At 45.5% G+C, this 288,358-nt stretch overlaps 2 protein-coding genes across 4 annotated transcripts; both read right to left on the reverse strand.

Annotated features, from left to right (window-relative positions):
• Positions 1 to 24,498: 24,498 nt before the first annotated feature.
• Positions 24,499 to 170,691, reverse strand: RGS12 (regulator of G protein signaling 12). Of its 3 annotated transcripts, XM_040419172.1 has the most exons (18): positions 170,569 to 170,691; positions 154,787 to 156,690; positions 143,536 to 143,652; positions 84,439 to 84,460; positions 63,277 to 63,446; positions 60,770 to 60,862; positions 59,943 to 60,086; positions 59,312 to 59,491; positions 56,742 to 56,901; positions 54,325 to 54,434; positions 52,635 to 52,823; positions 51,382 to 51,455; positions 50,488 to 50,614; positions 48,992 to 49,088; positions 47,631 to 47,689; positions 46,083 to 46,239; positions 43,131 to 43,730; positions 24,499 to 26,681 (listed from the first exon to the last, which is right to left on the reverse strand). In XM_040419172.1, exons 2-18 carry the CDS (start codon positions 156,620 to 156,622, stop codon positions 26,332 to 26,334), a joined length of 4,485 nt encoding a protein of 1,494 aa, XP_040275106.1. In that variant the 5' UTR covers positions 156,623 to 156,690; positions 170,569 to 170,691; the 3' UTR covers positions 24,499 to 26,331. The 3 variants fall into 3 exon arrangements, with proteins under 3 accessions (XP_040275106.1, XP_040275107.1, XP_040275108.1); XM_040419173.1 differs by lacking the exons at positions 143,536 to 143,652; positions 154,787 to 156,690; positions 170,569 to 170,691 and adding an exon at positions 102,731 to 102,851; XM_040419174.1 differs by lacking the exons at positions 143,536 to 143,652; positions 154,787 to 156,690; positions 170,569 to 170,691 and adding an exon at positions 91,985 to 92,185.
• A 57,352-nt stretch (positions 170,692 to 228,043) lies between these two features.
• MSANTD1 (Myb/SANT DNA binding domain containing 1) lies at positions 228,044 to 237,129 on the reverse strand. Its single transcript, XM_040420583.1, has 3 exons — positions 236,855 to 237,129; positions 232,728 to 233,000; positions 228,044 to 229,374 (listed from the first exon to the last, which is right to left on the reverse strand). Exons 1-3 carry the CDS (start codon positions 237,106 to 237,108, stop codon positions 229,134 to 229,136), a joined length of 768 nt encoding a protein of 255 aa, XP_040276517.1. The 5' UTR covers positions 237,109 to 237,129; the 3' UTR covers positions 228,044 to 229,133.
• Positions 237,130 to 288,358: the final 51,229 nt, after the last annotated feature.

A 288,358-nucleotide genomic window follows, 5' to 3' on the forward strand; every position in this document is an offset into this window, starting at 1 on the left:
AAGTCCGTGTTGCATCCGATCTTTTTTTCAAGATAGCGGAACGGTCATACGGATGTGGACAGCACACTGAATGCTGTCCACATTTTTTGGGGACCCATTGAAATAAATGAGGATCGGATGCAGAACAAAAATACAGTCGTGTGAATGAGGCCTTAAAGGGGTTATCCTATAAATAATGAAAAAAAAAAAAATCATACACAGGGATGGCCAACCTGCGGCTCTCCAGCTGTTGCAAAACTACAACTCCCAGCATGCCCAGTCTGCCTACAGCTATCAGCCTACAGCAGGGCATGGTGGGAGTTGTAGTTTTACAACAGCTGGAGAGCCGCAAGTTGACCAGCCCTGATAATCTCTCTCTAACAAAGCTTGGACCAGGCCTGCACCTCACATGGATCCAGAAAAATTTGCTCCTTACATGGGCCAGATCCCTTGACAAAGGTCATTATTGACCGAAACGTTGGGACTTTCTTTGACGGCCCCATATATTGTTGCATACTCTGGATGGAAATTAAACACAAAATGATGTAATTGCACAAATATGTATTAAGGCATTGCTTGAAAAAAGAATCCTTTGGTGTGCCATAGATCATGCATTATGTATGTATACCCCATTTCATATGTACAGCTCTATGGAACGAATGGCGCTTTAATAATAAATAATAATAATGATTACAAAAGTATTCAGATCCAGGTGCTGGTTTGAGAACTGTGGAATATCATTCGTGGGACAACCCATTTAATAGAGGGAGAATCGTCTGATCACCAGGAGTGGAGAGCGGTTACAGAAAGCGCCTCTGGCTCTGGAGGACTTGACTTCCCGTCCTGCATTGCACAGTCTATTGATGTGAATGGACACTGTGCAATACTTCATTTCTCCTGTGGTGGCGCTGCAGGAAAACTGAACACTTACTTTCGGGTTTCCCCCAGATCACAGACAATCACTGGGGATGCGTTTTGAGCGGCTTATTGTCAAGATGCTGTTTGATTGGTTGCTACGTTATGATTTACCGCTTTATAGTGCTACTGTATTCAGTCCTTTTCGGCTGAAGGACACGGACATGATGCAAACGCTCTTTTCTCGGCTGACCATGTGGGCTTAAAAATTATTGTCGGTGGAACATCTCCTCATGCAAACAGGGATGTGCTACTGCAGCGACCAGGCCGCAGGGGCAATGTGTGAGTGTGGTGGCCTGATGGGTGGAGTAGTTGGTACTCACGTTTTTGCAGGTCCCTGGGCCGCCGTGCAGTGATGAGAAGGATAGCACCGGATTCCTTCGGGGCACACTCTGGTGTTGAGGGATCTCCTTCCATGTGGGTTGAGGTGCCTTTGATGGTATAGGGTTTAAGGTACAGGGAAGACAGGGTCCCTGATGTTGTAATGCCAGAACCCTTGGGTGCAAATGAGGTGGTAAAGTAAGGAGGAGTCCATTTGAATAAACTAATGGAACATTTACTGAGAATCACTCGGCTTGAATTAAATGTACAGATTATTGCAATGAAAAGCGGTAGTTGTGATCCATTCAGAGGACATTACAAGTTAGTTGTATCTGTAATCCTAATAACAGGCAAGATATTGATTATGGTCACACTCAGGCTATTGTAACTTCTGGCTGGCTGTCTATCTTCCAGGTGTGGAGTATACATCAGCAAACTTCTCTGTTTCACACGGCTGGTATATATATATCTTGCCTCCCTGGTTTATTTACAATTTCCATAAGTGTCCACAGAGGAATGCGGCTCCAAATAAGACTGGTACTTCACTGTAGACTGTGAACAGGCACCACACTCCTGTCTCACATTGGGTGCTAATATGGGCTAAGGTAACACTCTCATCTCTACTAGTCTCTCCTTATACTCCTCAACACTCTGGGTTTCCATTATTCCTCTCCTGTGGCCTATTCTTGGTCTACACACAACTCAGAGGGGTAGCAACTTGTCAGCTCTCCTTTACTTTTCAGCAGGTTCAGCCCTAGCTTTGGTTAGCCGGCTCCGTTGTCTGACTCTGCGGTCTGGCTGTGGCGTCTGACTTTTGTGTCTGACTTGGGATTAGCTTCCCTTGGCTGCAGACTGAACTTCCACTGACCTGACTGCACTGAACTGTTCTCAACTATACTATATTTCCTTGACTCACTTCCACCTTTCTGCCCTGCCCCTGTGCACCATTATTTTTATGTTATATATGTGGATGGTTGGGTTTGTGTGCCAGGGCTTTTTTTTTGTAATCTCAGTCTGGTGCTGAAGACAAATTATAGGGATGAAACGATTACTCAAATTAATTGATTAACTCGACACAAAAAAATCCTCCAGGCAAAAAATCTGATTGTGCCATGTGACCACAGAGTGTGAGTGAATAGCTTGCTATTACTCACGCTCCGCGGTCTCCCGCCAGCCTGCACTGCACTGCACTGGATTCTGGCATGCACACATCGTCAGGACATAGTGCACGTAAGCACGCACTATGACCTGACGCTGTGTGACATCAGGTCCCAGTGCATTGTGTGAAGAAGAGGATGGAAGATCTCTGGAGTGTCGGCAGCATCCCTACAGGAAAGGTAAGTATTTTAGTTCACTAGCGCTATGGCTAGACACTGATGGCTAGGAAGGGGAGTGGGGGAGCTGGTGGCACTGGGAGGAGCTGATGGCACTGGGGGCGAGCTGATGGCATGGGGGGAGCTGGTGGCATTGGAGGGGGAACTGGTGGCATTGGAGGGGGAGCTGGTGGCACTGCTGGAGGAACTAATTGCATTGGAGGGGGAACTGATGGCATTGGAGGGGGAACTGGGGGGGGAGCAACTGATGGCACTTGAGGGGAGCTGATGGCACTGGGGGGGAGGAAACTGATGGCAAGGGGGCTGATGAGTTTTTTTATAGAAAACGTTCTTTTAATTAGTTTTTTCTTATTAGAGTACTCGATTAATTGTTGGATTAATTGGTAGTATACTTTATTACTAAAATAATCTATAGCTGCCACCCTAATGTAAGCCGTGTATCAGGGTGGGCTCCCCCGGGTACACAGTGAAGACACGAATGAGGAAAGCAACCCCAACACGAGCTTTTGCCAAAACAGAATTTTACTTATGTAAATAAACACAACCACAAATGCTGGGAACATACAGTACAATCAATTTACATACACCCAGCCGGAAGGCTGAGACTCTTGTGCTGCACAGCACGGCGCCCTCTGATGGATGCAGGAGAAAAGTGCAGTAATTTACCTACTGGTGGGCACAACTAAACTGCCACACCTTACCTGCTATTACCCTAAAAACAAGAACCACTGTATGGGTGTGTGGTACAGGCTAGCCTGCGGTGCAGCACAGCAGCTTACAATCTTAACAAGTTCTACAGTATTCCCCCTCCCATAACTGGTCCTGTAGCACGTGCCTGAGTATTCCTTCTGAGCAAAACGTCAGCCTGGCTTGAGTTCGTGAGAATTTTATCAGCTCCCCAATGTGAAATATCACTTTAAGTTATGGAGTCCTTGCAATGAACAGTAGCAACACTTGTGGCCTGACACAAACAGAAACCCTAACTAACTAACTACAGGCCTGGTCTCAGTCTCTAGGCACCAACACTGTGATGAGGTGCGTGCACGATCTTACCGACCCGGGTCTGCTTTGCATCCGCTGATGACTCTGAACAGAACAAACGTCTCTCTGAAAAAGCATACGGTACCACAGTGTATGTTGCTTTGTTCCTCAGCTTTCATCAGCGTTCCTGGCAGCAATCCTCCTTCCTCTGGACAGGATCAGGGTCTTGGACACGATCAGCTTCACTTAGCTTCAGCTCTGGTATCTGAGGGATGCTCTCACACCTGGATGCTGTCAGATTCTCTGCTCACACAGTTCCTTAGTTTCACCTCCCTCTAAGATGGCTGCTCTCTCCTTCTCGTCTCTCCAGACTCTGTGTAATCCCCACCTCTCTCATGAATATGGAGATATACAGTATGTGCAGTCTGTAGCTGTGTTTAGGGAACAGTGGCATCTTGTGGCCAAACAGCAGAATATCAGTCCAGAACATTTAATTTAGGCTCCACAAACAGTGTTCAGACAAGGGGCGCTGTTTTCCCATCTCACACTAACACATTATATACACCAACGAGCAAAAGGGTAACAATGGTTTGAACTCTTTACTTTCAGGAGAACAGCAACATGTGGTGACACCTTGATGGTGTCCGGGGGACCCAGAGTAGCGTTAGGGTCATCCCTAACCCGGCCACTGAGATAGATAGATAGATAGATAGATAGATAGATAGATAGATAGATAGATAGATAGATAGATAGATAGATGTATATAATCGCCAGCTACATCTCTCATTCTACGAAACTTCTTGATATTGCCAGATGTGACCCTCGGCCAAGATTCATGAGCAGTCCATTAGATGGGGCTTCATGTCCTGATTGTATGAGCTCTGAGTGCAGTACATCTGATTGTCTCTATGAGATTACACATTGCACCCAGACATCTTGCAATGACCATTGCCGTGTGTGGAGACTGCAAACAGCCTAATCACAGGGCAATCAAATGTTTCATGCTCATTACAGGGCATGTTCCTAAATTCAGCAGCAGGCTGGTCCCCGCTCCTGGGCGCAGCCATTTACCGGCCGCACTAACAGCCTCTAATGAAGCCAATTTGCTCCAATACTGAAGATGAATCTGGGCTCCTGAGCACACACAGGAACATGATGAAACTGCTCCAGTCATTAGCTGTGGATTCCCAGGAGGACTGCAGCCTTGATGAGGGCAGCTCTCCAGGAATCTCTATAGGGAGAGTGCTATGGTCCTCATCTCAGCAGCTAGAAGACTAGCATATCATGACACTAATGACCCTGATCATCCAGCATCTGATGGACCTTCGAATGGTGTGTGCAGATAATGACACATCTCTATTGATTTTGGAACGGCAGCGACAACAATGTAGCAATAATTTATAATGACTATTGTCATAACAAGTCTATCCCATTTAAAGACATACATCCCATAATAAAGGGCTATGCAATGCAGGGCTGGCAGGAACCTTACTAATTCTCTTTACTTATATCTGGGTGGTCATTAGGTACTAGTCCTCACTTCCGACCTATGTTTCCACATCCTCAGCATTACTGAGGCTTTGCTACCATGTCTCCTAAGTGACCACTTCCACAGAACCAACACAGAGGAGGCATTAGGAGGAAGTGACAATGGCACCCTTGGCCTAATTGCAGGCTAGATGGGGGGTCTGGCATGTAGCACACCTCACTTTGAGCACCAATTATGACATTAGAGCTTAGGGAAGGGGCAATTGGTGACCCCACCGATGTGATATTGATGACCTATTAATATTGTTTTGCGTTTAGCCCCTTTAAAGAAGCCCTGTCACCTCTCGTAACATGTCTGTTTTAGTAACTGCTTGTATCCCTCGTGTAATAATTCTGGAACATCGATTCTTATGAGTCTATGATGTGCCATTCCAATTTTTATTCCTGCTAGAAGTTATGAAAGAACTGCTAGCAGTCTGCAGCGAAGGTCCAGACAGGTTTTAACAGTTGGGCATGTGTCCCTGCACAGTCTGACGCTATCTAACCAGTACCAGTGTCATACTGTTCAGGGACTTTCATTGCAAACTGCTAGTAATTAATTCATAAATGTCTAGCAGGAATAATAGAAAAATGGCACATCGTACAGTCATAAGAATATACAGTCAGATCCATAAATATTGAGACATCAACACAATTCTAACATTTTTCGCTCTATACACCACCACAATGAATTTGAAATGAAACAAACAAGATGTGCTTTACCTGCAGACTGTCAGCTTTAATTTGAGGGTATTTACATACAAATCAGGTGAACGGTGCAGGAATTACAACAGTTTGCATATGTGCCTCCCACTTGTTAAGGGGTCAAAAGTAATGGGACAATTGGCTTCTCAGCTGTTCCATTGCCAGGTGTGTGTTATTCCCTCATTATCCCAATTACAATGAGCAGATAAAAGGTCCAGAGTTAATTTCAAGTCTGCTATTTGCATTTGAAATCTGTTGCTGTCAACTCTCAAGATGAGATCCAAAGAGCTGTCACTATCAGTGAAGCAAGCCATCATTAGGCTGAAAAAAACACAACAAACCCATCAGAGAGATAGCAAAAACATTAGGCGTGGCCAAAACAACTGTTTGGAACATTCTTAAAAAGAAGGAACGCACCGGTGAGCTCAGCAACACCAAAAGACCCGGAAGACCACGGAAAACAACTGTGGGGGATGACTGAAAAATTCTTTCCCTGGTGAAGAAAACACCCTTCACAACAGTTGGCCAGATCAAGAACACTCTCCAGGAGGTAGGTGTATGTGTGTCAAAGTCAACTATCAAGAGAAGACTTCACCAGAGTGAATACAGAGGGTTCACCACAAGATGTAAACCATTAGTGAGCCTCAAAAACAGGAAGGCCAGATTAGAGTTTGCCAAACGACATCTAAAAAAGCCTTCACAGTTCTCGAACAACATCCTATGGACAGATGAGACCAAGATCAACTTGTACCAGAGTGATGGGAAGAGAAGAGTATGGAGAAGGAAAAGAACTGCTCATGATCCTAAGCATACCACCTCATCAGTGAAGCATGGTGGTGGTAGTGTCATGGCGTGGGCATGTATGGCTGCCAATGGAACTGGTTCTCTTGTATTTATTGATGATGTGACTGCTGACAAAAGCAGCAGGATGAATTCTGAAGTGTTTCGGGCAATATTATCTGCTCATATTCAGCCAAATGCTTGGCCGGCGCTTCACAGTGCAGATGGACAATGACCTAAAGCATACTGCAAAAGCAACCAAAGAGTTTTTTAAGGGAAAAAAGTGGAATGTTATGCAATGGCCAAGTCAATCACCGGACCTGAATCCGATTGAGCATGCATTTCACTTGCTGAAGACAAAACTGAAGGGAAAATGCGCCAAGAACAAGCAGGAACTGAAGACAGTTGCAGTAGAGGCCTGGCAGAGCATCACCAGGGATGAAACCCAGCGTCTGGTGATGTCTATGCGTTCCAGACTTCAGGCTGTAATTGAGTGGAAAGGAGGTGCAGCGTACTCAAGTTGTGTGTAATAGTGTTCCTGGGTGTAGTAGTGCAATAGACACTAACCTGAGACAGCTGACTCTCTGCAAGGCAGGTGATGGTAGAAAATGTTCGTGACGCCAGTGCCAATTAAACGGTGGCACGCCGTTCGCTGATAGCAGGAATAAATGAGGAACCACGTGATGTTAAAACAGAACTCCAACTTTAGTAGTTATAAATATAGAGACATTCACGGAAGCGCAGTTCCTTTGCATACAGTCGATTTTTCAATACAGTTGATGCAGGCAACACAGCTTAAGCAAGGTGACTTCAGAGGGTGAAACACACAGGACTTGCAGTACAGGAGCTTGCACTCTATCTCTGACTGATCCTGGGACATAGCAAATCTTCTCCAAGGCCCAATAACCTAGCTCTGGCTTATATCCTTGGTTTTAGCTTTATAAAGTACCTCCTCTGTTATCTTGAGTACCTCTTGCTTTCTTGAGCTGCCCCTGTCTCTCTCCCAGCTTCCTCAGATTCCAGAAACTTCTGAACTCTAGACTAGACTGACTTTTGCTTCCCTGTCTGGGCCTTATATAAACTAGGGCTCTCTAGCTCCCTCTAGTGACTAGAAGCTGGAATGACACCCCTAGCAGGCCTGTACATGCAAGTGTCATAGTAACAGGGAAACACATAGCATTGCATTACATGACATTTTATAAAGATGACATATACCAACTTTCCCATAAATAAGGAGGGACGAGAGCACACCAAGTGACACTTTTGTAGTGACGGGCATTACAGTCCCCGTACACTACATACCCCACTGCTTTAAGCTGAGTACGACCTCGTACTCCATCAGGGCTCGCCCAACTGGAATCTCTACCTGAAACAGAAAATAGAGACATGCAGGCATACATACATGTAATTCATCTGCATTTACATTCACATCAGGTCCAATTGGCAAAGATGAAGGGTAGTGACAAGGGGCGTCGTTCTCTTCTCTCAGGATAGTGGATGGAACTGGGGCGCTGACCTGGCACAGCGTAACATTATAACCAGGATAGTCCATGACAATGAATAAGTCCATAATAGAACAGCAAAATAGATAAAACAGTATAAAAACGGAACTACCCAGGAGTTTCCTGTGGGTGTATCACAGGCAAGGGCTCACGTGGAGGAGTCCATTCTTGCGCACAAATGTCAAGTAAGGTATTGCCAGTAGCAACTGTTTGGGAGGAGACACCACCAGAATAGTCAAAGTCTCCTAAACGGACTGGCGGGTGTCCCCTGGTCATCCGGGTAGACCTTCTCAAAACAGGGGTCTCCTCTTCCCTTAGCAACGAGGTAGAAGGGAGAAGAACAACAGGAGGGTCTCCATCAGTGAGACCTTGGTCAGGAACAACAGGAACAACAATATCTACTACAGGGGGAACTGGATCCGGGGCATCTTGCACCAGCTCCTCCGGAGGTGAAGCTACAGTAGGTGCCGGAGCAGGCACCAGCAAGTTCAACCAAGGTGTCAGAAGCCAATGCATGGGATCAGCGTCATACCTCAGATTACGAACAGCCTGCATAGGATCCTCGGGCTGTATTGCTGACTCTGACACAGGATATTCAGATCCAGAACTCTCGGCACTAGGTTCTGGTGTCAGGCAGAGCTTCAACCGGTTTCGGTGTACAATTTGGGATCCCTTGTCTTCCCGGGTGATCTCATAAGTGTGAGTTCCAACATTTGGGATCGCAGTGACAACATAGGGACTTCGCTCCCATTTACTGTCCAATTTACTGGTACGGCGGTTATTCTTTAACCATACCACGGCCCCTATTGTCAAGGGTTCTGCATGGGCTGCTTGATCATAGTCTCTCTGCTGTCGGTCCCTAGCATAGTCCATACGTTCCTGAACAATGGCCTTGGCTGTATTCAATCGCCTTTGATGTTCAGCAACCCAGTCGGTGTTAGGTAATGGGTTAATGCAATCAGGTACGTGTATGTCCAATGAATGATCAGCAGGCAATGTCCCTTGGCGCCCAAACATCAAGTAAAAAGGGGTATACCCGGTGGAACAATGTATAGTATGATTGTAGGTGAACATGAGCTGTGGCAACAGACTGGGCCAATCTCCTCTGTTTTCAGGAGGCACGGCCCTCAGCATCTCTATCAAGGTCTGATTCATTTTTTCACATAATCCGTTACCTTGAGGATGGTAGGACGTTGTCCGGATCTTCTTACAGTTGTGTAAGCGGCACAGTTCATGGAACAGATGGGACTCAAAAGCAGGTCCTTGGTCGGTGAGGATCTTTTCTGGACATCCATAGGGCAGGAGGAAGTGCTTCCAGAACATTTCGGCTGTAGTCTTGGCTGTCTGGTCTCTCACAGGCACTGCTACAACAAACTTAGTGAAATGGTCAATAATAGTCATGGCATAAGCATACCCTGAGCGACTAGGCTCCAGTTTCACATGGTCGATGGCGACAAGTTCAAGAGGACGGGTACTTACAATGGGTCTCAGTGGTGCCCTCTGATCATGGTGCTCACTTCGTTTCAAGGCACAGGCTACACACTCTCGACACCACTTCTCCATGTCTTCTCTCATGCCCACCCAGTAAAACCGCTGGCGGATATTAGCCTCAGTCTTTTGGACCCCAAAGTGACCGGATTGATTGTGGTACATCTCCAACACCATACCTGCATCTCGTCGGGGTATGAGAATCTGGTGTACTCTTTCGTTGGACACTGGGTCTAGGCTTCTCCGTAGCAATAGGCCCTTTTGTATGAAGAGTTGATGGCGCTGTCTCCACAGTTTGATGAGCTCAGGATCTGCACTCTTACGCCGAATCCTCTCAGGGGCTCTGCCACTAGTAATGAAGTCCAACAACTCACCCAGCACTCTACTTTCAGACTGTAGTTTCACCCACCTTTCTTCTTTAGGATCAGGCCTACTGGAGGGTGAAGGAACTGCAGCTCTGCCATGGGTAGCTCGAGCCTGGTCCTGTTGAGCAAACTTGTTATAGAAAGCCGGCATCTCTACATCTTCCCAAGCATCTCGTACATCATCAGGAGCTGTCTCTGTGGGAAGTCTGGATAAAGCATCAGCATTATCATTAGTGCGTCCAGCACGATACTTTACAGAGAAATCATAGTTGGCAAGGCGAGAGGCCCATCTCTGCTCCAAGGCTCCCAATTTAGCTGTATTTAGATGTGCCAGAGGGTTATTGTCAGTGAATGCAATGAACGGGGTGGCGGCTAGATAATCCTTGAATTTTTCTGTCACTGCCCACACCAATGCCAGGAACTCTAGTTTGAAGGAACTATAATTCTGGTCATTTTTCTCAGCTCCTTTCAGGGAACGGCTTGCATATGCTATCACTCTCTCCTTTCCCTCTTGGATTTGGGCTAACACAGCTCCCAGGCCTCGCTTGCTAGCATCGGTATAAAGATGGAAAGGCTTGCTATAATCTGGATAACCTAACACAGGAGGCTCGGTCAGTTTCTTTTTTAGCAGTTGGAACGCTATCTCTCTTTCCTCATTCCACTCAATGGGCACAGGAGTTCTAGGACTTTTCTTGGGTTGCCCCCTCAAGAGCTCCTGGATAGGATCAGCTATTTGAGCAAAATGGGGGATAAAACGTCTATAGTAGCCGGCAAAACCAAGGAAACCCCTCACTTCCTTGACAGTAGTAGGAACCGGCCAATTACGGACAGCTGCTAACTTATCAGGGTCAGGTTGCACACCCTCTCCGCTTACCACATGCCCCAGGTATCTTACTGCAGGTTTGAGCAGGTGACACTTGGATGGCTTTACCTTCAAGCCATATTTGATAAGGATTTCAAATACTTCTGCCAAATGTTTCAGATGGTCCTCATATGTTTTTGAGTACACAATGACGTCATCTAGATACAGCAGCACTGTTTCGAAGTTTTTGTGACCCAAACACCGCTCCATTAGTCTCTGGAAAGTTCCTGGGGCATTACATAGCCCGAACGGCATACAATTGAATTCGAACAGGCCCATGGGAGTAGTGAAAGCAGTCTTTTCCCTATCTGCAGGGGCCATGGGTACTTGCCAGTAGCCACTGGTCAAGTCCAATGTGGAGAAATAGGCAGAGGAGCCCAGAGCAGTTAGTGACTCCTCAATGCGGGGCAGTGGGTATGCATCTTTGTGGGTTATTTGATTAATTTTCCTATAATCCACACAGAAACGGACACCACCGTCCTTCTTCTTTACAAGGACTAGGGGTGCAGCCCACGGACTACGGCTGTCCCGGATTACATTAGAGTCTTTCATCTCTTGGATCATTTCTTTTACAGTCTGATATGAAGTAGGTGGTAAGGGTCTGTATCTCTCCTTGATAGGAGGATGAGAGCCAGTAGGTATGGTGTGTTGTATGGCACTCACCTCCCCATAATCAGTAGCATGCTTACTGAACGCCTGGTGGTGCTCTTTGACCAGCTGTAGGATCCCTTCTTGTTGATGTTGGGGGGTAGTCTCGTCCCCCACATGGAGCTCTTCCCACCAGGGTACTTGTGGCTGGGTCACCGGCGAACATCCGCTGTCTGCAGCTGGCGGCTTTTCTGTCACTGGAAGACGAATGATGTCTTGGAAGGACACCTGGGACAGCTGGGCAACACGGCAATGCCTAGTAAGTGCAACAGGATGATTACTCAGGTTAATCAGACGGACAGGTACTTTACCTTGGGAGACGTTCACCAGGCACTTGGCAGCTCTAACATAAGGGTAATCCTCCATCTGGATTGGTTCCACCAGGGCTGGATAATCTCGGCCTTGGACTCCCAGGACAGCACGACACCATAAAAGAGTTTGAGAATTAGGAGGCAAAGTCACAGGCTTAATATCACTAATCCTGGCAGTACAAATTTCTCCTTTCCCATTAGCAAACCTCTGCTGGGCACTTAACACAGTAATAGTCTTTTGAATCACCCTCCTGGATGCAGAGGAAGCAGTGGGCAAAGTCTGATGTAATACAGCAAGTATTTCTGAATAACAGTTTTTGAAGACATTGGTGCCTAGAATGACAGGATGTCCTCCTCTGTCACCGGCCTGTACTACGATCACTCCCTGTTGAGGCAGGGTTACTTCTCCCACCTGCAGGGTGGGTTCCCAGTATCCATGAATCTTTACTGGTTTGCCATTGCTGGCGATAATTTCCACCCAGGATTCAGGCGGTTGGGTCAACTGATTGGTGTCCCAGAACTTTTCAAATGCAGGCAGCTGAATAGTAGTGACCTGAGACCCAGTATCTAATAGGGCTTCAAAGGGGACCCCATTGATCTCTATATTGATTTTAGGATGGGATCCTACATACCGTGGCATCCAATTTGGATCCTCTGGACCTAGTGTTCTACCTCCCGAGGGGTGGTCCTCAGCCTCAGGGGTTGCCCGTTTAACTGCCAGCACGTGGATTCTGTGTGTCCCAGCTTTTTGCAGTATGTACACACGGGCCGCTTGCGATCTCTATTACGCCTCCCAGGATCCCTGGGGTGAGTCTCTTGGTAAGGAGGTGGGAACGGCCTAGGAGGTGACAGGAATTCTTCTTCTGTCATTATGGGTTTTTCCCATTCCTCTATTTTTCTGCACACTTTCTCTAGACTTTTAGTGAGGTGATTTACATGCTCTGTCAGCATGGCAATAGTATCGGTAGCTGACACTTGCACAGCTTGGCCGGCCTCAGCTCGGTTAGTGATAAGCGGTTTTGGCCTGCAGGCTGATGACTCAGATAGGGTGCTCAACTCAGGAGGTACTGCGGACCCCAGAATTTTTAAAACCAGTTCTTTAAAGTCCAGAAAGGCACTGTTAGGGTGCTGGGCGGACAGCATCTTTAACTGGGTCCTTATTTGTTCACTAGACACCCCGTTGATAAATTGTTCCCTCAGGGTCTGGTCCTGGTTATCAGCCTCTTTGGGATCTATCTGGATTACAGCCCCTAAAGCCTCCTGAAGTGATAGGGCAAAGTCACGGAGGGACTCACCGGACTTCTGTTTCTTGCCAAAGAAGTGCATCTTTATCTCTGAGGCAGTCCTAGTTTCAAAAGTGGCCCTGAGGCGGGTGAATATCTGTTCTAGAGTACTCCGCTCAGTAGCAGGCCAGGATAATACCTCCCTGCGGGCAGCTCCCTCCAGCTGCGCTAGCAGGATTTCCATTTGCTGTTCGGCATTTATGGGGTACAGTTTGAATAATGCCAGCAACTTTTCTTTAAAGTCCCTTAGGGTATGGGTCTCTCCTCTGTAGCGGGGGAACCATGGGGCCCCGAAATAGTAAGGCATGGTAAAGGGCATCATGTTGGGGGCTGTAGGATGATTAGGAGCCGCAAGCTCTCCCGGGGCCGGCTGCTCAGGCACTCCCGGTTCTGACATGGTAGTCTATTGAGATATGGCCGCTGGCGACTAAAGGGGCCGGAACAATCCCCTTCCCTCCGGTTACAAGTTCTTACCGGTATCGCCGGGTTTGCGCAGTCCAAGTCTCGAGAGATTCCGGACGTCCTGAGTACGCGGTGACGTAGAAGAAGCAGGGCCGCGGCGGTGCGATGATGACGAGGGGCGGGATTCTCTGTGTCTTTGCAGGGATCCGCCCACGAAGGTCCTCAGCAGCGCGGGAAACTTTACTCCAGGCGGCCGGTGGCCATCTTTAGCAAAACGCTGTCCATTCACTGACAGCAAGCAGGATTGTAAAAAGTCCACAAAACCACACTCCAATGTGGCGATTTTCTTCCTCTTGGTAGCGCAACACTGCACAGCGCTTTTTAGAGGTTTTAGGAACACTTTTGGTATGATTTTCAGTCCACAAAGTCCACTTTAAATAAACAGGCAATTTGTCACTTTGGTCACAGGGCAACTGTAAAGAGAGGTGCAGCGTACTCAAGTTGTGTGTAATAGTGTTCCTGGGTGTTGTAGTGCAATAGACACTAACCTGAGACGGCTGACTCTCTGCATAGGCAGGTGATGGTAGGAAAATGTTCGTGACGCCAGTGCCAATTAAACGGTGGCACACCGTTCGCTGATAGCAGGAATAAATGAGGAACCACGTGATGTTAAAACAGAACTCCAACTTTAGTAGTTATAAAACATTAGGGGGTGCAGCTGGATATATCAGCGCACGTATCTCCCTCAACACCCGCTTGTGGAACAGGTTTATCGCAGAGCCAGCCGGCATGGGAGGAAGGAAGGTGGACCAGATAGGCTACAAATGGCTACAGATAGGAGGAGTGAAACACGTAGTACGCGATTTCATTAATTGTCGCACACCTTATGTCGTGTACGTCGTCTTTTGCCCTTGTAAAAGATTTTATAATGGAAAAACAATTCGTCCCCTCTTTGAGCGAATCCGTGAGAATGTCAAGTCAGTACGTTCAGGCAAAGGGTGTCACCGCTTGATAGAGCACATTCATACTGCCCATGACGCCCGTCCGCGTTGTCTTTCCTTTGCAGGAGTAGAACATGTCCGACCCATCCCAAGAGGAGGGGATCGGCACCGTCTGCTCCTGCAAAGGGAAGCAAGGTGGATCTTGCTTACTGGGGCCATGGGAGCAGCGGGACTGAACGACAGGAACGATATGTCGGTTTTCCTTTAAGGGGGACAAAGTGATTCACACATTTGTGTCGTTACTAGGCAACCAATGATTTTTTTATTTTTTTATTTTGTTATCCAATAGAGATTTCCGCTCCTCCAGTGCTGAGTATTTCTCTGTAGATGATCGATCATTCGTCAATATGTAGCATAATGTATCAAGAAAATGTCTCTTACATTAACTTTTTGTACTAACTTGTTTGCTGTTTGTCCCCTACCGCATTCTGATGGTTTTATTGCCACTTGCCTGCGGCGAGCAGCTGTTGCTGATGGTCCCGGCTGCAGAGCGCCGACTCTATAAAGCGCAAGGAGGCGCGATGACGTTTACAGCGGGCAGAGGAAGCGCGATTGTACGCGCGGAACGGCCGTAGCCGCTACCACCTGCAACAGAGTGTCCGCCCCAGGATCCTGCACGTAACTGTTTCCAATGTAGGAGCAATAAAGAAGAATTGAATTGCAACTTTGACGAGTGCCGCACGTTCTTACTTATCTTCTCTACATTGTTGCGACCCGAATCAGCTCCCCCTCTTAGTGCTGAGCACCACATACAAAGTTTGACATACCGCAGCACCGGCGATTGGCAGCAAGCAGTAGCGGGGTTGGAATTTGGATGTGAGCAGTGCCGCTATATTCATTTCTTATTTTACACAGATAAGGCTGTGCTACTCTTTTTGACCAGCAGAGGTCAGCACTTCAGTAAGGAACCAGAATCCATAGTAGAGTTCATTTTACTTACTGCTATAATTAAAAGGTCCCCTGCTTACTACTCATTGAATTCACCTGGCCTTGTCAGATGTTATCTGTATATATTCTGTATGTGTCATTTATTATAATTCTTTTGCAAAAGTATTCCCGAGCAGGGGTATACCTAAAGGCTCATAGGCCCTGGTGCAAGAGTTCAGATTGGGCCCCCCTTTCCTCAGTGCTTTGTGGCCAGGGGCAGGGAAGCACATAGCCTTCATGCTGCCTGAGGCAAAAATTTAAACTGAACCCCTCCCCCCCCATGCCAAATTCTTGACCAATCCCATTCCCTCCAGCCAGAGGTATAACTTGACCTGCAGGCACTGTCTTCAATACTGGGGTCTTCTTATGCAGTACAAGGGTATTTTGGCTCCCTCAGGCTCCTGGGCCCGATAGCGACTGCTACGCCCCTGGGCTTGAGAATAATTTTCCTCTGGCGGGCCGAAGGAACCTCAGTCCGACACTGTAGCAGTCAGCTATGTCTCCTGACCCCCATGCACATGCAGACTCCTCTCGGTTGAGGATGCATATGTTCCATCAGGGAAATTTGGGCCTCAATGGATGGAAAAATGGCCGACATTCATCTAATGAGCACCTTAAAACCTAATGAATTCTAACTTTTAGTACAAAATAAAACACAAAAGAGTGACCTTTCTTGTGTAGCATGAACAGTATGGGCCGATGCTGTGTTATTCCATAACTCTGTGGTCTTTTCATTTTCATTTAATTGTCACAGGCAAGGCCCGGCAGGAAGGCCACAAGTACGAAAAGCCTAAAGCAATGAGTTTCCGGTAGTGAATACATGTCGCGGCATGGTTAGACTGATGGCACTGGAGGTAGATAGATGGTCTTATGTAGATTTTTTGTCTCATGAGACATTGTTCCTCAAATCTGTGGATTCACATAAGAGATCTGTAAAAGATGAAACACAGACGGACATTTTGTCCTTCAAATAGGCATAGTGGGGGTTATTTAACACAGCGGTATAAAGGAAAACTGGACAAGTTACCCATAGCAACCAATCGGATTCTACCTTTCATTTTCCAAAGGAGCTGTGAAAAATGAAAGGTGGGATCTGATTGGTTGCTATGGGCAACTAAGCCAGTTGTCCTTTATACCAGTTTTGATAAATCCCCCCCAATAACTTTTATACAAAAATGTATGTAGTGATTTAAAGGGAACATCTCATGTATGTAATTTTAACTCAGTTTCTTAGATGTGCAGAAAGTCTGTAAAATAATGTTATTATCTTTATTTTTTATGTTTTGTTTTTTTTTATTCCTGGGGCAGCCATATTGGAAGCATTTCCCTTTTGTATTGTATGTGCAAATAGTACAGCCTGTGTGTGCTTTATGGCAATGTATGGGAGTTAATAGAGAAAGAAATGTTATAGATTATTGCAGCCGCCAGCAACTGATGGGGTACGACCTCCTCCCCCACAGACCATAGAATTGACATGGTGTATAGTGTTACTTTGTTACCTTGTCTGGGCTTCTACCAGTACAACGGAACTAACTTGCCAAGGTCTAATGATAACAAGATGACTCTGCTCATTCTGTCCCAGTCTATACAGTAAAGCTGACAAGTGAATTAGCAAATTGTGTGTGCTCTAGCGGTCAGTGTGAAAACCAGAATTTTGCAATTTTTTTTATTCAAGATTTTTCTTGGTGGAGATTGAAAAAAATTTATCAATAAAAACACCACTAAGACTTTAAAAAATGTTTATAAGAAAAACCTGATTTAAATAATTTTTTCATTATGCATTCCCTTAGAGCAGTGTCCTTGTACACAGCTGCAGCTCGGCATTGCTTTTCTCAAGGCAAATGCCCAGTTTGCCGCCCATATTAAAACCTAAAAATGGGGTAAATAGACTAGATCCAGTGGTAAAGCCCAATAGGTAACCCTAACAGCCTAATCCTTAGCTGCCCCATTCCTCCACACTGTGCCCACTGATGGCAATTAGGAGTGGTAACCTTTCGGCTAGCCAAAGCAACATGGCTCATAAAGCAGCCTAAGTCTTCCATATTGTGCCCACTGGAAAACATGCAGCTAAATCATACTTGCCAAAATTTGTCATCTGGGGAAATGGGGGTTGCGACATGAATAGCTAGAATTTTTTTCATTACTACACCTCCTTTTTAAAGGTACCATCATCATCCCTTGAATGCACATTTGAGCCTCACATATAGTTAAAATACACGAAGGGCTCCATGAGAAAGCGGCCCTCCATTCTGGTCCCAGGAGAGTTCACAACTCCTTTTGGTAGTCCGGGAGGTCTCACCTCCCAAACTTTCTGGCAGAGTTTGGAAGTGCAAGCTAACTCTGATCGGCCTACATGGGAGTTCAACTGGTGTCTGACTGGGGTTCCTTGCCCCCACCAGAGGAACCCCCTGTACCATCAATAAAGTCTAATGGGTTTTGAATTAAAAAAAATAGACCCTAGTTGATTGGCTCTAGAGGCAGCCAAATGGTTTTTTTCTCCTGAGCTTTGGGGGCCCACTATGGTATCAGAGCTTAGGCCCACCAGAAAATCCTCTGGTACGCTGGTGGGACCCAGACTGGTGTTAGTGCAGGTAGAAAAAACTGATTGGCCACCAAAGGCAACCATTGTTGTAAGACCTGATTTTATACGTGTTTCCTGGTTACCAGCTCTATATTCATAGGTTCCTAACATATTTGTGCCCTTTCTTCATATCTTTGGAAATGGTTGACTTGTTCATACACTTATTCCAATTGGGATTTTTAAATTGGAAAATTGTTCAAGTCCTATTACAAGTTTTGAGGTTCAGTCCCTCCTAAATATCACAGCAGGGACCATATTACTTTGCAGAAGTAGCTGTGCGGCCCATGAATTACGCTCTACTATGAAGTACCCATTATCCCAGCATCTGAAAGTCTTCTCCAGATGTAACAGGCCGGAATAATCAAGCACTAAATCGTACCAGTGTTTTGACATTTTTTGTAGTTCGAACTCTTGTTGCTAGGAGACGACAGAAACAATGGAAAGTTGGCAGCCACAGGAAGTCGTCGGCAGGAAGGGGTTAAAAACTTTTCTGCCTTATATGCACTTCTCTCAACCCCTTCATTATTTTCTTGTTGTGTTGATATAGACACCCGCTCTCGGTTCAGTAATATTTACCATCGTGAAAGGCTGTAATTGGAGCCTCGCCATACTTGTATAGGATGATGTTCCAGCACGACTGCGTCCTACCCTTCATCCGTTCTTCCCATTCATTGACCTAAACAAACTGCAGCTGGCGCGGTGACGACGCTCTACGTGGGCGTTTATATCAGGGCATTGTGGAGGATGAACGTAGCAAAGGCATTAGAAATGTTCTGGTCCGCTATTCTAAAAATAGTGTTTTTGTGAAAAGCTTGCATAACAGTGTCCGGCTCCGCTGTCCTGATAACAGGTTTCCTTTCTGGTATCAAAAGAACTTTCCTTTCTGAGATAACGAGTATGTGCATTCGGCAAAAATGTGACAAGAAAGACAAGAGATTTTGTGCACAACCAACAGCATACATGAAAGAGTTGTGGTCTTCATGGCAAAGATCAAATTGGGCCCCCATTACTTTACTTAAAGAAAACCAGTCTGGTCTCATAGTTACTCTCCCTAATCCAGGGAAAACTCCCAATTTACCCCAGATTTTTAACCTAATATACCTTTTCAGTGGAGATAATGAGATATCCACTAAGCTCCTCACTTTATGACTTGTGCCAATGCTCATTGTGCCAACACTGGTAACTGAGGACCAGTTTGGCTTAATGAAGGGCCGATAACTCACCATCTGTGTGGTTGGCATTAGACACCGAGAAGGCGTTCCACCAAATTAACTGGTCATATGTCTTCTCGATCTTGGACATGTTGGGCTTTGGGGGGGACTGGACAGATCTGTAAAATAAATAATTTTTACCAGCTTTCCAACGCTAGCTCCCTGCTCCTTCTCCTCCTGGCCTACAATGCTCCTCTGGGCTCCCTCGATCCCTTCACTGAAGCCATTCACTGACCGTGGCTGTTACCGTCTCCCCTAATATCATGCCAAATTGTCACATGACACAAGGGGATCAGGTGTCCACCATGGCCAGTAATTGGCTGAGGTGATGTCAAACCAGATGTTGATATCGAGGGAGCCCAGTGGAGCATCGCAGGCTGGAGGAGAAGGAGCAGAGATCCGATGCCGGGAAGCAGGTAAGTAATCCTTGATTTAAAGTTCCAGCCAAGTGGTGAGGTTTGCCAAACCCTCTCCCCCACCCCATTAATGCACAACCTCTTCAATGCCATACCTGCCCCTTCTGTTCATGTGTATACCAATGGCGCTCTAATTCTTGATTACAAATTGCACCCGTCAGGGGTATCCATTTCTCCTACTTATTTTTATTATGTCTATTGAGCGTTTGGCCAAGCTTCAAGAGAAGACTAAATGGGGGCCCCACTATCTTGTATGTTTTTGTTACTCAGGCCAGAAGGATTTAGTGTTTGTTTCCCCCACCCCACCACCTTTCCATTACCTGGGAGAAATTCCTCGCCTCCTTGTTTTGCTAAGGATACAGTTTCTCTATAGAGGGGAGACTTTCACAGGTTCCCTGGACCCAGTAGCAAAAAGACAGGACCAACTAGTACTGTCTCCAAAGGTCCTTCAGAAGCCACATGGTCTGCCTCTATGATAAGCACATCCTTGTATTGCATTCATTATATAAAATTATTATGTATTTTCCCAAGATTGTTTCTTCAGTTGAAATAAATGGAAACCAGCAGGAGAGGTGTTCTTGTTAAATTCTATGGTGGACCACTGAAAGTTTCTGGGATTGTATTGAATGAAGGGGAGAAGACTTTTCTACTTTTTCCTGCTAGATCCCATGATATATGACAACTGCCATGTGGAAACTTCTCCTTTAGTTTAGCAATGACTGCTCCTTGTGTATCATTCACGCTGGCATAGAAGGCACCAGGATATGGCTGTGGGAGCAATATCAGAAGATACATGGAAGAGGAGAAAGGAAAGAAAGAGCAGAAGTGTCTATATATAATTGCATACAGGTGGGTGACCAGAAGACTTCATGACTCCTGTAACTTTCTGACCCCAATTACAGTAAGAAGAGCAGCTCTGAAGCACAAAGTGCTGCTCTAACTAGAGAAATACTATGATAAAAAGAACATTCCTGGGCACAATTTTTAAGTGGTCCTCTCAGAATAAAGGAAATCATATTATTGTCTTTGAGGAGGACTGAATAATAATAATAATACATAAGTCCTAAATTTGATAAGAATTTCACAAAAAATCTTCCATCCTTGTTCTCCTATACAGAGCCTGCATTATCCTCACAACAGATAGGTGCACTGCTTATCTCCTGCCATCTGTGCAAGTATACATACCAGAAGGTTCTCAAGATACTAATCGGCGTACATAATTACTGTGCATACCAGGAGACAACTAACTCCTGAAATAAAAAATGTGTTTTTTTTCTGCAGCGTTTAGGTTAAAGAGTTTATTATGGCATATGGAACATAATAGAGGGGTCTCCCCCTTCCCCCCTTGATCCAGAATGGACAATCTTTTGGTAAGAATGGCTACCAGTCTGGAAGACTACAGCCATCCGTGTGAATGTCCACAGTGCAGTACTACAACATGTAGGGTAAGTATCTGGTTGACAACAACTTCCACTGGCAGCTGGTCAGAGGGTTCTGGAGCCAGGTGAGTTCAGATCGTTAGGTGCATTGTGAATTACATTGCCAGGCTTAGGCCTCCTGCACACGAACGTGCGCTGCCCGTTGCCGTATTGCGGACCGTATTTGAGGATCCGCAATACACGGGCGCCGTTCCATGGGCATTCCACATCACGGATGCGGACCCATTTACTTCAATGGGTCCGCAAAGCCGGAGATGCGGAACGGAAGCACGGAACAGAAACCCACAGAAGCACTACGGAGTGTTTCCATGGGGTTTCGTCCCGTACTTCTGCTCCGCAAAAAAAATACAACATTTCCTATCTTTTTGCGGAACGGGCGGATCGCGGACCCATTAAAGTGAATGGGTCCACGATCCGCTGCGGCTGCCCCACGGTCGGTGTTCGTGCATTGCGGCCAGCAGCACGGCCACGGGGCGCACATGTTCGCATGCAGGAGGCCTTAAGGTCCCTCTACACAGGACAATTCAGCAGATGATTGTTGGGAAGGAATGGGATGGGGTGATCGCTAATGCCATCGCTAGTCCCCATAGGGAATCATTGTTTGATATCAAGCAGAGCATAGTGAGGAACCAAAAGGCCTCATGCACACGACCGTTGTTTTGGTCTGCATCAGAGCCGCAGTTTTTGCAAATTGAGGAACACACACGGACAGTGTTTTGCGGATACGCAATTTGCGGACCGCAAAACACACAACGGCTACATGCACACCAATGTTGTTTGTATCCATGTCCATTCCGTTTGTTTTTTTGCGCGATAGGATGCGGACCCATTCATTCAAATGGGTCTGCAAAAAATGCGGACAGCACACCGTGTGATGTCCGCATCAGTATGTCCGTTCCGTAGCCCCGCCCAAAAAATAGAACATGTCCTATTCTTGCCTGTTTTAGGCAGTTACAATGGATCCGCAAAAAAAAAAAAACGGATGGCATACGTTTTTTTTTTCGGATCCGCAATTTGCGGACCGCAAAACACATACGATCGTGTGCATATAGCCTAAAAAAGGAAAGTTGCAGAACTTTTCATTATGAACCTTTATGAACATGAAAATGGAATCCCCTTCGAAGACTATTTCCTAAATCGAAAGAAGTCTCCACTGATTTCCAGAGCAAGGTGATTAGAGGGAGAAGCATGGACTAAAATATATATATTTTTTTCAAAGGTTTTTATTTATTTTCCTGCACTTAAGGAAGCAGGGGAGACAAACACTGTGTCTCCTCTGCATTGCCTTAGGTAAAGATCTGAGAGATCTGTGATCCAACAGTAGGTCAGAGTAACTGCAGTCTGTGTATGGAAATGCAGGAAAGACAGAGGCTGTGTCTCCCCTGCATGCTAGAGGAGAAAAACAATTCTAGGTATATGTGTTATATTGATCACTATATCGATATAGGGGCCTAGTCCGGCCAGATCAGCCATGGCAGAGCATCTGTAGCATCAGTGAGAGTATTTCCATCTTTACAATGCTAACGTCATGTATAATACTACATACATTATGGTGTCGCCTCTATATCTGGAAGGCAGCAGTCAAGTGATGTAAGCGGGGAAACATTTTGGTATTGTGAGGAATTTGAAAAGGATTTGCCGGCAGATAGTTCATGTTCCTCTGCCCAAATATTATCATCTCAATAGCGTCATCAGCCCCGGTAATGTCATGGCTCTCATACAAAACAGCTCACACAGCTGCCTCATATTTTCCATTTTTCGAATAAACTCTTCTCCAGAAAATTGCAGACTAAGAACTTCAGGTCTTAGGGCCCTTGTCATGCAAACATGACAGCCCAAGTGAGCTTGCCTTGGATGATCACTATGTGTCTGAGGTCCGATGTCAAGTAGGAATCCTTGCTACATGGGTCCAGAGACTGCAGTCCTACTCGGGCCTACAATGGACCTTGCCATGAAAGTGTACAGCAGTATCATAAAGGGACGGTGCAGAGGTATGATCATGTTGAAGAGCATAGCTATAGTGGCCAGGACCACGGGTCAGCAACCTTCGGCACTCCAGCTGCTGTGAAACTACAATTCCCAGCATGCTCCGTTCATTTCTATGGGAGTTCGGAGAAGAGCAGAGTAAGTATGCATGCTAGGAGTTGATTTCACAAGTCCTGGAGGTTGCCTACTCCTGTTTATAGACCATAGGGGGAAGCAAAGGTAGGAGGTGCACCCGGTCCTGGCCACTTAAGAAGACACTTATTAGAAATGGCACATGGTGGGTAGATTTGGGCTCATAAACCTCAAGCTATACTCCTTTGCACAACATATCATCTGATGACCCAGGGAAGCACATATTATGTGGCTGCTTTTCCTGCAGACCAGGTTGGCTGCATCCCTACAGGAACCTGTACAGGGGTGTGGTAGTGTTAACCAGGGGGGGGGTCTATTTTAATATGTGACCTGTACCTCTATGTACAGCTCAGGGTAGGCCCTATTATAGATTTTCCACCATCGCTGACGTATATCATTGATTTAGACCATCCACCAGTAGTCAGTCCAACTGAGAAACAGTGACCACATACCCGTCGGGCCACCCAATGACCTCGCTATTGAAATAAACTAAGACATCACTGTCAGAAAGAGATGGACATACTACGTGTGCGACAGAAGAAGGAAAAAAGTTCCAGCACTCTCAATAAAACGTTGTTGCGTTTTATTTTTTCTTGTAGCAAATAACTCACGTAGACATAGTCCTCCACCCAAGCAACAGGTGTGTTCTTAATAGTAACCAATCGTACATGTGCAACCCGTGTAGTTGCGGGTACGAGGGGCCACATCCACCTTCAAAGCAGCATCAATTTGCATGGACTTTCCCTAATTTTCAGAGACAATCAAAGCAAATTTAGGGGGTTCTGGGCCAATAAATCAGTGGGGCTGCTTGTAGCCCCTCCCATAAATGGATGCTCCTGGGTGGGTTTTGGCACATGGGCAGGGCTTATTAACTGCAATATATGTCACATAGAGGGAACGGTCTACGTGGGGCTATTGGAGAGGAAGCGGCTCAAATACTGTCTGCACAGGGGCCCTCTGCTGTCTGTGACCACCTCTGGTATGAGATACAGTATCTGTCTATTATACGTTTTAAAGGGGTATTCCAGCTTCACGATAATGATGGCCATCCACTCCTGGACCCCCCGATTAGCTGTTTGCCTATACACCATGTAAATGAGACTTCTCGGGTAACTTTTAGCTTACGCGTAAGGGCAGCTTTAGAATCAACCCTATAACCGTGACGCAGCGCCGCTTATCTCAAAAGTGAGTCCTCTGTCGGAAACACGGTAAGGTCTTATACTCATACATCATGCCATTTCACCCTGGACCCAAAGATGTAGCAGAGCTGATTCTGTCCCTACAAGTCTGACATAGGACTGCAGGTGAACCTACACCATGGCTCATCTCAAGGCTCAAAAAGACCATAGTGAACAGTTACATCATATAAAAATACTTTTATTTTTCACGTACAATCCTCACTTTTTTTTTTTTTACAACAGGATCATAACAACGTCCCAAACACGACGGCGGCAGCTAAAATACAGCACAGAATAATTTAAGTGACTTTCCCCCCCTGCTGCTGCGAGGTGTCAACGTCACGAATGTCATGGACAAATGATTTCATGCTTTTAATTGAAATGAAAAAGACGATTTTCATAATGACAACGAAAAAAAATGAACAGTGACAAGACGGCAAAGTGCATTCATCTCCTCCAAGCGTCACATATAGAATGCAGACACAGCATAAAGGCATAAAAAGTAGCTCATCGCTTTGAACGTACATTGTCAGAATAATCCCACAGGACGTATTCAGGGTTGGTGGCGGTAGTGCAGCACAGGGCTGCACCACTGCACCGCCATAAAATCTGCTTCTGTAGAGGTTTTTACTGCAGACAATTATTCCATAGAAGGGGATGGAGGAAGGGACCGGGGATAGGATAGCATCATTTCCCTTAGGCCACATTCAGACTGCAGGGAAAGTTAGGATTTTTTTTCCCCCAGCTTTGTCCTATTGGATCCTATTCGTAGTCCTTATTATAGGCTGTAAGTCATATTAGTCATTAATAGAGGAGTGTCCCTCATTCAGAGAGTGTCGCTCAGGAGGACCTGCCAGGAACTGTGCAGTCCTTCATTTCACCTGTGATGACGCTGCAGGGAAAGTGAACACCTGTGAAAAAAGGGTATATGGCCAATCTGCCCATGGACATGTCCTACTTTTGGCCGTTTTCAGGCCAGACAGACACCATTTAAAACAATGGGCCCATTCACGTCGTTTAGGTGGGTGCACACTTTTTAATAAAATAGACTTTCAGGGGTTAAAATTAAAAAAATACTCACCTCACCACTTGCACACTAGGGAACACCTTCTTCTAGAGTGCAAGTAGTGAGTTTTATGCTTTTAAAGGATCTGTCGGCACTACCGTAGGCACGGTTATATATACTGGGGGACTGTTGGGGACTGGGGAGACATTGGATGACCATGGGGCACTATGGGGGGGCATTATGTATACTAAGGGGGTTGAGTAAAAAAAAAAAACAGCCACAGATTTTAACAGCCACAAATTGGTTGCAAAAACAGCCCTTAAAAAATTAATAGAAGGCCAAAAATTGGGTGGCATGGGCAGCATAAAATGAGCCACTTGCGACGTTCTTTCAAATAGTTGCATTTAAAAAGTCACAAACACACCACTTGTGACTTTTTAAAGCCACTTTTCTGGTGCAAGGAAGATGATAAATCTCCATCTTAATGGCAAAAATGACTCACTTAGTTGCGGTGCATTGAGAGTTTTGGGGCCATACATTCGCTATGTCTGGTTTATGAATATAGACCTATAATAAAAAACCAGCAATATAACCATACAAGGGAGAAAGCGGTAGACAAATAGAGTGTGACCATCTTCTGTGAACATGTGCCGAAAAATATAGCACCCTTTTATAAGCAGGACAAAGTCTACATACACCATGTGAAGCATCCAAAAAACAATTGGTGAAATAAACACAAAAATACATAATTTAGAGAATGGAAAGGGTTCTCAATCTGGGGACCTCAACCGAATCAGGAAAAAAATGAAAAAACATGATGTTCACATTCTTGTGGCAGTGTCTTCTAGTAAATAAAGGCTTCCAGGAACCAATGAAAAATATTTTATGGGACTACAAAATATGTGGCATTTACAATACCAATGTATGCTTATAAAGCCTTTGGACCCCTCAGGCACTGGACCCAGGTGTGACTGCTATCTGCTAGCTACACCCCTGGTTCTTCACCAGTTGTATACTACCATTGACCCCGGGATTGCCACTTGTGCCCTATTTACACAAAAGTAGCTTTATATTTTTTGTCTGAGTCTTTGCTTCTTTCACTCTTAGCAGTGACCATTGATGGTAGGTCAGATGTCCTGCACACCCCCGTCCTTGTTCGTCCCTTGCAAGCTCTCAGTTCAGAAATGTATCCCTCAAAGCTCAGGTTTCCTGTGTCTTCCCCGGAGTCTTGCTTTCTTGGTGTCTGTTTGACTCCATCCACGTTGATGACTCTACCGGCTTGTGAACGATGAGCCGAACTGTTGCGTCTACTAGTGGCTTTGTCTTTCAAATCTGGAGTGTGGTCCCACTCCCAAAAACTCTCTGTGCTTCGAGACAGCTTTTTCTTTCTGTCCCTGTTACCTAAGATGAGAAAAAATGAAAACTGTGAGGATTCCCTTCAGTACACACACGTTCTTCATTATTTTTTTCGTTTCCTCCAGGAAAGTAATTTCATACACTACGGCCTTCTGAATGAGCCTTAGCTATGATTCTAGACAGAATTATCTATGGAGGTAAGTTTGAATACCAAATTCAAGAAACTTTTTACTCAGTGCTTCAAGCGCATGTCCCTGTGTATCTGTACCCATAAGGCCATTTCGGTTTTTCAAGGACATGTGCTGTCCGCATTTTCCACGGACAGCACAGGTACCTATTGATTTAAATGTGTCTGTTCACATTTCAGTATTTTTTACCGACCATGGGTCAGTAAAAAAATCACTGAGACATGCACTACTTTAATCCGTGATGCGGACCACACGGAAAAGTGGATGAGGCCTAAGTCTTCTAGGGCTGACGGCCCTGCCCACACCACTCCAATTTTCTGAAAGTGGTGAGGAAGTGTAAAATCACCATTTTCATAAAACCAAATAGCGTTTAAAATGCACCAAACCCAGTTTCCCCCTTTTTTCAACTAATTTTCCATGTGTATAGGCGTTGATAAATCTCCAATATTCATAGAAAACAATTAATTTTTAATTTTCAGTTTTTGTAATTTTCTTTTTTTTTTTTCATTTTGGCAGTACTATGCCATTGAAAATTAAATACAAAATAATATACTTCTGTAGCAGTCATGAAAAATGAAGACCTCTTATATAGAAAATCCATTGTTTGACAATTTCTACTGTTATCGGTTAGTAAATTAGTGTACGTAGAATCAGGATAACAGTATGACCGCTCTATTATTCTCTTGATGAGCACTGCATTGATTAGTGTGATGCTCTAATTGAATCAGTACATTGGGGAGGGGGGGGGTTCTCTCTGGTCAGAGTAATGGTCTGACAGACAGTTAAGGCCTCATGCACACGACAGTATTTTTTTGCGGTGCGCAAAAAGCTGTTCCGTGATCCGTTTCCATTTTTGTTTCCGTGTGACTTCCTTGATTTTTGGAGGATCACCAGACATGAAAAGTGAAAAAAAATCTAAGTCAAGTTTGCCTTGCAAATGATAGGAAAAAAAAAAAACGGACGTGGACACGCGGACGCGGATGACAATCTTGTGTGCCTCCGTGTTTTTTCACGGACCCGTTGACTTGATTGGGTCCGCGAACCGTTGTCCGTGAAAAAAATAGGACAGGTCATATTTTTTTTGACGGACTGGAAACACGGATCACGGACGACAAACGGTGCATTATCCGAGTTGTCAATGGGTCCGCAGAAAATCACGGAAAACGGAACAACGGACACGGAAGACAACAACGGTCGTGTGCATGAGGCCTAAGTGAGACAGCTTGCTGTGTGAAAAGTCCAAACAAAAGAGGAAGTGAAAGAGCCAAGAAGTATAATACACGGCGAGGCTTCAAAAAGTTATATCTAAAAAACTGTCCACCTGTTTTTTTATTAAAAATATAGAATATTCACATACACAATGTAAATATCTGATAAAGCAAAATTGACGGTAGTGTCCCTTTAACCCATTGCGTGAAAAAATTCTCGCAGTGTGAACTCACTCTTAGTTTAGGGGAGAATCTGAAGACATGGTGTTGAACTGCATGATAATCTGTTCCCTGGTTATTGTCCATTTCTTCGTCATGTTCTTGCAAACAACCAATAATTGTTGAATTCATGATTTTTTTTTTGGGGGGGGGGGTGGGCCGCCATAACTGGGTGTTCATTTTTTTTCTACATCCAGAATCTACCAATTGTTTTCCCGCTGCACTCAAATAGCCATTACACCCGATTGGTTCAATCCATTTTGAGGAGTCCTGATAATACAGTATCTGAAGTTGTCCTATTTCCTATCTTGGGTGGCTCTTGACGGAAGTGCTGAGTTGTCATGGGCGCAGACATAATCTGCAGCCAACTGGAGGACAGCAGAGGACCTCTGATGCTAACAAAGCCAAACCCTGAGGTCAAATAGGGGGTTGCTAACCAGCCAAAAAGTTACCTTTTTAGTTTTTGCCTGGCGTTTTGAAGGCCATACATGAGGCAGACATCAGAGGTTGGCTAATAACCTAATTTGTATGAGGGCCACCTGATGCTCCTTCTCAATGGCTTTGGGAAACCATTATTAGCTTCCATATTACAGGTCGCAAATCCCAGCCAGACCACAGGTCTAATGGCCCGAACTATCAGCATCGTGTTCCTGCCTGAGTCATAAAATGCGTCAGGTGTTTTCTATGAATAGTTCATCTCACTATAATGCTAATATTTGGAAGTGGCTGATCAGCCGTCTGATAATGTGCCCTTCAGAGATCTCTATAGGTTTTATTTGCAATAAGACTCCACCAAGAAACTTTTCGATTTCACAGGGCCCACTATTTTTATGATATATACACCTTAGGCTCTGTTCACACTTGCGTTGTGGTTTCTGTTGACTTAAGGCTGTATTAGACAAAGCAATAAACGCACGGAAAGTCGTTCACCAAACAGGGATATTCGCACTGTGCAATCGATCGCTAAAACGTTCAACCAGATCTTTCAACTTGCCAAAAAAAAATTTGCCTGTCGAGATCAAACCTCTGCGTGTAATAAGTCGTCACGCCGTCGTGAAGACATCATACTGGAGGTGTGGTATCGTCTTGTGGGCAGATCTGTCTAATTCAATTCAATAAATTAGTATATGTTCGCCCACTGGCTATTTTGAACTGTACGTGACCGTATGGATAGCGAGCAAATTGCGTTCACTCTCCATTTTACACAGCACTTCTGACGAACAAGTGGTCGATCGAATATTCACTAGTGTTTTGATTTTTTCCCCCCTTCTCTAGTAATGTAAAATATTGTTTATACATCTGCAATGTTAATGATGTTGCACACGTGTCTATATTAGTATAGATTATTATAGTAAAATTAAAAAGTACACAATGTAGTATATAAAGGATTGTGTGACATTTGCATTTCTGCATTTTGGCATACTGCTCTGCCATAAAAAAAAAAACTATTTAAAATAACCAGTAATGTTTATAATGACAACCCCAATGACTGGCTGACCTGTTACATGTGCGCTTGGCAGCTGAAGACATCTGTGTTGGTCCCATGTTCATATGTGTCTGCACTGCTGAGAAAAATCATGTTTTAATATATGCAAATGAGCCTCTGGGAGCAACGAGGGCGTTACCATTACACCTAGAGACTCTGCTCTCTCTGCAACTGCTGTAACCTCTGTACTTTGAGTGACAGGATCAGGCATGCTAAAATTTTCACTGCCTGGCCCTGTCAATCAAAGTGGAGAGGGCACAGCAGTTGTAGAAAGAGCTGAGCCTCTAGGTGTAATGGTAACGCCCCCGTTGCTCCTAGAGGCTCATTTGCATATATTAAAACCTAATTTTATCAGCAATGCGGGCACATATGAACACGGGACCAACACAGATGTCTTCAGCTGCCAACCGCACATGTAACAGGTCAGCCGGTGTCGTAGGGACAAAACTGCTGACAGATGCCCTTTAAACAGTAAAGAGGATGCAGTGCTCGCAATCTAATCATCTGATTGGCAGGGTTCCCAGGAGTGGGACACGTCCTGAGTAGGAATGAGCAGACCCATGGATGTTTGGGTTCACCGGGTTTGGCTGAACTTCGGGTCAAAGTTCAGGTTCGGGACCTGAACCCGAACCCCATTGAAGTCAACTTTGAACTTTGGTGCGCTAAAATGGCTGTAAAATAGTCATAGTAAGGGCTAGAGGGCCGCAAAAGGAAGCAAATGGGGGTAAGAGCAGGACAATAGGCCTGCAAACAAATGTGGATAGGGAAATGACTTAATAACGTAGAATAGAAAAAATAAATAAATGATCTTGAACTAGGAGGCGGAGGTCAAAGTGGAGTAGTAGGTTGAGGAGGCGGTGGACGTGGTGGTGTAGGTGGAAGCTGCGGTGGAGGAGCAGGTAGCCAACACTGTTTTTGTTGTTTTTTTATTACATTTTTTTCCTTTATATATTTATTTTTTATTTGTATATTTTTTTAAAATAAATTTGGGAAGACCCCAAAACATTGGGAAACAGAAAAGAGAATGCAAAGAGAAAGTGTGCTGGAGTATAACAATGGCTGGGTGCGGCTGGTCTACTCAGCCAGACAAGTCCTGAGGGATCCATGCCTGGTTCATTTTAATGAACTTGGGCTTGTCCACGTTGGCTGTGGACAGGCGGCTGCGCTTGTCTGTGATGACGCCCCCTGCCGTGCTAAACACACGTTCAGACAATACACTGGCTGCAGGGCAGGCCAGCACCTCCAAGGCGTAAAGGGCAAGCTCAGGCCAAGTGCCCAATTTGGAGACCCAGACGTTGAAGGGGGCAGACCCGTCATTCAGTACGTGTAGGCGTGTGCACACATACTGCTCCACCATGTTGGCGAAATGCTGCCTCCTGCTAAGACGTTCCACATCAGCTGGTGGTGCTGGTTGTTGTGGCGTGCTGACAAAGCTTTTCCACATTTTGGCCATGCTAACCCTGCCTTCTGAGGTGCTGGCGGTGCCCCAGTGCGTTGGCGACCTCTTCCTCGTACTCTGCTTTCGCCTTGTGCTACCACTGAGCCCAGCTGTCAGGTGGGAATGCCATCATCAGCACGTCTACCAGCGTGCGCTTGTACTCGCGCATCTTCTGCTCACGCTCCAGTGATGGAATAAAGGACAGAACGTTATACTTTTAGCGGTGATCCAGCAGCGTGGCCACCCAGTAATCAGCACAAGTTAGAAGGTGGGCAACTCGGCAGTCGTTGCGCAGGCACTGCAGCATGTAGTCGCTCATGTGTGCCAGGCTGCCCAGAGGCAACGACAAGGTGTCCTCTGTATCCCCACCTAGCCACGCTCCATTGATGCCCATAAGCTGCTTTTGGTGCCACCCTGCTGTGAATATGGTTCATCATCATCCTCCTCCAGAACTCTGCCCTGGCTGGACAGTTGTGTACTTGGCCTCTGTTGGTGCAGGAACCCACTCTCAGAGCCACTTGTGAATGACTGGCCTGATAACTGTGGAAATTATCCCTTTACCTCCTCCTGTGCCACATCCTCTTCCATCATTGCCATAGAAGTGGGATAGTAACGCTGAGTACTGAGTCATCGGCACTGGCCATGTTGGTGGAGTACTCAAAACAGCGCAACACAGCACACATGTCCCACATGGAGGCCCACTCGTTGGTGGTGAAGTGGTGCTGTTCCGCAGAGCGACTGACCCGTGCGTGCTGCAGCTGAAACTCCACTATCGCCTGCTGCTGCTCGCACAGTCTCTCCAGCATGTGCAAGGTGGAGTTCTACCTTGTGGGTATGTCGCATATGAGGCGGTGAGCGGGAAGGCCGAAGTTACGCTGCAGCGCAAACAGGCGAGCAGCAGCCGGGTGAGAAACGCCGAAAGTGCGGACAGACGGCCCGCGCTTTATGCAGCAGCTCTGACATATCGGGGTAATTTTTTCAGGAACTTCTGCACCACCAAATTCAGCACATGTGCTAGGCAAGGGATGTGCGTCAAACCGGCTAGCCCCAGAGCTGCTACGAGATGTCGCCCGTTAACGCACACCACCAGTGCCAGGCTTGAGGCTCACTGGCACCAACCACTCATCGGTCTGTTGTTCCATGCCCGTCCACAGCTCCTGCGCGGTGTGGGGTTTTTACCCCCCCAAACAGATGAGTTTCAAAACAGCCTGCTGTCGTTTACCCCTGGCTGTGCAAAAGTTGGTGGTGAAGGTGTTACTCTGACCGGATGAGGAGGAAGCGGCAATGAGAAATGTCCTGCAATGCGCCAAACTGCTATCCGCCTCAGGCCCAGCCGCCACTGCATTTACCCAGTGTGCAGTAAGGGAGATATAACGTCCCTTCCCGTGCTTACTGGTCCACGTATCAGCAGATACGTGGACTTTGCCACAGATGGCGTTGCACACCTGATTTTGTCCACCACTTGGTTGTGCAGGGCAGGGATGGCTCGCCTGGAAAAGTAGTGGCGGCTGGGAACCACGTACTGTGGGACAGACCCCGCCATAAGGTTTTTAAAAGTCTCTGTCTCCACCAGACAGAATGACAGCATTTCAAAGGCCAGGAATTTTGATATGCTGGCATTCAGGGCCAGGGATCACAGGTGGGTAGGGGGGTACTTCCTCTTTCTCTCCAGTGTTTGGGTGATCGACAGCTGAACGCTTCCATGGGACAGTGTGGACATGCTGGGTGGTGGTGTTGTTGTTTCCACATCCTCTGTTTGCGGGGTGGCATGTGCCACTGTTACTCCAGAGGGGAAGGAAGAGGCTGAGACCGCAGCAGAAGAGGAAGCAGGAGGAGCCTGAGATTTTTTTGTGGTTTTCAGATGTGTACACTCCACTGGAGCTCGTGCTTTGCATTTAGATGCCTGGTCATGCAGGTGGTGCTCAGGTTTAGAACATTTATGCCTAGCTTCAGGCTCTAATTGCACAGCGTGCAAACCACTCGTGTCTTGTTGTCAGCACATTGTCTGAAGAACTGCTACACCAGGGAACTCCTTGGAGCTGCCTTTGGTGTGCTCGGTCCCTGGGTGTAGTGGGTAGTAGTAAGCATACTGTCTAGGGGACGGCCACTCTGCTTTTGCATCCTGCTCCCTCTTCTGCTGTGTGGTGGCTCTGTGTGTCCACCGCCTCTTCATCCGAACTGCACACGTCACTCGCATGACCTTGATTCCATGTGGGGTCTAGGACCTCATCATCCTCCACATCATCTTCCACCCACTCTTCACCCTTGCCGGTCTGCACACGGCACAAAGCCACAGCAGTTGGCAACTGTGTTTCGTCATCAGAGATATGCTGCTGTGGGCTTCCCATGTCCACATCCTGAAACATAAGTGGTTGGGCATCAGTTCCTCTTCCACTTCTGGGGCAGGGCTAGGTGGATGGCCCACAGGAACCCCGCCAGCAGAGTCATCAAAAAGCAGAAGAGACTGCTGCATGACTTGGGGCTCAGACTGCTTGCCTGATTTGAAAGGGGGTGAGGTGAAAGACAGATGCCCATAGGCTGCGCTTTCAGCAGGGGACCGGGTGGGAGACAATGTGAAGGAACTGGAGGCACTGTCAGCCATCCAATCTACTAACGTCTCTACTTGTTCTGGCCTCACCATTCGTACACCGGTATTCGGGCCTAAAAAAAGAACGCTGAACGTCCTGTCGCCTATGTGCACCTGAGGAAGGTGTTTCATTTCCTCTCCCTGCAACAGGAGCTCCACCAACCCCAGCAGCCATGTACCTTATTTGATGCTCTCCTCATTCTTTGAGGTCCCCCACCGAACTAACAGACAGATTAACTATATTAATTTCCCTGTCACGTATAAAGTGCACATGTACCTCACACCAAAAATGTATATATGGGTATATGTCCCCCCCATCAAACTAACAGATGGATTGACTATTATATTTCTGTGTCTGGGATACAAAGATAGTGCATTGCACCCACAAAAATTGCTATAGGTCACCCACAGAATTAACAGCCAGATTTATTATATTTCTGTGTCAGGGGTGCAAAGCTGGTGCACTGCACCCACAAAACAAATAGCCAGATTCCTAACTCTCTCCCTCACTTCAGCTGCTTGCTGCCTGTCCCTGCACTACTCAGAGCTGATGGGCAGTGCTACACGTGATCCAGCTTGTATAGAGGCTGGGTCACATGATGCACCGGCCAATTATAGCCATGCCATTACTAGGCATGGCTGTGATGGCTTCTAAGTGCCCACAGCTTAAAGGCTTGTTGATTGGCTGCCCTGCAGCCTTTCAAAAGCTTTATTAAATGCCCGAACACTGAACTCGAACTTTTCCAGCAAAGTTCAGGTTCGGGGCCCCAGACTCGCAAAGTTCAGTACGGACCCGAACTTTATAGTTTGGGTTCGCTCAACACTAGTCCTGAGGACAGGTCGTCAATACTGTAGTACTGAAAAACCCCTTGCAAAAAAAAATTCCATATTGTAAAGTAATAAAATAAATACCTATATTGCTAGAGATTGCAATATAAGTAGAGATGAGCGAATCGACTTTGGATGGTACATCTGAAGTCGATTCGCTAAAAACTTTGTTGTAATACTGTACGGAGTTCCCGCTCTGTACAGTATTAGAATGTGTTGGCTCCGATGAGCTGAAGTTATTACCTTGCGAGACTTCATGTAATAACTTCGGGAGTTAATTATTACTGTAAAAACTTTGGAACCGAACTCTGGTTTCATTCCAAGGTACCACTCAGAACCGAACCAAAGTTCAGTTACAAGTTTTTTTTTTACAGTAATTAATAACTTCGGCTCAATGGAGCCAATACATTCTTATACTGTACGGAGCGGGAACTCCGCAAAGTATTACAACAACGTTTTTAGCAAATCAACTTTGGATGTACCATCCAAAGTCAATTCGCTCATCCCTATTGCTAAGATTTGGCATTACTTCTTCAATGGAGGAATCTGAACTCTGGGATCATGCACAGCTGGGTGGCCAGGAGCACCACTGTACAAGGAAACCCTAGAAGGTGACGTAGCACTACACCAGGATGTCACTACCAATGATGAAGTGATGGCATGTGCTAGCAGTACTCCATCATGGCAAAAGCAAGCATTTTCCATGGGGATTCTTAATTAAAAAGAGCTAGTAGGTGGCACCAGCAATTGTGAGATCCCGCCTGCAACTCTGTAGTAGTCAAAGGCTGGTAACTTGGCCTGACGTCTGCAAGAGAGTGTCCCAGAGGAAGAAGGCCACATGGACTGATGTGTAACCTTTCTTTGTGGATCTGGAGAAAACTCTCCAGGAGCAGTTCACCGACTCGCTGTCTCGCCATGCACAAATAACGGAATTTTTTTTAAAGTATTTCCTCTGCTACAATGAAAAACAAGGTAGTTTCCTTTCAAAAATGAAGCCACACCTGTCTACAGGTATTGCAGGCTGGCTATATTAATTTCAATAGAGGGCGGTGAAATAACACACATGCAACCTATGGACAGGAGTAAGACAGTTTTTGTAAAAATGCTGCCTTGTTTTTCTAATCCTGTACTATCCCTTTAAAGGGGTTGTGTCATCTCATACTTTGGGTGCCTATCACTAAGCTATGCCCCCAATGTCTGATAGGTGCAAGTCCCAAAGGTGGAACCAGCACCTATCTCTAGAATGGAGACCGCAAAGTGAAAGAAAGTGGGCCGCCACCCTCCATTAATTTCTATTGGACTGCCGAAAACAGCCGAGCGCGCTGCCCAGCTAATTTTGGCACTCCCACAGAAATGAATGGGTGGCAGCTGTACGTGCACAGTCCACTCTCATTCACTTTGATGGCTCTGTTCTAAAGATAAATGCAGGATCAACACCTAATCAGACATTGGGGGCATATCCTAGCGATATGCCACCAATGTCTGAGATGGGACAACCCCTTTAAGCCAATAGAGGGCAGTATTATACTGATTATTGATAGTACAGTTAGATTTGTCTTACCCCTATAGGTGTAAAAAGTGTCAACTCCGTTTCGGAGCAAGAAATGTGCTCACAGCAGTTGTCACTTCGCTTCTCCCATTCCTTTCGGCTGGTAAGAAAGGTCATTGGGGCCATTATTCATACTATAGGGCACTATGTGGGCCATGTGATGTCCAGGGGGCATTAGGTTTACTGTGAGGACACTGCATGGATTGAGATGTTAAAAAAAAAAAAAAAAAAAAAGGCCACTGAAATTATAGACATTAAAAACAGATGCAAATGATTCAAAACGGCTGTTAAAAACGGATAGACGGATACATGGATGCAAAACGGCCATGACAAGCTTACAGTCTGTCCATTTTTTTTTCATCGTCCACGACTGACTGCAGGAGAAGATGGACCAGGTGGCGCCACCGGAGAGCAAAATGTAATGTAAATTAAAACAAGAAAAACTGAATATATTGTAATACCTGATTTGCATTGCCCCACTCATTGCACAGTAAGGCCTGGTTCACACGGTAAGTATTTGCCAAAACCAGTAGTGAGAAAAAGAGAAAAAGGTGTAATAGAAATATTTGTGCCTCTTCTGTGTTTTGGACCCACTCCTGGTTTTGACTTTTCACAGATCTTGACCGTGTGAAAGATGCCTAAGGCCTCATGCACACGAACGTTTTTTTTCACAGTCCGCAAAAACGGGGTCCGTAGGTCCGTGATCCGTGACAGTTTTTTCGTCCGTGGGTCTTCCTTGATTTTTGGCGGATCCACGGACATGAAAAAAAAAGTCATTTTGGTGTCCGCCTGGCCGTGCGGAGCCAAACGGATCCGTCCTGAATTACAATGCAAGTCAATGGGGACGGATCCGTTTGACGTTGACACAATATGGTGCCATTTCAAACGGATCCGTCCCCATTGACTTTCAATGTAAAGTCCGGAGTCCCTTTTATACCATCAGATCGGAGTTTTCTCCAATCCGATGGTATATTTTAACTTGAAGCGTCCCCATCACCATGGGAACGCCTCTATGTTAGAATATACTGTCTGATATGAGTTAGATCGTGAAACCTCATTTCCGACAGTATATTCTAACACAGAGGCGTTCCCATGGTGATGGGGACGCTTCTAGTTAAAATATACTACGAACTGTGTACATGACTGCCCCCTGCTATTACAGGGGGCCGTGATCAGCACAATTAACCCCTCAGGTGCCGCACCTGAAAGGGGTTAATTGTACTATCATATCCCCCTGTAAGAGATCAGGGCTGCCAGGCAGCAGGGGGCAGACCCCCCCCCCCCTCCCCAGTTTGAATATCATTGGTGGCCAGTGCGGCCCCCCCCTTCCTCCATTGTAATAAATCGTTGGTGGCACAGTGTGCGCCCCCCCCCCCCCCCTTCCTCCATTGTAATAAATCGTTGGTGGCAATCATTGGCCCCCCTCCCTCTATAGCATTAACAACATTGGTGGCCAGTGTGCGGCCTCCCATCTTGCGCCCCCCCCCCGATCATTGGTGGCAGCGGGTTACTAGCAATAGTACAATAGTAAAAGATTCATACTTACCTGGGAGCTGCGATGTTCGTGTCCGGCCGGGAGCTCCTCCTACTGGTAAGTGACAGTTCATTTAGCAATGCGCCGCACAGACCTGTCACTTAACAGTAGGTGGAGCTCCCGGCCGGACACGAACATCGCAGCAGCAGGTAAGTATGAATCTTCTACTATTGTACTATTGCTAAGTAACCATGGCAACGAGGACTGTAGTAGCGTCCTGGTTGCCATGGTTACCGATCGGAGCCCCAGCGATTAAACTGGGACTCCGATCGGAACTCTGCTGCCACCAATGATGGGGGGGGGAGATGGGAGGCCGCACACTGGCCACCAATGTTGTTAATGCTATAGAGGGAGGGGGGGGCAATGGGGGGCGCACACTGTGCCACCAACGATTTATTACAATAGAGGGAGAAAGGGGGGGGGGGCGCACACTGTGCCACCAACGAATTATTACAATAGAGGGAGGGAGGGGGGGGGGGCGCACACTGTGCCACCAACGAATTATTACAATAGAGGGGGGGGGGGGGGGGGGGCGCACTGGCCACCAATGATATTCAAACTGGGGAGGGGGGGAGGGTCTGCCCCCTGCTGCCTGGCAGCCCTGATCTCTTGCAGGGGGATATGATAGTACAATTAACCCTTTCAGGTGCCGCACCTGAAGGGGTTAATTGTGCTGATCACGGCCCCCTGTAAGAGATCGGGTGCTGCCAGGCAGCAGGGGGCAGTCTTGTACACAGCTTGTAGTGTATTCTAACTAGAAGCGTCCCCATCACCATGGGAACGCTTCTGTGTTAGAATATACTGTCGGTTCTGAGTTTTCACTTCGTGAAAACTCAGCTTTGAAAAAGCTTTATGCAGACGGATCTTCGGATCCGTCTGTATAAAAACTAACCTACGGCCACGGATCACGGACACGGATGCCAATCTTGTGTGCATCCGTGTTCTTTCACGGACCCATTGACTTGAATGGGTCCGTGAACCGTTGGCCGTGAAAAAAATAGGACAGGTCATATTTTTTTCACAGCCAGGAAACACGGATCACGGATGCGGCTGCAAAACGGTGCATTTTCCGATTTTTCCACGGACCCATTGAAAGTCAATGGGTCCGCGAAAAAAAACGGAAAACGGCACAACGGCCACGGGTGCACACAACGGTCGTGTGCATGAGGCCTAATGCTGTTTCTGGGATAACCCCTGTAAAGGGCTCCTCCATGAAACACAGCTTAAAGGGGTTGTCCAGGCTTTTACTACTGATGGCCTATACTCAGGATAGGTCATCAATATCAGATTGGCGGTCGTCCGACACCCGGCACCTCCGCCGATTAGCTGTACGAGGAGACGGGGGTCAATGTGCTGTCTCACTTCTCTCTTCCTGTCCGCTGCTGCCATGTCTATTGTCTTTGCCACAGAAAGCAGCAGCTGACAGGAAGAGAGGCGGCACGTGCACACTGTGCGCGCGCGCCGTCTCCTCATACAGTTGATCATGGGGGTGCTGGGTGTCGGAACCCGCCGATCTGATATTGCCAACCTATCCTGAGGAGAGGTCATCAATAGTAAAAGCCCGGACAAACTCTTTAATGCTTTATGGACATTAGAATCACGTTAACGGAATCGCCCTTTATTTCATGGACCCTTTTAACCTGGAGACATTCCATTGAATACATCTTTATCCAAGCAGAAGATTTCCATCACGTTCCCATCAGGCTGAGGAAAATGGACTCATGTTAAGTAATTAGGTAAATTATAATGGTGCACAGGAAGTGAATGTGTAAAAGGATTTTTTTTTTTAATTTCAGGGGTGGGAGTGAATGTTAGATAAAAACTTTTAAAAAATTGACAGCGGAAGAACAAATGAGAAAAGAGAGCTAGAGATGAAGACGGAGTTTATTAATTTTTGAGAGAATTGATACAAAATGCACACAAAATCTCTACAATCAAGTTCTCTACAAAGCAGGAGGAGATGGGCACAGGCTACAGATCACACAATAAATCGGGATTACATGCAATATACAAGGACATTTCAGGATTTCTAAAGTGCAAACGCATTGACTGCCCTTAAAGGAATTCTACAGATTTGGGGGTTCAGCGCAGGTCGCTGGCATCTATACCCGCCCCATAGAGGATGGTGTACTAGGCATGTGTTGTGAATCCTGGATACCCTGGGGAAACGCTCTGACAGCTGGCACTACCACCTGGTAAGCTGGCGCGCTTGAATCTGAATTATGACGTCTTAATGTATTGACAACTGGACAATTTCTGGTGACTTTGTGCCTGGCCTTGGTATTACCAAATTGCAAACACATTCAAAAAATTGCTTGGCCGTGGTTGCTTCTCAGGCAGGCATACGACTGCTATTCCTTCCGGCTCCCCCATTCACATGCATGCTTGTCTTGGCTGAGCATGCCCATGTTTTTAATAGGGCGAGGGGAGTAAGCTACCGCCAATCCTCTGGCAGCGGCTTATTACTCATGAGGACAAAGGATCGGACTTGTTCTCCTAATATCTACTGTCACTAGCCATGGCGAGCATGCATGTGCATCGGCTGGTCAGGAGGAATGGCTGTCAGGTGACAGCCACCTGAAGAGCACTGACAGCTTTATATAACCCCTTATTTCCTCCTTCACTCATAGTAAATCAGTTGCTAAGGTTGCTCTTTGATTACTAGGACCGTACTGCTTGGCAGTCCTTCATACAAATGTGCGGTAGTTAGGCAGTAAACCCATAGCAACCAACCTGTCACCTACAGATTTTTAGAAGGCGTTGCCAAGCAATGTGTCCCTAGCAACCAAACACTACTACTGCACCATCCACATTCAGCTCAGAGTAACCTGTTGCTAGGGACACACTCGTTGGCAACCCTTTAGGAATACCTGTAGGAGACAGACTGGTTGCTATGTATTTGCGGCCTAACTACCACACATTCCTAGTCCAGTCCCTAGCAACCAAACAGAAACCCAAGCAACTGATTCATCCGAGCTGGAAGTGGATGGAGTCTCAAATTTTTAAGACTCCTTTTGCTAGCTGACAATGCTCTTCTGGTGGCCGTCAACTGACAGCTATTCATCCTGAACATGCAAGCGTCCCATGGTCAGTGACATGGCAAGTGTGCATGTGCTATTCTCCCATGCACGCTCACCGTGGCGAGTGATGGTAACTGTTGGGAGAACATGCCCGATCCTTTGTTCTCAGGGGAGATAAGCCGATGCCAGATCTGGATAGATTATCACATTCTGCTGCCCTGTTTAAAGCATATTCGGGGACAGGTCTGCTGAATTATTTGTTCAAATGAGGTAAGAAAAATATTGTGCCATTTGTCCTAGTACAGAACACAGCGGACTCCTATTTAGGAGTCCACTGTATTCATGAGGGTAGCGGCTGTGTATCTGCAATAAGCTTCCAAATGTAAGTCCCAAAGCCTAAATTAGCTCTGATTCGAAGGAAGAGATGGGAAAAATGTTGCAAATGTCATGTCATTTTATTTATTACTGACATTTTTAAAAAATAAAAAATAAAAAATATTAGGTGTACCCTCCATCTATCAAGTTAAAAATAAATTTAAAAAAAGACCAAATTGATTTTAAAAATTTCTCTAACTTCCTCTAATCCAGGCTATAGAATTTTTCTCAAAATGAAATATTTTGATTCATCATCAGCCATCTTTGTCTTCATAATAAAAATAAAATAATTAAGAATCAAAATAATTTTGTAAATTATGAACCCTTAATAAAATGATCTCCGCCCCGATCAGAGTGTATTTTAGTACGAATAGCTAGCCATTAGTACCGGTAAATATTAAGATGAATGGTAGTTATTTTTGAAGATTAAGGAATGTAGAATGCCTTTAAGGAGATTTAGTACAGCGCGTTATCTAAAATCATCGAGAGGTCACAGCAGAAAATAATACCACGGAAGGAGCGGGCAGATGGAGCTTCGTAAAGGCACGCTTCATAGCAAGATTCGGCTGGAAGGAGGAGGATGAAAGCAGAATAGGATCGATAAAAACTGTACAGATATCTACACACCGGGAGAATCTCAGAGGAACATGCAGAAGATATTTCCATTGTATATTTACAGAAAATTCTGAGAAATAGAGGAAGGTCGGAGATGTAAACTTTAAAAAAAAAAAATTACATTTTGTGAAAACCAAAATGAAATTTAAATAAAAAAATAATATATACAAATTTCCAAAAGTTTATATATATTTTTTAAAGATAACAATGGTCATAGAAAAAAAAAATTCATTTTAATATGGCCCCTCGAATAGCTTTCGAGATGTAGGTTATTCATTGCCAATCAGAATACAATCATTAAAAGGGGTTGTTCATCTGGTAACATAAATTTTTTTAAAATAAAAATAAAAATAAAAAAAAAGTGATAATCCCCTCACCAATTTCCCATTGCACCCGCTCTGACATTTCCCAGGTTCCCGCTGTTCTACCTCCAGTCTCCCTCAACATACAGGGATCACCATTGTGGCCAGCGATTGGATGAATGATCAGGAATTAGGAACGGGGAGCAAGCGAAGCCGGGAACAGGAGCAACAGTAAAGTGAGCAGCACTTTTTTTTTATTTTATTTTTTTATTCCATTCTGACCCTTTTTGATATGATTTTTACCAGCTGGACAATCCCTTTAAATTTGTGGCATTACTTTATTTCAGTTCATGGTAATTCAGAATGTAGTCGTAGTAATGGTCCTAGATGAAAGCCACAAAAAAAACAACTTAAAATCGGGGGAAATTCTGCATTTAAAATATTTATGATAACTTTTGTGGAAATCATGGATATGGGACCACCAGTGATGTTGGGATGAAGGAGCTCTCTAACCATGGCTTCTCCATGGGGTCATTTCCCATCAGCACCAGCGAGGTCCACCCACCACTTGTTCTTGGCATTGATGGGAGTCCAAGCTCATGGACCTCCAAAGACATTATCTTCTAAAGTATCTCAAAGACATATTGTAAGACTGATTGAAGTGGAATTCCCCTTTAAGTCCTTGGGGCGCCCACATACGTCAATGTTATCTGGCCTCTGCGAGGTCAGCTTGGCAACCATGAATATCACTACATAAATATTAGGATATAGTGACGAAACCTCATAAGTTATGACAACAGAACTCACGTTCCAGAATATTTACAGCACCAACCATAAGTCAGTCGTTATAAACCGGCATAAATACAAGTTACGGCCCATGACCGAGAGTCTTGGCACTTGGCTAGTAAACAGGTCCTGTAACCCTTTCCCATGCTGGAACAGTGTTACAAATAGACACATGCAGTCAAAATAGCAACAACAAAAAAGATAAAAAAATTATGTGCAATCCTGCAATGTGTAAAAGTGCAAAGAATACAAATAAAATAAAGATACATTTTACACCAAAGGGGAAAGGGATGGACTTAAGTTTGTAATCATGGAAAAAAAAAAAAAAACAGACACACGCCACTAAAATCTAGAAATACCTGATTTCTGATATCCAGACTTATCATGAGTGCCCGAGCATGGCGGTGGGGGTGAAAAGTTGGCTTCGGAGAGCTTACTGACATCACAGTGTGGAGATGGGGGTAATGGTAGTAAAGTGCTATTGGGACTGCTAATGTCGCCTTCGGCCACTAGGGTGAGATCGGCGACATTGTCATCTTCTACAGTCTGGATGTTTGCAGTGGACAAGTCTCTCGATAGTCTCTCTCGGTTGGGGGCGTTTCTTTCTTGAAGATGTGGAATCGGAGACACGGGAGCGTTAAAAGGAATGTATGGTTTCCTTCCGGCAGGTGGCACAATGTCATGTTTGTCCCTTTTGTCCAGTCCGGTGTACTTGCTGGATTTGTCCCCGCAGTTTTGCGTACCTAAAAATACACTGGATGACCCATTATTGCCCTTGTCAAGACTACTACTCTTTTCAGGCCTCCTCTTGGTGGGGTTTCCTGACGTTAGGCTGGAGGAAGTTGTGTCAAGTGGAGACAGACGTAGAAAATCTGGAAGTACCAGGTCTTCTTTCCGGAGAAGTCCTCTCTGGTCTTCCGCCCGGTTACTCTGAGCTTTAGAAATCAGCTCAAAGAAGGCTGCAACAAGAAAAAAAATAAAAAGGATAACTCAGTAATATTTCTGTGTAAAACGCAAGTTAAAGTTACTGTTAAGTCATATCATAATTTTATTTTTATTTTATTTTTTACAGAAGATGACGATTGTTACTTTCCCCAGTTCTTGTTCCTTGGCTGCTTTTTAGCTCTGCTTCATTAGGGCAGAGTGGTGATCGGAGACTACAGCTTAGCTACACTGCATACGGGGAGCCAGAGGTAGACTGAGACACGCCCCCTGCCTCCTTATTGGTTCAGGCTACTGTTCTTTCCCTCCCCACTTCAGGTCTGCCTGTTCTTATTGGCTGCTGTCTATAAACACAAACCCACCAGGTAGTCAGGGCATGGAGCAAGGACAGAACAACTAGAGCGTTCAGATTACCAAACCAGCCGTGAAAAACAGAAGAAGATTACCAGAGGATTGAAACACATCTACTTAAGGAATAAGCCAAATAAAGGAAGAACCTGGAGAGTTGCTTTAAACAATCCAGAACTTAAAGGGGTTCTCTGGGATTGACATATTGACGGCCTACCCTCAGAACAGGTCATCAATAAAAAATATAAAAAAATTGGTGGTGGTCTGACACCCCCGCCGATCAGCTGTTTGAGGAATCTGCAGCACTCTTGTGAATGCCACGACCTCCTTACAGTTTACCAAGAACAGCGCCGTACATCGTATAGTGGCTGTGTTTGGTATTGCAGCTCAGGTCTATTCACTTGAATGGGGCTGAGCTGCGCCTAGGCTATGTGACCAATGAACGTGACATCACATGGCCCAGGAAGAGGCCTAAGCCTCTTCGTACAGTCGATGGGATCATGAGGATAGGCCATCAATATGTAGAGTGATAACCCCTGACCCCACACGAACTTCCTGCCGGGTCACAGGCTATAATTCACTGCCTGTGCCTGCAAGCTGTGAGGATCCTGAGGAAGCACTGAAAAACAGATCATCTTCTCAAGCTTAGGCTTATTGCACACGAACGCGTGCGCCCCGTAGCCGTGCTGCGGGCCGCAATGCACGAACACCGCAGCGGATCGCAGACCCATTCACTTTAATGGGTGCGCCATCCGGCCGTTCCACAAAACGATAGAACATGTCCTATCTTTTTGCGGAACTGAAGTGCGGGGCGAAACCTTACGGAAGCACTCTGTAGTGCTTCCGTTCTGCACCATTCTGCATCTCCGGATTTGCGGACCCACTGAACTGAATGGGTCCGCATCCGTGATGCGGAATGCCCACAGAACGGTGCCCATGTACTGCGGATCCGCAAATACGGTCCGCAATACGCCAACAGAGCACACATGTTCGTGTGCAATAAGCCTTACCCTGCTCCAGGTTAACCCCCAGGACTGTGTGTTTGTAAATGTACTGTATATAGTGTATACAGTATGTGTATGTACTGCAAATACTTGTATATACAGTAAATGTGTTTACGTATTTTATATATGTGCGTATATTGTATACAGTATGGTTTGGTTCTGTTAGAGCATGTTCACACGCGGCATAAATGCTCCGAATTTTTTGGAAAACCCATCCACACAGTGTGGAGCATACCCCACAGCATAAACGGACTTGCGCTGTGGGTTGTCAATCTGCAGAACCAGTTTATGTGGTCCGTTTTAGGCCACCTGCACATTTTGCAGAATGTGTGCGGTTTTACAGTGTGGATTCCCATGCAGAAAAACCGCAGTGTAGTACAGCACCAGCAAAGATTACGAGACTACACTCATTTCACGTACACTCTCTTTTTCATGCGGAAATCGGCCTGCCATGCGGATTTCCAATGAAGGGTAAGATCTGCGGCAGAACCGTATCCAATCCGCACCAAAATCCATAATTACATTGCGGATATGGTGCAGAAATGCACATAAATCTGTGTGGATCTTACGCGCGATTACCCACATGGTGTGCAGATGCCCTTAAAGAGTCACTTTTTTTTTTTAAACTTTTGATATGTCATAGTTACATTTCAAAGGTTTGGATCGGTGGGGGTCTAACATTCACAACGAGGCAAGAGAAGCGCCGATATATCGCCCTCTCATCTCTGTAGTAGACGGAATCAAGATTAGCCCATAGACTCTTTTTGAGCTCGTTTCCTGCAGCAACAAGAGAAAGTGCGCTATGAAAATAAATAAAAATTGACACGGGAGGGGGGGCGCCATTTTTTTTATTTTCGCCTCATGCAGCAGACAGGCTAGGTGCACCCCTGACTACATATCTGGAGCACAGACCCTGGTCCATAAAGGGTAAATAACAGAAAATTCTTCTGACCAGTTTGATTTTCGGTTTTCATTTCTGTTTAGCAGAGGAAATTTAACATAAAATTCTCCATTTACCTTCAGCTTCATCCAGATTAATTTTATGCTGCTTCTTCCTGCCCATCCTCATAACGGCTTCATCTTTTCTCTGCAGCCGAACATCCCTGCTGCTTCCTTTGCCGTACTCGCCCTTCAGTCGGATGGATGAGGATTTCACAAGAGGCCGATCTTCTCCCTAAGTGAGCGTCCGGAAGGGGAATCACAAACACTTGTTACAAGCGATAAAACAGAATCCTCGACTTATCCCCCAGACAAAGATGGTAAAAGGGAACACATAGGGGGGAGACTTATGAAGATTGGCGCTTTCTGCACCTGACTGGATATCCCCTGCGCTGCGGGAGGACGAGGTGCACACCTGGTCATAAATAAGGCGCATCCTCCGGCGGTCCGTGCGCCTGACCAGAAATCTATGACAGCTCAGAGCAGCCGTGGCCAGAAAACTGGCGTAAATGAAGATACAATTGTCGCTGCGGCTAGCCACGCTCCTTCCCCGCCCTTGGCGGCAAAAAGAGATGCGACTTTTTAATGCCACCTTTCAGGCGTAACGTTGCCACTTTTTAGGCGTAACGGGAATGATAAATTTCCTCCTTAGCGAGAACATCTAGAACCCAATGCTGGTATGGGCCTCCATAGACAGTGGGCCCCACCCAGGTTGGCCTCATCCCTCTCCGTAGAGCCTACAGCGTTCGCAACCAGGATTAAGCCATCGTTGGTGGGAAAGGTCTTGGAAGGTGGTAACAAGGACCAGGCTCCTCCGTTCTGGTTGTCAAACCCAACACCCTAAAAAGGGGTAGCCATTCTGTTAGGGGGTTCCTCCCTGTTCTACGTATGCCTTTCCTACATAAAATAAACATTTTGGGGGGCAGAGTTCTTCCCTTTACTTTTCAGGCGCAATTTTTCGGCGTTCGACACTTTCTTAAGAGAGTGTGGCAAGGGGGCATGGCCAGCTGCGGCAAATTTATCTTTCTGGCTTCATTTACGCCAGTTTTCTGGCCAGAAATCTATGGCAGCTCAGAGCCGTCGTAGATTTCTGGTCAGGTGCACGGACTGCAGGAGGATGCGCCAAACCTCATCATAAATTAGGCGCATCCTCCGGCAGCGCAGGGGATATCCAGAAAGGTGCAGAAAGCGCCAATCGTGATTAATCTCCCCCTTTGTATCGATTTTGATTGATGTATTTATACAGATACGAATTTCATGAGGTTTTCCTCAAGTCACATCCAAAGCTGCTGTCAAAAATCTGCTGGTTATCTACCGAAAGACAGTCAGTCAATAAATGGTGATCCACAGCTATGGTTTATAACCCATCCGAACTCCCACAATCCACTGCATGGTGGTAGCCAGCAGAATTCTGAGTTTAGCTGATGGTGTGAATGGAGAAGAAAACAACACGTAGCTCCAAAACCAGTACAAAGCAAGAAAAGCAATGCACTTGTATCGTCACTGAAAGTACCATGTAGATTTATAGCCTGGAAAGCAGTAGCAGAGGTAAAGAACACATTCTTAAAATGTAAACTAGCAAAAAGAAAAGCATAAAGTGAATACTGAGATCAATGGCATAATTACCACAGTATTAATCCTGGAGTTTGCAGAAGTCGATTTCATCATTGGGTTCTTGGACTTGTCTGCAATGAAATAACGATCCAGTCCGTAACGTTAACCAAAAACATAATTCATCGCCGTAAAACATAAAGCGACTATTCACAGCAGAGGCCAAAAAGTGCAGAATGTGTAGAACTGACACGGAGGTGTGGAAATGTGGGCTTAACGCATCAGATTTTCACGGCAAGGTCTCCAGCGGAAGAGAAAGCCAAACACAGCAGCCAAATTGCATCCAAATTTATATAAATATTATGTTAAAAGGCCATGAAGACCTTCTGGGGACTTTTTCATTTGACTCATTTTGGGCTAAAAACCTTTTTTTTTGTTGGTCTTTATTGAAAATTTTCAGCAGTTTACGTCCTACATGTTTAAAGTTACAGACTTTCACTTTTGTGTTTCGTACAAAGTCTCATCATGTTGCTGTACTGACGGGCGGATCTGTAGCCCTCATCTCTGAATTCCTGACAGCTCCTAAACACTCACTCATTATAGCTTAAAAGCTTGTCAAACTGATAAGAACATGGCTTAAATGAGTGTTCTAAGCTGTCAGGAGTTCAGGGATAAGGGCTACAGATCGAGCCGTCCGAGCAGCAACATCATAGGACTCGGTGTAAAACAGAAAGGGACAGTCTGCAGATGGGCTGAAACTTTACTCTATGTTTAAAAATTTTAATAAAGACCAATTGGAAAAAAAAACATTTTTACCCCAAAATGAGTAAAATACAAATCATAAAAAAAAAAAAACTTGCTCCCGAAGGTTTTTATAGCCTTTAAGAACCTGACAGATAATAAAGTATGTCTTAGGCTACTTTCACACTCGCGTTTTGTGCGGATCAGTCATGGACGGATCCGTTCAGATAATACAACCGTCTGCATCCGTTCAGAACAGATCAGTTTGTATCATCTGTAACATAGCCAAGACGGATCCGTCATGAACACCATTGAAAGTCAATAGAGGACGGATCCGTTTTCTATTGTGCAAGATTGTGTCAGTGAAAACGGATCCGTCCCAGTTGACTTACATTGTGGGCCAGGACGGATCCGTTTGGCTCAGTTTCATCAGATGGACACCAAAAGGCTGCAGGCAGCGTTTTGGTGTCCGTCTCCAGAGCGGAACGGAGACTAAACGGATGCATTCTGAGCGGATCCTTTTCCATTCTGAATGCATTAGGGCAAAACTGATCCGTTTTGGACCCCCTGTGAGAGCCCTGAACGGATCTCACAAACGGAAAGCCAAACGCCAGTGGGAAAGTAGACTTACATGTGCCGGCTTTGCCTCATCTGTTCATTCTGTGCATTTATGTATAACATTTTGGGGGACTTACCCTTAGTCCTGGAGTTCTCCTTCTCTTCCAACACAACCCTCTGTCCATCCAAGGTAGAAATAGGGACACCCAAGTCTAAAGGCTCTTGTTCCCCACTCTACAAGCAACAGCAAAATGTATCACTTATCTCCATTTTTATTTATGTATGTATGTATTATTTTTTGTTTGGGTGGGGGTAGATTAAAAAGGATTTTCTAAGTTGTTGCAACGGTGATGTAGCCTACACGCCACGTAATCATTGGCCTTCGTGGGGTTAACAACTCTGTCACTGCTGCAGCCAAGTAAACAGAGACCAGGGAGGCAGTGCTGGAACGGTGCAGAAGAATAGCTGATTAGTATACATTCATTTTTTTAACATACTTGATCCATTTGCTCGCAACGGACCGGCCACCGCCATCTTGCATGAAGATCTCGCATGAAATCCCATGCGCAGTGACGTATGACGTCACCACGCCGGCCATCCTGATGACGTCATTTCGGGCCTCAGGAGATTTCGTGCCAGATCTTCAAGGCGGTGGCCGGCCTGTCCCGAGCAAATGGATCAGGTAAGCATGATTTTTATTTGATTTTACACTGTGTTATGCATATAAGATGCCGCAATCATGTATGAATGCGGCATCTGAGGAGTACAATAATGGGGGGGGGGGGGAGCGTAATCGCCGTTCCCTGGCATTGAATCCAATCCTCCATTCAAAGCTATAAGGCTTCCAAAAAAAGTCGAGTGACCGGGGGTTAACAGAGACCAAGCTACGCAAGCGTGACCACCTCCCCAGTCCCCGCTAAGGGACTGCCTGAAATAGCCGAGCAAGCGCTCAGCTATTTTTGTAACTGCCATAGTTATGAATGGAGGGTGGCCACGCATGAGCGGTGCGCTCTCCTTCACTTCGGGGGGGCCCTTGTTCTGTACACTGGAGCAGGTCCTGACATTTGTGGCATATCCTAACCATACACCACAAATGTTGAGATGCCAATACCCCTTAAAAAAGAGCACGTGCCAGCAGAATCAACCCTATTAAACCAGGCATGATAGGGTTGATCCTGTTGAATAAAATGATACCAGTCTTGTTAAAATTGGTTGGCGACATTCCCCGGGAACAAAGGGGGGCTTCAGTGCAACCAGGGGCAGGACCTAGGCCCCCCTCAGTGCACCTCTGCTTTCCAGTGCTGGCCACGTCCATCAGTGCACTGAAGGCCTCAAAGAATAAATGGTTTCTTTTCTCTTGGGAACACCAAAACAGAATTTTCGAAGACAAGTATCATTTTAAAATCAGCAGAATCAACCTTACCAGTTTAATAAGGTAGATCCTGCTGATGAGTGCTCTTTAATCCAATCCGGTTTATAAAAAAAAAAAAAAAAAAGTGTCTTTACCCTTCCAAAATACAAAAAGTTGATAATTGGTTAAAATAGAATTACAAAAATATTAAAAAAGTTATTAAAAGAAATACTGCCTTGTGAAACCATAGCTAGCACTAGGACGACTGAACGCAGCACTTACAAGCCTCGCCACCAGCTCGCCAAGATTCAGCCCATATTTCGCCACAACTGGACGCAGGACCTCGGTTACAGGCTTTGTTGGTTTGGCTTTCAGCCCCACGGATCTGTTAATTGGTACAAGATCCAAACTAAAAAGAAAAAAGAAGAAAAATTTTACTCTCAGCACGATTCTGAGCTTCATGAAGATAATTCCAGAGTGTCAGGTAAGACTGACACACATGTAAATAGGAGAAGATGGCATACAAACACGTGGGTCATTCTGTACGGTGGAAAGATAGATGACCCCCTATAGGCACAGTGACATATCTCCCAGTCAATAGTATAAAGAAAATGTATAACAAAAAAAAAAAAAAAGTTTTTAAAAAGGAGACTAAGGGTCCATTCACACGTCCATATGAATGGGTCTGGATCCGTACCACAATTTTGCGGAACGGTGCGGGCCCATGGAACAAAAGTGCGGACAGCACACAGTGTGCTGTACGCCTCCGTACTTCCGTTCCGCGGCCCCGCCAAAAAAATAGAGCATGTCCTATTCTTGTCTGCAGACACGGACAAGAAAAGGCATTTCTATTGGGGTGCCGGCCGTGTGCGGATCCGCAAAACGCTAGCGGACGTCTGAATGGACGCTAACAATTTGATGTTTTTCTACATTTTATTATGTGTTACTGCTCCTTACAGGATCCCATACACACACGCACACTGTGAATGATACATTGTAGCCGTAATCCCAAGGAGATTGCTAGTCTGGAAGCTGAAGACCACAGACATTCAGGATCTTAAGTATACATCTATTAGAAAAATGGCAGAGGAAAGCGCTGCTGCCGGGAGGGTCCGAGTGGAAAAACTTCTCCGCGGCCCAGATTTACATTTGTTAGAGTCGTTTTGTTGTTCCTACCGAAATAAAGTCCGTTTCTCTATTCTTAGATCCCGGGACTCCAGGATGCCGCTGTCTTGGCTCAGAACGAGAGGCTTCATTACACCAGGAGATCAAATAAACAGAAACATACAATAAATTACACATGGCGGAGGGCAGGCACAAAGCGCAGGCTGCAGCGGGAGCCAAGAATATTAACTCCTTCCCTGCTGTACAGAATGGGCGCACAGGGGGGGAAAACTAAGGCCACGGTTTAGAAACGGCTATAATTTATCTATATCCATACATTTTATCCCCCTCTAAGCGCACTCTTACACGAGCGCGACGTTACAGAACCGTTGCAGTGTTTGGCTCTATTCACACTTACTTTTTTTTACGGGCCGTGAATAATGGACGCTAGAAAATAGGACATATCCGTTTTCTGCCCCCATACAATTCAAAAAGGACATTTTCAATAGACGTTTTTCTGAAGGGCATCCGTTTTGGACCGTTTTGCCATTTTTAACGGCAGTTTCTTTTTCTTCTTGCATAGTCGTGTGAACGTACCCCAACCTTAAACTGGCCACTTTAGATTGGGCTGTCCGCCGAAAAGGGGGGGGGGGTTGCTAGAGGTGCCCATACACATTAGAGCAGGCATCTTCAAACTGCGGCCCTCCAGCTGTTGTAAAACTACAACTCCCACAATGCCCTGCTGTAGGCTGATACCTGTAGGCTGTTCGGGCATGCTGTGAGTTGTAGTTTTGCAACAGCTGGAGGGCCGCAGTTTGAGGATGCCTGCATTAGAGCAAAGCAGGCCCAACCTGCCATCATATAGCACATGACCATCTCTTTCTAAGGGCTCATGCATACAAAGTATTTTTCTTCCAGGTCCGTTTACAGGTCTGTATGCGGAACCATTTTAATGGGGCTTGAAAAAAACGTAAATGACTCCATTTGCATTCCTTGTCTGTATGTCCGCACGTCTGTTCCCCCCCCCCCCCCCCAAAAAAAAAAAAATAATAATAGAACAGGTCCTATTCTTATCTATTTTGCGGACAAGGACAGGCATTGTTACAATGGATCAGCAAAGAAAAAAAAATAAATGATGCGTCATCCTTTTTTAGAACTGAGCATGTGCGTCCACCTTAGTAATTATACATATTAAACACCAGCATTTACTAATCTCTGATAATCCACTACCTAACTGGAACCTTTAATTCCAGATGAAAGGAATTGTATTGGACTAACCATAAGCCTAGAATACCCCATCATCTGCTCACTCAGAGGTACAATACCTTGCTGCCCCCGACTAAGAAGAGATCCACCGCAGCAATGTTAAAGCCGTGTTTCTCGCAGAGGCCGCTCAGGATCTCTTTAATGGAGAAGCCGCTTTTCACAGCCATGGCACAGGAGGAGCCGTCCGGCATGGTGATGTAGCAGTGCTTGGGGGGTTTCTCGGAAGAAGACACTCTTGACGATTCAAACTTTGGAAGAGAGAGGAAAGTGACAGGTAATAAAAGGAGCGGACAGCAGAACCGCGGATTCAGACAACATGGCTCATTTACTAGCTCCGGTGAGGTTACCTACGTAGCGTGCAACACGTAAAAATGAATAATGTTCCGTAACGGTCAAATACATACGAAGAAAATAATTGTGCTAAAAATGTATAGAAAAATGGCCAGAAAATGTAAAAAAAAAAAAAAAAAAAAAAGCTTGACATTGAGAACAGACCAATGACTTTGATGACATTCTCACAAGACATAGGAATATCAGTGCCGGTGACTTTAGGGACTAATGTGACAGGGTGTAGTTTTATAAAATGGCCAGAGAGAGATCACCTTAAAGCTAATCAGAAGATGTGGGAGATGGCAGCAGAAGGAGAGGAGTGTGCTGATTTTATGAGAGACAGTGACTGTTCCACTCATGTGACTGGGCTTGTGTGGACAGGATGGCATGACACAGTGACATTTAGTGAGCAGGGATAGGGCACCCTGTAGTCCATCAAAAGATGTGGGTGATGGCACCAGCAGCAGGAGAGGAGTGCGCTGATCTTGTGACAGGCAGTGACCTGTCTACTCATTTGATTAGGTTCGCTAGGATGGCAAGAGACTTGGACATTTGGTGGGTGGGAATAGAACACTCTGCAGCCAATTAGATGTGGATGATGGTGGTGGCAGCAGCAGCGGTGGAGGAGTGTGCCGATCTCGAGAGAGGCAGCGACCCGTCTACTCATTTGATTGGGTTTCTGAGGACAGAATGGCAAGAAACAGTGGAATGCAGTGGGAGGGGCTAAAATAACCTATAGCCAATCAGAAGATGTGGACGATGGCAGCAGCAGGGGATGAGTGTGCTGATCTTGTGAGAGGCAGTGACCTGTTCAATTATGTGACTAGGTTTGCGAGGAGAGGATGGTAGGATGTCATATAATGGGTGGGGATAGAACACCCTGTAGCCAATTAGAAAATGTGGATGACGGCAGCAGCAGGGGATGAGTGTGTTGATCTTGTGGGAGGAAGTGACCTCTAAAAAGTACGTGCGTCATTATTTGAGGAGGGAGAATGCCGGTGAAAGACCAGAAAGACCATGTAAAGAGTACTATCTCCACTACCTCTGGATTTTTTTCTACATAAAGTTTATGCAAATCATTATTATTTAGAATAGGACAAAGGACGATCACAATCAAACCAGCAATGTCTGGCTACAACTAGATCCAAAAATAATAAAGTATGGTACTGAGTAAATCAGCGGAAGGCCAAGCAATTCTCATCAGAATATAGCCACCTTAGTGGACGGATAGGATGAATTCAAATCCCAGTTCTCCCTGAATGAAACCAGCCTACAAGTCTCCCGAGGGGACATGTACACCAGTCGTTTGTTAAAATGTGCATAATCCGTACTGCAAGGTTATAAAGGCAGAGCCTGATGTCAGGAGGAGCGATAAGAATTTCTGTCTTGTAAAACAATTACAACTAATGTGATCCTTACCTCGAGTACATTGCCATTACTGCCACAATTAATCATCTCAAGACTTGCCGAAGAGGATACAGAACCTTGCGACTCTCTCCTCCTGCTGGGAGCCCCGTTGATAGAGGATTCTGCCAGGAAAAAAGTTAAGGAAGAAAAAAAAAGTGAGCTGAGAGGTAACCGGAAAAGCATCCCCCCCCCCCCTCCCAAAGAACAGCAGCTCTGCCTTAGGGCTCATGCACATGAACGTATTTTCTTTCAGAGTCAGTTTTTTTTTGCGGACTGTATGCGGAACTATTCACTTCAATGGTTCCACAAAAAAAAGGAAGTTACTCCGTGTGCATTCCGTTTCCGTATGTCCTATTATTGTCCGCATTATGGACAAGGATAGGACGGTTTTATTAGGGGCCAGCTGTTCCGTTCTGCAAAATACGGAATGCACACGGTCTTCAGCCGTATTTTTTGCGGACAGCAAAATACATACGGTCGTGTGCATTAGGCCTTATGCTGGACACTCTCTAAAGTAAAAGCAAAGCCTCGAAGCGGGAGGGTTACGTTTTCAAGACCGCACATGTCCTCACATACATAATATATTGTTTTAGGACTCTCTTATCTATCTTTGCTTTATGATTGAGTCATTGTTACCCAGATCTGCAGATCACTGGGTCCAATTATATCCAATGACAACACATTGGTGACAAGTGTTTAAAAAATACTCGGGAGCCGCGGGAAAGCTTAGCGTTATTTATATTTTTTTATATATTTTTGTGTATAATCTCTGGAAATGTTATGTTTGACTAGACAGTGAATGTAGCAGCTCATTCTCCCTCTCTCCAAGCAGGAAGTCCATGCACGATCTGATACATTAAACCAATCAACTGTAGCCCCTTAAAGGGCATCTGTCGGCAGATTTGTACCTACAACACCGGCTGACCTGTTACATGTGCGCTTGGCAGCTGAAGTCATCTGTGGTGGTTTCATGTTTATAATGTGCTCGCATTACTGAGAAAAATTGTGTTTTATTATATGCAAATGAGCCTCTAGGAGCAACGGGGGCATTGCCTTTGCTCCTAGACGTTCTACTCTCTCTCTACAACTGCCGCACCCTCTCCACTTTAAATGGACAGGATCAGGCAGTGTAAACATGAGGACGACTGATCCAGACTTCTAAAGTCAAAGTGCAGAGGGTGCGGCAGTTGCACAGAACAGCCTGCAGAGCCTCTAGGTGTAATGGTAACGCCCCCGTTGCTCCTAGAGGCTCATCTGCATATGTTAAAACATTTTTCTCAGCAGTGCGGGCACATATGAACATGGGACCAACACAGATGCCTTCAGCTGCCAAGCGCACATGTAACAGGTCAGCCAGTGTCATAGGTACAAAACTGCTGACAGATGCCCTTTAAGGGGCTACAGTTGATTGGTTTAATGTATCAGATCATGCTTGGACTTCCTGCTTGGAGAGAGGGAGAATGAGCTGCCACATTCACTGTCTATTCAAGGGAATCTGTCTGCAGCGACCTCCCTATCCAGCCGTTTGTATAGACACATAGCTGTGGTTCACCGGATTAAAACACTATTTCTCATTTGTTGACCCGAGGCTCCGTTCCAGAGTTACAATACTTTTTTCTTAATATGCAAATTAGGAATTTGGTGCAATGAGGGTGTCACCATTGCTCTTGTTGTACCCAAGCTCTGTTCCTTTCTATGGCTTGCCCCTCTCTGGCTGCTTTGATTGACAGGTCCAGGCAGTGGCAAAGCAGAGAAGGGAGGGGCTGGCCACAGAAAGGAGCAATCGGGTACAACAAGAGCAATGGTGATGTCCTCATTGCACCAAAGGCCTAATTTGCATATTTAGAAAAAAGTATTATAACTCTGGAACGGAGCCTCGGATGAACTCATGAAAAACTGTGTTTTAATCCGGTGAACCACAGCTGTGCGTCTATACAAAACGGCTGGATGGGGAGGTCACAGTTTTTCGGTAAGTGCTACAAATCATCTACTCAAGAGCACTGACAATAGTAGGAAACCCTATTTTTAAGCTTGAATTCTCCATTAAACAATGCTGGATCATTTTTTCTAAGAAGTCTGTATAGAGCCATTCCTCTTTTATTCCCCTTGGAAACGTACAACTAGATTGACAACTAGCTGCTTCTATTCCTGTTGTCAGTAGGGCAGTCCACAGTCGGATGCCTAGTCTGTAAAGGACAAACCCCACTGGCAAAAGCAACAATAAGGCCCAGTCAGTTATTCATACAATTCCATGAGGGATAACAAAGGAACAGCACAACTCAAGTTCTTTGCTCCAGAACATTTATCATATGGGGAATTCAAGCATTTATTAAAATGGACACATTCGGGGTCCCCTTTAATCCACTCGGCCCAATATTATACAGTGGCCATGCCTTTGTCGGCAGGTCACAGCAACATAACGTAGTTACCATTAGGGATCTCTCCGTTCTCTCTCTTTTTCTGCGACTTCCCAATGCTTTTACTCCTTGACCAAGAAAAGAAGGTTCCTTTCTTCTTCTTCTCGTTCTCTTCCTCCCCTCCAGACTCGTCATTCAGAGACCTCCCCGACTTGGTTTTCTTGCTGGATTGCTGAGTGTGGACAGGAAAGACGGGTCAGGCCAAATACTTCACTAAACAAAAGCGTTGGCTTCAATGGATATTTTTAACTTGTTCCACTAGTTGAGGGCAATGGTGACATTCTGCTCATCTGGTGCCATGGACACTTCGCTGAAGACCATTTATAGAGCACATCCCTATCTGGAGATAGATGGCCGTCAAAGAGGACACCAGGCCGGACATAGCAAAAAAGGCCACAGCCAAGTGCATCTATCCACTAGACGATCACCGCGCTGGAGATACATGCAGAATCCAACCATGAATCCTACTGGGACTGTGGCCATGAAATAGGGGACATCACAAACTCAGATGGTGTCTTTTTTTCCATCACTCGAAGCATAAAATTACATTCAAACAGGATGGGAGATTCTGATCATTCTTCAGGAAAGATCTATATCCTTAGGGCTCAGTCACACGACCGTATGCATTTTGTAGTCCGCAAACTTCGGATCCACAAAATACGGAAAACGGCCACAGGCTTCTTTGTAGGAACGCCTGTTTTGGTCTGCAAAAACGGACAGGAATAGGGCACGCAGAACGGTCACATGGAGGCAGACAGCACACGGATGACATCCACGTGTGGCCCCATAGAAATGAACGGGTCCACAGGTGAGCCGTAAAAAATGCAGATCGAGAAGTAAAAGAAAAGTTATCTAGACTTATCTATAAGCGATGATAATTGAGAACATCCATACATAAAAAGGGGTCCCCAAGAGGACACCCTTTCAGTAGGACGTCGCCTGTACTGTAGATAACTATAGTATGTACATAATTTGGTCCCTTCAGTGTTTACTATTCCCCTATTGGTTCCAAATTCATATAATTTTGCAACAAAAGTGTTATCTTGTTACATTTTAGATTATTATTTGATACATTTTTTAACCCCTTAGTGACCACACGCATTTAAAAAAAAAAAAAAAAAAAAAAATTGCATTCCAAGAACTTTTTTGTTTTTTGATCAATGTACTTGTATGAGTTTTTTTGTTTTTTTTTGCAGGACAAGTTATAGTTTTTAATGCACCCTTTTGGGAACATGTAATGATTGATTAAAGCAAGCAGTTTAGCTAAAACCCCCATTGTTTACGTCAGTAAAAAGGCGTATTAGTGGTTATTAATTAATTAGTGGTTATAATTAATGGAGTGGCAATGGGTTTGAGCTCAAGAACTACAGGAATCAACCACCAGGAATAAAGGAGACAGGGACATAGCAGCTAAAGCTGGATGGTCAGGAAGGAAGCGCTCCTTCCCAACAGTCGGTTGCTCCACCTCACCTCCACAGTATGAGGATGAGGGATGGCTATTGTGATCGCTCGTCCACATAGAGCTGGATATGTCAGGATATGTCATCAGTATCAGATCAGAGGGCGTCCAACAACCAGGACCCCAGCCAATCAGCTGTTTGAGAAGTCACCGGCGCTCTTGTGATGTGGCCTTCTCCCTGCTCACCAAGCACAGTGCCGTACATTGTATAGTGGCAATGTTTGGTACTGCTGCAAGTTGAATGGGGCCGAGCTGCCCCTAGGCCACGTGATCGATGAACGTGACGTCACTGACCACTGACTCCAGAGGATAGGTCATCAGTAAAAAAAATAAAAAAATAAAAAAAAAATCTCATACATACAGTATATACAGACAATTTATGTGCCCTGAAAATGTACCTTATCTGCGCAGGGAGAAGCCGCTAGTTGCTGCAGATTGGTAGCAGCTCTCCCTGCACTGGCGCTGCTGCCTGAGCTGTGCTTGGACAAAGCAGTGCTGTACTGTTGCTGCTGCCTGAACTGTGCTTGGACAAAGCAGTGCTGTACTGTTGCTGCTGCCTGAACTGTGCTTGGACAAAGCAGTGCTGTACTGTTCCTGCTGCCTGAGCTGTGCTTGGACAAAGCAGTGCTGTACTGTTCCTGCTGCCTGAGCTGTGCTTGGACAAAGCAGTGCTGTACTGTTCCTGCTGCCTGAGCTGTGCTTGGACAAAGCAGTGCTGTACTGTTCCTGCTGCCTGAGCTGTGCTTGGACAAAGCAGTGCTGTACTGTTCCTGCTGCCTGAGCTGTGCTTGGACAAAGCAGTGCTGTACTGTTCCTGCTGCCTGAGCTGTGCTTGGACAAAGCAGTGCTGTACTGTTCCTGCTGCCTGAGCTGTGCTTGGACAAAGCAGTGCTGTACTGTTCCTGCTGCCAGAGCAGTGCTTGGACAAAGCAGTGCTGTACTGTTCCTGCTGCCAGAGCAGTGCTTGGACAAAGCAGTGCTGTACTGTTCCTGCTGCCAGAGCAGTGCTTGGACAAAGCAGTGCTGTACTGTTCCTGCTGCCAGAGCACAGCTCTACAGAGTCAGTAGGAAAGTTGAGTAATTAATAAATAAAAAATAAACAAGAAATATAATATGCCGACACCTTCTTAGGAGTAGAAATATTGGAGCGGTCAGAGCTAATGCTGTGTTTTGAGGTGGGACTGCTTGGTATCTCTTGCGGGTCTGGGAGGGATCTCCCCTCCACTTCTGCGAGCATACATTCTTGGTACAGGTGAGACTTCAGGAACCGGGTGTAGCTGTCAAATTTCATGAGGTTAAAAATCTGAAAATCAATGGAAAAAAATAAAAATAAAATACAAATAAAATAAAAATGTAATTTTCAACCAAGTCAACATCCAGAAATATAAAAATGACAATATCAAGTATTCCAATTTTTCTGTCAGAATTAGCTTGTTGTGATGAAAAGCAACAGCATTTTAGTGAAGGAGACAAATTGATAAATGAAGGAAATGATTGTAAAAAATTAAGTTGGCAGTAGGGGGCAGTATCCAAGCAGTTCAGATAAGGTTATCCCCACTCTGCTAGGCCAACGGTTTAAGAAGCTTGAAAAAGTGACAACTATTTTTGTGAGCCAGAAATGTGTTTAGAGTAGTTGTCAGTTGCCTTCACTCGCTTCTTTCAGCGGGTCATACGATGTGCATTAAACAGCAGGGGGGGGGCGACAAAGAGGGACATTGTATATATCTACATGGGTAATACTGATCTGGACCTACCTGGAGCTGCTGTTCTTTAAACATATCGGGGTGCGGAGCATTCAGTATGTCGTCCGCCAGTTGTGCCTGGCTGTCAATGTTTACTGGTGTGGTTGCTTTGCTGCTTAAGAACTTATTAAATATCTCCCGAGCTCTGTACGTCAGCTGCAATAAAATAAAGACGACTTAATAGTTAACATGGCAGCCAAAGCGAGACCCGAGGCATTAGATTAAATGTGCCTCACAGTTTAAAAGGGGTTGCGTCACCAAACATATTCTACATTTTTCAAAACCAGCCCCTGGATCTGAATACTTTTCTAATTTCATGAAATTAAAAATTTTGCATAGCCACTGAGTTATTCAATAAAATGCATCTGTATAGCGCCACCTGCTGTTTGTTCTTTTAGTTATTTTTTTTGTCCGTCTCACTGAGCTGGTCGAGCGTGCTCAGTTTCGAATCTTCAACTGCCTCCAGTCATATGTTCTGTTAGACGCTGTGGCAGTTACAGGGAGAGAGCTGCAGCAGAAAGGACACGCCGCCTGAGGTGCCAGGCTGAAGATAATCTAGCAGAGGAATTGGAGCAATGAATGGGGAGATCTCTGGATCCATGTGATGTACAGGGCTGGTTCTAGCTTTCTTAGAAAGATATTATCATCATTATGGTGTCTGATTTTCATTTTTACATTAACGGAGGATTTCAACGCATTATATTTAATACGAGGAAACAGCTCCGTTTTTTTTTTCCTGAATTTAGTCTACTCATTTTTGGTTCCAGTATTCTCAAAGCTCGGTCATAACATTCAAGTACAGTTACGCACAAATACCAATGGTCACGTCAGCAATCTACCTCATTTTTGTCATGAGCTGGAACGCGACTAAAATATTCACAGGACTGCCAGAACAAGATGTTCTCCTCGCTGAATTCTTTCTTCAGAAATTCCTGCAGGGGACAAAGCCTGGATTACAATCAGACCTGTGCGCACATCAATCACCTCTACTATATACCATTATATACATATCAAAAAGGGACAAAATCCACAATGAAACCTGAGAACGACAAAAATAAATCCAGGAGCATCACTACCCAATAAAGGCACACGAGCGATAAACCTTAACTACTTCAGGTTTTATCTCCCGTGTCCCTGCAGCTCATCAGTCAGACAGCAGATCGTGACTGCAGGATCAGACTACACAGGGTTTATTTGTAGTCTGTAACCATGGAGACACAGGTCTGCCCAGGACGGTATTCACAACCAAATGTTCATGTGCTTAATTTTTTTAATTTTTTAGATGCACTGAAACTATAAAAGAATTATTGAAAAAGTATACATACCCTCTAAACGTCATTTTTCAGTTCAGAGCAGTATATTTCAAGGAAAAAAAGAGATGCAGAGGTGTTATGCCTAGGGCGGGGCATGAGGGGGTGGTGTATGACAGAGAATCCCTGTGTAAAGAGAGGATGTGCTGCCAACAATATGAACAGGGGATGAACGATCGTATTAACGATGATCGTTCGTCCCCCTTTCACACTAGCGTTATTCTTTTCAGGCATAGAGTTTCGTCCTAGAGGCTCTATACCGGAGAAGAACTGATCAGTTTTATCCCCATGCATTCTGAATGGAGAGTAATCCGTTGAGGATGCATCAGGAGGTCTTTAGTTCAGTCATTTTAACTGATCAGGCAAAAGAGAAAACCATAGCATGCTACAGTTTTATCTCCGGCAAAAAAAAACTGAAGACTTGCCTGAATGCCGGATCCGAAAAAAAGGTGAAAAAAAAGTAAATGCCGGACCAGTTTTGCCATATGACACCGGAAAGACGGATTCGGCATTTCAATGCATTTTTCTGACTGATCAGGCATTTTTAAGACTGATCATGATCCTGAGACATTGGTTACATATTCTATCGATATGCCACCAATGTCAGATTGGTGCGATGACCCTCCCTTCACTTCAGTGGGAGTTCCCGAAAATAGCAGAGCGCTAGGCATGGCCATTTTTCCATTCACCTCTATAGGACTTCCAAAGGTAGCTGAGCGTTCTCACTTGGCTATTTTTTGGAAATTTCCATAGGGAGACAAGGGTCCTGTATGGTAGAACCTTCCACTACATTAAAGAAGTGCCTGCAACCTGTCCTAGAAGGTGAGCAGAACTTTTTAACTCTACTTGCAGAGCTGCCTAGGGGGTGAGGGCCTCACAACACTGCTCTACAATAGATGGTAATGATGAGGTCCTGCATATGAAATACCATCATGGCTGAGCAGCCCGACAGGAACGCTCACCAGTATGTAGTGTATGCAAGTGCCAGAGCATAGTGAGGCCTCACCACCTCAGTCCCCTAAGCAGCTCTGCAAGTGGAGCCAACCAGTCCTGCTCACATTCTAGGACAAGTTGATGGTGGACATTTTAAATCATTCCTGAAGAATCCCTTTAAAAGGGGTTGTCTGGGTTCAGAGCTGAACCCGGACATACCCATAATTTCACCCTGATGTCAGCATTGGAGCATCTCATGCTCCGATGCGCTCCCTTGCCCTGCACTAGATCACGCAGGGCACGGGCTCTTTTGTTTACAATAACACACGGCCGGGCGAAGGCGTCCGCCCAGCAGTGTGTTCGGTGACGTCACCGGCTCTGATGGGCGTGCTTTAGCGCTGCCCTAGCAGTTTTACTGGCTAGGGCAGCGCTGAAGCCCGCCCATCAGTGCTGGTGACATCACCGGGATTCCTGGCAGCCCCATGTAGAGCCTGGTTCGTCACCAGAACTCCTGAAAATGCCTTTGCCCTGCGCAATTTAGCGCAGGGCAAAGGAGAGCATCGGAGCATGAACTGCTCCGATGCTCAAGTCAGGGGGGCTGCCTGGGTGAAAATGGAGGTATGTCCGGGTTCAGCTCAGAATTCCTTGATAAGGTATTTGAACATTACTTCTAAGCCAGACAACCCCTTTATATCTTCAGCTTTCTATCCTCATGGTTTTTGGATACAGCGATGTAATTTCCATGTAAATTGTAATTTCCATGTAAAACTCTTTTTTCTGCACAGTGATTGTTAGGTTTTTCAAATAAGCCACTTCAGCAGCAGCTGCTCCACTCATGGCTTGAAGAGCACTTGACAATTATTCTGCTTTTAACAGTTCCTTTCCACCAGTTTGCCCCACCAAGCCCTGGACTCGGCTTCTCTTTACTCTCCTCTGAGCATAAGTGCCGGCTCATGAACATTTTTTGATGACCCTTCTTCCCAAAAAATTGGATGCCAGTGTCTGGTACCTTATAAAAACCTTCCTGCCAAGTCTGATAGTTTCCATATAACCCTTACAAAAATGTTAGTCTCTTCAGCCATAATATATAGAAGTTTACTAACCGTGAAATATCGAACCCCCACTGGATCCTGGAGAAGCCTTTCAAAGGACACAGCCCAACTGGCCACCCGGCGCTCTCCAAGTCTTCGGCAGCTCTGCACGCTGGGCAGGCTGGCATTGCTGCTTAGGCTGTTCTCGCTGATGCATCCTTTTAGATCAGTGCTGTTCAGTTCTAGCAGAAAACACAAGAGGAACCCATGAGGTACAATGTAGGTCGTCCGCCTTAATGAAGCTCTACATAGACAACGGTATGGAAGTACTGCACCAGATAAGGTTGTAATTTACAGGCTAGGATTTCAAACATGTCAAAGTCCAGTAGATAGCACTCAATATAGTTGAAAGTTCTGGGTAAATTTCACTATAATGTGACTTCCCTGAATGACAACTTATCACCTATTCAGGAGGTTGGAACCCAACCAAATCACAAGAACGGCGAATCTATGTCCAACATCAACAGTCCCGTAGACTTTGAATAAAGCAGTAGAGCACATGCTTGACCACTAGTCCATTGAAACAGGGGTACAGGATCCCCATTCTCACAATCTAGACCATCATTAGTAGTAACCAACCATTCGGCCAACCCCTTTAACTGCTCTCCACTCTGGCCAAGAGATGAGGATCCCATGGACCAAGTAATTCCCTCCACTTGAGAACCCCCTAGATTGAGTTTTTCTTTTTCTTTGATAATTTCTGAATAGAGTGGCCACTGGCAACCGGGTAAGTAAAAACTTCGATGCTGGGATAGGTATTAGATCGATGAGGTTTCCAGCTAGGAAGGACCAAGATCTCCAGGTCCCCCACGTGACCGCAGTAAGGAGTCTGAATGAAGCAGTGGTAGAGAATGCGGGCTTCCACTGTAGTCACCGTTTATGGACTGATGGAACCAGACAGAATATAGGAACTCCACCGTTCTAGAAGGTAGATGATAAATACTAAAAAACAACCTATTACAATCAATCAGAGCTATCCCCATTAAACATAGAACACAATGTAAATACAGAAGGTATGATACACATTACCTACACAGCAAGTGATCACACCCTGATTTCGGAGAAGATTAGTTCGTCTTTCAGCCAGTAAAATAACCCTGTAAATTCTTTGTTTTTAGGCATGTGCAAATAGTGTTCTGCGTGGCAGGACCGCACAATGGCGAGCTGCAATATAGGCAAACTTTCTGGTTCAGTCCAGAAAGTAGATAACAACCTTATAAAAAAGTTGAGTTTAATTTATATAAACCTAAAAATTACAAAAAGGTCTGGTCTCCAGATGACTTTACAATTCTGAGCTCCAATTGCCCGGCACTCCCTGCTGGTTCAGGGTCTGTACGGATTCTACTCTACATGTTCTCCACACCAGGACTTTTCTGAGCAAATATATGTATATATACCACTACCTCGCAGTGCCCATCCAGTAGAGCTATATGTAATGTATTCAGAACATTTATCTCAGCCCCGGCAAATAACAGTGCGCTGTTGAGATAAAGCTGGCTGCGCAGTGATCCAACACAGGGGACGCCCCATCCTGACAGCAGGCAATCAAATCCTCACACAGCCCACAAGGCTGCGGATTAGAAGCTTGTCAGGATAATTAAGCCTCCCCCTCTGCGCTCTGTGTGCGGGGCGGCAGTCAATGGGCAATCAACTTGACTAGAGAAAGGAGAATGCGCCGCAGAACTATCATTATGTTAACGCGCCACGTGCAACAAAGAGGGCTTTCCACGGGCGTGCACACTCACACAGGAGCAGAAAGGCCTGTTATTTTCATTATTGTTTATTTAATAGGTGCCAAGAAATTCTGCAGAGCAACTGCGGGGAGGCGTCGGGCAAATGTGCTCATCCACGGGAAACAATACAACAGGCTCCATAACTGGAAGGGTTACGTGCTTACCCTGACTGAAACTATAGGAACCCAAATCAGTGAGGACCTGGCAGATGGAGACCACATTAACCTCTTTGGGCTTTGATATTTTTGACATGCTGACCAAGAGTTAGGGCATCTACGGTCATCCTTTTTCAAAGTCGGCAAGATAAAAAAAAGTGGCCACAGACATGGATAACCGTTTTAGGCATGAAACTGCGGCACAGTTTTGCAGCAATTTTGGAAATTTTTCACATGTTGACCTGAAGACAACCTCACACAAAGCCTATGATTCCGGCATAACTGATAGATTTAGGCCTCATGCACACGACCGTTGTTTTATTCCGTGTCCGTTGTGCCGTTTTTCTGCGGACCCATTGATTTTCAATGAGTCCGTTGAAAACTCGGCTAATGCACCGTTTGCCATCCGCATCCGTGATCCGTGGTTCCAGTCCGTAAAAAAAAAAAAAACAAAACAACCTGTCCTATTATTTTCGCGGAAAACGGTTCGCGGACCCATTCAAGTCAATGGGACCGCTAAAAAACGCAGAGGCACACAAGATTGCCATCCGCACGTCAGTGTCCATTTTTTTCCTATCATTTGCATGACAAACCTGTCTTAGACTTTTTTTTTACTTTCCTTTATGTTGTGTGGTCCTCCAAAAATAAAGGAAGACACACTGAAACGGATCACGGAACCCCGTTTTGCGGACCGCTAAAAAATACTGTTGTGTGCATGAGGCCTTAGGTCTATGGTTGGTTACCTTCTGGCTAAGCCCAAATATTCAGTCCTAGAGCAAAGAAATGGGCGTTCGTCAAGTTGAATTTACTTTTATGGTCAATACTCCAGGTTTAGGTCTCGTGCACACGAACGTATTTTCTTTCCGTGTCCGTTCCGTTTTTTTTGGCGGACTGTATACGGGAACCATTCATTTCAATGGGTCCGCAAATAAAATAAAAAAACAAACAAACAAAAACAAAAAAACTGAAGTTACTCAGTGTGCATTCCGTTTCCGTATGGCCGTATTTCCGTGCAGCAAAAAAACAGAACATGTCCCATTATTGTCCGCATTAAGGACAAGGATAGGACGGTTCTATTATGGGACAGCTGTTCCGTAAAATACGGAATGCACACTGATGCCATCCGTATTTTTTGCGGACCGCAAAATACATACGGTCGTGTGCATGAGGCCTTATGGAAAGATCTTAGACCATGTTTTGGCTGTTATAACCAATTAGAGCATGAGAATTGTATATACACGGATATATGGGTGGAAAAAAAAAACAACGTAGCATGTAGTGGTTTTTTGGGGTTCTAGATGCCAAACCAGTCCACAAAGTGAACAAAAACATCATCAGCTGTGTCAGGGGTAAAACAATTGGCCAGACAGAACCAGGCCTTAAGTGGTAAATTCTAGGACTCTTCCCTAACACTAGGTTAAAGACCCTTTCAATCTCAGACGTCTAAATTGCCAAAAACATTCCATATTCTTGAATTTCAAGGCCATAAAACGCACTTTGGAGAGAGAAGAAATGCAGTGTTCATTTAGCAACAGACTGAAGCAGGAGTCCAAGGAACCCGAATACAGGAGTCCAAATTATCATCATTGCTTTGATATATTTGGCAGAACTCTGTAGAAAAATGGTTCTTGTCTAGGACACCAGAGTCAACCTACAATTGGGGCTTGAGTTTTTACTACACTATGAATAACTTTTGCCACAGCTAGCCAAGAAACATAAAGACTGAAGCTAAACATGCAAAAACACAATTAATGGCATCTGTACTTGGCATACAAGTCCAGCTTGAATCTATAATAGGTCAGGTTCTGCTTGTCCTCATTTCCATGCCTCTCTCTGTCTCCAAGGCATGCATCCGGCTGACCATAAGAACAGGAGAAGTGACATGTAGAGGAAACCCAGGAGGGGGAACATCAGGTTGGACAGTTTGCTTGCAGGCCAACTTTCACTAGACATTTTTCTAGTCAGATTCCTTTGCTCCTGGGTTTCAACAAGTCTCTGGACAGGAGGCCTCAAGGACCCCTGGCATGAGATGAGATGCTCTAGACGTGCCAGAACATTGCTCTTGGCTGCCTAATACTAGGCCATGACATCTACACATCACAGACATGACAATGAAAATGTGCTCAAAGGCAAGGAGGAATAGGAGCTGAACATTAGTGCCCGATTCAGTTCTGGATGCCTTCAAAAGAACCCCATAGAAAAGATTAACATGATGCCCCTGACTTGGTGCTGTTTGATGCCACCACACTTCCAACAAGGGTAGGAGGGATCGAACTGTAATATATTGTAAAACAAGGATGGTGCAATACAAATGTAAAGTTAGCACTTATGATGAGGGCGACCATGAGATTGGATGGTTTTTTGGCATATCCTAACAAAGCTTTAGGTTTTTTCTATGGTCACACTAACTAGGATTGAACTAGGGTTCAACTGGTGCCTCCCCGACTTTACTCACAGCTAGACCTGATATTTGCTAGATTATCACATATACTGAATTACTGGATGGTCATAAAATAAAATGTATATAAAACTAACTTGTGAGGATAGAGAACCTTAAAAGGAATGTTTTAGCAGAAAACATTTTTGGGTTTTATTTTATGTTTTCTGCAGCCCACTTGTCAGCTTTGCTGTATACACAAGGACAGAATGAGCAGAGTCATCTCAAAGGGTGAAGGGTTATAATGACAGTTCTATGGCATTACCAACTATGGCAGGGTGCTAAATCTCCTTAACGAGACCAGTCCTGTATGGAGACTTAGTGGAAGTTCTCCATGGTATGGAATCCTACTCCGTACTGATGAGGAGGGGAAAGCATCCCAAAACAGCAGTCTACGGATGGATATCTGGTCTGGCTATATTCCCTTGCCAAATCTCAAGGTTTGCTGGGAAACCAGATTTTGACTCATAGGAAGCTACTTCCCATAGGTGGCACTGGCGAGATGGTTCTACAACTATTAAAGTGTATGTACAGAAAAACATGGCTTCTCTTTTGGAAATTGTGCCAGTTGTTTCTGATACTGCAACTTAGCTCCATCGAAGTGAACGGAGTTGAGCGGCAACATCACGTACAATGTGTGTGTTATTGTTTTTGGAAGAAAATGGCGCTTTTTTTTTCCATCTAATTCTGGACAAGCCCCTTTAACAAGAACATCATCTATTAGCCAGAGTGGCTAGCAGCTACAAAGGGTGTCTTTCACTCTGGAGTTCTCCGCGCACTTATTTTAATGGTTACAGTGTAATACTTCATTTCTCCTGTGGGTGTGCTGTTGGAATTGAACTCCTGCTGATGTGGTGGTGCAGATCACAGCTGATCGAATTAACTTTTCACCTGGAGATTTTACTAACAAAAAAAAGGCATCATCCAAAGCTGAAAACTCAGTTTTGAAAGACCAAAATTAAATATTAAAAGTAAAATCTACGCTATAACAATTTTTTTTATCAAATGGTCTTTGCTTGGTTCTCTTTTTATGGTTTTGTGAAATTCCACATTGTATTGCGCTGCAAATAAAGGGCCAGATTATCAGATGCCAGATTACAGGAATATATATTAAAAGCTCGCTGTGAGGAGGAATAAGTCGCAGTACCAGGCAGGTTTTAGAGCGCAGAGGAAGCAGATTCTATATTTTTAACCTTTGCTGACAGCTGGGATTTGATTTATATTGGTGGGAGCAGATTTTTTTTCTTTTCTAAAGGAACTGGCAATTGCCTCCAGAATCTGTCTGATCGGTTATTATAACATTATTCATGTGCCGTTTCCCCTATCTCCCCTCCTCTAAATATAGCCGTTTCTCTGACTAAACATGAAATTGCTGTTGTTTTCTCATGTGCGCTGGAGACGTGATATACATCTTCAGAGGCCTGTGAGAACGACGCCGGCTTTATCTTGTATCTCTCCGATGCACGCCTACGATTTTATCCCAGATAAGAGCTTGCTGAATGTTCTGTGAAAGATCCTGCAAACAGTCATTTTCTACTTTTCACACAGTTCACACCGTCATAAATACCGGATTTAATAGACGTCACCTGGTTACAAGGAACTGCCTGCAGGGTCATATTGCTTTCATATATTTCTCTTTTTTTATTGTTTTTTTTTTTCCCATTCATCACTTTTATAATAATCTTTCTTACATATTTTTATTTATATATCATGTGTGAATATGAATCATGTATTTGTCATTTTATGTCCAGGTATTCGTACATTATATCGTGTATTGTTTTGAATGCTCTAGCACTTTAATATCATCTATCACTGTAATCACGTTAATGACCTGATTCAATGCACTTCAGCATCATTCAACTATAAATGACTGCAGCGCTGGTTTTAGCTCTACCGATGAGACGCTTGACACGCGTGAACCTTCACCCTCTGATGCGCGCTTGTATCCTAGTTACCGTATGACGCGAGCAGGCATGTGACCGGCCATCACGTGATGGCGGCGCACTGCCGGACGGATGCAGGCAGCGCATGGTGGGGAAGGAAGTTCAGACGCGTCTCCGTCTCATGACGCCAGTACACATCGGTAGGCACTTTTCTTATTAGGCCAACAGCGCTCCGATTGGCGAGCTATGCGTTTAAATATACACATTTCCAAGCAGAACTGCGCCCCCCAGTGGAAGGCTTCGCCGAAACGTGCGTTGGGGTGTGCGGTTCTCCCGAGGTGTAAGAGTTAGCTTCTGGTTAGAAATAGGTGACTATGTTGATAGGTCCTGGCAGTGGCACTTGTCTTTATTGTAATTTAGCAATTATTTGCTTATGTTACATTGGACTAATTGAGTTACTACTTATAGCTACTCCTATAGATAATTAATTGTTATTATACTATTATACCATCCCTCAGGAGAACCGCACTTTTTGTGGTTTTTCATCTCTGCTAATCAGGTTACATTTTATACAATTATTTTATAAAGATCTTTTATATACACTGCTCAAAAAAATAAAGGGAACACTTAAACAACACAATGTAACTCCAAGTCAATCACACTTCTGTGAAATCAAACTGTCCACTTAGGAAGCAACACTGAGTGACAATCAATTTCACATGCTGTTGTGCAAATGGGATAGACAACAGGTGGAAATTATAGGCAATTAGCAAGACACCCCCAATAAAGGAGTGGTTCTGCAGGTGGTGACCACAGACCACTTCTCAGTTCCTATGCTTCCTGCCTGATGTTTTGGTCACTTTTGAATGCTGGCGGTGCTTTCACTCTAGTGGTAGCATGAGACGGAGTCTACAACCCACACAAGGGGCTCAGGTAGTGCAGCTTATCCAGGATGGCACATCAATGCGAGCTGTGGCAAGAAGGTTTGCTGTGTCTGTCAGCGTAGTGTCGAGAGCATGGAGGCGCTACCAGGAGACAGGCCAGTACATCAGGAGACGTGGAGGAGGCCGTAGGAGGGCAACAACCCAGCAGCAGGACCGCTACCTCCGCCTTTGTGCAAGGAGGAACAGGAGGAGCACTGCCAGAGCCCTGCAAAATGACCTCCAGCAGGCCACAAATGTGCATGTGTCTGCTCAAACGGTCAGAAACAGACTCCATGAGGGTGATATGAGGGCCCGACGTCCACAGGTAGGGGTTTTGCTTACAGCCCAACACCTTGCAGGACGTTTGGCATTTGCCAGAAAACACCAAGATTGGCAAATTTGCCACTGGCGCCCTGTGCTCTTCACAGATGAAAGCAGGTTCACACTGAGCACATGTGACAGACGTGACAGAGTCTGGAGACGCCGTGGAGAACGTTCTGCTGCCTGCAACATCCTCCAGCATGACCGGTTTGGCATTGGGTCAGTAATGGTGTGGGGTGGCATTTTTTTGGAGGGCCGCACAGCCCTCCATGTGCTCGCCAGAGGTAGCCTGACTGCCATTAGGTACCGAGATGAGATCCTCAGACCCCTTGTGAGACCATATGCTGGTGCGGTTGGCCCTGGGTTCCTCCTAATGCAAGACAATGCTAGACCTCATGTGGCTGGAGTGTGTCAGCAGTTCCTGCAAGACGAAGGCATTGATGCTATGGACTGGCCCGCCCGTTCCCCAGACCCGAATCCAATTGAGCACATCTGGGACATCACGTCTCGCTCTATCCACCAACGTCACGTTGCACCACAGACTGTCCAGGAGTTGGCAGATGCTTTAGTCCGGGTCTGGGAGGAGATCCCTCGGGAGACCGTCCGCCACCTCATCAGGAGCATGCACAGGCGTTGTAGGGAGGTCATACAGGCACGTGGAGGCCACACACACTACTGAGCCTCATTTTGACTTGTTTTAAAGGACATTACATCAAAGTTGGATCAGCCTGTAGTGTGTTTTTCCACTTTAATTTTGAGGGTGACTCCAAATCCAGACCTCCATGGGTTGAAAAATTTGATTTCCATTTATTTTATTTTTTTTGTGATTTTGTTGTCAGCACATTCAACTATGTAAAGAACAAAGTATTTCAGAAGAATATTTAATTAATTCAGATCTAGGATGTGTTATTTGTGTGTTCCCTTTATTTTTTTGAGCAGTGTATTTTGAGCTATAGAGACTCTGGCGTCTTTTTGTAGGTAATTTTGTCTCTGGTATTGCAGCCAAGTCCCACTGACAATGTAGCTGAGCTGCAATACCAGACATGAACCCACGGACAGGTGTGGCGCTGCTTCTGGTCTTATGGCAATCCTTTAAAAGGGTTATCCTCCCATTTCCATATAGAAATAATAGAAAGGGGACCTTCCGTCCCAGCACAGAGAGCCGTAGTTTTGTGGATGGCAGAGACACAAATTCGGAACAATTTTTTTACTGACAAATTGGAAAATTGAGGGGGGAAATTATTATGATTGCCGTTTCATATGCCAGTCTTAACCAGAAGTGCGCTGCAGTAAGATGTGCCCAATTTGTTGAAGGCCATCTGTCAGCAGTTTTGTACCTATGACACTGGCTGACCTGTTACATGTGCACTTGGCAGCTGAAGACATCTGTGTTGGTCCCATGTTCACATGTGTCCGCATTGCTGAGAAAAATGAAGTGTTAATATATGCAAATGAGCCTCTAGGAGCAACGGGGGCGTTACCATTACACCTAGAGGCTCTGCTCTCTCTGCCATTTGATTGAGGGGTCAGGTGTGATAATGTTTACACTGCCTGGTGCTGTCTATCAAAAGTGCAGAGGGCGCAGCAGTTGCAGAGAGAGCTGAGCCTCTAGGTGTAATGGTAACGCCCCCGTTGCTCCTAGAGGCTCATTTGCATATATTAACACATCATTTTTCTCAGCAATGCAGACACATATGAACATGGGACCAACACAGATGTCTTCAGCTGCCAAAGGCACATGTAACAGGTCAGCCAGTTTCATAGGGACAAAACTGCTGACAGATGCCCTTTAAGAGGCACTTTTAATATGTTTGATGCATATTATGGCAGTCCATGTGCTAGAAATACTATGAAGTTCGCGCTATCATTTATGTAAATTCCTGATGTAAATGATACTCTCTCTGTGGGACTCGGTAAGCCCCGGCTTGCTGGCTAAGACCTGATAACTAATTGAAAAGCCGCAATATTTTGCGCCCAGCCAGTGGTTACCACAATCAGGGACTTTTTAAACGCCAGAAACACAAGGAGGGATCACCTAAACCTTCAAGGTAAAGGAGTCAGGGAACAGGTCATATGATCCCTCTTGGCCAATCAAAAGAGGCGTGGTGTTCATGTATAGTGCATTCTGGGAAAGAATCACCGGTGACCACCTTGTCGCAAGGAGGCAATTAAAGCACAGGCTGGATGAAGACCACATCAGACAGCTCCTCATATCTCGGGACCCCTGTGTGACATAAAAAAGGACAAGAACAGTGCTGTTCCAATTACTGGAAGACCCCTTTAACTGTGTACAAGGCTGAGTGACGACCACTACTGTTCCTTCCAACCCTGAACGGTGTATAAATCTGCATAGGTATACTAGTGTCAGTCTACACTGTAGTTCTGGCATTCTATTTATGATCAGGATTACATTATGTGCTTTAACTTTTGCTCTTATATTGTTATCATATATAGCACACTTCTATAGTGGATACCAATAAATATATATCGAGACCGATCGATATAGAAGAGCTGAATGTGTTTTTGTACAGCAAAAGTACATTGACGTAAGGAAAAACCATAAGTTAACCTGCAGTCTTATGTAAACTACAAACCCAGCTCTGCTACTTCTGAATTTTCCAGCGAGCTGGTCGCACGCACAAAGCCAAACGTTCCTGGAAATTCTGGCTCACGACACACGAATGGATTACATAACTAATAATTCATCACCATTATATCGCGTCCAGCTCGATGTAAGACACGCGGGCAGCCGACAAGTCTGAGAATAAAGTAGGAGCAATGCCATAACAACTTAATACAAACCACAAAAAGTAAAAAAGAATGTGACCCCACCCAGTCACATAAGATGGTACGGTCTTTTACCTGGGTACAGCTGGTAGGACCCCGTGTGCCACCTCACCAGATACTTCAAATCACTCACAGAGAACCAGCCATCAGAATCCATGCCCACTTCAGCTTCTGACACCCATGGCCCCACGGGTACAGTCCCTGGCAATGAACTGGCACATTGTTCCCGGCCAATACCTCCACAGTTAAGACAAATTAATTTACATTTTCCGGGAATATCCGCGGCCGTACGGACAAATTGATTCTCCTCACCCCTCTGCCTCCATGGCTGGAAGAAGTGAAAACTGATAGTAGCCTTAACAAAGCAGGACGGGAAGGCTACTAAATAATGGAATAAAGAGGACCTTTAGCCTGCCGCAGATAAAGAGGCCTCAATTATTAACGCTAGCGCCAGGGGTGACTGATCGCAAGGGAAAAACCCATTTACAGGCTTTTTCTGATGTACTATTAGGGATCAAAGCCAAAAGCATTATCATAATCTAGCTCCAGTATTCCCAGCGGGTGTAGCAGAGCTGAATTGCTCACACAGTCTGTCATATGGCCCAATTTAGGTGATGTCAAAGTGCATAATGTGTGGCTTTACATAGGACTGCATGTGAAGTCCTGGCAATCGTTTTTGCATAAATAGTGGGGCCATAACAGCATAATGTAAAGGTGGCCATACACCATTTCACAGGGAGTGGAGGACTCTGTATGGGGCGTCCAGACTCTCCACCGACACCAGAAGGATCGGGCAGATGGAGTTCAATATGCCCGATCCTTCCTTTCTCAGGGCTCATGCACACAAACGTATTTACTTCCCGTGTCTGTTCCTTTATTTTATTTTTTTTGCAGACCGTATGCGGAACCAATTCATTTCAATGGGTCCGAAAAATAAATAAATAAAAATCACAAAATAAAATACGGAAGGTACTCTGTGTGCATTTCGTTTCTGTATGTCCGCATTTCTGTTCCGCAAAAAAAAACAAAAAAAAACAACATGTCCTATTATTGTCTGTATTACGGACAAGGATAGGACTGTACTATTAGGAGCCAGCTGTTCCGTTCCGCAAAATACAGAACGCACACGGAAATAATCCATATTATTTGCGGATCCGTTTTTGCGGCCATTCTAGAAGCACGCACCCCATACATCGCCACCTCTTATACTGCAGCATCAGGCCTCTTTCACACGACAGTATGGCTTTTTCAGTGTTTTGCGGTCCGTTTTAAACGGATCCGTTGTTCCGTTTTTTGTTTCTGTTGTGTTTCCGTTCAGTTTTTCCGTTTTTCCATATGGCATATACAGTATACAGTAATTTCATAGAAAAAAATTGGGCTGGCCATAACATTTTCAATAGATGGTTCCGCAAAAAACGGAACGGATACGGAAGACATACGGATGCATTTCCGTATGCATTCCCTTTTTTTGCGGACCCATAGACTTTAATGGAGCCACGGAACGTGATTTGCGGCCAAATATAGGACATGTTCTATCTTTCAACGGAACGGAAAAACGGAAACGGAATGCATACGGAACACATTCCGTTTTTTTTGCGGAACCATTGAAATGAATGGTTCCGTATACGGACCGCAAAAAACGGCCCGCAAAACGGAAAAAAAAAAACGGTCGTGTGAAAGAGGCCTAACAAGACAGATGTACCATTCAGCATGCTAACCCAGCTTGGGCGACAACTAACTTGGCTTCCATAACCATTCACTTTAGGGTTGTCACCCACTAATGGGTTGTGCGATCTGATTTGGTTTTTCTATAAAACAGCGCCACTCTAATCCAGTGACTGCGTTTGGTATTGCAGTTCCACCCCATCAATCCCATTGGATAAGGCCAAGCTGCAATATCAGTTACAGCCCAAAGACAAAAGTGGCGCCATTTTTTGGGGGGGAAAAAGGGCTCTTCTCTAATTGAATACAACCTCCTGAATTTTCCTGTGAATAGTTTATTTTTTGGGACTGTGTGGAATTTAGCATTTTACAGGCCGATTTTGCGTCCCCTGGGAGAACACAAAGTATTCAGAGGTTTACTTGGAGAATCCAGGGATGGACCAGGGATGGTAAATCAATGTCGACCTCTTTTTCCTGCTTCTTAACCTCTACACCTCCAGACAGAACCATACGGCGAAACATGACTTTCAGAGCTGGAAAGAGACGCCAGTTTTACAAGAATTCCCAGTGAAGTCCCCAGTCTGGACTGGAGCCACGCGCTTACGATGAAATCTAATCTCCATAACACAGAAGATATTCCCAGTCATGAATTACACGTCAGTTGCCCTGTTTATACGCAGGGGTTTCTTTTCCCTATGAACATTTATTAAATTGAAAGAAAAAAAAAAGAAGGCAAAAATGATGTCACTTTTTGGATTCAAAATATAAAATTGAAAAATGCCGTGTGCCGCATTCCCTTCACTGTACACCAGGCACAGCGCCTTACTTTTTTTAGTGGTCGTTTCTAGTATTACAGCTCAGTCCCATTGACTTCAATGGGACTGGACATCAATACCAGGCACGGCCACTATGGAACGTGTGGACCTGTGTCAGGCAAGTAGCTGGGGTACTGGCACCCCTTCGATCAGCTGAATGGCAGGGGCACCAGTAGTCAGAACCCGACCGATCTGATAATGATGGTGTACCCTAAGGTCATCAAATCAAATGTAAGATCAGTCTGGTATATCTCCAATGTATATTTTCTGATTTCATTTAGACTCATGTACAGCCTAGAAAAAAATATATATATATGCACCTGGAAACAACCAACAAGGAGGTTATTTGATTCTGATATTATAACTTTAAAAAGGTATATATACCTGGCACAGTTCAATACATCTCTAGTGTTTTTAGCACCCAAGCACCCAACTGGTCTTAAAGGACCGGTCCCTTCGCCTGACATGTTTCTTTTAGTAATTACTTGCATTTCCCATGTAATAATTCCGGATCGTCTATTCTTATGACAAGGTTGTGCCATTCCTTGAATATTCCGTCAGGAAGTTATTAATGAATTACTAACAGTTTCTAAAGAAGGTCCAGATGGGTATTACCAGTTGGAAAGCGGGGGTGTCCCTGCACAGCACTGATTGGATAGTGACAGACTGTGCAGGGACACACCCCCAACTGGTAATACCCAGCTGGACCTTTATTGCAAACTGCTAGAAATTCATAACTTCTAGCAGGAATAATAGAGGCACAGAACATCATAAGAATAGATGCTGCAGGATTGGGGAATGCAAGTAGTTACTAAAACAGACTTGTCAGGAGCCATCTATTATGCATATAATGTAACAGAACAGATCCAAAAGATCAGTCATCAGTATCTTGCGGACTGTCTCCAGTCATTTTTTCTTTTCTTTAAATCAATACTGTAAAAAATGAACTGAAAATATAAAAGAAATACCAAGAAAACATGGTCCCGAGCCTCAGTGCGGAGGTGGCACCTGCAAGCCCCAAAAACATGTCGTCACCGGATCCCATACCTTTGTGTCTAGAGTCCAATTTTTATAGTTTGAAGAAGATGGGACAAAGGAAGGACTCGATCAGTTCTCATCACTTCACACCCAAGACTGAAAACTAAAATTTTTTGTCTCCAGTTACAGACAAATCATCTATGTCTAAAATATGCAAGACAAGTCCTTAACCTCGTCATAAAAGTCAACCGGCAGTGAACCGTTCTCACCACCATGCGCCATACGACTGCCCTCCTGCATGGGGGTCTCCAGGTGGCAATACAGTTAAACAAGACCCCATAACAAAGGTTTTGTGAGCCACAGAGAAGATGGGATGAGGACGGGAAGATGTTTCAGCATCTGGTAAAGTTAGTGAGATATCCTAGGACAGGGGAGAACTTCATAGGTCATCCTTTCATAGAGGAAGGTTCCTTATTTGGGACCTCAAACAATGAGCTGGAACAGAGAGGAGCTACAAAGACAGTCCCTTGTTGGAGGACCCAATACATCCAAGCCTAATATGGACAGCCTTTGATTTCAAAGGGCTCTGTGTAATGCTTAATGTCACCAGCGGTGGTGCTGTAGGAGAATCAAACACTTGCAGGAGGGTTTCCTTACTGACCCCTTAGATCATTCAATCCACTTATTTCAAGGGACCTTCCAAAAATAAGGAATTGGCAAAAGTGGACAATACCTTTAAGCAGAATTTGTAGTGGCCAGACAAGGCAATGTCACCTGAAGTAGCTCTCTTGAGAGGAAAGTGGTGGATTGGCTGCTGAACCTCATAGGACATATGGACAGAGGCTGTCCTGGTGGGACAACCACTATGACGCACCACTACGTTGAGAATATATCCTGCTCCAACTGCGGGTACAGGACTGGGTACAGAGATGTGGACCCCCAATTTCCAGTGTTGGAAGCAGTAGCTTGAGTCCTTCAAAACCAGAAACAACGTCACATCTATATTGTATAGGTGTCTAGTATTGCAGCTCCGCTCCATTGAAATGAACAGGGATGAGCTGCAATACCACGGAAATCCTGTGCCGAAGGGTGGCGCTGTTTCTGGAAGAAAAAAAAAAAGCCATCTTTTGTATATGTATGACGTGTCATGCATAACAACGAATTTTGAGTCAGACATGAAATGCTCCCACTCCTGGGCTGGGATCCTGCACGGTGGGGAATTCTACATTGGTCACAGATTTCGTGGACTATCAGCAGAGCAGAGCGGTGGTGTGTTTGAGAATGGACATAACCCTGCAGAGTGTGCGACGGGTCCGGACAGAGCTCTACCGATAAGATACCAGCGCTCAAACTAGATCTCGCCGTCCAGTCCTAGGAAATGGCATCAGACCAGTCCATTATATAAACACATACACTTTACGTGACATCACTAGGTATAAAAGTGTATAAAACCACAATACTGGCACTAACTATTTACAAATAGTTTTCTTTGCCCATCCCCATGATAACATGGGTCTCTACTATCTCCCCTGAGGACAAAAGGATCAGGCATATCGAAGATCAAAATCTGAATGGGGCAGCTCAGCCCTATTCACGTCTATGAGGCTGAGCAGCTAATAAGCCATGTGACCAATGAATGTGACGTCATATTGCCTAGGAAAAGCTGAAAGAAGGCCACAGTGCTACCATGTTTCCGTTGAGACGGGTCTCCCTGAGAGAGATATATATATATATATATATATATACACACACACATATATACATATACACACACACACACACACACACATATATACATATACACACACACACACACACACACATATATACATATATATACACACACACACATATATATATTTGGTCTGAGGTCTGCACCATGCCTCCCAAGTGTCCTTTTTGACCCAAGTCCCTCTGTCCCTCTTTGATCCTTAAAGGGAACCCGTCATCAACGTTATGCTGATCTCACTGAGGGCAGCATAAATTAGTGACAGAAATGCTGATGTCAGCGATGTGTCACTCATGAGCTAAAAGTAAGTGGTTGCTGAGAACCAGCATCTTCATCATTGCAGCCCAGGCCTTGAAAAGAGTCAAATCTACCTGATAACAGTCCTGGTTATTCATAATCTCCTGCTCTCTTTGTCCATCTGCTGATGACTGGCAGTTCTCTCCTAGAGAGAAAGAGAGAAAACTAGGTAGAAGACTGTCAGTCATCAGCAGGTGGGCAGGAGAGCAGGACTTCATGTATAACCAGGACTCTTCTCAGGTGGCCGTGACTCTTTTCCAGGCCCAGTCTGCAATGATTGTGATGTCTGTTCTCGGCAACCACTTACTTATAAATGACAGACCGCTGAAATCATCTCACCTGTCTCTACTTTATTCTGCCGTCAGTATGGGCAACATAACGTTGATGACAGGTTCCCTTTAAATCTCCCTCTTTTTGACCTGGGGAATTAGTGCATAAATGTGCATTAATATATTTTCGAAATTGCTCCTTACTAAAGGGTTTGTATGGTTTCCACCTGTATATTAGACCAGAACTTCATTATTTGGTGCAATTTGGACCTTAAAATATTTATAATCTAATGGAGTTATGTGCCAATATTTAAATGGATATAATGGATACTGAAGCGCAAGAAAAATAATTTTTGAAAGGGGTCCCACATGCTGTAAAAAAATAAAAAAAATAAAAAGGAACTTCTACTCGCCTAACCGATCCCCAGCTGCTATAGTTGTGACGCAGTCAGTAATTAGGATTTGGGCGGAGTTAGAGGCGTGGCCTAGTATAGAAAAAACAGTTGTGTTGCGCGCCGCACATATTGTCCCTCTTTGCGATTTTTAAAAGTTGGGAGGTATGCTCTATTAAGAGGGGGATCTCATTTGGGATTTGTATTTTATATGGGGTCTGGTCTGTGTATTATTTTGGGGGGGTCTGATTTGATCTACACGTTCATTTTGGAATCTGATGAAGGGTGTCATATGCTCTGTTTGCAAGTCAACGGTTGCCGATTTGGTGTGTGTCCTATATAAATTGGGGCGGGGGACAAAAAAAAAAATTTGGGTGGCAAACTCAGTATGCCACTTTTTAGTGAATGTGTCCAATAATGAGTAATTGTTACCATGGCACATCAGATAACGTCACATCATATGCAAACAATAATATACAATAACCAATTAATAAAAATAAAATATTCTCGTCCAAAAAGCTGAAGAACTTTTCCATCTTAACTTAAAAAGAAATGTTGATTAGAGCTGATTAGAAAGTGGCAATAATACGATCTGCTAATCAAGGCGGGATGGGGGGGGGGCTGTATAAATGATCCGTTCTATGCAACAAAACATCTGCCATCATTTCTAAGTAAATTTATGCGAAAAATTCATCAGTAAAGCGAACAAAAAACAGATGCACTGCTTTATAACTGTAATAGATTACCATACGAGCATAGAAATGAAATTAGAAAGCACTGATCAGATTGGATTTTGGAGACTTCCCCAAGTGCCATTCATTTCAATGTAGTGCGAGACCACCCACCTCTCTGCTGAGAACGGGGAAGCGTTCACCCTCCCCCTTCAAGGAATGTCAACCAGACATGGTGAGAAATCCTTGTGCCGTTTCTGCTGTAAGCTCCTGACTTCTGTATCTGGGCAGGAAGTAGCTGTCTGAAAAGTTACCGTATTAGCTCTAATGGAGCTTTTTATGTCACCCGGTCACTGATGAAGTCTTCAGCCTCTTTAAGCTCATCCTAGTAGTCAATCATATATGATCATTGTGTAAGGGTTGCTTTCCGTTCTGTCAAATTCCCAGCAAGAATAGCATAGTTGACAGCACTATATTTGCTGTATAAAATAAAAAATAAAACACACGGAAAGCTCCTGGATCCCATGACTAGATCAGCTTCAGACAAGATCAGTCCGTGAAACGCTGTCCATGTGATGGTCGCATTTCCCAGACCAACCGTGGCTCATTGCAATCTATGCTGCTGCGACCGTCCCATCATACAGTGGACCTGCGGTCAAGCCTGGAACTCACAGCACCACCGATTTCTATCATGCAGCGAGTTCTGCCCAAAATGAAATGAGCCACGATCGGACCGAGAAACATGTCCGTCACATGGACAGTGTTTCATGGACTGAACTCGCCCATCTGAATTCTTTCAGATTTGCCGTATAGAAGCCGCGAAGGAGGCGTGAACATTGACCTGACCTGATATCAGTTCACAAATTATTAGGGGTCTGACATAGACCGAAACGGTCGCCCTGATTTATAACCTGTAGGATTAAAATCTGTGAAAGCTGAAGGAAAGGAAGTAGCTAGCTTCTTCTCCTAGATGGATTGCAATAGATTTTGTCAAGGTGTGACTCGCCAGAAAATGTAGTATTACATGCAATGGACATCAATGTAATTTGTGGACAGAGTCCACCATTCTGGTTCACGGGGACGGGGGGAGGTCCTGAGTAGGGAGCTCCCCTTTAAGGCTTCTATATACCCTAATAAGGCATATGGACAGGAGCTGCCTTTAAAGGGCATCTGTCAGCAGTTTCATACCTATGACACTGGCTGACCTGTTACATGTGCTCTTGGTAGCTGAAGGCATCTGTGTTGGTCCCATGTTCATATGTGTCCGCATTACTGAGAGAAATCAAGTTTTATTATGTGTAAATGAGCCTCTAGGAGCAACGGGGGCGTTACCATTACACCTAAAAGGCTCAGCTCTCTCTGCACTTGTCACGCCCTCTCCACTTTGATTGACTTTAGGAGAAGTCAGAACCAGGTGTGATGACGTTTACACCGCCTGGCCCAATTAGAGTGCAGAGGACGCAGCAGTTGCAGAGAGAGAAGAGCCTCTAGGTGTAATGGTAACGCCCCCGTTGCTCCTTGAGTCTCATTTGCATATAATAAAAACATAATTTTTCTCAGCAATGAGGACACATATGAACATGGCACCAACACAGATGCCTTCAGCTGCCAAGAGCACATGTAACAGGTCAGCCGGTGTCATAGGGACAAAACTGCTGACAGATGCCCAGTCTGTTCCCAGCAAGGGATCTTGTTAACCCATTTTTACCAGAGGTGTTCAAACTTCTGCACACGACTGTGTAACTTCTATGCTATGTTTGGGGGGGAAATCCCGCACTAAAATTAAACAATAAAATACTTGACATAGAACTTTAAGCGCGTGGGGAGAGCGAGGATGTGCTCGGCATTATAATTCGACGCGCTGAACTGTTCCACCAAATTGTTTTTCAAGGCTGAATAGAAATCCTTGAGACAGACGAGAACTCATAACAAGACTGCGCCTCCGGTCAGGAGGAAGACCTGTGCCGTCCAAATCATCCCCGAAGTCCACTGCACGTCAATATATTCCTGCTGCGCTGTCTGGCGGCAATGAAGTGTTATACAATATCCCACTATACTCTCTATATCAATTCCTCCGCTTGCTGTCATTCGGCAGAAGCCTTCATTGTGTGCTCCTCGGGGATAAAAATCTGTCCCGATTATGTGATAGGCGCACGGGACTGTAACCGTAACCGCACCTGTGTGTCCATCACATGACCAGGACAGATTGGCTCCATTTGAATAACAGCAAGCAGAGATCTTAAAGTGCAAGGAATAAGGCCTGTATTACACCAATAGAGTATCTGACAGATTTTCTGACCAATCATTGGTCAGATGGCCATTTACACACACACAGATCTTTTGCTATACACCCCAACTGGTCCGAGTGGACGGATAATCTGTCGGAGTAACACAGGCCTTAATACACAAAGTACCAGGGAGGAACGGATTACCTTTATCTGCTGACAACGGAGGGTCCTTTTAAAGCATTCTTAAGAGCTTCATAAAATTTCTTGATTTTTATTTTTGGGTGACAGCAAGCACAGATCTTAAAATAAAGTGCAAGGAATCGATACAGAAAGTATACTGGAAAACTAATACTTTTTAATAACCTTTATCTTCTGTAAAATATATTGTCCTTTAAAGCATTTGGGGTAAATTTAAGAACTCTGTAAATTCCTTGATTATTTTTAGTGAAAAAAAAATATATATATATATATAATATTATTAAATATATAAATAAAAATATTTAGAGTTAATTTTTTTAAAATTATATATTATACATATAATTTGATATATTTTGTACATTTTTGTGTACAGACCATTTTCCTACTGTATGGAGAAACATTTCATTAATGTAGAGGGTGCATAGCTGGATTGTCACCCATGGGATACCACCAGCGCCCATTGACTTGTAGCAGGGAGTAGTGTCTGGGCTATTCTTACAGGGGAACTGGTTCTACATTAAGAGGATCTTGCCAGGATCTGATGAACCAAGCCCAATTATAGTAATAATTAGTGTAATTTATTATGGAAAGCAGCAGAAATGTGTAATATATATATATATATATATATATATATATATATATACACACACACACACATATAATAAAGCTTTTTTATAATAGGGAGATCAGCGTTAGACCACATATGGTGCCGCCGCTCATCTCAAAGGGGCCGGCATATTAAATGCGCTCCCATATAGCAGATTATCGGCAGGTACAGTACTATATACTGGATTATATTAGGACATATCCGGTTACAAACACTGACCGCAGTTTTTTGGATACCGTAATTCATCTATAATCTACCGCAGAGAGATCGGCAACTTTGGGCGCTCCAGCTGCTGTGAAACTACAACTCCCAGCATGCAAACATGCTTGGCTGTTCTTCTAACTCCCATAGAAGTGAACGGAGCACGCTGGGAGTTGTAGTTTCAGAACAGCTGGAGTGCCGGAGGTTGCCGATCCCTGACTACCATCATTAGGTTGTAGTCTACCTTAGGGCACCCAAACAATTGGCAGTGGTCAGTCGGAGCCCATAGCATTTTTTTTTATGGGTCAGGTCCCTAGAACTATTTGGAGGGGGGGTCATTCACAATACAAGTGCGGCACCTATTACGGAGACTCATAAAATCACCTGAACTGAAGAGAGGCATAAACCCAGAACCTCCTGCATTAACCACGTAGTTGCCAGGCATTTATTGAGTGAACCCGAGGGCGAGGAGAACACAGCTGTAGAGACAACATGACTGGCGAACAACAGAGGACTATGCGGAGTAGTGTCTGACAACCAGCCTGCCCTCACACGCAGAGGATTGCGCTGGAGGCGATGGAGACCGAGGACAAGGTGTCTCCATGGCATTAATAACCCGACTTTCTCAGTAAACTAAAAGACAGCAACCGAGCAAAGACACGTAAAAGAACCCGTTCCAACTTGTACAGGCTGCAAACACAGGCGAGGACGAGGAGTGCTCCATCGCCTAGCACCCCGTGACAGATGCGCTCAGCACTTCTGACAAAACTGGTCAGGATAAGGCAGATGTAGCAGAGCAGAGTTTGTCGCCACGTTATAATGAATTACCAGTGGTTTCACACAGGGCAAGAAAGTTCATTCTCTTATAGAAGTAGAAATGGGTCTTACCTCCATCTGAGACTGTGGCGGCCTGCGGAGAAGAAGAGAGAGACATGAGTGTGTGCGAAACCGCATTACAGTACCGAAAAATTTAAATGCATTATACTACAGGGAAAAAAAATAGAAAAAAATAAAATAAAATTGTAATAAAATACAGAATTGAAAATGGTGAATATCCGTCAAGTCGGGACTGCAGGCTATATGGTGCTACAGTTCTAGCTCAGCACATCCATCTGAACTGCAGCTCTGCTCCACCCTCCTGCCAGGAGCAACCGAGCGACAAACTCCTCCTCGGATAATCAGAATTTCAGTCAGTTGATAGAGGAAAAAAAAAAAAAAATATAGAAAAAATTATGCTGCTTTCGCATAAAAACACTAATCAGGGACGAGATAAAAATACTCCCCGGATCATTTGCATAAGCGGATATTCTGTAGAGGGAGCGGTCGTACGCCAGAATACAAAGTAAACCCAACTTTACTGGAAGGGAAAAAACACATATCGCCCAATGCACCGTGGATAGGTCGAGCAGACCCTCACATGTGCGCTGCAATGTCGCACTGCTTTATTTATCGCCTACGTTTTCTTCTCCAGTCACACTCAAAGCTGCTTATTTCGAGAACGTAATGCATTGTAGGAGTTCAGGTAACAGATGACAATTAGAGGGGATTTCCAGGTCGTCTATATTAATGGACTACCCTCCTGATAGGTCATCAATATGTGATTGGTTGGGGTCTGACGCCCGACACCCCTGTTCAGCTGTATGAAGAGGCTGCGATGCTCCAGTGAGTGCCTCAGCCTCCTTGCAGCGTACCAAGCACAGCGCCAGCCATTGTATAGTGGCTCTGCTTGGTATTGCAGCTCAGGTCCATTCACTTCAATGGGACTGAGCTGTGGCGCTTAACGGAGCACCACGGCCTCTTCAAACAGCTGATCGGTGTGGGTGCCAATCAAATATTGATGATCTGTCCTGAGGATAGTCCATCAACATAGGAGACCTGGAAACCCCCCCTTTAAGGGCTCATGCACACAGCCATATCACAGATCGGCTTTGCACAGATACATCCCTGGGGCACAGTACTCTACGTCAGGCATGCTCAAACTGCGGCCCTCCAGCTGTTGCAAAACTACAACTCCCAGCATGCCCGAACAGCCTACAGCAGGGCATTGTGGGAGTTGCAGTTTTACAACAGCTGGAGGGCCGCAGGTTGAGGATGCCTGCTCTATAAATGCTGGTAGGCCAAGAAAAGGGATGATATAGCACCACATGGAGGCCCTATGGATCCCTAATACGGACCTGTAGCGAGCCTGTGTGCCGTCATACAGGGTCTGTGATTCAAACAAGCCGTGTGCGTGGCGTAGTTTCGGCCCGCATCCGTTCCACGTTTTTTTGTAGATCGGATGCAGACCCTTTCATTTCAACGGGGCTGCAAAAGATGCAGATATCACACCATGCGCTGTCCGCATTCGCACGTCCATAACGCCGCCCCGCAGAAAACAAAAAACAAAAAAAAAACAACTTTCATTTGGCGGAAAAGAATAGGCATTTCTAAGAAAGGACAGGAAGTGCTGATCCACAAAATAGGGAACGCAAATGGCTGGTATCTGTGTTTTGCGGATCCGCAATTTGCAGACCACAAAAAGGATACAGCCCTGTGAATGCCCCCTAAGGCACGTGACGAATAGGGTTGAACGAAGCGCGCTTCGGATTGTATATCCAAAAGTTGCTTCATTCAAAAGTTCGTAAAGCATTCAAATGTATGGGCTTCGCGGAGCTGAAATTTATTAAGTCCCAAGTCTCGCGAGACTTCGGTGAAGAACTTCGGTATTACAACTTGAAAACTATTTTAAAACAGCGATCTGAAGTAGACTGAAGTAGATAGGCTGAAGTCAACTTCGGATTGCAGTTTTAAAATGGTTTTCAAACTGTAGAATCGAATGGCGAGACTTCGTACTTAAAGGGGTTATCCCATCTTAGACAATGGGGGGGAATATCGCTAGGATAGCCTCTGGGACCTGCACCTACAAAGAGAATGGAGCTGGGGAGAGTTGTGGCTGGAGGACCCCGGGTTTCCCGGGGCCCGTCCACCACCAGGCGCAGCTCCCCCGCCTCTGGCAGTGGCTTATCTCCCCAAGAACAATATGGATGGGACAGCTGAAATCCAACATGCCCAATCCTCATCTCCCCTTACACTGGAGAAGCGTCAGGAGGACCCCATACACATGGTGAGCTGGGCCTGCCGAAATCAGCTAGCATTTATCTGACGTGGATGACCATGTATAAGCTTCTATACTGGCAAAGACTGGACCCTTCCAGTATCATCCTGACCTCCCACAACGTCACTGGCCATCAACAATGGAGACCGGTGGCCATTCAGCCGGGCGATCAAAGGTAGTTTTCCCACTACTTGAGATTAATTATCTGATCAATATAATTGGAGGAGTGATTATCCAGGACTATATATAATTAATGGCACCAGTCCATCACATGCAGAGGCATTCTCTTCTAGAAATATAAAAATGAATGCGCCATAGAAGTGGCACACGGAGCACCTACGGGTCCTTACTTTATCCCTAAAAGGTCCGTGCACACGGTTCTGCATGTTTCACGTAAATATAGTGAAGTCGCCCATGCCAGCGCATAGGCTGTTTACCCAAGAATATTCCCAGCTGATATCACTTCAGGAAATTACATTAAAAAAGGTCAAGGCCAACTAATAAGAATATGATGGTGATTAATTATAATAGTTACACGATTATCAGGCAACAAGACAAACTCAGCGACATGACACCCGGATGCGGTGTGTTGTGCAAAGCCAGGTACTCAGAAGGGCTCCACCTTCTCTGAAGAGTATGGACATTTTGAAATATTGACGTGTTCCTCTGAGGAGCATGGATCGCTGGTGGCCACAAGACCTTACCGCATCGGCCAAAGTCTGGCTTCATAGTCATAGGTAGGCCAACATTGAAAAGGACGCAGCACTCGCACAAGTGCCGTGGTCCCTTCTAACAGCTGGTCGGACCTCCATGGATCTGATATTGATGACCTATTCTGAAAAGAGGTCATCAATATCCGTAAAGTGGACAAACCCTTTAAAGTCCACACTGCAGACAGAGGAGATCTGCCAGACTCTCATCCACTCTGCTGCTAAATGTAAGTTTGGCTGTGTGCAATTCTGCCACGTGTGAAACTACCCTCTTGTACCCAACAAAATGTTGTGTACAAGACACTTAAGAAGGTCTATTAATTGAAGAAACTATTTACATTCCTTCAAGGCTGCTCCAAGGATTTCAAGGCTGATTAGGAGGTTGTATAACTTGGAAGGTAAACATCTTGAGGAAAACATCTGCTCCTTATCCCAAGAGGTACAAACAACATGCAGTGCACTGATGACCAGGGATTGTCCAGGTCCCAAGAGTTTGAGTGTCCTCACAAATGTTGGTTCCCATAATTGTTCTGATCCTGGGCCAGTGTAAAAGGGTCTTAATGGGAATGTGTCATCAGAAAATGACCTATTAAAGACGTTTAGGTGGTTACTTTTAATTTTCTTTACTTTTTAACAAAAAAAAGTCAGACGTTTTCACACTGGCCACTAAGCTACAGATCAGTTCTTAACAGTCATCTCATTATCATTACAGGCAGATTAGAATGACAGATGTCAACTCTATATAGATTACACAGGATCCATCACTCACAAGAGGTGATATCACAGCTTATCTACTCCCTCCTGATCTCTGCACAGGTCACAGAGAGCGTCTAGAAAACGTCCCCATAGAAGTCCATAAGGTCCCCTCCATCTATTGTATCCATGGTGGCTGCTGTAAAGAATCTTTGAATGCTGTTAAAGGGGTTTTCTAAATTTGGCGGGGGTCAAACACCCAGCACCCCTGTCGATCAGCTGGTTGAAGAGAAGGCTATGCTCTGTGCGAGCGGAGCCCTCCCTTCATTGTTTACCTGCTCGCTGTTGACACTGCAGCAGTGAGCAGGTGCAACTACATGCCCCTGTCCCATTCATTTCTATGGGGCCGCTTGTTCCTATACAAGTGTATAGGAATGACGACGGGCAGGTAAACAATGAAGGCTGAGATGGCACGGAACGCGGCCTTGTCTTCAACTAGCTGATCAGCGGGGGTGCCAGGTGTCGGACCAACGCCGATCTGATACAGATGACCTATCTTGAGGATAGGTCATCAATAAAAATATCTCAGAAACCCCCTTTAAGAACAGATCAGATTCATAAAATAAAATAAAAAAAGACTAGTAAAAATGGATGTTTGTCGCCATCTGGTTTTAATGAGCAGGAAAAAAAAAAAAAAAAAACATTTTACTTAAAGCGGACCATACATTTAAGATATCTGCTGACGAAAACATGCTGGACCGGCACACCATCTAAAGTGTATGGTGGCCTACCGACTTCCCCCTTGATGGCATATACTGCAGGAGATTACGATCAGGCAGGTTGGATTTCAATTGCTCGATCCTTTTTGGGGAGATAAGTCACTACTAGATGAATCCGGCAGGGGCTTCCTCCTCCTCTTTCTAATGAGAACACCTGCTTAGTTGGCCGGGTCATGCAGTCGTCTATATGAGGGGGGGGGATCGGGAGCGAGAGCTGTCAGAAGAACGAGTTGTATTGCCTTTATAGGAAGGACCTGAGCCCTTGCAGTAGCATGGCAGTGAAGTTCAGTAGACTGCATCTACAGGGGGAATTAAGAAGAAGAGACTGTATTATCAGCTGCCAGAGGTGGAAGGAAGCTGATTTTGCACAGAGGTCACCCTTGGCAGTACAGATTAGCAGCACCAAGTGGGGGGGGGAATTCACAGAAGAAAAAAAATAATTTATTCTATAAATACTGGAAATTACTTTAAAACCAGTATTAACATTTCAGGACTTTTGGTAGGAAAATGATACACGAGATAACCCACTTTAAAAACTGAACACCTACAGTGCAGCTTCCCTTATAAATCAAGATGGTAACTAGATCAGAGGCCAGAGACAATTCCTCTGGCCTCACATACAGAGACTGAGGCAGAAGCAGTGCAGCGGACTGTCTGGAGGTACTGTAACTCAGCTGTCGGACTGGTGTTTTAGATCATTGCTGGGATTTCCTGCTGTGATAGAGTCACAGGTAACACGCCTGGTGAGAAATTATTAATATGCATGTAAAGAAATAGTGCTACACCCTTCCTCAGTTGCAGGCACCTCAGGACCAACATTTTAACTCTATATATTCCATAGCTGGAGCAATAGATACTAGTCTTTGTTACTTCAGTGATAGCTACTAAAAAGGTACATAATCCTTTTTAGAATATGTTTTACCTTTAAGTTGGACTCGGTGTTTGGTAGTGTGAAGGAATGAGTGATCGTCCTGTTTGCTCATGCCTACATAGTCCCGGGGCCGGATTAATTGTGCAATATTCTAACTTTCAGACGCATGATTCACAGCTTACAGTAGTATACTAACAAAAAACACAACCTGTACATGCTCGTGACTCAGAGAAATGTATAAACTGTTGGAGGCCTGGCACAAAACTGGCATCTATCCACCATCCTGCTGGAGGGTCACGGCTGAGAAGAGGTAGAAAGGCAGAGGTGTCGCTATGGTGGAGTACAGAACTAGTGGTCGCAACCAACCCCTCAAATCTATGAGAAGAGGGAGGGGGGCATTGCTGGCAGAATGTGCCTAAATTCAGAAAGAACCCACAATGTGTGGAGACAGCCTTACCATGCAGAAAGCTAGGTGACAACCCTGTGGAAACTAATGCCGACCCCATATTTTAGTTTTACCCCGCTCTCAAAGACATATTGTGCATATATTTGACAACCTCAGCGCTCCTTTCTTGACCCCATGACCCGTGTGATCTGTCTTCTAGTAAGAATTCAATAGACAGGCCTCCATTATGGAAATCATCAGCTTCTCACAGGGTGGACGTGATTAATGATGCACTTTGGATAAATGACAAGGCCGAGAAGCCACCAGCATTTATCATTTGCCCCATTCCCTAGGCATGTTGAGCCATTTGTCACCTCAGGTGTGACTACTCCTTCCTACACATGCTAACCCCAGCAATACTATAACGGCAGTTCTTGGCACTCTCAGATGGTCGTAGGCCCACTTACAACCATTTGGCCATTTTTAGAAGGCATTTGCTGGCTTTAATGGATGGGGAACCAAATGACTGTTGCCTGCTGATGTAATTACTTGTGCATGAGCTTCTCCTGTGTTTTATGTAGGGTCATCAACTGAGACAGGAAGCTCAACGCTACAAGCAGCTGGTGGAGCAACCAAAAGCCAAAGTCAAATGGAAGGCATATGTAATATACTGGTCAACAGAAAGATGATGTCAAGATCAAAAGACGTGGTAAAGAAGACCTATCACCATAAACAGGGCCTTGGAAACCACAGTGGCTGCATCTAGACGTGGTGTTTGGCAAGATCAGTGCTGCCGTGCTTGGCCTTACCCCAGTCAGCCAAGATACTCAATTACCGGGGAATTCTTGAGAGAAACTTATTAAAGGGTTATACCAGCTTATGAATAGAGTGGCAGCATATACCTGACCACGGCTCCATTCAAGCCCCTCTTTGTCACAGTCATCTGGCTTGGTTGGTCCCATCAGAATCCCATCCCCTGGTCTTGCACAGGAGACCCTACATCTGTCCATGCATACTCCAATATTCTGCACATGTAAATCCATGTCCCCATACCGTGAAGGGGATTGCTGCCCGTAAATGCAGCTCTCATCTCCACTGACGAGAAGGCAATTATCAGGATGGAATGGTCTCTTCCAGATAATTGCCTGCCGCAGTCGGTGAATGGAAATGTTGAAGATTCACCACAGGAGGGAGATCATGGACTTCCATCATAGTCCATCAGTACGTTGTCTACGCACCATTGTAGCAAATACAGGTACTAAAGATTGTACAAGCTGGTTGATCATCGATAAAACATAGCAATTAGATCACTGGTAATTATAGGGTTGACGTGCGTTACAATAGGATCTAACATGCTTCTCAAGGTTCATACAAGTTCCAGTTTAGGATGGAAAATTCCATTTACCAATTTGCGGACAAGTTCTAGCTCTTGCTGGAAGGTCTTGGGCAGCAGTTGTGCCATATGCAATTACATAAAACTATAAAGGATCTACATACAATACGTAAATCAAGGTTCAACTAGTACGATAGGTCAACAGTTGCATAGACTGCCATTCTCCTCCTTATAATTGAGGCTATTGGCCTTGTTGTGACCACTACCACCATCCTGGACAACTTAGAAGGACACGCATGGATTAAAATGTGCTGCCACATTAGAGCCGAGTGCAAGCGGTAGGGCACAATGCCACATGAAGCTGTGTCCCATGAGTGTGGAGGCATACTTCCAAACATATGGAGTCTGAAGTAGTATGCTTCAACTCTTTCTGGTTTCTTCTGACCACAAAAAACCTCTGCATGCCTCCACATGAAATTGGAGGTATACAGAGGTGTAATAAAGAGCTCATACGGACATCCCCATTCACCCCCCACATACAAAAACCAATGACACAGTCGCCCCTTCACCTTATCGATAAGGTCAAAAGTTTGTTTTCTCCAAATTCCTTTCTTCAATCGCGGCATGTTAGACTATAGCTTCTCCAGGGTACGGCCATAACGAAGAGGGAGGAAGGACGAGCGTGTTCGCTGCCTCTACATGCCATGGAATCTGCTAAACTGCTCGATTACTCACCGCTTTGGCAAGTGGGAATTGTAAACCTTCCCGTCTGGGGAGGACGGCCGTTCCCCCGAGATGTGTGTATACAGGCAGGAACGTCAAGCGTGAGCAGATCATAATTGGATGACACAAATATACGTTCACAGGTGGCCGACAGCAGAACAAACATGTACAACCACCCAATTCAGGGCCCACATTTGGGTAAAGCTTCTAGAAGGAATAATAAATGAACGGCACATAATAGGTTATAAGAACAGATGTTCCAGAACTGTTATTACATGGGTAATGCAAGTAGTTACCTAAAACGGATGTGTCAGGAGATGGAAGAGGTCTCACAGGCCTCTACCCTTCATCCGGAAACGGACAATCCATCCAACCTTTAAAGGGGTCGTCCAACTTATATTTTATATTTAAAAAAACCCTAGAATGGCATTTTAAAGAAAACCTAAATAAGTGATCCTCCCCTCCAATCTCATTGCATGGCTTCACTGATCCCCCACAGGGCTCCACCTTCTGGTTCCTCTCAACACACAGGAGCACAAATACAATATAAAGTTCTGATAACTTCTAACCATAGACATAACACCCCCAGTCACCCAAACCACAATACACTTAATCCATGGTCCGGCCTCCTCAATGTCATTCTGGAAGAGGACTCCACGTGTAGGATTGTTCCTCCAGTACCCTAGAGTCATTCATTGTGTTGGAGCATTGTGCTAATTAAAAAGGGCAACATAACCCCATGCTGATTCCACCAAAACAAGACAAAAACAAACCAGCACAGCACACACACAACTATTAGCATAGGCAAACATTCATGGACTTAGAAAGTGTGGATAATCATTGTAAGGAGATGCGGTCAGTGTACGGGCAGACACATTCTACAGGACCAGAGGAATGTCCCATCTTATCAAATGGCTTTGATGTCCACCAATACAGCAAATGCGTAATGCACAATTTAGGTAAACCACCTGTGAAGCCCAGTAGTCTACAATATCGTCGGGGCAGACGGACCAAATACCTGGTGAATTAGGCATTGGTGCGGTAATCTGTTGTTATCTATGGGGACCGAAGCACGTTCAGGGTTTTTGAAGCCAAAAATCACCGGAGGAGAGAAAGTATTAAAGAGGACCTGTCCCATCTCCTGACATGCTGGTTTTAATAGCTTCATGCATTCCCCAAGTAATAACAATTCTGGAGCATCTATTCTTACGGCTCTATGTTGTGCCGTTCCTTTATTGTTTGCACTATACGTTATGAATGAATTGCTAGCAGTCTGCAGTAAGGGTACAGAGGGGCGGTAACCAGTTGGGGGTGTGTCCCTGCACAGACTCCCCCTATCCAATCAGTGCTGCCATTTTCAGACTGTGCAGGTACACACCCCCAACTTGTTACCGCCCCTCTGTACCCTTAGGCTAGGTCTACACAACGACATTTGTCGCACGACATTTTGTTGCACTAATGTCGCGCGACAATTTTTATAATGGCAGGTCTATGGTGTCGCACTGCAACATGCTGCGACTAAGACGTAACAGTCGCAGAAAATCCATTCGAGATGGATTTTTTGCGACTGTTGCGTCGCAGTAGCAGCATGTTGCAGTGCGACACCATAGACTGCCATTATAAAAATTGTCGCGCGACACTGCGCCCTATCTGTCGCGCGATAAATGTCGTCGTGTAGACCTAGCCTTACTGCAGACTGCTAGCAATTCAGTCACAATGTATAGTGCAAACAATAAAGGAACGGCACAACATAGAGCCATAAGAATAGATGCTCCAGAATTGTTATTATATGGGGAATGCATGGAGATATTAAAACACGATTGTCAGGAGAGGGGACAGGTCCTCTTTAAGGGCAGATACAACTGCTCCACTATTTCAATCCACTCCTGGTTTTGCATTAAAAAAATTTTTGGAAAAACATGTGTCAGCACCCTAAGGGCTCAAGCACACGAATGTGCCGCCCATCCCGTACATTGGGGACTGCAAATTGCACGTGGCTGGCGCAGGCAGATGCAGAGCCATTTAACTTGAATGGGTCCGTGATCCGTCCGAAATGCCACAGAAACACTCCATAGTGCTTCCGTGTCCCTCCGCTCCATGCCTCTGCACTGTATCTCTCAGATCGCGGACCCATTCAAGTGAACGGGTCTGCATCCGTGATACAGAGCGCACACAACTGGTGCCCGGTATATTGCCGACCAGCTGTTTGTGGGTCGCAATACGGACATCGGCCAACAATGGTCGTGTGCATGAGCCCTAAGGGTCCTTTCACACGTAGTGACAGAGCACGCAATGATCGCTCCTCATTCCCGTTCAGCGCGCACACTTGTTCAGCTGATCTTAGAAATCTCATCGAATTAGAATAGACCGCTGCTGTAATATGACAGCTCATTGGGTAGGCAAATACCTACAAGACACGCAAGGCCATTGGGGGAGGGGGGTATAGTTGCAAAACTCCCTTTTTGATGATTTTTTTTCTGCAATTTTTTAAATTCTGCCAAACGTGGAGGTGATTGGGTTGACAACTTCCAGCCACCAGATATCTGCTGTGGCCGGTGCAAGCCCTGGTACAATACACATATATACAGCGCGGAATGTAAAGTCTAGTACTGAATTGCCCGCTAATTATCTAATTAACAAATCCCTCGTCTTCCTGTCAGAGACTTTACAGGACACATGACCTCTGCATCCACGTGATCTCACAAGTTATCTGCTCTTCATGCCTCAGCATTTACCCAGCGGTAGAAAAATAACATTTTATGACTAAATAGTCTAAAGGCGGATTTACACCGCATAATAGACGGTCAATTATCCTGACAGTCATCTGCTCGTTCAGTGGAGGAGACTGCACATTTACATGCAGCGATCACCTCTACAGTATGAGGAAAAGTGGTCAATATACCGATCCCTCGTCCCCATATAGCTGCATTGTTTCTGGGCAGCAGATCGCTGTTTAGATCTACTGCCCAGAAACGATGATTGACGTGCCAGCGTTTCGCTCGTTCATCGGCAGCACATTTAGTCGGGCAGATTGTCGGGAACGAGCGTTCAGAGGAACGTTAGTTCCAGATATTCTGCACATGTAAATACATGTCCCCATACAGTGGAGGGGATTGCTTCTCGTAAATGCAGCTCTCATCTCCATTGACAAGCAGGCAATTATCAGGAAGGAATGGTCTCTTCCCGATAATTGCCTGCCTCAGTCGGTGCATGGAAATGCACCTTCAGTGTTCTCTAGATATTGGCTAATGGCAGAGATTTTACATAAGAGGTGGGGAAGGTAAATGGGTTGTCCGGGTTTAATATATTGATGGACCAATCCTCAGAATAGGCCATCAACATCCAAATCGAGGGAGGTCCAACTCCCAGCACACTGCCGATCACCGGCATGGAGAGAATGCAGCACTCCTGGGGATAGGTCATCAAAATGAGAAACCAGACAACTCCTTTAAGGCTGTGTTCACATCTCCGTTTTGGAGATCTGGCTTCCTGATCCGGTGGAAATTCCAGCTAAAACCCAGTATTTATGCCAGAAATCTACCTCATTGCAGTCAATGGGGATCCAGCGGTGAAGTAGAGGATCCGACAGGCTGATCTCTGTCGAAAAGCCTGCAGGATCTTCAAACGGAGGTATGAACGAAGCCCAAGTTGTGTTTAATGTCCATGGCTATAATTGGGACCCCAGTGTACCCCCATGTGTCTCGGACTTTATTGGCTCTCTTTTCTTAGTCCGGGAGCCCAGGAAGCGGCTGCGAGGCAGTAGTATGTCATGTGGAGCTGCAAAACTGCAGCAGTTTGCCATGGTTTCTCAGGAAACACAAGGGAAGCACATACAAAAAAATATATATAATAAAAACGCAATTGCGGCAATTCAGGCCAACTGCTGTGGACTAGCAGCACCACGTGGCACACTACTCCCCTTGCAGCAGCTGCATGGAAACCAAGCCAAATGGATTAAACCACATCAAAAACCACTAAGGTCCCCTGCACATGAACGCATTTGCGGATCCGCAATACACGGGTGCCGTTCCGTGGGCATTACGGATGCGGACCCATTCACTTGAATGGGTCTGCAAATCCGGAAATGCGGAACGGAACCCTACGGAGTGCTTCCATGGGGTTTTGTCCCGTACTTCCGTTCAGCAAAAAGATAGAACATGTCCTATCTTTTTGCTGAACGGCCGGATCGCGGACCCATTAAAGTGAATGGGTCCGCGATCCGCTGCGGCTGCCCCCACGACCACGGGGTGCACATGTTCGTGTGCAGGGGGCCTAAGGCTAACTGCACACAATGCGGATTACGGGAAGTTTTGCCACAAGGATTTTAGTGTTGAAAAACTACAACGTAATACAGTACCCGCAAATGAATTAAAGATTTGCCAAATCGCACGCACAGTTTGCGTATTTTTTACGTACGGATATTGACCTGCCGTGTGGAATTTTTAAAATCCACAGCATGTCAGTTTTTTTGTGCGATTTCCCCAAACAATTCAATGGGGTTGTTAACATAAGCAGAAAAGCCACAACAAAAACGGCTTTTTGCTCTGGCCTTAGTTGTCCCCCCTGCGCTGCCGTGGCAAGTGCCTAGTCATAAATTAGGCGCATTTACGGCAGTCTGTGTATCCGTCTAAAAAACTACGTCGGCCCCTTGCCTGAGACGCCCCTGCTCCACCTCCCTCCTGCCCATCTGTCCTACTTGGCCTAATGACGCCCGGGTGGCCAAACATTGTCGCATGGGCATTAAAAGTCATAAAAATGCAGATTTTTGTGCACTTTTTATATTTTTGAATAATGGGTGCAGGTAAGCTAAGGGTATATGCACATGTATGTGGAAACTCCGCAGTGTAATACAGTACAAGCCAAGTAGGTGAGATTTTCAAATTCTTACGCACACAGAGCGGAAATTTTACCGCTCCATTTGTGAGGTCATAACCCGAAGTCCCAGTAAAAAAGTGAATGGGTCAGTGGGTGTCCGTGTTGATCGGTCACAGGGGTATAGCTGTGCCCACAGCCCCACTCATACATTTTGCAGGAAGCTTTTATGGAGGGGCCCCGGGTTGTGCAGCAGGACGATGTTCACACACAGCTGTAGTACAGCTCGATGCAGTTTTCTCATAACTCCCCCCCTTCTTTGGTTTTCAGGCTAATTCATTAAACTGTATAAAATGAAAAAGTTCTACAATGCTCTGCTAGACGTTGCGTTTTAAATTCCTCCCCATTTTCAAGACCTCCGTTTGCTGTCTAGAAGCGCATCAGTGTAAGGCCTATTGCACACGACCGTATGGCTTTTTCAGTGTTTTGCGGTCCGTTTTTCACGGTTCCGTTTCGCTTTTCCGTATGGCATATACAGTATACAGTAATTATATAGATAAAATTGGGCTGGGCATAACATTTTCAATAGATGGTTCAGGAAAAAACGGAACGGAAACAGAAGACATACGGATGCATTTCCGTATGTGTTCCGTTTTTTTTTTTGCGGACCCATTGACTTGAATGGAGCCACAGACCGTGATTTGTGGCCAAATATAGGACATGTTCTATGTTAAAACGAAACGGAAATACGGAAACTAAATGCATACGGAGTACATTCTGGGTTTTTTTTGCGGACCGTATACGGAACGCAAAAAACGGCCAGTAAACGGGAAAAAAAAAATACGGCCGTGAGGCCTAAGACAGTGCTCTGCGAGATGAACATCCTGGACTTCAGACCGACACATTGTAGCGAGGTTTGTGCAGCGACAGGTTCAGCTCATAAGAGCATTGTCTCTTCCCCCACTCAGAGCAGGACTAGGTATATAGAGGCTTATTGCATCGGATGGTCACTAGGGTTTCCATTCACTGACAGCAAACACGTCTACCCAAAAAAATGGCGAGGAACTGAAATGCAGATTTTGGCGAGTATGCCACACGTCCCACTGCTTTCTATGTGCCACATTTTCCTGCTTTCCCCCCCCATGAGTGGATCTGCAGTATTCAAACTGTGAAAAGTGATGGATTTCACGACACAAACATCAGATTTTTCCGCCGTGTGTTTACGCCACACTTTATCTGTTTAGGTGGGAAAAATATATGAAAAAAACTGCACCGAACTGTCCTGTGTGACCAAGGCTTTAGGCCACACACAAGATAACCGTCGCCGAATGCTCGCTCGATCCTCCCATATAACTGTCGGGGGACAGTCGGACGCCCCATACACAGTCAGCTGAACCCCCTGAAATTGGCGGCCGGCTTTACCCCACTCGCTGTATCGGCAACATACACCTACATTCACACATGGCATCGAGACGGCTTTTATAGTTCAGAAACCCTAAGGCAGGGATGGCCGACCTGCAGCTCTCCAGCTGTTGTAAAACTACAACTCCCATCATGCCCTGCTGTAGGCAGTCTTTGCATGCTGGGAGTTGTAGTTGGAGAGCCGCAGGTTGGCCACCCCTGCCCCAAGGGTATATTCACACCTAGCAGTTGAGGTGCAATTAAAACCACATTTGTTTTGGCGCCGTTTTTACGGGCGACGCACATTCATTTTATAGGATATGCCACCAATGTCATACCCGCGGGTCTGGGACCCACACTTCTCTCTAGAACAGGACCCCCAAAGTGAACTTAAGCACCCAACCCAAGTGTGGCCACCCCCTCCTTTCACTTCTATGGGGGTTCCGAAAATAGCCGTGTGCATGCGTGGTGTGCTCGTGTTTAATTTGTGGGTCCCGTTCTAGAGATAGGCGAGGGTCCCAGAGGTGGAGAAGATCAAGACTTCAATAGGATTCTTCTGTACAAGCTGCGTAGCAAAACTGCGGCAATATACAGTAAAACCGCATGCGGTTTTGCTATAGTTTTTTTTATGCGTTTTTTTACAAAAACACCCAGAGTAAATACACCCCAACATGTCACACCTGTAAGAACTGCAATGCATATCCGCTCAGGGGTGGGCAACCTGCGGCACTCCAGCTGTTGTGAAACTACAATTCCCAGCATGCTCCATTTATTTCTATGAGAGTTCTGAGAAGAGCATGCTTGGAGTTGTAGTTTCACAACATCTGGAGTGCCGTAGGTTACCCACCCCCTGTGCCCAACCCATTTTCTGTAACCTCCCGAATGTGAAAACGTTACCTTCACATCTTCTCCCCCCTTAGGAAAAGGAATCTTGTTTCTCCAAGTCATCTTCATGAGACAAGCGATTCGGAGATCAGTCATAACGGGGGAGGGGGATCAGAGGTTACACCACCAGTACCGTCCCAGTATCAGCCCCTTCAAGGACCGCGCGGCCAGATGTCATGGACCCCAGGCTAAAGAAGAAGGCCCTGGAGGGAAGGACGACGTGGTGGCCTCAGCAGCGGTCGGCGTGTGCCTACAGGTTCCTGTGACTGAGTGAACACCTGGGATTCTCCATATATAAGTAGCCCGGGCCAGTCATGGGGACGGCATGCCAAGTGACACAACGTGAGCACCGAGTCATGTCACATACAACATGTTCTGTCAGACGGTACATCCGAAGCAGAACGAACACACTCGCCAACATACAAGTCTGACCCATCCGTGCTCACAGGGCAATGTCCTATTGTACTCATGTGGACATGATGTCCTAGGCCAGAAGAGCTTACAATCAACTTCTGGAACAGTGGGTTCATCTGTGGTGTAACTACAACTCCCAGCATGTTCAAGAGCCTGTGGCTAACCCCTCAATTCTACGGAGATGACAGAGAAGCCAATCTCTGTCCTCAGCAGTAGGGGCCCCTGATCTCCTGATCAGTGGGGGGTTCCAGCCGTCAGGCCCCCAGCGATCATACAGCTATCCTGTGGTTAGGTGATAAAGGATGTCAGTAGGCCAACCCCTTTAAAAAGGGGTTTTCTGAGATATTTTAACTGATGACTTCTCCTCTGGATAGGTCATCAGATCTGATCAACAGGGGTCCGACACCTGGGACCTCCGCCAATCAGCTGCTTGAAGGCATCGGTGCTCGCAGTAGCGCCGCAGCCATCTCTCATCTCTCCAAACAGCGCCGTACACAGTATAGTGGCTGTGCTTGGTACTGCAGCTCAGCCCAATTCACTTCTATGGTCATGTGACTGATGAACGCGACGTCACATGGTCTAGGGAAAGCTGTGAGAAGGCCCCGATGCCTTCTCTAACAGCTGATCGGTGGGGATCCCAGGTTGGACGACTGATGACCTATCAGGTCATCAGTTAAAATATTTCGGAAAACCCCTTTAAAAAGTTATAGAACTTCATGTTTGAACCCTTTTTAAAGATCCCTGCTTACTGTCAGTGAACGGACAGATTTTTCTTCATATCCAGGCACTGAAAACCAGTACCAATCTCAGACTTCCAGTCTACACAATAAGAAGCAGACAAACCTGAGGATGAGCCTGCGATAAAGAGCCGACAAGTACTTACCTGGCAGATCCAGCAGCACCGTCTCCCCGATTCTCTCTGCCAGACTCTTATTAATACGGCTGCAGCCAATCACTGGCCTTTTCGGTGTGTCTGAGGCCAGCGATTGGCTACAGAGGTCATGTGCTGTCGATGTGATGCCACCGCTGCACCCAGGAGAACTGGAGCAGCAGTTCTGGATCAGCCAAGTACTTAGCAGTTCTTTATCGAAGGCTGATCCTCAGGGTTGTCCATCTATTAGGACTGCCAGTTCCTATGTTTTTTGCCAAGATAAGCGGCGCCAGAGGTGTAGACAAGAAGAAAATGCAGAGTCCGGCACGTTGCAAGACCCCTTTTTAGCGAATTTTTAAATGCCCGTCGCGGGTCCAGTAGGGGGACGGGACTTTTTGCCCCGTCAAATTTACTAACATATACACCTGGAAATAAGCGTAAAACAGGAGCGAAATCTACTCCAGTCAGGGGCTGGCGCCGTTCTCACTCCAGGGGCACGGACTGCCAGGTGCGCCCAAATCATGACTAGGACTGCACCTCATTATAAATTAGGCGTTTCCTCCATCAGCGCAGGGGCTATCAAACACCGGCATAAAAAGCCGGCCTTGGATAAATGACCCCCTATAAGGGTACATGCACACGTTGAAAAAACGCAGTGTTACACAGCACCAGCAAAGCGGATGAGATTTACCAAACCTCATGTACACTTTGCGTATTTTTTCAGCGCAGAAATTGACCAGCCAGGTGGATTATGAAATCTGACGCATGTCAATAGTTTCTATGGAGTTCTAGTGCAGATTTCACCCTTTGCTATACAAAAGGGGGTCATTTATTAAGGGACTTTTTTTCAACTGGCCTTGGGAAAGTATTTAGCCGCAAGGCCGCTTTCAGTAGTCGGGCGACATGGGTGCGGAGTGGGGGCAAATATATTAACATATAGGGTACATGCACACGTTCAGGATTCATGTGCGGAGAATGCGCACTGAAATCCAAAGGCGTTTGCAGGAAAATCCGTGCGGTCAATCCGCATCAATTGATACGGATTTTACTAAGTGGATGAAGAAAATCCTGATCGTGTGCATTTAGAACACCTAGAAAAAGGCGTAAATGTTGGTGAAAAACTTTTTTTTTTTTTTTTTGCCAGATGCAAGTACTGCCAGAGATGCACTTAATTTATGACGGGTCATAAATTAGACAAATCTTACAGCCGTGAGGAAAGGGGGGGGGGGGTCCTAGAAAAACTGGTCTTAGTAAATGTACCATAAAAGGGTGAAATCAGGACAAACCTGCAACAAAATCCACAAGTAACACGGATTTGGTGCGGAAACACAGAGAAAGCTGCTCAAAAATCAAATGATATAAATATAAATAATATATAAACGTTTTTCAGACCAAAAACAATTTGTGACGTCACATCACACGCGCTTTATGGAGAGCGCCAGATTCTGTACACGAAAAAAAATCCAAAAAGTCAAGGACAACAGTTTCGCTGCACAACCAGCGACAGGTATACAAAATATACACTAAACAGGAAGAAAAGCAAAAAGTTGCAGGAAAAAAAAAAAAGGAAAAGTTGTGTAAATCACTGCCTGCTGGTCTTCAATTAGCTCCGTGACATACCAGGTTGCATAGCCTTGGATGATTTGGCAAGCACTGGAGAAGCTAAGGGGTTAACCCTGGCAGCCCCTCTCCTCTGTAGGTCAGTCCTGGCCCTTCATAGGGTCCTGTATGTCCTGACACAGCCCCATGCTGCTCCTGCACCAACACCGACTGCAACTTGCTAATTAACGAGCATTTAAGAGACAGACGATTTAATTACACGTCTACGCACAGATGTGGCCCCGGCATTTTTAACAAAAGCTGCATTTTGTTCCTCCCAAGGAACCCCCCACCCCCCCTCATTTATAAAAACACACCACTAGCCCTCTACCCCCCATGCCTCTTCACTGTACCCAAAAGCACAAAGTTTGAGTCTGGGTGGTAAAAAAGTTTCTTGTGAACTTGGACAAATGTAGCAGAGCTGAGTTTGTCATGGGTCATTTATTTTTTATTTTTTAGCATGCATTTCCAAATACCAATGACAATTTCAGCACCGCTAGGTCAGCACCCTGGGTAATAGGGCTGAGAATAAAAGGATTCCTTGAAGGAGTAAGGTCAGGCACCAGACAATGAGAAGTGGGGGGGCATCCTGTGCCTTGGGGCCACTCACCGACAACTGGCTGGTGTTTAGGGGGTCCTCAATTCCCAGTAGGTCCTCAATAAAGGTCTCTTTCATGGTGGTAGGAACAGCCCCCCTTTCTACGCTGCTGCTGCAGATGATGAAGTTGCTACATCAGTTCAGTTCTGTGAAATGCAGCCTGGCTCAGTGAGCACCTCTCTCCCCCCCCTTCCTATCTCCGCCCATGTTAAACACTCCGGCCTTCCCCCCTTACAGAACAGGACAATTGCTGAGCCTCAGTGACAGCCATTCATGGGATCCTCTTTTCAACAAAAAAAAAAAAAAACCCAAGGTGCGGCCTTTGTTCTGATATTTTTAACCATTGTGCTAAAATTCCGCCCCCTTCCATACATTGACTTCCAGAGCAGGGCTGAGATTAGCGGAGGGGGCGGTGTAATAAGGACGCTCATCATCATCGCCATCATCTCCCTCGTCATTACCTTTCTAGTATTACATCAAACAAGCAGTAAAAGTAGAAACCTAAATTTGGACCTCGCCGCTCCACCTTCCCGATTAAGAAAATGAGGACCTGCCTGCAATTTGTAGGACTCAGGCCGGGGGTGTTCATGTGTCACTAAATTATATCCGAAATGGTGAAAAGTGCTTCTTTCATTAGTGCGGTTTTACATGCGGCAGTCATGAGGTCACGCAGAGCCGTGTTTGTCATCATTTTGTCCTATCACTGGAAAGAATCGGAACTCCAAAGACATACTGATAGGGACCTTAGATTGTGAGCCCCATTGGGGACAGTTGGACGCTAATGTCTGTAAAAGCGCTGCGGAAAATAGTGGCGCTATATAAGTGCGCAAAATAAATTAAAAAAAGCAAATAACCCCCACCCCCATTCAACAACCCTCCATAGTCCCTAATAAGATAAATAGGAAGGGAGGTCTCACGAGGACATACGGACATCACAGACGGAGGTCGCCCGCTCCGTAACCCACTCCGAGTCAGAGTAGGGGCCCCGTACAGAGGGTAGCTATGACAGGCCCTCAGATGGTGGCTGCTGCAAGGCTGGAATCACACATGCAGTTTTTGGAGACAAAGCCAGAAGCAGATTCAAAGATTGATGTTTACACGGTAGATTATCCACGCAGATTTTAGCGCGTTCTCCCCATGATCAGTGCACAATCCACATTCTATTGTTTTTAATGGGAAATCCATGCTGGAGACCATAGAGAGCATTTTTTTTTTTTCCTTTCTGTGCATGAATGGATAATCCGCATTGCGTACAAAAGAAACAACATTTTCATTTTCGGAGCAGATTTCATATGGAAAATTTCCACTGAAATCAATCGGACGCCTAAAAACTGCACCAGAATCCGCGCCAAAAACAGCTTCAAAGAGAAAACTTTGATGGAGGTGCCACAACTACATTTTCAGCACCCTAAGGGTCCATTCACACGTCTGTAGTGTATTTCGGATCCGCAAAATACACCCGGCTGACGGCACCCCCCCATAGAACTGCCTATTCTTGTCCGCAATTGCGGACAAGAATAGGACATGTTCTATTTTTTTCCGGAGCCGCGGCCCGGAAGTTCGGGGCCGCGCTCCGGAAATGCGGATGCAGAGAGCATATAGTGTACTTTCGGCATCTCTTCCCGCCCCATAGAGAATAAACGGGCCCGCACCCGTTCCCGATATTGCGGAACGGATGCGGACCCATTTGCGGACGTGTGAATGGACCCTAAGGACGCCTGCGCACGTTGCAGAATACACACGTTTTTTCTGTGCAGATAAAGCGCAGTGTAGTACAGTACCAGCAAAGTGAGATTAAACAAGTCTTGTGTACACTTTGTGGATTTTTTTCCTTGCGGAAACTGCTCTGCCGCGTGGATTTCCAAATCCGCAGCATGTCAGTTATGTTGGCGGTTTTAGGGCTCCTGAACACAACTGTATGTATTTTGCGGTCCACAAAACACAGATCCGCAAGAAAAACGGATGACATTCTTGCGGATCCATTGTAACAAAGCCTGTACTTGTCTGCAAAACTATTAGGACTTTTTTTTTGGCGGAATGGATTTGTGGACATACGGAATATGGAATGCACATGGAGTCATTTACGTTTTTTTGCGGCCCCATTGAAATAAATGGTTACGCAAACAGAACGGACAAAAAATACGTTCGTGTGCATGAGCCCTTAGATGTGAATTTAACCCTTTTCCAATAAATGCTGAGATCTGCGGCAAAAACCGCATCAAATACAGAAGTTAAATTGCGGATTTTGGTGCAGATATTTTGCAGAAACGCACAGAAACTCGTGCGGATCTTATGTGCGATCATCAGGCCGCCTGCACACAGTGCAGATTTATGTGCGGAAAATCTGCATTAAAACCGCACAAAAAATGCACAAAAATCCACGCTATTTATTGCATTTTTTGTGCAGTTTTTATGTGTTTTTTGGGTGAGGATTTGATGTAGAGTTTCCGCTGATCTCACCCTTCCATTGAAAAGGGTGAAATCCACCGTTGTAATTTTTGTCCGTGTCCGTTTTGTATTGCGGCCTGTATACGGAACAATTCATTTCAACGGGGCCGCAAAAAAAACGAAATGACTCCGTGTGCATTCCGCTTCCGTATGTCCGCAAAAAACATAGAACATGTCCTATTCTTGTCCGTTTTGCGGACAAGGACAGACATTGTTACTAGAAATGAGTGAATTTCGTATTTTGAAATTTGTTCACACTTCGCTTGTTGGTTAATGGTGAATTGCGTTATGGATGCACAACGTCCGCGTGCAAGAGGCCTAATGCAGTACCAGCTACGTTGATGTCATTTTTAAAATCTCATCTACACAGTGCAGAATTTTTGCGTGGAAATTTACCTGCGGTGAGGACGCATATCAATTATTTTTCAAGTCTTAAAGCAACCCCTCTTTCCCCCGTCACTTAGGGCTCATGCACACAGCCATAGCCATTTTTGCGGGACGCAATTTGCAGATCGACAAACACAGATACCGCATCTATAGACCCTGGTCCGTAAGGCCTCATGCACACGGACGTTTTTTCTTGCGGTCCGCAAAAACGGTTTCCGTTTTTCCGTGATCCGTGTCCGTTTTTTTCTTCCGTGGGTCTTCCTTGGTTTTTGGAGGATCCACGGACATGAAAAATGAAAAAAAAATCTAAGTCAAGTTTGCCATCGAAATTATAGGAAAAAACGGACACGGATCACGGACACGGATGCGGATGACAATCTTGTGTGCATCCGTGATTTTTCACAAACCCATTGACTTGAATGGGTCCGCGAACCGTTGACCGTGAAAAAAAATAGGACAGGTCATATTTTTTTCACGGCCAGGAAACACGGATCACGGATGCGGCTGCCAAACGGTGCATTTTCCGATTTTTCCACGGACCCATTGAAAGTCAATGGATCCGCGAAAAGAAAAAACGGAAAACGGAACCACGGACGCGGATGCACACGACGGTCGTGTGCATGAGGCCTAAAATGGACAAGAAAAGGACAAGAATAGGACACGCTCTATTTTTTGCGGTTTCCGCAGAACGGACGCACGATGTGCTGTCCGCATCTTTTGCGGCCCCACTGAAGTGATCAGATCCACATCCGACCCTCCAAAAAATGTGGATCGGATTGGGACAAAAAACACGGTCGTGTGCATGAGGCCTTAGTCTTTTCTCTGAGAAGATATACTTTATTAGGCCTCCTGCACACGAACGTGTGCGCCCCGTGGCCGTGCTGCGGGCCGCAATGCACGAACAACGACCGTGGGGCAGCCGCAGAAGATCGCGGACCCATTCACTTTAATGGGTCCGCTATCTGGCCGTTCCGTAAAAAAGATAGGACATGTTCTATCTTTTTGCGGAACAGAAGTACGGGATGAAACCCCGCGGAAGCACTCCGTAGTGCTTCCGTTCCGCACCTCCGGATTTGCGGACCCATTCAAGTGAATGGGTCCGCAGCCGTGATGCGGAATGCCCACGGAACGGCACAAGTGTATTGCGGATCCGCAAATGCGGACTGTAATACGGCGACGGGCAGCACACGTTCGTGTGCAGGAGGCCTTATGGAGATGGACTGGACAGAGGTGGCCCAACATAGGACAGTGAATCTATAGGATCGCATGAAATCGCACGTCTACAGAAGATTTCAAGTCCCATGTCACTTCTTTCCTTTTCACTCCTCCAGCATCCAGATGGGAGTCATTAGATGACTCAAACGATTTGCCAGTCTAGGAAAGCGGAGTCACGGCCTCTGTGCAAGCTATAATGGCGTCCATATTGGTTGTCACCCAGCTTTCCAAGAGATATAACTAATAAAATGCTGAATAGAAATGTGGCACAAAAGGGTTGCGGAGGCACCTATGTACTAAGCCTCGTGTATGAAAACTAGCACTGACCAAAGATTAGAGGAATTGTTCACAGCAGCCAATCGGATCACAGCTTGTATTCTCTATCTTGTGTTAGTAAAATAAGAGCTGGAATCTGATTGGTCGCTTTGGGTAACGTCCCTTTTCAAATAGTTGTCACCCCTACAAGCTGTGAAATGTACAACCTCAGCAGAAAACTATGAATATTACATTTTTTTGAAGGGAAATCTGAAAAGACTTGTTGAGTTATATTATGGCGAGAGCTTATCTCACCGAGTCTCATCCTGGAGACATTCCTACAAAGTGACTTCATAAATGTGTCAGGACTGAGACGCACCCAAGATACTAACGGGGAAAATATCCTCTAGTCTGAGGAGAGCTGAGCCGCAGATAAAGAGGAATACGTAAAGAGCGGTCCACACGCAGATGTAGCAGAGCTGAATCGGCTACATGCCTTCTATACCCCCCCATGCAACATTTATAAAACTGGCTTGGTCGTCCATAGCAACCAATCACAGAACAGCTTTCATTTTCTCTTCTGCTCTTGAAATATGAAAGCTGTGCTGTGATTGGCTGCTATTTTTGTGGCTTTCTTTAGGGGCTTGCAAAAAAAAAAAAAAAAACACCATAAAATTCTTATATATATATATATATATAGCTGAAGGAGCCGGCTTCGCTCGGGTATATTTAATCTATTTTATTTAAAGTTTGTGTGTGTCATTAAAAGATATCAACACTATCCACTATAACAGTGACATCTACAGCACCCCGCCCCCTTAACAGTGACCTCGACAGCCCCCACCTCTTAACACTGACCCTCCCCCCACAGTGCCCCGTCCATTAGGAGCCCACCTCCACAGCAGCACACCCCCTTAACTTTGACCTTTACAGCAGCCTTCCCCTTTAACAGTGAGTTTCACATCATACAACCCCCTTGACAGTGACCTCCACAGGGGCCCGCCCCCTTAACAGTGGCCTTTACTGGATCGGGGGCGTGTCCTTTTGAACAGCTCACTCTAAGACAGCAGCACTGTACTGTCTGAGTGTGAGCTGCAGGGAGAAAGTCACCATCCCTCCCACCTCTGCAGCTGACAGAAGTTGATTTTTACCTTCATTTTTTCAATCCCCGTCGGCTCAGGAGTGGGAGGGGCGTGGCCTAACAGGATCAGGGCGTGACTTAGCAGGACCTGGGGGCGGGGTTTTAAGTTTGACTTTTGAGGGTGGACACATTGTGGCAGGGGGCGTGTCTGGGCTCCTTCCTGCAAGAGTGACGCCCCTCTGGGCACCTTACTGGCTCATTTGCATACCAAATAAACTGGATTTTCAGAGGATAAAACATCTATTGCTGGAATAAAGGCACATCTGAAAATAAGGTACTAAGTGCTATGAGGCCATGGCTTTACTTCAATAGCGATTATCCTGGTGACAGATTTCCTTTAAAGCTCTCCTACAGCAGTGAAGAAAAATGGCTAGGTTGTTATGGAAACCTGGAGTAAAACTGTGTATGTGGAGGCTGGAGGACCTGCGATTTTCTATTGGCTGATAAGGGTCATGTGACCAAGCTTCTATTGGCTAATGCATTTTTTGGGAATATCTCAGGAACGGTACAACCTAGATAGAGATGGCCTTGCGGTTCGCCCAGCGGTCGTTTCGCGGAGAACTTTGCGTGTTCGCGATTCGATAAATACACCAATATACTTTCTTTATAGTGCATTTGGGTACTGTATAGTGCATTTGCGCATGCGCGTACGCAAAAATTATATTGCCGATATTTCGCATTGAAAAAAATAATAAATGGAGATCGCAAATTCGAATAGTACATCTGGTATCTCACTGTCCATGTTGTGGGACTATTTGTGCACTTCTAGTAATTATTTCTTGGCTGCAAATATGAGCTGAAGGTTTTTCAAGTTCGCCTGCAATTAAAATGAATGGGACCCGCCACGAACTTGCGGTTCGCGAACATTTGATCGCGTTCGCGCACCGTCCCGGCAGATGTTCGTCCATCACTAGTCCTAGAGAGCTGAGAACTGGTCTAAAACCTTCACGGACACCTGATGTACCCGTGTGCCAAATTTCGTCATTGTAAATGCGACGGTGCGGATTCCTTTAGCGGACATACACACATACATACACTCAGCTTTATATATTAGATATATATATATATATATATACACACACACACTATAGAAAAGAATACTGTGGGGGAGATTTATCAAAACTGGTGTAAAGGAAGGCTGGCTTAGTTACCCATAGCAGCCAATCAGATTCCACCTTTCATTTTTCAAAAGAGCTATGAAAAATGAAAGGTGGAAGCTGATTGGTTGCTATGGAAAACCTACCATACTACAGCTTTTAGTCTAGGTTTAGTGCCTTTTTGTGGCAATATGGCCGACATTTATTAGAACAAAGTAGAATTTCAAAAGTATATTACAATTTTATATATTTTGCATGTTTTTATTTTATTTTTATAATTCTTAACAATTTTTAAGGGGGGGGGGGGATTTTCCTTATCATAGACATCCCCCTTTAAGTTCATAAATCTGCCCTAGCTTTTAGTCTAGGCTTAGGACCTTTTTGTGGCAATATGGCCGACATTTATTAGAACAAAGTAGAATTTCAAAAGTATATTGCAATTTTATATATTTTACAAATTTAAATTTATTTATTTACCATTTTTACCTATTTTTAAAGGGCGGCTTAAGTTTTCCTGATCATGGACAACCCCTTTAAGTTCTTTTAAAAAAATAAGCCCTGTTTCTCCAGATGTGGAGATTAGGTTGTGGAGCAGCTGGAGGCCCCAAACCAAGACAGAAGTCAGAGAACTTCCCTGACTTTTGTCAGTTCCACATGTAACAAAAGCAAGCAGCAGGGGGTGCATGTCTCCTGCGACCTCTGACTTCCTGCACACATGCAGACCGGCAGGTAGAGGAGTCGCACGTAGTGACGCACAGAACTGTGGCTCTGAACATACAAATGTATTTGGATATATGCACTGACAGACATGCTCAGGGTGTTAGGATATTTTTTTGCCTCATCTGCCAGGACATTCATTTTTGACTGTATTCACACCATGCTTGGTCATACGTTTGGCAGTATACAGCACATCTGAAAATAAGAAGTATCCAGATGCATGCAGGACGGTGCCCATAGACTTCTGTCTTGCAGTCGTTGTCACGGCCTATGGTGTGCGTAGTGACATTTTCCTTCACTTGGTTGCCCCTGACTACGTTTGGTGTTGTATGCATGTGGTGGCAGTGTCTCGGCCTTCTGGCTGATCCCCAGGACATGGTTGCCACGCATGCCGTTGCCCGCGGCAACAGGTGAAGTGTGTGTTTATGTGTGTACTTCCCCTTTAAGTGGCCGTCTTCCCTTGCCTTGTGTTGGAAGGGTTAACTTCCTTCCTAGTGTGTGTCTGTGGCTACATGGGCTATAAAGCCTCAGTTGAGATCAGTAGTCTGAGGGGTACTCCAGCCTTGTTTGTAAGCTGGAGTCATCCTCCTGGTCCCGTATACCATCTGCCAGTGGGGGCCACCCTTGTGGTCATGAATGTTTATATGTGATGTTAAGTTGATGTTGTTTTCCTTTCATGTTTAATGCAGCTATGGATCTGGGTTCCTGCGTGTGTTGGCTGTGGACATCCGCTGTGAGCATGGGATCCAGTCAGCAAGGCTGTGGCAGGTAGGTGGAACTAGTGCAGTTCACCTGCCATATCCATAGGTCTGTTTTTGGTACCCCTTTTCCTAGCAGCTTGGCCAGTGAGACTCCTGTTCCTCCGTGCCTAGGAAGAACAGGTCGTCTTACTCTGTTCCAGGGCAATCCTGAGGGCTAGCAGGGATTATTAGGTTCCGGTGTATGAGCCCTCCCACCATCAGGGTTGGCTCATATGGTTAGGAGTCAGGGTCAGATTAGGGACGCGATAGGAGGTGACCTGCTCCCTAATTCTGTCGTCCTGGCCGAGCAGCCACTAACATCTTCTGGCATCGCTCGGCTCAGGGTTTTCCCCATCCTCAGCCGTGACAGTCGTTAGCTAAGGCTACATTCACATGGTCATTAAAAAACGAATAAAATGTCAGTTTTTCATGGCCATTTTGCATCTATGTGTGTCCCCGTGTGTGTGTGTGTGTGTGTGTGTGTGTGTGTATATATATATATATAACCTGGCTTCACAATGGTATACTTCATCTATTTCATTTAATGTTTCTGTGTCGTTAAAGATAGACAGTGACCTCTACAATACCCCGCACCCTTAACAATGAACTCCACAGCCCCCCACCCCTTAACACTGATCCCCCCCCCCCCAAAGTGCCCCACCTCCTTAAAATAGGACCTACACAGCAGCCTGTCCTCTTAACTTTGACCTTCACAGCAGCTCGCCCCTTTAACTTCATTGCTGCTGGCATTTTTACTTTTTTTATTAATCAAAATTTAACTTTTTTTTTTTGCAAAAAAATGACATTTTTCACTTTCAATTGTAAAATTTTGCAAAAAAAAAAATCCATATATAAATTTTTCTCTAAATTTATTGTTCTACATGGGTAAAAAAAAATGGTTTGGGTAAAAGTTATAGCGTTTACAAACTATGGTACAAAAATGTGAATTTCTGCTTTTTGAAGCAGCTCTGACTTTCTGAGCACCTGTCATGTTTCCTGAGGTTCTACAATGCCCAGACAGTACAAACACCCCACAAATGACCCCATTTCGGAAAGTAGACACCCTAAGGTATTCGCTGATGGGCATTGTGAGTTCATAGAACTTTTTATTTTTTGTCACAAGTTAGCGGAAAATGATGATTTTTTTTTTTTTTTATATTTTTTTTTTTCTTACAAAGTCTCATATTCCACTAACTTGTGACAAAATAGAAACTTCCATGAACTCACTATGCCCATCACGAAATACCTTGGGGTGTCTTCTTTCCAAAATGGGGTCACTTGTGGGGTAGTTATACTGCCCTGGCATTTTAGGGGCCCAAATGCGTGCAAAGTAATTTGAAATCAAAATCTGTAAAAAATGGCCGGTGAAATCCGAAAGGTGCTCTTTGGAATGTGGGCCCCTTTGCCCACCTAGGCTGCAAAAAAGTGTCACACATGTGGTATTGCCGTACTCAGGAGAAGTTGGGCAATGTGTTTTGGGGTGTCATTATACATATACCCATGCTGGGTGAGAGAAATATCTTGGCAAAAGACAACTTTTCCCTTTTTTTTTTTTTTTTTTTTTTTTATACAAAGTTGGCATTTGACCAAGATATTTCTCTCACCCAGCATGGGTATATGTAAAATGACACCCCAAAACACATTACCCAACTTCTCCTGAGTACGGCAATACCAGATGTGACACTTTTTTGCAGCCTAGGTGGGCAAAGGGGCCCACATTCCAAAGAGCACTTTTAGGATTTCACAAGTCATTTTTTACACATTTTGATTTCAAACTACTTTCCACACATTAGGGCCCCTAGAATGCCAGGGCAGTATAACTACCCCACAAGTGGCCCCATTTTGGAAAGAAGACACCCCAAGGTATTCCATGAGGGGCATGGCGAGTTCCTAGAATTTTTTATTTTTTGTCACAAGTTAGCGGAAATTATTATTTTTATTTTTTTTTTCTTACAAAGTCTCATATTCCACTAACTTGTGACAAAAAATAAAAACTTCCATGAACTCACTATGCCCATCACGAAATACCTTGGGGTGTCTTCTTTCCAAAATGGGGTTACTTGTGGGGTAGTTATACTGCCCTGGCATTCTAGGGGCCCTAATGTGTGGTAAGTAGTTTGAAATCAAAATGTGTAAAAAAAAATAAAAAAAATGACCTGTGAAATCCTAAAGGTGCTCTTTGGAATGTGGGCCCCTTTGCCCACCTAGGCTGCAAAAAAGTGTCACACGTGGTATTGCCGTACTCGGGAGAAGTTGGGCAATGTGTTTTGGGGTGTCAGCATTCCGCCCAGCATTGAGCCCGGTGACGTCACCGACACTGTAGGGCGGGCTTTAGCGCTGCCCTAGCCTGTAAAACGGCTAGGGCAGCGCTAAAGCCCGCCCATCAGTCGGTGACGTCACCGAACACACTGCTGGGCGGAAGCCTCCGCCCGGCAGTGTGTTATTGTAAATAAAAGAGCCCTTGCCCTGCGCTATCCAGCACAGGGCAAGGGAGAACATCAGAGCATAAAAAGCTCCGATGCTAACATCATGGAGGCTGCCTGGGTGAAATTATGGGTATGTCCGGGTTCAGCTCTGAACCCGGACAACCCCTTAATAGTGACCTCACAGTACCCTGCTGACTTAGGCTGCGTTCACACGGGCGAGATTTCCGTGCGGGTGCAATGCGGTAGGTGAACGCATTGCACCTGCACTGAATCCGGACCCATTCATTTCAATGGGGCTGTTCAGATGAGCGATGATTTTCACGCATCACTTGTGCGTTGCGTGAAAATCGCAGCCTTCTCTATATTCTGCGTTTTTCACGCAACGCAGGCCCCATAGAAGTGAATGGGGTTGCGTGAAAATCGCAAGCATCCGCAAGCAAGTGCAGATGTGGTGCGATTTTCACGCATGGTTGCTAGGTGACAGTCTATTCACTGTATTATTTTCCCTTATAACATGGTTATAAGGGAAAATAGCATTCTGAATACAGAATGCTTAGTAAAATAGCGCTGGAGGGGTTAAAAAAAATAAACAAATTAACTCACCTTCTCCTCTTGATCGTGTAGTTCCCAGTCTCTTCTGATGAGCTGTCGGCTAAAGGACCTTTGACGTCAGATCACATGCTCCATCACCGTGGTGATGGACCATGTGATTGGAGCATGTGATCTGACGTCACCACAGGTCCTAGCCTGTAGTTCATCATTAAAGAAGAGACCGGGAACTACGTGGAGGAGGTGAGTTAATTTTCTTATTTTTTTTTAACCCTCTATTGATCACCTACTATGCATTCTGTATTCAGAATGCTATTATTTCCCCTTATAACCATGTTATAAGGGAAAATAATACAATCTACACTACATCTAACCCAAACCCGAACTTCTGTGAAGAAGTTCGGGTCTGGGTACCACAGTCGGTTTTTTATCACGCGCGTGCAAAAAACATTGCACCAGCGCGATAAAAACTGAACATCGGAACGCAATCGCAGTCAAAACTGACTGCAATTGCATTCCTACTCGCGCGGGTTTGCCGCAACACACCGGGACGCATCCGGACCTAATCTGGAAACGCTTGTTTGAACCCAGCCTTAAAGGGAACCCGTCATCACCTTTATGCTGATCTCACTGAGGGCAGCATAAATTAGTGACAGAAATGCTGATGTCAGCGATGTGTCACTCATGAGCTAAAAGTCAGTGGTTGCTGAGAACCAGCATCTTCATCATTGCAGCCCAGGCCTTGAAAAGAGTCAAATCTACCTGAGAAGAGTCCTGGTTATTCCTAATCTCCTGCTCTCCCCAGCCACCTGCTGATGGTTGGCAGTTCTCTCCCCGCCCTAGAGAGAAAACTAGGTAGAAGACTGTCAGTCATCAGCAGGACTTCATGAATAACCAGGACTCTTCTCAGGTGGCCGTGACTCTTTTCCAGGCCCAGTCTGCAATGATTGTGATGTTGGTTCTCGACAACCACTTACTTTTACCTTATAAATGACAGACCGCTGAAATCATCTCACCTGTCTCTACTTTATTCTGCCGTCAGTATGGGCAGCATAAAGATGATGACAGGTTCCCTTTAATGTTTCTGTGTGTCGTTAAAAGATCGACAGTATCCCCCATAACAGTGACCTCTACAGCACCGCGCCCCTTTAACAGTGAACTCCATAGTCCCCCACCCCTTAACACTGACCCCGCCAGAGTAAAATGGGACCTCCACAGCAGCCTGTCCCCTTAACTTTGACCTTCACAGCAGTGTGCCCCTTAAACAGAGAGTTTCACAGCACGCCACTCCCTTGACAGTGACCTCCTCAGGGGCCCGCCTCCTTTACAGTGACCTCCACAGTACCCCGCTGCCTTAACAGTGTGACCTCACATACCCTGCTGCCTTAACAGTGACCTCCACAGCAGTTGCCCCTTTAATAGTGGCCCCTGCCCCCTTAACAGTGACCTCCAGAGTGCACATCCCTTTAACAGTGACCTCCACAGCGGCCTGCCCCCTTAACAGTGACCCCCACAGCACCCTGCCCCTTTAATGCTAGGGCTACACGACGACATGTGTCATGCGACATTTTGTCTTAACAATTCTTATAAATGATCGGCTATGGTGTCGCTCTCCAAAAAGATGGATTTTTCTTAACACCTTAATAGCCATTTTTTATTTTTTTTGCAGTGTACCTATTTGTAACAGCTGATAGACGGGTGCACTCCTGTATAAACATTTGATTTTAATGATTTCAATCTCTCGCCATGAAGACGGCCAAAAATAGTACATGTCCTATTCATTGACGGATGGATGCTATTCACTGGAGGTTAAAAAAAAAAAAAAAAAAACGGCCATGTAAATAACCCCATAGACTTTCAATAGCCATGATAACGGCCGTTACAAAAACAGCTGTCACATAGCCGTTTTTCACTGCTGTGTGAATGTAGTCTAAACGCCTGGCCCAGTGGTTAGCGCTGGGGTCCTAGGATCGAATCTGACCAAGGACAACATCTGCGTGGAGTTTGGATGTTCTCCCCAGGTTTTCAGGGGTTTCCTTCTGGTTTCTCCTCACACAATATAGCCCAATACAAAGTACAACCCACACCCATGATAGGGGTATGGACAGTACTTTCCAGGCCAGACAGAAAAATAACCTGAGATATTCATAGTTCAAAGGAACAAGAAGTAATAAAGTGAAGGCCTCAGAGTGCTCAGTCAGGTTTCACTTCTCCTCGTGCTTCATAAGAGGTGTTAGTAATAAGATGAGCTGTCCTGAATTCCACTGACATCAGCCACAATGACACCGCCATGGTGGCATCACAAAGGATCCGGCCTAAAGGTCCCAACTGCCTACCAATGGACAGATGGGACCGGGAGCAGAATTTATGGAGGACTCCTATCCTCATGACTTGAGGTGGTTAACCACAGCACAACCTGACATGCTGCGGTTTAAAATCCACCGTGCAGGTCAATTTTTTGCATTTATTCCATTTTCATCCACTTTGCTGGTACTGTGAAATGCTGTGGATTTGCCAAATTGTCAGCATTTCAGCCACTTCTAAACATACCCTAAGGGTACCTGCACACGTTGCGGATTCGTAATCAGAAAATCTACATAAAATGTTGAAAGCGGCGTGAAAGAGTCCATACTACAAATATTGTCACACTGGTGGTTAGAAAAAATGTCTCGTGCGACAATTTTATGCCAAAACTTGGTAAATGACCCCCAATGTGTACATGAGATTTGGCAAATCCCATTCATTTTGCTGGTATGGGAAATCCCATAATACGCAACGTGTGCGGTTCCCCTAAAGGGATTTTTCTATCATTTCAAAAGGAATATTCTCATGTCATATCCACAAGATTTGCCATATATGTCTGATAGACGTGGGTTCTACCTTAATCTATGGGTCCCCCTGAGCCCCACCACACCTGGATGTGTTGGTTAGAGGTGGTTGGGACTATGCAAGCAGCCAAGTGGGCTTTGCTACGCTGTTTTCCGGGATGGAGATGCTTCCAGGTGGGATGGATTTGAGGACACCCCTTTCAGGAGATAGGTGCAGGACCCAGAGATGCGACTACGCTATAAATGTGCGAGATGGAATTTCCCTCTGCAGCCATCTGCACAGTGAAGCTCCCGGGCCATCGGCTGTGCGGTAATTGAATTGCCGATGCATAGTGACCACCTCCCCCAGCTATGCCCATAGTGTTGACGTTTCCTTCAGGTCTATCTAGCTTGCCCTTGTCTGATGATAATCTTATACCTCCCAACGTCCTGGATCCAGCAGAACAGTCCCGGGTTTCCGTGGCTGTCTTGGAATCTCGAGACAGCTGAGGTATCTCCTGATTTCAACTGTATTAACGACCGCTCCTTGATTCATCATTCACTTGTGTGTGCTCTCCCCGGCAGCAGGTGTGATGCAGTGACATCATCGAACCTGTTGGGCTGCACAGGATGAGCGCACAGGCCAAGTCTCACTCTCTTCTGTCCAGGTCATCACCGCATCGCACCTGCTGCTGGGAGAGCAGGATGTACTTCAGTCATCAGGGGAATGGGGCTAGGTGAGTATTACTATTTTTTGTATTTTATTAACACTACAAGGGGAAGGGGGGCAAACAAGGTATACAAGTTAAGGGTCATTAGGAAAGCCTGAAATCCATAAACCCTTCTCACCTGAATAAGTTCTGCATTTACTGGGGCACATTTACGAAGACTGACCTTTTCACCGGCATATCCTCTTTGGCTGCCGGAGGATTAGCCTAATTTCTGACGAGGCGTGCATCTCCTCATAAATTTGGCTAATCTTCCGGCAGTCGTGCACCTGGTGAAACAACTACACCAGCCCAGACGTACATGTTAGTAAATTTGCCGGGGCCAGGACTACCACTGCCCCTGACACGCCCCCACTTCATCTCTGTCTTGCCCTACTGTCTAAAACTTTTTGACACTGGCCGTGGGACTTGTGACTATTTTTGCGTCTAAAATAGACGCAAGTCCCTTGATAAATAATCCTCAGTATCTACTACTGATCCCTATAATCAGCCATCTTACTGGTAGGGTATGCCAATGGCCATTTTGGCTTGGCCAGGGTATGTAGACAAACCTCTAGGGCAGCAATCTGCAGGTGTCAGTGCTCATGCCGTAACCTACAGAACTTGCATTATATTCCCATACACCTGTGTGCCGAGAGGGCACACAGCCTATAAATGTTGCGCCAATTTGGCTGCCAATGTTATTTATAACTGAGCCTATTGTATTAAGTATCTTGAAGAAATTCTGAGGAGTAACCCCGGATGACAATATAAGTACCCAGCATCTCAGGGGAAGATAATGAAACAGCAGTCGAGCCGCAGACAGGGAGACAAGAAAATAGGCGCCCTCCGGAGCAGCGCGTTGAAAGCAGCCATTATAAAGTCGGTCTTTTACTGTATCATATACAAATATACAGCAGTTAACCCTCCACTGTTTATTCTATCACTGCAGCCATATAATAATAACTGCACAGAGTTCACGGTGGATGTCCATCATGTAATATTGTCCCGTGGCAGGTACCAGGAGATCGGAGAGACTGGCAACTCGTGAGTTAAATTGACAAGTTCACTGGATCTTATTGTGTCTGTGATTTGGTGAATGCCGCACCTCTTGCTTCAGGTGTTACTTGTTGGTAATTTACCTTTCCCATAAATAGCTGCTTCTCACTCTTGGAGGTGCGGTTTATAGATTTTCTTCCTGCCTTCTAACTAGCTGGTCGGTTGTACTCTGTGGTGCTTCCGGAGATGCAAGTTTTCTACTTTCAGATAAGTCTTGTCTGTTCCTATTGTTTTATGTTTGTTATATTCCCTGTTGCTTGTATCTGGGCCTGAGACAGAGACTTCCATTCGTCCATCTGGGGAGGAATGGGTTGTCTCTGGTCCTAACCTTATTCCAGGGCCTTATAGGGATCTAAGGGCCTAGGTATACAGCATATGAATATTCCTACCTTCAAGGTCTATTCATATTGATAGGTAGTAAAGGCCCGGATTAGACCCAGTTACCATTCCCCTTCCCTCCTGTGTTTAGTGTGGAGTTTTTCCCCCACACTCATCGTGACAAATATACTGTACATCGGAGAGGAGCCACCATATTACCCTAGTCACCGTGCTCACAGCTCTGATTTCACAGTAACCCCATTAACGTTATTTGCACTCGCCCAAAAAATTATAATGGTTGTCCTACTAAGGGACCATTCACATGGCGGATATTGGCCAATAATTAGTACTGCAGTAAATGGTAACATCGGGCTTTTGCGCACCATTGTGTAAGTAATCAGGCTACTTACTAATTTAAAAAAAAAATTAAAATAAAACTTTTGATACGTCATAGAGACATATGAAAAGTTGTGATTGGTGGGAGTCTGCCGTCCTCAAATTTGATCTAATTATTTTGAGAGCAGAGAACAACCTCTCGACACTAAATTGGGTGGCAAAGCAGAAACCACAATTTCAGGATACAAAGGAAAAGCTTTCTGCACTGTCAGGTTTGATGAGCAGTAAAGCTGCCCGAATTCTTTTAGTGCAGAATAACTACCTTAAAAAGGTATCAGCCAATGTATGCCCATATTTACAGCCAAAATGCCCCATAATCGAACAATTCACACTGTCCAGATATCGACAGATCCAGTGCATGTTGATTACTGTATCTACTGCTTTATAAGACGCACTTTTGGGGAGAAAATGGCAGTGTGTAGTGCGCACACTATCACCTGACGCTGCATGCCATCAGGTCAAAGTGCAACGCGGGCACAGAGAAGATCAGGGAGCGCGACTGCAGCAGAGACCACTAGACCAAGAGAGGAGTAGCGGAGGAGAGGTAAGTAAAATGTATTTATCCCTGATCTGAGGTCTGATGCGAGCTCTGATAGGGTTTGATCTGAGGTCTGACATGGGGGTCTGATCTAATGTGGGGGCCTGACCTGAGGTTTAATATGGGGGTTTGATCTGAGGTCTAATATATGGGTGTGTGATCTAAGCCCTGACATGGGAGGGAGGGGGGGATTGATCTGATATGGGGGTCTGATCCAAGGTCTGATGTGGGGGTCTGACCTGAGGTCTATTATGGAGGTCGGATAATGATGAAGATTGAGAGTGTAGTTTGAGGGTTTAATGAAGATTGGGGGTTTATTAATGTCTGATGACATTATTTGTTTTTTTATTCTCCTCCTCTAAAATCCAGGTGCGTCTCATCATCAGGTGCGCAAAAAATATGGCATCTGACTCTATGGGTCTTGCCTGATTTGTTGGTCAGACAGGAATCCTCGTATTTGGGGAGTCTCATGTTTTGATGGGGTGATATACCTCCTTGGGGAGAGTGCCTTAATCGGCATGAGGAGACTTATAGGCCATCCATGCTCCTCTGGAATTCTGGGAAGAAAGGAATTCAAATGAGCTCTTAACAAGCTCCGCCTCTGATGCCACCAGATGTAAGGCAGCTATCTTATAAGTCAGTGTTTAAAGGGGTTATTCGAGTTATTTTTTTGTTCTTTCTATGTTCCTAACTAAGCAAATATAACAGCTTTCCAATTAACTCACTTTATCTCCAGTGCCTGGTTTCTCAGATTTCACTGAGGGTCACATGACCTGTGATGTCAGCTTCTCTCCCTGCTCTGATAAAGTTTGCTTACAAGCCTGTAAAGGAGAGGTCCCTGTGCTGGCCACGCCCCCTTCACTGCACTTCCTCTCCTAGGATTCTTAACCCCTTCAGCTGCACAGACTGGGTAGCAAGCAGTGAGGAGACAATGCTGGGCACTGGAGCTGACAGACTAGAGAGAACATTGCACAAGAAGGTAGGGGGAAGATCCTATGTGTATTAGCAGTGTCACTATACAGCTGGGACTTGTAGTTCTACACATACAACATGCTGCAGAGTCTCCCAGCAGGCAGACATGTCACTCAGGGAAGCACTTGTAGCCACTCCCTTAGCAGAGCGGGGGGAGGGGCAGAGATTGTTTTTATTGCATGTAAACAAAGGGCCAGAAAAGAACCAGGGAAATTAGTTAATATATATATTTTTTTTTTTTGCATAAAACTTGCTTAGCTCAGTTATATATCAGATTTTCAGTGCTATATTATTTTTTTTCATAACTCGGACGACCCCTTTAACACGTTAAATAGGTCTTGAGACAAAAGTCAGATATTAAATAAGCCTGCCTCTCATCTGCAGACAGCTGTTTCGGGGTGATTACCCCCTCATCAGCGCAGAGAGAGTACTGGCTTAACTGGGTGAGAGGCCAAGTCAGGATTTGGGGGATACGATCTCTCCTTGGGGAGAGGGCGCCTTAACTGGTGTGAGTCTCATGTTACAATCCTGGTAGGAGTACTGTTGTGAGGATACAGAAGGTACTGCTATGGCCATGTCTACTTGTCACACATTTAATAGGTTTTGAACAGAATGTTAATTCTTGAAATTCTCTATGAACCTGGAAAACATGAAGAAACTGAACTGGAAAATCCAGATAATTCCTCCACTGTTCACAACTTTTATTAATGGAATAGTTTTAGTCATAGTCACCGGGAGCCATGTGCTGTACCCACACCCTCAGGGACAATATTTCTGATGGAGGGCGGGCCTCATTTCTGCATCTAAGAGTAACGTTCTAGCATCAGACACAAATAAAACTGTGTGTACGTGATGAGGACGGATCATGGCAAGTCAACGGGAGTAAGAAATATATTAAATATAGATAGAGACAGACAGATAGTTAGATATGAGATAGATAGATAATAGATAGATCGATAGATAAATAAAACAGAAGTGTAATTTCATGGTGCTACACGCAGACTCCCCAGCAGATTTCACAAAACCACCAGGTTGTAAATTCCCCTATCCCACCATCAGTATTAACGACCTTAACCCTTAGGCCCCTTTCACACGGGCGAGTATTCCGCGCGGATGCGATGCGTGAGTTGAACGCATTGCACCCGCACTGAATCCCGACCCATTCATTTCTTTGGGGCTCTGCACATGAACGGTGATTTTCACGCATCACTTGTGCGTTGCATGAAAATTGCAGCATGTTCTATATTCTGCATTTTTCAACTCAGGCCCCATAGAAGTGAATTGGGCTGTGTGAAAATCGCAAGCAAGTGCGGATGCGGTGCGATTTTCACACACGGTTGCTAGGAGACGATCGGGATGGAGACCCGATCATTATTATTTTCCCTTATAACATGGTTATAAGGGAAAATAATAGCATTCTGAATACAGAATGCATAGTACAATAGCGCTGGAGGGGTTAAAAAAATAAATAAAATTAAACTCACCTTAATCCACTTGTTCGCGCAGCCGGCTTCTCTTCTGTCTTCTTCTGTGAGCAATAGGACCTTTGATGACGTCACTGCGTTCATCACATAGTCCATCACATGATCCATCACCATGGTGATGGATCATGTGATGAGCGTAGTGACGTCATCAAAGGTCCTATTGCTCACAGCACAGATGAAGACAGAAGAGATGCCTTTTCCCGCAACGCCCGTGTGAAACCAGCCTTAATGCTCCATGAGAAGCTGCATACACTGAGCTATGTATCCACACAGAGCAGGACAGATATGCTGCAGAACTAGATGAGACTGATTTCTCTTCAGGAGTCTGGAAAAGCTGGGTAACACGTGTGTCGGTCGTGTCTCATAACATACATACATACAAACAATGGGCAATACCCATTCTGCCCCAGATTGGAGGCTCATATGAACAGGGCTCATTATTAACGTAACCAAGTGAATGGTGCTTATCTGCAATACCAGATGCAGCCTTTAGAGAAAAGTGGCGCTTCATCTAAGATGAAGATTTTGCATTTCTTTTCAGGATTTTATAACCTCCATTGATGTTAGCTTCTTCCTCCATTACTAATGTGACCAAAGAAGTTCCTAAAAATCAATAGCTATAGACTGTTCATGGGCTATGCCTGTACCTCAGCCACGCTGAATAGAGCTGAGCTGCAATACCTGACACAACCTGGAGACACCTGTGGCACTGTTTTTGGAAGAAAGCGGCCATGTTTTACTAATCCTGTACAGCCTCTTTTCTCCAGTCCTTTTGTATTGATGGCCTCTCCTCGGGGAACCCGTCATGAAGAAATTCCAATCCGATCTTCAGGTACCAAGTTAAAGAGCAGGAGGAGCTGAGCAGATTGATATAGTTTTGTGGGAAAAGATTCTGGATAATTTCTAACTTATTGATCTAAAACTCTGCCATTTTAGTCTTAAGAGTCCAGTGGGCGGTTCTACTCAGTGATTGACAGCAAGTTCTATACAGGAAATGCTGTCAATCACCAAGTAGGACCGCCCACTGGACTCCTTACAAGTTATACTGAATGTTTTCCCATAAAGCTATATATCAATCTGCTCAGCTCCCCCTGCTCTATAACCTGATACCAGAGATAGAACTTTATTTTCGGTGTGACAGGTTCCATACAGTGAGAAGGTCAACTTACTGTCACTGAATAGAAGGAGAAACTAAAGGTCATGACCTTCTGAGTGACAGAGGACTTGCCCATGAGAGCTGCTATGGCCGACAGCTACTTCCTATCCCAGGAGTCTGGAGTGCTAAGAAAGGTTCCTCATATAAGGAATCTCCCTGTAGAGTAGAAAAGCCCTTCAAGAGACGTAGTTAGAGGAACTGTCTAGTCATGTCAATAGAGGAAGGTTTGCCATTCAGTACCTTCATCTATCAGCTACAAGGAGCATCTCTCACTCTGGAGGACCCGACATGTCTGTGCATTACATTGACAATCCAGTGATTTCAAAGGGCACTGTGTAATGCTTAATTTCTCCTGTGGTGGCGCTGCAGGGGAACTGAACACTTGTTTCCAGGTTCTCATCTGATCACTGATCGTAGCAGGATCAGTAAAGGGATCACAGGGTATAGTGCTCAGCTGTCGTTTTTTGGCGAACCCGGTAGAAAGTGTTTAATTTCCCTTCAGCACCACCCACAGGGGAAATTAAGGGGGTTTAATTAGATCTATCCTCTGGGTAGATCATCAATATCAATTTGGTAGGGGTCTAACTCACGGCACCCCTGCTGAAAGGCTGCTTGACGAGACTGGGGCGCTTGGCAAGCGCTGTGGCCTCTTCCTAGGCTAGTGATGTCACGTTCATCAGTCACGCAGCCTGTGTGAAGCTCGGTCCCATTCAAAGGAATAGGACTGAGCTGCAATACCAAACACAGCCACTATACAATATATGGCGCTGTCCTTGGTATGCTATGAGAAGGCTAATAGAGATTATCTAATGACCTATTTCAATATCACACATGCCAATAAGATACCCAGTATAGATATACGTATAAAAGGATCAGCTAGACCAGAGGGCAATGCATTGTAACAGGATTTATGTACTGAGCAAGCAGAATATAGGATATCTATACCAACACTCAGGTCAGTGACCCTGCCATACATTGGTTCAAGGCAACTGGTCACTATCTTTCTAGGAAAATAATACCGCAGGGATGTGATTTGTTTGCAGAAAGGTTAATGTAGAAAAACCACAAATGAAAAAACTATTAGCATTCAGGAGGTGAGAACACGATGCGGGACATTACATTGCACTGTGACCACATTGATTCTTGAAGTTACACTGCTGCCATCTAGTGGCCCAAAGCAGTTATTGCAATTGTATCACACAGTCCCAATTCAGGAAGTGCCCAAATTTTCTATTTTATCCTAACTGTTCAGCTGTATTATTAGAGATCCACTAAGCTGCTAGGGTATGTCTGACAACAAATTAGTTGACTTTCCAATGACAACTAGCTTAAGGAGGGGTTGTCCCATGAACAATATTCTGCAGTTTTCAAACCAGCTCCTGGATATGAATACTTTTGTAATTGCATGTAATTAAAATTTTTGCATAGTCACTGAGTTATTCAATAACTTGTATCTGTATAGCGCCACCTGCTGTTTGTTCTTTTTCCCCGTATTTCTGAGATGGCCGCACATGCTCAGTTTCATCCTTCAACTGCCTCCTAAGCTGTGATAGGGAGAGCATGGACACACCTCCTGACCTGTGATAGGGAGAGCATGGACACACCTCCTGACCTGTGATAGGGAGAGCATGGACACACCTCCTGACCTGTGATAGGGAGAGCATGGACATGCCTCCTGAGCTATGATAGGGAGAGCTGAGACATGCCCCCTGAGCTGTGATAGGGAGAGCATGGACACGCCTCCTGAGCTATGATAGGGAGAGCATGGACACGCCTCCTGAGCTATGATGGGGAGAGCATGGACACGCCTCCTGAGCTATGATAGGGAGAGCTAAGACACGCCCCCTGAGCTGCAGTAGAAAATACACTCCCCTGAGTTTCCAGTTTGATATAAATCTAGCAGAGCAATGAATGTGGAGATCTCTGGATTCATACGAGGTACAGGAATTATTTTAAATGGCCGCCAGCAATCTGTTCTAGAAAGTGAGCAGGACTGGTTGCCTCCACTTGCAGAGCTTCCTGAAAGGGTGAGGGGGCAGGGTTTCACTACACACCACACTTTGGCACTTGCATATACTATATTGTTGGTAAGCGTTCCTGTCAGGCTGCTCAGCCATGATGGCATATCATAGGCAGGATCACATCATTACCATCAATTGTAGAGCAGTATAGTGAGCCCCCCCCCCCCCCCCCCCCCCCTTCCCAGGCAGCTCTGCAAGTGGAGGCAACCAGTGATGCTCACATTCTAAGACAGGCAGCTGGCACCCATTTTAAATAATTCCTGAAGTACCCCTTTAACTGTTTGACCTGCAATTCAGGATCCGTACAAGCAAATGAATAATATTTTAGCTGCTAAACAAAAATGCGTCATAAGCCTTGCTTTGGGTTTCATCTTGCTATGGAGATAATGGAGGCCATGCATAGTCAACAGAAAAGTAGAGAGGGTACAACAGAATGAAAACCATGGAGAGGTGATAAGTTTTGATTCTTGCACAACCCCTTTAAAGGGAACCTGTCATCTGGATTTTGGGTATAGAGCTGAGGACATGGGCTGCTAGATGGCCGCTAGCACATCCACAATATCCAGTCCCCATAGCTCTGTGTGCTTTTATTGTGTAAAAGAAAACGATTTGCTACATATACAAATTACCCTGAGATGAGTCAGAGCTTGAAAATATGACTCTTCTCTGGTCACACAAGTAAGATATGACTCTTTTATGTAAATTTGCACATGTATCAAATCGGTTTTTATACACAATAAAAGCACACAGAGCTATGGGGACTGCGTATTGCGGATGTGCTAGCAGCCATCTAGCAACCCATGTCCTCAGCTCTATATCCAAAATCCCGGTGACAGGTTCCCTTTAAGAGGTTGAACTTTGCAAGCAATCTGCTGATAGTTACCTAGATAGACTTGAGCAAAAACTGGAGTCATAGTTTCCCATCTAACTTCTCAATTGAAAAGGGGGGTGATCTTTCGAAAGTTGCAGATTGTGATAGTTTCTGTTGTTGACCATCAATGTACAAAAGAAGTCTTATGTTGCAGTACTCACAATGGCCACTAGATGTCAGTACTTTCACACACGCAATTTACAAAGTACCCTTTCTTTTTACAGCTTGTTGTAAAACTGCCTTTCTCAAATCCAAGAATGAAAGAATTTCCATGAGATGAGAGATCCACTGCCATTTATCACCAAGAGTAGCTCCACACCAAAAAAAAAAGGGGTAACAGGTTATATTTATTATACTGATTGTATGCTTTGAACAATATATTTTAGTTACAGGCGTCCCCTAACCATAAGTGGATCACAGGGGAGTCCTGCTGCAGACAGTCCCCCCCCCCCAGTGATCATCTGTAATCTGCATCAGAAGTCTTTAATTCCCCTGCAGTGCCTCCACAGGGCAGGTGAAGCATTACACCAGTTCTCATCAAAATTCATTTAGCTGTCTATACTATTCACGAATAGTATAGAGTACTGTGGGGGGATAATGTTGATCTTTCTGCCTCCATGGGATCACCCTCTTAAGTTTGAGTAACCCGATAAGATGTTTGAAAATGGGGGTTCTGAAACAAACAACCATTTTAATGTACAGATATAGCATTAGACGTGGTCTTGGGAAAAAGAGGTATTTTTCACTGCCCGGTGACATATTTTGGGAACCCTGCTGTAAGTCACTAGAGGCGTGTGCCTGGTTGGCGGATAAGTACGACATAGTACAACATTTAATATAAATGTGCCTCACTGTGACTACAATGTCAGATATTCCTTTCTTTTATTCCCAAAAAATGAATCATAAAATAATAATGATATTACGGATCATACTAATGACATGCATGCCTTGCTTCCCATCAGCTAATTATTGTCCTCCTGCAGCGGTAAATGAACGTCTCTCGTCAGTATCAATCACAGCGCACTATTAATCCTTATAATGGATTCTGCTGGAGTCACACACGAGACCTCCCTGGCGCTTGATAAATATCAGACGGTTTTATTTACTACCTCTGTCTAGCCCGATATGGCAATTATAGGTACAGGGTAACTGCCGATCCTATTACACATCTATTCCTGAAAGGTAAATTGTATTGCAGTATATAGTGCGGGGATTCGCTCCGGTAGACAGGTTAGCGGACGCAGTATAGAGGCAAGGAACCGGGATGTAAATCAAACTTCAGCGTTTTATTCACACTCAGCAAAACAGAACAGTCTTGGTGCTTGTTCACACACCGCAAAACAAAACAATGGTCACCTGGAATCCTAGGTGTCAGTTCACACCCGGCTGATGCTCAGCCACAGAAAAGCTCACGGGCAGGCTTCCAGGCGGCCTGCACGCCTGTTTGCAGTCTTCAGTAGTGTTGAGCGAACCTGTGTTTTAAGTTCGGCGTCGGGTTATCGAAGAATCCCGTTATGGATTCCGCTACCACGGACCACAACGGAATTTAGAATCCATAACGGGGTTGTTCGATAACCCAAACCCGAACTTTAGACGCCGAACTTGAAAAATCAAGTTCACTCAACACTAGTCTTCAGCACTGAGGACTCCACAGCTTCACTGTCAGATGGAGGTAGATCCACACCACCGGATGGTGCAGACTGCTTCATAAGCCTGCCAAGACCCGGCCTGGAACGTGGGGAGTAGCCACCCACCCAGCACTTTTGACTACTCCCAGTAAAAGCCGCCCCGGATCAGCTTTACACCCATACTAAACAGCTGAAGTGTCAGACTGCAGTCTGCAATAATGACACTTGAGAAAAACCGGCTCTTACTTCACCGAGGCCAGGAACCTCCGTGACGCATACCGACCAGCAATGTCGGCCCCTTGTTCCTTCCTACAATAGGTATACTTTTTTTTAAATAATTACATTTTATTAATAAAATATTGTAGTCAAACATTAACAAAGTAAACATCAATTTCACTTCCCAAAGTATTATGAGCACCATTTTACAGTTTACATATAAAAGGAAGCTATCTACCTATATAGTTCAGCTACTCTGCAAATACATTACTTATATTGCACCCTGTATCTTATTTCAGAGCTGCATTCAATATTCTGCTGGTAAAGTCACTGCATGCATACATTAAATGAGTTAGGGCTCATTCAGACGGCCGTATGCTGCCCGTAAAAATGCGGATCAGCTTTTTTGCGGACAGTTCAGCATGTCCGCAAAAAAAGGATTGCATTCCGTTTTTTTTGCTGATCCATAGACTTCAATAGGGCCATGTCCTGATTTTCACTGACAAGTATAGGACATGTTTCATTTTTTTGCAATAGAAGAAAAGTGTTCCATAGAAGTGAATGGGACAGCATCTAATCCGCAAAAAAAACGGATCCGCATTTTTGCGAACAGCATACGGCCGTCTGAATGAGCCCTTATCCTGTACTGATCCTGCATGATACTCCAGAGCTGCACTCACTATTCTGCTGGTGGAGTCACTATGTACAGTGACAGTCGTGGCCAAAAGTTTTGAGAATGACACAAATATTAGTTTTCACAAAGTTTGCTGCTAAACTGCTTTTAGATCTTTGTTTCAGTTGTTTCTGTGATGTAGTGAAATATAATTACACGCACTTCATACGTTTCAAAGGCTTTTATCGACAATTACATGACATTTATGCAAAGAGTCAGTATTTGCAGTGTTGCTCCTTCTTTTTCAGGACCTCTGCAATTCGACTGGGCATGCTCTCAATCAACTTCTGGGCCAATTCCTGACTGATAGCAACCCATTCTTTCATAATCACTTCTTGGAGTTTGTCAGAATTAGTGGGTTTTTGTTTGTCCACCCGCCTCTTGAGGATTGACCACAAGTTCTCAATGGGATTAAGATCTGGGGAGTTTCCAGGCCATGGACGCAATATGCCAACGTTTTGGTCCCCGAGCCACTTAGTTATCACTTTTGCCTTATGGCACGGTGCTCCATCGTGCTGGAAAATGCATTGTTCTTCACCAAACTGTTGTTGGATTGTTGGAAGAAGTTGCTGTTGGAGGGTGTTTTGGTACCATTCTTTATTCATGGCTGTGTTTTTGGGCAAAATTATGAATGAGCCCACTCCGTTGGATGAGAAGCAACCCCACACATGAATGGTCTCAGGATGCTTTACTGTTGGCATGACACAGGACTGATGGTAGCGCTCACCTTTTCTTCTCCGGACAAGCCTTTTTCCAGATGCCCCAAACAATCGGAAAGAGGCTTCATCGGAGAATATGACTTTGCCCCAGTCTTCAGCAGTCCATTCACCATACTTTCTGCAGAAGATCAATCTGTCCCTGATGTTTTTTTGGAGAGAAGTGGCTTCTTTGCTGCCCTTATTGACACCAGGCCATCTTCCAAAAGTCTTCGCCTCACTGTGCGTGCAGATGCGCTCACACCTGCCTGCTGCCATTCCTGAGCAAGCTCTGCACTGGTGGCACTCCGATCCCGCAGCTGAATTCTCTTTAGGAGACGATCCTGGCGCTTGCTGGACTTTCTTGGACGCCCTGAAGCCTTCTTAACAAGAATTGAACCTCTTTCCTTGAAGTTCTTGATGATCCTATAAATTGTTGATTGAGGTGCAATCTTAGTAGCCACAATATCCTTGCCTGTGAAGCCATTTTTATGCAACGCAATGATGGCTGCACGCGTTTCTTTGCAGGTCACCATGGTTAACAATGGAAGAACAATGATTTCAAGCATCACCCTCCTTTTAACATGTCGAGTCTGCCATTTGAACCCAATCAGCCTGACATAATGATCTCCAGCCTTGTGCTCGTCAACATTCTCACCTGAGTTAACAAGACGATTACTGAAATGATCTCAGCAGGTCCTTTAATGACAGCAATGAAATGCAGTGGAAAGGTTTTTTGGGGATTAAGTTAATTTTCATGGCAAAGAAGGACTATGCAATTCATCTGATCACTCTTCATAACATTCTGGAGTATATGCAAATTGCTATTATAAAAACTTAAGCAGCAACTTTTCCAATTTCCAATATTTATGTAATTCTCAAAACTTTTGGCCACGACTGTACATGCATTAAATTACTTATCCTGTACTGATCCTGAGTTACATCCTGTATTATACTCCAGAGCTGCACTCACTATTCTGCTGGTGGAGTCACTGTGTACATACATTACTTATCCTGTACTGATCCTAAGTTACATACTGGATTTATACCCCAGAGCTGCATCTCTTCTGTCGTCTTCTTTGAAGAATAGGACCTTTGATGACGTCACTGCGCTCATCACATGGTCCATCACCATGGTGATGGACCATGTGATGAGCACAGTGACGTCATCAAAGGTCCTTTTCCTGTGCACAGCAAAGATGAAGACAGAAGAGATGCCGGCTGCGCGAGCAAGTGGATTAAGGTGAGTTCAATAATTTTTTTATTTTTTTTAACCCCTCCAGCGCTAGTTTACTATGCATTCTGTATTCAGAATGCTATTATTTTCCCTTATAACCATGTTATAAGGGAAAATAATAATGATCGGGTCTCCATCCCGATCGTCTCCTAGCAACCGTGCGTGAAAATCGCACCGCATCCGCACTTGCTTGCGATTTTCACGCAGCCCCATTCACTTCTATGGGGCCTGCGTTGCGTGGAAAACGCAGAATATAGAGCATGCTGCGATTTTCACGCAACGCACAAGTGATGCGTGAAAATCACCGCTCATCTGCACAGCCCCATTGAAGTAAATGGGTCCGGATTCAGTGCGGGTGCAATGCGTTCACCTCACGCATCGCACCCGCGCAGAAATCTCGCCCGTGTGAAAGGCCTAAATCTGCTTCACTATGTATTAGACATAGTATCCTTTCATTGTACATTTTATGGCATTTATCATGTAGAGAAAGTTAATACAAGGCACACTATAGGAAAAAGCATCGGCCTCTCTTGTGTCCGGGACCATGGGAGCTCACATAGGCTGATGCTTTTTCATATACTGTGCAAACACGACCACCACTAATGGATTGCAGGGTGATCGTAACCATGGAAACGAGCAGTGTATAATGTGATGGAAAAATGAATCCAGCCAGCAAAGGAAGCAATATGGACAATCACAATACATTAGTAAGTGGCTTGTATGAACTTCCTCTACATGATAAATGCGATTTGCTGAAGTGACACAACCCCTTTTAATAATATTCACTTTATCAACATAAAACAGAAAGCCCCTAAAAGCAAAGCAGGAGATTTATGAAGCTGCTGTTGTTGTCTATAGCAACCAATCACAGCGCGGCTTTCATTTTATATCCTGCTCTTGAGAATTGAAAGCTGCGCTGTGATTGGTTGCCAGGGGCAACAAAAGAGCTTTTGTTTTAGACAGCTTTATCAATCTGCGCCACTTTGGTCAGTCTTTCACGCCCATTTCATCATCATCATCATCATCCATTTCCGTCCCTTTCCACATGACAGGGAGCGCTCCATATTCATCCACAGTGATAGCGCAATGAGATTGGATTTATACACTGAATAAACATGAGCTTACAGCCTGAATTATTAAAGGGCACTTAAGCCTGTACGCCGTATCTCCTCAGACGAGGCGCGCTCCGCCGGGATCTTAAGTAGGAGGCACCGCAGGATAAAGAGAGTTGTACATTTTCTTACTCCTTATATCAGCATCTACCGCGTCCCCATCACAGAATTATTCCTTTTTCGCTTCATCCCTCTAATGCACCGCAAAACCACGAAGGTCAAATGGTTGGCCCCAAATCACCTTTGTAGTGTGCGATCACATTTGCATTTTCCGTTTGTATATGTATTTCGCCATAGTGATGTGCACCTACAGGCAGGTTGTGCTGACCCAACCCCTTATTTTTTTCTTTGTAGTATATATTGGAGGCGTGGCGATCTCCTTGGAGTCATTGCACACCTGACCAGTTAATCTGTCCTTGAGGCTGGTTTCAAAGTCAGTATAAAACTGAGTCTGCTTGTATAGAACCTACCATTAGCCATTTGGCTCCAGGAGAAGTATATGGTGGGTTCAGCATGCATGTTGGTACTTGCATCCCTGGATCCGATGAAAGCTGTAATGGCACCGGACGGGGTTACAAGCAAAGTGTACTTGGCTTGCATGCTGACCTGCATTCCCTGGATTTTATGTGGCTGTCATGGCCCATGAACAGGTAGGAACAAGAGTTAGGGACCACTCATGAGACAACCTTGACGCGGTGAGTGGCTTACTATGCTTTGGCCAAAATATAAACCAATGTCTCATCCAGCATGGAGGGCAGAGTGCTGGATGTAGTGTGCGATCACATTTGCATTTTCCGTTTGTATATGTATTTCGCCATAGCGATCTGCACCTACAGGCAGGTTGTGCGGACTCAACCCCCTATATTTTTTTCTTTGTAGTATATATTGGAGGTGTGGCGATCTCCTTGGAGTCATTGCACACCTGACCAGTTAATCTGTCCTTGAGGCTGGTTTTAAAGTCAGTATAAAACTGAGTCTGCTTGTATAGAACCTACCATTAGCCATCTGGCTCCAGGAGAAGTATATGGTGGGTTCAGCATGCATGTTGGTACTTGCATCCCTGGATCCGATGAAAGCTGTAATGGCACCGGACGGGGTTACAAGCAAAGTGTACTTGGCTTGCATGCTGACCTGCATTCCCTGGATTTTATGTGGCTGTCATGGCCCATGAACAGGTAGGAACAAGAGTTAGGGACCACTCATGAGACAGCCTTGACGCGGTGAGTGGCTTACTATGCTTTGGCCAAAATATAAACCAATGTCTCATCCAGCATGGAGGGCAGAGTGCTGGATGTAGTGTGCGATCACATTTGCATTTTCCAAATCACCTTTTGCTTCCGAAATTTCCATATATTGATCTGATCAATAATGTTGAATTAAAGGGTTAGAAAGAGTTAAAAATAAAAAAAAATAAGCATTATTCACCTTCAACCCATCCCTTGCAGCAGTGGTGACACCCACCTCAGCCAGTGATCAGCTGAGCGGGCGCTTAAAGGGGCTCTGCCATGAAAAATATTCTACAGTTTTCAAACCAGCCCCTGGATCTGAATACTTTTGTAATTACATGTAATTAAAAATGTTGTATAACCACTGAGTTATTCATTAAATTGTATCTGTCTAGCGCCACCTGCTGTTTGTTCTTTTCCATATATTTTGTCCGTCTCACTGAGCTGGTCACACATGCTCAGTTTAAATCTTCAGCAACCACCAGCCATATGTTCTGTTAGAAGCTGTGGCAGTTACAGGGAGAGAGCTGCAGCAGAAAGGACACGCCGCCTGAGCTGCAGCAGAAAGGACACGCCGCCTGAGCTGCCAGGCTGAAGATAATCTAGCAGAACAATTGGAGCAGTGAATGGGGAGATCTCTGAATCCATGTGAGGTACAGGGCTGGTTCTAGCTTTGTTAGAAAAAGGTTGACATGTACTACATGATTTTATTTTTTTACGTGTCATGGCATAAACCATTTAAGGCCAGTATTTGTAGGTCATGTCAGGACCAAAAGGCGGAGGGATGAGTAACGCTTTTTTTTTTTAAACTCATTCTGGACTTTTCTTAAGCAATCCCTTCCCCGGACAACCCCTTTCATTTGCATTTGCTATGTTGCTCCAGTAGGTGTCACTGTGGCTCATACATGTAAACCCAGTGCTGAAGATCATGAATCTGCACGAAAATGCGCATATTTACAAAATAAATTAAAAAAATTACCAAAAGGAAATTTATGGCCTTAAAAGGTGTTGTCCAACCACTGGGGCCCCCTGATGATCACGAGAAAGGGAACCCTGTGTTTCCTAGTTTGAATGGAGCGGTGGTCAGGGCCACCATTCGAGTGATCGGCCCGAGTGGTTGGACCCCTGGCAGTCAGCTGTTTAAGGGGCGGCAGCACTGATGCCCCCTCCTTGTAGTGGCGGTGTGGTGTAATTACAGCTTCCTCTACATTTAAAGGGAATGGGACGAACAGCTGTAATTACACTGCACTACCAAAGTAGACAGCGCACAGGCAAGCACTGAAGAGGAAGCGGCGCTCTCACTAGTACCTTGGTACCTCAAACAGCGGATCGCTGCGGAGTGCCATGCAACAAGACAACCCCTTTAAAAAAAAAGAACTAGAAAAGAAGTAATGCTGACCTTACTATTCCCCACCACTTCCGTTCCGATGTTTCCAGCGTCCCTGCCGGTCTATGCCCTTCCTGGTCCCTCTCCATGTGGACCAATGACCGCTGCAGCCAATCACTGGCTGCAGCAGTGATCCACTATGGCCAAAGGTCGGCTGCAACAGTCATATGTCACATCAAAAGGAACCAGGAATTAGAGACCAGAGGGGGATCTCGGGACGCATCAGAATCGGAGTGACATGCAATCAATAACGAGAGTAGTGTTTTTTTTATTTGTTTTTTAAAATAATTATATATTTGAAAAATAAATATTAAGTTATAATATTTTATTTTTATAACTTTTCACTTGTATTTCAGACAGACTTGCAATATACTGACATATTACACACAACAGTATTTTTTCACGGTCCGCAAAACGGGGTTCCGTGATCCGTTTCCGTTTTTGTTTCCGTGTGTCTTCCTTGATTTTTGGAGGATCACCAGACATGAAAAGTGAAAAAAAAATCGAAGTCAAGTTTGCCTTGAAAATAATAGGAAAAAAACGGACACGGATCACGGACGCGGATGACAATCTTGTGTGCCTTCGTGTTTTTTCACGGACCCATTGACTTGAATGGGTCCGCGAACCGTTGTCCGTGAAAAAAATAGGACAGGTCATATTTTTTGGACGGACTGGAAACACGGATCACGGACGCGGATGACAAACGGTGCATTTTCCGAGTTTTCAACGGACCCATTGAAAGTCAGTGGGTCCGCAGAAAATCACGGAAAACGGAACAACGGCCACGGAACACAACAACGGTCGTGTGCATGAGGCCTAAGACTGTATAAGAGACCTTCATCCCAACCGTCGGTCAGAGACCGCCTAACGATAAGACGTGACTGCAGAGGACAGAAGTGAAAACATATTTTCAGAAGACACCAGGTGCACAAGTCAAGGTCATTGCTAGAAAGCCGCTGAAGAAAATCCCTTGAAGAGCTTTTGTAGCCCAGGCTGGAAAGTGAATAGGAAAACCAAATACAGTTCTTTGAATGGAGGACAATGGCTCCTGTGTTCCCTCACAAGACCACAGATACTTGGTCACATCTTGGGCAGGGGGTCAGCGGTGCCCAGCTGGGGGGCATTCTGCCTGTTTACACTGACAGCCTCCGACACAGTGGAAAGCCTGTTAACTGGGCTCCATTTTATCCCTGTGATTATTCAGGTCTTCAAAGTTTTTTCTCACGACCTATAAAATCGCATTATATTCTCCCTCCGAGGCTGCTAAAAAGCAGAAATGGAAGGAGCAAAGCAGTACAGACGTCTGTGACTGAGACATACACCGATCAGCCCTAACCAAAAGTGCTCTGACCCATCAAGGCATGGACTGTTATATACAGTGTGTGTGTGTCCCGTTATATATACAGTGTGTGTGTCCTGTTATATATACAGTGTGTGTGTGTCCTGTTATATATACAGTGTGTGTGTGTCCTGTTATATATACAGTGTGTGTGTGTCCTGTTATATATACAGTGTGTGTCCCCTGTTATATATACAGTGTGTCCCCTGTTATATATACAGTGTGTGTCCCCTGTTATATATACAGTGTGTGTCCCCTGTTATATATACAGTGTGTGTCCCCTGTTATATATACAGTGTGTCCCCTGTTATATATACAGTGTGTGTCCCCTGTTATATATACAGTGTGTGTCCCCTGTTATATATACAGTGTGTGTGTCCCGTTATATACAGTGTGTGTGTCCTGTTATATATACAGTGTGTGTCCCCTGTTATATATACAGTGTGTGTCCCCTGTTATATATACAGTGTGTGTCCCCTGTTATATATACAGTGTGTGTCCCCTGTTATATATAGTGTGTGTGTGTCCCGTTATATATACAGTGTGTGTGTCCTGTTATATATACAGTGTGTGTGTCCTGTTATATATACAGTGTGTCCCCTGTTATATATACAGTGTGTGTCCCCTGTTATATATACAGTGTGTCCCCTGTTATATATACAGTGTGTGTCCCCTGTTATATATACAGTGTGTCCCCTGTTATATATACAGTGTGTGTCCCCTGTTATATATACAGTGTGTGTCCCCTGTTATATATACAGTGTGTGTCCCCTGTTATATATACAGTGTGTGTCCCCTGTTATATATACAGTGTGTGTCCCCTGTTATATATACAGTGTGTCCCCTGTTATATATACAGTGTGTGTCCCCTGTTATATACAGTGTGTGTCCCCTGTTATATATACAGTGTGTGTGTCCCCTGTTATATACAGTGTGTGTGTCCTGTTATATACAGTGTGTGTGTCCTGTTATATACAGTGTGTGTGTGTCCCGTTATATATACAGTGTGTGTGTCCTGTTATATATACAGTGTGTGTGTCCCCTCTTATATATACAGTGTGTGTGTCCCCTGTTATATATACATTGTGTATCCCCTGTTATATATACAGTGTGTCCCCTGTTATATACAGTGTGTGTGTCCCCTCTTATATATACAGTGTGTGTGTCCCCTGTTATATACAGTGTGTGTGTCTCCTGTTATATACAGTGTGTGTGTCTCCTGTTATATACAGTGTGTGTGTCCCCTCTTATATATACAGTGTGTGTGTCCCGTTATATATACAGTGTGTGTGTCCCGTTATATATACAGTGTGTGTGTCCCGTTATATATACAGTGTGTGTCCCGTTATATATACAGTGTGTGTGTCCCCTCTTATATATACAGTGTGTGTGTCCCGTTATATATACAGTGTGTGTGTCCCGTTATATATACAGTGTGTGTCCCGTTATATATACAGTGTGTGTGTCCCCTGTTATATATACAGTGTGTCCCGTTATATATACAGTGTGTGTCCCCTGTTAAATATACAGTACAGTGTGTGTGTCCCGTTATATACAGTGTGTGTGTCCTGTTATATATACAGTGTGTGTGTCCCCTCTTATATATACAGTGTGTGTATCCCCTGTTATATATACAGTGTGTCCCCTGTTATATACAGTGTGTGTGTCCCCTCTTATATATACAGTGTGTGTGTCCCCTGTTATATACAGTGTGTGTGTCTCCTGTTATATACAGTGTGTGTGTCCCCTCTTATATATACAGTGTGTGTGTCCCGTTATATATACAGTGTGTGTGTCCCGTTATATATACAGTGTGTGTGTCCCGTTATATATACAGTGTGTGTGTCCCGTTATATATACAGTGTGTGTCCCGTTATATATACAGTGTGTGTGTCCTCTCTTATATATACAGTGTGTGTGTCCCGTTATATATACAGTGTGTGTGTCCCGTTATATATACAGTGTGTGTCCCGTTATATATACAGTGTGTGTGTCCCCTGTTATATATACAGTGTGTCCCGTTATATATACAGTGTGTGTCCCCTGTTAAATATACAGTACAGTGTGTGTGTCCCGTTATATACAGTGTGTGTGTCCCGTTATATATACAGTGTGTGTGTCCCCTGTTATATATACAGTGTGTGTGTCCCCTGTTATATATACAGTGTGTGTGTCTCCTGTTATATACAGTGTGTGTGTCCCGTTATATATACAGTGTGTGTGTCCCGTTATATATACAGTGTGTGTGTCCCCTGTTATATATACAGTGTGTGTGTCCCGTTATATATACAGTGTGTGTGTCCCGTTATATATACAGTGTGTCCCCTGTTATATACAGTGTGTGTGTCCCCTGTTATATATACAGTGTGTGTGTCTCCTGTTATATACAGTGTGTGTGTCCCCTCTTATATACAGTGTGTGTGTCCCCTCTTATATATACAGTGTGTGTGTCCCATTATATATACAGTGTGTGTGTCCCGTTATATACAGTGTGTGTGTCCCGTTATATACAGTGTGTGTGTCCCGTTATATATACAGTGTGTGTGTGTCCCGTTATATATACAGTGTGTGTGTCCCCCGTTATATATACAGTGTGTGTGTCCCGTTATATATACAGTGTGTGTGTCCCGTTATATATAGTGTGTGTGTGTCCCCTGTTATATATACAGTGTGTGTGTCCTGTTATATATACAGTGTGTGTGTCCCGTTATATATACAGTGTGTGTGTCCTTATGTATACAGTGTGTGTCCTATGTTACTATAGTGTCACTATACTACCCTGTCCTGTTATATACAGTGTACGTCCCGGTGTCACTATATTACCCTGTCCTGTTATACACAGTGCACGTCCCGGTGTCACTATACTACCCTGTCCTGTTATATACAGTGCACGTCCCGGTGTCACTATATTACCCTGTCCTGTTATATACAGTGCACGTCCCGGTGTCACTATACTACCCTGTCCTGTTATATACAGTGCACGTCCCGGTGTCACTATACTACCCTGTCCTGTTATATACAGTGTACATCCCGGTGTCACTATACTACCCTGACCTGTTATATACAGTGCACGTCCCGGTGTCACTATACTACCCTGTCCTGTTATATACAGTGTACATCCCGGTGTCACTATACTACCCTGACCTGTTATATACAGTGTACGTCCCGGTGTCACTATATTACCCTGTCCTGTTATATACAGTGTACGTCCCGCTGTCACTATACTACCCTGACCTGTTATATACAGTGTACGTCCCGGTGTCACTATACTACCCTGTCCTGTTATACACAGTGCACGTCCCGGTGTCACTATACTACCCTGTCCTGTAATATACAGTGTACGTCCCGGTGTCACTATACTACCCTGTCCTGTTATATACAGTGTACGTCCCGGTGTCACTATATTACCCTGACCTGTTATATACAGTGTACGTCCCGGTGTCACTATATTACCCTGTCCTGTTATATACAGTGTACGTCCCGGTGTCACTATACTACCCTGTCCTGTTATACACAGTGCACGTCCCGGTGTCACTATATTACCCTGTCCTGTTATATACAGTGCACGTCCCGGTGTCACTATACTACCCTGTCCTGTTATATACAGTGCACGTCCCGGTGTCACTATACTACCCTGTCCTGTTATATACAGTGCACGTCCCGGTGTCACAATGCTTCCATTGTCACAGTCACATGTTATTTCTGTGCCCAGGGTTAGGTGTTGACCATGGCGGCGGGTACACACACATTCTGGATAAAAATGTGGAAATGCAGTTACTATGCCAAGTTAAACCACAATAGCCCAACCCTGTGGAAACACTGGTCGCCTGGCACTGCGGAGAATGAGCCTGGAGACGTCTGTGTTATGTTTTGTGAGGTGCCAATCAGAAATGACCGCGCGGTTCTACCGCTAAGCAGCTATTTGCCCTGTGGCCACTGATAATCAGGCTGCTGTGCCGATCTGCATACAGGCGCGGGTTCGGTCGCACCGCGGTTGCCATGTGTTTTCTCCCGCCTCCACCTTTTGTATTGTTACAGTACATCAAAAATAATAAAAATGAAGCAACTTTGTAAATAGTCCTAATTTTTTTTTTAAAACCAGTCCGCCCGTTTTGTGTATACAGCTCTGACCCCGCAGGCATGTCTGCCATTTGTTTCCATTATGTCCAGCCTAGAACAGTCAGAAAAGTGCAGATTGGGAGTAACACACAACTACAGAGCGATGTTCGATCGGAGTCTGTAACCATGGAAACATATAGGTCTGCATAGAAGCTGTATACACCAAACTGTACTTTTTCATTTATTTTTTTGCAATGTTGCTTTATAATTACAGTATATAGTTGTGCCTTTTTATAAAAAACATACAAAAACCTACTCCCCCTCCCATATAATACACAAGAATCTTGAAGGTGCAGGCGATCTGTAAATGTCCAGCATAAGTTCTCAATATGAAGGCAACAGGGTTTACACTTGGGGGTTGTCCCACAAAAAATATTCTGCATTTTTCAAACCAGCCCCTGGATCTGAATACTTTTGTAATTGCATGTAATCAAAAATGTTGTATAGCCACTGAGCTATTCAATAAAATGTATCTGTATAGCGCCACCTGCTGTTTGTTCTTTTCCTTATTTCTCCGCCCGCATCACTGAGGTGGTCACAAGCACTCGCATATATGGCACACTAGCCATATCTTGTGTCAGTAACTGTGGCAGTTACAGGAAAAGAACAGCCCCTGAGATGTGATGGGGAGAGAGCTGCAGCAGAGAGGACACGCCCAGTGAGAGGTGATGGGGGTGAGCTGCAGTGGAAAGGACACACACCCTGAGCTGTGTGTGATAGAGAGATAGCTGCTGCTGTAGCTCTTTGCCCCCTAGGCAGAGAGCTACAGCAGAAAGGGCATGCTCTGGGCTCTGATAGGGAGAGAGCTACAGCAGAAAGGGCATGCTCTGGGCTCTGATAGGGAGAGAGCTACAGCAGAAAGGGCATGCTCTGAGCTGTGATAGGGAGAGAGCTACAGCAGAAAGGGCATGCTCTGAGCTGTGATAGGGAGAGAGCTACAGCAGAAAGGGCATGCTCTGAGCTGTGATAGGGAGAGAGCTACAGCAGAAAGGGCATGCTCTGAGCTGTGATAGGGAGAGAGCTACAGCAGAAAGGGCATGCTCTGAGCTGTGATAGGGAGAGAGCTACAGCAGAAAGGGCATGCTCTGAGCTCTGATAGGGAGAGAGCTACAGCAGAAAGGGCATGCTCTGAGCTGTGATGGGAGAGAGCTACAGCAGAAAGGGCATGCTCTGAGCTGTGATGGTAGAGAGCGACAGCAGAAAGGGCATGCTCTGAGCTGTGATAGGGAGAGAGCTACAGCAGAAAGGGCATGCTCTGAGCTGTGATGGGAGAGAGCTGCAGCAGAAAGGGCATGCTCTGAGCTGTGATGGGAGAGAGCTACAGCAGAAAGGGCATGCTCTGAGCTCTGATAGGGAGAGAGCTACAGCAGAAAGGGCATGCTCTGAGCTCTGATAGGGAGAGAGCTACAGCAGAAAGGGCATGCTCTGAGCTGTGATGGGACAGAGCTACAGCAGAAAGGGCATGCTCTGAGCTGTGATAGGGAGAGAGCTACAGCAGAAAGGGCATGCTCTGAGCTGTGATAGGGAGAGAGCTACAGCAGAAAGGGCATGCTCTGAGCTGTGATGGGAGAGAGCTACAGCAGAAAGGGCATGCTCTGAGCTGTGATAGGGAGAGAGCTACAGCAGAAAGGGCATGCTCTGAGCTGTGATAGGGAGAGAGCTACAGCAGAAAGGGCATGCTCTGAGCTGTGATAGGGAGAGAGCTACAGCAGAAAGGGCATGCTCTGAGCTGTGATAGGGAGAGAGCTACAGCAGAAAGGGCATGCTCTGAGCTGTGATAGGAGAGAGCTACAGCAGAAAGGGCATGCTCTGAGCTGTGATAGGAGAGAGCTACAGCAGAAAGGGCATGCTCTGAGCTCTGATAGGGAGAGAGCTACAGCAGAAAGGGCATGCTCTGAGCTGTGATGGGAGAGAGCTACAGCAGAAAGGGCATGCTCTGAGCTGTGATGGGAGAGAGCTACAGCAGAAAGGGCATGCTCTGAGCTGTGATGGGAGAGAGCTACAGCAGAAAGGGCATGCTCTGAGCTCTGATAGGGAGAGAGCTACAGCAGAAAGGGCATGCTCTGAGCTCTGATAGGGAGAGAGCTACAGCAGAAAGGGCATGCTCTGAGCTCTGATAGGGAGAGAGCTACAGCAGAAAGGGCATGCCCTGAGCTGTGATGGGAGAGAGCTACAGCAGAAAGGGCATGCTCTGAGCTCTGATAGGGAGAGAGCTACAGCAGAAAGGGCATGCTCTGAGCTGTGATGGGAGAGAGCTGCAGCAGAAAGGGCATGCTCTGAGCTGTGATGGGAGAGAGCTACAGCAGAAAGGGCATGCCCTGAGCTCTGATAGGGAGAGAGCTACAGCAGAAAGGGCATGCTCTGAGCTGTGATGGGAGAGAGCTACAGCAGAAAGGGCATGCTCTGAGCTGTGATGGGAGAGAGCTACAGCAGAAAGGGCATGCTCTGAGCTCTGATAGGGAGAGAGCTACAGCAGAAAGGGCATGCTCTGAGCTGTGATGGGAGAGAGCTACAGCAGAAAGGGCATGCTCTGAGCTCTGATAGGGAGAGAGCTACAGCAGAAAGGGCATGCTCTGAGCTCTGATAGGGAGAGAGCTACAGCAGAAAGGGCATGCTCTGAGCTGTGATAGGGAGAGAGCTACAGCAGAAAGGGCATGCTCTGAGCTGCGATGGGAGAGAGCTACAGCAGAAAGGGCATGCTCTGAGCTGTGATAGGGAGAGAGCTACAGCAGAAAGGGCATGCTCTGAGCTGTGATGGGAGAGAGCTGCAGCAGAAAGGGCATGCTCTGAGCTGTGATGGGAGAGAGCTACAGCAGAAAGGGCATGCTCTGAGCTGTGATGGGAGAGAGCTACAGCAGAAAGGGCATGCTCTGAGCTCTGATAGGGAGAGAGCTACAGCAGAAAGGGCATGCTCTGAGCTCTGATAGGGAGAGAGCTACAGCAGAAAGGGCATGCTCTGAGCTCTGATAGGGAGAGAGCTACAGCAGAAAGGGCATGCCCTGAGCTGTGATGGGAGAGAGCTACAGCAGAAAGGGCATGCTCTGAGCTCTGATAGGGAGAGAGCTACAGCAGAAAGGGCATGCTCTGAGCTGTGATGGGAGAGAGCTGCAGCAGAAAGGGCATGCTCTGAGCTGTGATGGGAGAGAGCTACAGCAGAAAGGGCATGCCCTGAGCTCTGATAGGGAGAGAGCTACAGCAGAAAGGGCATGCTCTGAGCTGTGATGGGAGAGAGCTACAGCAGAAAGGGCATGCTCTGAGCTGTGATGGGAGAGAGCTACAGCAGAAAGGGCATGCTCTGAGCTGTGATGGGAGAGAGCTACAGCAGAAAGGGCATGCTCTGAGCTCTGATAGGGAGAGAGCTACAGCAGAAAGGGCATGCTCTGAGCTGTGATGGGAGAGAGCTACAGCAGAAAGGGCATGCTCTGAGCTCTGATAGGGAGAGAGCTACAGCAGAAAGGGCATGCTCTGAGCTCTGATAGGGAGAGAGCTACAGCAGAAAGGGCATGCTCTGAGCTCTGATAGGGAGAGAGCTGCAGGGCAAAGATGCTTGGTATTCTGTGAGGAGTCTATAGTGCTCACCTCATCAAACAGCTGATCATGGCTATGCCAGGACCCCTGTTGTCGGACCCCCACCGATTAGATATTCATGACCCATCCTGAGGATAAGGTCATTAATAATCTACTCCCGGAAAAACCCTTCACATCTCAAAGAAATAGGGGAAAGGAAGACAAACTTGCCTGAGCCTGTGGGTCAACTACACCCAAGGGAAACTTCTGAGTAATGTCCTCGGAGTCTCAGTTAGCAGACAGTACAGACATGTTCCTGTCAATCACACGGAAATATCTTAGATAAACCAAATGCAGGTTGCCCCCGCTCTTACCTCCAGGTTGTCCAGAGACCTTGTGACGCTGAACCTCTTAGATCTTCCAAGTGACCTACGCCCTGAAGAGCGCTGTGGACCTTGAACCATCCCATTGGTAGGGCCACATTTTGAGCTCTATAAAGAAAATATTATAGTTAGATATTATTATTATTATTATTATTATTATAAGAGCCCTAGACTATCACTATAAAACCGTCAGTCATATCAACTGCAATGTGCTTTATCGGTACTGTTAGCAGCATCTAAAGGGTTAAAGAGCCTGGTAATTAGCACATGGTGGCTGTTAAATACGCCGTAGGTGATCAATAGGGTACAAATGCTTTGTAGGTATAGAAGTGTGCATTATGGCAGTATGGAGGTGCGCCTTATGGCGGTATGGAAGCGTGCATTATGACGGTATGGAAGTGTGCAGTATGACGGTATGGAAGCGTGCATTATGGCAGTATGGAGGCGTGCATTATGGCAGTATGGAAGCGTGCATTATGGCGGTATGGAAGCGTACATTATGGCGGTATGGAGGCGTGCATTATGGCGGTATGGAAATGTGCATTATGGCGGTATGGAAGCGTGCATTATGGCGGTATGGAAGCGTGCATTATGGCGGTATGGAGGCGTGCATTATGGCGGTATGGAAGTGTGCATTATGGAGGTATGGAAGTGTGCCTTATGGCGGTATGGAAGTGTGCCTTATGGCGGTATGGAAGTGTACATTATGGAGGTATGGAAGTGTACATTATGGCGGTATAGAAGTGGCATTATGGAGGTATGGAAGCATGCATTATGGATGTATGGAAGCATGCATTATGGCGGTATGGAAGTGGCATTATGGCGGTATGGAAGGGTACATTATGGAGGTATGGAACCGTGCATTATGGAAGCGTGCATTATGGCGGTATGGAAGTGGCATTATGGCGGTATGGAAGGGTACATTATGGAGGTATGGAAGCGTGCATTATCGCGGTATGGAAGTGTGCCTTATGGCGGTATGGAAGTGTACATTATGGAGGTATGGAACCGTGCATTATGGAGGTATGGAACCGTGCATTATGGAAGCGTGCATTATGGCGGTATGGAAGTGGCATTTTGGCGGTATGGAAGTGTACATTATGGAGGTATGGAAGCGTGCATTATGGCGGCATGGAAGCTGCATTATGGCGGTATTGAAGTGTACATTATGGAGGTATGGAACCGTGCATCATGGCGGTATGGAAGTGGCATTATGGCGGTATGGAAGTTTGCCTCTTTTGCTGTACTTTTAGTACTGCTCTGCAGTCCACTTTGCAGTTATTCCCAACTTTTTTTTCAACAAGGGGGCAAACTGTGCAAAAATGTCCCCCCTTCTGAGGACAGCTCCTCCTGAGGATGCCGACACCTACGTCATTCACAGGGTAGAAGTGACAGGTCTTGTTGTCGCCCTCTTGAACTTCATCACACAGAGTTCCCCTGAACCCTAGCTGGACGATAGTCTTGCAAACCTCTCATGTTGGGCTTCAAAACTAGGACCTGAGCTTATGTGAGCACTGTATAGCTCTGTTATTTAGACAGTGTATGGCGGTTTTATTAGCGCACTGTACGGCATTATTATTCGGTTTCTTGTAGTTTTTGAAAGATAACTACTATGATTTTATTCTTCAGTGACGGCACATTGACAGGACTGTTACATAGGACACTAATGTATCCGCTATATGGCACAGTTATAAAAACTACGTTGTTGTGGTGTCCCAAGAATCATCGCTCAGGACGGCAATATCCAGGAGAAGACTACTACCAAGGTCAGCATCCATTTACTCCGGACATCCCCTGGCATTGGGGCTCCTGCCCGGTGGTAGAGGGTAGGTGTTTCGGCAGGGTGCAAGGCAAGAGTGCGGGTGCAGTGCCCAATGTATGGTACAGTCAGTAACCATCGGTATCAATAAATAAGTCTCTCTTTGCTAAAGTGCAGAATAGGTGTAGTAGTACATCCAGCAATGATAGGGTATGGATAGCAGCAATAATTGGGGGTTGTAGTACTACTTCCTTCTGTCTTTTTACGTCTCTCAACAGAACCACAGGCACTCGGTAAAAGCTTCTGCAAATTCCCAGACTGAGGGGTGCGAATATAAGATACAGCTGGCCTGACCGTCTCAGAGTGTGGAAGGGTGCACTGCCAATGTTACCTCTCACTGCCATAAATGTGCACAATACCTTGCTGACTGACCTCTATTCTTGTAGATCCTGGACCCTCTAAACTTCCTCCTCTCTCCCCGGAGTGCTTTAATGCAGCAGTTACTCTTTAGCTGTAGAAGTCACAGAGATGGTGAATCTCTGGAACTGAAGAGGTTTTTCTGTAGAGCCTTCTCACACACGTCTGTCATCTTTCTCAGCTAACACCAGACTCCTGTAGGGGGCGGACCCAGGGTCCATCTCCCTGGAAATCCAACCTCTTCTAAACACAGGTTTAAAGAGGCCCTGTCAGCATGATAATCTTATTAAACAAGGCATACCGCCAGGTAGGGCTCATCATGCTGATTAAAACTATACCTTTCTTTTGTTTGTATGCTAAATAGATTCAGTGATATCTGCATTTTTATTCATATGCAAATGAGCAAGTGCAATCACCTGGGGGGCAGAGCTGAATCCATGTAGCACTGCTTTGTAACACCCCCTTCCCTTGATTGACAGGGCTAGGCATAAGCATGCTGAGGGCAGAGCTGTGTCCTAGTATGTACAGGTCATATACATTACATACTATAGTATTACCATATTGAGACCTGCTTAGAAAGGTAATGCACACAATACTACTTTATTTACAGGCACAATATATGATTAGAAAGCCACCAGTAATATGTGTTAGCTTAGAAGCATAGAAAAACCATCCTTCTTTGGCCTCATGCACACGGCCGTTGTTTTGGTCCGCATCCGAGCTGCAGTTTTTGCTCAATGGGGCCGCAAAAGATGTGGACAGCACTCCGTGTGCTGTCCGCATCCATTGCTCCGTTCCGTGGCCCCGCAAAAATGATGAGTCCTGTCCTATTCTTGTCCGTTTTGCGGAAAAGAATAGGCAGTAAGTTAGATCAATGGCTGTCCGTGCCGTTCCGCAAATTGCAGTTTGCGGACCACAAAACACACAGCGGTCGTGTGCATGAGGCCTTTGTGTGATGATGCAGTAGCTTAGTGGTAAGTGCTCAGCTTTGCATGTAGGAATCCTAGGTTTAAATCTTAAGGGTGACTTTCAAATGGTTTTTTTTTTTCAGATAAATTTTTTCTCCCTCATTTAACCCATAATAAAAGTCTGTATCCTTATCATATGGAGAATAATGTTTTTTAGAAAGCTAATACATATTTCTATTTTCTTTATCATCATATATTGTGTCTCAGAAAAAAACAGTAATAGGTTTTAGGTTTCTAAATATAAAAAACACTTTTCTCAATATAGTAAGCTTTTATTATTATTATTATTATTATTATTATTATAATAGTATAGGCTTTTATTATGGGTTAAATGAGAGGAAAAAATTGAGAAAAAGTATATTTTTCTTCTGAGATTAGAACTTCGGATCATCTACATGCAAAGCTGAGCACTTACCACTTTAAGCTACTGCATTATCACATAAAGAAGGATGGTTTTTCTATGCTTATAAGCGAACACATATTACTGGTGTCTTTATAACCATATATTGTGCCTGTGAAAAACGCAGTAATATGTAGATTAGCTTTCTAAGCAGATCTCAATGTGGTAATGCTATAGTAAGCCTGGTTTAATAGGGTTGATCATGCTGACAGTGTCTCTTTGACAAATAATATCACTGTCGTTAGGAACGTTATGAGGATTAGATAAAACTAATACTTTATTAAATATACCAAAATTATAGAGGAAAGGAAACCTACTAACTATATAAAAAAATCTAAGTGACCAGAGTGTATCCGCAATTCCTGTGGCGGATCGAGGTGACACAAAAAGGACCACGATCCGTGATACCACTCAGGTGTGGAGACGGTCACTAAGAGATCCACTTCAGGTGCACTATGGTTTATAATATAACCATGCCTCGGCTATGGTAATCTATGCACAACCCAAATTGTGCACCGTGGCACGGACAAGGTGCTCAGCTCACTCACCCAGTATGGATGGCCCTGGACTAGATTTAATATTTGACTAATCCATTAATAAACATCTACCCTTAGGATCCGACATGAATCAAGAACCACCTGTCATGAGTATGAACCAGATGTCTGATTGTCGGCCCTTAGAGCACGATTTAAGGGACACTAGCTACCTGAGTGTGAGCAAGAGGAAGCTTGAGTGCACCTGTTCACATATGGGAGAGGGCTGAGAAACCGCAGGCCACTACTGCCATGTAAACGCCATTCAAGCGACCATCAAAAAATATATAAGTCTGCCCCCACTAATTGCTCGACGCGTTTCGCCATACTCTGGCTCGTCAGGAGCACAAGTTGTGGGTAAAGAGACAAACAAACAGATCAGCTGCTACTAGCCTCCATGACAGAGGCTGCAGCTATCAGCACTGAGCGGCCGCAAGGACACGCGCTATATAAGGAGGAGACTCCGGATCAAGCCCCTGTAGCGGCCAATAAGGGAGGAAGGAGGCGCAGCGCCACCGCAGCAAACTACCCGCCCCCTCTATGAGACGATCGCAGCTGAATGTCAACACATTCACACACTATTGCTAAGGGGACAAGGCGGTGGTTTAAAAGTATAATGCAGCAGGACATTGCAGACATTACAGGGATCATTGTCAAATTCTGGTAAATGATGTTGTATACCTAGTGGCCAGTGTAGTCTTTGTCACAGACACAAGATAGGTCTTACACCATAAAAGAAAAAAAAAAAAAAAGAAAAAATTCTTTTTCTTTTCAAAAAACTTCTTCCAAAAATTTTTTTTTTTTCTTTTTCCCCCCTTTTTTCTATAAAAATTGCCTACATCAGGACTCAAAGGAAACATACAAAGGAATTGTACTCATTGAGTCCCTTAAGCGGTAAATCCACTGTGTCTCTTTTTGTAATAATCTCCTCCTCTTGGAGATCTTCTCACCACCTCTATGGCCTGGAATTTCATCACGTCCATATTGCCACCATGAAAGGTGGAAGTATGTCTCGCAATTGGGGTATCAGCCCCCTTGCGAATATCATTGAGATGTTCTGCTATTCTTCTGCGAAATTCCCTAAAGGTTTTCCCCACGTATTGTTTTCCACAGATACATGTGGCCAAGTATACCAAACCTCTAGTCCTGCAATTAACAAAGGACCTGATGGTGAACACTTGCTCTGTTACGCTGCAAGTAAATGTACCGCCTAGTTGAATAGCAGAGCACGCCACACATCTTCCACATCGAAAGGTCCCTTTGAGGTTGGTACTCAGCCAAGTAGCTGTGGTGGGGGCTTGAAAAAAAACTGTGGACCAGACGATCCCTTAAATTACGTCCACGTGTCTCTCCTACCAGATGCCCAATGTCTGGGTCTGATTTTAAAATGCCCCAGTAATTGGTAAGCAGTTCTCTTACTGTGTCGTGTGCCTCATCATAAGTGGCCACGATGCCAGAAGGCTCTGCTTTTGGTGTCAATAAGGTGTCCCGATTCAGGTTGATAGGCCTTGGCTAACACATGCTGTGGGTATCCCCTACTCCCAAGTCTTGACTGCAGATCATTAGATGCTGCCCTAAAATCAGACATCCTGGAGCAACCGCGCCTTACCCTCAGATATTGTCCTTTAGGGATTCCTCTTTTGAGGGGAAGGGGGTGGCAACTGTCCCACCTTAGTAGACTATTCGTCGCCGTCTTTTTACGAAATAGACGCGTGCCAATGTTGCCATCCCCATCCCTGAAAATAGTGAGGTCAAGAAACGCAATTTGCGATTCTTGAATTTGGCAGGTAAAAAAAAAACAATCCCGATGTGTTATTGTTCAGGTCCGCGACAAACCTGTTGAAACCAGCTACACTTCCTGAGCACGAGATTAGCACATCGTCGAGGTAACGCAACCATACATTGATGTGGTCAGCCCATTTATGGTTATTCTCAGCGAACACAACTTCCCGTTCCCACCAGCCCAGGTACAGGTTGGCGAAAGTGGGGGCACAGGGGCTGAGCTGATGGTACAGGCGATGGTCAAAAATAAATATGTTGTGCTCAAGAATGAAACTCAAAAGTTCAAGGACAAACTCCTTATGCTGCCAAAGATGGATGCCACGCTGATTTAAAAAACGAGGCCACAGCTCCACACCCCTGTAGAGGGCCTCCACGTCCAAACTGGCAAGCATAACGTTTTCACCAATGTGGATCCCCTCCAATTTTTTGATCACACCCATGGAATCACGTATGTACGAGGATGGGGCCACCGCAAACGGGCGCAAAATCTGATCCACGTACGTACTGATCGGATGCGTCAAACTTCCGCTCCCGGAAACAATGGGACGCCCCTTTAATGGTGACAAGCCCTTATGTACTTTGGGCAATCCGTAAAAACAAGGGGTCTGCGGGTGTTTGGGGAACAAAAAAATCATCTTCTGTTCGGCTGATCAGACCGTGCTCCTGTGCTGTATCCAAGAGGTTTTTCCGTTTTTTCCGAAACGCCTCGATTGGATTGGATTCCAACACACGATAGCACAGTTGGTCACTGAGGATGCGGAGGCACGTGGTCTTATAGTGGTCGTGATTCATGACAACAATGTCAGATGGTTTGATGACAAGGGAGGTATCACGTTCCAGGGAGAGCAACGCGTCCATTTCGCTCTTATTCAAATTGGACTTAGTCCTACTGCCTTTATCAAGCCTTCTCAACTGATCAGTGACCACATTTAAGAAAATGCCAGGGGGGCGTGCCATCGCCTAGGGGTGTCTCTTTGACCCTCACTTGTCCATACAATGCCATTAGGTACACAAATAGGATATATCACATTTCACTAAACAATATAACATTACATTGGTTAACCCTTTGCCGCGACCCTGTTCTGGGCTACTTCACCTGAAGGTCCTCACTGACTTCCAATACGTCAGTCGGGGTTCCACTGCAGGAATGGTGATGCGCGATGCACTATTCTCGCCATCAAATGTGACAAAACCGCTGACTGGCTGCAGAAAGCAAATGTGAACACAGCCTAAACTGCACTGCTCCACTGTATACAATTGTCTGGACCATTTACTAGAAATCTGCTAGACTTCTGAAGTATATAATTCACTAGACAGTGGTATATATATATATATATCAGGCCGTCAGCCAGCTCCAAGCACTAAATTGCAGATAATGCCCCATCCCCGTTAGAGATCTGCATTCATTCGATTTTAATGTGAAAGCTTATGAGACTGATGATGTCATCAGAGCCTTAAAAAACCTTCTGGAAGCTGTAAATGAGAGGCCACCACTCCGGATTTTGCGGTAGACATCAGGAATACTACTGTACAGTAGAAAAGTTGGAAACCTAATCCATAGAAATGAAGAACATTACAGCTTCACGTGTTTTCCATAAGAGAAGTGAAGAAAAGCATTGTGAGCCAGCTTAGGTACTATAGGATATATGCATGGCGTCCGACCAATGCTCCTGCCAAAATCGGGAAAATGTGGAGAAATCCCTAAAAAATACCACAAAATATGCATGAAGGAGCTACCAGCACATGATATATTTCCTATCATGCCCGATACCCCTCAACACATGAAATGCCCCTCTGCTGTCCCCGGAATCAAATCCTCTGTAGAATCTACAGAATACAGGGGTCACATAGGAACACTGTCACTAATCCAGTTCTAGTATTTAAAGGGGCAGCCTCACAAAAATATTCTTCGTTTTTCAAACCAGCTCCTGGATCCACAAGCTTTTATAATTGCATGTAATTAAAAATGATGTATGATGACCACTGAGCTATTCAATAAAATGTGTATGCATAGCGCCACCTGCTGTTTGTTCTTTTCCTTATTTCTCTGTCCACCTCCGTAACATCTCTGGAGGTGGATGCACATGCTTAGTTCTACTGCTAGAAGCTGTGACCGTTACAGGAAGAGAGCTGCCGCAGAAAGGACACTCCCCTGAGCTATGATAGGGAGAGAGCTACAGCAGAAAGGACATGTCCCCTGAGCTGTGATAGGGAGAGAGCTACAGCAGAAAGGACACATCCCTTGAGATGTGATAGAGAGATAGCTCCCTCGGATAGGACACTCCCCTGAGCTGTGACAGGGAAAGGGCTGCAGCAGAAAGGACATGCCCCCGAGCTGTGATAGAGAGAGAGCTACAGCAGAAAGGATACATCCCTGAGATGTGATAGAGAGATAGCTCCCTCGGATAGGACAGTTCCCTGAGCTGTGACGGGGAGAGAGCTACTGCAGAAAGGACACTCCCCTGAGCTGTGATAGGAAGAGATCTACTGCAGAAAGGACACTCCCCTGAGCTGTGATAGGGAGAGAGCTGCAGCAGAAAGGACACTCCCCTGATCTGTGATAGGAAGAGAGCTGCAGCAGAAAGGACACTCCCCTGAGATGTGATAGGAAGAGAGCTACAGCAGAAAGGACACTCCCCTGAGATGTGATAGGGAGAGAGCTGCAGCAGAAAGGACACTCCCCTGAGATGTGACAGGGAGAGGGCTGCAGCAGAAAGGACACTCCCCTGAGCTGTGTGCTGGGGAGAGAGATACTGCAGAAAGGACACTCCCCTGAGCTGTGATAGGTAGAGAGCTGCAGCAGAAAGGACACTCCCCTGAGTTGTGATAGGAAGAGAGCTGCAGCAGAAAGGACACTCCCCTGAGATGTGACAGGGAGAGGGCTGCAGCAGAAAGGACATGTCCCCTGAGCTGTGACGGGGAGAGAGCTGCGGCAGAAAGGACACCCCCCTGAGCTGTGATAGGGAGAGAGCTGCAGCAGAAAGGACACTCCCCTGAGCTTTGATAGGAAGAGAGCTGCAGCAGGAAGGACACTCCCCTGAGCTGTGATAGGAAGAGAGCTACTGCAGAAAGGACACTCCCCTGAGCTGTGATAGGGAGAGAGCTGCAGCAGAAAGGACACTCCCCTGAGATGTGATAGGAAGAGAGCTGCAACAGAAAGGACACTCCCCTGAGATGTGATAGAGAGCTACAGCAGAAAGGACACTCCCCTGAGATGTGATAGAGAGAGAGCTACAGCAGAAAGGACATGCCCCTGAGCTATAATAGGGAGAGAGCTGCAGCAGAAAGGACATGCCCCTGAGCTGTGATAGGGAGAGAGCTACAGCAGAAAATACATGTCCCCTGAGCTGTGATAGAGAGAGAGACCGGCAGAAAGGACACTCCCCTGAGCTATGTACTATATGATGTCTGATTAATCATGGAATAAACCCTTTAATTGAGAGAGGGCTGTTCCTGCACTTTTATGTCAAAGTGTAATGTTTCATAAGAGTAACATAAAAGTTATTAGTTTCATTTTAGCTGGAAACCTATATATTTCCTGAAACCAGACAACCTGGTGATTGCAGTTGTCTTGATGTTCACAACTATGTCTGGTAACAAACAGGAATTATAAAAAAAATGTGTCTATGCAAACATTGTTCCTAAAACTCACATCCAGTAGGAGGTTTAATGATGTGAGAGCGTGTCCTCTCAAAAACACTGAAACTGCAGGCCATGACCCCAAAATGTGTTCAAACACTGTACTGTATATACTGTATGCTGCAAACAGCTAATGTTACCATTCATTTTATTAGTATTTTATCTGAGCACACAGCATACCGCATTTAAAGATACAACGTGATTATTAAATACACACAACCACCCTCATGCAACTTTACAGCAAAACTGATTATAAGCAAAAATTGCAGGAAAATTCTAATTTGCCACTAAACTGCCTGCTCTAGCAGAGTCCTTATGAAAAGAAAATACACTATGCAAAAAACTGTAAGATGTGAGGAGTTCAAGCATTCCACACATATCTACATTCAATGCTGCACGTGGTAAAGTTTCTTGGCGCAGGAATGCAAATACTGAGAATAAAATAGGTATATACATTTCCATCCCCCTATACAAACTGTGATCCTAATTGAAAGTTATAAACCTCTAAACCTAATATAATGAGTTAACAAAATTGGCATTCAAACAGGCGCTATGCAGGTGCTTTATTGTGGGGGGGTGGCGCGAGTGTTTGGTGCGGATTATTTGATGCCGCAATTCAGACAGTGGTAAGCGTGTCAATAAACGGACTTAGGTGGAGATGAGTGATTAGACGAGCAAGCACTCATCTTCTTAATCCTCCTGCCCCATATATGACAATCAGAAACCAAGCGTGATCTCTGAGACGATAACGGAGACGATAACATGCACAGGAGTCCCATATTACTCCTCCCCCTTGGGTTTTGAACACTTACACAGGGAGAGGAGGATTTATGCCGCTGCCTCTTTTCCTCCTCTCCGTGCAATCTGTCAGCACGTCCACCATTGCCAGCCTCCCCCATGCTGGCTGAGATCACAGCCAGCTGAAGGATGGACTGCTTCAACCTGCTCTGTCTCAGGCTGTATACAAGCTAGAGATGTAAGGTCTTGTTTTAAAGCTAAGACTATAAGCTTTAAGACTAGGATCGCAGTGCTAGCTGCCATACAGCTATAAATACCACATTTAGAAACTGGGTCCAGAGTAAGAGCTGCAGATATACTGTACGATCCCAGTCTTGCTTTAAATAAATTACTTCCAAAATTCTTAGCTTTAAAACACGATCTGGACCTTATCTCTATCTGCAATACAGCCTGAGATAGAGCTCAGGAGACAAGGAGGCCCCTTCATTCTCAGGATGAGTGGGAGTCCCAGAGGTTGGTCCTCAGTGATCATATTGTGATAACTTATATAAGTTTATATCTTCCAACAGGTTGGATTTTTTCTTCTTTTTTTTGGCAAATCACCAATCGTCATAAATACTGTAATATATTATACAGGTTCTATATCATACAGGGACAATAATATATATGTCTGTGGCTGGCATCCCTATTATATTGACCGCTGTTCTCTCCTGTATTGATAAGGGTATACAAAGGGTTAAGGTCAGAGATCAGCGGTTTCTGTGCTAGTAACAACATTTCAGTATAGACTGGTTGGCACTTCAGATGCTGTCCAATCAGTGCCGACAGTTCCACATTAGGTAGGGACACACCCTATTGACAATAGGAATGGCAACACCCAGTTTTCAATTTAATCATACATTTTCAGGTGGAATAACAGAGGGATGGCACAACAGAGATTTCTCTTTCAAAATCTCTCACATACAGTATGTACAATTTAGCCATACAAAATCTGACACAATCTCACCTTTCGGTCTTCCCTGGTCTTCTTGGAACCATGTCCACTGCCAAATATCTGCTGAATGTCGAACGCTTTCTTGGGCCAGTCGTCTTTGCGAGCAGAAGGTGGCACAAAGCTCCCTTCAACTCTGTATCTGTCAGCTGGGATTTTACTCATAGGAGGAGGTAAGGTTCCACAATTAACACTCGACCAGCCATCGGTGGAGTCGGCGTATGATTCCTGATCACTGACGTTCCCCTGTTGCCAATCCTGAATTACATGAACAGGCAGCCATTTCTTCTGGCCCTCTAGAGCATTGAACTTATTTGAGGGAGGCGGTGGTCCTCGGGGTGAGATCACCGGAACTTCGATGCGAGCAGAAGGACCTAAATGCTTCTTAAAGTTTTGAGGTTTATCAGCTACAGCTCCATGTGGTGGGTCCTCATTGCAATAGCCGTTCCAGTGGAGAACAGACTGGTTCTGCACTCTTCCTGATGGATTCTCCCAAATAGCATGCGGAATATGCTTGGTTGGGGCACTTCCCAAATCAACCACCAACACCCGATTCGGTTTTTCATCCTGATTAAAGTTCCCGATGCCACTATCGCTGTTGCTGCCGGTGCTGTTGTTCTGATGGGCATCAGCGTCATTGTCGAGGAACGCCCTTGCTCTCACCCCTTCTATCATCTCACCCATGTCTCTATATAGGACGGAGACAAACTGCAGAACCGGAAGGGAAGAAGGCGGAAATTCCAAGCAGCCATTAGTATCCGGGTCAGGGGTGCATTCAAATCCAAATCGTCTGGCAATGCCTTGATGTATTTTATGGTGGAACAATTCAGGATCTACCATAAAGACATGACAAGAGGTCCTCAGAACTCCTTCTTCTTCTTGCGCCAAGCTTTGGTCATCGCTACTTTGCATCGTTACGAGTCCAAAAAATCTTCTGTCATCAGGACAAACTGCGCTGAATGCCAACTTCTCTGCTGGGTACACAGCTATGACGCCTGCCTTATCGTTACACAGCTGAATATTGTCATGCATGATTTTCATCAGAACGAGGGAGTGTATTTTTTGTTCTGCTCGGAGACGTCTCATGCACCCTCGGATGGCCTGCAAGCTGTCATACTCAAGGTTAGAGCTTGTAGAAGGGAGTTCGATGGAACCAAGGTACCCAACTATCATGCCAACGTTTAGGATGCTTGCATCCAACTCAAAGTCTTCCAAGTTCTGCAGACCATTGGTGAAAGCTGAGTCGCTGTTGATCATCTTCGATATTTCGTCTTTCGAAAGAAAGTCGAGGTTGTGATTCGTCTTGTCCCTTCTCATTTCATAGCAGGAAGCAGACATTGACCTCAACCTGTGCTTCTCGTTTTGGTGGTTGGTCTTCCCACCACTTACCGGGTTCTCAAAGATCATACTAAATATTCCTCCAGACTGCATCTCTTCCACCACTCTTTCTGCTCGGTTTATGCCCAATGTTTTTGAATCAGGCCTCGGTTTTAACAAAGTCTTTCCTTCAAAGAAAGCAATTTCCTCATCGCTTGAGCATGAATCTATAGGACGGGCCCCTTCAGCAATGACCATATGAAGAACGCCAGAACATTTCCCTATCAGCTTGACCACGTCTTCGTGAGAAGCATTCTTGACACTGATGTCATTGACAGCACATATGTGATCTCCAGGTTTAAGCCCCACAAATTCTGCAGGACTTTCCTTAATGACGCTACCTATGACACAAGGAGATTGTCCAGAAAGGGTAAAGCCATAGCCCGTTCTTCCCCGGGCAACTTCCACACTCCTCAATCTCTGGGGCAGATGCATCCTATGTCGGGTCTTGGTGGGATCACCCGGTCTATGCATTTCGTTGACGTATGGTGTGTAAGCAATCCTTCCGGAAATATTTTCCTCAACTCATATGTCGGAGTCTCCTGGAAGACAAAAATGCAAAACACATGAAACATCTGTATTCCATTGAATAAACTTCAAGTCCAAGGAACGTCTGGTAAAAAAACAAGAAAGGGGTCGTCAAGGATTAGAATAACATGGCTACCTTCTTCCAACATCAGCGCTATACCTGTCCATGGGTTGTGCAATACCACACACAACCTTTGGACAGGCGTGGCGCTGTTTTTGGAAGAAAGTAGAAATGTTTTTGTTACTCCTGGATAAGCCCCTAACCAGTATTCTCTAGCACTGAGGTAAAAGCATGAAACATGATGGTGAATTCATAAAATGGCCAATTAATTGTGTGCCTTGAAGGCTCTCACGGTGGAAATCACACAATGTACTTTTCTCCAGAGGATAATTAGCTGGCAGCAAGCGAGACTATTTGAATGGATAAAATGGGTAAATTCTATCAAAGTGTTTATAAGCCAGCCTAGGAAATACGCAGCCCCCCGGGGACAGATCGGTGACCCAGGAACCGGAACGCAGACTCTTTAATTCCCACTACAATAACAGTCAGGCTCTTTAGCATTGATTACAATGTTCTTTCACAGGGTGCTGACGCTTGGGCAACCAAGAAGCAATTAGACAAAAAATCCCAATCAACAGCTGAGGTCACCACCTGAGCTCCAACCACCATTCCTAACTCTTGGAGCCAATGTTTTGATAGTTGGCTATGAGGACCTCCATGCAGAATAAACCCTAAAATGTAAAGAGACATAGCCAATCTGTAAGCAACTATGGCCGCAGGGATGCTCAACCTGCGGCCCTCCAGCTGTTGCAAAACTACATCTCCGAACATGCCTGGACAGCCAAGAGCTATTAGGGCATGCTGGGAGTTGTAGTTTTGCAACAGCTGAAGGGCCGCAGGTTGAGCATGCCTGAGCTATGGGCTACACATATTCCAGAAACCAACCGCAATAAAGCACATGCCAAGAAGTTGTGATGGTCATTTATTTTAAGCGAGCCACGCCACTTTTTGGTGTAAAAAAAATGGCAAGACCCTATTGTATGACTTTTTAAACACCTGTGCGACAATATTTTGTTTCAAAGGGTCCTTTTAGGCCTTCATTGCCACTGGGGAGTGGTGGGGTCCCGGCACCAGGACCTCAGCGCCAAGAAATGTACCATCTGGCACGCCTGCTTCCAGGCGTAAAAGAGGAGTGCTGGAGGCGCATCTAATTTAGGATGAGGAACAGTCCTAACACTTGGGGTTCATGCCCACAAACGTAAGGGCCCCGTGCCCGTGCTGGAGACGTTTTTCTCTCCAGGCGCACACAGAATGCATTAGATTTGCATAATGTATGATGGGAATCTAAGACTGGCGCAAAAAGCCAGTCTTAGTAAATGGCCTGCTATGAGTATCCTTTAGATGCTCTAATTTAAAGGGGTAAATATAAGCTAGTGGGGGATACCGCACCCACCGAACGCCCACCCTGGACTCAGCGTATCCATAGTGCAATTCTTTGATTAGTAGAAGGACACACCAGTGGGCACCCCTCTCATCTAGCAGTACATGTGGAGGGCAGTCCGCCTGAACTTCAAGCCGGGTCCAAAGCTCAATAGAAAGTGCTAAGATTTGCATAGTTTTATTAGGACATTTAATAGACGTCCTTATTACATTTGGTGCAAAGAACAGGAATGTAAAAATAGATAGAGAAATATTGTAGATAGATAGATAGAACTACCTGCACATGACAGATGGTCACACCAAACACTCCCCTCTGAACCCTACATGGATCACAATAATAAGACCCTATAAATAAATAAAAAATATTCCATTTTCTTGGCTATTCAGCAGGGACACATTGGGTCCGTCTTCTGCTAGGGGAAGGTCATGGTTAGCACAAAAAAGGTCTGATGTCAGCTAGAAGGACCCAGCAGTGAACTTCCATTGAACTCGCCTCGTCAGCCCTACAGCGTTAATGACTATTATTAATTACATTGATGTGGTAACACACTAGAGTATTAATCCGCAAGGGAAGGAGGTTACAGCATGCAAATAGGTCATCCATGGAGAAAAAAAATGAAATTGCTTTAGGACAGGAGACCATGGGTGTAGAGGTAGCAGTCACACCTGGGCCATTAGGGGCCTCAAAGTCCTCTGTACTACATAAGAAGACTGCTATATGTGCTGCACTGGGGCTCAGGAGCTTACAGTTACATCTTTGCAAAAGACAAAATAAGTTTTATTGTCTTCTGCTGGAATCTCCAGTAATCGGATGTATGAAGAATGTCAAGAAATGCAGCAGAGAAAGGACATGGAAGGTTGTCTGGAGACCAACTGAACTGAGGGTTTATTAAAGGGGCAGGACTTAAAGGGGTTATCCCATAGCTGATGTAAAAAATGAAAATCAGTATACAATCATATAGTACAGGACAATCTCTTTCTAACAAAGCTAGAACCAGCCCTGCACCTCACATGGGTCCAGAGATCTCCACATTCATTGCTCTGCTAGATTTATATCAAGCTGACAGCAAGGGGAGTGTCTTTTCTGCTGCAGGTCAAAGGGCGTGTCCATGCTCTCCCTATCACAGCTCAGGAGGCGTGTCCATGCTCTCCCTATCACAGCTCAGGAGGCGTGTCCATGCTCTCTCTATCACAGCTCAGGAGGCGTGTCCATGCTCGCCCTATCACAGCTCAGGAGGCGTGTCCATGCTCGCCCTATCACAGCTCAGGAGGCGTGTCCATGCTCTCCCTATCACAGCTCAGGAGGCGTGTCCATGCTCTCCCTATCACAGCTCAGGAGGCGTGTCCATGCTCTCCCTATCACAGCTCAGGAGGCGTGTCCATGCTCTCCCTATCACAGCTCAGGAGGCGTGTCCATGCTCTCCCTATCACAGCTCAGGAGGCGTGTCCATGCTCTCCCTATCACAGCTCAGGAGGCGTGTCCATGCTCTCTCTATCACAGCTCAGGAGGCGTGTCCATGCTCGCCCTATCACAGCTCAGGAGGCGTGTCCATGCTCTCCCTATCACAGCTCAGGAGGCGTGTCCATGCTCTCCCTATCACAGCTCAGGAGGCGTGTCCATGCTCTCCCTATCACAGCTCAGGTGGCAGTTAAAAGATGAAACTGAGCATGTGCGGCCATCTCAGTGAGCAGGACAAAGAAATAAGAAAAAGAACAAACAGCAGATGGCGCTATACAGATAGATTTTATTAAATAACTCAGTGGCTATGCAAAAATGACATGCAAATACAAAAGTATTCAGATCCAGGTGCTGGTTTGAAAAATGTATAATATTTTTTCTGGGACAACCCCTCTAAAACCAGAAGCTGTTCAAACACAACTATCTTTACTGACTCCCCCACAATCATGCATGCTCAACATGGCCAAATTGTCAGACACCCCTGACAGAAGATTACTATCTTCTATCCAGAGGATGGGGAATAACTTGATATTAGAGGAATACCCCTTTAAGTCGGTCGTACATATCAGCTCAAAGTCAGTCCAACCTGCAGACCCCAGTGGTTGGATCTCCACCAAGTGATCCAGAAGATAGGACGTCACTTACAGGAATACCCCACATAGGGCTAGAGACAAAAGACGAGACAAAGCACCCTACGCACTAACATCTTATTGCTTCTCACGCATTAGTACTGGAGGGGAAAACAAATAAGGTTCCTCCTGAAACCCGTGCAATATATTTATATGAAATAAGGTTGCACCATTATAGGAACCTTCATGGTGACTAATGAACGGATACCAGTCAGACCAGGCTCCGGCCCTCTTCTGTCATGTCCCATATCTGCAGCTTCTTCTCTAAATCGTGTACCGTAGTAAACCAGGGAGAGACTTAGGAAACATTTTAATTATTTACATAGAAGGAAATGGTTAATGGAGATGAAAGTTCAGGCTCAGGCGGAGGGGGACACGGTCAGGAGTCTGGTTACACGTTCCTAAAAGGCTCCTCTTCAGACCTGTCTCTCCTTATCACGCCATGCACATGCACACTTTTCTCAGCCAAGCATGCATGTCTTCCCAATAGTGAGAGGGCAGACACCTCTGTACAGACAGATTAGGCATGGTGACATCCATCATTCCTGGTCCAGATATCTGCTGTTGGATGAGGCCCTCATACACGTTAGGCCTCATGCACACAACCGTACGTGTTTTGCAGTCTGCAAAAGGCAGAAATGCAAAACATGGCTTCCAGCCGAGTGCATTTCGACATTTTTTTTCCCGAACTCCTGTAGAAATGTCCTATTCTTGTCGATTAGATCGTGTCAGACTGTGCAGAGACACCTCCCAAATGGTAACCCAAAGCTGCACCTTTAGGGCGGACTGCTGGCAAGTCGTTTGTCTATTTCTAGAAGGAATAATAGAGGAATGGCACAACAAAGACATATCAAAAGATGCTAAAGAATTGTTATTACATGGGGCATGCACATCGTTACTAAAACAGACATGTCGGGAGAGGAGACAGGTCTCTCCTGCCAAAAGATCATGTTACCAACACTTCTTCCATCTGACACACGTGTTCATCTCCGACAAACACACGCGTTGAATTAGAACCTTATTTCGAAGATAAGAGATCAGCGGCCGGTAAATCTATGCGGTGACGCTTATCTCAGGAAACAATTGATGCCGCCATAAAACTCAACCTATTGCTTTCCCTCTGTGTGCGCCAAGCCATGTGTTCCTATGTCCTGTGATTGTCGTCTCACACCTGCAACTTTTCTACTTAAAGGGGTTGTCCCACATAAATGTTCTGCCGTTTTCCCACCTGTGTCTGAGTCGTTCCTAATTGCATGTAGGGCTGCAGTAAACCAATATTTTAGTCATCGAGTATTCTATCGATTATTTTTTACGATTAATCGAGTAATCTAATAAGAAAAACCTTCTCTTAAAATAACGTATTCCTTTAGAAAAACTATATTTTTATTTCTTACAGTGGTATCGCAAATAATTGCACACACATAAGGCTTCTTTCACATTCTGTACCGTATCGGGTATAGCTGGACACTGCCGGCTGCTGCAGCGATGGACTGTAATGGGGTCCGGCCTTGTGACAGCATTCAAGCTGGGTTTTGTAAGGCCAAAAAAAAACAGCTTTGGAGGATACCCAGCATGTATGCCGCAACATGGCCAGATGACCCTGGACCATATTATAGTCAATGAGAGGATATACCGTAGCAGGTTGTGTCCGCTATACCCAAGACGGTATACTCCTGCAGGCTGTTCTTCTGTCAGAATCTAAGGCTATGCTGTGAACTCCGGCAGTCTGTTCTGGTGGAGGAGTTCACTGGCTGCCATGATGTCCCCCTTCCCCAGTGCCTCCATGCCATCCATGTCCCCCACTCCCCCAGATCAGCCCCTCCATGCCAAATCACAGGTGCCCCCATTAACCCCTACCCCCGCGCCAATAACTTTATACATACCAAATCACAGGTGCCCCATTAACCCTTCCCCCCCCGCCAATAACTTTATACATGCCATTGCCAAATCACAGGTGCCCCCATTAACCCCTGTCCACACACCCCCGCCAATAACTTTATACATGCCATTGCCAAATCACAGGTGCCCCCATTAACCCCTCTCCCCACCCGCCGATAACTTTATACATGCCATTGCCAAATCTCAGGTGCCCCCATTTCCCAACCCCCCCCGCGCCCGCTGCTTCTACCACCTTTATACTTACCTTTCCTGGCAGTGCGGCGTGCACTGGGACCTGACAGCGCGCTGACGATGTGTGAACGCAAGGCCCTGCAGCGCGGTGCCTCGTCGGGAGGCCACGGAGCGGTGAGTGAGAAGCTTCACTTTACTCAGGGAAACTGCATCGAGGATTTCGATTTCTGCCTCGATTTCATTGATTACGGTAATCATTTCAGCCCTAATTGCATGTAATTAAACATTTAGTATAGTCACTGATTTATACAATAAAATGTATCTGTATAGCGCCACCTGCTGTTTGTTCTTTTTCTTATTTCTCTGCCCACCTTACTGAGTTGGATGCACATGCCTTCCGAGCTGCGATAGGGAGAGCTGCAGCAGAAAGGACACGCTCCCTGGGCCGCCAGCTTGACATAAATCTAGCAGAACAATTGGAGCAGTGAATGTGGAGATCTCTGGACCCATGTGCAATACAGGGCTGGTTCTAGCTTTATTAGAAAGGTATTGTCATGGGCCATATGTCCGATTTTCCTTTTTTACATCAATCACGGCATAACCCCTTTAGTGTGCTCACAGTGCAGAGCACTCCTATAATATTAGCCTAATACTGCGTGCGGGGTACAGACGTGTGCTCCTCCGCATCTTGCACTCTGCTGCATCATCATTTCCCAGGTTAAAGTCTTTGAAATAAGACTCTGAGTGAATAAATAATGCACCCGACGCAGGATCGCCTTTCACCTGCTCCGGTCACATGACCTGCACAGGTAAAAGGGCGAAGTAACTGACAGGCGGCGGGGGCGTTCAAATAGAGGCGCCAATACTTTATCGGAACGGAGCGGCCTGGAGACTATAACACTGAAGGGGAGGATAGGAATGGTATAGAATCTGTAATAAGAGCAGCCAACAACTCTGTAATATACAGTAAAACAATAATAATAAAAATGACATGTAGATTTTAATGAATTCCACGTTAGACAATGCACACAATGCTGTCTAACAGTAGTGTCCTTCTTGCCCATAGCAACCAATCAGAGCACAGCTTTCATTTCTTAAATTGATCTGCAAGAATGAAAGCTGAGCTCTGACTGGTTGCCTGGTTGCTATGGGCAACTAAGTCATTTTTACTGTAAGGGGATGTTCACGCAGAGTTATTTGCCTGGGGAATTTTGGCGCGGACACCGTGCCAAAATTCCACTGGCGGCCACAAGATGTCTGACTCCCAGTTTTCAATGCGAGGAAGTGCTGAAGATAGCGGGGGCAGCAGTTTAAAGCTGCGAATGAGCCAAGAAGGGACATGTCATTTCTTGGCGCGGTGTGCGGACAGCCACCGCTTGAAGCCGCAGCCGCTGTCCCCTCGCGGCTTAACACCCATTTCTATGGGACTGCTGAAAATAGCTGAGCGCTGGCTCGGCTATATCCGTCAGCCCCATAAGTGAACGGAGCGGCGGCTGCGCTTGCGCGGTGCACTTCCCACTCATTTCAATGGGACTTCCGAAAATAGTCGAGCGCTGACTCGGCTATATCTGTCAGCCCCACAGAAGTGAATGGAGCGGCGGCACGGTGCACTTACCATTCATTTCAATGGGACTTCCGAAAATAGCTGACTCGGCTATATCCGTCAGCCCCATAGAAATGAATAGAGCGTGTGCTGTGCTTGCGCGGTGCACTTTAAATTCCTTTCAATGGGACTTCCGAAAATAGCTGAGCGTGCTGTTCGGCTATTTTGGCACTCCCATAGAAATGAATGGAGGGTGGGTGCGCCCTTCATTTTAAAGGTAGGTTAGGGTCCCACCTCCTAGCGACACTTTTCTCTGACTTCATGACAACTATTGGTTCGCTTACTTTGAGACAGATTTTTACGCCATAATTGTGGAGCAATTTTGGTGCAAACGGCACATTTTAGGATCCGCCCCTTTCTTCTAAGCCCCACCCCCATGTCAAGCACATTTGGGGGGGGGGGAATGTAGAAACCCTAGATGCGCCAAATTTTTTCACACCGTTTTTACTCAATAGAGAAGGTGGTGTCAAAACGCCTGAAAAAACACCAAGAGCTCTGTTGGGCAAAAAGACAAAAAATGCCACCCAATGAACAAAAACACCAGAAGCAAAAAAAATTTATGTGAATGAGCCCCACAAACAGGTCTTACGATTTACTAACTACAAGAAAACGGCCAGTGGCGACTGCTGTATGTGGTCGAGGCCTTCGCCTTCTATGTCAGTTGCTGTAATCTCGAGACGGACGAGCCCAGATTAAGGCGATGAAGGCACGGCAGGGGGTAAAGTCGCAGAATTACAGACCGGGGCACAGGAGGAGGGGAAAATCCAACTGGAGAAATGCCTCAAGTTCCTCCTGATCACCATGGAAGCAGTGTCAAGTGTCTTGGCAATTTATGATATTTCCTTAAAGGGATTTTACACTATTATGCATTATGTATATGATCCATGGGCTGATATAGAAGGTGATATCATATGGGGTAATGGAAAACTGCTTTAGTTGCCCATAGCAACCAATCAGATTCCACATTTCATTTTCCAAAGGAGCTCTGAAAAAAGAAAGGTGGAATCTGATTGGTTGCTAAAGTCAGTTTTCCTTTACACCAGTTTTGATAAATCTCCCCCAATCGTGTCCAAAAGTATTTGTCACACATTAGCCTTAAAGGGGTAGGACCTTTTCTACAGACCCCGCAGCATGGTCATGTGACGCATGGTTGACCGTCATTGCCGGCCACGGTCATGTGACCCAGCCTCAAACCGGGTGTTGACGTGGCAAAACCCAGCGACGAGAAACAGGTAAGTATGATTTCCAATCCTTAATGGGGTCTGTAGGTGACACCCTTTAAGGGTAGATTATCTGGGGTACAAGAAAAAAGGAGACGTAACTGTGATGGGACTATACCCCTACCGACTTAGAGCAGAGGTGGACATCCCATTCAGGTGAACCACTATCCCCCGTATATTTATTGAAGTCTACTTTTAGGCCAGTGGGAGGCGCTCTGATACTACGGCCTTCTAACACACTATGGGGCAGATTTCCTACGGCGTCTCACACACCAGCCATAGTAAAAACTGCTGCACTAAAATGTGGCCAATTTATTAAGAGCCACTGGTCTCTTAATAAATATGGCGCATCTTCTGGAAGTCCGCATGTCGGAACTGAAACCTATACGAATTATGAGCCGATTCTAGCGTCAGGCTATTGGAGGCCACACCCCCTTCTGACGCCACTTTTGAAAAAAAGGGTAAAAAGTATGGCATACCACAGTCTGGGACTTCTTTACACCACTTTCGCACTATAAAAGGACTGATAAGCCCGCCCCTTTTGCGTTTTGATTCTGCATTATTTTCAACATATGTTTGCTGTCAGTGAATGAAGACACTGCTATTTACGTTTAGAAGCAGTAATCCTGTATAGCGCTAGTCCTGGTCTCAGCTGAGAAGCGGATACAACTGGTATCCAGTCTAGACAATTCTTTATAAGGGCTGGTTCACACAGTGTTTTTTTGCTGGCGAAATTCCGGCATGGATGTCCACGCCAAAATTCCACCGCGGTTTCTGCCTCCCATTTATTTCAACGGGAGGTAGTGCTGAAGATCACGGAGCGGTGATTTAAGGGCCGTTTTTTTGCGGTCTGCAAATTGCCGATCCACAGAACACGGATGGCGCCCGTGTGCCTTTTGCAATTTCCAGAACGGAACAGGAGGCCTATTATAGAAATGCCTATTGTCCGCCAAACGGACAAGAATAGGACAGGACTCATTATTTTTGCGGGGCCACGGAACGGAGCAACGGATGCGGACAGCACACAGAGTGCTGTCCGCATCTTTTGCGGACCCATTGAAATGAATGGTTCCGTATACGGATCATATGCGGAACGCAGAAAACAGCCCGTATACAGAACGCAAAATATGTTCGCGTGAACGAGCCCTAAAGCTGCGGCCATGCCGAGAACGGACATGTTCCTTCTCGCCGCGGCCGCCACTCTTCAGCGCTGCCTACCACTGAAATGAAGAGGAGGCAGAAACCACACGGCTGCAGGCGAAATTTTGGCGTCGGAGACCGTGACAAAATTCCACCAGCAAAAAAAGCCATGTGAACAGGCGACTATAATGGGGATCTTGACAAACCGGAAGGCGACACTGATGCTGGAAAGCGAGCGGATCCCCATCGGATCCCACTGTAATCAATAGGGATTCAGTGAACTGCAGCATCATCCGGCATTTCCTCTGCCGGAACAGCCTGCCGGATTTCTGAATGCAGATGTGAACCCACAGTAAGAACACCCTGGAATCCAAACTGATACACTGTAACAAACCACCAGAAGGATTTGTGCAGCTGCTGATATTGTGGCAACCAAAAATTAGATTTAATTCGGTGAAAACAAGCCAAACCGGTTACTGTTGGTGGTGACCTGTGGCCTCCTACATAAGAGTGGAGGTCAGGATATGGGTAATTAGCGGGGAGGCTACAATGTACACATCCCTAATGAGCCGGAGACGTCCAGTATGTGAATGTGGTGTCGTGTGAATCCCAGAGGATGCAGCGGAGCCCCCCGCCGGGTGTCACTAGTCACTCCACAATCTGCACACACCACCTGTCCTCAGAAGCCACAAGTGGAGGAGGATCCTGGCCTTCACTCCAGGTCTCCCAAGAGAAAACAGGGCAGATTTCACACTGGGCAGATTTGTGACAGACGTTTTTACAACTGCCCCCCACGTGTCAATAGCACTGATCTGCAGAATGTGCTTGGATATTACCAATCTGCTTCCAGCTGTACTGGAAAGTTACAGAAACTTCTACAACAAACCTCCTGCTTGTTAATACACCCCTAATATGCTCTGTTCACACAGGGGGCAGAGAGCAGTAATGAGACCCTACAGAAGTGCATGGGGCCTCACTGAACTGTACTGGGTAGGATAGATAGATAGATAGATAGATAGATAGATAGATAGATAGATAGATAGATAGATAGATAGATAATTAATAGATAGATAGATAGATAGATAGATAGATAGATAGATAATTGATAGATAGATGATAGATAGATAATTGATTGATAGATAGATAATTGATAGATAGATAGATAGATAGATAGATAGATAGATAGATAGATAGATAGATAGATAGATGGATGATAGATAGATAGATAATTGATAGATAGATGATAGATAGATAATTGATTGATAGATAGATAATTGATAGATAGATAGATAGATAGATAGATAGATAGATAGATAGATAGATAGATGATTGATAGATAGATAATTGATAGATAGATAATTGATAGATAGATAGATAGATAGATAGATAGATAGATAGATAGATAGATAGATAGATAGATAGATAATTGATTGATAGATAGATGATAGATAGATGATTGATAGATAGATAGATAATTGATAGATAGATAGATAGATAGATAGATAGATAGATAGATAGATAGATAGATAGATAGATAGATAGATATTTTATTGGGTTTTTATGTGACAGACCAACACAAAGTAGCAAGAATGTGTGAAGTGAAAATAAAATGATACATGGTTTTCAAAATGTTTAATAAATAAGAATCTGAAAAGTGTGGCGTGTATTTGTATTCACCCCCCTGTACTCTGATAACCCTAAATAGAGTCCACCTATGTGTAAGTTATTCTCAGTAAAACGACAGCTGTTCTGTGAAGGCCTCAGAGGTTTGTTAGAGAACATTAGCGATCAAAAGAGCATCATTAAAACCAAGGAACACGGCAGACAGGTCAGGGATAAAGTTGTGGAGAAGTGTAAAGTAGGGTTAGGAAAGGTTAGGTTATAAAAAAAATGTCCCAAGCTCTGAACATCTCACGGAGCACTGTTCAATCCAACATCCGAAAATGAAAGGGGTATGGCACAACTGCAAACCTACCAAGACATGGCCGTCCACCTAAACGGACAGCCTAATTAGAGCACTAATTGGAGAAGCAGCCAAGAGGCCAATGGTCGCTGTGGAGGAGCCGCAGAGATCCACAGCTCAGGTGGGAGAATCTTTCCACAGGACAACTATTAGTCGTGTACTCCACAAATCTGCTATTTATGGAAGAGTGGCAAGGAGAAAGACAGTTTTGAAAAAGCAAGCCATAAGAAGTCCCATTTGCAGTTTTCTACAAGCCACGTAGGGGACAAAGCAAACATGTGGGAGAAGGTGCTCTGGTCAGATGAGACCAAAGATAAATTTTTTGGCCTAAATGCAAAATGCTATGTGTGGTGGAAAACTGACCCTGCACATCACCCTGAGCACACCCCCATGCCCACCGTGAAACATGGAGGTGGCGGCATCATGCTGCGGGGATGCTTTTCTTCAGCAGGGGCAGGGAAGCTGGTCAGAGTTAATAGAAAGATGGATGGAGCTAAATACAGGGCAATCCTGGAGGAAAACCTGGTAGAGGCTGTAAGGGCTCTTTCACACGAGCGGATGCCGTGCGTGGAATCCGCTGCGTGAATGAGAGCCAAGCCGCGTTCCGGACAGCAGAGACACGGGGCAGTAACATGATAGATAACGCTCCGTACCTCGCTGATCTTCTTACTACAAAATCACAGTGAGATAAAGTTGTCACCGTGATTTTGTAGTAAAAAGATCACAGAGAGGCACAGAGTATTATCAATCATGTTACTGCTCCGTGTCTCTGCTGTCCGGAACGCGGCTTGGCTCTCATTCACGCAGCGGATTCCACGCACGGGATCCGCTCATGTGAAAGAGCCCTAAGACTTGAGACCTTCCAGAAGGACAACGACCCTCAACATCCAGCCAGAGCTACAATGGAATGGTTTAGATCGAAGCATATTCACGAGTTAGAACGGCCCAGTCACAGTCCGGACCTAAATCCCATTGAGAATCTGTGGCAAGACGTGAAAATTGCCGTTCACAGACGCTCTCCATCCAATCCGAACGCGAGCAAAGAAGACTGGGCGACAATGTCAGGTGTGATGTCACTATAGTGATGTCACTGCGCAGCAGTGTCTGCCTCTACAGTCCCTCAGCACGTCTCATTCAGATCTATGGGATACTGGAAGAAACTTCTTCAACAAATCTGCTGCGTGTGAATTCACCCTTAAAGCAGCCATTCCCCAACGTTCCCAGAAAGTGTGTCAGAATAAAGTGCACAGGTCTGAGGAGTGTAAGCTCTTAGGACAAAGCCCTCCTCCTGAGAATTCTAACTGATCGTATCTGATCAATCTCGTCTCTAGTACTACAACCCCCAGCATGTCCTGCCAAACTAGAGAAATCAAAGAATGCTAGGAGGTGTATCCTCACAACAGCTGGAGCAGACTGGGGGTTGTAGTGTGAGGGCATCTGGGGCGAATGTGATGCCTGCTGAGAGCTGTAGGTTTTACATCTGTAGGTTTCCCAAAACTACAACTCCTAGCATGCTGTAGATAGCCAATCATGGGAGACTGTATAGAGGGGCTGCAGTCCTGGTCACATGACGGTGGTCCCTGTATAGAGGGGGTACAGTCCTGGTCACATGACGGTGGTCCCTGTATAGAGGGGGTACAGTGCTGATCACATGACGGTGGTCCCTGTATAGAGGGGGTACAGTGCTGATCACATGACGGTGGTCCCTGTATAGAGGGGGTACAGTGCTGATCACATGACGGTGGTCCCTGTATAGAGGGGGTACAGTGCTGATCACATGACGGTGGTCCCTGTATAGAGGGGGTACAGTGCTGATCACATGACGGTGGTCCCTGTATAGGGGGGTACAGTGCTGATCATATGACGGTGGTCCCTGTATAGAGGGGGTACAGTCCTGGTCACATGACGGTGGTCCCTGTATAGAGGGGGTACAGTCCTGATCACATGACGGTGGTCCCTGTATAGAGGGGGTACAGTCCTGATCACATGACGGTGGTCCCTGTATAGGGGGGGTACAGTGCTGATCACATGACGGTGGTCCCTGTATAGGGGGGAACAGTCCTGGTCACATGACGGTGGTCCCTGTATAGGGGGGAACAGTCCTGGTCACATGACGGTGGTCCCTGTATAGGGGGGAACAGTCCTGGTCACATGACGGTGGTCCCTGTATAGAGGAGGGGGGGGGGTACAGTCCTGGTCACATGAGAGGGGTGCAGCCCCCTGCTTTGCTGTAGCATTTCAGTGCAGCACAGGGGTGGGCCAGGCCCTATGACAAGTAGTAGGGGGGCTCTGCACACACAATAGACCCTGTGGCCCCCGGCACAGCGCCCCCCGCTGTCACCCCACCAGCACGCGCACCGCCCTTACCCGGCTCATCTCCCGGACTCTGCCCGCACAGTCTCTGCCATTTCAAAACTTCTCTCCCTCCGACACCGAGAACTTTTCCTCCCGCTGCTGACAATAGCCGCGGCCGCCTCCCCCTCCTCCTCCCCCGGGCCCGGCCGCAGCCTATCCCCTCCCCGCTCCGCCCGCCCGCCCCCGGTCTCCATGGAGATGCTTGTGTTGATACGAATGCTGCGCGCTGATTGGTGCGGCCTGTTTACCGGTGGAGTGTCACTCAGTGCAGCGGCCAGTCCTGCCATCTGCCCCTCTCCTCCTCCAGCCTCACATCATCACACTTCACCGAAGCTTTCATGTTTTTTTCAAGTGTTTGATATTTTCTTCATTTTTTTATATTTTATTTTCATTGTGACATTATACATTTCCCTAAAAAGTATATTTTAAAGTTACTTTAGAATTGTGTTTTATGTGTTTATTCTGTTTTTGCTTCATTTTCAGCCGCTGTTCACACTAGCGTTTGTCTCTATTTTATTCAATCATTTATCATCTTATTCTGTTCACTGAAGGCAATCAGTGGTAGGTTAGGACTAATATTCGATCTTGCCCAGTATGGTACCTTATCTTGGTGCTCGCTCCATAGGGTGTAAATAACAGTGTGTATATAATATGCTGCACCGTGTACTAGGAAGCAGTGCCACACAATACCGCCATACAGTGCACATATAATAATATACTGAAGCAGTGCCACACAATACCGCCATACAGTGCACATATAATAATATACTGAAGCAGTGCCACACAATACCGCCATACAGTGCACATATAATAATATACTGAAGCAGTGCCACACAATACCGCCATACAGTGCCCAGCCTAACAATTTTACCCATCCCATTACAGACAATGGGATCTATTCAAATCCATCATGCCTCTCTTTCAGAAACAAACTAAAACCACCAAGTAATATTTTGTTGTATATGGTTATATAGTATAGTATACAGTATTATTTACTTGTATATGGCTATGTAGTATAAAGTATTATTTAGTAGTATATGGCGGTATAGTATAGCATATTATTTAGTAGTATATGGCTATATAGTATAGCATATTATTTAGTTGTATATGGCGGTATAGTATAGCATTTTATTTAGTAGTATATGGCGGTATAGTATAGCATTTTATTTAGTAGTACCAGTATATGGTGGTATATTATACAATATCATGTAGCAGTACATGGCTGTATAGTATAGGGTGCTATTTAGTAGTATATGGTGGTGTGATATACAGTATTATCTAGTAGCATATGGCAGTATCGTATGCAGTATTATTTAGTAGTATATGGCTATATAGTATACAGTGTTATTTAGTAGTATACGGCGGTATGGTAAACAATATTATTTAGTAGTATTTGTACAGTATATCATATTATTTAATAGTATATGATGCTATAGTATACAGTATTATTTAGTAGTATATGTCGGTATAGTATACAGTATTATTTAGTAGTATATGGCTGTATAGTGGGCAATATTATTTAGTAGTATATGGCGGTATAGTATACAGTATTATTTAGTAGTATATGGCGGTATAGTATACAGTGTTATTTAGTATTATATGGCGGTATAGTATACAGTGTTATTTAGTAGTATATGGCTGTATAGTATGCAATATTATTTAGTAGTATATGGCGGTATAGTATACAGTCTTATTTAGTAGTATATGGCGGTATAGTATACAGTATTATTTAGTAGTATATGGCGGTATATTATACAGTGTTATTTAGTAGTATATGGCTGTATAGTATATCATATTATTTAGTAGTATATGGCTGTATAGTATACAGTATTATTTAATAGTAGTATATGGCTATATAGTATACAGTGTTATTTAGTAGTATACGGCGGTATGGTAAACAGTATTATATAATAGTATTTGTACAGTATATCATATTATTTAGTAGTATACGGCGGTATGGTAAACAGTATTATATAATAGTATTTGTACAGTATATCATATTATTTAGTAGTATATGGCTGTATAGTATACAGTATTATTTAGTAGTATATGTTGGTATAGTATACAGTGTTATTTAGTAGTATATGATGGTATAGTATACAGTATTATTTAGTAGTATATGATGGTATAGTATACAGTATTATTTAGTAGTATACGGTGGTATGGTAAACAGTATTATATAGTAGTATTTGTACAGTATATCATATTATTTAGTAGTATATGGCAGTATAGTATACAATATTACTTAGTAGTATATGGCTGTATAGTATACAATATTACTTAGTAGTATATGGCAGTATAGTATACAATATTACTTAGTAGTATATGGCTGTATAGTATACAGTATTATTTAGTAGTATATGGCAGTATAGTATACAATATTACTTAGTAGTATATGGCAGTATAGTATACAATATTACTTAGTAGTATATGGCAGTATAGTATACAATATTACTTAGTAGTATATGGCTGTATACTTTACAATATTACTTAGTAGTATATGGCAGTATAGTATACAATATTACTTAGTAGTATATGGCTTTATAGTATACAATATTACTTAGTAGTATATGGCTGTATAGTATACAATATTACTTAGTAGTATATGGCAGTATAGTATACAATATTACTTAGTAGTATATGGCAGTATAGTATACAATATTACTTAGTAGTATATGGCTGTATAGTATACAATATTACTTAGTAGTATATGGCTGTATAGTATACAATATTACTTAGTAGTATATGGCAGTATAGTATACAATATTACTTAGTAGTATATGGCTGTATAGTATACAACATTACTTAGTAGTATATGGCTGTATAGTTTACAATATTACTTAGTGGTATATGGCAGTATAGTATACAATATTACTTAGTAGTATATGGCAGTATAGTATACAATATTACTTAGTAGTATATGGCAGTATAGTATACAATATTACTTAGTAGTATATGGCAGTATAGTATACAATATTACTTAGTAGTATATGGCTGTATAGTATACAACATTACTTAGTAGTATATGGCGGTATAGTATACAATATTACTTAGTGGTATATGGCAGTATAGTATACAATATTACTTAGTAGTATATGGCTTTATAGTATACAACATTACTTAGTAGTATATGGCTGTATAGTTTACAATATTACTTAGTGGTATATGGCAGTATAGTATACAATATTACTTAGTAGTATATGGCAGTATAGTATACAATATTACTTAGTAGTATATGGCAGTATAGTATACAATATTACTTAGTAGTATATGGCAGTATAGTATACAATATTACTTAGTAGTATATGGCTGTATAGTATACAACATTACTTAGTAGTATATGGCGGTATAGTATACAATATTACTTAGTGGTATATGGCAGTATAGTATACAATATTACTTAGTAGTATATGGCTTTATAGTATACAACATTACTTAGTATATGGCTGTATAGTATACAATATTATTTAGTAGTATATGGCAGTATAGTATACAGTGCATTATTATTTAGTAGTATTGGGCTCTACAGTATACAGTATTTTTCATAGTATATGGCTGTATAGTATACAATATTATTTAGCAATACATGGTGGTATAGTATAGCGTATTATTTCGAGTATATAGTATTAATATAAGGTTGTATATTATGCAGTATTATTTAGTGTATGGCTGTACTGCATACAGGGTTATTTGGTAGTATATAGCAGTATACTGCTCCTTGCTGACAGACATCTGTTTGTTGTGGGCTCGGTGAGTATGTCCTGTGTGGAGGAGCAGATCAGGAGCATTATATAGCATGAGGGGCACATCAGGGGCATCGTGCGGTGTTAGGGCACATAAGGTGGCATTATACTATATGAAGCCACATAAGGCATTATAAATATTGGGGGCATTACAGGTGGTATTATAAATACTGGGGGCAATATAACTAATGAGGGCACCACTACTAAGGAGGGCACTATGGGAGACAATTAGATATACAGTTCAGAAGACAGTATCACATATGATAGGATTAGATACAACAGCTCAGCAGACAGTATCACACATGATAGGATTAGATACAACAGCTCAGCAGACAGTATCACACATGATAGGATTAGATACAACAGCTCAGCAGACAGTATCACACATGATAGGATTAGATACAACAGCTCAGCAGACAGTATCACATATTAGGGATCGACCGATATTGATTTTTTAGGGCCGATACCGATAATTTGTGAACTTTCAGGCCGATAGCCGATAATTTATACCGATATTCTGGGAATTTTCATTTTTGAGAAAAAAAAAAATTCCTACACAAATCTGCTGAAAATTAATATGTTTATTGTTAATGTGTATTTTTTTTGTTTATTGTTAATGTGTATTTTTTTATTTTATTTATTTTTAAATCTTTTTCATTTATACTTAATATTTTTGTGTTTGTTTTTTTTACTAACTTTTATCCCCCTTAGGGACTAGAGCCCTTGTCCTATTCCCCCTGATAGAGCTCTATCAGGGTGAATAGGATCTCACACTGTCCCTGCTGCTCTGTGCTTTGTGCACACAGCAGCATGGAGCTTACCATGGCAGCCAGGGCTTCAATAGCGTCCTGGCTGCCATGGTAACCGATCGGAGCCCCAGGATTACACAGCTGGGGCTCCGATCGGAGGAGCAGGGGAGAGGGGATCCTGTGGCCACTGCCACCAATGAGTAATACTGGGGGGGGGGGGCCCACTGCGCCACCAATGTTTTTACTATTGGGATTGGGATGGGGGGCGCACTGCGCCACCAATGATTAATACTGGGGGGCTTGGGGGGGGGGGGGCACTGCGCCACCAATGAAGATAAGTCTCTTAATCATCCATATACAGGAGGCGGGAGCTGGCTGCAGAATCACATAGCCGGCTCCCGACCTCTATGAGCGGTAGCTGCGATCCGCGGAACCTGAGGAGTTAACTACCGCGGACCGCAGCTATCGCTCAGAGGTCGGGAGCCGGCTATGTGATTCTGCAGCCAGCTCCCGCCTCCTGTATATGAATGAATGAAAGGCTTATCTTCATTGGTGGAGCGGTGGCCACAGCCCCTCCCCTCCTCTTGTCTTCTCTCCTCTCATTGGCGGCAGCGGCAGCAGCAGCACAGGGGGAGGAGACACTGCTTCCTTCTCCCCTGTGCTGCGGAGGGAACACGGAGAGCGCTGAGAGCAGCGCGTTCTGTGTTCCCAATACATTTTATCTGTATATCGGCAAAATAGATGCCGATACCGATAACGTTCAAAATCCTGAATATCGGCCGATAATATCGGCCAAACCGATAATCGGTCGATCCCTATCACATATGATAGGATTAGATACAACAGCTCAGCAGACAGTATCACACATGATGGGATTAGGTACACAGCGCACCTGCTTGGCAATTTTTGGAAGTCCCATAGCAGTGAATTGAGAGGACACTGTGCATGGACGGGTGCTCTCTGTTCATTTCAGAGCCAGTCCCTGAGGTGGGACCCACACCTAGCGGTATGCCATAAATGTCCCAGATGGGAATATCCCTTTAATACATTTCCTCTTTGGAGTTCACTGGTTAGCCATCCTTCAAGGCTTTAGCACGTGGCACAGGAGAAATGGCGCAATTTAATATATAAGGGGGAAAAAAACAACACTTTTTTTTTTTTTTTTTAAAGAAAGACAGACAAAAACCTTTATTCTAAAATGTTCTTGGATTTCCGTGGCTCTGGCCCTTTATGGGAGGTGGAGGCACTAATGGGGGCATTAGTAATTATGGTGGCACTAATGGGGGCATTACTATTATTGGGGGCCTCTAATGGGGGCTTTACTATTTGTGGGGCACTAATGGGGACATTAATATTATGGGGGGCTCTATTATTAATTCTGGGTGGTGCTAATGGAGGCATTACTATTACTGGGGACACTAAAACTAATTTTGTAATAAATAAAGGGTTTTGTGTGTTCCCTTAAAAAAAAAAAAAAGACCGTTGTGGTTTTCGTCCTTACATATTAAATTGCGCCATTTCTCCTGCCCCCCTGTGTTCTATAGGTATCAGGTCTGTACTGAACAGGTACAGGTCTGAACCCTGTAAGGCTAGTTTCACACTAGCGGCAAGGAACTCCGGCAGACTGTTCCGGTGGGTGAACAGCCTGTCGGATCCGTGCTGTCGCTAGTGCACGCGGACTATCGCATCAGCACGGCAAACATGCCAAAAGGAGGCCGGAATAAAACTACGACATGTCAATGGGGCCGGAGCGGTAGTCCGGGGGCACGCGTGCACTAGCGGCAGCACAGATCCGACAGGCTGTTCACCCGCCGGAACAGCCTGCCGGAGTTCCTTGCCGCAAGTGTGAAAGTACCTTAACTAGAGATGAGCGAATTTCATATTTTGAAATATGTTCAAACTTCGTTTATACTGGTAAAAGGTGAATTGCGTTATGGATTCCATTACCACGGACCATAACGCAATTCTATGACAGAATGCATAACGGAATGCCTTTAGAGGCATTCCGTTATTCATTCCGTCGTAATAGAAGTCTATGGGCTGCAAAACGGATCCGTTCCGTTTCCATTATACAAGGGAGTCCTCTCCTGCATAACGGAAACCGGATGGATCCGTTTTGCAACCCATAGACTGCTTCTATATTGACGGAATGAATAACGGAATGCCTCTAAAAGCATTCCGTTATGCATTCCGTCAAAGAATTGCGTTATGGTCTGTGGTAACGGAATCCATAACGCAATTCACCTTTTACCAGTAAAATGAAAATTCGCTCGTCTCTACCTGTAACCAATGAACTCCAGAGGAAATGTATTAAAGGGATATTCCCATCTGGGACATTTATGGTATACCGCTAGGATATGCCGTAAATAGCTGCTGGTCCCACGCCCTGAAGTTAATGGAGAGCACCCCGCACATGTACTGTACTGTGTCCTCTCCATTCACTGCTTTGGGACTTCCAAAAAGTGCCAAGCAGGTGAGCTGTGGATCTAATCCCATCATGTGTGATACTGTCTGCTGAGCTGTGTATCTAATCATCCCCCAGAGTGCCCTCCTTAGTCATGGCGCCCCCATTAGTTGTATTGCCCCTTGTTGTGCCCCCAGTATTTATAATGCTCCCTGTAGTGCCCTGATATTTATAATGCCACATGTAGTGCACCCCAATGGTAATTCTGTCTCTTGTTGTACCCCTAGTATTGATGGCTACCTGTAGTGTCCCCAATAGTTATAAGCCCCCAGTAGTACCCCTAGTATTTATTTTGCTCCATTAGTTCTCTGTGGTTGCTGCCCCGCGGAAGAAGCTCACGGTAATGAATCGGATTGTGTAAAACTGCATTAGGAGGTGGCCAGGAGAGCCCAGCGTGATGATGATCCTGGCCCACCTCCTTCTGCCCATGAATCAGACGCTCAGGGGCTTAGAAAAGGTTGGGCCCACAGCAAATTTTTGAATGGGACTCTCTCCCAAGCTACTTCCCTTCAGCGTTCCCTTCCACTGCTAGTCAAGACTGCCCACATTTGCCCAAAAAAAAAAACACCCACTCAGTAGTTATGCCTTCTTTGTCAATCATCATGGTAGTGCTCCCCCTTAATGCCCTCACACAGTAGCAGGGCAGTTTGTAGGCAATATGTACAGTATTGCATTGTACAGTATGAGGGGCAAAAGCAGGGGGCATCATACTATATAGGGGGCACATAAGGGGGCATTATGCTGTGTGGAGGGAACATAATGATGGGCACCGTACTGTGTGGTGGCACATAAGCTGGCATTATACTGTGTGGTGGCACATAAACTGGCATTATACTGTGTGGTGGCACATAAGGGGGCATTATGCTGTGTGGAGGGAACATAATGATGGGCACCATACTGTGTGGAGGGAACATAATGATGGGCACTATACTGTGTGGAGGGAACATAAGCTGGCATTATACTGTGTGGAGGCACATAAGGGGGCATTATGCTGTGTGGAGGGAACATAATGATGGGCACGATACTGTGTGGTGGCACATAAGCTGGCATTATACTGTGTGGTGGCACATAAACTGGCATTATACTGTGTGGTGGCACATAAGGGGGCATTATGCTGTGTGGAGGGAACATAATGATGGGCACCATACTGTGTGGAGGGAACATAATGATGGGCACTATACTGTGTGGAGGGAACATAAGCTGGCATTATACTGTGTGGAGGGCACATAAGGGGGCATTATATTGTGTGGTGGCACATAAGGGGCATTATACTGTGTGGAGGAAACATAATGATGGGCTCCATAGTGTGTGGAGGGCACATAAGCTGGCATTATACTGTGTGGAGGGCACATAAGGGAGCATTATACTGTGTGGTTGCACATAAGGGGCATTATACTGTGTGGAGGAAACATAATGATGGGTACCATACTGTGTGGAGGGCACATAAGGGGCATTATACTGTGTGGAGGGAACATAATGATGGGCACCATACTGTGTGGAGGGCACATAATGGGCACCATACTGTGTGGAGGGCACATAAGGGGGAATTATACTGTGTAGAGGGCACATAATGGGCACCATACTGTGTGGAGGGCACATAAGGGGGAATTATACTGTGTGGAGGGAACATAATGATGGGCACCATACTGTGTGGAGGGCACATAATGGGCACCATACTGTGTGGAGGGCACATAAGGGGGAATTATACTGTGTGGAGGGCACATAAGGGAGCATTCTACTGTGTGGTGGCACATAAGGGGCATTATACTGTGTGGAGGAAACATAATGATGGGTACCATACTGTGTGGAGGGCACATAAGGGGCATTATACTGTGTGGAGGGAACATAATGATGGGCACCATACTGTGTGGAGGGCACATAATGGGCACCATACTGTGTGGAGGGCACATAAGGGGGAATTATACTGTGTAGAGGGCACATAATGGGCACCATACTGTGTGGAGGGCACATAAGTGGGAATTATACTGTGTGGAGGGCACATAATGGGCACCATACTGTGTGGAGGGCACATAAGGGGGCACCTCTGGGACCCCCCTCTACCTCCATAACAGGGCCCCGCTGTGGGAATGGAAAGGTATGCATGGCTCTATCCATTCACTTCAATAGTACTTCCAAAAACAGCTAAGTGTGAATTCTCCATTCATGGCTGGGCACAAAGGGCTCCTGTTCTGGCGATTGGAGCGGGTCCCAGAGACGGGATTTGGCCGATTGGACATTTATGGCAAATACTGGGGATATGGGTCAGTGCATGGCTTTTGAGTAATTTGCAGGGGGACAGGCTATTTGTAAGGATGGACTGAAAATCGCTGCCCCCGTAATAACTAATCTGACGGATTGTGGCCTACACTTTTCTACGCTGACTGGCCCTTTAAAAATACTGTGACCTGTACTCTTCTTCTGCCATCACAGTGAAAGTAATAGACACTGAGGAGAGAGTGACTGCAGAGACGTGTCAAGGGGCAGGTCGTCTACAGTTACTACAGGGACGACCTCTTATTGTCTCTACTACGGATGACTTGAGACCTTTTAGTTTTTTTGTTGTTTTGTAGCCGGTAAGACAAGTACATGTTAAGTAAACTGTCTTTGCTGCTCATAGCAACCAATCATAGCACGGCTTTCATCTTTCATTCCTCTATTGAAAAAGAAAAGCTGTGCTGTGATTGGCTAATATAGGGAAAAACAGCCATCACTATAATAACAAGTGACACTAAATGCAAGGTGGTCGGAACTACGGAGACGACCAAGCAGGGTGCGCTACGCTGTTTCGGAAGCTCCCTTATAAGTGAATGTGAGCTAGGCTCCGACCCACATCTCACAGAAACATAACTCGCTGCGCTACGTTATTTCCATAACTCCAGTTTGCACGGTTGTTTCTAACCTCTAATTGCCATCTCCAAGCCTGAGGGGATCGAAGAGGGACAATCCCAAGATGGTCACCACCTGCTCTTTGTTCTTTTCCTTATCTCTTGTCCACCTCACTGAGTTGGTCGCACGTGCTTAGTTTAAAGGGGTTGTCTCAAATGACATTTATCTTGTAGAGAAAGCTAATGCAAGGCACTTACTAATGTATTTTGATTCTCCATATTGCCTCCTGTACTGGCTGGATTCATTGTTCCGTCACATTATCCACTGCTCGTGTCCATGGTTACGACCACCCTGCATTCCATCATTGGTGGACGTGCTTGCACACTATAGGAAAAAGCGCCGGCCTTCGCATACTCATGGCCACCAGAGAGACCAGAGATTGCAGGGTGGTCAGAACCATGGAAACGTGCAGTGTATAATGTGATGGAAAAATGAATCCAGCCAGTAAAGGAGGCAATATGGAGAATCACAATACATTAGTAACCTCCCAGCACTGACAGGTCACATAGCATTATATTGATTCATGATGCTATGTAACAATGAAAATCCGCACCGTAGGTCATGTACATTGTATTCTATGAGAATTTAAAATTCTCAATGGACACGATGCAGATTTTTTCCACGCGGATTTTGACCTGCAAATCAGTCAATTTATTTTATTTTTCCTGACCGGATTTTCTTCATTCACTTACTAAAATCCGCATGTGGAAAATCTGCACCGAATCCGCACGCAAATCCGCACCAATTGATGCGGATTGACCACACAGATTTGCCTGCGAACACCTGCAGATTTCAGTGCGGTTTTCTCCGCACGTGAATCCTGAGGGTGTGCATGTACCCTTACAGTTCTGAACAGCATAATGTCAGTGTTATCCATTATATTCCAGACCTCTAAGGGTTACATAGCATTATAAATCAATATAAAGCTATGCGACCCCGTCAGTGCTGGGAGGTCAGGACGGGACCTGCTGCATACTCACCCTAAGAGGTTTTTTTTGTTACAAATTCTCATATTCCACTAACTTGTGACAAAAATTAAAATCTTACATGAACTCACCATACCCCTCACAGAATCCAAATGCGTAAAAATGCCCTGTGAAATCCTAAAGGTACTCATTGGAATTTGGGCCCCTTTGCGCATCTTGGCTGCAAAAAAGTGTCACACATGTGATATCGCCGTACTCAGAAGAAGTTGGGCAATGTGTTTTGGGGTGTATTTTTACTTTGTATAAAAAAAATGTAAAAATGGTCATTTGTGGGGTGTTTGTACTGTCTGGGCATTGTAGAACCTCAGGAAACATGACAGGTGCTCAGAAAGTCAAAGTGCGTAAATAAATTTTTTTGCACCATAGTTTGTAAACGCTATAACTTTTACCCAAACCAATAAATATACACTTATTGCATTTTTTTTTTATCAGACATGTAGAACAATAAATTTAGAGAAAAATTTATATAGAAATGTAGTTTTATTTGAAAAATTTTACAACAGAAAGTGAAAAATGTCTTTTTTTGCAAAAATTTCGGTCAATTTTGATTAATATAAAAAAAAAGTAAAAATGTCAGCAGCAATGAAAGCTCTATTAGTGAGAAGGATGTAGATGTGACGTCATCGGCGCAGGCGCATTGAGGATGAAGCGGCCGAGTGAGTGGCCGCCTCTCAGTGCGCCTGCGCCGATTGAAGATAGGTACGGCCGCGGCGCAGGCGCCAGATATTGAATGAAAACAGGCAGGGCCAGCGGAGAAAGATCCCGTCCGCTGGCCCTGTCAATCAACAAGCAGAGGGGGCGTCATTACCATCGGAGGATGCGGCTGCTACCAGCAAGTAGCCGCCCTACTTGCTGGTAGCAAGGTAATTTACATATTATAAAAATAGGGTTTTAGCAAATTCTACTGAACCAAAATTCTTATTTTACTTATGTATGGATAAATCGCAGTGTAGGGGTTATTATTAAGCAAAAAAAAAAAAAAACGGTTTAGTGGGGTGACAGAAGCCCTTTAACCACCTCAGCCCCCAGTGCTTAAACACCCTGAAAGACCAGGCCACTTTTTACACTTCTGACCTACACTACTTTCACCATTTATTGCTCGGTCATGCAACTTACCACCCAAATGAATTTTACCTCCTTTTCTTCTCACTAATAGAGCTTTCATTTGGTGGTATTTCATTGCTGCTGACATTTTTACTTTTTTTGTTATTAATCGAAATTTAACGATTTTTTTGCAAAAAAATGACATTTTTCACTTTCAGTTGTAAAATTTTGCAAAAAAAAACGACATCCATATAGAAATTTTGCTCTAAATTTATAGTTCTACATGTCTTTGATAAAAAAAAAATGTTTGGGTAAAAAAAAAATGGTTTGGGTAAAAGTTATAGCGTTTACAAACTATGGTACAAAAATGTGAATTTCCGCTTTTTGAAGCAGCTCTGACTTTCTGAGCACCTGTCATGTTTCCTGAGGTTCTACAATGGCCAGACAGTACAAACACCCCACAAATGACCCCATTTCGGAAAGTACACACCCTAAGGTATTCGCTGATGGGCATAGTGAGTTCATAGAACTTTTTATTTTTTGTCACAAGTTGGCGGAAAATTATGATTTTTTTTTTTTTTTTTTTTTTCTTACAAAGTCTCATATTCCACTAACTTGTGACAAAAAATAAAAAGTTCTATGAACTCACTATGCCCATCAGCGAATACCTTGGGGTCTCTTCTTTCCAAAATGGGGTCACTTGTGGGGTAGTTATACTGCCCTGGCATTCTAGGGGCCCAAATGTGTGGTAAGGAGTTTGAAATCAAATTCTGTAAAAAATGACCAGTGAAATCCGAAAGGTGCTCTTTGGAATATGGGCCCCTTTGCCCACCTAGGCTGCAAAAAAGTGTCACACATCTGGTATCTCCGTACTCAGGAGAAGGTGGGGAATGTGTTTTGGGGTGTCATTTTATATATACCCATGCTGGGTGAGAGAAATATCTTGGCAAAAGACAACTTTTCCCATTTTTTTATACAAAGTTGTCATTTGACCAAGATATTTATCTCACCCAGCATGGGTATATGTAAAAAGACACCCCAAAACACATTCCTCAACTTCTCCTGAGTACGGGGATACCAGATGTGTGACACTTTTTTGCAGCCTAGGTGGGCAAAGGGGCCCATATTCCAAAGAGCACCTTTCGGATTTCACTCCTCATTTTTTCCTGAATTTGATTTCAAACTCCTTACCACACATTTGGGCCCCTAGAATACCAGGGCAGTATAACTACCCCACAAGTGACCCCATTTTGGAAAGAAGACACCCAAGGTATTCCGTGAGGGGCATGGCGAGTTCCTAGAATTTTTTATTTTTTGTCACAAGTTAGTGGAAAATGATGATTTTTTTTTTGATTTTTTTTTTCATACAAAGTCTCATATTCCACAAACTTGTGACAAAAAATAAAAACTTCCATGAACTCACTATGCCCATCAGCGAATACCTTGGGGTCTCTTCTTTCCAAAATGGGGTCACTTGTGGGGTAGTTATACTGCCCTGGCATTCTAGGGGCCCAAATGTGTGGTAAGTAGGTAAATGACCTGTGAAATCCGAAAGGTGCTCTTTGGAATGTGGGCCCCTTTGCCCACCTAGGCTGCAAAAAAGTGTCACACATGTGGTATCTCTGTATTCAGGAGAAGTTGAGGAATGTGTTTTGGGGTGTCTTTTTACATATACCCATGCTGGGTGAGATAAATATCTTGGTCAAATGCCAACTTTGTATAAAAAAATGGGAAAAGTTGTCTTTTGCCAAGATATTTCTCTCACCCAGCATGGGTATATGTAAAATGACACCCCAAAACACATTCCCCAACTTCTCCCGATTACGGAGATACCAGATGTGTGACACTTTTTTGCAGCCTAGGTGGGCAAAGGGGCCCATATTCAAAAGAGCACCTTTCGGATTTCACAGGTCATTTTTTACAGAATTTGATTTCAAACTCCTTACCACACATTTGGGCCCCTAGAATGCCAGGGCAGTATAACTACCCCACAAGTGACCCCATTTTGGAAAGAAGAGACCCCAAGGTATTCGCTGATGGGCATAGTGAGTTCATGGAACTTTTTATTTTTTGTCACAAGTTAGTGGAATATGAGACTTTGTATGAAAAAAAAAATAAAAAAAAAATCATCATTTTCCACTAACTTGTGACAAAAAATAAAAAATTCTAGGAACTCGCCATGCCCCTCACGGAATACCTTGGGGTGTCTTCTTTCCAAAATGGGGTCACTTGTGGGGTAGTTATACTGCCCTGGCATTTTCCAGGGGCCCTAATGTGTGGTAAGTAGGTAAATGACCTGTGAAATCCTAAAGGTGCTCTTTGGAATATGGGCCCCTTTGCCCACCTAGGCTGCAAAAAAGTGTCACACATGTGGTATCGCCGTATTCAGGAGAAGTTGGGGAATGTGTTTTGGGGTGTCATTTTACATATACCCATGCTGGGTGAGAGAAATATCTTGGCAAAAGACAACTTTTCCCATTTTTTTATACAAAGTTGGCATTTGACCAAGATATTTCTCTCACCCAGCATGGGTATATGTAAAATGACACCCCAAAACACATTCCCCAACTTCTCCTGAGTACGGCGATACCAGATGTGTGACACTTTTTTGCAGCCTAGATGCGCAAAGGTGCCCAAATTCCTTTTAGGAGGGCATTTTTAGACATTTGGATACCAGACTTCTTCTCAAGCTTTGGGGCCCCTAGAATGCCAGAGCAGTATAAATACCCCACATGTGACCCCATTTTGGAAAGAAGACACCCCAAGGTATTCAATGAGGGGCATGGCGAGTTCATAGAAATTTTTTTTTTTTGGCACAAGTTAGCGGAAATTGATATTTTTAATTTTTTTCTCACAAAGTCTCCCGTTCCGCTAACTTGGGACAAAAATTTCAATCTTTCATGGACTCAATATGCCCCTCACGGAATACCTGGGGGTGTCTTCTTTCCGAAATGGGGTCACATGTGGGGTATTTATACTGCCCTGGCATTCTAGGGGCCCTAAAGCGTGAGAAGAAGTCTGGAATATAAATGTCTAAAAAATTTTACGCATTTGGATTCCGTGAGGGGTAGGGTGAGTTCATGTGAGATTTTATTTTTTGACACAAGTTAGTGGAATATGAGACTTTGTAAGAAAAAAAAATAAAAATTCTGCTAACTTGGGCCAAAAAAATATCTGAATGGAGCCTTACAGAGGGGTGATCAATGACAGGGGGGTGATCAATGACAGGGGGGTTGATCAATGACAGGGGGGTTGATCAATGACAGGGGGGTTGATCAATGACAGGGGGGTTGATCAATGACAGGGGGGGGTGATCAATGACAGGGGGGTGATCAGGGAGTCTATATGGGGTGATCACCACAGTCATTGATCACGCCCCTGTAAGGCTTCATTCAGACGTCCGGATGCGTTTTGCGGATCCGATCCATCTATCAGTGCATCCATAAAAATCATGCGGACATCTGAATGGAGCTTTACAGGGGGGTGATCAATGACAGGGGGGTGATCAGGGAGTCTATATGGGGTGATCACCACAGTCATTGATCATGCCCCTGTAAGGCTTCATTCAGACGTCCGGATGCGTTTTGCGGATCCGATCCATCTATCAGTGCATCCGTAAAAATCATGCGGACATCTGAATGGAGCTTTACAGGGGGGTAATCAATGACAGGGGGGTGATCAGGGAGTCTATATGGGGTGATCACCACAGTCATTGATCACTCCCCTGTAAGGCTTCATTCAGACGTCCGGATGCGTTTTGCGGATCCGATCCATCTATCAGTGGATCCGTAAAAATCATGCGGACATCTGAATGGAGCTTTACAGGGGGGTGATCAATGACAGGGGGGTGATCAGGGAGTCTATATGGGGTGATCACCACAGTCATTGATCATGCCCCTGTAAGGCTTCATTCAGACGTCCGGATGCGTTTTGCGGATCGGATCCATCTATCAGTGCATCCGTAAAAATCATGCGGACATCTGAATGGAGCTTTACAGGGGGGTGATCAATGACAGGGGGGTGATCAGGGAGTCTATATGGGGTGATCACCACAGTCATTGATCACGCCCCTGTAAGGCTTCATTCAGACGTCCGGATGCGTTTTGCGGATCGGATCCATCTATCAGTGCATCCGTAAAAATCATGCGGACATCTGAATGGAGCTTTACAGGGGGGTGATCAGGGAGTCTATATGGGGTGATCACCACAGTCATTGATCATGCCCCTGTAAGGCTTCATTCAGACGTCCGGATGCGTTTTGCGGATCCGATCTATCTATCAGTGGATCCGTAAAAATCATGCGGACGTCTGAATGGAGCTTTACAGGGGGTTGATCAATGACAGGGGTGTAATCAATGACAGGGGGGGGGATCAGGGAGTCTATATGGGGTGATAACCACAGTCATTGATCACGCCCCTGTAAGGCTTCATTCAGACGTCCGTATGCGTTTTGCGGATCCGATCCATCTATCAGTGGATCCGTAAAAATCATGCGGACATCTGAATGGAGCTTTACAGGGGGGTAATCAATGACAGGGGGGTGATCAATGACAGGGGGGTGATCAGGGAGTCTATATGGGGTGATCAGGGGTGATCAGGGGCTAATAAGGGGTTAATAAGTGACGGGGGGGGTGTAGTGTAGTGTAGTGGTGCTTGGTGGGACTTTACTGAGCTACCTGTGTCCTCTGGTGGTCGATCCAAACAAAGGGGACCACCAGAGGACCAGGTAGCAGGTATATTAGACGCTGTTATCAAAACAGCGTCTAATATACCTGTTAGGGGTTAAAAAAAACACATCTCCAGCCTGCCAGCGAACAATCGCCGCTGGCAGGCTGGAGATCAACTCTCTTACCTTCCGTTCCTGTGAGCGCGCGCGCCTGTGTGCGCGCGTTCACAGGAAATCTCGCCCATCGCGAGATGACGCATATATGCGTGACTCTGCGCAGGGCTGCCACCTCCGGAACGCGATCCTGCGTTAGGCGGTCCGGAGGTGGTTAAGGGGGTTTAAGCTAGGGGGGCTGAGGTGGTTAAAGTGGTTTTCCCACGAAAAATATTCTAGTTTTTAAACCAGCACCTGGATCTGAATACTTTTGTAATTGCATATAATATAATTTTTTGTATAGCCACTGAGCTATTCAATAAAATGTATCTGTATAACTTTCTTTGTCCTGCTCACTGAGGTGGATGCACATGCTCACTTTCATCCTTCCACTGCCTCCTGAGCTGTGATAGGTGGAGCATGGACACACCCCCTGAGCTGCAGGAGAAAAGACACTCCCCTGAGCAGTCAGCTTGATATAAATCTAGCAGAGCAATGAATGGGGAGATCTCTGGATCCATGTGAGGTACAGGGCTGGTTCTAGCTTTGCTAGAAAGACATTGTAATGTACTATATGATGTCTGATTTTCATTTTTTTAAATACTCATGGGATAACCCCTTTAAGGAAGCACAACTCTGTGAGAGGGCGTTACTCTGTGTGGGGGGCCACTAAGGGGGCATAACTATGAGGGGGGCATCACTTTGTGTGTAGGCCACTTAAGGGGGCATCACTCTGTGTGGGGGCACTCAAAGGGGCATTATACTGTGTGGGGGCTACTTTAGGAGACGTCATACTGTGTGCAGGGCACTTAGAGGGCATCACTCTGTGTGGGAGGGAGGCACTTAGGGGGCATCACTGTGAGGGGGACATTTAAGGAGACATCATACTGCATGGCAGACACTTACTGGTACATCATACTGTGCGGGGTGCACTCAAAGGGCATCACTTTGTGTGGGGGCACTTAAGGGGGTCTGATTGTGTGGGAGGCACTTAAAGGATCATACTACTGTGAGGGGGCATTAAGATGCATCATACTGTCTGGGGAGGCACTAAGGGGACATCATACTGTGTCAGGGTACCAAGGTTCATCATATTGTGTTCAGGGGCACTAAAGAAGCATCATACTGTGTGTGGGCACCAAAGGATCACCCTGCATTGGGGGTGGGGCTCTTAGGGGATATCCTACTGTGATGGGTGCACTAAGGGAGCATTATTCTATGTGGAGGCACTAAAGGGATATCATACTGTCCAAGGGACTCTAAGGGGCGTCATTATATTTAGGAGGCACTAAGGGGACATTCTTACTGTTTGGGGTGTACACAGGGAATTACAGGTGTAGCTTAAAAAAAATGGCTGCAGCTATACACGCCACTGTTGTCCCTCCTTACATTTTCCTTCACCCTAGAGCAGGTATATGTGGACCTTTACAAAAAGTACTTGAGTACCGTCCCCTGTAATAGACCACAGGAAGATGCTAGCTGCTTTTACCCATAGGAATGAATGGATCTGCATCAATTCCGTAAGAAAATGTGGAAACAGATGCGGATCGTACGCGGATAAAATTATACAGTCGTGTAAATGCACCCTTAAAGTGGCAGTTCCCCCCTAAGCTGTTGGGCCGTGTGACGCTGGGCTGGTTGCACATATGGCAGGTTTTCACCTGGAATAGAGGCTGTCCATTTTATGCTGCAGGTACAGGTGCCTAAATTTAAAATGTGCCGCCTGTCAGTTACATCACCCATTTACCTGCGTCACTCGCCCACGTGACGTGAAAGACGATCCTGAGCCACGTTCATGATTAATTCACCTGCAGCTCTCACACTGCAACACCTGCAGGAGAACAACTTTTTCTCAAGACCTTGTTCTTCTAGCTTGTAACGACCAGAGATAAGATTTTCCGTTTTAAGAGCTCAAAGTTCATAAAATGTACCGCCGTATGGATGAAAGTGCATATCTTATATCACCCTTCTATGGGCAGGTAGCAGCCACAAGGTACTTTATGACGACTCCACACTTGTCCGCTGTGTAAGATCTGCCAGGACTTACTTCTGCTTCAGTTGTCAGTCTCCACACCATATTGCAGTTCTGGAAACAAGCTCTGGATTATCAGACGTTCTGGATTATCGGATGCTGGACTGCAGGAATTTATTTGTATTAAAGATCCAGGAACATTATGGCACTTTGATACTATTCATTATCTCTCCAAGTGACTATGGGTTGTTAGAACATTTCTATCTATCGGATACGATCACATGGCGCGGTTATGTGGAGACCGAGAATTACGCAGCCGAATAAGACTGCACTGTTTAGCTGATCTGCATTGTTAATGGGCAAACAATACTGAGCAGCCATTAACAATGCATACCAGCTTAGGCCCCATGCACATGACCATATCCGTTTGGGGCCTAAGCGGATGTGTGCATGGCCCCATAGGAAAGAATGTGTCTATCCGCATAACATACTGGTCGTGTGCATGAGGCCTTATACAGTGCAGTCTCATTAGCTTAATTAGGGTCCGGTGCCCCTTGGAAAGCGCAGTTCCCAAACCCATATAGTGGTACCCCATGTCACAATATAACAGTATAATATCTGTCCCGTCACACATGCTTACATCTATATGTGGTAGTATAATGTGTTTATTATCCCATACAACGGGGGAGATTGATCAAACTGGTGTAAAGGAAAACTGGCTTAGTGCCCCATAGCAACCAATCAGATTCCACCTTTCATTTCTCAGAGCTTCTATGGAAAATGAAAGGTGGAATCTGATTGGTTGCTATGGGCAACCAAGTCAGTTTTCCTTTGCACCAGTTTAATAAATCAGGGCCAATAACTGTATAAAACCGCCATACAGTGAGCAGATGTAGCATCCTGGTGCCAGCCGGTGTCAGGACCTTGTGTGCTGACGGGTGTGAAAGTAAATATGACCTGGGAGCAAGGAGTGGTAAGTAAATGGAGGGGTCTAAATTAATTTTGGGTTCTGGTCTGGGGCCTGGATTAATTTTGTTTTTTGGTCTAGGGTTTAGATTAATTTAGAGATTTCTGGATTCAGGGTCTAAATCAATACTGAGGTCAGGACTGGAACTGAATTTATTTAGGGGGGAGGCATACCAACCATCTTTTGAAAATCGCAAAGAGGGACAATATATGCTGGCAGCATGGCGGCAATTGTTATCATACTAGGCCCCGCCTCTAACTCCACCCAAAGCATCATTACTGACTCCCGTCACCACTACAGCAGCTGGGGATCGGGTAGGCGAGTATCAGTTCCTTTAGTTTTTTACAGCATGTGGAGCCCCTGGGACTATTTTTTTTTCTTGTATCCATTATATCCATTTAAATATCAGCACATAAATCATCAGATTATAGAAATTTTAACCCCTTAAGGACCCTGGGATTTTCCATTTTTACGTTTTCATTTTTCACTCCCCGCCTTCCCATAGTCCTAACTTTTTTATTTTTCCATTCATATAGCCTTATGAGGGCTTATTTTTTGTGGGACAAGTTGTGCTTTCTGATGTCACCATTTACGGTTGCATACCATGTAGTAGGGAGCGGGAAGAAAAATTCCAAGTAGGGTAGAATTGGGAAAAAATGCAATTTTGATAAAGGTATTTATTTTTATTTTTTTACACTGTACACTATGCGGTAAAATTTACCTGTTATCTTCATTCTCCAGGTCAGTACAGTTCCAACGATACCACACTTGTATAATTTTTCTTGTGTTTTAAAACTGAAAAAAAAATTAAAACCTTTGAGGGGGAAAAACTTTTTTTTTTCATAACCATATTCTGAACCCTATAACTTTTTTGTAGCTATGTGTACCGGGCTGTGTGAGGGCTCATTTTTTGCGGGACGATCTGTTCTTTTCAGTGATACCAATTTTAAGTGTGTGCGACTTTTTGATCACTTTTTATTAAAAAATTATTGGGTAGTTAAAGTGACAAAAAATGGCAAATTGGCTGTTTTAATTTTTTTCGCCGCTACGCCATTTGCCGTATGCCTATGTCATTGAAGACTTCATTTGCACTATATCAGGGGTAGGCAACCTCCGGCTCCCAGCTGTTGTGAAACTACAACTCCCAGTATGCATACTTGCTCTGCTCTTCTAAGAACTCTCATAGAAATGAATGGAGCATGCTGGGAATTGTAGTTTCACAACAGCTGGGAGCCGGAGGTTGCCTACCCCTGCACTATATCAATACAAGGCTGTCACCTAGTGGCCTGTATTGATATATACATCTAATTGACTCTTAAGCCTGCTTAAGGCTTCGTTGAATTAGCGCAAGGTAACAGATTCCCTGATCTCAGCCGGGGAAAGCTGTTACGGGACCGGAAGCGCGCGACTTCCGCTTCTGGTCTGCGCAGATGCCGTGGTCACATTTGACCACGGCATCTGAAGGGTAAGATGTATGCGATCAGCCTTATGGCTGATCGCATACATGTGCTGCGGGTCTCTGCTATTTAAAATAGCAGAAACCCCGCGGCTAAGGCGCCCGCTGCACGTGGATGCTGAACGTCATGGGTCCTTAAAGGGTTAAAGGGACACTGACAGGCCCAATAAGCATATTTAGGTATATATATGACAGTACAGGTCTTATCAAGTGTATTAAAATCATCTAAGTATCCCCCCTGTCCACCTTATAAATACTGAAAACTAAAGTTTTATAACCTGCTTGTCTCGTCTCCCCAAGGGGCGGCGTTTCATCTCAAAATGCGCCCAGCCAGCCGCTCCCAACTGCCGTTCTGAAGCCCCGCCCAGCTCATCAATATTCACTTCGCTGGGCGGCGGCTACAACTCTCCCCGACTCAAGTGCCCGGCGCATGCGCATAAAGCAGAGGCTGCAGCGGCCTCTAAGACGCAGACTGTCTGTACGCAGGCGCGATGTGACCCCGGCCGGGCGCATGCGCTGAAGATTAGACGGAGGACGTGCCCAGAGGATTGAATTGGCCATGCGCAGGATCTTGAGTCGGGGAGAGTTGTAGCCGCCGCCCAGCGAAGTGAATATTGATGAGCTGGGCGGGGCTTCAGAACGGCAGTTGGGGCGAGGCTGGCTGGGCGCAAGTGGAGGTGAAACGCCGCCCCTTGGGCAGAAAGAAGACGAGACAGGCAGGTTATAAAACTTTAGTTTTCGGTATTTATAAGGTGGACAGGGGGGGATACTTATATGCTTTTAATACACTTTATAAGACCTGTACTGTCATATATATACCTAAATATGCTTATTGGGCCTGTCAGTGTCCCTTTAAGGTAGAAACTGCACAAAATAATGAAGTTCTGGTCTAATATACAGGTAGAAACCATATAGACACTTTAGTAAGGAGCAATTTAGTAAATTTATGAATTCACATTTTTTATTTTTTTATTCTTTATTTAAATGAATACGGAAGTCCAACCGTGCATTAGCAAAGTCATACAGTACAACCATTGTATCAGAGATATAGCACATCAACGATATCACCTCATACATCAAAAGTCTTATATATCAAAAGTTTGCTATAGGAACCAGCATAGTTAAAGGGGTCGTGTCATGAAACATATTTCATATTATTCAAACCAGCTCCTGAATCTGAATACTTTCGAATTGCATATAATTAAAAGTTTTTGTACCGTATATCAACTGAGCTATTCAATAAAATATATCTGTATAGCGCCACCTGCTGTTTGTTCTTTTCCTTATGTTTTGTCCATCTCACTGAGCTGGTCACACACGCAACAGAAAGGACACGCCCCCCTGAGCTGCAGCAGAAAGGACACGTCCCACTGAGCTGCAGCAGAAAGGACATGCCCGCTGAGCTGCAGCAGAAATGACACGCCAGACTGAAGATAATCTAGAAGGGCAATTGTAGCAATGAATGTGGAGATCTCTGGATCCATGTGAGGTACAGGGCTGGTTCTAGCTTTGTTAGATGGTATTGTCATGTACTATATCAATCATGGCATAACTCCTTTAAGCCCCAAATCATAGACCTTCACTCTTATCTCCTCCGTTGGTCTCCATGAACTCCGGTTTCAATTCTGCCCTCTACATATGGAGACATGGACCACAGTAGATAGGAGAGCTTTTATTTGTCACTGGACGTGTGGTTTCAGGCTAGGGCTGCACATGGACACGCATGGACAACGCAACATAATGAAAGCAAATGTGGTCCCGTTGCAACGTTGTTGCCGCAACTTGCCGGTCGCAGTGTGATTATGTTCACCTTCTTAATGCTGCAATGTCACACTGCTGTGAAGCCCAAGCCTAATTTTTTCATTTTTTTAATCAGCGTTCCGCCTGCAGTACAGAGGATAATCCCGCGCCTCCCCCTCGTTACACATTTTCCTCCAGGTCTGATCGGCCGCTGAGACTCCTCTAGGTATGCTGGATTGTTAAACGCACCATTCATTTTTATAGGAGTCAACATATGTTTCAGTTTAGTGGAGCCTTTATAGAACCACTAATCCTCAAAAACAAATTGTCTCTAGAAATTCTTCCCTTAAATCTATGTGGATTTCACGTATTGTATTCATACGGCCGCTCACAGAAATCTACCGTTTTAGGCCACACGTTATTGCAGGCTTGGAAGAAGCTGGCCTCTGTGTCCATCCATGAGTCCAGTATATATATATATTTATATATATTTTATTTTTTATTTTTCTCAGTACATAAGTGGAAAGTCCCAAAGTCTCTCAGTATTAGCTGGCTGTGTATTAACCCTTTCACAGTGCAGTGCAATAACGGTGCAAATGAACAGGATACATTACAATAAACATAGTAAGTGCAGTTTAACAACATAAAACAGCATAAATGCACACAACAGCATAAATCACAGTGCAAGTTAACCCTTCAAAGTGCAATAAAGTAGTAGCAATTGGGGAAAATGTCCAAAAATGTCCATAACACGACAGAAGCATAAAAAAATAATAATATTCCCATAGCAAAATGAGATCAGTTCTTGCATTTATACCACATCAGAGGATGAGTCCAGATACTGTTCACATGCAGATGCCTCTGATGATGGTATCAGCAATCCTCCATACTAAAGAAACAGAACCCAGTAACCTAGCATGTAGATGTTTGACTGCAGTTCAGTGCAGTTTCCACTAGAGGGAGCTTAATGAAAACTTTTATCATTGAGTTCAAAGAATGCCAGCATGCAGCAAGCTCCCTCTAGTGGCAGCTGATGGTAGCTGGCATTTTATATTTTAATTGTATATCTATACTGGGGATTTGAAGCTCTGTATCAGCAAAATGGATCTCTGATTGCTGTAAAGATAAATTAAGAAATTAATGACCAGAGGACTTGGAATGTAAATATAACATAATGATAAAATGTGGACATTCACTGTAAGTATAGAGAACATCTGATATATGTATGTACACCTATAGCCTTTGGCAAAACTAGCGGCGGTGAATACAGGATTGACCACAACCAGTTTGTCACCCTGTTACATTCTTCTGCTGGCGCATTCTATTCCTTTGTGTGTATGGTAACTAAAGTCTTGAGTTTCCACTGTAACCAGCATGTCCAGATCATATTACATTTCTCATAACATATATGATTTCTACAAAAATCCCTAAATGATCAAGCTGCAAAGTTTACATAATTTATTACATGGTAACCATAAGAAATTTGTCGCGATTGGCAGCAGGGGTTGCATATTGTAAATGAGCCCCAGCAGCCATGCTCTAAGAAAGTTAAGGGGGGGGGGGGGTTGACACCTTTAAATGTTGCGTTAATATAATCCAGCATGATAAACTAGTTACTTTTGTAATTTACCTTCTGTTACAACAATGCTCAAGTTGTGAGATATTCTCTTTACTTCATTATAATGGCGCCCCCTGGTGTTTATTCTGTATAGTAATGTGCATGTCCATTTGCTGAGCTGGATGAGCATGGTCACACATGCTCAGTTCATCCTTCAACTGCCACCAGCCATATCTACAATTAGAAACCGTGACAGTTACAGGGAGAAAGCTCCAGCAGAAAGGATACACCCCTGAGCTGTGATAGGGGGAGAGCTGTATCAGAAAGGATACACCCCTGAGCTGTGCTAGGGCGAGAGCTGTATCAGAAAGGATACACCCGTGAGCTGTGATAGGGGGAGAGCTGTATCAGAAAGGATACACCCCTGAGCTGTGATAGGGGGAGAGCTGTATCAGAAAGGATACACCCCTGAGCTGTGATAGGGGGAGAGCTGTATCAGAAAGGATACACCCCTGAGCTGTGCTAGGGAGAGAGCTGTATCAGAAAGGATACACCCCTGAGCTGTGATAGGGGGAGAGCTGTATCAGAAAGGATACACCCCTGAGCTGTGATAGGGGGAGAGCTGTATCAGAAAGGATACACCCCTGAGCTGTGATAGGGGGAGAGCTGTATCAGAAAGGATACACCCCTGAGCTGTGATAGGGGGAGAGCTGTATCAGAAAGGATATACCCCTGAGCTGTGATAGGGGGAGAGCTGTATCAGAAAGGATACACCCCTGAGCTGTGCTAGGGGGAGAGCTGTATCAGAAAGGATACACCCCTGAGCTGTGCTAGGGGGAGAGCTGTATCAGAAAGGATACACCCCTGAGCTGTGATAGGGGGAGAGCTGTATCAGAAAGGATACACCCTTGAGCTGTGATAGGGGGAGAGCTGTATCAGAAAGGATACACCCCTGAGCTGTGATAGGGGGAGAGCTGTATCAGAAAGGATACACCCCTGAGCTGTGATAGGGGGAGGGCTGTATCAGAAAGGATACACCCCTGAGCTGTGCTAGGGGGAGAGCTGTATCAGAAAGGATACACCCCTGAGCTGTGATAGAGAGAGTGCTGCAGCAGAAATAGCATGCCCAGAGCTGTAATAGTAGGAAGGGTGAGAAGGGGGACAATGCTGCTGTTAGGGATGCTGCACTGTGGTTTTTGTTTGGCACTGCTGGGAGAGGTATTTTGTGCCCCTAAGAGTTATTATCTGTGATGAATGAGGCTGTTTGGCTGGTTTTGCTGAGGGAGATATTTGGTGCTGCTAGGGGTTAAGTATGATGAATTAGGGTATTTGATTGGTATTGTTGGAGAGGGATTTTGTGCTGCTAGGATGTATAATGTGTGATGAATGAGGGTACTGGGCTGGTATATTGTTCTGCACTTCATTTGGAGCTGCATAGTGGTATTTGTTCGCTAGTGAGGCCCTGACACCACCATGGATTCACTAGTGAAGCTTGAGGAGCTCTGATGTATTGGACTCATAGTGATGTTGTCTCTGACTGATGCTGACTCTCCACTTTTATATTCTTTCTCGTGTTGATTGCGTAGTTCACCTATTTAGGTGAGTAGTGTGGGTCATGGCAAAGTAAAGCAAGATTCACCACAGCATGCCACTATTGTTCTGCAGTATAGGGGTGGAGGGCGATATTGTATGTATACTGATGGGGTTTGTGTGCCAGAGCTGCTTTTTAATGCCACTCTTGTCCTGGAGAGACACAACTACGCATGAAAAATCTGAAACTAGGAGCAGGTTTGACACTTAATCTCAGGGGGCTAAAAATGAGGAATGGAGACTGTAGACTAAAATATAATGGAACAGAATGAGCCTGAGCTCCTCAGCGCTGTGACCTTTGCACGACTCCCCATTCTTCTCTTTCCTGAAATTGTTCGGTGGCTCGGTCTACAATGAGTTGACTTCCGATGCAGGTAATGAATGTCCAGAGATGTATAGTCTGCATTTATTCCTATATTTGTGTTCGGACAGGCTATCAGAACGCATGCCCTACCACGACCCCCTTACCATAATAAGCAGTAGAATTATGCCATAACTGCTGTCGTAAAAGTAGCCTAAAGTGGGCCACCTTAGTAGTCTGATAATTGAAAAAGGGGGAATGGGTGGGCGGGTGAAAAGCAACGAGCCGCGCGACGTGGGCTATGGGGGTGAGCCTTATATGCCGTGAGAGGGAGCCTCCCCTCACACAAATACGGCAATACCTTAGCCTTAATACTTGTGTTCGGACAGGCTATCAGAACGCATGCCCTACCAAGACCCCCTTACCATAATAAGCAGTAGAATTATGCCATAACTGCTGTCGTAAAAGTAGCCTAAAGTGGCCAAAAAGTACAAACGTTAGTGTAGTTAGTGCTTTAATGAAAATAACGTATTATGCCAACAAATTACGAAAAGCAACAGACATTTCATGACACGGGTCTGGGATGTACGTAAGGTATGACGAGGACTTCCACCTCCCTAGTTTCCTGATGACATGGACCGGGACACCGTTCTTGGAGGCGGCTGAGGCGGCGCCGATACGAAAAGAGTGACCCGTGATGCTAGCTGGGTTAACATTGATATTGACAAGTAGTGCCCTAACGTACTTCAGGAAAACCTGAATGCTGAGAGATGTGCCGTTGTGAGGCAGCAATGGCGAGTCTGGTAACGATGTACGTATATGAAGTAACCATTGGTTTAGGACTTCGACTGGACACCACTGGTTACCGGTGGGAAAATACCTGATACGTACCATCTCCCCCGGACGAGCGGCTTTGGACTGTTCTAAATTAAGCAAGAACCCTGAACTATCTGGAATTAGATCTTTCTTCCGAAGAAACTTTGTGGAAGTGGCTGTGCACGTAAATTCCCCGGGCCTTAGGAAACCGAAAAAAGACAGGTATAATGCCGTTTCCACTAGTCTACTAATCTCTAGACCAAAGGGGCGGTTACGTAGCATGTCAGAGACTGCCCTAAACATGGGACCTGTGAATGGCTGACGGCCCGTGGTTTTCTGAAAGGTGGTTTTCTGTATACCCCGTAACATAGCCTTAATGGGATAGGCAGAAAACAAGGAAGGCTGCTCCGGGTGAGCCAGATAAAAGTAATGCTGGATACCTGCTAGATATAGCTTGATGGTGTTGTAAGCTAACTTCAAATTTGAGTGGCAAAACCCAATAAAAGCCATTAGGTAGGTTATGTGTCCCATATCTAGTGGTGGATGTGAGACTCTGAATTTGCTAAACAACGCCCATGCTGTCTTGTACACTTTCAACGTATTTACGGAGAGGGACTGTTCCACCAGGGATCTGGCAGTGAGTAGTAGTGGTGCTACTGCATGATTAGCAGGTTGTGCTGCGGGATCGTAGTTGGTAGCGGATCTGCCCCTGGGGAAACCTGTAAAAAGAATGGAACATTAAGCCTGGATAGTGCGTCTGCAGCAAGATTCCTCTGTCCTTGAATATGCATGCAAACAAAATTGAACCTATGCTGTAACGACAACCACACAAACCTCCTCAGAAAACGCCATGATTTCTCTGGACCCAGACCTGCCCTTCATCATGATGTCCACCAGTGCTGCATTGTCTGTTAAAAACAACACGGTCTGGTTACCCCACAGACTGCCCCACGTATGAGCTGCTGCCACTACAGGATATATCTCAAAAAGGGCGGATGACTGTAGAAAGCCTGGAATATCTAAAACCTCAGGCGGCCAAGGGCTGGCCATCCAATGTTTCTTGTAAATGGCCGCAAACCCGGTAGAAGAAGCTGCGTCTGTATGGACGATCGGGGAATGACTGGATACCGAGGGGACAAAGAATGACACTCCGTTCCACTGTGCCAAAAATTCATCCCACATCACGAGATCTGCTAAAGCATCCTGATCTAACCTAAGTGCGCTATCCTGACCCGGGGCTAAGGGTAGAAGCTTCAGCAACCTGGATATGAATGATCTACCTTGTGGTATTATCCTCATTGCAAAGTTCAACATACCAAGTAGACTCTGGAGATCTGTTTTAGTGGTGACTCTAACACGTGCAAGTTTGTGTACTACTTCTCTGATCCTAGTTAACTTGTCGTGAGGCAGACTAGCTTGCATGCTAACTGTGTCCAAGCGAATGCCTAGAAAAGTAATGACATTACCTGGACCCTCTACTTTATTGGGGGCTACGGGGACTTTAAGGTCTTCAAAAACTCCTCTCAACACCGTGAGATCTCGTGGGACCTGTGTGGGTGGCTCGATTAACAGGAAATCGTCCAGGTAGTGGATTACGTGATGTGCTCGAAAAACATTCACTAGTACCCAATGCAAGCCTTGGGCAAACTGATCAAATAACCAGGGACTCGACTTAGCGCCAAAAGTCAGTTTGTTCGCAAAATAATACTGCCCTTGCCACTTAATGCCATGCCACTGCCACAGCTGAGGTTTAAGGGGTAACAACTTAAAAGCATCCGTGATATCGGCTTTTGACAACCAGGTTCCCTCGCCTAGTGACAGAATGACCTGTATGGCCTCATCTATGGAAGAATATTTCATAGAAACTTCCTCAGAGGGTATCAGTGAGTTCAAACTTGGAATGGAGAGTGAATGAGGAGCTGACAAATCATAAATTACCCTTTTTTTATTGGAAAATTTCCCTGTGACAACACCTATGGGGTTGACCCTCCAACAATCATATGGGGACTGTGCCATTGGCCCTATCAAATATCCCTTCTCTAACTCGACAGACAGTAAGTGTGAAATGGAGACCGGGTCTCTGACGGCTGACAACAGGTTTTTGCATTCATATGTAACCTGCGGCAGCGCCACCAAGCCGTTGTGGAAGCCATGCCGAAGACCATCGATCAGAAACTGGACCCAACTCTGATCTGGATGATCTAGTAAAAATATGGCCAGCAAATCCGTATCTGCCAAGCTTAGTCACGCTGAATGTTGCCCTTTCTGGGGGCACATGGTGACAGAATGAGCCCTGAAACAAAGGGTACACAAGTGCAGCAGCCTACAATGATTAAAGTAACAACCTGTAGTGTTAAAAAATGCCGGTAAAACAGCTCGGTATCGACTATGGACCAGTCAATGGTATGCTGAAATTGCCTGTGCGCAGCTGCAGCTTTAGCTGAAAATGATCTGTGGTATTCATAAAATGCCGTACCGCCGTATTTGTTGGCTAAATCCACAACCTTGTATAAATACAGATCCAGCTCCTCTCTTCTATTAGGACTCACTGAACACACTACATCTCTAAATAAGCTAAATGCAAGTAGGAACTCTGCTACGGTGAGCTTCCTGTTAAGCCTGACATCTCTGGACTTCAGGATCACTGAAACCTCCCCACACGCTATGGTCTTGCTATCCGGCGTTTCGTGCGTGGCTACGAGCAAGGAAGCTAAGTTAACGTCCTTACCATCTAATATATCTTGACGCACATTGGCTGGAATGAAATGACATGGTGCTATATTAAGAGGGTTGACCTGGGAGCCAACAATAGAAGACTGGGTGAGTAACTGCACGGCAGTATTCGGGCCAACCGCGTTTGAAGTAGAGGCCGTATTTTCCATTGCCTCTAATCTGGTCTGAAAGCGGGACAGAGAGGACGCCATCGTACTGACTACAGCGTGCAGTTGTGACAAGGAATTTTTTATCGTGTCCGTGGCCACCGAGTCCTCCCCTGAAGCAGGGGGTTCTGAGAACAGCAGCCTGTAAAGTTCCGCTTTCCTAGCGGTCGCTGGAAAAGGAATCCGTCTCCTTAACAGTTCTGCCGTGAGCCTCGGCACAGTCCAGGATCTGAGAGCTGGAACCGCCTCTCTTTCGGATTGGGTATCTTCATTACTATGCGATGCGACACTCTCTTCCACATGAGACTGCTGAGACATCCTAACTAAAAGAAACTGTGGTTACCTATGGGTACCGACTCTCGTGCTTCCACCACCAGTGTCACCGGACCCGTGATGTCTGAGCCTGCTAACATGATGCAGTGCTGCCCAGTGAAGCGGGCATCGTACTCCTGAACCTGTTGACATACCCACGGTCCACCCCAAGATATATAACTACCTGGCGACCTGTAGCCGTGACAGACTATTGAGCGTCTGTAGTCGTGACAGACTATTGAGCGTCTGTAGTCGTGACAGACTATTGAGCGTCTGTAGTCGTGACAGACTATTGAGCGTCTGTAGTCGTGACAGACTATCGAGCGTCTGTAGTCGTGACAGACTATCGAGCGTCTGTAGTCATGACAGACTATCGAGCGTCTGTAGTCGTGACAGACTATCGAGCGTCTGTAGTCGTGACAGACTATCGAGCGTCTGTAGTCGTGACAGACTATTGAGCGTCTGAACGTCGTGACAGACTATTGAGCGTCTGTAGTCGTGACAGACTATTGAGCGTCTGTAGTCGTGACAGACTATTGAGCGTCTGAAGTCGTGACAGACTATTGAGCGTCTGTAGTCGTGACAGACTAGCGTGCGTCTGTAGTGGCGACAGACTATTGAGCATCTGTAGTCGTGGCAGACTTCTGAGCGTCTGCAGCCGTGACGGATTTGAGCGTCTGTGACTATAGGCGCTTGCGATCGGCACAGGCCTTGATCGTCTGTAGACATGACGGACCTCGTGCCTGCACCAGTGACAGGCCGCACCTGCCTATTGGTAACAAGCCACGAGCATCTGTACTGGTGACAGACCACGAACGTCAGTACCCGCAACACACGACACAAGGGCTGCCGTGACAAGATCTTAGTGCCCTACGGTCAAGGCAAGGGGTGAAAAGAAATATATGTCCTCCCCCTTGTTGTTTTTTTTTTTTTTTTTTTACATTTTTATTTTATTTGATTTTTTCAGGAGTAGAATACCCTGCATAGGATGTGCCACACCCCCGTGTTACTAGACCGTGACACCAAAACCCCTACCCCCAAGACGGACTCCGTGTCACCTACCTGAACCAATGCGGATATGCCCTACTGCTGCGAGTTAAAGGGGAGAAAGGAAACTCAACATATTGCATGACCTCTACTACTACCCCTTCCCCCCCGCCATTTATTTTTATTTTTTTCATATATATTTTTTTATTATTTTTTTTTACCTGCCGGAAACAAAGTACCAGGAGATACGTAGTGGCAATATGCGCTGTGGGATGACGATCCTACTGACCTGAAAAAGATACTGCGGTTACCACCTAGAACCCTGATAGGTTAAACTCTTATGAGCCATGTATTTTGATGTGCCACCACTATATGCTTTATCTGGCGCTGGCTGAAAACACCAAAAACCACTACGTGTGTGCCAATGAGAAACCACAATGCAGTGCGGTATGGGCTGCTGCCTGCAATAACTACACGCCTAGTAGTTTTAATACCCAGTGTCCATGAGCCGGACCAGGCGACGTGCCCTGAAGACCTTGACAGAGGGCACTGACGTGTACCGCCAGACTGCCCTGCCAAGGACCACCACAACTGCGGCCCCCACTGAAGGACCATGAGCTGCCCGTACGCGAGCACCGCACTCAAAAGCCGCCCAGTGAGGCACACGTGGCGGCGGCACATGCTCCAAACACGTAAGACACGCCCCCTACCATGCCCAAGGATGTAATCGTAGCCACGCCGGCTGACTGACCGGCTGCCGGGTAAGTGATGCGGCCAGTGACCGCCGCGCACATGTAGTCAGACTGCGCCATGCTTTGGCAAGTACCGGCGTCTAACGCCTCTTCCCCCCCCAACCTTATCACCTTAAGTCCGATGCTTGCAGGCGGAGAACCGGAGCTGACGCTGAGACTCCGATCGCGAATAGCCTCGTGACGTCTGTGCGCGCTGCCGAAAGTGCCGACCCGGAAGTGAAACTCGCCGGAAAAGCAACGAGCCGCGCGACGTGGGTTATGGGGGTGAGCCTTATATGCCGTGAGAGGGAGCCTCCCCTCACACAAATACGGCAATACCTTAGCCTTAATACTTATGTGAGGACTCGAGGTCCACTTTTTATTATGGGTGAGAAAATTCACTGAAGATATAGATTTCGCTTTTCCATCTCCAGATGTTAGGTGATGCTCTTGTTATTTTGAGAAATATTCTCAAAAATGGCACAAGTGCTATACAGGTCCAGAGGCATACATTGAATCTCCATGTAGATTTCAGAGGAGCGTGGCCAGTCCGTGATACATGGTCCGTGTTATGAATGCATTTCTCAGATTAATCGGGACATGATGCTGTGAGTACAGGACAGTAGACCCACGGTCAGGCTGGAATGCACAGTATCATAGAGCACAATGGGGCAGTGACTTTGTCATATAAACCACAGTTGGTCCAGGAAATGTGGCCATCACACAGACCTCACACCTAATAATATAGGTGTCTTCTTACGTGGCACCAATCCATGGTGGTGTCAGGGCCTCACTAGCGAACAAATACAGTGCAGCACAATATACCTCTCCAGCAACGCCAGCCATATACCCTCATTCATCACATACCGTAACCCCTAGCAGCTAGAATTACAGAGCAGCACAATATACAGGTGAAACTCAAAAAATTAGAATATCGTGCAAAACGCCATATATTCCAGTAATGTAAATTAAAAGGAATTGCCTTAATGCAGCTTAAAATTAGAATTTCGTGAAAATGTTCAATATTCTAGGCTCAAAGTGTCACACTCTAGTCAGCTAATTACTCCATATCCAATCACTGCAAAACATGCACCAAAATGATACGCAACTGACACTACTAGCTAATTCCTAAGGCCGATGTTAAAAGCTGAGAACTTTGCCAATATCTTCCAGACAGGAACATATCGGAGCCCCTCATGCACCACGTCACGGTGTCTCAGCACGCATGGGGTCCTACCACTCAACTACCTGTGGTGTGTGAGCAGGGTCTGAACAGTGCTAGAAACCAGCTCTCCGCCAGACTCTCACATGCCTCCATAGTGGTATCACCAATGCACTGTGAGGTAGGATAAAGCTGTGGTTTGGAGCATTTCCACCCGTTTTTTTCCGTGGGTTTTTGTCCTTATGTGTATGGAATGTGCCACTTTAATTCATTGGTAACGTTCTTTTTCACCTGGTAGCTTCTGTGTCACATGGTCTGTTGTGGGTGCGGCTTCTGTGTCACATGGTCTGTTGTGGGTGCGGCTTCTGTGTCACATGGTCTGTTGTGGGTGCGGCTTCTGTGTCACATGGTCTGTTGTGGGTGCGGCTTCTGTGTCACATGGTCTGTTGTGGGTGCGGCTTCTGTGTCACATGGTCTGTTGTGGGTGCGGCTTCTGTGTCATATGGTCTGTTGTAGGTGCGGCTTCTGTGTCACATGGTCTGTCATGGGTGCGGCTTCTGTGTCACATGGTCTGTTGTGGGTGCGGCTTCTGTGTCACATGGTCTGTTGTGGGTGCGGCTTCTGTGTTACATGGTCTGTTGTGGGTGCGGCTTCTGTGTAACATGGTCTGTTGTGGGTGCAGCTCACAGCTTTATCCTACCTCACAGTGCATTGGTGATACCACTATGGAGGCCTGTGAGAGCCTGGCGGTGAGCTGGTTTCTAGCACTGTTCAGACCCTGTTCACACACCACGGGCAGGTTAGTGGTAGGACCCCATGCGTGCTGAGACACCGTGACGTGGTGCATGAGGGGCTCCGATATGTTCCTTACTGGAAGATATTGGCAAAGTTCTCAGCTTTTAAAATCGGCCTGAGGAATTAGCTAGTACTGTCAGTTGCGTATCATTTTGGTGCATTTTTTTCAGTGATTTGTGCATGTATATTTTTTCATCTGCACATTGTATCATTTTGTGTAAGATGTCCTTGTGGTGCATGCGGTCCGCCCCGGCATCCTCCGTTGTACGCCTTTTTTCCTGTTGATTGCCGTTATAGGCGGACCGCACCAGGAGGAATTGCTCCCCCGGTTATAGACACGCCACAGTGTTTGGGTTTGGAGCATTTTCACCCGTTTAGGCCACTTTTTTCAGTGAGTTTTTAATTAATCCATCTCCCCTGAGCAAAGGGTACCTCAAAATTTCGATTGTGCAGTTTCATAAGCTGTAAGCCATAATCTTCCAAATTATAACAAATAAAGGCTTGAAATATCTCGCTTTGCATGTCACATGTTAGTTTCACCTTTTAAATTGGATTACTGAAATAAATGAACTTTGCACAATATTCAGATTTTTCGAGTTTCACCTGTACCTCTCCAGCAGCGCCATCCAAATACCCTCATTCATCACACATCGTACCACCTAGCAGCTCCAAATACAGTGCAGCACAATATACCGCTCCAGCAGCGCCATCCAAATACCCTCATTCATCACACATCGTACCACCTAGCAGCCTTTGGGCCCCCTAAAGCAGTAGGGCCTGAGATCAACTGCTTCTTCTCCATGGCCCATCTTCATCTCTCACAACTTAAGCTGGGAAAGACTAATAGAAAAGACAGGGGCACAGCGTTTAGTATTTAGTCGGATCTCAATGCCAGTCTAGGAGTGAAGAACTTCTGCTTCTATATTCTAAAGAGCCTCTGAAAAATACGATTGGTCGCTCCAGACGTATGGGGTAACCAAAAGTCATAGTGGGCCCCATGTCTACCCTGTCTGGAGTTTGACTAACGTATAGAACAGCATGTTTACCCAAATTGCTTTAAGTACCCAAAACCCTATCGGCCCTAGCCTTTGCCGAGGCTTGCCTGCTGCTGGTGTCAGCCCTAGACATACAGTACAGAGAGGCCGCTGTTGCACCCAGGCTCTGAAGCCTTAGGAGGCCTGGAAGGTCTCTGCCCCATATGAATAGACTAGCAGCACCCTAAATGACTTGTGAATGTTGGGGGATCATGTTACAGATCTTCCATTGGGGTCTAGGCAGGGGCTTACACAGATCTCATAAGGCCAAATAGCACAGCTTAGTATGGGCCCTAGTTTCCCAATGTACATGCGTCAATCACTACCAGGAAATTCAGAACATGTGCAATGCATTTTTTCAAATTTTAAGTGGAAATTTTTTTAATTAAATACAAATTGTAATAAAAAAGTTGCCTTCGGATTTTTATGTCGGAAAAAGTGGAACAGGTGGTTCAAATACAATGGCACTCCTTCTGAACACCATATTTCTCAATGTATTTACACCAGAAAACTGGCAACAATACAGTGATAAATCCTCCTGCTTCTCTTCTATCACAAAACTAGCTGCCTGCAGCCACCACTAGGGGGAGCTCAGTGTATAGGAATTAATACAACTACGACGGAAGCTGTAAGAATGAATTTGCATTGAGCTACCCCTAGTGGCAGCTGCAGGAAGAGAAGAACAAGTTCTGTGCCAGGTCGCCCCCTTCCCACGGGCCCCATAGCGGTCACGTGGTCTGCCTCTATTGCAGGTACGCCACCGTGTCTAGGAGCTCCTCTGATTGCTATAGCTGTTCTCCCAGCGACCTCTCACAGCGTCACCTAGATTGTCCAGGACTCAAAAATTCTGGTAAACAGCGAAAAGGCTGCGGCGCTACTGTCAGCGCCGCTGCCTTCTCAAGCAGCTGATCGGCAGGGGTCCCGGGTGTCGGACCCCCGCCGATTAGATGCTGATGATCTATTCAGAGGATAGAAAGCCGGAACGTTGTAAGGCTACTTTCACACTTGCGTTGTTAATTCCGGTATTGAGATCCGGCAGAGGATCCCGATACCGGAATTAAACGGATCCGTTTTGATTTTGCACATCAGGATGCATCTGTTCCGTTAGGATGTGATTGTGTGAAATCAAAATGGAAAAAACGGATCCGTCACTAAATACATTGAAAGATAATAGGTGTCGGATCAGTCACTATTGACATACATTGCTTTCAGTGGCGGATCCGTTTTTTTATGGCCGGACACAAAACCGCAGCTTGCAGCGGTGACAAAACGGAATGCTGATGGAACGGAAGACATCCTGACGTATTTGAATAAATCTTTTTCCATTCAGAATGCATGAGGACAAAACGGAAAAGTTTTTTTTCTGGTATTGAGATCCTCTGCCTGATCTCAATACCGGAAAACAACAACGCAAGTGTGAAAGTAGCCTTAGGCAGTCATGCATTGCAGCATGGAGCAGGGATTGACCGCATTACATCAGTGTAGTCCGTGAGCAGGAGGCCGGGGTTAAATCTAGTGACTTCACGTGTCCTTAGAGCAGAATATACTGATTGGAGGAGGCAGGGGAATGTGGGCGCCCTCTAGTGCTTATTTTGTAAAAGATACTCGGATCATTCTTTCCATATTAAAATCTGCCTCTTCTCCACAATGTTGCAATCACATTTTTCACTTTAAAGAGAAAGTTAATCTCTTATATTATAAAAATGAGTTTCTGTCTGTCTGTCCGACGTCTGTCTGTCTGTTCTTTATACGCGACCAAACGACTGGAGCGATCTTCACCAAATTTGGCACACAGGTACATCAGGTGTACGAGAAGGTTTTAGTCCAGGTCTCAGCTCTCTAGGACGTACCGTTCCTGAGATATTCCCAAAAAATTACCTGCATTAGCCAATACAAGTCTGCAAGTCTTTCTCTTCATATCCCAACTGCCATACACACAGTCACATGTCCCTTATCAGCCAATAGAAGCTCACAGGCCCTTAGTCTCCACATACACACAGTTTTACTTTTACAGGTTTCCATAACAACCCAGCCATTTTTCTTCACTGCTGTAGGTCAGCTTTAGGCTGGGGCTACAGGACGACAATGTCGCACAACTACGCTGCTACATGCATCCATCTTGGATTTTTTGCGACTGTCGTGTCTCAGTCGCACCATGTCGCATGTCGCAATGCGACACTATAGCCGATCATTATAAAAATTGTTGAGACAAAATGTTGCGTGACACATGTCGTCGTGTAGACCTAGTATTAAAGGGGCAGGGTGCTGTGGAGGTCACTGTTAAAGAGGCGAGCACTGTGGAGGTCACTGTTAAAGGGGCGGGCGCTGTGGAGGTCACTGTTAAAGGGGCGGGCGCTGTTGAGGTCACTGTTAAAGAGGCAGGGCGCTGTGGAGGTCATTGTTAAAGGGGCGGGGGCTGTGTAGGTCACTGTTAAAGGGGCGGGGGCTGTGTAGGTCACTGTTAAAGGGGCGGGCGCTGTGGAGGTCACTTTAAAGGGGCGGGCACTGTGTAGATCACTGTTAAAGGAGCAGGCACTGTGGAGGTCACTGTTAAAGAGGCGTTCACTGTGGATGTTACTGTTAAGGGGGTAGGCCGCTGTGGAAGTCACTGTTAAAGAGGCGGACACTGTGGAGGCCACTGTTAAGGGGGCAGGGGCCACTATTAAAGGGGCAACTGCTGTGGAGGTCCCTGTTAAGGCAGTAGGGTACTGTGGAGGTCACTGTTAAGGGGGCGGGCCCCTGAGGAGGTCACTGTCAAGGGAGTAGGGTGCTGTGAAACTCACTGTTAAAGGGGCAGGCTGCTGTGACGGTCAAAGTTAAGGGGATGGGCTGCTGTGGAGGTCCCATTTTAAAGTTGCGGGGCACTGTGGGGGGGTCAGTGTTAAGGGGTGGGGGGCTGTGGAGTTCACTGTTAAAGGGGCGGAGTACTGTAGAGGTCACTGTTATGGGGGATACTGTCGATATCTCTTAACGACACACAGAAACAATAAATAAAATAGATGAAATATGCCCGTGCGAAGCCGGGTCCGTCTGCTAGTATATAATAAAGGTGAACATACCTTTTATTCTCTACATCACGTTGGCTCACTGGCTGGTACAGAGGGTTGTCTAGTATCCTGATATTGATGGCCTATCCTCAGGATAGACTATCAATTTCAGTTCAGTGGGTGTCCGACACCCCCGCCTCCACAGATCAGCTGTTTAAGGGTAGCTCCAGTGCTGGAAATACTCAGCATATTATGGAAATATTATGGGGGCATTGATATCAGTTGGCAAAGTTACTGTTATTGACAATATTATGGGGCAGAAATTGTGGCTTGCAAAGCTATAGTGACACTGACTATGACTGGCAATGTTGTAGTTGCACTGACTGGCTGGCTATGTTATGGAGGCAATGCTGTGTCTGGCAATGTTATGGAGGCACTGGTGTGTCTGGCAATGTTATGGAGGCACTGGTGTGGCTGGCAATGTTATGTAGGCACTGCTGTGGCTGGCAATGTTATGTAGGCACTGCTGTGGCTGGCAATGTTATGGGTGCACTGCTGTGGCTGGCAGTGTTATGTAGGCACTGCTGTGGCTGGCAGTGTTATGTAGGCACTGCTGTGGCTGGCAGTGTTATAGATGCACTGACTGTCCGGCTATGTTATGGAGGCATTACCTGTGTCTGGCAATGTTATGGGGGAACTGTCTATGGCTGGCAATCTTCTGAGGTCCCTGTTTGTGACTGGCAATATCATGGAAGCACTACCTGTGGCCGGCTATGTTATGGAGGCACTGCTGTGGCTGGCAGTGTTATAGATGCACTGACTGTCCGGCTATGTTATGGAGGCATTAGCTGTTCTTGGCATGTGTCCACCATGTACATCCCTGAACCATCACCTCCCTCCATGTCCACTTATCTCTCGCTTTGTAATTCCCTACTTTCTGCTCCTGAAAGAGAAGACGACACCAGCCACATCTTAATAGGTGAAGTTAGAGATTTCGGAGGAGATGCTCTTCAGGGGACGTCAGGCTGATGGTGAATAATGCAGCTTTCGGGGTTAATACATGGATGTTGTAGCTGTTGGGTATCGTTACCATTCATCACATCACTTCTATGAACAGGTTTTCTATCCCATTGGTTTGTTACCTCCATTCGGCCTGATCTTCGCTGTGGTTAATGGCCTGGATCACTGGGCTCTGCTGAGGAATACAAATGTAATATTTGGCTGGAACTGGAAATGCAAATCAATATTCCTTCTCCTCTCTCCATGCCTCTGTGCTGAATAATAAAGATTTACTCATGTGAACTGCAGCGTACCCAGATTTAAAGGTCGACAGAGTAAAAAAAACGAATAAGATGGGTTTACTTTCTACACACTGGCACACTGGATACATGCTGTACATACAGCACTGGAATACTGGATACATGCTGCACATACAGCACTGGAATACTGGATACATGCTGCACATACAGCACTGGAATACTGGATACATGCTGCACATACAGCACTGGATACATGCACACTAAATACATGCCGAACACACAGCACTGGCACACTGGATAAATGCCACACATACAGCACTGGCACACTGGATACATGCCACACATACAGCACTGGCACACTGGATACATGCCCCACATACATCACTGGCAGACTGGATACATGCTGCACATACAGCACTGGATACATGCACACTGGATACATGCCGAACACACAGCACTGGCACACTGGATAAATGCCACACATACAGCACTGGCACACTGGATACATGCCACACATACAGCACTGGCACAATGGATACATGCCCCACATACATCACTGGCAGACTGGATACATGCAGCACATACACCACTGGCACACTGGATACATGCCGCACATACAGCACTGGCACACTGGATACATGCTGTACATACAGCACTGGCACACTGCATACATGCCGAACACACAGCACTGGCACAATGGATACATGCCCCACATACATCACTGGCACACTGGATGCATGCTGCACATTACAGCACTGGCACACTGGATACATGCCGCACATACAGCACTGGCACACTGGATACATGCTGTACATACAGCACTGGCACACTGCATACATGCCGAACACACAGCACTGGCACACTGGATACATGCAGCACATACATCACTGGCACATGGGATACATGCAGCACACACAGCACTGGCACACTGGATACATGCCGCACATACAGCACTGGCACACTGGATACATGCTGTACATACAGCACTGGCACACTGGATACATGCTGTACATACAGCACTGGCACACTGGATACATGCTGTACATACAGCACTGGCACACTGGATACATGCCCCACATACAGCACTGGCACACTGGATACATGCTGCACATACAGCACTGGAATACTGGATACATGCTGTACATACAGCACTGGAATACTGGATACATGCTGTACATACAGCACTGGAATACTGGATACATGCTGCACATACAGCACTGGATACATGCACACTAAATACATGCCGAACACACAGCACTGGCACACTGGATAAATGCCACACATACAGCACTGGCACACTGGATACATGCCACACATACAGCACTGGCACACTGGATACATGCCCCACATACATCACTGGCAGACTGGATACATGCTGCACATACAGCACTGGATACATGCACACTGGATACATGCCGAACACACAGCACTGGCACACTGGATAAATGCCACACATACAGCACTGGCACACTGGATACATGCCACACATACAGCACTGGCACAATGGATACATGCCCCACATACATCACTGGCAGACTGGATACATGCAGCACATACACCACTGGCACACTGGATACATGCCGCACATACAGCACTGGCACACTGGATACATGCTGTACATACAGCACTGGCACACTGCATACATGCCGAACACACAGCACTGGCACAATGGATACATGCCCCACATACATCACTGGCACACTGGATGCATGCTGCACATTACAGCACTGGCACACTGGATACATGCCGCACATACAGCACTGGCACACTGGATACATGCTGTACATACAGCACTGGCACACTGCATACATGCTGAACACACAGCACTGGCACACTGGATACATGCAGCACATACATCACTGGCACATGGGATACATGCAGCACACACAGCACTGGCACACTGGATACATGCCGCACATACAGCACTGGCACACTGGATACATGCTGTACATACAGCACTGGCACACTGGATACATGCTGTACATACAGCACTGGCACACTGGATACATGCTGTACATACAGCACTGGCACACTGGATACATGCCCCACATACAGCACTGGCACACTGGATACATGCCGAACACACAGCACTGGCACACTGGATACATGCAGCACATACAGCACTGGCACACTGGATACATGCAGCACATACAACACTGGCACACTGGATACATGTCACACATTGCAGCTGCACTGGCCCATTGGATATATGCTGCACATACAGCACTCGCACACTGGATACATGCCACACACACAGTACTGGCACACTGGATACATGCCGAACACACAGCACTGGCACACTGGATACATGCAGCACATATAGCACTGGCACACTGGATACATGCCACACATACAGCACTGGCACACTGGATACATGCTGTACATACAGCACTGGCACACTGGATTCATGCTGTACATACAGCACTGGCACAATGGATACATGCCCCACATACATCACTGGCAGACTGGATACATGCAGCACATACACCACTGCCACACTGGATGCATGCTGCACATACAGCACTGGCACACTGCATACATGCCGAACACACAGCACTGGCACACTGGATATATGCAGCACATACAACACTGGCACATGGGATACATGCAGCACACACAGCACTGGCACACTGGATACATGCAGCACATACAGCACTGGCACACTGGATACATGCAGCACATACAACACTGGCACACTGGATACATGTCACACATTGCAGCTGCACTGGCACACTGGATATATGCTGCACATACAGCACTGGCACAATGGATACATGCCCCACATACATCACTGGCACACTGAACAACAACCATGTTCTCAATGAACCCAAAAAACTCATTAATATCAAAGCTGAATATTTTTGGAAGTAGTTTTTAGTTTGTTTTTAGTTTTAGCTATTTTAGGGGGATATCTGTGTGTGCAGGTGACTATTACTGTGCATAATTATTAGGCAACTTAACAAAAAACAAATATATACCCATTTCAATTATTTATTTTTACCAGTGAAACCAATATAACATCTCAACATTCACAAATATACATTTCTGACATTCAAAAACAAAACAAATCAGTGACCAATATAGCCACCTTTCTTTGCAAGGACACTCAAAAGCCTGCCATCCATGGATTCTGTCAGTGTTTTGATCTGTTCACCATCAACATTGCGTGCAGCAGCAACCACAGCCTCCCAGACACTGTTCAGAGAGGTGTACTGTTTTCCCTCCTTGTAAATCTCACATTTGATGATGGACCACAGGTTCTCAATGGGGTTCAGATCAGGTGAACAAGGAGGCCATGTCATTAGATTTTCTTCTTTTATACCCTTTCTTGCCAGCCACGCTGTGGAGTACTTGGACGCGTGTGATGGAGCATTGTCCTGCATGAAAATCATGTTTTTCTTGAAGGATGCAGACTTCTTCCTGTACCACTGCTTGAAGAAGGTGTCTTCCAGAAACTGGCAGTAGGACTGGGAGTTGAGCTTGACTCCATCCTCAACCCGAAAAGGCCCCACAAGCTGATCTTTGATGATACCAGCCCAAACCAGTACTCCACCTCCACCTTGCTGGCGTCTGAGTCGGACTGGAGCTCTCTGCCCTTTACCAATCCAGCCACGGGCCCATCCATCTGGCCCATCAAGACTCACTCTCATTTCATCAGTCCATAAAACCTTAGAAAAATCAGTCTTGAGATATTTCTTGGCCCAGTCTTGACGTTTTTCGCTTGTGTGTCTTGTTCAGTGGTGGTCGTCTTTCAGCCTTTCTTACCTTGGCCATGTCTCTGAGTATTGCACACCTTGTGCTTTTGGGCACTCCAGTGATGTTGCAGCTCTGAAATATGGCCAAACTGGTAGCAAGTGGCATCTTGGCAGCTGCACGCTTGACTTTTCTCAGTTCATGGGCAGTTATTTTGCGCCTTGGTTTTTCCACACGCTTCTTGCGACCCTGTTGACTATTTTGAATGAAACGCTTGATTGTTCGATGATCACGCTTCAGAAGCTTTGCAATTTTAAGAGTGCTGCATCCCTCTGCAAGATGTCTCACTATTTTTGACTTTTCTGAGCCTGTCAAGTCCTTCTTTTGACCCATTTTGCCAAAGGAAAGGAAGTTGCCTAATAATTATGCACACCTGATATAGGGTGTTGATGTCATTAGACCACACCCCTTCTCATTACAGAGATGCACATCACCTAATATGCTTAATTGGTAGTAGGCTTTCGAGCCTATACAGCTTGGAGTAAGACAACATGCATAAAGAGGATGATGTGGTCAAAATACTCATTTGCCTAATAATTCTGCACGCAGTGTACAGCACTGGCACACTGGATACATGCCGCACATACAGCACTGGCACACTGGATACATGCCCCACATACAGCACTGGCAGACTGGATACAATCCGAACACACAGCACTGGCCCATTGGATATATGCGCACACACAGTACTGGCACACTGGATACATGCTGCACACACGGCACTCACACTCTGAAAACAAGACGTACATACGGCACTCGGACACTGGATACATGTGTAGTACCCCGGAGCGGGCACTACCATTCCTACACCTAGCTACTGTTTCTAATAGGCTAACCAATTATGTCATCTGTATAACTTATTTCAGGTCCTTTGATATTGTGACAAAAAAATAAAAATATCACTGAATGACGGAACGTTGTAAAGAAATGATAAAATCACCTTTATTGAATATCATTAAAATATATAAGGAGGGACAACAAACCACACAGGAGAGACCAGTTCAGAAGTGAGTCTGATGTACTGAACAGCTGTGTCGCTGAGAATCAGTGTAACTGGACAGCCACATGTGAAGCAGCAAGTCAACCAGATACACCACTTAGATCTATGACCACACCACAGACATTAACAAGTGGTGGTTATTGCACCTCTAATAAACCAGTCCGGTTACAAAAGGTCAACACCACTGTCTAAGTGTGGTCACAGTATTAGGCCTCATGCACACGACCGTTGTTGTGTTCCGTTCCGCAAAATGGGGTTCCGTTGTTCCGTGATCCGTTTCCGTTTCCGTGTGTCTTCCTTTATTTTTGGAGGATCACCAGACATGAAGGAAAGTAAAAAAAGGTCTAAGTCAAGTTTGCCATGCAAATGATAGGAAAAAAAACGGACACGGACGCGGATGACAATCTTGTGTGCCAGCGCGTTTTTTCACGGACCCATTGACTTGAATGCGTCCGCGAACCATTTTCCGTGAAAAAAATAGGACAGGTTATATTTTTTTGATGGACTGGAACCACAGATCACGGACGCGGATGACAAGCGGTGCATTAGCCGAGTTTTCAACTGACCCATTGAAAGTCAATGGGTCCGCAGAAAATCACGGCAAACGGAACAATGGACACGGAACACAACAACGGTCGTGTGCATGAGGCCTTACCTGCTGGTGCAAGCGGCTAATCACGCTGACATATGGGCTGCAAATCTGGCTGTAGGTACCCTACCAAAAGAGACTCTCTGCTCTATGTCCTATAGGAGATTGATAAATATCTGCTCACATCCTGGTATGCATCCACATTACAGTGACGGGATGCACCCAGTATGTGAGCACGAATCTACCATTAAATGTCTAGCATCTAAGCCCCCAGTCCTGCTCTACGCGTTTCACCCTAAGTTGGGATCCTCAGGAGCATTAAGATATCTGGGCTGCAGACAAACATAAACGCCAACCGCCTCGTGTTCTGAGGCCGGCGGCAGCTGTGCTAGAATGGCCGTACGTGGCCGCTAAGATGCTCAGGTTATGAGGAAGAGGCCCCTCCCTTATGCTGGATCGAGCCCCTGGGTCGGCCAATAGCGTGGAGGGGGACCACGCTATTGGCCGACCCAGGGGACCAAACGGCGGTATTTCATACTGCGGCAGCATGGCAAGGGTGGTAATCAAGGCAAGTTAGGTACACTGATGGAGGACATTCATACTGTCCATGCACTGAAGTCCCAACAGCTGATTTTCTTACTGTCATAACGTTCATATTAGGACAGCGCCGAGGCAAGCTTTAAGGATATCTCTATGAATGTAGGAAGGTAACTGGGGCGTATCTAAAACCATAGGGAGGTTTGGAAACCTCAAATCCATTAAGGCATGAGGGATATCACTAGTGAGGATGGTGATGTGTGACAAGAGGGAATACACGCACTGCTCCATTGACTTACAGGAAGCACACATATGAGATGTTCTCATTCAGACCCTGCGGTTGAACCGTTCGCAGTCTGAATATCCATTGCGCCTCCTTCTGTAATAATTTTCTGTCAAAGTCACCCCCTCTTGGCGACCTTCTCACAACTTCAATCCCTTGAAATTTGATCGCATTCCTATCATCCTTATGTAGGGAGGCTACATGTCGCGCAATTGCCGTATCGGCATCCTTGCGGATGTCCCCAAGGTGCTCTCCAATTCTTCTCCGGAATTCGCGAAAACGTCTTTCCTACATATTGTTTGCCACATTTACATGTGGCCAAGTACACCAGCCCCTTAGTTCTGCAGTTCACAAAAGATCCAATGTCAAAGGTCCTGCGCGTAACTGTACTCGTAAATTCATTGCCCAATAATAGGGCACTACACGCCACGCATCCCCCACATCGAAATGTACCTTTGAGATCAGTACTGAGCCAGGTAGTACTCATAGGAGCTTGAAAAAAACTGTGTACCAGGCGATCCTTCAAATTACGCCCCACGTTGTCTTTGTCTCCTACCCCTGCCCCCTCTATTTCTTGGTCTCCCCCTAGATGATTGAAAAATGGGGTATTGGGAGTTGGGGTGTGAGACTCCTTCAAACTCTGTCTCCCCCTCAGAAGAGGAAGGTTCCGTTTCAATCTCAAGGGTCTTAGCTGTCCTGGCCCCAAACTCCAAGACACAACCCTCCCTAAAGTCTGAGGTATCCCGTGAAGGCACTTCAATTGAGCCGTAAAGCGCTCAATCGTCTGCTGCAGGATTAATTCCTTGCGTGCAAAGTCTGAGTTGTCAGCAAATTTTTTAGTTCCAGTAATTTGTTTCTGGAGCACTTGGGAATTTTTATTGTATAACACCCTCTCCTGCTCCAGGAGTAGTCCCATCAGTCTGAGTGAGCTGTCAACAGACTCTCTTTCCCGTTTTTTAAGGAACTCTGGTGATTGAACTCTAACTGATGGTAAAAAGGGAATACGTAAACCCCGTGGAACTATTTTATTTTTTAAATAGATCTCCAGTGTTTGTATCTCCCACAACCCCTCACATGATCTTTATACGTGTTGGTGAGTTGTTTGAAGGCCCCCGTAATGCTCAAGGTGCGAGTTTCAGGTGGTAATTCTGCCTCAGAGAATACTAACTTTGCCTCATCATTCCAATTATCACTACAAATGCCTGCTGTCAAAAAACCTGCCATCCCCCTACAAAAAGAAGAAAAATAACTAAATTCACTGATATTGTGCCTTAATAACAGTGCTGTGTAACTTATGTATTGTATTACAATAGTTGTCCAGCAGGTGGCAGTGTATCTGGCAGAGGGAGATCTTTAGATAGAATGGAACTTACCATTGGGCTAGAGTGGTTGCAGGAAGCTATGGTGAGTTGAGAGTTGTAAGGAGAGCAGACATGGCACAGTGAGGGGAGCGCCCCCCTCCTGCAGCAGGAGCCTTCCAGGGGAAGCAGCTCGTAGAGCACCCCGGCTCCCGGCCGTTCATAGACTGAGTCTTACAAGGGGGTCAATTGCCAAAGGCACCCACTCGAAGGTACCAGAACTGCCAGAAAGTCCAGTAGCCAGACTGAAGCCAGAGATTAGTCCCCTGCCAGTGCACCCTAAAACCTGCTGAAGCCAAGAGAAAGATCAATTGTTGTCTGGATGTAAGTTTATTCAAGTAAAACTGTTGAACTTTACCAAGTCTGGACTCAGCTCATTGCTCCAACTACAGCTCCTTTGAATGCTACGGAGCCTAACCCTGGGAGCGACGGTATCCAGGTAGGAGCACCGTGACACACAAAACTATTAAGCCCACATCACCACTCGGCATTCCTAAAAATCTGGGACACTGTCGGCCCTGGGCGGCGGCCAGTTGCACGTATGGCACTCGCACACTGGATACATGTTACACATACAGCACTTGCATACTATTTGTGTATAAATATTAGTGAATAAGCTACATCAGAAGCCTGGAGATGAGCCATCATAAAGGGGTTATGGTCCACACATTTTTGATCTAATCCTGCAATGATCAGGTGAAACAGCCATGGAGCTTGAAGAGGTGAATAATCCATAGGATACCAGATGTGAAGCCACCTTAGACCCCCAGCGATGTTACCCTTACCCTTTCACTATTCAAGACCAACCAGGATGTTAATATAATCAAAAGACTGCACTCTTTACTGTTTAGACTACTTTCACACCTGCGTTAGGTGCGGATCCGTCTGGTATCTGCACAGACGGATCCGCACCTATAATGCAAACACTTGTATCCATTCAAACCGGATCTGTTTGCATTATTCTTTTTAAAAAAAGTCGAAGTCAAAACGGATCCGTCTTGACTTACCGTACTTTGAAAGTCAATGGGGGACGGATCCGTTTTCAACTGCACCATATTGTGTCAGTGAAAACAGATCCATCCCCATTGACTTACATTGTAAGTCAGGACGGATCAGTTTGGCTCCGCATCGCCAGGCGGACACCAAAACGCTGCAAGCAGCGTTTTGGTGTCCACCTCCAGAGCAGAATGGAGGCAAACTGATGCATTCTGAACAGATCCTTATCCATTCAGAATGCATTGGGGCTGAACTGATCCGTTTTGAACCCAAGAGTAGAAATGAATAAGCGGCACTCACCATTCGATGCAAAACTTCTTTTACTGGGTGCAGAGAGGGAGATAACAAACAACAGTGCAATTACAAGAACATGGCGACGGCCGTTTCGCGTATCACCGCTTCATCATCTTTTATGCGTCATGCGCGCAAACCTATGCGCATAGTGTTGGCGTAGACTGTCGCATACACTGCGAATATAGGCTACGTCAACAACAGGGGTTGTACATCAATGTTACAAAAATAAGATATCTGTGAAATATCAAAAACAACATACATGGAGTATTGAGATATCACAAAAAAACACTCATATCGAGTTTTTCATTTAATCCCAGAGGGCCATGGCATTAGAGCGCAAGATCCATCTACCTTCTTTTCTCAGTAGTTCCCGTCCTCTATCGCCCCCTCTCGGTGAATTCTGAACAACCTCTAAGCCTGCGAATCTGAAGACTGAGCCGTCTCCGTTATGTACGGATTGTATATACTCACCTAAAGAATTATTAGAAACACCATACTAATACGGTGTTGGACCCCCTTTTGCCTTCAGAACTGCCTTAATTCTACGTGGCATTGATTCCACAAGGTGCTGATAGCATTCTTTAGAAATGTTGGCCCATATTGATAGGATAGCATCTTGCAGTTGATGGAGATTTGAGGGATGCACATCCAGGGCACGAAGCTCCCGTTCCACCACATCCCAAAGATGCTCTATTGGGTTGATATCTGGTGACTGTGGGGCCATTTTAGTACAGTGAACTCATTGTCATGTTTAAGAAACCAATTTGAAATGATTCGAGCTTTGTGACATGGTGCATTATCCTGCTGGAAGTAGCCATCAGAGGATGGATACATGTTCTCATTCTGTTTACGCCAAATTCGGACTCTACCATTTGAATGTCTCAACAGAAATCGAGACTCATCAGACCAGGCAACATTTTTCCAGTCTTCAACAGTCCAATTTTGGTGAGCTCGTGCAAATTGTAGCCTCTTTTTCCTATTTGTAGTGGAGATGAGTGGTACCCGGTGGGGTCTTCTGCTGTTGTAGCCCATCCGCCTCAAGGTTGTGCGTGTTGTGGCTTCACAAATGCTTTGCTGCATACCTCGGTTGTAACGAGTGGTTATTTCAGTCAACGTTGCTCTTCTATCAGCTTGAATCAGTCGGCCCATTCTCCTCTGACCTCTAGCATCCACAAGGCATTTTTGCCCACAGGACTGCTGCATACTGGATGTTTTTCCCTTTTCACACCATTCTTTGTAAACCCTAGAAATGGTTGTGCGTGAAAATCCCAGTAACTGAGCAGATTGTGAAATACTCAGACCGGCCCGTCTGGCACCAACAACCATGCCACGCTCAAAATTGCTTAAATCACCTTTCTTTCCCATTCTGACATTCAGTTTGGAGTTCAGGAGATTGTCTTGACCAGGACCACCCCCCTAAATGCATTGAAGCAACTGCCATGTGATTGGTTGACTAGATAATTGCATTAATGGGAAATAGAACAGGTGTTCCTAATAATTCTTTAGGTGAGTGCGTGTTCTATAAGGCGAGGGACACCCCTACCAGTAGAAATGGAATGTATATGTTCACGGATGCGTTCAAAGAGGCAACGGATCGTCTTACCGATGTAAAATCGGCTGCATCTGCACAAAATTAAGTAGACTACATACTTGCTTCTGCATGTGATTAGTGTATTCACTTTATGGTCGATACCTCCGAAGGATATGTGAGACCACTGGGGGTTGTACCCACAAAAGGAACAACTACCACATCTTCGATTCCCCTTTGGCGACCACCCATCCAGCCAAGTGCGATTTTTTATTTCTTTAAAGTGGCTGCGGACCAATTTGTCACGTCAGGTATGGCATCTCCGGAATGCAATTAAGGGGCGCAAGTCTCACATATCCTTCAGATTGGTATCACTAGCTACAATGCTCCAGTTATCTCTGACAACCTTTTTAATTTTATCGGCCATTGGGCTATACCTAAATGAGAATACAAAGGGGCGGGACATCTCGCTGCTTCCTGTTTTTGTTTTTGATGCGGACTCAGGACAGGAATGGATTTTACGACCTACCGCAGTTGCTTTTTCCATGGCTGTGTTGAGCGGTTTAAGGGGATAACCCCTCGATCTTAACAGTTTTTTTTAATTCCATGGCTTGTTTATTATAATTATCTTCTGATTTATTTATACGTGCCAAGCGTCTAAATTGGCCATAGGGTACAGCACCTTTCACGGCTGTCGGATTATAACTGGAATAGCGCAATAGAGAGTTGGTTGCCGTGGACTTTCTGAAGCCCTCGGTCACCAACTCTCCATTGCTCACGGAAATGAGCACATCCAGAAATTCCAGCCTATCCCCTCCAAATTTGTAAGTAAAGCGCCTATTCATATCATTTACTTTATTTAAGTGATTCACAAATTGCTTGAAAGTGTGTTCAGTGCCCCGCCATACGGTGAACACATCGTCTATGAAACGTAAATATGTCTGTATGTATTTGACGTAGGGGTTGGACACTGAATACACATATCTGTCGTCAAACCGTGACAGGTATAGGTTGGCAAATGTACACGCGACACACCCTACTTACAAATTTGGAGGGGATAGGCTGGAATCACATGCAGAAGCAAGTATGTAGTGCACCTAATTGTGTGCAGATGCAGCCGATTTTACATCGGTAAGACGATCCGTTGCCTCTTTGAACATATACATTCCATTTCTACTGGTAGGGGTGTCCCTCGCCTTATAGAACATATACAATCCGTACATAACGGAGACGGCTCAGTTCTCAGATTCGCAGGCTTAGAGGTTGTTCAGAATTCACCGAGAGGGGGCGATAGAGGACGGGAACTACTGAGAAAAGAAGGTAGATGGATCTTGCGCTCTAACGCCATGGGCCCTCTGGGATTAAATGAAAAACTCGATATGAGTGTTTTTTTGTGACATCTCAATACTCCATGTATGTTGTCTTTGTTGTTTTTAATATTTCACAGATATCTTATTTTTGTAACATTGATGTACAACCCCTGTTGTTGACGTAGCCTATATTCGCAGTGTATGCGTCAGTCGACGCCAACACTATGCGCCTAGGTTTGCGCGCGCGACGCATAAAAGATGAAGTTTATGCATTAAAGGGTGGATAGTATTGGCCAGATGAAGCGGTGATACGCGAAACGGCCGTCGCCATGTTCTTGTGATTGTTATCTCCCTCTCTGCACCCAGTAAAAGAAGTTTTGCATCGAATGGTGAGTGCCGCTTATTCATTTCTACTCTTGTACCTGACAAGTCGTGCACCACCAGATTGCGAGTCACTGTACTCCCTACCTCCTCCACGTGATTAGTGGCGAAGCAAAGATTTGGAGCCGCAGTGCCACCTCAATCTACGTCTTATTTTACTATTTGATCCGTTTTGAACTGAAACTGATCTCACAAACGGAATTCCAAACGCCAGTGTGAAAGTAGCCTAATATGTGAACATTGTATTGCTTAGTTTGGGCACTATGGCTCTATGGTACTGTGTAGTCACTGTACAGTATGGCTCTTTCTTTGAAGCCTTTCTTGAAATAATATGGAAACTTACGGTACTTGTACTAGATTCTGGATATACAGTAGGTCATTGATCCAGGGATTCAGAAAGGATTTTTTCCTTCTAATAAGAAGTATGTGGCAACTACTTGATAGGGGAATTTGTCTTTTTTCTGGATCAACACTCAAAACTTGTCCATAAACTTTAGATTGATGCTCGTTTGGCCAACCTCTATCCCTTCTAACTCAGCTGAGCTTGTATGTCATCTGAAAGGGGACAGGGCAGAAAACTGCTGCCAGACACCTTAGTGGGGCGCCTTATCTCCCCTAATAACACAAGTACCGGGCACACTGAAATCCAACAGCCCCAATCCCCCAATATCTGCCATTGATGGAAAGTTGGGACAATCCCATACACATTAGGTGATCAGTGAAACCAGGCAAAGTCATGGCCAGCTTAAGCTGATAGACTGACCTTGATGGACTTTTCACCCCTAACATGGCGGCGCGGCCACAGTATCGCTAGGTGGACAGATGGGCACTCTGTGCACTGTATGGCTCTATGTGGTCACATCTAGCAATGTCTAGAAATTGCCTGGCCTCAGGCTGATACATTTCGCTTTCTGTGGGCACTGTATGACACTATGTGGGCAAACTAGGCAATGTAATATTCACTAAATATATAGGAAAATAACGTACTATGAATGATAAATGGCTCCCTCACTCTATAACGCTATAAATAGGCTGTAGGGCACTATAGTCTTATATGCATATAAATGAGGAAATTCCTGCTGTGCCACTTGTTTTCTGGCCATTAATCCATAAGATATTTGGGGTATATTGATATTTACCTGCGAGTTATATTAAAGGGTCAGACATTGAGTATAAGGTAGCTACCTCCACTAGGTGGCACTAAAGAGAAAGCTTTCCTTGTCTTGGAGGAGAGCCAATCTGCATATCTTTTTTCCCAGGGATCATTGCTCGACACCCTACACCAGCTTGGTCTCTCCAAGGAGAAACAACATAGAAACAACATTCTCCCAGAAACCTTTAAGATAAGGAGTTTTAAAGATGTTGATAAAGTTAAGTTAAACAATCTTGGAAAAAGTGATGCGGCTCTCTCTTCTATCACTCTTCGACAGCCCTAGGTAAACCCCTGACTGGGAGGTCCAGAAATTCCTTAGGTGTTCAGTTCTAGGAACCCGGAGCTACACTGAAAGCTGGGATCCTATATCTTATACAAGAAGCAGCCTGGCGGCTCGTTGAGTGGAGAGGAAGGAGGGTCTGGCATGTGCTGCCACCTAATAACCACCCATGGTACTGTTTTATTTTTTAGGACCTCCTTTTATTATATGTACTCACAGTAGCAATGCAATGATCATTTATGCTGGATGGTATAAGCCACAAATAATACCACATGAAAAAATAGATCACATCTGTATCTTCCAACAAAATACAGCTCAGATTCTGCAAATTTCTCCAACGTCATAGAAAAAGGTGACCGGTTTGCTTAACATTGCTACCAACCTCTTATATAGGTAGAAAAATATTCATATCCTCATATTTCTATATAATCCACCCAGACCTGGGATCTCTATAGAGGACGACCCTATGGGTCCTGATTTTGTGATGTCATCAGTCATGGGCGGGGCCTGCTGCTGAAGGACAGCATTGATTGCTCAGTGGTAGCCAGCAGGCTATAAAATGCAACCTAGTGATTGACAGCTGCACTAACCAATCAGGTTGGGGTTTTATGTAATTAAAGGAATTTTAGACCCCCCCAAGTAATGGTATCTCAGTAACATGGTTAACCCTGGTTTACTATGAAAAGTACGAGGTCTATATGGGTTTTCAGCCTCTGGATATAAAGGAGACTAGTCCCTTTTTTATGGGACAGTCCCACAAACCAGATCTCAAAGGTGTTTGGTATTTAAAAAGAATGTGTCACCAATTTTTTTTCTTCCAGTTAAAACCAGATAGTAACACATCTCCTTTTTTTCTAATCTGTTGTTATTTTCTGATTATTTTCTGATTGCAGATTTTTTTTAAATTCTTTTTCCTGAACATAATTATGGGGGCGGACATTTTTCATTTAGAAAGCATTAAGATAATTGCTTTACGGCAGCCCCATGGGCCATAGACACAATGGACAGGAGGGGACCTCATTGACTTCTATGGGAGAGTTTTCTAGGAATTCTCTGTGACCTGTGCAGTGGTCACTGTACAAGGAAAGAATAGATAAGCTGTCACAGCCACTATCTCTGGCTGTGACCTTCCGTCCTTGCTCGTTCGGCGCTCCTCGCTGAAGTTTCGTTTCTGTGTGTTGTTTGTGGTTCTGTATGGGTTAACTCCCCTGTGCTCCTATTAGGAGTTAATCCTCTGTCTGCTCCATGGGTGTGGCCGCTCTGCTGCACCCATGGAACCTGTATATAAGGCCTCATGCACACGACCGTTGTGTGCACCCGTGGCCGTTGTGCCGTTTTCCGTTTTTTTTCGCGGACCCATTGACTTTCAATGGGTCCGTGGAAAAATCGGAAAATGCACCGTTTTGCAGCCGCATCCGTGATCCGTGTTTCCTGGCCGTGAAAAAAATATGACCTGTCCTATTTTTTTCACGGCCAACGGTTCACGGACCCATTCAAGTCAATGGGTCCGTGAAAGAACACGGATGCACACAAGATTGGCATCCGTGTCCGTGATCCGTGGCCGTAGGTTAGTTTTTATACAGACGGATCCGAAGATCCGTCTGCATATATGGTGATGGGGACGCTTCTAGTTAGAATACACTACAAACTGTGTACAAGACTGCCCCCTGCTGCCTGGCAGCACCCGATCTCTTACAGGGGGCCGTGATCAGCACAATTAACCCCTTCAGGTGCGGCACCTGAAGGGGTTAATTGTGCTGATCACGGCCCCCTGTAAGAGATCAGGGCTGCCAGGCAGCAGGGGGCAGACCCTCCCCCCCCCCTCCCCAGTTTGAATATCATTGGTGGCCAGTGCGGCCACCCCCCCCTCTATTGTAATAATAGGTTGGTGGCCAGTGCGGCCCCCCCTCCCTCTATTGTAATAATTCGTTGGTGGCACAGTGTGCGCCCCCCCCCTCCCTCCCTCTATTGTAATAATTCGTTAGTGGCACAGTGTGCGCCCCCCATCGGCCCCCCCTCCCTCTATAGCATTAACAACATTGGTGGCCAGTGTGCGGCCTCCCATCTCCCCCCCCCCCCATCATTGGTGGCAGCGGAGTTCCGATCGGAGTCCCAGTTTAATCGCTGGGGCTCCGATCGGTAACCATGGCAACCAGGACGCTACTACAGTCCTGGTTGCTATGGTTACTTAGCAATAGTACAATAGTAGAAGATTCATACTTACCGGCTGCTGCGATGTTCGTGTCCGGCCGGGAGCTCCACCTACTGGTAAGTGACAGGTCTGTGCGGCGCATTGCTAAATGAACTGTCACTTACCAGTAGGAGGAGCTCCCGGCCGGAAGCAGACATCGCAGCTCCCAGGTAAGTATGAATCTTTTACTATTGTACTATTGCTAGTAACCCGCTGCCACCAATGATCGGGGTGGGGGGGGGGGGGGAGATGGGAGGCCGCACACTGGCCACCAATGTTGTTAATGCTATAGAGGGAGGGGGGGGGCCGATGGGGGGCGCACACTGTGCCACCAACGATTTATTACAATAGAGGGAGGAAGGGGGGGGGCGCACACTGTGCCACCAACGATTTATTACAATAGAGGGAGGAAGGGGGGGGGGCGCACACTGTGCCACCAACGATTTATTACAATAGAGGGAGGAAGGGGGGGGGCGCACACTGTGCCACCAACGAATTATTACAATAGAGGGAGGAAGGGGGGGGGGGCCGGGGGGGCGCACACTGTGCCACCCACGAATTATTACAATAGAGGGAGAAAGGGGGGGGGCCGCACTGGCCACCAATGATATTCAAACTGGGGAGGGGGGGGGTCTGCCCCCTGCTGCCTGGCAGCCCTGGTCTCTTACAGGGAGATATGATAGTACAATTAACCCCTTCAGGTGCGGCACCTGAGGGGTTAATTGTGCTGATCACAGCCCCCTGTAAGAGATCGGATGCTGCTAGGCAGCAGGGGGCAGTCATGTACACAGTTTGTAGTATATTCTAACTAGAAGCGTCCCCATCACCATGGGAACGCCTCTGTGTTAGAATATACTGTCGGAAATGAGGTTTCACGATCTAACTCATATCCGACAGTATATTCTAACATAGAGGCGTTCCCATGGTGATGGGGACACTTCAAGTTAAAATATACCATCGGATTGGAGAAAACTCCGATCCGATGGTATAAAAGGGACTCCAGACTTTACATTGAAAGTCAATGGGGACGGATCCGTTTGAAATGGCACCATATTGTGTCAACGTCAAACGGATCCGTCCCCATTGACTTGCATTGTAATTCAGGACAGATCCGTTTGGCTCCGCACGGCCAGGCGGACACCAAAACTACTTTTTTTTCATGTCCGTGGATCCTCCAAAAATCAAGGAAGACCCACGGACGAAAAAACGGTCACGGATCACGGACCTACGGACCCCGTTTTTGCGGACCGTGAAAAAAAACGTCCGTGTGCATGAGGCCTAAGGCTGAGGTTTCCTCAGTTCTGGTCAGCTTTCCTGGTGTGTGTTGTCTTGTCCTGCTCCTTGTTTGTACTCACTCTCCCATGCTGCTGACCCATGGGATCCGTGTCTGTCTGTCTGTGCTCTGTGGGTTTCCCTACTTGTTCACTGACGTCCTCTTTCCTGTCTTTCTGTTATCTGTTCTGCCAGTTATGTTTTAGTTACTTTGTGTTTATTCATATGTCTGTGTTCTGCAAGTCCTTGCTGCACCTTTCTTTGCAGCAGAGTGGCATGCGCAAGGACACGCAGTATACCACTGGTGGAGCAAGTCCTTCTCTGCTCATTGTCACTCCTGTTTCCTTGCTATGTATTTCTGCTTGTGTTATTAGTTGCCCTGTTTTGTATTTGCCTGTCTGTTATGTTTGCCTATGTGCCGTCGGTACCTTCTGGTACCTGTTGTCCATTCGTTCCTGCTGTCACTGTCTAGTTCACGCTCCAGAGTGGACCCTGGCAACTTCCTGCGGCAAAGCCTAACCCTACCTTCTGGGGCCCTAGTGAATACCAGGAGTTGCTTAGTCACGCCCCTCTGGAGTATTACTAGACAGTGGCACAGTGGGGGCTTTCTCCCACTGTGCTGACGGTACATAGAGCTCATGTTTTGTCTGTGCTGCCTTCCCTGGTTTTTGTTTGTGCAATAAACTCTTATGTGTCTGTACCTGATTTCCATTTGTTTATTGCTTGACGACGCGATGGTCTCTCCTGGGACCTCCAACTCGTGACATAAGCTTTGTCAATCACCTTCTGTGAATGGTGGATCCTGTCTTATCTATACACAGAGGTGATATCATTACAGGCATGATTAGAATGACAGATAAGCAGATAACTGCAGTAAAGTGATCTGTACAGACCAAGAAGTGGCGCCTATTATTTGGCTTAGTGGTCAGTGCGGAAACTACAGGATTTTACGTTTTTTGTTTTGTCATGGAAAATTAAGAATTACATCATCAGAAAGTCTTAAAAAATATGTTAAACATGATTTAAACAATAGGACATTTTCTGATGACACATTTCCTTTAAAAGTTGGTAAGCATGCTGTTCACTGACAGCAACCAGAGATCTACTAATGTAGTGTAACGGCTTATAAATATAGTACCTTTATAATATAAACTATACGTATATATTATAGGATTGTGTACAAAGTGCAGGGTGATGGATTACTAGAGTGTGTAGTAAATTACAGAAAATGTGACATCCTTACAATTCTATACTCGCCATATGCAAAACGATTCCTCCTGCGCTGATATGCGGAAAATGGTGGCATCTTCTATATGGTTTTACATTTTGGAAAGTACGTGAAGACATATAAGAATACATTCTGCATATGAACATAGTACCGAGTAAAGTAAGCGTATAGTGTTACTGCCATGGAGGCAGGCGTTAAAGCGAACTTTCAGATTTGGCCCTATGCAACTAATTACAAGCACCTGCTGGTCACACAGAAATTTTGTGCATGCGCAGTAGATCCTACTTCCCCCCAGTTGTTCTGGAATTCTCTGGGTTGACCTGATGCTGCTGTGTCGACCAGATGAGCTGCGACAGGTCCTGCATTTGTGCGTTGAGTTGATGACGGAGGACGTCAGGACTTAGGAACTACTGCGCATGCGCAGGATTTCAGATGTGTCGGTGATGACGTGGACGAGCTAGGGGGATGTATATCAGAGCTGGACGGGCTGGCTTGCAGCAATGACTCCATGACTCGTCTATTCCATGGAGATGCCCCGATGACATTTATTCAAAATGGCTCTGAGGACACACGAAAAAAAATTATAATGGGAACCGTATGATGTGACCAGTGGCGGCACATAATTACTTACATAGGGCCAAATCTGGTGACAGGTTCCCTTTAAATTCTAAAATCTCACAAACCTGATTGTGTAAATGATATTCCCACAGACATGGCACATACCGCATAACACATGCATTATTAATGCTGCAGAGATGTTCTCACCAAGGACTTGGGTTGGTTAGTAGCCACTGAACCAGACTCTACATTCCTTAAAGGGGCTGTAGCATCGCAACATACCCTATCCAAATGACCTGTTGGCGTATTGCCCTTACAGAGGGGGATCTCTGCTCTAGGGACATCAAGGCAGAAGCCATTTATCTGATTGGCCACCATATGCCAGACATGTTTGGCTGACCATGGCTTCCAATGAGACAAGCCCTTTAAATCATATATAATAGGATTTTAACTATATTCATCCATATATTAGTGCTCTGTCTTCTCTGCAGTTCATACATACTTAAGGCCTTCGCTAATGGTTCTCCTCTAAGAATCCATCCTCCTGGAGTCTATTGTCCTACCAGAAACCATAAAAGGCACAGAGACAAGGAGATGTGGTTGAACTTGAGCCATAAAATCTGGTAGATTTAAGGAGAAGATTTAGTAATCATTCTCTCTAGTAGATTCATCATCCTTTCCTGGAGCTGCAGGCTTTGGACTTGAATAATATTCTGCTGGTCCAGGATTCTTCGGACTTCCCGGCAGGTTTCCTCCATTGCTCGGCTCAGCCTCTTATGTTCCTCTAACATGTTCTCCATGATCTTTAACTTCTTCTTTTGAAAACTGCAGCTTTGAAGCTTCCTTTTCTTGATGGCCCTCTCACCAGACCTAAAGCAGAACAAAAAAGTTGCTATGAAAAAAAAGGTCACTGTACAAATATCCTAGGCTTTATCTCAAAATGGGCATTGAGCTTCTGCAGTGCCCCAGAAATAGGGGTATCTGCAAAGTTTGGTTTGTTATGTGATTTTTGTAATGTTAATGCTATGTACTGTGCACACAGTTGTTCCAGCATGATCCAGGCGTGGACAGAGTTAACAATCCTGGCCCAGCCCTCTCAGGAGCTCAGGGTGCGGGCTGGCCCCATCCCCTAGTTCCAGAAGTTTCCAGTCAGAGTAGCTGGGAGGGAGGAAGAAGGAACAGTCTCCATGTGCTTCTCTTCCATATACTCCAGCTCCAAGCCCAGGGGCCTTGGTCACCTCCGCGAACTCCAGGAGATGCAAGCAAGCAAGAACTATAGGAGGAGGATTTGCAAGGCTACAGCGAAAGACTTAGGGTACTTTCACACTTGCGGCAGAGGATTCCGGCAGGCAGTTCCGTCGCCAGCCGGATCCGTCAAAACGTATGCAAACTGATAACATTTGTCAGACGGATCAAGATCCTGATCGGTATGACAAATGCATTGAAATACCGGATCCATCTCTCCCGTGTCATCCGGAAAAACGGATCCGGCATTTTTATTTTTTTTCCACTTTTTTTGAGGAACATTCGGGCCGGATCCGCCATTAATGCATTTCAATGGGAAAAAATGCCAGATCCTTCATTCCGGCAAGTATTCTGGAATTTTGGATGGAGATAAAACCGCAGCATGCTGTGGCATTATCTCTGTCCTGAAAAGGCAAAAAGACTGAACTGAAGACATCCTGATGTATCCTGAACGGAATGCTCTCCATTCAAAATGCATTAGGATAAAACTGATCAGTTCTTTTCCGGTATTGAGCCCCTAGGACGGAACTCAATGCCGGAAAAGAATAACGCTAGTGTGAAAGTACCCTTAACCCAGCTTAAGACGATCCAGACCCTGCAGAGGGATAACAAGTTAAGACACCCTATGCACCCCATAATAGTGGACACTACAGCCATGGTTGCCAGAGACCCCTATAGCAGACATTTTAGCCAGAGTAATCTGAGGGCCAATGCTGTATTCATCTGCTCAGCTCATGCTGGTACACCTGGGAGGACTTTGCATTGTATACAAACTACTGCTGGATGTACTACAACTTCAGTCCTGCATACTGTAAGGAGAGACTCTTGTTTTGTTTCAACTGGCCTGGTCTCTGACTTGTGACGCTACATGCTGGCCATTGCATCTCTTGCAAGTGCCCTGGCTAGGACCCACATGAACATTAATACCATGGGCAGCCCCAAACCACCATCAGGCAGGGAGACCATGGTTACAGGGAGTTCCCCAAGGGAACACGGGGTGCCCCTCTTTATCTGCACTGACACCAGGGAGTGACAGCCTGAGGAAGTACACCATGACACATCATCATCAGGGCCACTACCACTCCAATCCTCTGCTCCGGCTCCTCAGGTGCTTGCTGCACTTCTCTTGGTTGCCTGGTGAGCCCTGAGGTTAATAAGGATAATGAAGGATATTAGTTATATTATGTAAGAGCCAATTAAGTCTCTGGCAAGAAGGGCCTACATTGGATGCGCCCTGTGTACGGTATCTTCTGTTGACGTGTTATATGAAGTCTAAATAACATACATTGGCCTATTAACACTTTCATACATTACAGTTCTACAGAGTTCTTCCAACAACGTACACTGTAATAATACCATCTGTAGAGAAAAAGACATCTATTGCTTCTCAGCGTAATTTATGAACGTTTCCACTGAGGGGCTTCGCATATGTTTTGATATAAATGAATAGGCCCACTCACCACGTCAAGGTGGCCTTTAATGAGCGGGTGCCTACTCTAACTTTGCACAGCGCCACATGGCAACCACCGCCACCACAACACAGCACCTGCAGGTGGCCCCTCACAGGCACAGCATCACAGTACTGCATCATGTAAACACATTACAGAAGCCGCCTGTGGCCGGTCACCATGTGGCAGTGCACTAAATTAGAGTAAGAACCCGCTCATAAGAGGTCACCTTAATGTGGTGAGTGGGCCTATGCATTTTGATCAAAATGTATACAAAGTACCTCATGTACTGTTTATACGTTAAGCTGAGAAGCAATAGATCAATGCATGGCATGTAAATGTGCGATCCATTATTTAATTTTTTTACAGATTGGCACACACAGTGAAAACAATACAAAACTAAGGGCTGTATTACAGCAACAGACAGATTTTCTGACCAACCAATGGTCAGATGGCCATTTACACACACAGATCTTACGTTATACACACCAGGTATTGGTCTGATTGGACAGAAATTGGTCAGATATCTGTTGGTGTAATACAGCCCTAAGTAGCAGTGTCATACAATGCCACCAAATATTACCACCATATAGTAACTAAAAGGTCCTGACATAAGTAATCTAATAACAATGCTATACAGTAGTCCCTCAAGATACAGTGGCCTCAGGATATGATATTTTTAACTTGCAATGGTCTGTCCTGGGCCATGGTAAGTTGAATCTAGACCCATACATTACCTCAGACTCAGGTCCAACAAATCGACATGGCCATGTGTCTGGTTGTCTAGTAGCTCCTCTTTACAGTACAGTATAGTACTGTGTTCTGCACTGCCCTCATTTACTTTATCTGTCTTGGTTATCTTCTTACTTTTCCTACAACTTCATTTTCTTTTATCTTGGGATGACATTTTGTGGAGCTCAGATGACAGTTAAACAAGTAGAGCCGTAATAAGTTACATGTCTGACTACAGAATGTACATAAACCGCTGTCTGTTTCCAAGGGCAACCAGCAGAATTTTTACATTAGCTTCGGATATGGATGGAAAACCAATATGAAATGCCAACAGGTGTGGACTGGCCATCGACCCTAGAGGGAAACTTCCTGGTGGGCCAATGCCTAGGTGGCCACCTGAGTCCTTCTCACGGGTAAGTAATGATCTGACCCTTCCCTCCTGACTCCTGAATTCAACTGCATTGCCATCCTAAGGCAATTGGAGTAGGAGGACAGAATGTGGCATCTGGTGCTGGTCACCACAGTGGGGCAGTATTTTGTGACACACTGTGGTATTTGGCTTAGCTGGGGCTGTATAATGTGCCGCAATATGGTGTTTCTGGTCCTGCCTATCTGTGTTGAGCCTGCCTTCTGTAAATTTGGACCTGACTACAAAATAGGGCAACTTTTAGTTTTTTTCCAGGACCACTTTAATGTTCCCAGTCCACTCCTGTATGTCCATGTAGGTGGATGTTCATAGTACTGACCTATCAAACAATGGTGACTTTCTAGAAAAATGCAACCCATCTAGTAATATACCTCAGTTTATAGGATTGCAGGCTGGTGGAGCTCTCTGAATTGCCGTCTTCAAAACAGCCTTCCCGCTCCTCGTATGTGAATTGGTTATAGGGAAGGTAGAGAGGGGTGGACTTTGCAGACGGGGACTGGGAAGCCTCAGTTTGGGAGGTGGACGGCCCAGGCTGTAACTTTCCATCACTCTGGTCCGGTAGTTTAGACAGGATCCGGTCAATTGTCTTAAAATAAGGCCAGTCTGGAGGAACGGACTCTCCGTCTGTCATACACTTCAGTTTTCTATAAAAAGACAAATAGTGATGATAAAGTAACATGCTGACATTCTTCAAAAAATGTTCTGAGCAGTCACGCTAGCCTTTTGAAGAAATCATGAAATCATGGGGGCTCAGTCAGCAGTCATCTCATCATCAGGGGGCTGGATTACAATAAAAGGTAACACCTATTTATAAAGCTGGAGGTAGGTAACACAAGATCACACCATTGACAGTAGATGATGAGGACAGCTCCTCCTCCCTCTCCCTGCTTCATATATTAACTGATGTAGGGTTATTAGTTAAAATTATTACTTTATAGGTTGTTTGAGGTCCCATATTAATCATGGGTATACTAAGATCAGGATTTAAAGGGTGTCTACCAGTAGTTCTAACCATGCTAAACTGCTGGCGATACTAGGTAGGGCTGAGGAGAGCAGTGCAAACATACCGTTTGCAGAGATTTTCTTATCAGGAGTAGTGAGAATATGAAGTTTTGTGCCCAGGAGGTGGAGCTTCACTTTGAAGTGCTCTCTGCATTGAGGCTCTCCCCTCTGCTCTGAGTAACAGCTGTAGCATCCAACCAAGATACCAGTACAGCTGAGTTGAGGTGGGTTGTGAACTCACATTCATAGTGAAGCTCCGCCTTCAGGGCACTTGAGAGAGCAGAATCTGGTAGAATAAATGTTCATTTTCACACTACTCCTGATAAGAGAAGTCTAACCAAAGGTATGTTTGTCATGCTCGTCCCAGCCCCTACCTCAAGCTGTCAGCAGTGTAGCATAGTCAGAACTGCTTGCTCTGTTTCTTTTTTGGGATTAATATACATTTTTGGCACAATGTGGGTGAACAGAACACAAACCTCAGAGGGCAATGTAAATGTGCCCTAACAATAACACCAACTCCGACTAAAGTTTACGCTTCTGTGTAAATGGCGCCCCCTTGTCCCTGATTGACATCATGTCTGTATTCAACCACAAAGTCTTGCACATACATTGTGCAGCGCGGGGCAGAATGCAATGACGCCAGATTAGTGATGCTCTCAATCAAGACCAAGGGGACGGCATTAGGTGGCGCTTACTCTGGAGAGCCGGTGCTCTTGCCGAGCTGGGGACTGCCCCCAGGGTACCGGGCAGCTCACCTGCATAATTAGTAAACCTTCTCATAGGCCCCTTTCACACGGGCGAGTATTCCGCGCGGATGCGATGCGCGAGTTGAACGCATTGCACCCGCACTGAATACCGACCCATTCATTTCTATGGGGCAGTTCACATGAGCGGTGATTTTCACGCATCACTTGTGCGTTGCGTGAAAATCGCAGCATGCTCTATATTCTAAGTTTTTCACGCAACGCAGGCCCCATAGAAGTGAATGGAGTTGCGTGAAAATCGCAAGCATCCGCAAGCAAGTGCGGATGCGGTGCGATTTTCACGCACGGTTGCTAGGAGACGATCGGGATGGAGACCCGATCATTATTATTTTCCCTTATAACATGGTTATAAGGGAAAATAATAGCATTCTGAATACAGAATGCATAGTAAAACAGCGCTGGAGGGGTTAAAAAAAATATAATAATTTTAACTCACCTTAGTCCACTTGATCGCGTAGCCCGGCATCTCCTTCTGGCTTCATCTGATCTCTGTGCAGCAATAGGACCTGTGGTGACGTCACTCCGGTCATCACATGATCCGTCACATGATCTTTTACCATGGTGATGGATCATGTGATGACCGGAATAACGTCACCACAGGTCCTGTTGCTGCACAGAGATCAGATGAAGACAGAAGGAGATGCCGGGCTACGCGATCAAGTGGACTAAGGTGAGTTAAATTATAAAAAAAAAATTAACCCCTCCAGCGCTGTTTTACTATGCATTCTGTATTCAGAATGCTATTATTTTCCCTTATAACCATGTTATAAGGGAAAATAATTCAATCTACAGAACACCGATCCCAAGCCCGAACTTCTGTGAAAAAGTTCGGGTTTGGGTACCAAACATGCGCGATTTTTCTCACGCGAGTGCAAAACGCATTACAATGTTTTGCCCTCGCGCGTAAAAATCCCGCACATTTTCCCGCAACGCCCGTCTGAAAGAGGCCTTATAGTTTTACTTGTCTTTAAAGGGGTAGTCCAGGATTTTACTACTGATAATCTATCCTCAGCAGAGAACTTTCTATAAATTTCTAGATCTTGAAACGGAATGAAAAAAAATAAAAAATCCCCAATATGACCACTAGTGGATGCTAGTACAGTACCCATAGAGGTGGGCACCCAGAATTCCTAAAGTGCGAGATGGCATAAAAATTGGCAGGGTTATATCGAATTACTTTACCCATCTCGCGCACTGTTCTGTAGGGGTTGCAGTATGTCTGACAGTGTTCTCGTAGTATTTTATTCATGAAATCCTGCAAATTTAGGAACTCATAAAATATATATAAAATTATATATATATATATATCTACACACACACACACACACTGTATATTAGGCAAAACATTCCTGCTCGGAGCAATTTTGAGCTCTGTCTTTTTGTCCAGAAAACAAGGCAAAAATGTGACTGCAGCAACATAATCCAAAACAGATCAACATCCAGAAAAACAGCCATTTCCAGACAGAACTCACAGATGTAGCAGAGCTGACTTTGTCATGTGGCAGAATTTATTACAGTGTGTTATCAGGGACCGCAATTACAGTGCATTACTAACTCAATGCACAAACGTCGCGGCTCCGTAGATTTATCGGTTCTGGCAAAGATCCATTATCAAACTTGGAGAGAGAATAGTAACTATTGTAGGGGAGAAGGGTACAAATACACAACCTGAATCTTACAGGACACCAAATGCGACATGTAATTTCTAGGTAACGTCCAAGAAGCATGCATAGATGTAGCAGAGGTGAATTTGTCATTTCACTGTTCTTTGCCTTTTATGACTGAGCACCATAAGTTCAGTCACTATCACAAGCTCAGCTCTGCTACATCTGTAGAGTCTATGAGTAATGGCATGCCACAGGGTTTAAAACTAGGACCTGAGTGCGTGTACCAGCAGCACAAACTTTGCACCACCACCACAACTCCCTCACAAGTCGTACTCTTGGTAGGTGGCCCCCACTCTGCCCCCCACCATTTTTAATAGTTTAGTTCCTAGGGCAGGGATCGGCAACCTCTGGCACTCCAGATGTTCTGAAACTACAACTCCCAGAATCCTCCTTTCGCTTCTATGGGAGTTACAAGAACAGCCGATGAAGTGTGCATGCTGGGAGTTGTAGTTTCGCAGCAGCTGGAGTGCCAAAGGTTGCTGATGCCTGACCTAGGGGGGGGCTTTCCTGTACCTAGTCCTGCAGGACACTTTCAAGTTGTGACCATGATAAATGACCCCCAAGAGGGGCAGACCCACCACATGTGCAACCCACATAGAGGTAAGTAGTTAGAAAGTCCCACTGCCACCTTAAAAGCAGCTGCCATATTCCTCTAGTCACAATTACTGCCGCAATGAAAGGTGCGTTATCTCATAGTACGAGGACCCTCTTCTGTTTCCGATCCTGACCCCCAAAATGGAATATACCATGGGGTTATGAAGGATTAGCAAAACACCACAGCTTTCTTCCAAAAACAGCACCACATCCGTCTACAGGTCGTGTGCGGTACTGCAGCTCAGCCTCATCCGCTTTAATAGAGCTGAGCCGCGCTACCAGACACCAACAGGTGTGGTGCTGTTTTAATATGGCTGAGGGGCCGATCCTGTCTTCTCAGCAGCACCCACCACACAACGGGTAATATCTCTCCTAGCATTACTACCTCCAACAAGCCAATCCCAGAATCCTCTCTGCCTGCCCGCCTTGAGCTAGGCCCAGAGGAAGCCGAAAGGGGTTAATCGGACTCACCTGTACTGGAAAGTCATGTTGGTAATCTTGATCTTGATCTCCTCGCCCTGACGGTGTTCTCCGGTCATCTCGAAGAGCTTGTTGGCCATGCGTTCGTAAACTTTGGCGTTCCTCTTGGTCTGCTTAAGCTCCTCGAAGAATTCTTCCCAGACCAACATGAGACCCCTCATTTCGGCGTCGGTCCAGTTCCTGGCCCTCCTGTGCTTCTCACTCTGAGAGGAGAGCAGGTAACTGGGCACCTCAGCTGCAGCCATGACTCAAGGAAGCTGGAAGGGCTCTTAAGAGACAGACAGACCCCCACCATCACCACCACCACCACCACCCCTCAAACCCCCCCGGCTCAGGGATGATATTTAAGTTGCGTTCCCCTTGGCAAAGCCGGCCTGGTGCATGAGCATGGCTGGAGCATTTGAATGACAAGAGAACATATGAAACCCTTTTTGCAACAGATTGAAGTCTGAGAGCATAAAATGGGGCCTACAGCTGACAGGCTGGAATTTAGTTAAAAGCTTTTAAACAGGAAAACGTCAGCTTGATGTCACGTTCCCATGGCAACAGAGCGGCGGCGTAAGCTACAACAACAAAAACCTTTTAACTGAAAGCCAAATAATCAGGACAAAGTTGACAGGCCTTCAATATTAAGGCTTTTAAACACTTAGGAAAAAAAAAAAAAACGACTGCAGCGGCGATAAAAGATCCGCACGGTCTGCGGGGTCACGCTTTCTACAAGAAGCTTTTAAGTTCTTCTTTATGGCGTTTTTTTTCTTTTCAAAGGCACAGAAAATAAAAGACCAAGCACACAAAGCGAGCTCTCCGGTTAGAATGTTAATTAAAGGCGAGCGCGTTCCGAGGAACGTGTCGGCGGCTGAACGTATTGTGGAGGATCGTTCTATGGAAATATAGGATGAGACAGAAGGATTGATTGTAGAGTAATAGAGGAGGATCAGGGGTCAAGAAGATGGCGAGAATGAGCAATCAGTGATGTCATATTTCATGGATGGAGGGTCCTGGTTATGTGACCCATCGATGATCTGGCATTAAGGAAAAAAATGTATGTCCATTGAAGTGGCAATATCTCATAACATGGGGCATTGGTCCTGGTGAGACATGAAACTGGATCCCAAAACAGGGAAGAATCCATAACAGCGCCATCCACAGCTCCCCCATAACAGTGACATCTACAGTATCCTCATAACAGTGACATCCACAGTGCCCCCATAACAGTGACATCTACAGTACCCTCATAACAGTGCCATCCACAGTACCCTCATAACAGTGCCATCCACAGTACCCTCATAACAGTGCCATACACAGTGCCCCCATAACAGTGACATCCACTGCGCCCCCATAACAGCGCCCCCATAACAGTGACATCCACAGCGCCCCCATAACAGTGACATCCACAGCGCCCCCATAACAGTGACAGCCACAACATCCTCATAATAGTGACATCCACAGTACCCTCATAACAGTGACATCCACAGCGTCCTCATAACAGTGACATCTACAGTGCCCTCCATAACAGTGACATCCACAGTACCCTCATAACAGTGCCATCCACAGTGCCCCCATAACAGTGAGATCCCAGCGCCCCCATAACAGTGACAGCCACAACATCCTCATAATAGTGACATCCACAGTACCCTCATAACAGTGACATCCACAGCGTCCTCATAACAGTGACATCTACAGTGCCCTCCATAACAGTGACATCCACAGTACCCTCATAACAGTGCTATCCTCAGTGCCCCCATAACAATGCCATCCACAGCGTCCTTATACCAGTGACATTCACAGTGTTCCCATAACAGTGACAGCCACAACATCCTCATAACAGTGACATCCACAGTACCCTCATAACAGTGACATCCACAGCGTCCTCATAACAGTGACATCTACAGTGCCCTCCATAACAGTGACATCCACAGTACCCTCATAACAGTGCCATCCACAGTGCCCCCATAACAGTGAGATCCCAGCGCCCCCATAACAGTGACATCCTCAGCGTCTTTATACCAGTGACATCCACAGTGTTCCCATAACAGTGACAGCCACAACATCCCCATAACAATGCCATCCACAGCGTCCTTATACCAGTGACATCCACAGTGTTCCCATAACAGTGACAGCCACAACATCCTCAAAACAGTGACATCCACAGCGCCCCCATAACAGTGACATCTACAGTACCCTCATAACAGTGCCATCCACAATAATCTCATAACAGTGCCATACACAGTGCCCTCATAACAGTGACATCCACAGTGACATCCAACAGTGCCCCCATAACAGTGACATCCACAACATCCTCATAACAGTGACATCCACAGTGCCCCCATAAAAGTGACATCCACAGTGCCCCCCATAACAGTGACATACACAGTGCCCCCCATAACAGTGACATACACAGTGCCCCCATAACAGTGACATCCACAGTGCCCCCATAACAGTGACATCCACAGTGCCCCCCATAACAGTGACATCCACAGCTCCCCCATAATAGTGACATCCACAGTGCCCTCCATAACAGTGCCATCCACAGCGCCCCCATAACAGTGACATCTACAGTACCCTCATAACAGTGACATCCACAGCGCCCCCATAACAGTGACATCTACAGTGCCCTCCATAACAGTGACATCTACAGCGTCCTCATAACAGTGACATCCACAGTGCCCCCATAACAGTGACATCCTCAGTGCCCCCATAACAGTGACATCTACAGTACCCTCCATAACAGTGAAATCCACAGCGCCCCAATAACAGTGCCATCCACAGTGCCCCATAACAGTGACATCCACATCGTCCTCATAACAGTGACATCTACAGTGCCCCCATAACAGTGACAGCCACAGTGCCCCATAACAGTGACATCCACAGTGCCCCACAACAGTGACATCCACAGTACCCTCATAACAGTGACATCCACAGTACCCTCATAACAGTGACATCCACAGTGCCCCCATAACAGTGACATCTACATTACCCCCATACCAGTGACATCTACAGTGCCCCCATAACAGTGACATCCACAGTGTCCTCATAACAGTGACATCCACAGTGTCCTCATAACCGTGACATCCACAGTATCCTCATAACAGGGACACCCACAGCGCCCCCATAACAGTGACATCTACAGTGCCCTCCATAACAGTGACATCTACAGTGCCCTCCATAACAGTGACATTCACAGTACCCTCATAACAGTGCCATCCACAGTGCCCCCATAAAAGTGACATCCACAGCGTCCTCATAACAGTGACATCCACAGTGCCCCCATAACAGTGACATCCTCAGTGCCCCCATAACAGTGACATCCACAGTGTCCTCATAACAGTGACATCCACAGTGCCCCCATAACAGTGACATCTACATTACCCCCATACCAGTGACATCTACAGTGCCCCATAACAGTGACATCTACAGTACCCTCCATAACAGTGAAATCCACAGAGCCCCCATAACAGTGACATCCACAGCGTCCTCATAACAGTGACATCTACAGCGTCCTCATAACAATGACATCCACAGTGCCCCCATAACAGTGACATCCTCAGTGCCCCCATAACAGTGACATCCTCAGTGCCCCCATAACAGTGACATCCACAGCGTCCTCATAACAGTGACATCTACAGTACCCTCCATAACAGTGAAATCCACAGCGCCCCAATAACAGTGCCATCCACAGTGCCCCCATAACAGTGACATCCACATCGTCCTCATAACAGTGACATCTACAGTGCCCCCATAACAGTGACAGCCACAGTGCCCCATAACAGTGACATCCACAGTGCCCCACAACAGTGACATCCACAGTACCCTCATAACAGTGACACCCACAGTACCCTCATAACAGTGACACCCACAGTACCCTCATAACAGTGACATCCACAGTGCCGCCATACCAGTGACATCTACATTACCCCCATACCAGTGACATCTACAGTGCCCCCATAACAGTGACATCCACAGTGTCTTCATAACAGTGACATCCACAGTGCCCTCCATAATAGTGACATCCACAGTGTCCTCATAACCGTGACATCCACAGTACCCTCATAACAGTGACACCCACAGTACCCTCATAACAGTGACATCCACAGTGTCCTCATAACAGTGACATCTACAGTGCCCTCCATAACAGTGACATATACAGTGCCCTCATAACAGTGACATATACAGTGCCCCCATAACAGTGACATCCACAGTGCCCTCCATAACAGTAATAACCATGGATAGATCAAGTAATAGGACGGCACTGCTCCGGCACTCCTCCACATTCAAAAAGGAACATTCCTTGTGGTGATGGCTTAGCAGCTTATAGCAGACCTCGGCGGTGCTCAGTCTCAATTCAGTCCAAGAAACATGCAAATATAAAGATAAGAGGCAGCACTCACGATTCGGTCCAATTGTTTCTTGATTGCTTCACACAAGCATAAAAAAGAGGGAGAGCGGTATGGGCGCAGGACGCCACACAGGCACCATGAGGCGACGGCCGTTTCGCGTGAAACACGCTTCCTCAGGCCTCCATAACAGTGACATCCACAGCGTCCCCCATAACAGTGACCTCCACAGTGCCTCTATAACAGTGACATCCACAGTGCCTCTATAACAGTGACATCCACAGTGTCTCTATAACAGTGACATCTACAGTGCCCTCCATAACAGTGACATCCACAGCGTCCCCATAACAGTGACCTCCACAGTGCCTCTATAACAGTGACATCCACAGTGCCTCTATAACAGTGACATCCACAGTGCCCTCCATAACAGTGACATCCACAGTGTCTCTATAACAGTGACAGCCACAGCGTCCCCCATAACAGTGACCTCCACAGTGCCTCTATAACAGTGACATCCGCAGTGCCTCTATAACAGTGACCTCCACAGTGTCTCTATAACAGTGACATCTACAGTGCCCTCCATAACAGTGACATCCACAGTGCCCCTTTAATAATGAAGAGAAAGGTGGGGGGTTTTATGGAAAAATAGTGTAAGACTGTGTGTATGTCTGTGAGGTTTAGAGTGAAGGACCTGTGAGCTTCTACTGGCCAATACAGGTCATTCGATGGTGCCATACTTTTTTAGGAATAACTGAAGAATGGTACGTCCTAGAGAGCTGAATGTGGTGCAGATCGGTCCAGTTGTTTGGTCATGCATAAAGAACAGAGAGACAACAGAAAGACAAACAGAAATTAATTTTTATATATATAAGAGATGAGATTGATAAAATATGTCATAAAACTCATGGGTCGGGGGTCGTCTATCTGTAACACCCCAGAGTTGTGTTACTAAACTCTTTTACCCCGCTACAATCTGTTAAAAGCATTTACCTTGTCATCTCATGTAATTTCACATTATATCCTCACAACTGTGCATTATAAACCTTGTTAAATCTAAATATCGCAGTCATTTCCATGTTCACCAGCAGGTGGCAGCAATGTGTTAGCAAGGACTTAAGTTCAGTTTAGTACATCTAGGCTGGAATAGTTTATTCCAGTTTAGCTCCCTCCTGTTAGAAGAGTGGGCTGTGCCCATATCCTGCAGCATGGGGAGAGAAGGAAGTTAGAGAAGTGTAGCCCACCCCCTGCTAGGGGTAGGGTGTTCATGTTAGGAGCTCCCAGAGATAGAGAAGAAAACCAGGATCTTGTCTCGGCTGAGACATAGATCAAATCCTCAACCTGAACCCTGCAGCCTCGGCTGGATGACAAGCAAGAAGACAACCTCCAGTTCCAGGACAACAGCATTCCCTGAGAAGTTAACTGTGAGTAAAGTCCAGAGACCCAGGAGAGGCCATATTCCTCCTCAGCTAGTCAGTCCCCATTCAGCAGAAGATAGAGTCACAGCCACAGTATAGAGCTAACAAAGCAGACGTCCTTTCCTGCAAGCTCCAGGTTGATAGAGCAGAAGATAAATCCCTGCCAACTATTGCCAATACATGCTGGGACCTAAGACTAAAGCTGTATCTTGCTTGGATGAAAGTTACCCTCAGTAAAGACAAATTTGAACTTTACCAAAGGTCTGGATCTCAATTTCTGCTGCAAATTCCTCCATTACTTCTACTAGCACTACACTCAATTTATGGCAAGTGAGCCAGGATCCAGGAGTCCAGTCGTACCCAGGTAGGAGACACCGTTGACACAATTACTACTGCCATACAGAGACATTACACCACTCTGGCATTCCTAAACTGGGGCGTGAGTTACAACACCTTAGAGGGCCATGTGACAGTACCCTGCGCACGTTGCAATTGGCGTCACAAACAAAACTATAGACTATCACCTACACCTGACCCAGCCATTGCATAACTTGGCGTCAGAGTGCATACCCCGGTCCAGCTCATTGCAAAAGTGGCGTCACTGGAACAGGATTCGAACCAAATTGTGTGCCATAACAGGATCGGATCGAATTGTGTGCCTATTCCTGCCAACAGAACCGGATCCAATTGTGTGCCTAACAGGATCAAATTGCATGTTTAACACTGCTACAAGGCCTGAGGATTGTGCCAAAACCCTGAAAATTTACTTTGCTGCCTTTATTTCTGTGCAAGAAAGTGCTACACAGTGCGCACCAGCACTCCAAGGGTTAATTCTCCATATTCGTGTAATGGCGCCACTTCTTCATGCCCTTCAGAAGCGGGAAAACTCAAGAACGCCCTCTCAGGAGCGCGAAAATGCAGAATACGCCCATTTATTTGGTCCTAATTGGGACCAAATGGCGATCCGGGTCTCCCAGCTTGTGAAGAGAGCTGGCCCCTGCACGTTCGGGATGTCCCCGGAGCCCGTGCATGCCGCGACTAGTGGAGAGACAGCCGCCGATGACCAAGTCAAGATGGCCACCGTTTCTGAACCCTCTCCCGCGGAAGAGGACATCGGGACTGCAGACGTCCCCAAGATGACCGCCGACGCCAAGCCTGCTCCCGCGGACGACACCGCCGACCAAATCGCCCAGGCCGTGGACCAACCTGCACCGCTGACGGCACCTGAAGCCCCAGATGACCACCAGGAGGCACCGGAACCGGCCGCGACATCAGTGCGCCTGCGCACCCCTCAGTGCGCCTGCGCCGATGACGTCTTCTCTTTCGGTGATGTCATCGGCGCAGGCGCACTGAGGGAGTGCTGAGGAGACGAGCCTCCTCATCTCAGAGCGCCTGCGCCGAATGACCAGAGGCGCACGATTTTTGAATTACTGACAGGGCCGCCGGAGGAGGAGATCACGGCTGGCCCTGTCAATCAACACGGCGAGGGGGCGGTTTTCTGCTGCGGCTACCAGCAAGTAGACGCCCTACTTGCTGGTAGAGACCGGATTTACATATTATAAAACTTCGTTTTATAAAGAATCGGCCGCATGAAAGTAAGTAAGACTATTATATTCTCCTATATCGCGCTATGAGGAATCTAACTATCCCAAAAAAAAAAAATGAGTTTTGTGGGGTGACAGAAACCCTTTAATATGCTGTTTTTATGTGTTACACATGACATTTTATACCGCCTAATGGATTACAATTAACTTTATTATTCCTGTGGATTACAATTGACTTTTGCCTGTTTCCAGAGGATTCTACATCAAGTACTTCAAGTAAAAGGACTCAAGTCATATTTGAGCATATTATTGCACTAACAAATGCATAACGTATTTGCACTGTTTTTCCAAAATGTTTACTGCAACGTTAAAAGTTTGCACCCAAAGAAAGGACTCAAACGTATACCTAAGCTCTTTGTGATTTATACTGTTCTAATATTCCACTAATTTTGCCTAATGTTTAGAGTTGAGCGAACCCGAACTGTAAAGTTTGGGTTTGTACCGAACTTTAGGTTTTTCGGCACCCGTACCCGAACATTTACGTAAAAGTTCGGGTTCGGGTTCGGGGTTTGGCGATTTTTATGATGCTTTTTGAAAGGCTGCAAAGCAGCCAATCAACAAGCGTCATACTACTTGCCCCAAGAGGCCATCACAGCCATGCCTACTATTGGCATGGCTGTGATTGGCCAACTGCAGCATGTGACCCAGCCTCTATTTAAGCTGGAGTCACGTAGCGCCGCCCGTCACTCTGCTCGGATTAGTGTAGGGAGAGGATGCAGCTGCTGTGAGGGAGAGATCAGGGAGAAATCTTATGAAGAACTGCTTCTTTACTCAGCGATCTACAGCAAATGTGTTTTGTGGGTGCAGTGCACAATTGTTTTAAGCCTGCCCTGAGCCAACTACTACTGAAAACAAACTTTTTTTCCTTCAGTTAGTCAATACATAATCGGCAGCCATTTTATGCAACGATAGTGCACCAGCACAGGATATCTGCATGTCTGCAAGTCCAGAAATACTGCTTTGAGACACTGGGGTTAAAAAAACCCTCTGTTTTTTATATACTGCACATCTAGGATTATCGCTGCATAAGTGAGTGTTCAATTTAGGCCAGAAATACAGCTTTCTCATACTGGGGCATACTGGGGTGAAAAACCATCTGTTTCATATAGTGCACATCTAGGATTATAGGTGCATAAGTGAGTGTCACATTTAGGTCAGAAATACGGCTTTCTCATACTGGGTGAAAAAAAACCCTCTGTTTCATATACTGCACATCTAGGATTATAGGTGCATAAGGGACTGTTCATTTTAGGCCAGAAATACAGCTTTCGCATACTGGGGTGGAAAAAACACTGTTTTATATACTGCACATCTTTGATTATAGGTGCATAAGTTACTGTGAAATTTAGGCCACAAATACGGCTTTTTGCTTACTGGGGTTAAAAAAAAACCCTCTGATATACTGCACATCTGGGATTAGACGTGCATAAGTTAATGTGAAATTTAGGCCACAAATACCGCTGTCATATAGAGTTTTAAAAAAAATAATTTAGTGCAATACCCTACATCAGGGTTTTTATTGGCGGATAATTATTTTTAACAGACTCAACCACTTTTTACTTTGCTTGGTGAACGCTAACTATGAGGCAAACATCTAATAAGGGATGCGGTCATGGTCGTGGTGGTGGTGTTGGTGGAGCCTCTGGTGCAGGAAGAGGACGTGGCCGTTCTGCCACAGCTACACGTCCTACTGAACCTACTACCTCAGGTCCCAGTAGCCGCCAGAATCTACAGCAATATTTGGTCGGGCCTAATGCTGTTCTAAGGATGGTAAGGCCTGAGCAAGTACAGGCGCTAGTCGATTGGGTGGCCGACAGTGGATCCAGCAGGTTCACATTATCTTCCACCCAGTGTCACGACTGTGACTGATCCAGACAGGTCTGGGAGGAGAAGGTCGCAGCGACTTGCTACTCGCGATAGCTTGTGAGTTTGCTCCGTGGTTTAGGGTATTTCATCTCGGTTTTGCCTTGTGAACCTTTTTGTCCTGACTGGGAGTTTATAGGCATCCTTCTCAGGTGAGTCCTGTCTGCCACTCCCAGCTACTATATTAGTTTCACTTTCACTTGCAGTCATTGCCAGATATAGTCTTTACTTCCAGTTCTATTCTGACCTTTGAAGGAGATCGTTTGATGGTGTTGCTGTGGAGCTCTTGTCCGGCGTGGACTGTCGTGATTGGGATCGCCTTCTCTGCTCGTGACTGGATAAGTCTATCTCTGATATAGTTTGTTTGTTGCTGTCTTCCCCTGCTGTTCTCCTAGACATGCGTGATGGTGACTAGTGCTCCCATTGGCCTTTCCCCACTCTAGGCTTTTTAGGGTGACTGAGGGTTTAGGCATCCTGCTCGCCGCACGGGTTCACACCCCGTCTAGGGTATCAGGGCAGACAGGTGCCAGCTTAGGGTTAGTCAGGGGTGGCCATACTATTCCTATCCATAGATAAGGGTCCCCCTTCCCCTCCGTCTGGTGCGACACGACTGCTGCTGGGGTAGCGGTCGTGACAGTATATCTGGCCTTTTAAAAAAAAAAAGTGACATTTCTTTTTTTTTTTTTTTTGCTTGCTGTTTTGCTTTGTATTTTTCTGTTCCACTATGGATCCGGTTACGGTTTTGGCGAAACAATTACAGGGATTATCCCTTGAAGTGGCAGGATTAAAAGCAACAGTGCTGCAGCAGCAGCAGCCATCCTTGGGTTCCACCGTTGCTACGGGAAACCAAGGTACTCCTGAGCCAAAAGTGGCTTTACCTGATAGGTTCTCAGGAGGGAGAGACCAATTTGTAACCTTCAGAGAAGCTTGCAAATTGTTCTTCAGGTTACGCCCTAGATCCTCCGGCGGTGAGGAACAACGGGTGGGCATTGTAATTTCTCTCCTGCAAGGAGATCCGCAGGCTTGGGCTTTCTCCCTACTATCAGACTCTCTGGCCTTACGATCAGTGGAGGAGTTTTTTGAAGCCCTGGGTCTCGTATATGATGATCCGGACAGGGTCTCACTGGCTGAGTCTAAGCTACGTAGACTTCGGCAAGAGAACCGGTCTGCTGAACTATATTGTTCCGAATTCCGTAGGTGGGCTACTGATACGTTATGGAACGACTCGGCCCTTAGGAGTCAGTTCTGCCAGGGGTTGTCTGAAAAATTAAAAGACACGCTGGCGGTATACGAGGTCCCTGGGTCTCTGGAGGCTGCTATGTCTCTGTCCATAAGAATCGACAGACGACTCAGGGAGAGACTATTAAATTTTACGGAGGCCTCTATAGGGCAGGGATCGGTTTGTTATGATCCAGTCGAACCAATGCAAATAGAGGGCGCCACTAGACGGGTGAATCCTCCTAAGTTCCGCTGTAGGTCAGAGGTTTGTTTTCGTTGTGGGGGGAGGGGTCATTTTGTAAAGGTTTGTCCCTCAGAACCCAAGAGACCACAAACAAAGGAGCCGCCGGGAAAACTAGAGTCCCCAGATTGTGCGGAGGATAACAGTCTGGGCGTATTCGTTTCCTCCATACGCATGTCTCAGTTTTTGTTGTCCGCTACCGTTGAGGCGGGCAATAAGACTGAGATCTGTTCCGTCTTTTTGGACAGTGGGGCGGGGGTCGACTTGGTGGATTCACGGTTTGCTCAGGCTCTGGGTTTTACTCCAGAACCGATACGCAGAACTATTCCTGTTTTTGCCATCGACTCCTCCCCTCTTACTCAGAAAGAGTTAACTCAGATCATTCATAATATCCATCTGCAGGTAGGGGACCTCCATAAAGAGCATATCTCGTGTTATGTCCTGGACGGTCTTCCGGCTCCTATGGTATTGGGGCTTCCCTGGCTGGTGACTCACAATCCAGTGGTGGATTGGCAGGCCGGGGAGATTGTGGAGTGGAGTGAACGTTGTAAGGACAACTGCTTGAGTAGTAGGTGCTCTACACTCTCTGTAACATCTTTACCTGCCTTTCTGTCAGATTTTATGGATGTGTTCTCTGAGAAGGGTTGTCAGGGGTTACCACCTCATCGTCCATATGATTGCCCGATTAATCTACTACCTGGGGCCAAACTACCTAAAACCCGGTTATACAATCTTTCCGGCCCGGAGAGGAAGGCTATGAAAGATTATATTTCGGAGAGTTTGGCTAAGGGACACATCCGACCCTCTTCTTCACCTGTGGCTGCAGGGTTCTTTTTCGTTAAAAAGAAAGATGGGGGCCTACGTCCTTGCCTGGATTTCCGGGAATTAAACCGGATAACTATCCGAGATCCCTATCCTCTTCCTCTCATTCCCGACCTCTTTAATCAGGTTGTTGGTGCTAAATGGTTCTCCAAAATGGATCTCAGAGGAGCCTATAACCTGGTTCGCATCAAAGAGGGGGATGAGTGGAAGACGGCTTTTAATACTCCGGAAGGGCATTATGAAAATCTGGTCATGCCATTTGGTCTTACTAATGCGCCTGCGGTATTCCAACATTTTGTCAACGATATTTTTAGTCACCTTATCGGGAGATTTGTTGTGATATATCTTGATGACATCCTGGTCTATTCCCCGGATCTGGATACACATAAGATCCATGTGAGACAAGTGCTGCAGATATTAAGGGCCAACAAATTGTTTGCTAAGTTAGAAAAATGTGTGTTCGCCGTAAAAGAACTGCCATTTCTGGGGTATGTGTTGTCAGATTCAGGTTTCCGCATGGATCCAGAGAAAGTCCGGGCGATTATAGACTGGGATCTGCCTGAGAACCTGAAGGCATTGCAACGCTTCCTGGGGTTTGCCAATTTTTATAGAAAGTTTATAAAAAACTATTCCTTGGTGGTCAAACCACTGACGGACATGACCCGAAAGGGATCCGATTTTTCCAAATGGTCACATGCAGCCAAAACTGCCTTTGCATCTCTGAAGGAGAGATTCACCTCGGCCCCTATTCTCGTACAGCCAGATGTCTCGCTTCCTTTTATTGTAGAGGTTGACGCATCAGAGGTGGGGGTGGGAGCGGTACTATCTCAGGGCCCGTCCCCTGGTGAATGGCGTCCGTGTGCTTTCTTTTCGAAGAAATTGTCTACTGCTGAAAGGAACTATGATATTGGCAACAGGGAACTTTTGGCTATTAAGTTGGCTTTTGAGGAGTGGCGTCATTTTTTGGAGGGGGCGGTTCATCCCGTCACGGTGATTACTGATCACAAAAACTTATTATATCTGGAGTCTGCTAAACGTCTCACCCCTAGACAGGCTCGGTGGTCGTTATTTTTTACTAGGTTTAATTTTGTAATAACCTATCGCCCGGGGGCAAAAAATACTAAGGCGGATGCATTGTCTCGAAGTTTTCCGTGAGGGGGTGATGTTGAGGTACCAGAGCCCATTTTGCAAAAGGGGGTGGTGGTCTCTGCATTACACTCAGGTTTGGAGGGGAGGGTGTTGGAAGCTCAGGGGGACGCCCCGGCCTCCTGCCCCTCGGGTAAACTGTTTGTGCCAGAAAATTTACGACTGGAGATACTAAAAGAACACCATAACTCCACACTGGCAGGACACCCAGGTAGTAGGGCAACCTCTGAGTTAGTGTCTCGTCGGTTCTGGTGGCCTAAATGGCGCCAGGAGGTGTTGAATTTTGTGTCTGCATGTGCTACCTGTGCTCGTTCTAAGGTAGATCATACTCGTCCGGCAGGGCGTCTTTTACCTCTGGCCATCCCCAACAGGCCTTGGACGCACCTGTCAATGGATTTCATTACGGATCTACCAGTATCAGCGGGGAAGACTGTTGTTCTTGTAGTTGTTGACAGATTCAGTAAAATGGTGCACTTTATTGCTCTTGCCGCATTGCCTAATGCTAATACACTGGTTCAGGTTTTTATTGACCACATCGTGAAGCTTCACGGGGTCCCTTCCGATATTGTTTCAGATCGTGGTACCCAATTCGTTTCTAAATTTTGGAAAGCTTTTTGTTCTCGTTTAGGGGTTCATCTGTCGTTTTCTTCATCTTTCCATCCACAGTCCAACGGTCAGACTGAACGTACCAATCAAAACCTAGAGACATATTTGAGATGCTTTGTTTCCGAAATTCAGGAGGAAATGTCATCTTATTTACCGTTAGCCGAGTTTGCCATTAATAATCGTCGTCAAGAATCCACCGATAAGTCACCATTTTTTGGTGCGTATGGTTTCCATCCTCAGTTTTGTACGTTTAGTGAGGGGGGGGCCGTCTGGGATTCCCGAGGAGGAACGATTTGCGTCTTCACTTTCTTCAGTGTGGCAGAGTGTGCAAGAAAGTTTGAAGAGAATTGGTGGTAGATACAAACGTGCAGCTGATAGGAAGCGCTCTGAAGGTCCGGACCTTGGGGTGAATGACTTGGTGTGGTTGTCTACCAGAAATATCAAGTTGAAGGTTCCCTCGTGGAAATTAGGTCCGAGATTTATTGGTCCTTATAGGGTAATTAAGATCATTAACCCGGTGGCTTTTCGTCTGGTGCTACCTCAGACTCTAAGGATCCATAATGTCTTCCACAGATCTCTGCTTAAGAGATATGTAGAACCTCCTGAACCATTGCCACTACCGCCTCCACCGGTGGTTGTTGATGGCAGTCTTGAGTTTCAGGTAGAAAAGATTGTTGATTCACGATATGTTCGCCGCTCTCTTCAGTACCTGGTGCACTGGAAAGGTTATGGTTCCGAAGAGAGAATGTGGGTTCCAGCATCAGAGATAAAAGCGGACAGACTCATTCGGGCTTTTCATAGCTCCCATCCGGAGAGGCCTGGTCTTGAGGGTCCAGGGGCCCCTCGTAGAAAGGGGGGTACTGTCACGACTGTGACTGATCCAGACAGGTCTGGGAGGAGAAGGTCGCAGCGACTTGCTACTCGCGATAGCTTGTGAGTTTGCTCCGTGGTTCAGGGTATTTCATCTGGGTTTTGCCTTGTGAACCTTTTTGTCCTGACTGGGAGTTTGTAGGCATCCTTCTCAGGTGAGTCCTGTCTGCCCCTCCCAGCTACTATATTAGTTTTACTTTCACTTGCAGTCATTGCCAGATATAGTCTTTACTTCCAGTTCTATTCTGACCTTTGAAGGAGATCGTTTGATGGTGTTGCTGTGGAGCTCTTGTCCGGCGTGGACTGTCGTGATTGGGATCGCCTTCTCTGCTCGTGACTGGATAAGTCTATCTCTGATATAGTTTGTTTGTTGCTGTCTTCCCCTGCTGTTCTCCTAGACATGAGTGATGGTGACTAGTGCTCCCATTGGCCTTTCCCCACTCTAGGCTTTTTAGGGTGACTGAGGGTTTAGGCATCCTGCTCGCCGCACGGGTTCACACCCCGTCTAGGGTATCAGGGCAGACAGGTGCCAGCTTAGGGTTAGTCAGGGGTGGCCATACTATTCCCATCCGTAGATAAGGGTCCCCCTTCCCCTCCGTCTGGTGCGACACGACTGCTGCTGGGGTAGCGGTCGTGACACCCAGTCTTCTGCAGAAAGCGCACAGGTGGCGCCTGAAACCCATGCCCATCAGTCTGTCACATCACCCCCATGCATATCGGGGAACCTGTCTGAGCCTCAAGTCATGCAGCAGTCTCTTATGCTGTTTGAAGACTCTGCTGGCAGGGTTTCCCAAGGGCATCCACCTAGCCATTCCCCAGGGGTGTAAGACATAGAATGCACTGACGCACAACCACTTATGTTTCCTGATGAGGACATGGGAATACCACCTCAGCACGTCTCTGATGATGACGAAACACAGGTGCCAACTGCTGCGTCTTTCTGCAGTGTGCAGACCGAAAAGGAGTTCAGGGAGGAAGACTGGGTGGAAAACGATGCAGGGGACGATGAGGTCCTAGACCCCACATGGAATGAAGGTCGTGCCACTGACTTTCAGAGTTCGGAGGAAGAGGCAGTGGTGAGACCGAGCCAACAGCGTAGCAAAAGAGGGAGCAGGGGGCAAAAGCAGAGCAGCCATCGCCAAAACAGTTTGCCTGCTACTGGCCACCGCCACCAGGGACCGAGCACACCAAAGGCAGCTTCAAGGAGTTCCCTAGCATGGCACTTCTTCACACAATGTGCTGACGACAAGACCTGAGTGGTTTGCACGCTGTGCCATCAGAGCCTGAAGCGAGGCATTAACGTTCTGAACCTTAGCACAACCTGCATGACCAGGCATCTACATGCGAGACAAGGGCTGCTACCTCAGGTCCCAGTTGAGTAAGCACCTTCAAAACCAAGAAAGGGCTCAGGCCCCTCCTGCTCCCTCTTCTGCTGCTGCCTCGGCCTCTTCCTCCGCCTCTGGAGGAACGTTGGCACCTGCCGCCCAGCAAACAGAGGATGTGCCACCAACACCACCATCTCCGTCACCAAGCATCTCCACCATGTCACACGGAAGCGTTCAGCTCTCCATCTCATAAACCTTGGAGAGAACGCGTAAATTCCCACCTAGCCACCCTCGATCCCTGGCTCTGAATGCCAGCATTTCTAAACTACTGGCCTTTGAAATGCTGTCATTCAGGCTGGTGGAGACGGACAGCTTCAAACAGCTCATGTTGCTTGCTGTCCCACAGTACGTCGTTCCTAGCCGCCACTACTTCTCCAGGAGAGCCGTGCCCTCCCTGCACAACCAAGTATTGGATAAAATCAAGTGTGCACTGCGCAACACCACAGATACGTGGACCAGTAAGCACGGCCAGGGACGCCATATCTCCCTAACTGCACAATGGGTAAATGTAGTGACGGCTGGGCCCCAGGCGGAGAGCTGTTTGGCGCACATCCTTCTGCCGCCAAGGATCACAGGGCATCATTCTTTGCCTCCTGTTGCCTCCTCTTCCTACTCGGCTTCCTCCTCCTCTTCTACCACCTCCTCATCCGGTCAGCGACAGACCTTAACCACCAACTTCAGCACAGCCAGGGGTAAACGTCAGCAGGCCGTTCTGAAACTGATGTGTTTGGGGGACAGGCCCCACACCGCGCAGGAGTTGTGGCGGGGTATAGAACAACAGACCGACGAGTGGTTGCTGCCAGTGAGCCTCAAGCCCGGCCTGGTGGTGTGCCATAATGGGCGAAATCTCGTTGCAGCTCTGGGACTAGCCGGTTTGACGCACATCCCTTGCCTGGCGCATGTGCTGAATTTGGTGGTGCAGAAATTCATTCACAACTACCCCGACATGTCAGAGTGCGGGCCGTCTGTGCGCGCTTCCGGCGTTCTCATCCTGCCGCCGCTCGGCTGTCTGCTCTACAGCGTAACTTCTGCCTTCCCGCTCACCGCCTCATATGCGACGTGCCCACCAGGTGGAACTCCACCTTGCACATGCTGGAGAGACTGTGCGAGCAGCAGCAGGCCATAGTGGAGTTTCAGCTGCAGCACGCATGGGTGAGTCGCACTGCGGAACAGCACCACTTCACCACCAATGACTGGGCCTCCATGCGAGACCTGTGTGCCCTGTTGCGCTGTTTCGAGTACTCCACCAACATGGCTAGTGGCGAAGACAAAAGTGGTTACAATACCACTTCTATGTCTCCTTGAGAAAACACTTAGGGCGATGATGGAAGAGGAGGTGGCCCAGGACGAGGAGGAGGAAGAGGGGTCATTTCTAACACTTTCAGGCCAGTCTTTTAGAAGTGGCTCAGAGGGAGGTTTTTCGCAACAGCAGAGGCCAGGTACAAATTTGGCCAGCCAGGGTCCACTATTGGAGGACGAGGAGGAGGATGAGGATGAGGATGAAGCATGTTCACAGCGGGGTGGCACCCAAAGCAGCTCGGGCCCATCACTGGTCCGTGGCTTGGAAGATACGGAGGACGCAGACGATACGCCTCCCACAGAGGACAGCTTGTCCTTACCTCTGGGCAGCCTGGCACACATGAGCGACTACATGCTGCAGTGCCTGCGCAACGACAGCAGAGTTACCCTGCTGTATCCCCGTTACAAAGACAATGTGACGTCCTTAATTCCCTCACTGGAGCGTGATCGGAAAATGCGCGGCTACAGGCGCACGCTGGTAGACGCGCTCCTGAGAGCATTCCCGACTGACGCCAGAGGACAAGTGGAAGCACAAGGCGAAGGCAGGGGAGGAGGAAGAGGTCACCAACGCAGCTGTGTCAGCGCCAGCACCTTAGAAGGCAGGGTTAGCATGACCAACATGTGGAAAAGCTTTGTCACCTCACCGCAACAACCGGCCCCAACTGCTGATATGGAGCGTGTTAGCAGGAGGCAGCATTTGAACAACATGGTGGAACAGTACCTGTGCACACGCCTACACGTACTGACTGATGGTTCTGCCCCATTCAACTTCTGGGTCTCCAAATTGTCCACATGGCCAGAGCTTGCCCTGTATGCCTTGAAGGTGCTGGCCTGCCCTGCAGCCAATGTGCTCTCTGAACGTGTATTTAGCACGGCAGGAGGCGTCATTACAGACAGACGCAGCCGCCTGTCCACAGCCAACTTGGACAAGCTCACGTTCATTAAAATGAACCAGGCTTGGATCCCACAAGACTTCTCTGTACCTGTACCTGCTACTCCGCCAGATAGAAGACAAGGCAGAAGAAAATCTCTCCTCCTCTGGCATCCCAGAGGAACCAGTCCCAGAAAAAGTACCAAACTGAGGATGAAAACCGTATGCGCCAAAAAATGGCGACTTACCTACGATTATTCAAAGCAAACTCTGCTAGAGATAAGAATGAGGACCAGTCCTCCTGGTTCTCAGCCACAAAACACCTCAAATAGGTCTCCAGGTTTTGGTTAGTACTCTCTGTCTGCCCATTCGACTGCGGATGAAAAGCCGAAGAGAACGAAAGTTGAACACCAAGACGAGAGCAGAACGCCCTCCAAAACCTGGAAAAAAACTGCATGCCCCTATCAGAAACCACATCCGAGGGAATGCCATGTAATTTCACGATGTTATCAACAAAAACCTGAGCAAGAGTCTTCGCATTGGGCAGGCTAGCTAACGATACAAAGTGAGCCATTTTACTAAAACGGCCCACAACCACTAAAATCACAGTTTTCCCGGAGGAACTCGGCAGATCAATAATAAAGTCCATAGACAAGTGCGTCCAAGGACGAGATGGAATAGACAAAGGAAGAAGTGAACCAGAAGGTCGAGTGTGAGCAACCTTTAACCGTGCACAGGTCTCCAAGCTGCTACGTAATCCTCAACATTCTTACGTAACCCGGGCCACCAGAACCTCAGAGAAATAAGATCAAAGGTGGACTTGCCACCAGGATGTCCAGCAAGGACAGTATCGTGATGTTCCTTGAATACCTTGTATCGCAGTCCAGCAGGAACAAACAACCTCCCTGGGGAACAAGAATTAGGAGCCCCCTCCTGGGCTCCCAACACCTCCATTTCCAACTCGAGGTAAAGAGCGGAGACCACCACCCCATCAGCCAAAATCGGAGCAGGATCCTCTGAATCACTTTCCCCAGGAAAACTACGAGACAATGCATCTGCCTTGACGTTTTTAACCCCCAGGCGAAAAGTAACCACAAAATTGAACCTAGTAAAGAACAGTGACCATCTAGCCTGTCTAGGATTCAGACGCTTGGCAGATTGCAGGTAAGCCAAATTCTTATGATCAGTATAAACCGTAACGGGATGAGACGCCCCCTCCAACCAGTGATGCCATTCCTCAAAGGCCAATTTGATGGCCAGTAATTCCCTATCTTCTACATCATAATTCCTCTCGGCGACCGAGAGCTTCTTGGAAAAAAAAGCACACGGATGCCATTTGCCAGGAGATGAACCCTGCGACAACACTGCTATAACCCCCACCTCTGATGCATCCACCTCCACCACGAATGACTGAGACACATCGGGCTGCATCAGAATGGGAGCAGACGCAAAACATTCCTTAATAGCCGAAAAGGCCTGCAATGCCTCATCCAACCAGACAGAGAAGTTGACGCCTTTCCTAGTCATATCGGTCAAAGGTTTTACAATGGTAGAGTAGTTCAAGATAAATTTTTTCTATAATAATTGGTAAACCCCAAAAACCGCATCAAAGCTTTCTGATTCTCCGGTCGGTCCCATTCCAGAACTGCCCAGACCTTTTCGGGGTCCATACGAAAACCAGAGTCAGAAAGGAGATATCCTCAGGGGGGTGACGTGATGACATAGGAGAAGCTCGTCACGCTCTCTCCTCCTCCGCTCGGGGCTCGGCCTCCTCCGCTTTCCTGAGTGTCTCTGCGGCCCGTGGTCTCTCCTCCTAGACTAGGGGATTCGATACGGAGTGATCCCCGTTGCTATTCTACACTTGTCTTCCCCCCAACCCCTACCCCTGTCTTCCAGCCTGTACCTTCCTCCCACTTCATCTACTTCGGGCAATACCTCTAGCCTCCTCCTGAACTCTCCACGCTGTTAGGACGCTGTCAGGACGCTTCACCTGGGTGCCGACTCTCCTGCCGGTGCGGCGCTCCGTCCGCTGAATCTGTGCCCGCCCTGCGCTTGGACTGGACTGGACTGATTGTGGGCTTCGCTGCTGCTGCTGCTTGGGCCGGCTTTCCCTCTGTGTGGTCTAGTGTCTCCGGCCCTGCCCTGCTTCCCTATTCTCCTGTGGTCTGTGCCTGTGCCCTGGGTCTCTGGTTCGGTCTACCTGTGGTGGGATCCGTGGCTGGCGTCCCCGGAGTGGTAGGCTGGTTTGGTCCATCTGGTGGCTCCTTCGGTCTCCGGCTCCCCTCCTGGCATCCGTGATTTCCTGGACCGACGTGGAAATGGGTGAGACGACTCCTTTTTCCCTATGTGTTACCTTCCAACTTAAACTCTTTATTTAAAGTACTACTAAGTGAGGATAAGGATCCAGAGATCAAAGAGAGAGAAAAAAGGGAGAAAAAAAAAAAAGGAAAGAAAGAAAGAAAGAAAGAAAAGAAAGAAAGAAAGAAAGGGAAGAAAAGGAGGAGAAAAGGAAAAGAGGAAAAGGAAAAAAAAGAAAAAAAAGAAAAGAAAGGGGGATAAGGAAAGAAAAGAGAAAAAAAAAGGAGAGAAGGAAGGAAGAAAGCGAAAGGGGGAAGAAAGAGAAAGAGAAAAAGGGAAGAGAAAAAGAGAAAAAAGAAAAAAAAAAAAAAAGGGGGAGGAGCAGTTAAGGAAAAGAGACATACGGAATGGCTCCAAAAACTAGCAGGAGATCGGCAGACCTTTCGGCTCAGAAACCTGCCACTAAACCCTTTGAAGGGATAAAAATAGATCAGTTTTCTAAAATCCCCAAGGGTTAATACAAGAGGCGGTCAAAAAGACATTAGTTCTAAAAGGACTGATAATATTGAGAGGTTGGAAACAGAACTACTAAAATCCTCTGAATACCCCCAAGGGGAAGGGGGAACAGAGGGAGGAGAAGATATGATCAAGGTCGCCTCCACCTCGCTAAAAAAAATATTAATGGCGGTGAAACAGAACGGCGATTTAATACAAGGTATTACGACACAACTTGGGTCAATCCAAGCTGAGGTGGGACTGATCAGAGACGATCTCTCAAAAATCTGGGATAGAGTTAATAATGTGGAGAGCTCTATAGTAAATATGCAGAAGGAATCCCAAAAAATAAATACCGAGGTCTCCACCCTGAAGATAGATCTCAACCTTCTTAAAAAAAAAGTAGTGGACCTTAAAGATCGGTCACGAAGATATAATGTGAGAATATTGGGGGTTCCAGAGGGTGTGGAAGATAAGAACCCCACCCAATTTATACAGCCAGTGGCGTACCTACCATATAGGCAGACCACGCAGCTGCTATGGGGCCCGTGAGGAAGAAGGGCCCGCAGTGGAGGAGAGGCCCCGCCCCCTAATTGCTCCGGTCTATCTTTCTAAAGCTAAAGGACCTTTGATGATGTCATCACAGGTCCTGTAAGGGAACTGCACAGTGTAAAGTGTAGTTCCCAGGTTAGAACAGTATATCTGCCAGGACCTGTGATGACATCATCTTCAGCATCACAGGTCCTGCAGGATCTAGCAAAGGAACTGCACCAAAAATGGTGTAGTTCCTAGGTTTGAAAGGTACATCTGCCAGGACCTGTGATGACATCATCACAGGTCCTTCAACCCCTAACAGCAAGTATTAGAAGTTCACAATCAGCTCTGCATTGATCCATACAGACTGGAATGGAGTGGTAAGAGGAGGTCCTCCACTTCTTGTCATTTACCCCCCCCATGCCCTGTTTTTACTGATTGCACACTCATGTATAATACTTCAGACAGGTACAGTGACCACTACCTCATGTACCTCCCACACAGTGACCATAATGCATAACTGACCACATATTTCTATAAACACTGCATATATATATACATACACACACACACACTGCATATATTAAACAGTATTATAGATGCAATATATACAGATATATAATATATATTGCAGTGTACTGATATGTGAGGTACGAGGTATAATATATGCAGTGTGTATAGATATATTGTATATACAGCAGTGTACTGATATGTTAGGTACGAGGTATAATAGATGAAGTGTGTACAGGTATATTGTATATACAGTATTGGATTGATATGTGAGGTACAAGCTGTAATTTATACCTCACATATCAGTACACTGCTAAATTTACTATATACCTGTACACACTGCATCTATTATACCTAGTACCTCACATATCAGTACACTGCAATATATACAATATATCTGTACACACTGCATCTATTATACCTCGTACCTCACATTACACTACTGTATATACTATATAGCTGTACAGACTGCATATAATATACCCTGAACTGCACATATCAATACACTGCTGTATATACTATATACCTGTACACACTGCATATATTATACCATGTTCCTCACATATCAGTACACTGCTGTATACACTATACATCTGTACACACTGCATCTATTATACCTCTTTTGTCTGCCAGGCCTGTTTTGTAATCCCAATCCAGCCCTGATGCATAAATTATAAAACGCAGTGGCAAACATAGTTCATGGAACAAAGAGAGAGGCCTGGAATGGGTAGTAGGAGGGGCTATAAAAGGGGAATGGGGGCCCAATTTAGATTCTTGCTATGGGGCCCAGTGATTTCTATGTACACCCCTGTATACAGCCCTTGATCTTGGAGAATTTTGGAAGGGATTTTTTTTCAGCAGTGTTTATGGTGGAAAGAGCCCATCGGGTCCCGGGGGGGAAACCAATCCCTGAGCGACAACCACGAACACTCCTTAGTACCATATCTCTGTCCCTTGAGACGAGCATCTTAGCAAGAAGGGCGAGGGAATGCTCCCCTGTTCTATATGACGGGAACAGATTGGCCTTCTTCCCGGATTTTTCAAAGGATATCCAAGAAAAGAGGCTAAGAGAAAGGGACATTAAATACTCACTTATTTTTCCAGCAAAACTTCAAATTATTTTTAATGATTCTACCTTGTTTTTTGATACTTCGGATAAAGCCATGGATTGGCTTGATAACAACAATATGTGATTTAACTACAGATGGATTTGCTGGGATGTTTAATGGGCTCATAGTTTCCCTCTCTAGGCTTTTCAGTAGGGAGGTTCCGAGTAGGGGGGGAGGAGGGGAGGGACGGTCACAGGTGAGAAATCTGCTGCAATTGGTGGTGGGTTACTTGTATGGGGGAGTGGGTTGGGTTGGGATGGGCTGTGATGCGGGTTCCCCCCTTTCCCTTTTTTTTTTTTCTTTTTTTTCAACCATAGGTGATAATGTCTATCAGAATTTTGACCTGGAATGTTAGGGGTCTGGGAGACAAAAGAAAAAGACACGCGGTTTTTGACAGGATGCGAATACATCTTTCGGCGATTATATGCCTGATAGAAACACATCTTACGGGGGAGACCCTGGGGGTGGTCACCAGGGGATGGGCTGCCCATACGTATCATTCGACCTTCACTAGCCATTCTAGGGGAGTGACAGTTTTTATTCATAAAACAATAGATTTTTTTTGCTAGGCGTCCTCTGTTGACCACCAGGGAAGATTTGTTTTTCTATACTGTAAGTTGGCCGGAAGGATGTGCATTCTGGCATTTGTTTATATCCCACCTCCATTCTCGTTCTCAGTGCTTAACTCTTTGTTAGCATTTATTGACAAATGGCCAGAATGCCCCACATTGATTATTGGGGATTTTAATTGTGTTATGAATCCGATAGTAGACAGGGTGGCTTTGGGCGTGGAGGGAGATGCCCCTGTTCAGGGATCCCCACTGGCGCGCTACTGCTCCGAGGCCGGGTTTGAGGATGTCTGGGGAGGTCTGGGTCAAGGGAAAAGAGTTTTCTCATGTATTAGTAAATCAGGTAGATCTATGTCCAGAATAGACCACGCATTGATTAATAAAAAATATGCACGACACGTAATTCGAATGAAGTATGAAGCGAGGTCTCTTTCGGATCATTTACCGATACTCCTTGAATTTTGCCTGACCCAGGCTAAACAAATAGGGAAGTCTCCATTTAGACTAAATCCCTATTGGCTATCCTTAATAAAGAACCATGAAATAATACAAAAGGAAATAAATCAATTTTGGCTAGCTAATTACGGGTCAGCTAAGATCCAAGTGGTATGGGATACTTTTAAGGCCTATATGAGGGGTATAATGGTTAGCCATATTGTAAATTTGAGAAAGGAGTATGGGAAAAATGAGAAAAACCTAAAAGAACAATCTTTCTATATAAATAGGACGGAGGAAAATATGGGAAAATATGCAGAGGACTGCACACGCATACTCCGACTTCCTGTTGGATAAGGCACAACAGAGCCTATTCTTTAAAGGGCAAAAATACTTTACTGAAGCAGGCCGCCCACCCTAGAAACTCCTATCTAGGGTGATCTCTAGCCAGGAATCAAAAAAAGATATTGATAATATACGTTTGCCCCATGGGGGAATGGCTAGGGGACAAGACTCTATAGAGAAGGCCTTCCTCGATTATTTTTCAGACCTCTATAGAGCCGATTGTAGGATTACGGACCAACTGATGGACTTATATCTGGATGGTATAGCTTTTCCTGCCATCACTCCGGCGCAGAGGGAGGTACTTGAGGCCGATCTCTCTATTCAGGAGCTGGAAAGTGCAATTGAGCTATGTGCGGGTAACTCCACCCCCGGCTCAGACGGGCTTCCATATGAATTCTATGCTAGATATGAAGAGGATGTTTTTCCCAGATTATTGGAGGTCCTCGCTGAGTCGGTGGAGGAGGGGAACCTGCCGGGTTCAATGATGGAAGCGGTAATAATACTAATTCCAAAAAAAGGCAAGGACCCCGTAGATATGGGTTCCTATAGACCGATTTCGCTGCTGAATGCAGATGTAAAGCTCCTGGCGAGGATATTGGCCACAAGACTTGCCGGGGTAATTTCCTCCGTTGTCCACCCCGACCAGAACGGGTTTATCCAAAACAAAGGTACACACCATAATCTCCACCGGCTTTTTGCCACCATACAGGCCCCTGGTGGGTCTGCTCGCTCCATCCTGTCACTAGATGCCTCTAAGGCCTTTGACAGGGTGGAGTGGCGGTTTTTGTGGAGGGTTCTGGCAAGGATGTGCTTTGGGGAGAGATTTATAAACATGATTAAAACACTTTATGGATCCCCTATGGCCAGGCTGAGTCTCAACGGGAGCCTTACTCCTAAGATTGATTTAAACAGAGGTACCCGGCAGGGCTGCCCATTATCCCCACTCTTATTCGATATTTACATTGAGCCCCTGGCCCTGGCTGTTAGGCAGGATGCTCAAATTAAAGGCTTTGGAATACTAGGGGAGGAAGATCGTATTTCTCTATATGCGGATGATGTTCTTTTTTTTGCAGATAACACAGAGATAACTGTCCCAAGAATTATTCATACTGTTAAACTATTTGGTGAGGTATCAGGCCTAGATATAAACTGGTCAAAGACCATTCTGATGCCAATAGACCCAGTGTCTCAAGAGGAATCTTTGATAACCCAGTTAGATCTTGTTGATACCTTTTAATACTTGGGTATGACGATATCACCCAAGGTTGAAGATTTAACGAGGGCAAAAATAGGGACTTGGCTGAGACTTCCTTTATCCAGAGCTGATCGAGTTTCACTGGTTAAAATGGTCATTCTACCCCAATTCCTCTATGTTCTTAGGAATCTACCTATCTGGATAGAGGATAAATACTTCAAATTAATGGAAAGAATAATCAATGACCTGATTTGGGGAAGAAAACGAGTGAGACTTAAATTGGAATATCTGTATAAGCCTTTGGACCATGGGGGTTTAAATCTCCCATGCTTCAAGGGTTATTTCATTGCCGCCCAGTTATGGATGTGCAGTGAATGGCCAAATAGTACTTTTTTAACCAGCCTGGTAAAGAGTTCTGCATACGATAATATATTTACGCTTTTGGAATCTGGGTCATTGACCAATGGTTACCGGGGGTTCAAAGGCACTATAAAACTACTATTGAAAATATGGGCTGTTACTAGAGAATGGTTGGGGGTAAGGGGATCACTCACATTCACGCCCCTTTGGCATAATTTTCACTTACAGATATTAGATGGTATAGCAAAGGATCAATTCTGGCAAAAGAATGGAATTCTTTACTTGGCACAGGTTGTTAAAAATGGAGAAATTAAGTCATTTGTGGAATTGTCACATAGTGTAGAGAATTTGTCATGGCTCCGGTACTTTCAGCTTCGTTCGGCACTTTTTAGTCTCGATAACAAATCACTTTTAGAAATAGATAATTCCTCCCTGTTAAATGAGAGGTTTGGGAAGACACTAGTAAGAATAAAGATCTCGAATATATATAAATTATTAATTAGGTCACGGTTTTCTGAGACACAATCACCAGGGCAAAAGGCCTGGAAGAGGGACTGCCCAAATATACAAAACTTAGGGTGGGGGAATATTTTCACAAATTTAGATGTACTTTCACATAATTTTAATCATGTTCTAATACAGTTCAATATTTACCATAGATTATATGTTACCCCTGTCTGGTTAAATAGGTGTGGAATAAGAGCCTCCTGCAATTGTCCTCCATGTGATACTGTTGGTGCGGATTATCTACATATGATCTGGGCATGCCCAGAAATCGGGGCATATTGGAATGGTATCAATGAATTCCTGATTTATAAATTAAAAATACAGATTCCTTTTGAGCCACAATTGTTTTTACTCAATGATCTCTCGACACTGATTGGTCACAAGCCTCAAAAGATTTTATTAGGTAGAGTACTACTATTGGCCAGGGTCCTGTTCAGTCGGAGCTGGTTTGCACGTCAGGCCCAAGAAGTGAATAACTGGATATATCTGGTTAATAAGGTGAAAAATTATGAACAGATCCTCTATAAGAAGAGGGGTGGACTAGAGAAATGGGGTAAGATATGGGACGGCTGGCAATTCTGATAGGATTGTATAATGCTATTGTGTCTTAAACTTTATAACATAAATATATATATATATATATTTTTTTCCCCTCCTCCCTTCTCCTTACTTTTGTCAAGAGGGGTTGGGAGGGAGGGGAAGTTTGGGGGCACGCATCACATGCTGGGGGGGGGTATATAGGGGTTAAGGGGGGGAAAGAGATAGGGGATAAGGGAAGGAAGGGGGAGGGGGGGGGGGTTGGGGGGGAGGGGAGAAAAGGGAAGGAAGAAAAGGGGAAAAAATCTGTATTAACTTCTAATTGTATTTTGTGTGATTTTTTTCATGTATTAATAAAGATGTTAAATAAAAAAAAAAAAAAGAAAGGAGATATCCCAAAAACGGAAGCTCCTGAACAGAAAACACACATTTCTCCAATTTAGCATATAATTTATTCTCCCGAAGGATCGACAAAACTTGTCTCACGTGATCCTGATGGGTCTTCAGATCAGGAGGGTAAATTAGTATGTCATCCAAAGTAAATTACAATAAACCTTCCCACAAAATGATGTAAAAGGTCATTGACAAATTGCTGAAACACCGCTGGCGCGTTAGTTAACCCAAAAGGCATAACCAGATTCTCGAAATGACCCTCGTGTGTGTTGAAGGCCGTTTTCCACTCATCCCCCTCCTTGATTCTGATCAGATTATAGACCCCTCTTAAATCTAACTTGGAGAACACCTTGGCTCCAACAATTTGATCAAAAAGGTCAGAAATCAAAGGAAGGGGATACGGATCATGGACCGTAATGAGGTTAAATTCCCGGAAATCCAAACATGGTCTAAGTGAACCATCCCTTTTCTTTACAAAGAATAAACCAACTGCAACCGGAGACTTAGATGGCCTAATATGACCCTTTGCCAAACTCTCGGCAATATACTTCCGCATGACCTCTCTTTCGGGTTGAGAAAGATTGTATAGCCGAGACTTTGGCAACTTAGCCCCTGAGATGAGATTACCGGACAATCATATTCACGATGAGGAGGCAACTCCTGAGCCCCACCCTCCGAAAAGACATCTGCAAAATCTGAGAGATACTGAGGTAAAACCGTAGTAGACACCCCTGAGATAGATGCACTAAGACAATTGTCCGAACAAAATTCACTCCAACCAATGATCTGCTTTGCCTGCCAATCTATAGTAGGGTTATGTTTTATCAACCACGGTAAACCTAAGATCATAGGAGCGGGCAAGTCCTTTATGACAAAACAAGAAATGATCTCAACATGTGAATCACCCCTCCTTAACTGAATACCATGAGCAATATGAGTGAGACTCCTTTGAGAAAGAGGGGAAGAATCAATTGCAAACAACGGAATCTCTCTTTCTAAAGTGCAAGTACTTAAGCCCAGATTTTGAAGGAAAAGAAAATCAATAAGGTTTACCCCAGCACCATAGTCAATAAATACTTCAAAATTAAATTCTCCTGAGTCTAGCGCCACCATAGCTGGAAGGAGAAAATGAGTATTGCAAGGAGATTGCATACCTGCTTGCTCCGACACCCCATTCACACTACCAAGAGTCACGGATTTTTTTTCTTTATGTAAACCTCTTTGTGGTTCTTTATCATCAACTTGCGGTTTAACAAAAGGACAAGCATAAACAAAATGACCACTTTCTCCACAGTAATAACATAGCTTATGCAACCTCCTAAAGCTCCTATTACCAGAACGGAAAGACACCTGACCCAGCTGCATGGGTTCCTCCCCTACCCCAGAATTACATGTCATATTAACCTGGGGAACCGGTGAGACGGAACTACTCACAGAAGGGATCCCTCGCGCTGAAGGAACCTTACACCTCTCTCTAATGCGTCTATCTAACCGTACTGCTAAAGACATAGCATTCTCCAACGTATCCGGTTACTCATGAAAACCGAGGGCATGTTTCAATCTGTCAGACAGCCCCTGACAAAACTGACTACATAGCGCGGGGTCATTCCACTCAGAGTCCGTAGCCCATCTCCTAAACTCAATGCAGTACGCCTCTGCAGTATGTTCTCCTTGTAATAAATTACGCAACTTAGATTCCGCCATCGAGACCCGATCTGGGTCATCATAAATTAATCCCAAGGTTTTAAAAAATTCATCCACAAACCGGAGGGCCAGAGAACCGGTCGGCAGAGAAAAGGCCCAGGACTGCGCATCCCCTTTAAGCAGGGATATGATTATCCCTACTCTCTGACTCTCATCACCAGATGAAGACGGCCGCAGCTGAAAATACAGCTTGCATGATTCTCTAAAGCGGATAAAGTCATCCACACCCCCTGAAAATCTATCAGGGAGAGCGACTTTAGGCTCCCCATAAATTTGACTTCCTCCTATAGCACCTGATGCCAGAGCATTCTGACACCGTGCGACAGAATTTATGCAGATCAGCATCCTCTAGGGATAATCCCTGCATGCGATCAACTAACGCATCAATTGACTCCATCTCAAAGCAGCAGAGAAATGGCAGTCTAGGTATTGGCGGGTTATAATGTCACAGTGGGTATCATACAAGATACAATAAACACACAGAAAACCTCAAAACAAGCATCTAGGCCAGAAGCTGGGGATAAAGGTCACCTCCTGACAATTCCCTACCAGCTCTCCCTGGACTTCTGTGCCCACGTTCAGACCCTAAAGGTGGTAATAAACGTGTCCCCGTGCTTAAAGCTGAAGATACCCTAAAGTGCCTAAGATGGTGGAAAGCGGGAAAGAGGCAGCCTGCTTCCTCAGGTCCTGGAGGAGGCAGGTGTCTCTCAAACAGCCTAGACAGAACACAAAAAGGAAACCAAAACCAACTTATCTTGTAGCAGAGCAGAAACAGCAAATCCTCCTTTCTTCAGAGCAAGATAGAAGCTATAACCCGCACAGGACACTGGGAAGGGGCGTAATTTAAACTCAGACAAACGACCCCACCCAGTGCACCTGAAGGGAGGCGGATACAGCTCAACTCCAAACCCAAAACAAACAAAAAACTACACACGTGCTGCTAACCTGGCAGACCTCCGCACATAACAGAACCTGTCAACTCCAAAAACCATCCCAAGCCGCCAGCAGTACCTGAGAGTAGCCAGCAGCGTGTTTCCGACGATAATTTCCTTCCTGAAGGCCGATGCGGCTAAAGCTCTGAAAACTGGGGGCAGCGGCCTTATTGCTTCAAGTCAAGATAACCACGCCCCCTTCCCTGCCCCTTCGCTGTGACTGACAACGCTTATGTAGAGAGTTCGACAAAGCCAGCCGAACTGCCGGCTGTCAGTCACAGTGAAGGGGCAGGAAAGGGGGCGTAGTTATCTTGACTTGAAGCAAGGAGGCCGCTGCCCCCTTGACTTCAAGCATGACTAGAGAAGCGCGCCGGCAGGGGATAAAATAACGTTTTCTGAGCTTTAGGCGCATCGGCCTTCAGGAAGAAAATTATTATCGGAAAACACGCTGCTGGCTACTGTCAGGTACTGCTGGCGGTTTGGGATTGTTTTTGGAGGTGACAGGTTCCCTTTAATATTAGTATTAGAGATGTTACATCTGAAGTCGCTTTGTTCATAACTTCAGATTAATACTGCATGAAGATCCGTTTCCGTACAGTATTAGAATGTATGGGTTCTGAGGAACTCAGCTTCAGTTCCGACTGGTACCTTTGAATCGAAGCTGAGTTTGGTTCCAGGTTTTAAAGTTTTCCACTTTAAAAATCAATTACCGAAGTTATTTAACGAAGTCTAATGCGACTTTGTGAATAACTAACTTTGGCTCATCGGAGCCCATACATTCTAATACTGTACGAAGACAGATCTCCGTACTGTATTAATCTGAAGTTTTGAGCGAAGATACTTCAGATGTAGCATCTGAAGCTCGCTTCGCTCAACACTAATTTATCATTAACCCGGTGGCTATAAAATGGAGCACTTTTATATTATCAGGGATCCTCGGTGATTCTCTGGAATCAGGGAAGTCATTGAGGTGACAATATATCTAAAATAAGGCGTTGGTCCTGGTCTCACATGGGAATAGATCTGCAGCGAGCAGCAGGGGAGGCACAGGGTGGAGAGGATGAGAGTGGTAGTGGTGGCACCAGGGGCGGATCAGCCATAGACCTTACAGGGTATTTTCCCGGTGGGATGATACTCCATAGGGCCACCTGAGCCCTCCTCACTGCCGCTGGTTGGGTACATACTACTGGGGGAACTATAGAGGTCATGACTAGAGGAGGTCCAGGCAGCACGCTGAAGGTGGGTCTGGCTTGGTGCTGTGGCCTACATCTCACCTAAGCTCCCTGCTCCATATCCGTATTAGAGACAGTTGGAGGAGGAGGACAGAACGTGCAGCCATTGATGGCCACCACAGAAGGACAGCTTCTGAGGAAGTACTTTGTTCTATGGAATGTTATTCTGTGCTGCACTATGGTATTACTGACCCTGCCAACTTGTATTGGCCCCATCCACTTGTGTTGCCCCACCTACAACATTGGGGCCACTTTTAGTTTTTTTCCAGGGCCACTGTAAGTTCCAAGTTCTGTCCCTGGGCGGCACTGATGGTGGTAGTACTCACAGTTTACAATGGCAGTGCTCACCCTGGCTCATGCAGTGACTCCAGGGTGCACCCTTTCTTTCCTCAGGGCACTCCCTGGGCTCTTTGGTGGCTCCTGCCTAGTGTTAGGTGGGGTGTCCTTGATGATGGATGTTTGGCAGGAGGTTAGGAGGAAGAACAGCGAAGGGATGATGTCAGTGTTTTGGTCAGTGATTTCCATCTTTGATTGTGAGCGAAAACCAGGATTGGAGCTTCCACAGACATAAGGGAAAGATCTGCACCGCTTCTGTGTTTAGAGCCGCATCTGGTTTTGGCTCAAAATCACTGATGGAAATCACTGACCAAACAGAGAGAAGGCAGACTCCAGAAAAAAATTGAGGTTTATTCATCCAATATTAGCAATGTTTCAGCTGCTCAATGCAGCCATTTTCAAGCAATGGCTGAAAATACTTGAAAATGGCTGCATTGAGCAGCTGAAATGTTGCTAATATTGGGTGAATAAACCTCGATTTTTTTCTGGAGTGCTGCCTTCCCTGTGTTCATCTGGATATTGGTGAGGACTTGGATTTTGCCTCTTTGGAGGCGTGCACCCATTTTTCTTCTTTTTTTTTTGCTTTTTTGTTGCACATTTTACTTTTTTTACTTTTTTTGATGCTGTGCTGCTCTAAGTGTGTATTTTTGTGTGAATAAGGCATCAGGGTAAGGTCTCATTCACACAACCCTATGGTCCCGTGCTGCGAACCGCAAACAGTGGATCCACAATACACGGGCATCGGCCGTGTGCTCTCCACATCACGCTGCAGACGCATTGACTTGAATGGGTCCGCAATCCGCAAAATACGGCAAAAGATAGGACTTGTCCTATCTTTGGAAAAGCGGAGGCACGGACTAGAACATAGTAACATAGTATACAAGGCCGAAAAAAGACATCTGTCCATCCAGTTCGGCCTGTTATCCTGCAAGTTGATCCAGAGGAAGGCAAAAAAAAACTGTGAGGTACAAGCCAATTTTCCCCACTTAAGGGGGGAAAATTCCTTCCCGACTCCAATCAGGCATCAGAATAACTCCCTGGATCAACAACCCCTCTCTAGTAGCTATAGCCTGTAATATTATTACACTCCAGAAATACATCCAGGCCCCTCTTGAATTCCTTTATTGTACTCGCCGTCACCACCTCCTCAGGCAGAGAGTTCCATAGTCTCACTGCTCTTACCGTACAAACCTTCTTTCCTCCAGACGCAGAGGATGTCCCCTCGTCACAGTCACAGTCCTGGGGATAAATAGATGATGGGAGAGATCTCTGTACTGACCCCTGATATATTTATACATAGTAATTAGATCTCCCCTCAGTCGTCTTTTTTTTTCTAAAGTGAATAACCCTAATGTTGATAATCTTTCAGGGTACTGTAGTTGCCCCATTCCAGTTATTACTTTAGTTGCCCTCCTCTGGACCCTCTCCAGCTCTGCTATGTCTGCCTTGTTCACAGGAGCCCAGAACTGTACACAGTACTCCATGTGTGGTCTGACTAGTGATTTGTAAAGTGGTAGGACTATGTTCTCATCACGGGCATCTATGCCCCTTTTGATGCAACCCATTATCTTATTGGCCTTGGCAGCAGCTGCCTGACACTGGTTTTTACTGCTTAGTTTGCTGTTTATTTAAAATCCTAGGTCCTTTTCCATGTCACTGTTACCCAGTGTTTTACCATTTAGTATGTATGGGTGACTTGCATTATTCCTTCCCATGTGCATAACCTTACATTTGTCAGTGTTAAACCTCATCTGCCACTTATCTGCCCAAGCCTCCAATCTATCCAGATCCCTCTGTAGCTGTATATTGTCCTCTTCAGTGTTAATTACTTTACACAGTTTAGTGTTATCTGAAAAAATGGATATTTTACTGTGCAAGCCTTCTACAAGATCATTAATAAATAAATATATTGAAGAGAAAAGGGCCCAATACTGACTCTTGAGGAACTCCGCTAGTGACAGTGAGCCAATCTGAGTGTGTACCGTTAATAACCACCCTCTGTTTTCTATCACTCAGCCAGGTACTCACCCACATACAGACGTTTTCTCCCAGTCCGAGCATTCTCATTTTATATACTAACCTTTTATGTGGTACAGTGTCAAATGCTTTGGAGAAGTCCAGATATACGACATCCATTGATGAGCCGCTGTCAAGTCTAGAACTTACCTCCTCATAGAAACTGATTAAATTAGTTTGACATGACCGATCCCTCATGAAGCCATGCTGATATGATGTTATTTGCTTGTTTTCATTGAGATCCCCCAAGATAGCATCCCATAGAAACCTTCAAACAGTTTACCCACAACAGATGTTAAACTTACCGACGTATAGTTTCCAAGCTCTGTTTTTGCACCCTTTTAAAATATTGGCACCACATTTGCTATGCGCCAATCCTGTGGAACATGCCCTGTCAGTATAGAGTCTGTAAATATCAGAAATAAGGGTCTGGCTATGACAATACTTAATCCTCTTAGGATACAGGAGTGTATGCCATCTGGCCCTGGCGATTTGTCGATTTTAATCTTTTTAAGTCACTGTTGTATTTCTTCCTGGGTCAGACAGGGCACTTTTAATGGGGAATTTACTTTTATATTCTGCATTTCATCTGACAGTTTATTTTCCTCAGTGAATACAGTGGAGAAAAAAATATTTAATAGCTTTGCTTTCTCCTCGTTGCTCTCTGCAACTCCCCCCTCATTACTCTTTAAAGGGCAGACACCTTCAGATTTATACTTATTACCTTTTATAAAATTGAAGAACATTTTAGGGTTAGTTTTGCTCTCTTTGGCAATTAATCTCTCGATCTCTAGTTTGGCGGCTTTTATTTGTTTTTTACATATTCAATTTTTTTCCTTTAGTTTTTCAGTGCTTCCTCGCTACCCTCGTGTTTTAGTGATTTAAATAGTTTCTTTTTGTAATTTATTGCTTTCTTTAAAGTTCTATTTATCCACATTGGTTTCTTCTTGTTCTTTAACCTTTTATTCCCATAAGGTATGTACCTCTCACAATTAGATTTTAGGATGCTTTTAAAAATATCCCATTTTGTGGCTGTATTTTTATTTTTGAGGACTTTGTCCCAGTTAGTTAGGCCTATGGCCTCTCTTAGTTGGCTAAAATTTGCTTATTTAAAGTTTGGTATTTTTGTTCCTCCCTGTAGAAACACTCGTTTGAAGGATAATTGGAAGGTTATTACTTTATGGTCACTATTTCCCAGGTGTCCCCCGACCTGAACATCTGTTGTTCTGTCAGGTCTATTGGTTAATACTAAGTCCAGTATGGCCGTCCCTCTAGTCGGGTCCTGAACCAGTTGGGAAAGGTAATTGTCTTTGGTTATTGCCAAGAACCTGCTTTCAGTTTCCCAGTCTATATCTGGGTAGTTGAAGTCCCCCATAATAAGCACCTCATTATGATTTGCCGCCTCGTCTATCTCGTTTAGTAGTAGATTTTCTGTGGACTCTGGTATATTAGGTGGTTTATAATAAACTCCTATTAGCAATTTATTATTATTTTTGCCTCCATGTATTTCTAACCACAGTGACTCCACATGTTCATGTCCCTCACTTATATCTTCTCGGACTGTGGGCTTTAGACAGGACTTTACATAAAGGCAGACCCCTGCCCCTCTCCGGTTTTGACGATCCTTTCTAAACAGACTAGAGACCACGGAAACACTCAGTAGCGCTTCCTTGGGCTTTCGGGTCTGTGCCACTGCACCGCAAAAGATGAGACATGTCCTGTCTTTTGGCATATTTTGTGGATTGTGGACCCATTCAAGTCAATGGGTCCACACCCGCAGCATGGGCACGGCGACCATGCGGTCGTGTGAATGAGCCCTTACACAGCATTATAAATCATTGTCAGAGGAGCAGAGGTCGGCATGGGACCTCACACTGACACACGCTGCGCGTTTCTCACATTGCACTTGCTCGTGTGTGTCTGGCCTTATACAGATTTCAAAGAGCAGAAACTCTAAAGACACCTAAAAAAAACATTTACTTAGGTTTATGTACATGTGCACATAACCTGTGTGCACACTAGTTTCACAATCAGTTGCGAAACAACTACAACTCCCAGCATGTGTGTAGTTCTGTTGAAGGAAGACAGGGCCGGTGTTACAGAGCACCAGCAATATTGTAGCGGTGGAAGCAGCGCTGTAGTAGTGACCTCCCGCCTCTACAATGTTAACGGAAATACACAGACCAGCTAAACGGCATGAGTGCGGGGTGTCGGACCCCCACCAGATGTTAAATACCCTGGACAACCCCTTTAATCTAATATCTATTTTATATAATATTACGGTTGATGTTTTACATGTAACCGCTGCAGCGGACACCACTGGGGTCAGTGCTGCACCCGGTCATCAGTTACATGCCTATGTCATCAATGGAGGCCAGTATAGAGAGAAACAATGGGGGATCAGTATATTATTACTCAAGGGGCAGGACAATCCCTTTAACGTAATGTAATATGCATGGGACTGCTCTGGAACTCTATAACAGGAAAACTAGAGGCCCAACTGCTATAAAGATAAGAAATTAGGGTTTTCCAAGATGAGAATATAATTGGCCTATCCTCAGCATGGGAGGGGTCCGACTCCTGGCAACCGCACCGATCAGCTCTTTGATGGCGGTCTGTCCACCTGCACAGCAGCTACTCAGTAGAGGGGGTGGACGCTATGCAGGTTTTTCCCACTCACTTAAATGGGATAAAGCTGCAGGATCTGCACTGCCCTTCAAACAACTGAGCGTCAGGGGTGCCAAGAGTCGGACCCCCACTGGACTATTCTGAGGACAGGCCTTTCCATGCATTGGGAAACCGTCTGCACCGCAAAAAAAAAAAAAAAAAGAAAGAATGTGCTCTATTTTTTTTTTTTGAGAAACAAATTGCGGTCCCTGATGCACGCAACAGCCGTAGTGCTTCCGTGGGGTTCCGTGCCTCCGTTCCGCACCTCCGTTCCGGATTGCGGACCCATTCAAGTGAATGGGTCCCCATCCGTGATGCAGGGAGCACACGGCCGGTGCCAGCATATTGCGAACCCGCTTTTTGCGGGCCACAATACGGCCACGCCCGTGTGCACGAGGCCTTAATCTGTAAAAAATGTTGGACCTAAAAATGGCATGGTGATAAAGAGCGAGGATTCATTATCTGACACCGTACAGTATATTGTGATATTAACACACTTAGGCCTATTGCACACGACCATATGGCTTTTTCAGTGTTTTGCGGTCCGTTTTTCACGGATCCGTTGTTCCGTTTTTTGTTTCCGTTGTGTTTCCGTTTCTGTTCCGTTTTTCCGTTCCGTTTTTCCGTATGGCATATACAGTATACAGTAATTACATAGATAAAATTGGGCTGGGCATAACATTTTCAATAGATGGTTCAGCAAAAAACGGAACGGAAACGGAAGACATACGGATGCATTTCCGTATGTGTTCCGTTTTTTTTGCGGACCCATTGACTTGAATGGAGCCACGGACCGTGATTTGCGGGCAATAATAGGACATGTTCTATGTTAAAACGGAACGGAAAAACGGAAATACGGAAACGGAATGCATACGGAGTACAATCCGTTTTTTTTGCGGAACCATTGAAATGAATGGTTCCGTATACGGACCGTATACGGAACGCAAAAAACTGCCAGTAAACGGGGAAAAAAAACGGCCGTGTGCAATAGGCCTTATAGGCAAGTAGAGTAATGGCTCTGGATGTGGGGCAGTTGTCCAGATTTTAATTAAGAAAATAATTTCAGATCTAGAAACGTCTGGTCAAGGAAATTTCACTCAATCATTCAATTAGACGCTGACCATTTAATCAATGTCATACATCTGTTCTGCTACTGAACTTGTTACTTTTTATCACTGTATGATTTGTTATACATTGTGTACTTGATGTTTTATATAAGTTGTATTTATGAGTCCGTTTATGGCCTCATGCACACGATTTATTTATTTTTCTGCATCCGATCCAAATCATTTAAACGGGGCTGTAAAACATGCGGACAGCACACTGTATGCTGTCCGCCTCCGTTCTGCAAAAAAGATGGTATTGAGTAACGATTCTGTGTTTTTGCTGCATGGAAACACAGAGGATGCAATAATGCTTTGCTTTTACCACAACCCATGGATGACACTGCAGAGCCCGACCTATTGCTGTTTATAACACAAACCACAACACTGGGCCACATCCATCACACGATGGAGCCCGTGGCCTTTTCTTGTCGGTAATACGGGAAAGAATAGGACATGTTCTATTTTGTTTGCAGGCTGCAGAACGGACATACAGATGCGGACAGCACACGGTGTGCTGTTTGTATCCTTTGCAGCCCCATTAGCCCCTTCAGGACCCTGCCATTTTTCACTTTAAGGACCAGGCCATTTTTTGCAAATCTGACATGTGTCACTTTATGTGGTGATCCCTTTAAAACGCTTTTACTTATCCAAGCCATTCTGAGATTTTTTTTCCGTCACATATTGTACTTCATAACAGTGGTAACGGACGCGGCAATACCTAATATGTATAATTTTTTTTATTTATTTAAGTTTTACACAATAATATTTTTGAAACAAATAAAAATTTGAATGTTTTAGTGTCTCCATAGTCTGAGAGCCATAGTTTATTTTTTTTTTGGGTGTTGGGCGATTGCCTTAGGTAGGGTGTCATATTTGTGGGATTAGATGACGGTTTGATTGGCACTATTTTGGGGTGCATATGACTTTTTGATCACTTGCTATTACACTTTTTGTGACACCGTTAGAATTATTATTATTTTTTTTACGGTGTTCATCTGAGGAGTTATGTCATGTGATATTTTTATAGAGCAGGTTGTTACGGACGTGGCAATACCCAATATGGAGGAATCCTAGGAGCGGTCAGGAGATTACTGGGATGGCTCATATTCGTGTTAGGCCCTGCTTGTCTTTTGGACCCTCCATATGTGATTGGTATATTGGTCATTTTTGGCACACATGAGCTATGTTAGATATGAGTATATACTGAGTAGTCTTCTTGACTTGAATCGACCGCTCCTGTAACATTTGGATTATCCTTTTTCATCTCTGTTTAACTTTATCTTTACATCAATACATCTATGTACCTATATCCATTATATATATATATTTTTTTTTTTGAATAGTGATCCACCCATTATATTGACTCCCTGAGGAACCCACTGCTTGGGGGGAACCCGGTTAGGGTCAGGAAGGGTGTGTTGAGGTATAAGGACCCGTTAGGGCCATCTAGGGTGTTATAGCCCAGGCACGAGGACAGAGAGTCCCCACCACAAGGGGTCGTCTCTGGGCTGAGATAGAGAATAGGGTGATTTCAGGGAAAGAATTCCCTACCCTACACCTAGATACGTACCTCTATTATCATTGAGTACTATCTGGGGTTAATATTTAATTGTTAGACGATGTAATTGTAATATCAATTGATGAACTATTGACCATCACTTGAATCATATTCTGGGGAATTGATTTTTAACAAGGTTTAATAAAGTGTATTGAATTTTAAGGGTTATGTTTTTTTGCTGGAATTTTTTTTATTTATTTTTTACATTTAACACAATAAAAGCATTTTTTGAAACAAAAAATAATAATGTTTTAGTGTCTCCATAGTCTGAGAGCCATATTTTTTTTAATTTTTGGGCGATTGTCTTAGGTACGGGCTTATTTTTTGCGTGATGAGGCGACAGATTGGTACTATTTTGGGGGGGCATATGCCTTTTTGATTGCTTGGTGTTGCACTTTTAGTGATGTAAGGTGACAAAAAAGTTTTTTTTATCACAGTTTTTATTTTATTTTATTGACGGTGTTCACCTGAGGGGTTATATTTTTATAGAGCCGGTCGATACGGACGCTGTGATACCTAATATGTCTACTTTTCTTTTTTTCCCTATTTTTTACAATTTTGTTTTACTTTAAGCTTTACATTTTCTTTCTTTAACTTCTTTTTTTCACTTTATTTTTTGTCCCACTCTGGGACTTCAACTTTTGGGGGTCTGATCCCCTTTACAATGCATCACAATACTTCTGTATTGTAATGCATTGGCTGTAAGTGTATTACACAGTGTAAGGGGGCTGGATCTCACAGGCTCTCCCGGAAGGCACAGCCACGATTCCTAAGGAAAGCATCGGGCTGCCTTCCCTGCCATTGGGCCCCAATCACAGCAGCGCGGGGACCCGATGGCAGTTCCCTCCCTCCCCATACATCGCACGTGCAGCGGTCAGCGCTGACCGCTGCACATCTAGGGTTAATACGCCGGCATCTGTGTTTTCACCTATGCCGGCATATACAGCAGGGGTCCGGCTATCAGTGACTGCCGGACCCCTGCCGCTGATCGGGCGGGCGCAGCTCCTGCACCCGCCGTACATGTGCGGCGCTGGTCCTTAAGTCACGTCCACCAGCGCCGCACATGTACAGCGCAGGTCCTTATGGGGTTAAAGTGAAAGGGTCCACATCCGACATGCAAAAAAATGAGGATCGGAAGTGAAAAAAAAAAAAAAACAACCAGTGGTCGTGTGCACTTAAGTTGCATTTACACGTGCAGATGAGAAGCAGATTGTACCCGACAGTCGGCTGTTCGCTCAGTGGAAGTGAAGCAATGCATTTACATGCAGCGATCTCCTCCACAGTAGTAGGACGAGCAATTGCTATTGTGATTGCTCGCCCTCATACATCTGCGTTGTTTCTGGGCAGCAGATTGCTGTTTAGACAGCACAATCTTATGGCCATATACGGTAATTTCGGTGCCTGCACGAATGCCAGTTTCGCTCGTTCATCGGGTGATCGGCTGCAGCTTTACAAGGGCAGATTATTCCGAACCAGCACTCGTTCCCAATAATCTGCTTGATTATTGCAGTGTGTAAATCGTAGTTTTTTACGAGCGTGAAAAAAAACAACTTAAGGTTTACAAACAACATCTCTTAGCAACCATCAGTGAAAAAAAAGCATTGCATCTGCATGCAATGCGTTTTTCATGGAAGCCGCATTCACTTCTATGGGGCCAGGGCTGCGTGAAAAACGCAGAATATAGAACTTTCTGCAATTCTCACTCAACGCAGAACTGATACGTGCAAAAAACGCTCATGTACACAGAACCATTGAAATGGATGGATCAGGATTCAGTGCGACTGCTATGCATTCACTTCATGTATCACACCCGCGTGGAAAACTTGCTCGTATCAAAGCGGCCTTACACAATGCAGATTACACGCATATTCTCGTGCAGGAGTACTGCAGCGCAACACAGAATAAGAAATTTGTACGCGATTAGACAAATCTTGCATACACTTTGCTTTTTCGTTCCGTGCGGCAAATTGGCCGGCCGTGCAGATTTAGAAATCTGCAGCATGTCAAAAACTGCAATTACTAAATTGGTTTAGTTGTAGAAACACACAGATATTCTTGCAGATCTTCTGCATATTCAGCCGCACCCGGTGAACCCTAACGCTGCGTTCAGACCTGAGCGTTTTACAGCGCGTTCCTACGCGCTGTAAAACGCTCAACAGGCAAGAACCAATGTTTCCCTATGGTCATGGTTCTCACCTGAGCGTTTTACAGCGCGTACGATCGCGCTGTAAAACGCCCGACGCCCCAAGAAGTACAGGAGCTACTTTGGGGCGTCTTGTCCCGCGTTCCCGTACATAGACTTCAGCGGGAACGCGCGACAATGGGCGTTCGCTTGTTCCGGAGCCGCGTCTGTAAACGCGCATACAATCGCGCATACAGAGCGCTCCATCCCGTACGCTCAGGTCTGAACGCAGCATAAGACCGAATTTCCGTGTGGATCTATGTGCATTTCTGAAGCATATCCTCACCAAAATCCGTAATTTCTAATTGCATATTTTCGTGTGGATTAAAAGCAGTTTTGCAGTAGATCTTACCGTTCCATTTAGGCCTCATGCACATGGCGGGCAACATCCGTGCAGCAGGCCGGACCTATTCAACTTGAATGGGTCCAGGGTATGTCCGCACCGCAAAAAAAATATGACGTCATTTTTTTTTGCGGTGCGGAACCACGGAAAGAAACACCACGGAAGCACTCCGTAGTGCTTCCGGTGTTCCGTGACTCCGTTCTGCATCTCTGGAATTGCGGACCCATTCAAGTGAATAGGTCCATATCCGTGATGCCGGGTGCACACGGCCGGTGGCCGTGGATTGCCGACCCGCCGTTTGCGGGCCGCCCAACGGCCGTGTGCATGAGGCCTAAAATTCACAGTTAAAACGGCTTTCTTGACATGCTACAGATATGGAAATTTCCGTACGGAAACAAAGTGTACATGATTTGTGTAAACTCATACACTGCTGGTACTGTAGGAATCTGTGTGGAAAAACTGTGCATATTCTACGTGTGCAGGTGGCCTAAGGCCTCTTGCACACAACGGTATGTATTTTGCGGTCCTCAAAAAATACGGATGACATCCGTGTGCATTCCGTATTTTGCGGAACAGCTGGTCCCTAATAGAACATTACTATCCTTGTCCGTAATGCGGACAATAATAGGACAAGTTCTATCTTTTAGCGGAACGGATATAAGGAAATACGGAATGCACACGGAGTACATGGATGGTTCCGCATACGGACTGCAAACGGAAACCGCAAAAAACGGAACGGAAATAAAATACGTTCGTGTGCAAGAGGCCTAAGGCTGTTTTTACATGGCAGCGTTATGGCCCATGAAAGACAGTCTGCATGATGATCCCTTGACGAGACAAAGTAAGCTAAGATGCTACGAGTTCCTGCCTGGCCCACTGTCCTGTACATGATGCTGCGAGTAGATTACTGCAGACCTGCGGATGGGCTGAAACTCACAGCATCATAAATCACTATGATGCTGTGAGCTCGGGTCAAATGAACCATGAACAGTCCAGAAAATCCGTCTCTCAGATGGACCACACACGGCTGTGTGAAAGAAGCCTCATGTACACGACCGTATTTTCTTTTATTTTTTCCCGTTTCCGTTCCATTTTTTTTTTTTTACAGGTCCTTATTAGTGATGTCGCGAACATAAAATTTTCCGTTCGCGAACGCCGAACGCGAATTTCTGCAAATGTTCGCGAACGGGCGAACTGCCATAGACTTCAATAGGCAGGCGAATTTTAAAACCCACAGGGACTCGTTCTAGCCACAGTAGTGATGGAAAAGTTGTTTCAAGGGGACTAACACCTGGACTGTGGCATGCCGGAGGGGGATCCATGGCAAAACTCCCATGGAAAATTATGTAGTTGACGCAGAGTTGGATTTTAATCCATAAAGGGCATAAAACACCTAACAATCCAATTTTTTTTTGAACAACGTGGTTTAAAACATCCAGTGTGTGTATACGATCAGGTATGATGTTGTATCGATCAGGTAGTGTAAGGGTTACGCCCGCTTCACAGACATTGACAGACCAAACTCCCCTTTTAATGCACCGCAAACTACCGCAAACAGTCCATTTGCCCAACCGCAAACTCCCCATTTGTTCAAGGTTGGATACCAAGCTAGCCATGTCCCGTTGATGTCATTGAAGGTTTCTTCCTCCACCCAGCCACGTACAACACCAAGGGTCCCGGAAAGGTGAATTGAATTGATTTTTCGAACGGGGAGATGGTTTAAAAAACGCTGGCTCCCTCCCCTTTGTTTGAATCCACGGTCACTGCGTCTGCACCGTGCAATTTACTGTCCCACCCGATATGAGTGGTATTTTCTGTAGTTCTCTCTTCTCATCAGTTTAATCCCTGTTACGTCCCCAATCTGGGGTCCATTTATTAAATTGAATTTTCGAACGGGGAGATGGTTAAAAAAATGCTGGCTCCCTCCCCTTTGTTTGAATCCACGCCACGGTCATTGCGTCTGCGCCGTGCAATTTACTGCCCCACCTGATATGAGTGCTATTTTCTGTAGTTCTCTCTTCTCATCAGTTTAATCCCTGTTACGTCCCCAATCTGGGGTCCATTTATTAAATTGATTTTTCGAACGGGGAGATGGTTATAAAAATGCTGGCTCCCTCCCCTTTTTTTGAATCCACGCCACGGTCACTGCGTCTGCGCCGTGCAATTTACTGCCCCACCCGATATAAGTGGTATTTTCTGTAGTACTATTCTCATCAGTTTAATCCCTGTTACGTCCCATATCAGGGTGGGATTGCCTTTTGTGAAATTTTTTTTAGGCCGGGTACCTTCGACTGCCTTCACAGTGACAGACCAAACTCTGATACACCAAAATGAATTGATTTTAGGAACCGGGAGATGGAAAAAGCAGCTTGGTAGGCCCTCTTACTCCCAAGTTGGGGCACTGCGCGTGCACCCTATATGAGTGGTGTCTTAACTAGTACTATTCCTATCAGTTTAATCCCTGTTATGTCCCCTATCTGGGGACGTGTGTCGAATTGATTAACCATTGTCGAATTAACGAACCATTACGACATCCTGGAATAATTTTGTTCTGAGCTTTGTACTTGCTTTTTATATGAATTGATGGGGATTTTTTAAATTGTCTGCATTATTTCTAATAAACTATTAAGAGACTTTATTATGATTTTTTTATTTTATGTATTAAAAACCCACCCATACAACTTTAAAAAAATATATAAAAAAATTTAAGGTTTTTCAATGAAAAATTATCCAGCCGATCGCTTTTGGTCTGATCATAATGAAGCAGCGGCCTTATCATCTGGGGTGTGGCAACATTGCCAACACACTCAGAGGTGATGATCGCTTCATTGTGATACGCAAGTCCCTTCACCACAACAAGCTAACGATCACGAAGGGGAATTTACACTTGTATGTGCCTTTTTTTTTTGTTTTGTTTTTGCAGCCACAGTGCAGCACCAGAGGCCAGAAAGTCATCCGGTATGCAGACATTAAATACAGCAGCGTGGGGACCATTTTGAGGCCAAAGCATGTCATCAGGCCCTTTGTTAGTCAAACGTATCCCCCACTGTCAGTCCCTTCGGGATCCATGCCTCATTCATCTTAATGAAGGTGAGGTAATCAACACTTTTTTGACCGAGGCGACTTCTTTTGTCAGTGACAATGCCTCCTGCTGCACTGAAGGTCCTTTCTGACAGGACACTTGAAGCGGGGCAGGCCAGAAGTTCTATCGCAAACTGGGATAGCTCAGGCCACAGGTCAAGCCTGCACACCCAGTAGTCAAGGGGTTCATCGCTCCTCAGAGTGTCGATATCTGCAGTTAAGGCGAGGTAGTCTGCCACCTGTCGGTCGAGTCGTTCTCTAAGGCTGGATCCCGAAGGGCTGTGGCGATGTGTAGGACTGAAAAAGCTCTGCATGTCCTCCATCAACAACACATCTGTAAAGCGTCCTGTCCTTGCCGCCGTGGTCGTGGTAGGAGGAGGATTACTTTCACCTCTTCCCCTGTTAGATTCCCGTTGTGCTGTGACATCCCCCTTATAAGCTATGTAAAGCATATTTTTTAGTTTTGTTTTGAACTGCTGCATCCTTTCTGACTTTCGGTAAGTTGGTAACATTTCCGCCACTTTCTGCTTATACCGGGGGTCTAGTAGCGTGGCCACCCAGTACAGGTTGTTCTCCTTCATCCTTTTTATACGAGGGTCCCTCAACAGACATGACAGCATGAAAGACCCCATTTGCACAAGGTTGGACGCCGAGCTACTCATTTCCCATTCCTCGTCCTCACTGATGTCATTGACGGTCTGTTCTTCACCCCAGCCACGTACAACACCACGGGTCCCAGATAGGTGACAACAACGAGCACCCTGGGATGCCTGCTGTGGTTGGTCTTCCTCCTCCTCAAAGCCACATTCCTCCTCTGACTCCTCTTCCTCAGACTCCTCTTCCAGCGTTGCCGCAGGTCCAGCAAGCGATGATGACAAGGCTGTTTCTGGTGGTGATGGTGACCACAACTCTTCCTCTTCACGCTCATCTACAGCCTGATCCAGCACTCTTCGCAGGGCACGCTCCAGGAAGAAAACAAATGGGATGAGGTCGCTGATGGTGCCTTCGGTGCGACTGACTAGGTTTGTCACCTCCTCAAAAGGACGCATGAGCCTACAGGCATTGCGCATGAGCGTCCAGTAATGTGGCAAAAAAATTCCCAGCTCCGCAGAGGCTGTCCTAGCACCCCGGTCATACAAATACTCGTTGACGGCTTTTTCTTGTTGGAGCAGGCGGTTGAACATTAGGAGTGTTGAATTCCAACGTGTTGGGCTGTCGCAAATCAAGCGCCTCACTGGCATGTTGTTTCGGCGCTGAATGTCTGAAAAGTGCGCCATGGCCATGTAGGAACGCCTGAAATGGCCACACACCTTCCTGGCCTGCTTCAGGACGTCCTGTAAGCCTGGGTACTTAGACACAAAGCGTTGTACGATGAGATTTAACACATGTGCCATGCACGGCACATGTGACAACTTGCCCAAATTTAATGCGGCCAACAAATTGCTTCCATTGTCACACACCACTTTGCCGATCTCCAGTTGGTTCGGGGTCAGCCACTGATCCACCTGTGCGTTCAAGGTGGACAGGAGTGCTGGTCCGGTGTGGCTCTCTGCTTTAAGGCAAGTCAACCCCAAGACAGCGTGACACTGTTGTATCCGGGATGTGGAATAGCCCCTGGGGAGCTGGGGGGATTCAGTTGATGTGCAGCCAGACGCCGCAGCAGAAGAGGACTCAGCCGAGGAGGTTATGGAAGAGGATGGAGTAGGAGGAGTAGAGGAGGTGGCAGTAGGCCTGCCTGCAAGTCGTGGCGGTGTCACCAACTCCGCTGCAGAGCCACGCATTCCATGCTTGTCAGCCGTCAGCAGGTTGACCCAATGCGCAGTGTAGGTGATATACCTGCCCTGACCGTGCTTTGAAGACCAGGTATCAGAGGTCAGATGGACCCTTGCCCCAACACGTTATGCCAGAGATGCCATGACTTCCTTTTCAATCACTGAGTAGAGGTTTGGGATTGCCTTTTTTGAAAAAAATATTCGTCCGGGTACCTTCCACTGTGGTGTCCCAATAGCGACAATTTTTTTGAAGGCCTCAGACTCCACCAGCTGGTATGGTAAAAGCTGGCGGGCTAAGAGTTCCGTCAAGCCAGCTGTCAGACGCCGGGCAAGGGGGTGACTCTGGGACATTGGCTTCCTACGCTCAAACATTTCCTTTACAGACACCTGACAGTGGGCAGATGAGATGGAACTGCTGAAGGTGAGAGGCGGAGTGGCGGGTGGTTGAGAGGGGCAAGGAGGACAGCAGTGGTTGACGTGGCTGAAGATGCTGGACCAGGAGGAGGATGGTGGCTTTGAGCTTGTGTGCTGCTTCTACTCGTCATCATGTGTTTATCCCATAGGCGTTTGTGATGTGCGATCATGTGCCATCGCAAAGCAGTTGTACCTAGGTGGGTGTTGGATTTCCCACGACTCAGTTTCTTTTGGCACAGGTTGCAAATGGCATCGCTGTTGTCAGAGGCAGACACTCAAAAAAAATGCCACACTGCTGAGCTTTGCAATGACGGCATTCTGGTGGTGGCAACAGCATGCGTTGATTGGCGTGCTGTCTGGCTGACCCCGGGTGCCGATACCTGCTGTCTGACTGTGCCACTAGCTCCTTGCGACGACCTCCCCCTGCTTCCAACTCGTCTCCTCCTTCTCTCTGTCTCCCCTTCTGAACTTTCCCCCTCTTCTTCTTCTCTTCGAGCAGGCACCCACGTGGCATCCACGAACACATCGTCATCATCAACCACTTCACTTGTATCTGACACCTCAGCAAAGGAAGCAGCAGCGGGTACAACATCATCATCATCATCACACTGTCATCATCATCATCATCACACTGTACGTCCATGTGTGTAATGCTGCCTGACTGAGACATATCCCTGTTATCTACATCCTATAATGGTTGCGCATCACTAATTTCATCCAAATGATGTGTAAATAACTCCTCTGAGGGATCAAGTGAAGCGGCTGTGGTGGTAGTGGTGGTGGTGGCGGCGGGTGGGAGAGTGGTAACTTGAGAGCAGGTGACCAAAGCTGAGCTGGAGGAGGATGGTGCGTCAAGGTTCTTAGCGGAAGCTGTTGAAGATTGGGTGTCCTGTGTAAGCCAGTCAACTATTTTCTCAGAATTTTTTGGGTTCAGGGTACGTGGCCTCTGAACACTGGGCATTATTCCAGGGCCAGTGGAAATCACAGAACCACGAACACGACGGCCCCTGCGGGGTGGCCTGCCTCTGCCTGTCATTCTTTATTAGATAAGTGTTACTATGCGCGCAAGGCACTGTGCCACCCTAAATAAGTGGTGGGCAGTGGGCACAGTACAGTCTGTGTGGGCCTGACACACACTGGCTTGCAACTGCGATTATATCACAGAGAAAGATTAAATATAATTTTTTTTTATCTGCGAGGTATTTGTGAGTAAATTACACCCTGTAACGGTAAAAGTGGAGGTCTAGCCACTAGCCAGTGGCCACAATACAGTCTGTGTGGGCCTGACACACACTGGCTTGCAAATGGGATTAGATCACAGAAAAATATTAAATAGAATTTTTTTTATCTGCGAGGTATTTTCTGTCACACCCTGTATGAATGGTGTGCACACAGTACTGTCTGTGACTGAGCCTGCAGCCTCTCACACACGGGCAGGCAACTGCAATATATGTATATATAAAAATAAAAAAAGCAGACTGATGTACCAGCCCTGAAAAGGGCTTTTTGGGGTGCTGTCAGGACGCTGTCCTTACAGCAGATGAGTCTGTGGACACAGAACAATACCCTAGCTAACGCTTTCCCTATTGAATCAGCAGCAGCAGCAGCACTGTCCCTCCTCTCACTGAGAATGCAGATTCCGAATGAATCTAAAATGGATGCTGTCCAGGAGGTGGGAGGGTCTGGGAGGGAGGGTCTGCTGCTGATTGGCTGCAATGTGTCTGCTGACTGTGAGGTACAGGGTCAAAGTTTACTCAATGATGATGTATAGGGGGCGGACCGAACATTGCATATGTTCGCCCGCCACGGCGAACGCGAACAAGCTATGTTTGCCGGGAACTATTCGCCGGCGAACTATTCAGGCCATCTCTAGTCCTTATGTGGTGGAACCATTCACTTCAATGGGTCCACACAAAAAAAATGGAAATTACTCCAGGTGCATCCCGTTTCCGTATTTCCTATGCTTGTCTATTTTCTGGACAAGGACGGGCATTATTACAATGGATCCACACAAAAAAAAGCAAAAAACAATGCAATACGGATGTCATCATTTTTTTTTATTTTTTTTTGCGGATCGGTGTTTTGCGGACCACAAAACACATACAGTTGTGTGCATGAGCCCTTAGAGAAGGTCCTCCCCTAAGAGATCTACTCCAAATTCATGTGATAGGCCTTTGAAGTGAGAGTGGTTACGTTCTATGTGCGGCATGCAGAACATAAAGGGCAAACAAACATACGGAGGATTAACGAATTGCTTTCCACTGTGTGTGGGAGTCCGAGTATCTGGTCAATATGGACAGTATAAGGGCTCATGCACATGACCGCTAGATGTTTTGCGGTCCGTAAATTGCGGATCTGCAAAACACAGATACTGGTCATGTGCATTCTGTATTTTGTGGAACGGAACAGCTGGCCCCTAATAAAACAGTCCTATCCTTGTCCGTAATGCGGACAATAATAGGACATGTTCTATTTTTTTGTGGAACGGAAATACGGAAACGGAATGCACATGGAGTCATTTCTGTTTTTTTTTTTTTTGCGGCCACATTAAAATGAATGGTTCTGAATAACAACCGGAGTTTGTGTGCATGAGTTCTAAGTTTGCGCTTTCCAGATCCAGTATTCTGCTTCAGTTTTTCCATCCAACCATTTAGGGTGGGGGGTGTTGGGATTTACCAAAACCTATAGCAACCAAATTCCAGTGCCCAGCGACCCGGTCATCACCTTTATGCTGATCTCACTGAGGGCAGCATAAATTAGTGACAGAAATGCTGATGTCAGCGATGTGTCACTCATGAGCGGAAAGTAAGTGGTTGCTGAGAACCAGCATCATAAACATTGCAGCCCAGGCCTTGAAAAGAGTCAAATCTACCTGAGAAGAGTCCTGGTTAGGCTACTTTCCCACTGGCGTTTTGGTTTCCGTTTGTCAGATCCGTTCAGGGCTCTCACAAGCGGTCCAAAACTGATCAGTTTTGCCCTAATGCATTCTGAATGGAAAAGGATCCGCTCAAAATGCATCGGTTTGGCTCCGTTCCGCCTCCATTCCGCTTTGGAGGTGGACACCAAAACGCAGCTTGCAGCGTTTTGGTGTCTGTCTGACGAAACTGAGCCAAACGGATCTGTCCTGACACACAATGTAAGTCAATAGGGATGGATCCGTTTTCACTGACACAATCGAAAACGTTTTAACTATGTTAAAGATAATACAACCGGATCTGTTCTGAACAGATGCATGCGGTTTGTTGAGGAAGGGTTGAAATATATGCATACATAAATGGGCACATTATAGGATGATGTGCCCAACATCTGCGCACATCTGCCCTTAGTATTCCAAAGGGGCTCATTGTGCCCCCTTATATGTCCCTTTTACAGTTGCAAGAAAAAGTATGTGAACCCTTTGGAATGATATGGATTTCTGCACAAATTGGTCATAAAATGTGATCTGATCTTCATCTAAGTCACAACAATAGACAATCACAGTCTGCTTAAAATAATAACACACAAATAATTAAATGTTACCATGTTTTTATTGAACACACCATGTAAACATTCACAGTGCAGGTGGAAAAAGTATGTGATCCCCTAGACTAATGACATCCAAGAGCTAATTGGAGTGAGGGTTCAGCCAACTGGAGTCCAATCAATGAGATGAGATTGGAGGTGTTGGTTACAGCTGCCCTGCCCTATAAAAAACACACACCAGTTCTGGGTTTTCCTTTTCACAAGAAACATTGCCTGATAGGAATGATGCCTCGCACAAAAGAGCTCTCAGAAGACCTACGATTAAGAATTGTTGACTTGCATAAAGCTGGAAAGGGTTTTAAAAGTATCTCCAAAAGCCTTGCTGTTCATCAGTCCACGGTAAGACAAATTGTCTATAAATGGAGAAAGTTCAGCACTGCTGCTACTCTCCCTAGGAGTGGCCGTCCTTTAAAGATGACTGCAAGAGCACAGCGCAGACTGCTCAATGAGGTGAAGAAGAATCCTAGAGTGTCAGCTAAAGACTTACAAAAGTCTCTGGCATATGCTAACATCCCTGTTAGAGAATCTACGATACGTAAAACACTAAACAAGAATGGATTTCATGGGAGGATACCACAGAGGAAGCCACTACTGTCCAAAAAAAGCATTGCTGCACGTTTACTGTTTGCACAAGAGCACCTGGATGTTCCACAACAGTACTGGCAAAATATTCTGTGGACAGATGAAACCAAAGTTGAGTTGTTTGGAAGAAACACACAACACTATGTGTGGAGAAAAAGAGGCACAGCACACCAACATCAAAACCTCATCCCAACTGTGAAGTATGGTGGTGGGGGCACCATGGTTTGGGGCTGCTTTGCTGCGTCAGGGCCTGGACGGATCGCTATCATCGAATAAAAAATGAATTCCCAAGTTTATCAAGACATTTTGCAGGAGAACTTAAGGCCATCTGTCCACCAGCTGAAGCTCAACAGAAGATGGGTGTTGCAACAGGATAATGACCCAAAGCATAGAAGAAAATCAACAGCAGAATGGCTTAAACAGAAGAAAATACGCCTTCTGGAGTGGCCCAGTCAGAGTCCTGACCTCAACCCGATTGAGATGCTGTGGCATGACCTCAAGAAAGCGATTCACACCAGACATCCCAAGAATGAAACAGTTCTGTAAAGAGGAATGGTCAAGAATTACTCCTGACCGTTGTGCACGTCCGATCTGCAACTATAGGAAACGTTTGGTTGAAGTTATTGCTGCCAAAGGAGGTTTCACCAGTTATTAAATCCAAGGGTTCACATACTTTTTCCACCTGCACTGTGAATGTTTACATGGTGTGTTCAATAAAAACATGGTAACATTTAATTATTTGTGTGTTATTAGTTTAAGCAGACTGTGATTGTCTATTGTGGTGACTTAGATGAAGATCAGATCACATTTTATGACCAATTTGTTCAGAAATCCATATCATTCCAAAGGGTTCACATACTTTTTCTTGCAACTGTATATACACTGCTCAAAAAAATAAAGGGAACACAAAAATAACACATCCTAGATCTGAATTAATTAAATATTCTTCTGAAATACTTTGTTCTTTACATAGTTGAATGTGCTGACAACAAAATCACACCAAAAAAATAATATGGAAATCAAATTTTTTAACCCTTGGAGGTCTGGATTTGGAGTCACCCTCAAAATCAAAGTGGAAAAACACACT

This window comes from Bufo bufo, chromosome 2 (assembly GCF_905171765.1).
Source record: "Bufo bufo chromosome 2, aBufBuf1.1, whole genome shotgun sequence".
Taxonomy (NCBI): domain Eukaryota; kingdom Metazoa; phylum Chordata; class Amphibia; order Anura; family Bufonidae; genus Bufo; species Bufo bufo.

Bases quoted from the DNA above. Each gene is read 5' to 3' on its own strand.
- RGS12 (XM_040419172.1), bottom strand. From the start codon at position 156,622: ATGCATAGACCGGGTGATCCCACCAAGACCCGACATAGGATGCATCTG. The intron at 52,824-54,324 runs GTAAGGATCACA...TCTCTTCCAAAG, and splicing joins GTAATGGCAATGTACTCGAG to TTTGAATCGTCAAGAGTGTC. The intron at 49,089-50,487 runs GTAAGTGCTGCG...TGTTGCTTGTAG, and splicing joins GCGAGCTGGTGGCGAGGCTT to AGTGGGGAACAAGAGCCTTT.
- MSANTD1 (XM_040420583.1), bottom strand. From the start codon at position 237,108: ATGGCTGCAGCTGAGGTGCCCAGTTACCTGCTCTCCTCTCAGAGTGAG. The intron at 233,001-236,854 runs GTGAGTCCGATT...GTCTTTTTATAG, and splicing joins AACATGACTTTCCAGTACAG to AAAACTGAAGTGTATGACAG. The intron at 229,375-232,727 runs GTATATTACTAG...GTTCTGCTTTAG, and splicing joins CTGCAATCCTATAAACTGAG to GTCTGGTGAGAGGGCCATCA.